We start from the raw sequence: 245,349 nt of genomic DNA, 5'->3' as shown, positions 1-245,349 counted from the left end.
AAGCAACCACCCAACAAGTGGATATCAACGTCCTTGGCCGCACAAGAGAAGGAGAATGAGGAGGGTCTGGCATTTCTCTCTGAGAGTTCCCACGTTTATAGAGGGAGCTCCGTGGAGTTAGGGCATCTACTGCCCAGGAGCACTTAAGAAAGATAAGCAGGTGTTTCCACTTGAAATGTAAGCCATGCATTGTTCATTCCTGCTAAACAAATCAGTAGATTTGTACGAATCTTTCATCTTTTCTAAAAAAGGAACCCAAAACCATCTCTCTACCAGGAGACTTTCATCTTGAATATGGGCAGTATTTTATTCAAAATAGTTTTACTATCCTTTACTAAAATTAAAAATACATTAGATCACCTAGGATTATTAGTTGTAGAAATACAATTCTCTCAGGTGGTTCAGATAGGAACGCATTTATCAGAGTGTATATACTTTGCTCAGAAACACATTGGTAGGGCTGAGGAAATAGACATTAGGCTGAAATTCCAGATCTGATCCCTAAAACAACGCCACAGAACTGGGCTGCCATGGGACCTTCTGTCCCTGTTATGACCGGGAAGATGCAGAATCAGGATGTTGAGTGAACCAATACACCCAATCACCATATTCATTTGCCCCAGAAATCACTCCAATAGAAATAAAAGTACTAATGTGTATGGACTCATGCACAACAATTTTTATTGCTGCAATGTTTGTTGTGGCTAAAACTGGAAATAAAGTGAATAGCTAATAAGAAATTATTCAATATACGATGGAACATCCATATATGTAATATTATGAAACTATTAAAAACTAAAATAGAACTATATAAGTTGACTTAGAAGAATTTGCATGTGGTGCTGTTGAGTGAGGAAAACAAAACCTCATTCTTTGTAAAGCATTAAGCAGGAAACCTGCATATGCATTGTACAAGTGGAAAGATACATACTAGGCTATTAATGTTGGTTGCTTTGTGTCCAGGTGGTGGCTGGGAAGGTATGTTCAAGAACAGCAGAAAAGAGAAAGGAGGGGTAGCCAAGATCCCCTCCAAAGAAGAAACTATAAATTTCACACAGAAATCTACGTGTGTGTGTCCTTATGACTATATGCGTGCACTTAGAATGGTACATCAGTGGGTAAACAGATAAAAAATTAAAGATAATTTTTGAAAAGATTTACTGTCCAGGAGAATAATCAGTTATTTTCTTTTAGAAAATTAATATTTGTACTTGATTCTATGAAAAATTATGTGGGTTTTTTTCAGTCTTATGGAGATAGAATTGAGATCCAGAACTGTGTAAGTTTAAGGTATACAGCATAGTGACATGACTTACCTATACTGCAAAATGATTACCATAATGTTCCGTTAACACTCATCATCTCACACAGATTCAAAAAGAAGAAAGAGGAGAAGAGAAAGGGGAGAAGGAGAAGAAAATCTTTTTTCCTTGTGCTGAGAACTTTTGGGAAACATTGTGTTTTAATAAAATAAATGCTGGTATTCATTTTCTCTCTGAGCCCATGCTTTCTACCCTACCCATCGTTTTCAGGTTATGCTGTAATTCCAGGCTAGAGAAAATCAAAAATACTTCTAGAAATATTTTAGAGGTATGCAGTGGTTGCTGATACAATTGTCTTCCCAGTAGATACTTTTTTCTTTTCTTTGGTGACTCCATTCTCCAACTGACACCACCACATGTTCACTGCGGAAGAATCAACATTCTTACACGACCCTAAGAGTCTGGGCACAGTTGATTGGTTCAGGGATGAGTGCATGACTCAGACTGGACCAAAGACTGGTTGTATTTTAGGAGGAAATAGCCTTATATTATGAGATTTTAAATGCAAGTTAATATTTAAACCTCAAAATCTAAAACTTACCCTTGGAATGGTATTATATGGAAGGGCGGGCACTGAGTTTATATCCCCAGCACCTTGCAGAATGCAAAAAGTGGGTGCTGAGTAAACATTATCAAAATAATTTTAAAATAATTTTTTATGAATTTTAGAAGATCTAAGCTTGCCTAAGCCAATGTAAGGTTTTTATTAATAACATAAAAAAATGAGACAATTCTCTAATGTTATAAGATGAATTTATTATAATGATACAGGGATATCCCAGAAACCAAAGCAGAGATGCCGCTTATGAAGTGTATCAAGCCTCTGTAGTGCACTGTAGAGGAAACTCAAAGAGTTTTCTATATTTCTCCTCCATTTTCAGTCGAAAAGACAAAAAACAAAACAAAAAACTTAGACATTTACATTGCTTCTGTTTAAGAGAACAGTTACAAATCGAAATCGCTTAACCCTGATTTTAAACTCCCAAGGAAAAGATTCTGATTGGTTCAGTATGAGGCAGGTCCTAAACCATGGACCAGTCACAATGGCTGTGGGTTAAGGTCAAGTTTGGCAAAGCCTCATTGTTAACGGTGGATTGTGTAGTTGAAAAAGAAAAAAACAAAAGGACCGTTTTCTAGAAAAAGTAGAGAAGTTCTGCACTGAGTGGACAATCAATAGCTGTGAGTTTTACCGTTTTAATGTGAAGACTCCAGGGGCCAGTGCAATTCATAAAAGCACATGTATTAAATGTAGACCTTCCAGAGTCACACACAGACTATAATTCGATGTGTCTGAACTCAAAATAGAGATGATTGTGAAAAGGAATAGAAAACCTTTTGGAGTGTGTCATTTATTTCAAGTTTTGTGTGGGACGTTTCTTCTGCCTGGAATGCCCTTCTCCCCCTCTTCCTGCGGCAGATTCCTTTTTGACCTTTGTGATCCAGCACAGATGTCACCTCTCTCAGAAAGCCTCTCGATTCTCCCAAGGCTGGGTTAACTGGGCCTCACATGGTAGGTATACTTATGTTGGGAGAGGCAATCGGGCATCAGCTCTGAACATACCAGAACATATTTGCTGGGTATGCCAAGAATGTGAGTCCTTGACCAGTCTTTACCCATGCCATTTCTCAGGGCGTGTTTGCAGCAAGCATCCTTGAGGGATGAGATAACACTTCTCCGCCAAGGAAGAGCAGATTTAATACCCCTTACTCTAAAAGTAGCAAGCCCCTCAATTTAGAGAAGTCTCTCTCATGATGTGACTCACTTCAGGCATCATGAAGGGATGAAAGGCCTTTTGCTTCGTCCCCACTGGACTTCGGGGGGTGTGGAGTCGGAGAGAGTGGTATGCCTCTGCTACAACTGATGTAACAGAACACCATAAACTGGGTGGCTTAAACAACAGAATTTATTTTTCCCACATTTCTGTAGGCTAGACGTTGAAGATCCAGATGTCAGCAGGTCTGATTTCTCCTGAGTCCTCTCTCCTTGGATTGCAGGTGGCTGCATCCTCACATGGCCTTTCTTCTGTGCCCAAGCATCCCCGGTGTCCCGCTGTGTGCCCAAATGTCCTCTTCTTATGAGGATACTGGTTAGATTGGATTAGGGCCTACTTTTACCTTAATCATCTCTTTATAGGCCCTGTCCCCAAGTACAGTCACATTCTGAGGTGCTGGGGTTAGCACTTGTACGTATGAATTACGGAGGAATTCAACTCAGCCCATAACAAGGGACACGGGGATCCAACACAACCAACATGAAGCTCTGGCTACCGCTTTTGCTGTGCATAAAAAAGTCCTTTATCTCTGAACCAGGAATCCTGTGTCTCTTGACAACATCCATGTAACAGTAACAGACTAATTCCTTAGCCTGTAAGTAGGGTAAAATCCCAGACCCTACCCAGCTCCCGACACCCATATTTTAACACTATCACACTATTTATGTTGCCTCTTTGTCTTTCTTTTCCACTAACCGCAGGGGCCTGTGAAGTCAAAGTAGAAGGTCTGAAACCTAATAGGCATGGAATAAACATTTGTTGAGCGAATGAAATTTGATTTATCGTAAAGAATCTAATCAAGGCATTGGCTGATGTGAAGAGAGAGATTTTTTTTAAGATATGGGTTAAGATGAGAAAGAAAACAGGTTGGTAAAGACTCAGTATTTGAACAGCTAAACAAGTGTTCAAATACAATTATACAGCTTCCTTGATACGTTCTCAAAAATACCACAAGCATCATATAATTTATTAGGTAATATTTCACTACCATCCAGTACCAGCTAAACCTCAGATTATTTCTCTGAAAAAAATTTTAATTTTGATTTTGCAAAAATGCAAACAAAACGTGTTCCAAACAATATTTAAGTGATAGAACAAAGCAAAGCTTTCCATTTAAAATATGTACTCACAAGAGATAAACTTCAGCAGTGAAAGTAACACCAAGAAATGCTACAGTTTAGCCCTACAATTTATCAGTGATTTACCACCAGTTCCTGAAAATCTTTCCAAAGTACAAAGAACACTGTCTACAAACTCTGCTCAGCATTACTAAAATAGGTGAAAACATGGGAAAGATTTTGCCCTGGTAAAATCACAGCAGGAAAGCTGAGCAGCCCAAATAAAGCCAGGTGGCTGCCCAGGGCCTGATTCTGGCGTCTCTGGATTCAGAAGGAGGGTGCAGAAACCCTCCGTCCATCCGGGATGTGAGTTTCCCCTAGTTCACCCAGCCTGTAAAGAATTTTTATTTCCTCTGAATCGATTCAAACCATAAGCAGATAAAAGAAGGAAAAACAATTAACCAATGTAGATAAAGTGGTCAGAAAAGAGAGGCAGACAGTGGCTCCAAGCGATCAGGGCCCATGCCAATCTCTTCCCAGATCCAACTTCCAGCATCTGGAGACTAATCAAGACCAATTACTCCTCATCCATGACAAGGGACAGGAGTTTCTGACTTTGAGGTGACGCTCACCCACCCCCTAGGCTCAACCCTGACTTCTGCTACTCTGTGCCCAGCTCCGGGCTCCTTGCCTGAGGCTTGGCCCGAACTCAGTGGGTGCTCAGTAAACACTTGTTGAAAGAAGGGAAATGTGGGGGGTTAGGGGATTAGGGGGCACAGTCCAGCGAGGGAGGCTGCGGAGCAGAAAACAGACAAGACACGCAATAGAATCTGGTGCTGGTATGAACGCAGGGACTGGGAGAGTTGGCCTTGGAGGGGAGGAGGGGCGTGACATTTGCTCTGTGTCTTGCAAACCCAGAGCAATTCCGTGTTTGAAGGCATTTCCTTAAACCCTTCGAGGTTCTCGGCCGCTGGGCCTTTTCCCTCGTCCCACAGCAATCACCACTATGTCTGCGGTTTCCTCTAAACAGCGGTCAGACTCCAGCAAGCGGAGGCGGGGGCCGGGCGCAGCAGCCTCGCACACCCCGATCTCCCGGATCCCGCGCGGCTGGCGGGGGAGCGACGCGTCCACCGCGGACCCCGGCGGCGCCCCGGCGCTCCGGCCGGGGAGCGAGCCGGGGAGGGGCCGGCGGGCGGCGGCGCGCAGCCCGCCCGGGGGTGGGCCCAGCCCCGGGCCGCCGCGCTCCCGGCCCCGCCCCGCCGCTCCCCGCCGGCCCGCCGCCCGCCGCCCGCCGCCGAGCTGGACCGCCGCGGCCCGGCCACCATGCGCCGCCTCCCGCGGGCCCCGCTGCTGCCGCTGCAGCTCGCCCTGCTGGTGGCCGCGGGGGCCCCGGAGGCGCCGGTCAGCGCGCCGCGGAGCCTGGTGTGGGGGCCCGGGCTGCGCGCGGGCGCCGTGCTGCCCGTCCGCTATTTCTACCTGCAGGCCGTCAGCTCCGAGGGCCAAAACCTCACTCGCTCGCCCCCAGGTAGCGTTGGGCCGCCGGCCTCCTTCGCCCGGCTGCGCGCTCCCCTCCGTCCTCCTGGCGTCCTTCCCACTCCCCCCACCCCCGGCGTCAGTGCCCTTCCCCGGGGTCTGGTCACCTACTCTCCTCTCGCCCTCCCCGGACCCAGAGGCGGGAGGGACTTGTAACAAGAGTCTGCTGTTTGAATGAATGAATGGATGGATGGATGAACGAACTCCGAGGGCCCGTCCTCAGTTAACGTGCAGGGACTGATACTCCGAGTGGATGGCGCCCAGCACGTTAATGCCGCGTGAGTCACAAGTTGGAGATGGTCTTCCCACCCCGACTTGTCTGAGATGTTACAGCATGCAGGGAGTGCCTTCACGTGTTGAGTCATCAAGCCGAAGAATTGGGTAGGGTTACATCGTTTAGGCCTGCTGGGTTTGGACGAGCTCCCTCCTACTCAAAGGAAATGTCGGAGCGGTGGGCAGACAGGAGGAAGTTCTGCACGCTGGATTTTTGTTTTCTTGGAGTTTTAAGTTCTTGGGAGCAGATTGCAGGAATTGGTGAAACCCGGAATTCCTTAGGTTTTCTCTCTGCAGAGGGTGGATCTTGTCCCGAATCCCTTCTGCCCAGTCGTCCTCCCACGTTCTCCTTAACATCTTACTTTTGCAACTTCTTACAACTTGTTCTGCTAGTTTCAAGTTGTTGCCAGTCAGGATTTGCGAATTTCTGTCTAATTTATGTCCTGCCAACTGGCACCCTTTTCAACAGAGACAATCAGAATACTCAGTGCTCCTTCCACGGCCTGTGGAAAACTCTGAGTACTTTTGTTAATTTTAGAAAGATCCACAGCCCTAAGGATCAGAGAAGGATTCTTAAACCCAGATTCAGTCTTTCACTATGGGGTGTATTTTCTTCTTTATAGTTTTGTTTTCTAACATTAATTTTATAATTGGGGGGATTTTAGAAAGAAAAGAAGATGGAAAACTAAGGGAAAAATTAATTTATACATGAAAAAGTAAAATTCCATGATCCAAAGTGAAATACTGTTAATCTTACTCTTAATGAGAGAACTATAAATTTGAATAAAATTTCATTTTTTTAATCTAAAAATAATGGCAAGTATTTTTTAAGTGGTAGTACGCAAAGCTGTTAAGGGAGCAATGGGATTCTCTCAGACAGTGGCCTTCATCCTCTGCTGGGGTGAGGGGGTGTTAGTGGGTAGAGAGAGCCCCAAATTGGAAAGCCCACCAAAAGTCTGGGTCCTTGCCACCACCCTCATCCCCCAGGTGAAGGAAGAATTCTCAGCAGAGGCAGAGGGACAGATTGAAAGGCTGCTTTATTGCTCCAAAGGGGAAAAGGCAAGAAAGCCCTTGAGTGGGGAGCCATCAGCCAAGATAGCTGGTTGAGACAGCTCCAGTCTAGGTCAGGCCACGTGGGCTTTCATTGGAGACTTTTGCCATCATATTCTCTTTCTGGGTATGCTGGAGCCAATTACTGTTTTTCCAGTCCTTGTATACACTGTTCTGGTTGTTGTCATGGCAATCATCAACTGTCAAGGCGCTGGTAGGTATGTCATTTAGCATCCTAATGAGTTACAGTGAGCATATTGTGAGGCTCAAGGTCTACTGGAGGTCAAATCCTCCGTCATCTTGAGCCTAGTTGGTTGTAACCAGGTCTTTTTTTCTGCTGTGCAGCTTCCTCCTGAGACTCCTCCTGAGGGAGGCACAAGGGTATGATCCTGGGGACAACTGCGCCAGTAACAGTTTGCAAGATAACTGAAGGGGAAACTAGAGGAGAGACCTGGTCATCACGCAGTTTAGCTCTTCCCTCTGGTGACGGTTATAGTATCTGTAAAAGCACCTCAGGATGTGCATCAGACAGTGAGTCTGTGACTCTGTGGTTCTCATCATCCACTGCTTCAGCCTGCTCTTTTTTGACTCAGGGAGGCCTGGGAGACTTCAATTTTTCTTTAAACAGGAGGGGTTCGGGGGTGCCCCACAGGGTCCTGCTTGGTCTCAGGAGCACAAATGATCAAATGTTTCTGGAAAGTAATTTTCCAAACATATCAAGAGTCTTAAACATTTCAAACCTAATGTGCAAAAATATGAGTTCCCACAGTTAGAAAATATAATTAAAAAATAATTTATGAAAAATGTCTATGCCGTTTAATCTGGGAATCTGACTTCTAGTCCTGAGAAAATGATCAGAATGTGGTCAAAGATTTATGGGCAAGGATATTCTTGCAGGATTATGATTATTTATTACAGTAAGTTTAAATAGCCAACTGTAAGGTGATTGCTTAACGAAGTATAGTACATTCATGCGATGGAATATTTAACAACCTTTAAAAGTAATATTTTTGATTCCACTGATAGGAGATATCTAAAGTATTCAAATTCATAGAAACAGGAAGTAGAATGGGGGTTGCTAGGGGCTGATGGAAGAGGGAAGTGAGAAGTTGTTGAATGCGTACAGAGTTTCAGTTCTGCAAAATGAAAAAGGTCTAGAGAGTCCTTGCACAGACGTGTGAATATACTTGACACTACTAAACTGTACACTTAAAAATGGTGAAGATGGTCAATTTTATGTGTTTTTTTTCTCCACAATCAAAATTTTAAAAAATTTAAAGTTGTGTTTTAAAAGATCGTTTAACAATGCTTGTACTGGGTTAAGGATGGAACAGGAAACAAATTACATGGTTTCACTCCAACTTTAACATAAATAAATAAATCTGTACCTCATTCATCGATGTTATCAGTGGTCATAGCAAGAGAGAGAGTGATACATTTTTTTTCACTCTTCTTTTTTTCCCCAAAAAAACTTCCCCCAAAGTGATCATAATGTTTTTATAATCAGGAGAAAAGGCATAAGGAAAAAATGAACAGACTAAAGACTTTCACCAAGTCTTTTCAGACAACCTCATTTTCATTCCTTTGGATTCTCCTCATTTCTTTTCAGGACACTTGATTTCTAGCTTCCATTTAAAAAGCTGCCCTGGGGGAGGGTATAGCTCAAGTGGTAGAGCACTTGCTTAGCATGCACGAGGTCCTAGGCTCAATCCCCAGTCCCTCCTCTAAAAACAAATAAACCTATTTACCTCTCCCCACCAAAATAAAATAATTAAGTAATACAATGATAAACAAAGCATAAAACTACTTAAAAAAAAAGCTACCCTTTACTTCTGAAAATCTCACTCAGTCTCTTACATTTTCTGCCACCATCATGCACTTGCAGATTCTGAAAAATTTCTTTCTCCAAGAACTAATTGAAAAGAGTCAAATTTTTCTCAAGCTATAGACCATCTTACATGACTTACCAAGATTCCCTTATTAATTACCACTCCCATTTAACAGTACTGCATTTATCTGAACACTATTATTATGCTGCTTATCTCCAGGTACGTAGGTAACAAACGTGTGAACTTGAAAGCTATGAAACGGGATTTCAAACAAGGGTCCACAGACAAAAACTCGGTGGTCTGTGACCTTGGATGCGGAAAAAAAAAATCTATGTCTTCATTTTCACTAACCTCTGACTTAAATTGAGTACTTCCTTCTATTATTAATGTAGGCAGAATCTGTTGACACTGTTGTATACCCAGCGTCTAACACGATGCCTGGCAGAGACGCTCAGTGGATACTGTAGAAGAAAAGAAAGAAGGGATGGATGGAGGGTGATTGGCGTATGTCAAGATTTTACAATACAAGTATTCATGTTCTACTCAGTTCTCTACCTTTATCAGGAATGACATCTTCATAAAATTATCTACAGTTGTGTAGCACTTTAGTGTTTTCAACTGTGCGCTGTTTAATTTGCTCTCCTCAATCATCTTGTAAGGCAGGAAGGATAGATACTATTCTCTTCACTTTTCTCATAAGAAACAAGGTTGGTGAAAATAAATGTCTTTCCTGTGGCCCCACAGCTGTTAAGTGTCAGAGCCACGACCAGACACTTGACCTTTTTAATACCAAGTTCAATGCTCTTTCCCTTTTATCAAATTGCTAGTAATATGATTATTGTGAACCAGTTTTCAGTGGGACCCTGGAGAGTGTACGCGGTTAGCAGGCAGCCAGACGTTTGGGAGGATTTGCCTCTTAGCCTCAAGGCACAACAGGTTGTCCTTATGGGACTCCATTCCCTTGGCCAGGTGGAGTCGACACTTTTGTTGCAGCTGTAGAGGGCCTTAATAAACTTCTGAACAACAAGGGAGGTGCTGACTCCATGGTACCAGCAGTGCCAAAGGTTATTTTTCCAACTATGAATTCTGGGAACTTACATGTTAACATTACCAACGTAACGAGTTGGATTCAGAATGGGCTTTGAATGAAGAAAGACTCAATCTGTGTTCAGATTTTGGCTCTGCTGCTCAGAGGTATGAGACCTTGGGCAAGCTGCTTAACTTCTTCAAGGGAGCCTTGGCTTCCCGATCTGTAAAATGGGGTGACAAATACCTACCTCAAAAGTTCCCGGAGGAAATAAATAAGAGAAAATACATATGAAAATCTCAAGCTCAGGGACTGGCACAGTCTCCCTGACTAAGTAAGTGAATTTAAATGTATTTGATTTCTTTTCAGATCAAAAGTCTTCAACATTTCTGGTTCCAATGATGTAAGACTTTGATACTGCCAGCCTTTTCTCCCCTTAGTCACTGCGTTCTCTTTCCGTTGGCTCTTTCCTGAAGAAGTCTGAATTTGAGGAGTAGAAAAACTCAAGCTGAACTTTGATTCTGCTCCATGTTATTACCCCCCAAGGCAAATGAGAATTCACATTCTTTCCCTTTGAAGCAATTTGAAATTTCGCTCTTCTCATTTTCTCTTTTATGCTGTTAGAATTGTTTATTTCTGTTTCACTCTTGATCATTATTATTTTGCATTGATTCTAACATTAATTTCATGCCAACAAGAACAGAGACATGAAAGATCACTATAAAAATAATGGAACATTTAAAATATGTGTTTCCAATGGCTATGTTTTTATACACACATTTTGAATAATTTAAATGCAACTTCAGAGACCAAAAAAAAATGTTATAACTGAAAGAGACCATAGAGATCTAATCCAATATTTTCAATTTTAAAAATTAAATTAAAATAATGAAATAAAAATAATAAAAAATTTTTTAAAAAGTGTTTGGAGATAGTTTTCTTCTGCACATCCAATTCTTTCCAAAAAAATCACATAGTCATTAATACGCTTGTCTTCTATCTGTTTTATATATTTAAAATGGTAAACATGTGGAGAATAGCATTATTTAATCAGGAGACAAGAAAACTTTTCTGTCCTGTTTCCAGTTTAGAGAGACCACTGATGGAAATAGCTTTTTAGTCCCCAGCTCTGCCTTCCTGAATTTTCAGTCTACCACACCACATTGCCTTTCTGAAACCAAGTGGAAATAACATAAAGCAATAAGTGTTTCATGAAGCATTTCAGGTAATTGGCCAATATTTATGATAATTTCACGTTAAATTATTACTTTTTTTCACAACATCCCTTACATTTATCTATTATAGTTCATTTATTTTAGCAGATTTCTTTCATAATTTTATCACATTTGTTTCAAGAATCCTGAAATGTATGTGTTTGGTACTTAATTATTTAGCAGCAAGATGTCAGATACTGTATCACTATTACTAAATTGAAGAGACTCAGAAACATTTCTTTTGACCCACAAGAAAAAGTAAAACCCTTGAAGATCAAAAGAAAGATCTCTCACTAGATTTAGAAACCAAGAATCGGAGAAACAAACTTTTCTTCAGTAATTTCAAAAATGTATATTAAATATGCTTAATATTGAATATTATGAAATATGATAGAGATGAGATGAAAGAATGCTCTGATCACAGCTTATTGTTTACTAGGGCTGTGTGTTTCACAAGATTCGCCACTTTTTTTTTAAACATTTCCCTTTGATATGGTGATTAACTGCGCTGAGAACATTAACTGATCTTTATTTGTCAAGCTCCTGAGGGTCAGATCTGCACTGAGTGCAGGTACCTCCACCGTCCTCTCTGAAGAAAGAAGTCCCAACATTTATTCCAGCAACAGTATTGCTTCAAAGCCTAAAAAGTTAGCTAATATACTGCCAAGAGAAGGGAAAATTTGCTAAGTTAGGTATGCTTTATCCTGGAACAGAAAACCCACAGAATTTTGGAGCTGAAAGGGATCTTAGATCATCCTAGGATAACATTTAATTTCAACTTGAGGAAACAAGCTTAGAGGAGTAAACTCTAGTATTTACAAAGGTATGTATGAGTGTGTGTGTTCGTGTGTGTGTGTGTGTGTGTGTGTGTGTTCTATTTGTACAGAGTCTAGCAACTAGCTGTAATCTCTCTCTACTTAAGGAAATGGATTTAGGAATATAACTTGAAGTTTGGGTTTATAAAAGGGAGATTTCCTCAGAATTAAGGGTTGTTGGGTATTAAAATGATTTACAAAGAAAGCTTATGCATATTTTACAAGGAGAAAGTTAGATTGCCTTAGTGTGCTGTTGTTCTAAAAATTTATGGATTTTTAATTACCTGAGCTTTAAACCCACCCAAAGGAGAAGATGCCAAATAGGCAAAAAATTCATCTCTTCCTTGCTTTTTTAAGAATTTTTTTTATTCAATGATTTTGTTCAATCAGTAAATCTTTATTGACTGACTAAGGAATCAAATGTTGAATCAGATCCTTGGTTTTGAAGACGTAAACCAAACATGGTTCCTGGCCTCAAGGATCTTCCAAACTGAAATAATTTTACCACCGATGGTACAGAAAAAAATAACTTCTGTGTAGAGACAACTATCCAATAATTGGTAAAACAAAATAACTATGAAATAGTAGAATCACTTATAATTTTTTTTCTTTCAGGTCAAACGCTATTCAAAGTAGTAATCAAATCTCTCTCGCCTAAAGAGTTAGTTCGGATTCACGTCCCTAAACCTTTGGACAGGAATGATGGGACATTTTTGATGCGATATAGAATGTATGAAAGTGTCAACGAAGGGCTGAAGATAGAGGTCCTTTATGGTGATGAACATGTCGCTCAGTCTCCCTATATTTTGAAAGGTGAGTAATTATTATGTAATCAAGAGCCAGCCTTAGGGGTAGACCCCATGGCTTTCACAGTGGGTTATGATGACCTCGAAGTCAATGTGCACCAGGAGAAACATGATATATGTACCTCGTGGAGCTCAATTTAACTTGATATTTTTAAGGGAAAGAAACACTTGGTAATTTAAAGAGATTTAAATGAGCAAAAAACAAATCTTGTGTATTTACCCAGGTAGCTACCATTTCCAGTATTCTTCATTCTTTTGCATAGATACATATTTTCATCTAATATCATTTACCTAAAAGATTCCCATTAATCTTGCTTTTAATGTGAGAATGCTGGTGATTAGTTCTTTCAGCTTTTGAGAGTCTGAAAATGTCTTTATTTTTGCCTTCATTTTTGAAAGACATTTTTACCAGGTAGAAGTATAGGTTAACAGTGTTTGGTTTGGTTTTGTTTTTTAGTGCTTGACATATTTTGTTCCACTGTGTTCTTGCTCGCATTATTTCCAGTGATAAGTCTGCCATCATCCCTATCTTTGTTCCTCCGTGAGCTGAAGGCTTTCTCATCGGTTGCTTTGAGCAATTTGATTAGTATGTGCTTTGGGGTAGGTTTCTTCACATTTCTTGTGCTTGCGGTTTGTGGAGTTTCTTGGATCTTTGGGTTTATAGCTCTCATTAAATCTAGAAAAATTTTGGCCATTATTTCTTCAAATATTTTTTTCTATTCTACCCCAGCTCCCCTCCAAGAATTCTAATTACCCATATATTAGGCTTGAAATTATTCCACAACTCAATTATCCTCTTTTCATTTAAAAAAATGTTTTTCTCTCCATTTCATTTTGTATAGTTTCTATTGCTCTAAGTTCACTAATCTTTTCTTCTGCAATGTCCAATTTGTCATTAATTCCATCCAGCGTATTCTTCACTGCTTGATGTTTTCTTATCTTCTTGAGCTTTTTCTCTAAGATGCAGTTGAGTTACTTAGAAATAGTTTAATCTTCAAGTTTTCTTTTATGACTTATTAGGCAAACCTGGAGCCATGTTTAGTCTAGCGCTGATTATTCCTTACTAGTCAGGCAGTACTTCTCTGCATACGCTACCCAATCCCTATGAATTTGGCTGCTTTCCAGTCTGGCTTGTAGGAATAGGCACCATTCCCAGCCCTGTATGAACAATGGGTACTGTTGCCTCTAATCTTTCTGGATGGTTCTTTCTCTGCCTTGGATAATTTCCTCTCTCTCTCTCTCTCTATATATATAGATATATAGATAGATAGATAGATACTGATAAATATGCCTTAAATATCTGAAGGGAACCTTGGGCAGATCTCTGGCGTTCTCTCTCTCTGCAGTGAGTATGTCCTACAGCTTCTGTTGCCTTGATCTCCCTGGAATTTCAGCTCTGTCTCCTCCACTCGGTGAGACTGCTGGGCTCTGCCTGGATTCTTCTTCCCTTTACACAACCTAGAAACTCCCTTAGACAGTGAGCTTCAGTTATTGTAGGGTTCACCTCATTTGTTCCTCATCTCTCAGACTCACTGTCCATTGCCTAATGTCTAGTGTCTTAAAAAAAAAAAAAGATATGTTTTGTTTTTTGATAGTTTCAGGTAGGAGGGTAAATTGATCCCTATTACCTGTCATGGTCTGAAGTAGAAATCCTCAAGAAAATAAAATAACTTTTAAAAATTATTTTATATTAAAATAAATATGGATATATTTTGAAATAAGACATAACTTTGATGTAAATTCTTTTTGAAATGATTCTTCAGAATAGTTTTATACATATGTCTGGCCACTTTCAAATTACACTGCAAGATGCCCCTGGGTTTCATACTTCCTCTTTGAGATGTGCTGATGGAGATGATTTTAGGGACTCAGAGGAAGAGACCCCATCTTGTTTCAAAAAATCACCAGCCCTACTACATAATAATGCCTGAAAAGTAATAGATTCTCTTTTTCCTGGTTAAAAGGTAAGTTGTTTTATGTTCATTAATCATTTATAACTCCTTAGAAATGACTTTATCGGTGAACTGACTGAGAGTCTGTCATATCGGGAGAGAGCAGGTCCTGTCCTAGGTGGTGTGGGGTGGAGTGAGACGGGGACAGAAGGCAGGAGCACAAGACTCTGACATAACTACCTTTACCACTGATTTGTTCAGGGCAGATTAGCCCTGTCTGGATAATCTTAGGATTTACCAAGAGGTCATTCCATGTCCACAGCAGGGGCAGAAACAACTCCCTGTGCTGCAGTGCTTGTGCGGGACCCTGGCAGTGTACGTATTTTGCTTTCCCCAGGACCGGTGTACCATGAGTACTGTGAGTGCCCAGAAGAGGAGCCCCAGGCCTGGCAGAAAACTCTGTCCTGTCCAGCCAACGAGCCACAGATTGCAAAAGATTTTGCATCTTTCCCCAGCATCAATCTCCAGCAGATGCTAAACGAAGTTCCAGAAAGGTTTGGGGATGAGAGGGGCGCCATTGTTCATTACACAGTTCTCAAGAACCACATCTACCGGCGATCTTTAGGGAAATACACAGACTTCAAAATGTTCTCAGACGAAATTTTGCTGTCACTGGCAAGAAAGGTATGAGAATGAATTCACTGATTCCAAAAACAAGAGAGTTTAATTATGTATTTATAACATTTAATTCCTTAAAAAAATTTTTTTTCCTTTTTTTTAACTTTTTATTTAATCTATTTTTTTGGAGTGGGGGAGGGAGGTAATTAGGTATATTTATTTATTTATTTTAATGGCGGTACTGGGGATTGAACCCAGGACCTCGTGCATGCCAAGCACACACTCTACCACTGAGCTATACCCTCCCCCTAACACTTAATTCTTAGAATAATAATAGTAAAAGACAGAAATGGATTCCAGGCTTGAAAATGTGCACTTGGCGACTACCTGAGTGTTCATACAGTTCTTTACTTTTATGTCTATCTCTTTCCTTTAATATTTAACTTAAATGGCTTGACCCCCCCACCCCAGGTCAGGAGGCCAGGTAATATACTGCCAAGGTTTCTGCGAACTCCCAGGCATTTACAGCTGCAAGGTGCCTTCTTGAAGTTCTCCATTCCTGCTGAATACGCCTTCCATTCAGTTTTCACTTTCGACACCAGTTTTCTTCTTGTCACTCAAAATAAGTTGAGCTTAGAACAACTTTTCCTTGTTTTATCCTAAGTGCTCTAAGAAATAGTGTGATTGGAGCACTTAGCTGAATGTTGGCGTGACAGAGAGAGGTTGTCTGATGCCAGTGCACAGTACGCAAAACCAAACCAAACAGAAATCCTAACATTTGAAAATAGACACCCCTGTGTTAATCAGACTCTCCGTTATCCTTGCCTCTGGGAATTTCCCCCTGACTGGCCTTGGTCCTCAGGTCTTGGCTTCTTACTAAACATGATGGGGCCTCCTCGCTTTCAGAAGACTTCTCCACATCCCCAGCAACTCCCCCCGACCCCGCCCATCCCTCTGTTCAGCCCCTCTTTCCCCATGTGCCAAACTCTATAAATTCCTCTTCAGCAGAGCAATTCAAACTGCCTTCTGTTCTTCCTTCTTCCTGATCATGCAGAGTAAAGGGTGAGGATGGGCATTGTTACCTTTCTCACCTAGAAAGATCATCAAGGTAGTTTTCTAAACCAAAAACCAACTTTCCTGCTGTGAGTTATACAATTTCCCAAGTACATGGAACGGCGGTCAGCAGTCAATTCTTATTTTAAATAGCAGTTGCCTCCCACCTCCCCTGTAGCCCACCAGATGAGCAGATTATGGGGCATCTGATCCTAAAGGTGGCTTTTTATTACTGGGCTACCACCAGTCCACTCTGCCCTGTATTTCTGAATCTTAACAACAAGATAAATGAGACTCACCTCTGGTCTTTGAACAGCTCACTCTGGTGGGACTTGTTTTTGTTATTCAGAACTGAGGACAAGATGTGAATACAAACCAGTCCACAACATGATAGGTCTGTCAGAAGAGGAGGTACCCAGGGTTAAAATGCCTGCAGAAGGTGGGTCATAGGGGAGGTAACAGATCTGGGTATGAAGGGTGAGAAAGGAGATGGCCAAGTGAACAATAGAAGAGCATTCCAAGCGGAGAGAATTACATATTAAACGGGGCGGCATTTTCAGAGTCACCTAAAGTTTACTGGTACATGAGCAGGTGGAAGATGGGTCTCAGAGCTCCCACTAGGAGCTGAAGCAAGATAGTAGGGCCTGAATTCCAGTCGGAGAGTTTAGACCTTGTCTCATAAGTTTAAGGTCCTGTTGAGCTTAATAATAACATTAATTTGGGTTTTTAGAAACTTGGGCAGCAATGTGGAGGACAGATTAGAGTGGTGAGAGGCTAGAATCAAACATCTAGTGAGGAATGACTATTGTAACAATCTAGGTAAGAGATGATGAAAGTCTAACCTAAGACATTGACCATGGAGGTAGAAATGGAGTAGTGGGTCCCTGAGACAAACACAGATGTTATAAACAAGTTTGATACTGAAGGAAAGCAAGCGCTCGGGTCTAACTTTGTAGATCCTCACTTCGGCAGCTGGCAGCAAGAGTGCTTAAAGCCACGTGTTCGCACCTTTCTACCCAGTTTCCACCTCTACAATGCAGAACAATTTTAAATACCACCTCTAAGCAGAGGTGGCAAATGCCTAGTTAAGTGAATTGTCATATGCCATCCTCACCCTTGACATTTTTTTTTAATTGAAGTACAGTCAGTTACAATGTGTCAATTTCTGGTACACAGCACAGTGTCCCAGTCATGCATATGCATACGTATATTCATTTTCATTTTTTTTTGATCTTCTGATACTACTGATGACCGAGAGGCATCCTTCTCTCTTCTACTATTTTCAAATTTCAGAAATGTTTTTTAAAAGCCAATGAAATGAAGCATTTACTACCAAAGACTGAGGTCTTCCCAGCACTGATAAACATTCTTTTGTTTATTTAGGTCCTTCTCCCGGATTTAGAATTTTACGTTAATCTTGGAGACTGGCCTTTGGAGCATCGAAAAGTCAATGAAACCCCTGGCCCTTTGCCTATCATTTCCTGGTGTGGCTCTCTGGATTCACGAGACATTATCCTTCCCACGTACGACATCACCCACTCCACACTTGAAGCTATGAGGGGTGTTACAAATGATCTCCTCTCTATTCAGGGAAATACAGGTGAAGTTCATTCTCTAGGAAGAAGCTTAGAAGTGAGGAAGGTGGAGGGGATGTTCAATCAAAGAGAGTCTGTGTATATATTTAAAAATACTTTAAATTCTTATTTTCTAACCAAGAAAAAGGGAAAACAGCACTCTAAACTCTAAAGTGGTTTGTTTAGGATTCTTCTAATCCAAAAATTAAAGATGTGTTGGTTGGGCTAGTAATGTCCAAACCTACTGTAACTGAGTCTCCTTTGAGTTGCTCACTTGTAGATACCATTTGAAAACACCTATTTGGTAAAACTATCACTTAGTTTAATTCTGACTTCAATGCCTTTATATTGCTGGATGAAATGAGAGAGGATTCTGAAAAATATGAAATATTCATATGTAAGAGAATTGTGGTAACAATCATTTGGATATTAGTACCTCCAGCACTTTGTAAGAAATTCTCCTCTTCACTCTTTCTGCCTCTCTTGATCCTTTACAATCTGAATTCCTTTCCTCCTGTTTGATGGCCTTAGGTTTATGATACTACACACCTTTTTTTTTTATTAAACTGAACTCCCTGAGTAGAAAAACCCTGCCTTGTCTTTATAGCTTCAGTTTCTGTTTAGGGCAGTTCAGTGGGCTTATTTGGTAAGACAAGATTCCTTATAAACTATCTAAAGATAACGTGAAACGAAAACTGACCTACTTTTTATCTGATAACGGTGAATGCCTGAAAAGTGTACTAAAAATAAAGAGATTGACCCTCTCCAGTTTCTGTCTTTTATGAATTTATGATCCCTTAGAACATGGACAGATGTTAACTAATGACCACCTTTTAGAATAACAGAAAGAGATTTAAATGAATTCTTCCAGATTATTTCCCTCCCAGGAAAGACAGGATATAAATATATATATATACACACACATAGTCAAGTTATACATATGTATTTGCATTTAACAAAATATTAGAAAAATTCTTCACTGGATTCAAAAGTGATATGTTCAAAATTCTGAGCAACTTGGGTGTTAAAGACGTGTGGGTGTTACTTAGTTGTATAGTTTGTTCTAGTCACTCTGTCTAAGAATGAAAGTTCATTTTTTACTGTGAAGCACAGAAGATGGAAGAAGGTAGTGCCTTGGTGAGTGAGCCGAGTCATTATTTCAGTGGGCTCTCACTAGTACACAAAAGGATAAAATTAGAGCTTTTTTTTTTTTTAAGTAGTATTTACTTTAGAAGATGTGTTGATGGCAAAAGAGTTTTAACATCTTAAATGACTATGGTGGATTAAAGATGATTATACTTATCATATAAAAATGTCAGGTTTTTTTCTTTTTTTAATTGAGGTATAGCAGTTACGATGTGTCAATTTCAGGTGTACAGCATAATGTTTCAGTCATACATGTATTTGTTTTCATATTCTTTTTCATTATAGATTAATATAAGATAATGAATATAATTCTTTATGGTATACAGGAGAAAGTTGTATTTTTATCTATTTTATATATAAGAGTATTTGCACATCTCAAACTGCCAGTTTATCCCTTTGCATCCCCCTTTCCCCCCAGTAACCATAAGTTTGTTTACTATGTCTGTGAGTCTATTTCTGTTTTATAGATAAGTTCATTAGTGTCTTCTTTTTTCTTTTCTTTTCTTTCTTTTTTTTTTTTTAGATTTCACATTTGAGTGATATCATATGGTATTTTTCTTTCTGGCTTACTTCACTTAGAATGATGATCTCCAGGTCCATCCATGTTGCTGCAAATAGCATTTTATTCTTTTTTATGGCTAAGTAGTATTCTATTGTATACATATACCACAACTTCTTTATCCATCATCTGTCGATGAACAGGATGTTTCCATGTCTTGTCTATGGTATATAGTGCTGCTTAAAAATGTCAAATTTATAATCAGATTTTTCATGTCTCAAACTTCTAGGGCCTTCCTGGATCAATAAAACAGAGAAAGCTTTCTTCAGAGGTAGAGACAGCCGAGAGGAGAGGCTCCAGCTGGTGCAGCTGTCCAAGGAAAACCCCCAGCTACTAGATGCAGGAATTACAGGATATTTCTTCTTCCAAGAGAAAGAAAAGGAGCTTGGAAAAGCTAAGTTGATAGGTTTCTTTGACTTCTTTAAGGTATGCATTTGAGTCTTCCTGGATAGATATGAAGTGATAAACTTGTGGTAAAAGTCAACCAAGTAGCTGGGCTTGGGCAAATATCTCCTATCTTGTGACCTGACATGCACTTTTTTTATCAGGCATAGGGAATTACAAAACTCATGTGGTTTCTTTTTTTGTTGTTGTTGTTGTTAACTTTGTTTACCACATAGCTCAGAATCATATTCAATACTCAAAATATAGTACAAGGATTAAACTAGGGTTTTGGTATATTTTTCTATTTTTCTCTTTTTTGGATGTGTTTTAATAAACTGGGAATATAAATTTTTTAATATAAAAAGAATATAAGTTGCATACAGGTAAAATGGGGTTCAAGTTCTGCCTCCAGTCCTGCCTCTGCTGGATAACTTAAGGACTTCATCTCTTGGTGTCCATAGCCTCTAAATACATGTGACAACTGCTTGGCTCCTTCAGAGCATGTATGAGGTTCAAAGGAGACAGAGATGTGAACTATGTGACCAAATCTGTTGGCTGGCAAACTCCTTGGTACCAATTATTTAAGAAGAAAGTAATTACCAAATCTCTGAGTATATCCTGTTCCTCTCAGTGTGAGATAATGAATAAAGCATGGGATTTGAACTCAGAACAGAGGTTTAGAAGTATCTCTGAAACCAATGAAAGCAATATAAGAGACCTATGGGATAATATAAAGCATGCCAATCTACACATAATAGGGGTCCCAGAGGAGAAGAAAGAGAAAAGGGGATTGAAAAAGGTATTTGAAGAAATTATGACTGAAATCTTCCCAAAACTAAAGAAGGAATCAGATATCAAGTACAGGAAGCACAGAGGGTCCCAAACAGACCCACACCAAGGCATATCATAATCAAGATGGCCAGAGTCAAGGATAAAGAAATGATCCTAAAGGCAGCAAGAGAAAACAAAGAGTGAGTTACAAGGGAACCCCCATAAGGCTCTCAGCTGATTTCTCTACACAAACACTACAGGCCAGAAGGGAGTGGCAAGATATATTCCAAGTCCTGAGTGAGAAAAAGCTGCAGCCTAGGACACTCTATCCGGCAAGGCTATCCTTTAGAACAGAAGGAGAGATAAAGAATTTCCCAGACAAGCAAAAACTAAAAGAATTCAGCAATACTAAACCTATGCTAAAAGAAATATTGAAAGGTCAACTCTGAATAGAAAAGAAGCAGGATGCTATAGAAAGGAGAAAACCTTAAGTGGAAATGTGATAACTACAATGAGTTGCAGTAAACATGAAGATGTAAAAGAGGACATCAAAAACATCTTCCAAACAAGTTTTATCATTTGTTAAGAAAAGGTGGGAGGAATGATAATTGCTTCACATTATTATAATTGAATGAAAAGTGATTTTGACATATAAATCAAAGTTCATTCACCCAACAAATACGTCAGCAGTAGACATACTGTGTCACCAGCATCATATCAGTCCTCAGTCTTCTCCAGGTTGCTTTCTCCTCAACTCTAAAGCTGAACTTTGAGACAGTGCCTTCCTTTTTCATACTTACATGGGTTGAAGGAACAAATGAAATAATATATAAATGAAATTGTATAAACTGTTGTCAACATTAAGCTTTAATAAATATAGAGCTTTGGAAAATGGTTTTCTTACCTGGTTACAGAAATCTAAATTCTCCATTCCATAGACATATTTGAAATAGGTATTACTACTTTCTAAAATTATTTATCATCTTGTCTTTAAATTTGTTATATTTCTTCAAATTGACCTGCTAAATGCTGCTAATGATTATAATACAAAGAGATGTGTGTTACAAAATAATACATAAAACTTGTAAATACTGAAGTTGGAAAATGGGAAATAATTTCTTTATTTTATTATTAATTATTATGAATACTATTTTATTAATAATTAATATATTATTATTATTATGTTATATTTAAGTATTACGATGTTGACAAGAAGAAGTGAAGCAAGTGACTGTTAAAATTTTTGTTTATGTTTGTTTTAATCTTTTAGTACAAGTATCAAGTGAATGTGGATGGGACCGTGGCTGCTTATAGGTACCCATATCTCATGCTGGGTGACAGTTTGGTTCTGAAGCAGGACTCGCCATATTATGAACATTTCTATACGGCACTAAAGCCTTGGAAACATTATGTTCCAATTAAAAGAAATCTTAGTGATCTACTAGAGAAAGTTGAATGGGCCAAGGTATGCTTTCTGCACTTTTAGCTTCTTTAGGCAGTAACAAATACATGAGTTCCATCATGACACAATTTAATCTGACATAATTTAGTCAAAAGAAACGTTATTTTGTGAAATTTTTGTTCCCTTGAAGTATCTGGAGAATCACCATCAGGACCATTTTGAATACTCTCTATCAATATTTTTCAGGATTTTTAGAAGATGTTAAGTCCAGTTGTTACATAGAATATAGATTTTTTTTAAAGGGATGACTATTCATGCACACACACCCAAGCAGGAACATACCAAGTGCAAATTACAGGTTGAAGAGAAAAGGTTAAAGTGCTTTATGCACAAGAAAACATTGAAAGCAATTATGTTACCCTTTTCTTTTCCCCAGTCAGGAAAAAAGGCACAAGTTCTCAATGAAGTCATGCTATACAACATCCCAAAAATCATGAGTTTCTCATAAAATAAGAATTCTTTTTTTAAAGGAAAAGTATTAAAAGGCTTTGTGGGGCTTTTTGGTGAAATTATAAAATTGACCCTTCCGTTGTAAAACTTTATTCTGTTTCTGAGAAGCCATATGGCCATGGAAATAACTGGGTGCCTGAGGCAGAAATATTCCTGTGACCCTTTATAAAGAGTCAGAACTGCTTGCATATGGCTTTCCTGTGTGCAGTATGATAGAATATTAGCGATTTTTAAAAAGTATAATTAGGAATGCTGACTATTCCTGGTACTGAAGGAACAACCTGGGTACTAATAAGTGGCTTTTTGATTACAACAATCACATAGTCTTTCACAGGTACCATTTGATAGCAACTTCCCCTAGCCTGGTTCTTAAGTTATGTTTTCATCATGTTTCACCTCTACCGTGCTGTTCACAATCAACCCTCCATCTGTCCTACTCACACTCACACTAAGCTTTCTTTGGGGGTCACAGAAGGAATTTCCATTCATTGTTTCTTTTTAAATCTTTCAGGAAAATGATGAAGAAGCAAAGAAGATTGCCAAAGAAGGGCAGTTGATTGCGAGGGACCTGCTCCAGCCCCACCGGCTTTACTGCTACTATTACAGCGTCCTGCAGGTCAGTCCAGAGCATCCGTCCTGCTTGGTTGGATGGAACAAGTACATGGATGGCCTGAGTGTCTTGCTTCCTGCAGGGGCTGAATCAGCCTATGGCACTCTGGCTAAGCTGAGGCACCAGCCTATAGAAAGAGAGTGCTAAGTCCCTCTGTGGCCACCACATTTTTATCTCCATTCAGTATTATGAAAAACAATGCTTAGCTCCCTCACAGCTAGAGATTAAAAGCTCCTCCCATCTTGTCAGTGCTGTCCGTTCTTAGATGCCTCAGGGAATTCCTTGAACCTCAGAGAACAGCATCTTTCCTCATCTGGAAAATAAGAGGGTTGGACCAGAGGTCATTAACCTCTCTTTCTGCGCAAAGTATCTGCCTTTTTGTTCTTACTACTTAGGACACATGCTTTTGCTATCAGTACAGGATGGAAAGCAAATATTTAACTTGCTGTATAAAACATAAACAAATGAAAAATACAGTTGACCCTTGAATAACATGTTTGAAGTGCACAGGTCCACTGATACGTGGATTTTTTTTTTTTAGTAGGAAATTCTATAGTACTACACAATCTGAAGCGAGGAATCACATACATGGAGGGCAAACTATAAGTCATGCACAGGCTTTCAGCTGCGCAGAGGGTCGGCGCCCTGACCCCCCACGTTGTTCAAGGGACAGCTATATTTATCATCTAACCTATATCTAATCTAAGCTATATTTATAATCAGCCTTAGGGCTGAATTCTGAAATGTAGACACTCACTGGGAATCCAAAGATCGGTTCTTTGAGTCTTTCATTACCTTGGATCTTAGTAAAATTTAACCAGGAAGAGAAAAGTAAGAAATTATGTTTTTGATTTTAACCTAAACTTATTTTTCTGTGGGCAGGAAAAAAATTTTTTTTCTCAGATGCCTGTGGCTACTACCCTCTCACAGAAAAATGAAAGTGATAAATCCCACCATTTATTAGAAGCAGCCTTTCCCTTAAATGAGTTCCCTTCCCTCTGCTAGTTTAGCTGTAATGTTAACGACAGGAATGTCTCCCTCTGAGATGCTAATTAGGCTCTTGTACACGTGTCAGTATTTGGTTGGGTTTGGCCCAGGACTGGGAATGTACAGCTAAATGTACGTGGAACCACTGAACTGAAATAGTCAATGTGTAGGAATATTTCAGTCAGCGGCCAAAGGAGGGACATTTCACAGGCCTGTTGTCCTTTACAAAAAGAGATTTGACTACAGGCTTAAAGGGAAGGGTGCATAAAACCACTAGCTTTACTTTGAGATGCTTATCATCTTTGTTTGCTGATTTGACTATTCAGGAAAGTTAGTGATTCATTAATGATTCATTAATCCTTTCGTTAATAATTCTTTAATCCATTCATTAATAATTTATCCTCCTCACGTGGAGGATAAATTTGAGAGATGCTGCTGTTCAGCTTGGGACACTTGGCTGGATATCCCTTCACAAGAAGCTTCTTATCTACACATAAAAGAGTGGGTTGGAGTTCCTTGTTAGATGATGAAACTTCACACTAGTGCCTATTATAAGAGCTAAAGTTAAAATGTAACTTTAGGGCTGGGATCAACCAGACCTTCAGTTTCAGTCTGGAAGATACCCGGCAACTAGAAACAATAGCATGAGGGGAGGGAGGAGGATTCAGTGGAATGAAGCTTGGACTAATCTTTCCATTGCATTCCAACACATTCCAGAAATACGCTGAGCGCCAGTCCAGCAAACCCGAAATACGTGATGGAATGGAACTCGTTCCTCAGCCAGATGACAGTGCGTCTATCTGCCGGTGCCAAAGGAAAAGGACTGTAAGAGAAGAGCTTTAAGTCAGCCCAGAGTCACACTCCCGGGTGTGCCGGCAACATCTTTAATGGCAGCATTCAGATGGAGGCTAAGCTCCGAAGGCTGGGAAAACAGCCTGAAGGCTGTGTGCAAGCAGACTGCTCCTCTGGGTGGCTTTCTATGATGTGGATCGGTACAGCAGTATTAGAGCAAGCATTACCAAATATCTTAGGATGTTAATTTCTTTTGAGTAAAAACTGCTATTATCAGCATGATAGTTTCTCTAAAAAAGAAAACGGGATCGTAGTAGATAGAGAGGCTAGCCAAAATATAAATAACTCTCTATGAAACTATCTGCATTGTATTTATTGGTTTGTTTCCATCCCTTGTTCACTTTCCCTCTTCCCCTTCCAATTATGAAGGAAAGATATTTTTGCAGGACTTTTTTCCCCCTCCTTGCATCAGTTCTCCTCCAACAAGCTGCTTTTGGCATTCAGTGTTAGCAAGCTGCTTCTTAGAAGGTCTGATAAGAATAATTCAGGAAGATGAGGAAGACTCTGTTATTAAAGGTAGCTTGGAGACTATGGAGGGAAATTTTTTTAACTAAAAAGATGTGAATTTAGTTAAGTTTTACCAAGGCCTGAGACAAAATTAAAGAGAGATTGTGCCTTAAGCTAGTAATTCCCAATCTGTCTGAGTCGGACACCCATCAAGGACAACACAGTTATTAAAGTAGATGAGAGCATCTTATGGGTTCCTTCATTATCTGTATATTGAATAGGTAAATGATAAGTGTAGTCAGATGGGAATCTTTAATTCTTTTTAATCTTTAAAAGGGATACTTGAAAACCTTGGCAAGAAGCTGCAGGAAGCCTGGGATCTTGGGATTCACTCATAAGCTCACAACAAAAGCAAGTATCTATTCTTCACTGCACCCCCTCTTGTATTTCACTGTGTTGTATTGCTACGATTAAAACTTTGGAAATTTCCTCTGCCTCTTAGGATAGGGTGAAGACTTCAGACTTAGAGCCCAGAAATTCATTACACACTCCTTGTAACACCAGCAATCCAAGATTCAGTTCACTAAAGAACACACTCCCCAAACAAGAAATAGCCACACTCCCAATTTAAAGGTATTTATTCCCCTAATTGAAATACTTACCTAACCTAGAAAACATGTACCCACTTTAAAGTAGTCATTTCTATTGTTTACTGAAGATCAATAAAGGACACAGAATTTTTTCTTAACTAGACAAAAGCAATGGCATATTTAGGAACAGGGTAATCAAAGCCAAGTATTCATGGAAAACTCTAATACCCACCAGTTGTTCAAAAGCACAAGTGCACAAGCATGAAATAAAAGACAAGGTGTACAGAGACCAGAGCCTAAGGAGGAGACGGATATAAGGATGTGCAAGCTAATATAATGACTGCATTTGTCAAAATAAGCTATCAACATTTTGGTACAACGTTGTATTTTTATTAATAAAATGTTGGAAATGCCTTAAATAGCCATCATGAGGGAACTGGCTAAATAGATGTCAATACATCAAGAAATACAGTACAACCATTAACAAGAATGAAGTAGCTCTAAATGTGCTATCATGAAAGATTTCCATGACAGTATTCGGCGAAAAAAGCAAGTTACAGTATAACATGAGTAACAGTGAAACCGTTTATATAAAAACAACATATATCCATGCGGTTGAAAGTTTGGAAGGATGTTCACCCGTATCTGCGGAAGGGATAGAGAGAAGGGAATTTTTACTTTTGCCTTATACCTGTCTATGACATTTGAAATGTTTTTACTGTAAGTATGAATCAGATCGGACGATGAAGATAAATGCAAACCTAGGAAAAGACAATAAATGCACAAAAGATGTACGTAGGAAAAGAAAGAAACTGGATATTTATGTTCTCCTTTGTGCTATTTTTAAATCTATGTCTAGAATTTTGTATCATGGGACATACTACTTTTTAAATAAAGTCAATTTTCTAAATAAGATTTTGAAAAAGATAAATTTTGTTTTTTAAGATAGAGGATAGTAACCACCTTTATAGCCCTGGTGCTTTTGTAACTGGGTTGGTCTAATTTTAGTTCTCTTATGTCTTCATGAATAAATGAATCAAAACTTCTATCACCAACACTAAGTTCCTAGTGGGTAGAAATTAATGTTAAAGGAAAAGATATTCGGGCTTGACACCATTACTTTCTGTTATTTCAGGTAAAAATACAGTAAGTGCCGTATCTTAGTTTGTGCCACCACCATGACAAATATGCCATAGGCTGGGTGGCTTTGACAGCAAGTATTTGTTTCTTTTTATTTTTTAATTTTTTGATTTATTTCTTAAATTTTTAAAATTTTAATTTATTTTTATTTAAAAAAAAATTAACACCTTTATTGTGGTAAGCAAATATTTGTTTCTCACAGTTCTGGAGGCTGGACGTCCAAGAATCTGAGGTCTGATGAGAGCCCACTTCCTAGTTTGCAGACTGACGCTGTTTCATTGTATCCTCATGCGGCAGAAAGCAAAGGGAGAGGAAGCAAGCTTTCTCCTGCCTGTTCTTACAAAAGGGCACTAATCCCATCAGGAGGACTCCACCCCCATGAGCCAATTACCTCTCAAAGGCCCCAGTTCTCCAAACACCATCACACTGAGGATAGGGTTTCAATGTATTAATTTGGAGTGTGGGGTGGAGACAAATTTTCAGTCTATAGCGGGCAGGGAGAGGAAAAATTCTCCCCCAGCATAAGGCCAAGGTTAGAAGAACTAAGAAAAAAATTTTTATTTCATTATTATTGCTATTTTTTTTTACAGAGGTACTAGGGATCAAACCCAGGACCTCGTGCATGCTAAGCATGTGCCCTACCACTGAGCTGTTTCCCTCCCCACTGAATTTCTTATTTGGAGGGAAAGGAAGTCATCCTTGTGGTGGTGAGGTATGTCTGACTTCAAATAGTTGACAAAATTAACCAGACTGTAAAAATCCCTCTTTTATGCACAGAACCAGTTTACCCTACTCCAACTACTGCTGCCCCCACCCCACGCCATCCTCTTAGGGAGCCGTTCCAGTCACTGAGATCAGACTTGTCTCTTTTAAGCCAAGTTCTCTCTGCACAGCTGTACAGAAGAGGAAGCCACACTAAACTTTGATAACCACACGGCAGCATTTCTTAGACACAAGAAAAAGAAAAGACTGGAGTTTATTTATTCTATGGGAAGAAATAGCAAATCCTGGAAGTGGGCAGCGGGAGGAAAGGGGGTGGCCTATGAAGAGGGAGTTAGGGCAGCCAGAAGTGAAGGGAGGAGGGACGAGAGTTAAAAAAAAAGAAATATTTTCATAAGCTACCTGTTTTGTTTCACCCCAACTGGGTGTATGTACTTCAGTACAATTTGATGCTGACCACCCAGATTTAGCATCAGAGTCCACAGGCTTAGGGCTCGGTGTTCCACAAGGCTGCCTTTACAGACACCAGACACAAGTGAGGTTCCCAGGCTACCCACACTTCTGACCAACTGGCTACAAATTCAAGGGTATCCACGATGCCCTCCAGCTTCAGTAATTCTCTAGAACAACTCGCAAGACCCAGGAAAATGCTACACTTCACTACTACAGTTTCATCTCAAAGGATACCCATAAAGCAAGGCCTGGAAGGGAGCACAAAGCTCCCATGCTCTCTCCCTGAGGGCCAGGACACGTCACCCTCATGTACATCAATCAGGAAGCCACACTGAGCTTTGATGTCCAGAGTTCTGAGGGAGTCTCATGAGGCATCCATGAGTGACTAAATCACTGGCCACGTGACTGAACTTAATCTCCAGCTCCCTGCCCCTCCCAGGTGTTTGGACAACTAACTTCCCAATCCTCTAAGGATGTGCTTGGTCTTTGTTGGTGACCAGCCTCATTCTGAAGCTACCTAGGAGCCCCACCAGGAATACTTCATTAGCATAAAAGTCACTCAGGAAATTCTAAGGGTTTTTGAAACGCTGTACCAGGAACCAGAGACAAAGATCAGATACATCCTTTATAATATCACAACCCCTCTGAGGGCCTGGGAACTGAGGACCACCTGAGTCACGAGGCTTGATTCAAGGGAATGAGGTAGCAAGATCACCCGCACTCCAGGAGGTTTGGGATAAATACCTGAGCATTACAGTTAAGTTATGCATTTACCAAATTCCAGCTAATTCAGTTCAAAGCATATAGTAAGGGGATATTTTAAACAGGCAGAGCATAAGCCTCTCTCTATGATTTCTAAGGGTTTTTATCCACATCTTTAATGTGAACCAGCAGACAGCACGAAGTAACATTCTTCAGATGACAATGAACCAGCTAGAGAAATATGAAGACTGTTTCCCCTTCACACCCCACCCCACCCCCTTAATTTTCTCCTCCCCAAAGAGTAACCAGAACCCTCTATGAGCCACCTATGTCACTAGTACCACTAACATGGCAGCTATGAAACAGGGACTTGTCACCTGGGTGGGCTAAGTAAGTCCTCCAAGGAAAATGGCTTGTCTTCTGCCCACGTTCTTGTCATTTAAAATTGGGGTGATTCACCAAGTGATTCCCTGATTTGGAATAGTTTGGGGTGACATGCAATAGTTTTGGGGAGAATGTTATGGCAAGATTCTGTTCTGGTTGCCACAATGAAAGTTTTCTGTTCCCTCTGAAAACTCTAGAGTGTATGTTAAGTGTAAGACACAATTTAGATTTACACAGCTATCCCATCTGACACCAAATAGAAAGGAAGGAAATATTTTTGTAAAACCACCCAGAAGTTTCTCTGAGTTCTGTTTCCTAGTAAACTCTTCCTAGATTTAAGCAGGTGCATATAAAGAAAGAAATAGAAAACCTGATGGTTCTGAGCCTTAATGATCCTTTGTGGATACTTTAAAGATATTCTCTTTTTTAAAAATTATAGTTTTACATGTATTATTAGTGCAGCAGAAAAAAGGTCTGAGCCTTTTACTAAGAAATTACTGAATTCTTCTGGATCATGTTAAAGGTAAAATAATACATGCTCAAACAGTAACCATCATAATCTTTTTTTTTTTTTTTTTTAGTAATTCAGACTGGCACTTCATTAAAAATATGTAGGGCGTATTTTTAAAGTAATATATAAACAGAAAGTACAAGTACACATACTATTTCCATGACTATATTTTATAGTTTATTTTTCAGAGCTACTATGTATTAATGCATCAAGTAACTACACCAAAGGGAACTAAAGCTCACACCTCCTGCTTACTTTGATTTGTGATAACGATTTAAGAGAACTCTGAAAGCTCAGTGAATCAATGAATTAGCCTTCAGGCAAGTTCTTCTGTACAATTCTGTATTACACAGAGAACATTTTCTTCAGGTGTTTTCCCCTAGACGTTAATCTTCCTTACAAACTAATTGTAATATATATATGACCATAGGTGGGAAACAGCAGAATCGGGCAGTTTCTGAACAAGATTATTTGACATAGCAATAAGTGACAAACTAAAGCATTGCCAAGTCTGAGTTATTTAGAATTCAAGCAAATCAAACTTACTTTAGATCTGCAGTATTTGTGTAAAGTTACCTGGGAATTCACTTAAGAAGTCACCTGTTTTCACTTAAAAACTACTTTAGGTTTTATCAACTGAAGAACTTAAGTTTAGAAATAGCATTGGGCTGCAGTCACGTGTCACTTATTCTTTGATTCCGCGCAGGCTCTGTCAAATCGCTAGGAGGGTCCGGTTATTTTATTTACAAACGAATACATTAATTCAATAGAAAGGAATTCACCACATTTCTCCAACATCTTTAAAGTCCTTGGTTGAAGTAGCCGGGCTTTATAATATATTGAGCACAATTTCGCGGAAAGTCACTTTGGTTTCCTTTCCAAAACCCTTTGTCTGGAAGCCACCGACAAACGCGGTGGGAGCCTCCGACACATCCAACCACGTTTGCGTTGCTTCAAGCGGGAGGGCGGGGCGGAAAACTCGGAGCCGAGGGGCGGGGCCGAGAGGCGGGGCCAACGGGGCCTGGCCTGGCCAACGAAGCGGAACTAGAATGCGTCATTTCCGTCTGCGGTGTTACCAAGGGCACAAGCGGATTCTGGGCCGGCGGCGATTGGCAGCTGATGGGAATAGTGTCCCCACCCCTCCGCCGCTACCACTCCGGATGGGCCTGCCTCTGTGGCCTCTGATAGGAGGCTCTCCTGGTTCCGTTGCTGAAGGTCCCGTGTCCTGGAGGTCCGCGCCACCCCCAACTCCCCTTAGGACGTGTCGTTTCTCTGAAGCCCCTGTTGGGCGTCCGGCCTCGCGTTTCCGGTGTCGCCCGGGATTAAGCCCTTCTCCCGCGTTTCCTCCCTGCGCCCTCGGTGAACTCGCGAGATCTCTGCTTAGGCGCAAGTATCGGCAGTAAGGCAAACTGCTGAGATCAAAGCACAGGTTGCCGTCAGCCCTGCCCCTCCTTTCTCTGTCTCTGTCTAACCCCCAGTGATCCCCGTGAGGCAAGATCTGAGTGCCCCTCACAGGAAACCTGCAGTGTTGGGGAAGCTGCATGTCTCCCTTGGACCCTCTCTTCCCACTGAAGAATCCATAGGCCCAAGGGGCCCTTTTAGTGCCGCACAGTGATGACCTTGGGGAGAGGCGAAAGTAAAAAGCTTCTCTGACCCTTCTAATACCGTCCTTCTTCGTCTTTGCAGTCTAGGGTGGGGGGCGGTGCTTCAGCCTCACTCCTGGGCTCTGGTATTTTCACAAGGGTGTTGTCTGTGGAGACTTTAGTTGATCTTCTTGTGAGGTGGAGTGAAATCAGGTATGACCTTTGATACCATCTTGAGGACACTGCCTTCTAGATAAACATTTCCTAAATGGACACGGACAACACTAACTGTAAAGAACAAGTGATACACTGGATTTTATGAAATTAAAGACTTAACAGAAACACCTTTAAGAGAGCAGTGAGGCACCCTGGGAGATGATACTCACAATACATATATTCAATAAAGGACTTGTATTCAGGATGTTCGAAAAATCCCTCCAAGTGAATATTGACAAGTAGAGGTGATGGAATTTGGGGATTTGAATATTTGGAAGGTATGTGAAGAGAAGGATAGGGATATTTATATCCTTATTATATGTAAGGAGGAGTCAAGTGACCTATGCTAGCATGATGGAACAAGAGACAAAGGTTTAAATATTCTTTAAAGCAATAAGGTAAGAAACAGACAAACTAAAAATAATGACGTGTGATTCTGAGAGGGAAGATAAGCAGGGTTTTGGAAGATAAGTAAGATAAATTCTTAATTATCTTTGCAGAAAGTCAACAAATCACTTCTAAAGTTGATAAATCTAACTATACAAGCATATTATTTAGAAGCATGGAAATAGTGACTAGACGATCTAGAACAAAAAATAGTTAAGTATTATTGCTTTTAGAGTATGAAGGTGGAAAAGAGTGAGATGGGGCAAAAACTTGCTTTTTAGTGTAAGTTCTACGTTATTTTACTTATTTGAAAGAAGTACACATTTTGGTTAAAATATTTTAAATTATAGAAAAAAATCTGCATTTACATTACTAGAACTATATAAATTATTCAATTATATGGCCACATAATATGCTATTTAGAAGTCACCCTCTGGACCACTTGAAGTAGAATGTATCCAAAATCAAGATCAAATGTGTTCTCTTTACCTCTTAGCAGTATTTTAATATGCCTTATATTTGAACCATGACTATGCATGATTAATTCTTTTTCAGAGTTTCTAACCTCTTTTTAAATTAATCTTCTCAGTCATACCTTTCATTGCATAGGGTACAATTTTATCTCCAGAAACAACCCTCCTAAAGCCATTCAACATACTGATCTAAGCTAAATTGATTACCATTTTTCTTTCCTTCAGATTCTGTTATTTCTTTTTCCACATCATTGATTTTCCTTAAACATCAAGTGATCCTTGTTTGTCTATTAGTAATGAAGAATGAAGATCTGTCTCAGTTTTTCTAGAGCACTAGTGTGAGTATCACATGCTTTTGTGTAAGTCTCTCATTTTCCTGCTGTCCACACTCACAAGTGGAAAGATTGCGTTGGAGCTTTATGAAGTAGGTGGCGTAAGTTAATTAACAGGCTTTCTCAGAGTGGGGTAGGGTCAGGTAGCCATCAGTTAAGTAAGGCATCTCTCAAATGCTAAAATAAGAGGGTTTTTACTGTGGAGTGCCAAATCCATACTAGAACTAGCTTTCCCAGAGAGTTTATGTGAATTTTTTAAAGAAATAAGTCTTCAGGATTTGTTTGTTTTATGCCCAACAGTAAATATCCATCTACCAGCATATTTTTGACTAATGGTAAATATCTACTTGCCTGCAGCTCTGGGACTTGAAGTGACAGTGGAGACAACTGGCACAGCTATTCCATATACAGATCTTCAATTAACCCTGTTGTCTATAGTCATTCTCTTTCCAGCCCTTTTAAATTGCTAAATCCTAATTGATATCCTTTCTAGGGTTCCAATGACAAACCAGCTCTCTCACTAGAGCCCCTTTGAAGTGTGTCTAGGCAGGCCTTTTACATAGTTATTCCCAACAGGATACGACCAATTATTTTTGATTTTCCAGAAATAAGATAAAATTTCTTATTTGCTCATGAACTCCCTTCTCTATGTTATGGGTTAACTTTATATACATTGTCACTTCAGTTGGGTTCTAGGAGGATAGAAGTGAAAATGTGTGCTCAGTCTACCATCTATTTAAAATACACACATACACAAACACACAGTTGTTTGTAAACCTGTGCATGTGTATGTGTGTGCATGGCTTCTCTATTGAACTGCATTAAATGTAAGGATGTATATAAAATATAAATATAGTATATAAAATACCTAGTACACTGTCAGAAACATAACGAGTATTCAAAGATATGTTACTGATTTGATTTGAATGTAGAAGAAAAGCAGTTATAAATGAAGTTACAAATTTAAAAAGATACAGGCACCCCAATGTTCATAGCAGCATTATTTACAATAGCCAACATATGGAAGCAACCTAAGTGTCCATCAACAGATGAATGGATAAATAAGATGTTGTATATATCTACTATGGAATACTACTCAGCCATAAAAAATAATGAAATAATGCCATTTGCAATAATGGACCGAGACAGTATTATGTTTAGTGAAATAAATCAGACAAAGATAAATACTCTATGTTATTGCTTGTATATGGACTCTAAATGGTAAAACAAATGTATATAACAAAACAGAAACAGACTCACAGATATAAAGAACAAACTAGTGGTTATCAGTGGAGAGCAGGAATTGGGGAGGGACAAGATAGGGGTATGTGATTAAGAGATACAAATTACTATGTATAAAATAGATAAGCAACAAGGATACATTTTATAGCATAGGGAAGTTTAGCCATTGTTTTGTAATAACATTAAGGAGTATAATCTTTAAAAATAATGAAACTAATATAATATTGGAAATCAACTATATTTCAGTTAAAAATTAGAATATATTAGGCAATCAATGATAGGTATCCATTTTTATTATAATTATTTTGATACCAAATACCATTTTCATTATTCCCTTTATACAACTTTCTATTTGATTTTCATTGAGTTCTAGTGACAGTTTCATAATGGAGTATATAAATTGATTTAAAATATACTTAAAGTCAAAATATACTCCTTTACTTATTTTCTTTTAGCACTTTCACATGGCTTGGAAACAGGAATCAGAATTTACACAGAGGGATAAAGCTGCTATAGTCATTCAGAAGGCCTGGAAAAGTTTTCTTGTGAGTTTCCTTTGGGTTTTGTTTTTGTTTTTTTTTTTTTTTTTGCAACTTTATTGAGATATAATTTGTATATCATATGGTTCACCTGTTTAAAGTATACAATTCATTATTTTTTAGTATATTAAACAGTTGTATACCATTCTTTGCTTTATAAGTAAACATTTTTAAAGTTTCAAAAAGTTAACATTAATTAATTCTCTCAATAGCCTCACAAAGATGTACTGAGTACCAAGTCTGAGCTCGGCACTTTGATAATGGCTGCTGTCAGTGAAAGTGTCACTAACAGGCTCATTTGGCTTTCACCTCTGAAAACTTTACTTCTTGACTCTGGAATCAGGTTGTGAGCAAGTTTTGGGGATATATTGACTCATTAAATATTTATTGAATATCTACTCTTGAGGACTTAAAACATAGTTGGATTAATATAGTAGTTTCTCATTGTGCTTTAGTTTGAGTAGAACTGGTCTCCTTATCCAATAAGGAATATCCAAGTTGATATCCTGGGTTAGGTGAGAGCCAAGAGCTAAAATTCACTCTTGTCTCTAGGATAGCATCAGCACTCTGTTCCTGATAATTTTGTATGAAGTGGTGTGGCTCTGTTTCTAGTACACAAAAATACCTTTAAGTCAGTTAATCACATCTTGCAAAATAGCTTCTGTTATTTGCCTCTGTTGCCTCTATTAAAGCCATAAAACCTATGCTGGGGCATAACTATTGATTTCCAACGCTAAAAAATATTTCCTTTAAAATGCATCATCCTACTCCTCTTCCTTTTGAGTCATACTCTACCTATGATGTATTGTAATATAAATACTAGATATAAGATTAGGCACATATTAATTTCCTATTGCTGCTATAAAAATTACCAAAATCTTAGTAGCTTTAAACACCAAAAATTTATTATCTTATAATTCTGGAGGTCAAAATCTGAAATGGATCTCACTGCACTAAAATCAAGATGTCAACAGAGCTGTGCTCTTTCTGGAGGCTCTAGGGAAGAATTTGTTTTCATGACTTTTCCAGCTGTTAGTGGCTGCCCACATTCCTTGGCTCATGGCCTCCTTCCATCTTCAAAGCCAGCAATGACCTACTGACTCCTTCTCACATCATATCACTCTAGTGCTGACTCTTCTCTCCCCTCTTTCACTTAAACGGGCCCTTTTTCCTCTTATAAGGGAACCCCCTTTTGGGGGGGGGTGTTAGTTCATTGGCATGAGGAACCTAAAATGGCCAGGTGACAGTAGCAGCTTCTATTTTAGTGGAATTATTGGTGTTTACCTTGGTGGAAACATGTCCTCCTATGGGTGCTAAGACCTTTATAGCCACAGAACCCAATGGTACAAGGACAGGGAGCAAACTTTTCAGTAGTGAGTTATTAGAGGGAATTTTGAGAGGGAGCCACTTTCACTTCCACCATTTAATTTTCAGACTCATAAATGCTGGCGGTGGGAGAAATACCATCTTTTGTTGGTTATTGATTCAGAGCATATTTTATAACATGAAGGAAATCACCCTAGTCTGAAAAGTCTTGTCACTGGAACTCTAACTGTAACTGAGTCTTCAAAATGCCATTCCACCATTCTACCAGGCCAGGTGCTTTACAGTCATAGGGAACAAGGCAAAGTGAATTTCACGAGCACAGACCCACTCATGTGCTACCTTTGCTGTGAAGCAAGTTCTCTGGTCAGAAGCAATGTTATGTGGAATACAATGACAAGTGAACAGAACATTTTGAAAGTACACAGATGGTGGTGTTTGTAGGAATATTGTGCCCCCAGGAGGGTAAAGTATCAGTTACAATGACAATCAAGTGTTGTCCCTTCCAAAATGGAAGCGTTCCAACTAATCATTGTGCCACAGGAAGCTGGCTAATTCCCTCGAGGAATGGTACCATATCAGGGGCTCAGTGTTGGTTTCTGCTTTGGCAAAGTGGGCACTCAGCCAGATATGGTGAGTAAAAGTCCATGTTGCTGAGCCCATGAGTAACCTCTGTTCCTGCTGCCATGGCCACTTTGCTCATGAGCCCACTGGGCAAGGAGAGCAGTGGCTAGGAAAAAAGACTGACTGATTTTTAAAGAATAAGTCATCTTGCCCACTTGATTATTAATATTCTGCTCTACTGAGATTGTTCTTTGGTGAGTATTGACATGGGACACACGTATCTTTACACTTGATGCGCATTTGCAGGAGTCTGGCCTCTTCCCCAGACCTTTTTGTCACCAGTTTTCTAATCATGTTCTTTCCAAATCCCTGACCATCCAGCCAAACTATCAGTTACTACCCGCCCATAGATCTGTACCTCTGGCCATTTTTTCCTTCTATGCACAATAGACAACCAGGTATGCTGCTTGAATTCTGTACCCTAGAAGTATTTCTCTTCAGGGCCACCCCTGAGTGATACTATATATGGAATCTCCTATGGGTCACACTTTGCACTTGATGTCCTGAGGCCTGTGAGGTCCTGAGTTTGACTAATAGAATTCAGACTAAGAGATGCTCAAGAGAAGCCTTGCTGTTTCTTCTCTGGTACTTTGAAACATACATGCTATGAAGAAACTCAGACTGAAAGTCTACGTAGAGAAAGAGGCCCAAAAGTTCCAGATGTTCCAACAATGCAAGCTGAAGACCCAAAAATGTGTGTGAGGCCAGAGTAAATCACCCAGCTCCAGCTGGTCTCGCAGGTCACCACGGCCAGATACACACATCCAAACAGGAACAGCAGAAGTTCCCTGTTGTCCCCACAGAAAGTGGTTGTTACTTTAAGTCACTGAGTTTGAGGGTGGCTTGATGCAATAATCTATACGTTTAGGAGATACTACTCAGATTTTAAACCATCATAAATTATTCTTGATACCCAATTTGGGGTTTTACTTAAGAAAATCATCTTCCTTTACATCTTCCTTTCAGAAACAGTATTATTTCTGTTGATGTGGGCTGCACCATCTTCCACAGGCAATTGCAGTGGGACTTCCAATTGTTATATTGGTATTATGGATTACTTCAACTTGAATTTGTTTGATTTGATTTAACATGAGTAAACAGTGGGGAGAAGTTTACCAAGAGTTATTAAGGGTTTGGGGGCAGTGGGATAAGGTATGAGGAGAGGATTACCAAAGAAATAGATTTCCAAGATAGAAGAATTGCTCAGTTGCTTGACTAAATTTGTGCTAACATGAAAAGTAGATAAGGTTTGTAAATCAGTGGAATTACTACAGGAATGAGGAGGAATCTGTAATGATAATATGATAATATTTGTTGAGAGCTTTCTTGTGCCAGAAGTTGTTCTAAGTGCTTTACAAATATTAACTCATTTACTCCCAACCATAGCTCCCATATTTTAGGTGAGAAACTGAGCAGAGAGGTTAAACAACTTGTTTAGTATCACACAGCTAGTAAGTACTAACAGTTAAACCCTGACAATACTATGCCATACTCAGTGTTCTTAACTGCTAAACTGCATCTTGTCTTTCTTCTGGATTACTCTGGATTATGCGAAAGTGTCACAGCCAAAGTTTTGGAGATTTTCTTTATAGTTGCTAGTAATACAATTATAAATTTAAGAGTAAAACTCTGTGAGAATAATACCAATATTGCCTGGCTTGTCAAAGCAAACCCTAAGTGGATAATGTTTCTAAAATCAAGTTTACATATGCAAATCTGTTTTATGCTTTTTACTTATTTTGCCCTAGTTAGGTAAAAAGCTAATTAGAGGTAGAAAACCCAGTTTTGACCATAAAATCTTATGTGTTTGAACTTTTAGAATGTTGCTGTGTTCCAACATTTAAAAAGTCTGATTAATATAAGAAGACAAGGGGAACCATGTCAGATAGTGAGATATATTAATCCTAAAGAGGTAAGGATTTATTAAATTTATTTATTTTTTTATTGAAGTACAGTCAATTTACAATGTTGTGTCAACTTGTGGTGTGCAGCATAATGCTTCAGTCATACATGAACAAACATATATTCATTTTCATATTCTTTTTTCACCATGTTACTACAAGATACTGAATATAGTTCCCTGTGCTGTACAGTGTGTATTTGTTGTTTATCTATTTTATATATAGTGCTTAGTATCTGTAAATCTCGAACTCCCTATTTATCCCTTCTCACCCCCGTCCCCTGCCCTCCTCCAATAACCATAACTTTATTTTCTGTATCTGTGAGTCTGTTTTTATTTTATAAGTAGTTCATTTGTCTTTTATTTTAGATTCCACATATAAGTGATATATGGTATTTTTCTTTCTGGCTTACTTAACTTAGAATCACAGTCTCTGGGTCCATCCATGTTGCTGCAAATGGCATTAGTCTATTCTTTTTTATGACTGAGTAGTATTCCATTGTATAAATATACCACGAGTTCTGTATCCAATCATCTGATGGACATTTATGTTGTTTCTGTGTCTTGACTATTGTAAATAGTGCTGCTATGAATATTGGGGTGCATGTATCTTTTTGAAGTAGGGTTCCCTCTGGATATATACCCAGGAGTAGGATTGCTGGATCATATGGTAAGTTTATTTTTAGTTTTTGAGGAATCTCCATACTATTTTCCATAACGGCTGCACCAAACTCTGTTTCCACCAACAATGTAGGAGGGTTCCCTTTTCTCCACATCCTCTCCAGCATTTATGATTTGTGGACTTTTAAATGATGGCCATTCTGACTGGTATGAGGTTATACCTCATTGTAGTTTTGATTTGCATTTCTCTGATAATAAGCGATATTGAGCATTTTTTCATGTGCCTATTGGCCATTTGTATGTCTTCTTTGGAGAGTTTTTTGTTTAGGTCTTCTGCCCATTTTTGGACTGGGTGATTTGGTTTTTTTCTTATTAAATTGTATAAGCTGTTTATATATTCTGGAAGTTAAGCTCTCTGTCAGTCTCATCTTTTGCAAATATTTTCTCCCATTCCATAGGTTGTCTTTTTGTTTTGCTTATGGTTTCCTTTGCTGTGCCAAAGCTTATAAGTTTAATTAGGTCCCATTTGTTTATTTTTGCATTTATTTCTGTTGTCTGGGTAAACTGCCCTAGGAAAACATTGCTGACATTTATGTCAGATAATGTTTTGCCTATGTTTTCTTCTAAGAGGTTTATAGTGTCTTGTCTTATGTGTTAAGTCTTTGACATTATTTATTGATACAATATCTTTTTCCCCCTTAAAAATATGTGGCTACTTTATAAATTAAATGTGCTTGTATTTATTTTTAAAAACTTTTAAATTAAGTACTACACACATATAAAAAATTCATAAAATATTTATAACAATGAATCATCACAAGCAAACCCCTGTGTAACCATCACCCAGGTCAGTGTTTTCATACTTCAAACCACTGCTTTTAGGTTCTCTGCAAATCACTGCCAACTCCCTTCTTCCAAAAGATAACCACTATTTTGAATCCTACCACTATACTTTAGTTTTCTCCTTTTTAAAACTATGTATAATAGAATCCTATCGTATACTTTTGTTTCTAGCTTTTTCATTCAACATTGTTTGGGTACGTACATTCATTTCATAGAATTGATGGCAGTATTCCATTTTATGGGCATACAGCTAGTAATTCTTTCTACAGTAGATTGACATTTGAACTTTTTCCAGTTCAAGGCTGTCATAAATGCTACTTCTGGGACTTTGTATTCATGTCTCTTGGTTTACATGTCTGTGAATTTCTTTTGGTTTCTAGTCTACCTAGAAATGAAATTGCTGGATGGAAGAATTCACCAAACTATTTTCCAAAGTTATTATACCAGTTTATATTTACCATCGGCAATCTTTGGGAATTCTCGGTGCTCTACGTTCTCACCAAGGCTTAACATTGTCATTTTTAATGTTGCACTTCCCTGATTACTAACGAAGTTGAGCATCATTTTGAGGAGTTCTGCTCCTGTGTACAATTCTATATATGATTTTTCAGGCCTGACCACAGGCAATTACCAGGGCTTTACCTGCCAGGACTCACAGGGGAAAGCTGCCCCCGCCTCACACTCGACTCGGTGCACGGTCGGTGCAGTACACTCTCTAAACGGAGTTACAGTCAAGGACCCCGGCCCTCCCTGGTCATGCTCTTAGGCACGTTCCTAGCCCCATCGCCTACACTCCTAGGTTTCTTTACCTGAGGCCTTGAGCAGAGGTCTTCAGGCACCTCTGCTGAGATCTCCTTACTTGGAAGTCTGGAAGAAACTTACCTCAGTCTGAATCAGCGTACCTGACCCTCCCCCCTCCATTTTTCTCCCGCCCCTCCCCCAACACCCACACACACGTAAAACAGCCGGGCCTTTGTGCAGGCCCCTCCGTGGTGAGCGGGCGCCCACCCGAGGGGGCGCTGCTGCTTCCTTTGATTTGGGGCTCTTTAGACTTGATCGTAACTTCGCAGCTGAGCGGTTAAAGGCGCTCTTTCCTTTTTCGCCTGTTGCTTTAATCAGCTGCTAACTACCTTTCAGCTCTCTCGCCTCCAAGTCAGCTGAGCCCCTAACACATCTCCTTTCTCAAGTGTCTTGTACACGTGTGTTGTCTCTCTTATTCTTACTGGTTTTTAGCAGTTCTCCGGGTATCCTTTATACAAGCCCTTTTTCAGTTATGTGTCACACATACCATTTTTCACTCAGTGATTTGACTTGTCTCTGTCAATAGTCTTTCCATTGATTTCTTTAATGAAAAATTTTAAACATATACAAAAGTCGAAAGAATAAAGTAATAAACCACCATATACTCATCACTCAGCTTCAGCGATTAACCACTTTATGGCCAATTTTGTTTCCTCTACACCTCTAGGTTAATTTGTCTTTTGATGAACAGAGTTCTTAATTTTAATGTAGTCCAATTTATCAGTCTTTTTCTGTATGGTTGATGCTTTTTAAAAATGAACTTTTTCAACCCTGAGGTCATGCAAATGGTCTCTTATATAAACTTTATTGATTTGCCTTTTATATCTAGTAGATCTGCAGTCCCTCTGGGATTGATTTTTGTGTATGCAGAAGTCAGCTCTCATGTTCTTCCATATAGAGATCCAACTGATTTTACACTGTTTACTAAAAAGGTAGTCTTTTCTCCACTGCTCTGCTGTGCCATTTTTATTATAAACCAAGCAACCATTTATGTATGAGTCTGTTTCTGAATCTGTCTGTATCTGTTCCATTAATCTAATTTCTACCCGTGTATTAATTGCTATAGCTTTATAAGCCTGTTATGTCGTGAAGAAGTACTCCCATCTTACACTTCTGTATAGACTCTGCATGCTACTCTTGGATGCTTGTGTTTCCATGTAAATTTTAGAATTAGCTTATCAATTTCCATATGCAAAACAAAAAATCTTCCACCATCCTGAAAAATAGTGGAGCGGGGAGCTCTTAAGAATAACTATCAGAATTAACTTTATCAGAATTCAGGAATCTAATTAAAAAAAAAAAAACAACTTAAGGCAACCAGGAAAGTGTTTAATGAAGAAAGAGGCTGCTAAATTTTGGTAAAGAAACATTGTGGTGTTTTTGCTTACCTACCTGACATCCCCCGTTTCCCAGCTTAATGGCCTCTGTGGAGACAAAAGTTCACATTCCTGGTGTGGCTTGCTGGGGCCAGGGGGTCAAATACAGACCTTGTTCTCAAAAGTTGTGGTTGTGTATTTTGACTTGTCTGGCGATTCCTTGAGGGAGCTGCACAGAGACTTGCCTTTGTTTTGCCTGCTTCCATGCAGTGCCAGGGCTGGGCCAGCTTCCAGCCTTCAAAATCATATACTGCCCACAGCCATGTGAGGCAAGGGATGGCAGACAGGACAAGAACAGGCAGACCCAAAGCCTGGGTAGGATAAAGCTGAGGAGGACGATACATGGGGATGTCTGAACAAATAGAGAATATTTTTTTTAAAAAAAAGGAAAAAAAGAAAGAAAGAAAGCAGATTAGTGATTGCCAGAGGCTAGGTGGGAGAGTGGAAGGGGAGTGACTGCTTAATGGGAGTAGGGCTCCCTTTTGGAGTGACTAAAATGTGGAAATATTGTCTGTACAATATTGTGAATGTACGAAATGTCGCTAGTGATAAACTTATGTTTAGCATGTGTATTTCATCACGATTTTTTTAAAAAACGTTTAAAATTCTCTTGAAATTTTGATTGAGATTGCATTGAATAGTTAGATCTATTTTAGGAAAACTGATGTCTTACCAATATTTAGAGCTCCCGTACACGAACATTTGTGGAAACATGGAAATGTGCCACCCAGCCTCCTCTTCACAAGAAGACATTGCACAGCTGGAGGGAGTGCGATCAGCAGGCAGCCTCCAGCTGTGAGCATCTTCAGTTTCTCCTGCAGAGAACTGCCTCCCCCAGGTCAGCTGCTTCCAGGGCAGTCCACATCCAGTGACGGAGCCATGTGTGGGGCTGAGGATGTGGATATAAAGACCAGACTGCTGTTGGGCAATATTCCCTCTAGAGTTCCCTGTAAGACTGGCCTAGGCTTTGTAGGGCCTGTACTGCAATCCACATTCTTCCCTCTCCTTCCTTTCATTGGTGTGGCCCCCAAACTTCATATCATGTGGCCCCCAAACTTCGTGTCAGTGTCTCCTTCCAGGAAACCCAACCAGAAACATTAGTTAGCTCTTCTATAATTTCTATATAGAGGATTTGCACATCTTTTGTTAGATTTATATCTTGCCTTTTCATGCTCCTATAAATGGTAATTAGAGGCTTTCTATTTTCCAATTTTTGTTGCTGCTATATAGGAAGACAACCAATTTTTATTAGCTTTGTTCCCAGGTGCATTGCTATGCTCATTTATTAATTCTAATAATTTATACATATATTCTTTAGGATTTTCTCCATAAACAAGCATATCATCCTCAAATAATGAGTTTTATTTTTTCCTTTCCAAACATTATACAGTTTATTTTATTTTCTTGCCTTTCTGCACTAACTAGCATCTTGAGTTAATTGGTCAACCACTGTCTCATTCCTAATTTCAAAGGGAAAAGGCCCAATATTTCATCGAGTAAAAGGTATGCTATAGGCTTTTTTTATTTAAAAAAAATCTTTTATCTGATTAAAAAAGTTTCCTTCTATTACTGGGCTAAAAGAGGTTTTTTTCTTTTTCTCATACCAAGAATGGATGTCAGATTTTATGAGACATTTTTCTGCTTTAATTGAGATATTATTTTTCTTTGAATGTTAAACTCACATAGCATTCCTAGAACACACATATTTGAGTTGTAATATTAAAACACAAAGGATAAGTACTTTAAAAAATATCACTGAATTTAGTTTGCTAATATTTTGTTTAAAGTTTTGCACCTATGTTCGTGCAGAACGTGTAATTTACTTTCTTGTCCTGTCTCTGTGAGATTTGGGTATCAGATCTAGCTGGCATCCTAAAAAAGTTGGGAAATGTTTCTTCTCCATTTATTTTCTTGATTTTTTAAAACATTGAGTGTTATTTCTTCCTTAAGTGTTGGGAAGGATGCATCTGTATTTATAATTGTTTCATATTATTTTTGGATGGATCTCTTTATCATTATATAATGTCCTTCTTTGTCTCTTGTTACAGTCCTTGTTTTAAAGTCTGTTTTGTCTAAGTATTGATACCTGGCTTTCTTTTGATTTCCATTTGCATTGAACACCTTTTCCATCCCATCACTTTCAGTCTGTATGTGTCTTTAGATCAGAAGTGAGTCTCTTGTAGGCAGCATATACCTAGGTCTTGTTTTTCTATCGATTCAGCCACCCTGTATCTTTTGATTGGAGAATTTAGCCCATGTACATTTAAAATAATTATTGATAGGTATACATTTATTACTATTTGTTATATGTTTCCTGGTTGTTTTTATAGTTCTTTTTCATTCCTTTCTTCTTTTGCTCTCTTCTCTTGTAATTTGATGGCTATATTTAAGTTACTTTGGGTTTCTTTCTCCTTTTGTGTGTGTGTCTATTACAGTTCTTTGGTTTGTGGTTACCACGAGATGTGTAAGTGTCTGTGTATATATGTATTTTTTTTAACTTGATGATCTCTTAATTTTGAATGCATTATAACACCCTGCATTTGCACTTCCCCCACCCCCTCATGTTTAATGTTTTTTATTTATTTTACATCTTTTTGTTTTGTGTATCCTTTAACTCCTTGTTGTGGATTTAGATTTTTACCACTTTTGTCTTTTACTCTTCCTACTAGCTTTATAAATGGTTGATCTACTACCTTTATTGTGTGTTGTCTTTAACAATTAGATTTTTTCTTTAATAATTTTCATATTTTTAATTGTGGTCTTGTCTTTACTAGAAAAGTCCCTCTAACGTTTCTTGTAAAGCCAGTTTAGTGGTGCTGAACTCTTTTAGCTTCTGTTCATCTGTTAACCTCTATATCTACCTCAAATCTGAATGATAGCCTTGCCCTGTAGAGTAATCTTGGTTGTAGTTTTTTTCTTTTATTACCTAGAATATATTGTGCCACACCCTTCTGGCCTACAAAGTTTCTTCTGAAAAGTCAGCTGATAGTCTTATGGGAATTCCTTTGTATGTAACTAGTTGTTTTTCTTTTGCTGCTTCTAACATTCTCTTTTATCTTTAATTTTTACTAGTTTAATTACAATGTGTCTTGTTGTGGACTCTATGCTTGCTGGAGCTGGATGTCTGTTTCCTTCTTCTATTTAGGGAAGTTTTCAACTATTATTTCTTTAAATAAGTTATCTGCCTGTTTGTTTCTCTCTTTCTTCTTCTAGGACCCTATAAGCAAATGTTAGTATGTTTGATGTTGTCCCAGAGGTCTCCTAAACTATCCTCATTTTTTTAAATTTCTTTTTGTTTTATCTGTTCAGCTTGGGTGATTTCCACTACCCTGTGAAACCCTTCTGGGCTTGGTGATTTCTACTTTGAAAGGTTAATTATTGATTCAATTTCTTTGTAGATATTTGTCTATTCAGATTGTATATTTTTCCTTGTGTGAATTTTGGTACGTTGTGTCTTTTAAGGAATTATCCATTTAGTTTAGGTTATCGAATTTGTGGGCATAGAGTTGTTCATAATATTTGTACATTATCCTTTTAGTGTCCATGGAATCAGTAGTGATGGCCCCCTTTTCATTTCTGATATTAGTATTTTGTGCTTTCTCTCTCTCTCTCCCTTTTTTAGTTAGCTTGACCATAAGCTTACTCAGTAATCTTTTCAAAGAACCAGATTTTAGTTTCTTTTATTTTCTCTATTGATTTCCTGTTTTTGAGTTCATTGATTTCTGTTCTAATTTTTTTTTTTTTTTTTTTTTTGCTCACCTTAGATTTATTTTGCTTTCTTTTCCTGGTTTCTTAAAGTGAAAACTTAGATTCCTGGTTTCAGATATTTCTTGTTTCCTAATACATACATTCAATGCTGTAAATTTTCCTCTAAGCGTTGTTTTTGCTCCATCTCACAAATTTGAAGTTGTATATTTATTGTAACTTCAAAACATTTTTAAATTTCTCTTGAGATTTCTTATTTGACCCATTTGTTATTTAGAGGTGTGTTGTTTATTTTCCAGGTTTTGGGAATTTCTAGCTATCTTTCTGTTACTGATTTCTAGTTTAAGTTCATTGGGGTCTAGAGCATACTTTATATGAGTTCTATTCTTTTACATTTGTTAAGGTGTTTTTTATGGCCCATAATGTGTTCTGTCTTGGTAAGTGTTCCGTGTGAACTTGAGAAGTATATATATTCTGCTGTTGTTGGAAGAAGTGGTCTATAAATGTTAATTAGATCCAGTTGATTGCTGACATTGTTCAGTTTAATTATGCCCTTATTAATTTTTTGTCTGCTGACTATGTTAATTATTGGTTGATAGAGGGGTGTTGAATTCTCCAGCCATAATAGTGAATTCCTCTAGATCTCCTTGCAGTTCTACCAGTTTTTTCCTAACATATTCTGATGCTTTATTGTTAGGTGCATAAACATTAGGGATTTTCCTATTTTCTTAGAGAATTGACCACTTTATCATCATGCAATGCCCCTCTACATCTCTGATAATTTTCCTTGCTCTGAATTTGGCTTTGACTGAAATTAACATAGCTTCTCATCTTTCATTTGATTAGTTTTAGTTAGTATGCTTTCTCTTTCTCCATCCCCTTTCTTTTAACCTATCTGTGTCTTTATATTTAAAGTGGGTTTTTTGTAGCCAACATATGGTTCGGTCTAATTTTTTTATCAACTCTGACAGTCTCTGCCTTTTAATTGGTATATTTAGTGCATTGACATTTAAAGTGATTACTCACATAGTTTGATATCTACTATATTTGTTACTGTTTTCTATTTGTTGCACTTGTTCTTTGTTTCTTTTTTTCTGCATTCTCCAGGTTTTAACTAAGCATTTTATATGATTAAATTTCCCCTCCTCTCTTAGCATATTAATTATACTTCTTTTATTTTTTGGTTGTCCTAGAGTTTTCAGTGAACATTTACAACTAATCTCAGTCCACCTTAAATAACATTATTCCAATAAATACAGTCTCTCATAAACTTAGGAGACAAAGTCATGCTAGAAGGAAGGGACTTACCTCAAACACATAGCCTACCCCCCACCCCCAATTGAATCTACAGGTGGTAGCAGGATAAAGGTTTAAGCTGAGGTCTTCCAAAGAGTGTAACTGAATCTCCCACATTATTTCATGGTTGAGGAGATAGAGACATGCCAAAACCTATCAATAAACAGGGAAAAATTGAAAGTGGACAGACCAGACAGAGATTACTAAATCTGCCATCCAGACTTGACACAGCTCAATCTCTGATCGGATTTATATGTTCAGAACACTTACATTAGCCTACAGTTGGGCAAAGTCATCTACCACAAAGCCTATTTTATAATAAAGTGTTGAATATTTCATGTAATGTGTTGAATACTGTACCAAAAGTGAAAAACAAAATGGTTATATGGGTACAGAATGGTTTTAAGTGTATTGGTTGTTTACCCTTGTGATGGTGTGGCACACTGCATCACAGGACAGAGTGAATATCATACAGCATATCGTTAGCCTGGGAAAAGATCAAAATTCAAAATTAGTCATATGGTTTCTACTGAATTCAGTATCACTTTTGCATATCATGAAGTCAAAAATTAAAAGTCAGGGATCATATGTGTGTATGTATAATTTTTAGTCAGGAGAAAATTGTGCAAAACTAATTGTCTTTCAGGCAGGGCAATTTAGGATAACATCTATTTTCTCATTAAATTAATATATTGAGGGCCATATTGAAGACCAAGAATTTTTTTCTCTACTTTCCACTTGGTGTGGGGGCACTAAAATTTAGAAGACCAATTATATACAATTCTTATAAAATTTAAACATGGATTTTTGATTTAATAAAAACTAGTTTAGAAAGATCATCTGGTGTTAAATTCATTGAACAGTTACATTTTTTTTTCTCTGAATTTACCTGGAGGATAATATTTAATATGAAAAATCATATATTAAAGGACTTTTTAAAAACTTATTTTTATGAATAAAAAAATCATTTCATTTTTAAACTTTTACATTACATAGAAAGGAAACATAGTTTGGTATCATTTTCCCAGTTATCATGTAAACTGTCTTACTTATTGAGTGTCTATAAGAAAATAAATCCTAAGATACTTTGTTATTTAAAATTAACTATTTGAGGGGGGTGGGTTTGGCTCAGTGGTAGAGCGCTTGCTTCGCACGTGTGAGGTCCTGGATTCAATCCCCAGTACCTCCATTACAAAAGGTTTTAAAATTAACTATTTCAGTTTTACCCTCTTCAGCTATTCCATAAATAATATTCAGCAACTGTTGTAACATAATAGAGTGAGACATTGTAAATTGATATATGCAGAATGTTGAAGAGTAATTTTTTTTTTATAGGCAGAACTTCTAGATGCTGCTGCTGGCATCAATGTACGATTCAGATTAGGTGGTGTAAGTATGGATAAAATTTTATGTAGTAATTTAAAGCACATTTATTTGAAATTTTAAAGACGCAATTTTTAAAAACATTAGCCATTTTTGCAATTAAGTTACCGTGGTCTTTGAACTTTTCCACCTACAGGTTAAATTTCCACCTGAAATATATTATAAAATTTTCACTCACAGACATATTGAAGATTTGTGCGCTAACAGCCCTAGAGATTACACAAAACTGCCCGCAAAATATACATCTCATAATAAAAGTGATCATCTTCAGGAAGAGGGTTATAGGGGCTGGTATCGTCGTGTGGAGAACAATGGCTGGAGGCCTGTTTCTGAAAGAGTAAGAAAATATAAATAGTAATGGTTTTGAATATTATATGCTTAGAAACCTATGTTTTTGAAAATTAATTTTTAGATTATTTTAAAATAATACATCCTACTAATTTAACTGCTAAAATTTCTTAAGTTAACTACTCTGGTGTTACTGATACACTTTGAGTACAGCAATATATCTTTTTTTTAACATTTACTTTACTTTTAATAATCAGCTTTGAATCTAGGCCATCTTTAGATACTCTCTGGCACTCAGCAATTTCCCTTCTTTATAACAAAGCAAATCTGAAGATGTTGCTGACTCTGTATTAATCCTTGGACAAGAGGAGGTAGGGGTTCTTGAGAATAATATGACATTTTCTCTTACAGAGCTTGTAACAGCAGATACTGGTGGGAAATGATTTGGATTTTCATGGTGTTGGAAAATTTAACCTGTACTCATATGAATTGAAAAGAGTGATTTTAAATATACACAGTTCCTAATGCGTATATGTGATTTGGGGGCTTTTTCTATAGATACTCTTGTTTAATCTCCTGTCTGTGGAAATAATTTTTATCTAAGGATATTTGTAAGCTTACATTTTAAAAGTTAACACCATCTGGTTCTATAGCTCTAGATGTCTGTTTATATCACCTTAAGTATCTTCATTCAAATCCTCAATCTCTGGTATACAGATTGTAGAATGTATTGACTATACTAAGTATGAAAAGTGAGAATGACCAAAGTATGAATTCATTCATTCATTCAACAAGCTTTATTGCCTACCAGCCAGGTGTCAGGCTTTGTACTAGTTGCTCGAGAAACAATGGTAAAAAGAATAGTCCTTCTCCTCAAGTAGTTTGCCTTTTAATTAAGGAGACAGTCAAGTAAACGGGGTATTTCAGTACAGTGCAGTAAATATGTGCTTTAATATGGGCAAACTCAGAGTGTTGTAGGGGATAGCAAACTCTCCTTTTTATTTAATGTGTATGTGGTGGGGGGAGGAGGAATGAATTAGAAATAGGAAAATAGGCAACCAGTTCATATAAAGTGTCATACAGGGGGAAACACAAAGTCTTGGGACACAATGGTGAGACTTAACGTATTTTTGGAGGATGTCTATATTCCTTGAGGGTTAGAGTCTTCAAAAGTCAACAGCACCTAATGATCAAGTCTGCTCTTAGGAGAAACAGATGCTCTTAGAATATGTCTATTCATTTATTCATTCAATAAATACTTCTTAAATAGCACCTCAGTATACTAATACTTTGTCAGGTTTTCTATGGCAGGTGCTTCCGAAGGCTCAATATTCATTCACTTAATTAGAAATGTCTTAAAAGAGTCTATCCTCTCCTCTATTTCTATCTTGGCATATTCCTATTGAACACCCAGAAATTCTTGCCTATAGTCAGATAACCTCACAATCAGTAATTCAATATTTTGTGTATTCATTTTTCATTTTTCAATAGTTTTGGACATCTACTGAAAATGTAATGGTAGAAGACAAAAGAGAAAGTGAATTCCATTTCTCTAAACTGAAGAGGAGGCAAGATATGGAAAAGAAAAGAAAAATTAGAAAAATAGAATGGATGAAGCAAATGTAAGTTGATGAAATACTTAGACTTACTAAAGAAGTATACAGTATTTTAAGTTTTTTAATTGCTATAACTATTAAAATAAATACATGTTATTTTAAACATAAGATGAAAAATTACATGTATATTTTTAAAAATATATACAAAGCAAATATTTAATAAATGCCTACTAGACACTGTTAATCCCTGGGATATAAATGATAGAAGACAGGTTCTCTTTGACCTTGAGGATATCGCTATATTGGAACATCAGATATGTAAATAAGCATTTACTCTCATATATGAAGTAACTCTAATTTCACCCTCTAGACCCACTCTAGACACTTCCAAACCTTTCTTTCTCCCCTAAAGAAACTGACTTGTATGGATTACATTAAAAGTCACTCTGGACCTATCTAATAAATATTAAAAGCAAGCCCCAAAAGAATCAAATTGTTTCCAAGTTAACTTGACTATATACAAGAACAAAGCACCAAAATATTTAATAATACAAAAAACTCCAGTACTCAAAATCATATAAAATTCACAATTTCTAGCCTATAGTAATCAATTAACAAGCATGCAAAGAAGCAGGAAAATGGATCCCTGAAAAGAAAAAATAGTATCAACAGACTTGCCAAAAATATCTTTTAAAAATGAAAATGAAAGAAAGCTTTTCATACAGACAAAACTAAGTTCTATCATCATGAACAGAACAGCAGCATAAGAAATGTTAAAGGAAGTCCTCAGGCAGAAGAAAAGTGATTCTAGGTAGAAATCTAGATCCATACAAGGAATGAAGAGCACCAAAAATGGTAACTGTAAGTAAATGTAAAGAACTTGTCTAGAAATATTTATTAAATGATTACGCGAACAAAGAACTACAGAAAAAATGTAAAATCATAATTTATTATAATTTGTGCTCTTACTAAACAATATAAATCAAGAGGTATGCTCCTGCTTCTATAAAATTCACTAGGTCTAATGGGTCATTATGAATTTAAAGTCTGACAATGCAGAAACTTCATGAGTGCAGGAAAATATCTTGTCACGGTCATATCTCTTGCCACCCAGGATTGTATAACCCTACTTTTATTGAATTTTTATTATGTGCGAGTCATTGTCCTAACTGCTTTATAGGGATTTGTACTTCTAAACCTCTCAAGAATGCTATGAGGTAGTAGTGGGTTTTTTGAAGTATAGTTGATTATATTAGTTTCAAGTGTGCAACATAATGATACAATATTTGAAAAATTATACTCCACTTAATGTTATTACAAAACAATGGCTATATTTCCCTGTGCTGTAAGATATATCCTTGTTGATTATCTATTTTATCCATAGTAGTTTGTATCTCTTAATCCCCTAACCCAGTTTTTCACTTCCTTCTCCCTTCTTCCCACTGGTAACCACTGGTTTGTACTCTATATCTGTGAGTCTGTTTCTGTTTTGTTATATATATTCATTTGTTTTATTTTTTAGAATCCACATGTAAGTGATAACAGAGCATTTATCTTTCTCTGCCTGACTTCTTTCACTAAACATATTACTCTCTAGGTCCATTCATGTTTTGTGAAGTACAGAATTTCATTCTTTTTTATGGCTGAGTAATATTCCTTTGTGTTTATATACCACATATTCTTTTTTTTTTTTATACCACATATTCTTTATCCATTCATCTGCTGATGGACACTTAGGTTGCTTCCATATCTTGGCTATTGCAAATAATCCTGCTATGAACATTGGGGTGCATGTATCTTTTCAAATTAGTGTTTTCATTTTCTTTGGATATAAACCCAGCAGTGGAATTGGTGGATCATATAGTAGTTCTATTTTTAGTTTTTTGAGGAACTTTTGTATTGTTTTCCACAGTGGCTGCACCAATTTACATTTCTACAGAGGTTCCTTTTTCTCCACTCGTGAACATTTGCTTTTTATACATTTTCTGGTAATAGCCATTCTGAAAGGTGTGAGGTGAAATCTCATTGCAGTTTTGAGTTGCATATTTCTAATGACGAACAATGCTGAGCATCTTTTCATGTTCCTGTTAGCCACCTGTATGTCTTCTTTGGAAAAATGTCTATTCAGGTCTTCTGTTCATTTTTTTAATTGGATTGTTTTCTTCCTTTTTTTGATATTCAGTTTATGAGCTGTTTATATATTTTGGATATTATTTTTGCTTTTATTTCTTTTGCCTTAGGAGACAGATCCAAAAAAATATTTCTATGATTTATGTAAAATTGTGTAAAATCAAAAAGAATAAAATACCTAGAAAATAAACTTAACCAAGGAGGTGAAAACTATAAAACACTGATGAAGAAATTTGAAAATGATACAAAGAAATGGAAAGATATACTGTGTTCTTGGATTAGAGGACTTAATATTGTTAAAATGACCATATTACCCAAAGCAATCTACAGATTTAATGGAATCCCTATCAAAATGCCCATGACATTTTTCACAGAAGTAGAGCAAATACTTCTAAAATTTATATGAAACCACAAAAGACCCTGAACTGCCAAAGCAGTTCAAAGTTCAGCAATGCAATCTTGAGAAAGAAGAAGAGAGCTGGAGGAATCACTCTCAGACTTCAAACTATACTACAAAGCTACAGTAATCAAAACAGTATGGTACTGACTGAAAAAAAGACACACAGATCAATGGAACAGAATAGAGAGCCCAGGAATAAACTCACACACCTACTGTCAATCTATGACAAAGGAGGCAAGAATGCACAATAGAGAAAAGACAGTCTCTTCAATAAGTGATGCTGGGAAAACTGGACAGCTACATGTAAAAGAATGAAATTAGAACATTTCCTCACACCATATACAAAAATAAACTCAAAGTGGATTAAAGACCTAAATGTAAGACCTGAAACCATAAAACTCCTAGAAAATAACATAGGCAGAGGATGTAGTATTATGATTACCATTATAAGGATGAAGACGTCGAGGCCCAGAAAGGTTATATTTGGCAAAGATTATACAGCAAGTAAATCACAGAAGCAAGATTCAAAGCCAGGTAGTTTGATACCAGTCCTAGCTCTACACCATCTCTAAGGCACATCCTAATAAATGATTGTCAAATTAATAAATGAGGGAATTCTACCAAACATACAAAGAAGAACTCATACCAATCCTTCTCAAACTCTTCCAGAAGATTGAAAAGGAGGGAATACTCCCAAACTCATTCTATGAAGCTACCATCACCCTGATACCAAAACCAGGCAAAGACACCTCCAAAAAAGAGAATTACAGACCAATATCACTGATGAACATAGATGTAAAAATCCTTACCAAAACATTAGCAAATAGAGTCCAACAGCACATAAAAAAGATTATACATCATGGCCAAGTGGGGTTCATCCCAGGGACACAAGGGTGGTTCAACATACGCAAATCAATCAATGTAATACATCACATCAACAAAAGAAAGGACAAAAAAACACATGATCATCTCAATAGATGCAGAAAAAGCATTTGATAAAATTCAACACCCATTTATGATAAAAATTCTCACCAAAGTGGGTATAGAAGGAACATATCTCAATATCATAAAAGCTATATATGACAAACCTACAGCTAGCAGAGTACTCAACAGTGAAAAACTCAAAAGCTTCCCACTAAAATCTGAGACAAGGCTGCCCACTCTCACCACTCCTATTCAACAGAGTCTTGGAAGTCCTAGCCACAGCAATCAGGCAAGAGAGAGAAATAAAAGGGATCCAAACTGGAAAAGAAGTGGTGAAAGTGTCACTACATGCTGACAACATGTTACTATATATAGAAAACCCTAAAAGGTCCACACAAAAACTACTAGAGCTGATCAAAGAATTCAGCAAGGTAGCAGGTTACAAGATTAACGTTCAAAAATCAGTTGCATTTCTTTACACTAACAATGAATCAACAGAAAAAGAAAGTAAAGAAACAATCCCCTTTAAAATAGCACCCAAACTAATAAAATGCCTAGGAATAAATCTAACCAAGGAGGTGAAAGACTTATACATGGAAAACTATAAACAATTGATGAAGGAAATTAAAGAAGGCTTAAAAAAATGGAAAGATATCGAATGCTCCTGGATTGGAAGAATCAATATTTTTAAAATGGTCACACTGCCCAAGGCAATCTACAGGTTTAATGCAATTCCTATCCAATTACCCAGGACATATTTCACAGAACTAGAACAAATCATCATAAAATTTATATGGAACCACAAAAGACCTAGAATTGCCAAAGCACTACTGAAGAAGAAGAAAGAGGTTGGAGGAATAACTCTCCCAGACTTCAGACAATACTATAGAGCTAGAGTCATCAAGACAGCATGGTATTGGTACAAAAACAGACATATGGACCAATGGGACAGAATACAGAGCCCAGAAATGAACCCACAAACTTTTTGGTCAACTAATCTTCGACAAAGGAGGCAAGAATATACAATGGAATAAAGACAGTCTCTTCAGCAAATGGTGTTGGGAAAACTGGACAGCAGCATGTAAATCAATGAAGCTATAACACTCCCTTACACCATACACAAAAATAAACTCAAAATGGATCAAAGACTTAAACATAAGACAAGATACAATAAACCTCCTAGAAGAAAATATAGGCAAAACATTATCTCACATATATCTCAAAAATGTTCTCCTAGGGCAGTCTACCCAAGCAATAGAAATAAAAGCAAGAATAAATAAATGGGACCTATTAAACTTACAAACTTCTGCACAGCAAAGAAAACCATAAGTAAAACAAAACGACAACCTACGGAATGGGAGAAAATTTTTGCAAACAATGAAACCGACAAAGGCCTGGATCTCCAGAATATATAGGCAACTCATACAATTTAATAAGAAAAAAACAAGCAACCCAATCAGAAAATGGGCAGAGGACCTAAACAAGCAATTCTCCAAGGAAGAAATACAAATGATCAATAGGGACATGAAAAAATGCTCAATATCACTAATTATCCAAGAAATGCAAATCAAAACTACAATGAGGCATCACCTCACACCAGTCAGAATGGCCATCATTCAAAAGTCCACAAATGACAAATGCTGGAGAGGCTGTGGAGAAAAGGGAACCCTCCTACACTGCTGGTGGGAATGCAGTTTGGTGCAGCCACTGTGGAAAACAGTATGGAGATTCCTCAAAAGACTAGGAATAGACTTAACATATGACCCAGGAATCCCACTCCTGGGCATATATCCAGAAGGAACCCTACATCAAAAAGACACCTGCACCCCAATGTTCCTAGCAGCACTATTTACAATAGCCAAGACATGGAAACAGCCTAAATGTCCATTGAGAGCTGACCGGATAAAGAAGATGTGGTATATTTATACAGTGGAATACTATTCAGCCATAAAAATGACAACATAACGCCATTTGCAGCAACATGGATGTCCCTGGAGAATGTCATTCTAAGTGAAGTAAGCCAGAAAGAGAAAGAAAAATACCATATGAGATCGCTCATATGTGGAATCTAAAAAGAAAAAAAAAAGAACATAAATACAAAACAGAAACAGACTCATAGACATAGAATACAAATTTGTGGTTGCCAAGGGGGCGAGGGGTGGGAAGGGACAGATTGGGAGTTCAAAATTTGTAGATACTGACAGGCATATGCAGAATAGATAAACAAGATTATACTGTATAGCACAGGGAAATATATACCAGGTCTTGTGGCAGCTCACAGCAAAAAAAAAAAATGTGACAATGAATATATGTATGTTCATGTATAACTGAAAAGTTGTGCTCTACACTGGAATTTGACACTCCATTGTAAAATGACTATAACTCAATAAAAAATGTTTAAAAAAAGAAAAAAATAAATGAATGCAACTTCAGGATAGGTTAACCTTTGAAAAGGAATACCAATGTAGGTCTTAAAATGGAAAACAAAACAAAAAAAACACTATACTTTAATATTCTTGGTAAGGATGCTAACTTCTCTTTACTTGCTGAGCTCATGTTCGGTGGATACATTCATTTATTTGCTCAGACTAATGTAAGACAGAGCAGTGCTGCCGAAGGAGTCTGGACTTGGAGTCAGATTTGAATACTGGCTCTGATATATGCATATTTACTACTTACATGATCCTAAACAATTTTGTAACTTCTCCAAGTCTCAGTTTCCTCATCCATAAAATGGGAATAAAAATAGGTGCCACCAAAAAGTTGTCTTTTTAAAGAGAATTAAAGGTAATGTATTAAAAATACCTGGCGCACACAAAAAAGATGTTAATATCACTCTTCCTTTTACCTCTTACTCTTTCGTTCCTTCTTCCCCACCCCTTCTCCTGTCCTACCAGGCACTGGCCACGTGACTTTGTAAAAATTTCCTCTTCCAGGGTATATTTCCTCACCTATGAAACAAGTGGGCTAGTTACGTGGCCTCCAAGAGCCTTTGCCTCTGTAATTCTATGATTCAGTGATTTAATACTTAGCTTTTCATTGTAACACAACAGTGTAACTTACTGAGAGGTTGATTTTGAAATGAGGCTTCTCTGATGAGTGTGGTTGATTAAGTTGCTTTGTTTTTCCCAGAAGATCCCATCACAAAGGAATTGGTTTGGATGAATTTGAATTAAATAGGGTGAAAACTTGGTTTGCTATGTAAATAGTTTCACATCAACAATATATGTTAACTGCATCTACTAGTAGCCGCCTGTTCACCTGTTTCCGAGGATTACGTCCCCTCTCCTTTCCTCTGTGTAGGTACTATGCAGGAAACCTCGAGGCCAAGTCAACAAACCATGACACTCTGGGTTTAATTCACACAGCAACCAAAGGGCTAATAAAAGCTATCGAAACTGGTGGAATAGATTCTGTGATGGAATGGGAAGTGGATGAAGTGCTGAACTGGACCAACGCACTCAACTTTGATGAGTAATTTCACGTTGCTATTTTTGGGCAGCAAGGGCAGGCGTCAGATATTTTTGTCTCTAATATTTCCCACTTCCATGTTGAATCTTGGGGCCGCATAGTTTAAAAAAAAAAAAAAGAACAAAAAACCTTGAGTTTATTATCTGTCTAGAAAGAAAAGAAGAGGAAATGAGGGGGAAATGGTAAAAAGAAAAAAAAGGAATGATCTAAAAGTAGAAAAAGGAAAACTAGACTTAGGCATTCTTTACTCTCAGACTTTATTCTTATGCCTTAGTCTAGGTCTGCTTTACTTCTTACATTGGGAAATCTGAAAACACGAAGTTAATAATACAAATTATTTTCTCAATGTATATTCCCTAATCGTCCTGTGTGGGACATTAAAAAGTTATCATGATTTAACCCTTGAAAAACATTTTTAGTATTTTCTGTGTGATAAGAAATTTTAAAATATTTAATACAGACATCAGGGAAATGCAAATCAAAACCACAATAAGATCCTAGTTCATACCCACGAAGATAGCTATAATTAAAAAGACAGACAGATATAATAACGAATGTAAGTATTGCATGGATGAAGTGGCAGAAAAAATAATGTTTTACTTTTAATCTTTATTTTCTTTGTTAAGATGGCATAAATAAAGAAACACAAGAAAAAGGAAGGAATTCGGAACAGGAAGGTTAGAAATGTGAAACAGGGAAAATTAGGTTGACTGTGACTGAACAATAGACCAGGAAAAAGAGATCAGAGAAAGCAGAGAAGAGGACAATGAGGAAAGCAGAGAGAAAAGAAGAAAAAAGGGAAAGAATGACTAAGAAAACAGGAAAACGAGAATAGAAAAAAGAAGATGATGGGAAGGATGTATTAGAAAATTAAAAGGGAAAGATAAGAAAGGATAAAGAACTAATTATCCATATTAGATGCTCTAAAATATTTTGTAATAAATAAATCGTAAAGAGATTGTATGATTCAATCACCCCACTATCTTGTCCAGTCCACAGTACGGGATTCCTCATAGACAGCACGTTTGTGGTGTCTAGGGCACTGAATAAGTAAGATGGTCACAGTGATGCAGGAAATGACATCCAAGGACAGGAGCTGTCATGCTGTACTTCCTCCTTTCCTAAGATGATTCCTAGAGAAAGGAGAGAGAGGTAGGGGATGTCCATTCTGAATGAACAGGATGGAGAGTTCTCTCAGGTGAGGCTCTGAAATCCTGTTCTGCCTTTCCCTTCTGTCGTTGGATAATTCAAGCAAAGGGCCAGGAAGCTTCAGGGAAAGATTACAAAATAATCCACACCCAATATTCTATATTCTATCACGAGTGGAATACAGAAGAGTAAAACAATTGTGTTCAAAGGGAGGACATAAATAGGCATCTCAGTCTACATAAGACTTTCCCCACCATCATCCCCTAAAACCTGTTTCCGCTAGGTGACAGCGATTTCTAATGGCTTCCCTTTGTGGAAAAAAGGGATAAAAACAGAATAAACCAGCAAGATGTGAAGTGGTTTTTGGTATCTCACATCCTATATGGAGTGGGATAAATACATCTAGCTTTGATATGGTGAGACTAATTCAAAATCTCCATTTTTGAAAACGTAGACACCTCATGTTTCCAAATTACGTACAACCTCTGTCAGTTCATAGTCTGACTTGGGCATGATCACAGTTTGGCACCGACCTGGGATTCTTAGCAAGTTTTTCTGTTGATCCCTGGACAACAAAAATTTCAAATGGAATCCAGTATGATTATTTGGGAATATTGCAGTAGTGTTATTGACCACACAATAACTGATGATCTCAGGCAAAACCAACATTTGCAGGGACCTTCCCCTAGCTGAGAGTAGACATTAGGTATAAGCACCTTCTTCCCAGTGAATTTATGGTCTCCCCAGTCTCCTTTCCTCTTAGATCTTTGTGGTCATCTAGGTATTTATAACTGGCTTTGATGATACCTTATTTGATGAGGATTTCGAAGTCCGACTTCTTTTCCTTCAGAAGAATTGGTAGCCACTAATTCCTTGAAGAGTATCCTTCAAAATCTATAGACAGTTTTTGACAGACCATTAGAATGACATAAATGTGCTGAACACTGATACTGGGTGACCCCAACCAGATTCTTCCCAAAGGCTTTGGTGCTAACCCCTTGTTATGACAGATGGACGCTCTCCTGGGAAGAAGCCAGGTGAATCTTCAGATCAACATCATCAGCTGAATACAACATTATTATAATTTTAAAGAGTGGATAGTGTCAACTTCACTCTTGGACTCAAGGACCCGATGGGTATTGTGGCAAATTCTGTGGTGTGCAGAGATGCGTTGCTGCCGGTGCGTAGGATGGAAAGCAACGTCTGCATTACTGCTAGAGTCACCTGCACAGTGCGTAGTGGCTCCTCTGCCTGCCGCCGGCATTCTTCCTGCTGGATTTTCAGGGGCGTGTTCTCTTATCAAGACGGGTGTTCCTCTTCCAGGATCGTCATATTTTTCAAATTGCTAGTTAATTTTGACATAACCTATTAAGTGTCCACAGCTGAGATATCTTACATAATTTTCTGTTAACCCTGTTGGTGAGAGCACTCAGTGGGCAGTTTCAGTATCTGAAGCCGCTCTTTGATCTCTAAGACGGAATTGTGCGGCCTTTGTGGCTCAGGACTCTTCCTGGGCTGTTAAAATGTTACATTTGTATTCCTGAGAGATTCATGGTAGATTTCACATGCACTTGGCTATTATCTGAAAAAATTCGAAAAATTTGTTAGAAAGACAGATCTATGATATAAACAACATGGTAATGCTGTAATCCGATTGTCGCTTCTATTTGTAAAGCTTAGATTTCTCATTGGTTACTGCTGGCATGTTCCTTATGAAAAGTTCTTTTTAAGCAATCGAGTAAATTCATATCTTGACCTCAGGTAAAGCCGAGTCAGTGATCAGTCTTAAATATTGCATGTGTTTGTGCCCCAGACTGTCAGGGCGTAGCGTACACTTGATCAAAGTCCTTTATCTTGGTTCCTCGAAAGTGGAATGAAAACCTTTCAGTATGTAAATCTAAGGAAGCAGGGTGATTCTCTTCATCGTGTTCCTGAACAACCACTGAAAGCAGAGTCCGCCTAAATTTAAGGTCAAGCCAGACTGAACTGTCAACTAAGAGACCCTGGAAGGGGTTTACACCACTTGCTGTGCTCCTGCATCTTGTCATCAGCAGCGCCCCAGCAGCATCCCTCTTAAGGCCACAGAATAAAGTTCTCAGAGCAACCGAAGGTAGCAGTGGTAAGCAGCAGCCAACTTCAGACGCTGTGCTTTATTACAATTAACTACTGTTGCATAATACATACCTTCCTATACCAGAAACAGTCAGGAACAACACCAAGTTAACAAAAGCAAAGAATAATTCAAGTGAAAATCACAGTGTTTCCCAAAGTACATGACAGTTCTAATCCTCTTCCTGCTTTCTCGGCCAGGTTCCTTTTAGCACCTGCTGTGATCAATTCCTTACCTGATTTCTTGGGTGCAGCTGGAAGAAGGGAGGCTTGTGAAAGGGGGATACAGAGCCTAAAATGAGCTGAATAAGCCACAGGAAACCTGCCCCTTGGAGCTCTCCCTCATCTCTGTAGCTCATCATACTTGCCCTTCCCTGTCTACCTTTTCTCAGGCTACACTTGTCTCCCCGTTTCAGTCTGTTTAGGGAACCGAGGTGGCAGCTGCGTGTACCCGGCTTGAACGTGATCTCTTATGTTTACTGGACACAGCAAAGGCAGCGCCGTTGCTCTAATAAGATCATAAACTATTTAAATTTCCACTGACAAATAAATTAATTAATTAAATAAATTTCCACTGATACGTCAGAGACAGTAGGTCTGGCAATCCAGAACCAAGAAGAAAGTTATGTTGTAGTTTCGCCAACTTTTTCCCTCTCAGATTTTTCCAATCATAGTTTAATTTAGTGTATTTGTGGGACAGGGCGAGCTGTGAGTCTCTCTACTCTGCCATCTTGGCACCTCTCCTCTGTATGTTCAGTTTAGAAGTTGACTAACATCTTAGTTGTCATTCAGTTGAGGACGTGGTCCTGCAGGAGTAGAACAGGATAAAATGAGGAGAGGTGGGCTGGAGGGAGGGCAAAAGTCACCAGTACGGTAGATGGTGGGTGCCATTTTTATAGCTCCTCCAACTCCTTGTACTGGGGGTTGCCTGAGGTGCATGACAGCAACTTGGAGGTGGGAAAGTCAAGAAATTAAACATTTGGACTAGTGAATTTGTCACCATTAATCTAAGATTTCATAGAGAAAGTGGAATTTTAGAAGTAGTCTATGTACTAATGAATCAATTTATCACTTACTAATAAATCAATTTAATGAATGCTTATATAATGTGCTTAGGTACATTGCCAACTGGAAGGAAATTGCTACAAGCAACTCTTCAGCTAACTTCAAAAGTAGGTGACTTTTAGCAATAATGGGAAATTCTTATGAAGAAAAACAATACATTGCACACATGCACACATTTCTAAGCACGAACAAGCATTTCACTTCTCACAGTACACAGACACAAATAAATTTACATATAAGACTGTAATCTGGGGATAAAAGGAAATGTTCTATTTTATTTAGAGTTGGCTAAAATGATGTTTTAAAAAAATGAATCCTCTTTTTAAAAAGTTGCATATCTCATGGTTTTGGTAATAATTTTAATGAGCAGACTTCACTTGGCAAAATAAATGTTTCAGAAGGTTGGAGATATTTTGTAGGCTCTGTGCCACTGCGGCCCCCGCGGCGCTCACACTACCAAGAGGCTGAAAGTGACAGCATAGCGCGCACCAAAGCCTAGTTACGGTTTCGTATGCTCTGAGTCCGTGATGTCCCACTGTCATCTGTCACTAGCTGAGAGAGAGAGAGGTGACCGCTGCAGAGTGCTGATTCAGACTGCCTGACTTTGACCTTTTGGCTCTTCTGTTAACTGTATGATCTTGCGCAAGCTTCGGGCTCAGTCTCCTCATCTGCAAAGTGAGAATGACAATCGTACGTGGCTCGTAGACGGCTGTGAGGTAGTAAGAGACAACCGCATGTGAAGAGCTCAGAGTAGTGCCCGGCGCGTGGCATGTGCTCTGTAAACGTTCGCTGTCGTTAGCTTTACCCGTCCACTTATTTCCAGCTCGATGCCACCACCACAGTCCAGGTTGCCACCCTCCCTCTGCAGGCTTCTGGGACAGCCTCCAAACCTGTACAACAGATAGTGATGAAAGCAAAACACTTTTAACAAACTCTTCTTTAGCGATCACTTACGTGGAAGTGCTGTCTTAACGTACTTTTATAAAATTGACTCATTCGATCTTCAGGACAAGCCAGAGACAGGTCCTATTATCTGTATTTTACAGACACGCAAACAGTTGCCAAGTTTCTTGCTCAAGGTCACAGTCAGTTCCTGGGAGGGCTGGGATTTGAACTGAGACTGGACGGCTCTAAAGCCCACACTCTTACTGATGACGACCTCTGCTGCCCCTCACAGTTTTCTGCTGCACTTAGAATAAAATCCTGAGTTTATCATGGCGCTCTGCCTCTGGTCTAGCTTTCCACCCTTATCACGTCCCACTCTCCCCCTCACTCACAGCCACCCAGCATCACCGGCCTCTTGCCTGGTCCGCAGACACATGCTGTGGTTTCCAAGTCGGGAGTTTAATGGAGTTGATGGCCTTCTGGAGAACAGGTTTAGGCAACTATCTTCATTTGAGGGTAGGAAGTTGTCTGTTTTGTTTGCTATGGAATCCCCAATGGGCAGCACATAGTAGGGTCTCAATGACAGCTGGAAGAATATAAAGGAATGACAAGTACAAAAATGGAAGCAGAGCATATAAATGACTGAGCTAAAAGAGATTATTGTGAAGAGAAGGAGATAGCGTGGTAATTGGAAGGAACGTGAGAACAAGTGAAAATTATTTTAAGTAGTGGCGATCTGCATCATAACTGAAGGCAGCGGGAGGTGACACACTGGAGATGCTGGCATTGGAAGGAGGAGAGGCTGTGTGCACACCTTCAAAGAAGCACGAGGAAATCAAATCCAGAATTTGGAAACTAGCTCTAGGGTCAGAAAAGGCTTCTCTTCATTTGTGAACACAGACTATTTGCTGGTAGTTAATTATGGAGTGCTAACCAGATGCCAGAGTAAATGCTAAGCTCTTCACATGCACCACCACACTTAGTGCTCACAAAATATGCGGAGGATGTGCTATTACCAAACTTATTTTATGGATGAGGACACTGAGACAGAGGCCAAGTAACTTGCCTCAAATTACAGAGCTACAGGTAGTAGATCAAACCTCAAGCCCAGATCCTACAGAGCCTTCTGTAAAGATGGACAATGACATATGGTAGTGAAGAGTAGGGTGATCTCAGAAATTTGGGACATTTATGGCTTCTGTTCAATGGGATATAAAAAATATGCCCTAAGAGTGGTGAAAGGAACATGGGACAGACTTTAGCTGGCACGCAGGGCCGTGTAGATTAAGGCTATTATCACATCCGCCGTCTTGCTAAATCTTTGTCATTCCTCTCTAGGTTTCAGGTTTAAGGAAGCAAAAGGGAAAATACATGACTATGAAGATACATTGGAAGAGGAAATGGAAGCTTCAGAAGATACTTCATTTGAAAATATTTATGAAGGATCGGGTTTTACTAGACTAACGCCTGACTCCACTTATGGAATATAATTATAAAGAACTTTCTCTTCTCTGCTGAGCTATAACCCTTCAAGGCCCGATTCCATCAGTTACTGTCAAGAACAGTCTATTCTGACTGGAACGACTTGTGTATTCTCAGCATAGAATCTAGCCCAACTAAGTGAGGAGGATTAAACAGAAGAAGGACATCGGGATGAATGCAGGAGTCATGGAAAATGCAGAGATTACTCCTGGTATTTTGAAAACCTGTAGCATTCTAACAATCATACCTAAATAAAGATATTATATTTAGGTGCAAAAAAAAAAAACTCTCAGTCGGATTGTTTTCCTTCTTTATTTGAAGCATTCTTTATTTATGCATTTCTGTCAGGCAGAGCTCTTTTTTAATTAAAAAAGGGGAAAAGGCAGGGTAGGAAGTTCTTTTTATTAGAAAGTAAAGCCTTACTAGAAGGCCCAGTGCTAGTCAGCTTGAACATCCTTGAACAAAACCGGGTCACGGAGCACCCTTTGCCAAAGAAGCTAGAAAAGCAAAAATCTGTCTCAACTTCCACGGTGGGAAGAACAGAAAACCGGAGATGATTGTTGGGTCAAGGAACAGAGTCCGCCACACCCTCCAAGTCTGAATTACTGTACATCCCCACGAGTACCGTCTGCTGCTAACCATCGTCACACTTATCACACTGCATCTTTTAAAATCCACTACAATCAGAGGCTTACGCCTCCAAGCATGAAAAACATCAGTCAGGAGACTTAACGTGTATTTAAGAAAAAAAATCAGATTTATTCATATAATTTACATGCACATTCACCCATTGTGAGTATTCAGTTGAGTTTGGATAAGTATATAGTTATGTGATTTTCACCACAATTGAGGTACCATGCATCTACACCACCCCCCAAGTTGTACATCTTTGCACTCAGTCCACCCACCCCACCCCGTGCCCCTGGAAAGGATGGATCTTTCAATCACTACAATTCTGCCTTTTCTAGAATGTCACATAAATGGAATGGTACTATGTATACGGTCTTTTCCGGTCCTGCTTGTTTAGCATAATGCTCCTGAAATTCATCCCTGTAGTATATTTCAGCAGTTCATCCCTGTTTTAAAGACTAGTGTCCATCACACGGCAATATCACCATTTTTTTATCCTTTGCCAGACGGATGGGCATTTGGCTGTTTCCTGTTTGGGGTCGTTATGAATAAAGCTGCTATGAACAGTTATATACAAGTTTTTATGGGGATATGCATTTTCATTTGGGAAATACCTGGGAGTGAAACTGCTGGGGCGAACAGTAACTATACGTTTAACTATTTTAATTTTTATTTTTTCAATTGAAGTATAGTTAATGTACAATGTTTCAGGTATACTGCAAAGTGATTCAGTTATATACATATACTCTTTTTATATTATATATTATATAACATATATCTTTTATATATATTCTTTTTCAGATTCTTTTCCATTATAGGTTATTACAAGCTACTGAATATAGTTCCCTGTGCCAAACAGTAGGTCCTTATTGTTTATTTTACATAGAGTAGTGTGGATCTGTTAATCCCAAATTCCTAATTTATCCCTTTTCCTCCTTTCCCCTTTGGTAACTGAAAGTTTGTGTCTATTTCTATTTTGTAAGTATGTTCACGTGGATCATTTTTTTTTAGATTCCACACATAAGTGATATCATATGAAATTTGTCTTTCTCTGTCTGACTTATCTCACTTAGTATGACAATCTCTAGGTCCATCCTTGTTGCTGCAAATGGCATTATTTCATTTTTATGGCTAAGTAGTACTCCATTGTAGATAGATAGATAGATAGATAGATAGATAGATAGATAGATAGATATCACACCTTCTTTATCCATTCATCTGTCAAGGGGCATTTAGGTTGCCTCCATGTCTTGGCTATTATAACTAGTGCTGCTATGAACATTGGGGTGCACATACCTTTTTGAATTAGTTTTTGTCATTTTTTGGATATATGCCCAGGAGTGGGATTGCTGGATCACACGGTAACTTTATTTTCAGTTGTTTAGGGAACCTCCATACTGTTCTCCATAGTGGCCACACCAATTTCCATTCCCACCAACAGTGTAGGAAGGTTCCCTTTTCTTTACATTCTCTCCAGCATTTATTATCTGTAGACGTTTTGATGACGGCCATTCTGACTGGTGTGAGGTGATACCTCATTGTAGTTTTGATTCGCATTTCTCTAATAATTAATGATGTTCAGCATCTTTTCATGTGTCTATTGGCCATCTGTATGTCTTCTTTGGAGAGATGTCTATTTAGGTGTTCTGCCCATTTTTTAAATTGGATTGTTTGGGTTTTTTCTTTTTTGATATTGAGCTTTATAAGCTGTTTATATAATTTGGAAGTTAATTCCTTATTGGTCGCATCATTTGCAAATATTTTCTCCCATTCCGTAGGTTGTCTTTTCATTTTCGTTATGGTTTCTTTTGCTGTGCAAAAGCTTTTAAATTTAATTAAGTCTCACTTGTTTATTTTTGCTTTTGTTTCCATTACTCTAGGAGACTGATCCAAAAGAATATTGCTGTGATTTATGTCAAGGAGTGTTCAGCTTATGTTTTTTCCCTCTAGGAGTTTTAAAGTATCTGGTCTTACATTTAGGTCTTTAATCCATTTTGAGTTTATTTTTTTACATAGTGTTAGAGAATGTTCTAATTTCAGTCTTTTACATGTAGCTGTCCACTTTTCCCAGCACCACTTATTGAAAAGACTCTTTTCTCCATTGTATACCCTTGCCTCCACTGTCATAGATTAAGTGACCATAAGTGCATGGGTTTATTTCTGGGCTCTCTATTCTGTTCCATTGATCTATGTGTCTGTTTTTTGTGCCGGTACTGTACTGTTTTGATTACTGTAGCTTTGCAGTACAGTCTGAAGTCAGGGAGCATGATACCTCCAGCTCTGTTCTTTTTCAAGACTGTGTTGGCTATTCGAGGTCTTTTGTGTTTCCACACAAATTTAAAAATTTTTTGTTTCAGTTCTGTAAAAAATGCCATTGGTGATTTCATATGGGTTACACTGATTTATAGATTGCTTTGGGTAGTACGGTCATTTTAACAAATGTTTAACTATTTTATAAGAATCTGTTTTTCTAAGTGGCTGGGCCATTTGCATTTCCGCCAGCAGTGCATTTTAGCAGTTGCACTTGGTTTTTGTCACTTGCTGTTGTCAAATGTTTTAATTTTAGCTATTCAAGGGGATGTATAGTAAATAGCATTTCACTCTGATTTTAGTTTGCATTTTCTAAGTGACTTATGATATTTAAGATCTTTAATATGCTTATCTGCCATTTCAGTATCTTCTTTGGTGGAGTGTCTATTCAAATCTTCTGCCAATTCTAAATTGTTTATTTCATTATTGTGTTAAAAGATGTTTTTAATATGTTCAAAGAAACCCCTTTATCAGGATTTTTACTGATGAAGGGATTTTTACTGCTTTGCCAATCTGTGGGTGATGTTTTCATTTTCTTTTATGGTGTCTTTTGAGGAGAAAAAAATATTTAATTTTAATAGAGTCCAAGCTACCATTTCTTTTCTTTTATGGTTCATGCTTTTAGTGTCTTATCTAGGAAATCTCTGCTCAAACCAAGGTCACAAAGGAGTTCTTATTCAAATTTTATAACTTATCTCTCATGTTTAGGTTTATCATCCATTTCAAGTTAATTACTGTATATAGTGGGAAGGAAGGTTTGAGATGAGTTTTCTTGGATGTGGATATGCACAATTTTGTTTTGAAAGACCATCCTTTCCCTATTATATTGCCTTTGTTGAAAATCAGTCATACATGTGAGTCTATTTCTGGGTTCCTCATCCTGCTCCACTGATCTGTGTGTCTTATCCTTATGGCAATGTGTCTTGTGTTTGTTACTGTGGCTTTGGTGTAAGTTGTCCAATCTTGTTTTTCCTTTTCAAATTGTTTTGGCTTATTCTAGTTCCTTGGCATTTCCACACAGATTTTTACAGTCAGATTGTCAAATACTAAAAGGAAATGAAAAAAAGAAAAAAGAAAAGAGCCGGTTGGGATTTTTATTGGATTGCATCGATTCTATTTAACAATTCTGGGGAGAACTGATTATCTTCATACTGAGTCCCCCAATCATGAACATGGTACATCTCTGTGTACTTAGGACTCTGGTTTCTCAGTCATGGTTGTAAATTTAAGCATACAGGTATTTCACATGTTTTATTGGAAGTATATCCAACTATTTCATATTTTCTGATGATATTGTTTCTTAATTTCAATTTCAAACTGTTCATTGCTAGGGATAAAAAACAGGATAAATTCCTGATCTAAGTGGCTTTTATTTAATGATTCATGAATTGGGAAGTATCCAGTCTAGAAAACAGAAAAGAGCTTTCAAGAGCTGTACAAAGTGAGAGGGTTTCATAGGCCAAAGTGAGCAGGAACAAGAGCGTTATACTGGGCATTCGTCAGTTGGTTAAAAAAGAGTTACTTCCTTTATATGGAGCGAAAGGAAGTCTTGGAGCTGGATTAGGTAATTAATGCTGAGCAGAAAAGTGCTGATTGGTTGGCCTAGGCCTACCTCTTCTGGGAGAGCTGAGCACAGAAATTTAAGTTTTCATTTACTGACAGCTTAGCATAAGCAACCCCCCCCCCACACTTAGGCACAGTCTGGACACTTTAATCTGGGTATAAAGACTTATTGCTGATGCTTTGTGTATTGACCTTTATCACGTGACCTTGTTAAACTCACTTATTAATTCTAGGCTTTTAAAACAATATATACAATCTTTAGAATTTTCTACAGAGATGATGATGTCATCTGCAAATGAAAATAACTGCACTTCTTTTCAAACGGCATGCCTTTTCTTTCTTTCTCTTTGCCTCGTCACATGGCCAGAAACTCCAGTACAATGTTGAACAGAGCTGGGAAGAGCGGCATCCCGGCTTTGTTTCTGATCCTAGTCTTTCGCCATCAAATATGGCGTGAATACGTTTTTCACAGACATCCTTTATCAGATTGAGGATGTTCCCTTTATTCTTAGCTTGATGAGTTTTTATCATGAGTGCTGAATTTTCTCACATGCTTTTTCTGCACCTATTGACATGATCATATGGTTTTTCATTGTTAGTTTATGAACACTGATTGATTTTCAAATATTAAGCCAACGTGGGATTCCTGGAATAATGCCACTTGGTCATGACGTATTACCTCCTTTTTATACTGGCGGAATTGATTTGCTAATATTTGTAAGGGATTTTGCATGTATTCATCAAGGATATTGGTCTTCAGTTTTCTTTTCTTATAATTCTCATATTTCTGGTTTAAGGGTAATAATAGTGGCCTCATAAAATGGGCTCTTTTAATATCAGGAAGAGTTTGTGCAGCAATGGTGTGTCTTACTTGGAAGCAGAAGTATTGCTCACCCGGATTATTTTTCGTGAGTTTTGGCCTTTTTGTGCCACGAATATGCTTGAGGCGCCAATGGCACTCACTTGGCCATGGTGCTCTACACTGCAGTAGCTGAGCACAACGTGAGGGCCAAGGCAGCTGAGTATGAAGACTCTGAACCCACCTCCTCCCATGGCAACACCAAAACTAAAACTACCTACAGAGCAACTATCCATGAGAATGAGCTGAAGACTATCAGAAAAGATTTTCCACTAATGAAGGAGCCACAAGACAGGTAGGAAGGGTGGACACGGCACAGTCAGGAACCACACCCCTGAGTCGGCAACCCACAAGTGGGAGGAGTCTCACTATCACAGAGGTCCTCCCCAAGAGTGAGGAGTCCACGTCCCACATCAGGCACCCAGCCTGGGAATCCTGCATGGAGAAAACAAGCCCCCAGTGCACTGGCTTGGAAGGCCAGCAGGACTTACACTGGAGAGGGCCTGAGGGCTACTGGAAACAGGCTCCACTCTCAAAGGGCACATGCAACTTCTGACATGCTCTGAGTCCCAGTGTGGAGCCAGTAGTTTGAAAGGAGCCTGAGTCAGACCTACTTGCTGATCTTGGAGAACCTCCCATAAAGGTAAGAAGCAACTAGGACTCCCCCAGGGGGATGGAGATACAGGCATCAGCCATTGGGGGAGCTTATTCTAGTACGGTAACTCCAGTGCCATTTTGGAATTTTCTCTCTAGCCTATTAGTGCTGGGGACCTTGTGCCATCCACCAGCAGGCTGGCAGTAGCCCCGAGACCCCAGATGTGCAGACAGCCATGTGGGGACTTGGCCCCACTCACTGGTGGGCAAGCACCAGCCCCAAATGTCCCTGAGCTACACAGTCAGCCACGTGGAAAGCCTAACCCACTTTCCAGTGGGCGCTAAGTCACCACATAAGACACAGCCTTGCAGCCAACTGTGTTGGGGCCAGCCACACACACAGTGCACCCACAGTAGCCAGCCATGCCACAACAGAGAGGAACAGGCAGCCCACATAGGGGGTGTCCTACAACATATAGGTCTGGTGACCAGAAAGGAGTGTGATGCTGGGCCCCATAGGATATTTCCTAAACAAGGCCACTGTGCCAAGATTGGGAAACATAACCAACCTACCTAGTACAGAGAAATAAATACAGAGAATTGGGCAAAATAATGAGACAGAAATTTATGTTCCAAACAATGGAAAAAGATAAAATATCAGAAAAAGAACTAAACAAAGTAGAGATAAGGAATCTACCAGATAGAGAGTTCAAGCTATAGATCATAAAGGTGCTCACCAAACTCAGGAGAAGAATGGAGAACACTGTGAGAATTTAAACAGAAAATATAAGGCGGAACCAAAAAGAGCTGATGAATACAATAACTGAAATTTTAAAATGTACTAGAAGGAATCAACAGTAGATTACATGATACAGAAAAATGAATAATCAATCTGGAAGACAGGGGAGTGAAAATTCCCAAACTAAAAGAGAAATGGGAAAAGAATTTTAAAAAATGAGGATAGTCTAAAAGATCTCTAAGAGAACATAAAGCATACTAACATTTGTATTACAGGGGTCCTAGAAAGAGAAGATAGAAAGAAAGGGACAGAGAATTCATCTAAGACTAGCTGAAAACTTCCCTAACCAGGGGAAAGAAACAGACATCCAAGTCCAAGAAGCAGAGACAGTCACAAACAAGATGACCCAAAGAGGTCTGCATGAAGACACAGTATAATTAAAATGGCAAAAATTAAAGGTAAAAGAGAATCTTAAAGCAGCCAGGGAAAAACAACATACAAGGGAACCCACATAAGGCTACCAGCTGAATTTTCAACAACTTTGTAGGCCAGAAGGGAGTGTCATGATATATTCAAAGTGATGAAAGGCAAAAACAACCAAGAATACTCTACCTGGCAAGGATATCATTCAGATCTGAAGGAGAGATAAACAGTTTTACAGAGAAGCAAAAGCTAACATAGTTCAGCACCACTAAACTGGCTTTACAAGAACTGTCATAGGGACTTCTCTAAGCAGAAAAGAAAAGGCCAACTATAAATAGGAAAATTATGAAAGGAAAAAAATCTTACTGATAAAGGCAAACATACAGTAAAGGTAGTAGATCAACCACTCATAAAACTAGTATAAGGGTTAAAAGACAAAAGTAGCAAACAATCTACATCCACAATAAGTAAAGGAATATACAAAACAAAAAAGATGTAAAATATGTCTAAACCATTAAATGCAGGGATGGGAGAGTAAAAATGTAGACAGGCTAGAATGCATTTGAATTTAAGATTATCAACTAAAATAATCATATATCATATACTGTGTTCTATATGAGCTTCACGGTAACTACAAACCAGAAACCAAAAATAGACACACACAAAAGAGAAAGGAATCCTAGCATAAAACTGAAGATAGCCATCAAATCACAGCAAAAGAGAGAAGAAGAAAACAATTAATAAAATGATAATAAATACATGCCTATCACTAATTACTTTAAATGTAATTGGACAAAACTCTCCATCAGAAGACACAGAGTCGCTGAATGGATACAAAAACAAGACCCAGGTATATGATGCCCACAAGAGATTCACTTCAGCTCTAAAGACACACACAGACTGAAAGTGAGAGGATGGAAAAAGGTAATCCAGGCAGATGGAAATCAAAAGAAAGCCAATATAGCAAAGAAGATAAAACAATCGCCAAATATACATGCACCCAACATAGGAACACTTAAATACATAAAACAAATATTAACAGACATAAAGAGAGAAACTGACAGTAAAACAATAATAGGAGGAGACTTTACCACCCCATTTACATCAACGGGTGGATCATCCGACAGAAAATAATAAGGAAAGACTAGCCTTAAATGATACATTAGACCAGATAGACTTAATAGATATATACAGCACATTCTATCCCAAAGTAGCTGAATACACATTCTTTTCAAGTGCATATGGAGCATTCTCCAGGAAAGATCACACACTAGGCAACAAAACAAGTCTTGGTAAATTTAAGAAGATTAAAAGCGTATCAAGCATCTTTTCTGACAATATGAAATGACAGTATAAATCAACAAGAAAAGAAAAAAACTGGAAAAAAAACACAAACATGGGGGAGCTAAAAAATGTGCTATTAAACAACCAATAGGTCATTAAATAAATCAAAGAGGAAATTTTAAAATACCTGGAGACAAAAGAAAATGGAAACAAAACGATCCAAAATCTATGGCACACGGAAAAAGCAGACCTAAGAGGGAGTTTACAGCAATACAGTTCTACCTTGGGAAACAAGAAAAATCTCAAAGAAGCTAAACTTACATCTAAAAGAACTAGAAAAAGAAGAACAAACAAAACCCAAAGTTAGTAGAAGGAAAGAAATCATAAAGATCAGAGCAGAAATAAATGAAATAGAGACCAAAAAAAGCAAGCAAGCAAGCAAGCAAGCAAGCAAAAAAGATTGATTAATGAAATTAATGGATGATTCCCTGAAAATAGATAAACAAAATTGATGTCTTCAGCCAGACTCATCAAGAAAAAGAAGGCCCCAATATATGAAATCAGAAATGAAAGAGAAATTACAACAGACACCACATAAATACAAGGGATCACAAGAGAGTACTATGAACAATTATACGCCAATAGTATAGACAACCTAGAAGAACTAGAAAAATTCCAAGAACCGTACAATCTCCCAATACTGAATCAGGAAGAAATAGAAAATATACCAGTAATGAAATTGAACCAATAATTTAAAAAAACCCTCCCAACAACCAAAAGTCCAGGACCAGTGGCTTCACAGGTGCGTAGAATTCAACACCTGTTCTTAAACTATTCCAAAAAACTGAAGGGAAAGGAATGCTTCTACACTCATTCTATGAGAAGAGCATCACCCTGATACCAAAACCAAAGACACCACAAAAAAGGAAAATTACAGGCCAGCATCACTGATGAACACAGATGCAAAAGCCCTCAACAAAATATTAGCAAGTTGAATTCAGCCATACGTTGAACGTATCATGTACTATGATCAAGTGGGATTTACTCAAGGGATGCAAAGTAATGCAATGCCCACAAATCAATCAACAAAATACACATTAATAAACTGAAGGATAAAGATCCTATGATCCCCTCAATAGATGCAGAAAAAAATTTTGACAAAAATTCAACACCCAGTTATAATAAAAACTCCCAACAATGTGGGTGTAGAGTGAACATACCTCAACATAATAAAGGAAGGACATACACGAAAAACCTATAGCCAACATTATACTCAACGGTGAAAAGCTGAAAGCAATTTCTCTAAGATCAGGAACAAGACAAGAATGCTCACTCTCACCATTTTTATTCAACATAGTATTAGAAGTCCTAGCCACAGCAATCAGATGAGAGAAAAAAAAAAAGGAATACAAACTGGAAAGGAAGCAGTAAAACTGTGATTATTTGAAATAGACATGATACTACATATACAAAATCCTAAAGATGCCACCAAAACGATGAGAACTAATAAAGGAATTCAGTACAGTTGCAGGATATAAAATTAATATACAGAAATATGTTTCATTTTTATACACTAACAACAAATGATCAGAAAGAAAAAGTTAAGGAAATAATTCCATTTACAACTGCATTAAAAAGAATAAAATACCTAGGAAAAAATCTAACCAAGAAGGTGAAAGACTTGTACTCAGAAAACTTTAAGACACTGATGAAAGAAACTGAACATGACGAAAACAAATAGAAAGCTGAACTGTGCTCATAGACTGGAAGAGTTAATATTGTTAAAATAACCATACTACCCAAGGCAATTTATGGATTCAGTGCAATTCCTATCAAAATACCAATCACAGTGGGAGGGTATAGCTCAGTGGTAGAGCATGTGCTTAGCATGCACGAAGTCCTGGGTTCAATCCCCAGCACTGCTGTTAAAAACAAATTAATGAATAAACCTAATTACCTCCCCCTCAAAATTTTTTTAAAAATTAAAAACAACAACAAAACAAAACAAAAAAACTAATCACATTTTTCACAGAACCAGAACAAACCATTCTAATAACTGTATGGAAACACAAATGACCAGGAGCAGCCAAAGCAATCTTGAGAAAGAAGAACAAAGCTGGGGGTATAGTGCTTGCTGATTTCAAATGATACTACAAAGCTACAGTAATCAAAACAGTATGGTACTGGCATAAAAACAGACATACAGGTCAATGGAACAGAATAGAGAGCACAGAAACATCATGATCAACATCATTGTTCAGACTGTACTCATCCTGAGTGTTAAGTAAAGGCAAGTATTTTATTCCCACTAGTAAAGAGAAAGCACTGAGAAAGTAACTTTTTCAATCTGTGACTTTGGGAGATCTGTCAGTACGGTTTATCAAGTCTTTGTCAGGTAAATCCTTCCAAGGCCTAAAAAAAATGACAGTTTCCAGACGTGAAACAGAGTCACAAAAGACTTATTGGGGTGATAAAGTTAGTACTGTGAGAAAAAGCCTCCGGCTTATCTACAGAAAACCTTGGGCCTAATACTTACCAAGTGCATGCACGGTCTCCCATCTCCTTAAGTTGTGTCTCTTTGTGTTTTCTAGAACAGCTTCCAAACAGACAATGCACACTGCAAACACTTCACAACTGTTGCATCAAACTGAAGAGCCTATGTGTCTCTCTCTCTCCAACTACACACAGCTACATCACCACCAATTAAAATGTATTACGTACCTTTGATGTAGATGTTCAAAAACGTGTTAAATAAACAAAGTGTGGCATAGACATAAAATGGAATATTTTTCAGCCCTGAAAAATGAATGAAATTTAGATACATGCTACATGACTGAAACCTGAAAACATTATGCAAGGTGAAATAAGCTAGACACAGAAGGACAAATGTTGTATGACTCCACTTATATAAGGCACTTAAAATAGGCAAATGCATAGACACACAAAAAATAGAACAGAGGTTTCCAGGGGCTAGAGGGAGGAGGGAATGGGGAGTTACTGTTTGAGACGATGAAAAAGTTCTAGAAATGGATGTGGTGATGGTTAAAGATGATAAATAAAGTATATAAACTGGCTAAAATAGTCAGTTTTGTTATGCATGTTTACCACAATAGAGTATCAATCCTTTACAAAATAAAATAATAAAAAATAGCCAATCACATAATAATAGTAGACCAACTATGAGCACACACTTACAGCATGGCAAGAGCTACAGGCCAAATCATGACCATTTATTTCTCTCCTGGTTTGGAAATATGTACTGACCTTAACTTTCAACACTACGTGTCAATGTTTCACGTTCTCATGTCAGTGACAGCAGAAACATCTCGTCTCCAGACATCGCCAAATGTCCTCCGTGGGGGAACAGGGAAGCAAAATCACCCTCTGAGAAACACAGCTTTAGAATCATAAGCTGTACCATCAGCGTAGAAGTAAACATTTTGACATGCTGGTGTACATTTTAAAAATTGCGCATGCTGTATTTTATGGGCAAAGTTAAGGGATTTTTCAGGGAATAATTTTTATTATATTAAATTTTCACCTCACTCACCAAATTCTAAACCTAATTTCTGTGAAACTTTGTACAGTACTTATGCAAAATTTACTAGAAACTAGACAAAAGAGCCTGAGACTCTGAAGAAGAAGAAATTTGTTGACTTAAAAAATGATACATATGTGGAATGTAAACTTCACATTTAGAATGTCAGGGTCTTTGTGTTGGTCATATTCCACTATGTATCTTTTAGACTCTGGAAATGTTAACCAGATCTCTCTCTAGCATCCCCAGTCCCCCTAGAAAAGAAAAGTCATTTGTCTTTTTGTCATGAGGTAATTAAGAAAAACGACCAGACCATTTAGAATGCGATGCAGCACACCAGTCTGGTCCTGCACCATGAGCTGCTCGTCTACCCCACGCTGTGAATTCTGCAGGGGCGGCCATGCCTTCCTTGCTCACTGAGGTCTCCCCAGAACCAGCACCTTGCTGGGCACACAGAACACTCAAGTATTTGAATAAAATGAATGAGCCTTAGCATACATTTTCTTCGAGATTTATTTTAAAACAGGTAACAATTTAACAGGATTCTGGCAATAGTGTAATAAAGAAATACATTCAGTAGTACCAAAATAAATCTACATGAAATACATAATTTCATTGAAGTGCAATAAAAATACTTGAAATGGCACGTGTCTCTCTATCTCAAGCCAGTATACAGCTTTCTAGCTATTTAAAGACTAGCCTACTTTATAATCTTTAAGAAGTCCAACGTTTTCCTTTCTGATTTTAGTAGCTTTAGACCATATTTAAATTTTTAGCATACATTTTAAGGATATACTATAATGACCACAGATTTATTTACCTCCTGGTTAGGGAGATGCTTTGGGGTGGTATGATCAGCAAAGAGAATAGTGGAGAGATATTATTTCCCTTAATCTGAATGTAACTTCAAACAGTCTATAATTTATTTCCTTTTCTAGTAGCTTTTTTCCTTGGTTTCCACTGACCTTTATAAGCAACTGACTGGTGAAGGCTAAATTTTTTTCACTTGAAAGATTTTCACATTAGAGATTGTCCATATAAAACCTGTACCTTCAATTTCATACTGAATTTCTGTATTTATTTTACTGAATATAATATATTTACATATTATATTCAGTAAATTTATATTACTGAATATAATATTTAATTTATATTCTGGCTTGGACAACTTACTTTATTTCCCCAAATTTCATTTTCCCCAGCTGTAAACTGGAATAACATCACTAATCTTGCAAAAGATGCTGCATATAAGGTATGTCAGGTACTCGGTATACAAGAAATATTCTGTGATGAATATTTTAAAAACCTAACCACTCCTCATTTGTTCCCAGTAAATTTCCACCTTATGAATTTCCAGACAGTGTTCCAGCTTGTCATATCTTTAGGATTTTAATTCTAAAGCCGTGAATTAGGTATTCCTCCTAGGAATATCTGAAAATTTGGTAAACTTTTCAAAGCCGTTAATAAGAATATTTGAGCATGACAGGAGCCCTACAGTGTACCACTTAAGGTTGAAGAGTAGATTAATGGTGTCATTCAAAGCCCTTTGGATACACCAACTAGCAAGAATTAGCCGCAAATTCACTTACCTACACTATCATCTAGCTGGTAATTTCTTATTCTACCCATGAAGATTTCAAGGCTTTCTTATATAAAAAGTTTACCACATTCCCTCAGTTCACTACGGTAATAAAACTACCAATATATACCAAGTACTCATTTAGGAAGATTAGAAAAATATACACCATGGTAAGTATGTAATTTGAAATGCAAAATAAAAATGTTAAGAAAAGTTCTCCAGAAACCAAACCAAAAGATTTATACTACAGAAAGTTCTGGAGATTGTTTTTTGGGGGGAGGGGAAGCTGGGTAGATAAGATATGAGCGAGAATTTGCCATCGGCAACAGAGACAAATACCAACCTATCATTAGAAAAAGCTGTTTACATAATCACTTAAGATACAAATAAGAGGAAAGTTCACCCACACATTTCTTTATCTCTGCAGCTGAGCTGAACATTTTCCTGAAGATGGAGGGAGGATTACTTTCACCAGTAGACAAGCCAATGGTCTTACTTATTTATCTGTTGACACTACAGGGATAGAAGTTTCTAGCTATATAGCAAACCTGACACCTAAATTCTTCTGCTCCAACAAAACACGAAGAAATGCTAGATCAGATGTAAGAGATTTTCTTTGAAATGCATAGCAGAACTTGTAAGAAAGGGGTACTCCTCAGGGGAGGAGGGTGGAGCTCAGTGGTAGAGTGCATGCCTAGCGTGCACAAGGTCCTGGGTTCGATCACAGTAGCTCCATTAAAAATTAAAATATGTAACTAACCCTAATCATCTCCCCCCAGCCAAAAAAAGAAAGAAAGAAAGAGGAAATCCTTATGACCAAAAATACTCAGTTTCAGCAGGTAACTGAAAACCAGAGAGGTGAATGTGTGAGTGGTAGTCCAGCTGTCCTGGAACAACCTGTCAACCTCACTAACCTGTGGGCTCCAGCTATAACATCGAAAAGACAACTTCAAAGCGGCAGAGTTTAGGAATTAAACGCATGCCCCCTCAGGCCCACCATAAAGGCGGGGCCCAAGGCGGCTCGCACCCTCGGTGAGACATGCCACACACTAGCACAGGCGGACAACGAGGAAGAGCGTCTGTGTCTTGGCCTGGGTGTCTTCTCTCAGTCATTTACACCACTCTTCAGGCCAGGAAACACTGAAGCCGAGAAATTAAAAGAGGAATGGCCTTCTGTCAGTGACAGCCGTGGAAATGTGACATAACCAGACACAAAACTTTTCTAGAAGGAATTATTCTTAACCCACGTCCTCAAGATTCCCACAGAGAGAGCCCTGCCAAAAATAAGCTCAGCCTCTGAAGATCACAAAATATGTGGACGAACAGCCCACCAAACACAGGAGCCAAGAGAATCCAACAACAGGAGCTGAACTCAGCAGTGCTATTACAGAGACTACAACACAGGGGTGTTTAAGTAGGATGTTTAAAATGATTAGTGACATAAAAGGAGTTGAAAAAAAAAAACCCCAAAAAACCCAACCAGACATCATAAAACAAATAATAGGCAGGTCTGAAGAATGATACATACTGAGAAATGAAAAACTTGTGAAAGGAGAAACCCAATGATTTAAAAGATTACATAGAGACTGGAGATTTCACGAACTAGAAGACAGACATGAAGGCATCACAGAAAGATAAAGTAATGGAAAACACAAGAGGGCTTAAAAGACAAAGAGAACACAATGAGAAGGCCCAACATACATTTCTAAAAAAATAGTAATACTGTGAGTCTGTGAAATTTGTTCTCTGTATCGTAACAGTTCGTTATTCAGTAAGTGAAACTCCACTAAAAATCTAAGTCTGTTTACAATGGTATGTAGATGGTTACAATTTTAAAGGTCTTTTCTTCCTTTTACATATTTTTATCAAATAATTTGTCACTCATACATAACATCTGGGAAACAAGTTTTAATTAAAAGCTACACCAAAACTAGCAGTGTATTTATTTGTTTTAATTCATCCTAAAGTAAAATCTGTCAGTGTGGCTCCTGTATGCCTGCTGCTTCCATTTCTGGCTAAAGCAGAAGTCAGTGATTCTCCTGAAAATGATACAACCAGGTACTTGATGAGAAAAAAAGAAACATTTCACCCAGGAAAGCATGATGGACGGTTATTTCTAAAGTGTGACAGAAGAACTGTTCCTTCAGACTAGCAAAGCATCTTTAGGTAATTGAGGCAAACACTAAACATTGCTTATAAAAATATAGTAATTCATTTAAATATTAATACCTATGCAAAGTACGTGGGTGGGTTAAAAATGAAGGCGAAAATAGAATTTCTGAAGGTTGACTTCAAAGGCATTCTCACGCTGAATATTACACCCAAGGTTTCCATCCTGGGAAAAGCCGGCTGAGATTTTTGGGGTCCATGGCCTGCTGGATGAGCAAATTCACCTGTCCACCCACGCTGAGCACGGTTCCCTCCTCCACTCCTTTCAGTTTCTCTTGCAGTCTCATCAAGACACGTTCAGCTACTTTGTTGAAACTCTGGTCAGTATCACTGATGAGGAAAACCAAAGGTTTTAATGAGGTGGAACAGTGCAAAGGGCCTTGGGAACAGCAGAAGCTGAACAAGTGACAGTAAACAGGTCCTTTCCAAAACACTGCTCACCTGCGGGTTCGTTTGCATTCCTGGTCCTCTGCGTTCAGAGTGGAGTGGAACTCACTTTCGTCTTCTGGCCTCTGCTGTAAATACAAAGCTTTCAGAGGATTCATGGTCCAGTCAAAGAGAGGGTCATACAGGAGGACCTAGGCAGAAAGAACACACGTATTAGAAGAACAATGCGCACAGTGATGATGTATTTAGAAACAGAAGAACCAGTATTACAGAAGTAACAGGCCAGTCACGTGGCAGATGCCTGGGAGGGAGCGCACACTTATCCATGTGCCTCATGTTTCCTTGTGGAGGAAACGGTACTAGCATGATGCTCTGGGCTGCTTCTCCCATCTGAATTCGTTCTCCCTCCATGTTGGGGGCTGTGACATCCCTTGACCCATGCTTCCTGACTGGGTGAGACCAATCAACTAAAAGGAGACAAGCACGAGTTACCTTCTTTCCTTCTGCCTCTCTCTTTTTTTTTTTTTAATAGACTATTCTTTTTGAGCAGTTTCAGGTTTACAACAGAATTGAGCAGAAAATAACAGAAAGTTCACACACAGCCCTCCCCACCCACGCATATATACTTCCCTACCTGCAACATCCCTCATCAGTGCGGCATATCTGGTACAATTGATGAACCAACATGGGCACATTATTATCAACCAAAGTCCATATACATTAGGGTTCACTCTTGATGTACATACAGTCTATGGGTTTTCACAAATGCATAATGACATGTAGCCACCATTACAGTATCCTACAGAATACTTTCATTGCCCTTAAAATCCCTTGTGCTCCATCTATTCATTCCTCCCTCTCACCCTCTCCCCACAACCCTGGAAACCACGATCTTTTTGTTGTTTCTGTAGCTCTGCCTTTTCCAGAATGTCATTTGGTTGGAATCATACAGTTTATAGCCTTTTCAGACTGGCTTCTTTCATTTAGTAGTATGTCTTTTAAGTTTCTTCTATGTCTTTCATGGCTTGATAGAGTTTTGTTTTTTTTTTTTTCACTGCATATATATCTTTAAATTTACATATACTTACTGTTCATTGCTTCTAAAAGTTTAGAGCTTCATATTTTTAAACTTACATAGTTAACAAAGGAATAAAGCCAACCACAAAATAAGAATTAACTCAAAAAGATACATACACCCTGCCATTGACAGCAACGTTATTTATAATTGCCGGGATATGGAAGCACTAGTCACTTTCTTTCCTGCTGCTTCTCCTCTTGACCAGTATGATCCGAGGTAAGAACATCTGCTTTGCAGGCCGAAAGTCTCCCTCGGGGGGCTGTACCAAGGGACAGATTAGGTTGTGGGACCTGGACAGCACTAGCAAGTCTATTTGGACTTTACTCCTATGCCACGTTCTCCAATAGTTTTATCAGCAATAAACCCAACATTTTGATCTCTATCTTATTCCTAAGGATCTTTTTCACTCAATTAGTTCCAAATTTGAGTGGAGAAAAAAAAGGTTTAATTTACCGAAAACTCCTCAAAACCCAAGATCTCACGTTATGGGTGCCACCTCGAAACATACATAGAGAGAGGAGAATCCGAATACCAAAATAACTGGCAGGGCCAGAGCAAGTGGTTCTAGGTCTAAGTTTCATGCGTGAGGTCATGGGGATTTCTGACCTCGGCCATTCAGAACAGCTAACTGCCCCTGGTATTTATAAGCATAGAATTTTTTAAAAATAGGCCTCAGCAAATGCTTACCATACAGGTCTTAATAATAAGTGAAGACTCAATTCCAGGAATGAGTGACTTTACAGGAGACTCCAGCACTGCAAAGTTGGACCACTTTCTGGCTGCTGCCTTTACTGTGTTTCTTGGCAGGTCTGCAGGCTGGCACTACAGAATGCCCTTAGCATTACACGTTTAATTCCAGGACAAGTACTAGTTCAGCAGCACCCAAATTTGGTCATCTGTTTATTCTGTTCTGAGCATTCTCCAGGGCCATGGAAAAATATGGAGGGACTGACTCTGAATACATGGGGTTTGTCCATTAGTTTAAGGGTTCCTCTGTGACGACAAGTTTGGCACTGACATGGCTTTAGATTTCAGGGATCCAAAGCAGTTTCACCCACAAAGGGAGGTGTATTTCATTAACCAATGAAGAGGAATGGGGGCCTCTATTATAAATAGACTATATGGTCTTCTTGAGTTGAAGCAGAGAAACAACACAACTGAATTACTTCAAACCCAAGGTCTTGTGTTAGCATCTTACCTGCGAATTCTGGAATCAAGGAGGAGCTGGAGTGATTTGAAAAGTATACTTTAGTCTTATTATCAGAAAGGAAGTGATTGAATGAAAACAATAAAGGAATACAGACTGATGAAGTTAGAACAGGGTGTGTCAGTCTCGGCACTACGACATCTGGGGGCTGGACACTTCCTTGCAGTGAGGGCTGCCCTGTGTGTAGGATGTTTATCGGCATCTCTTGCCTCTACCCACTGGAAGTCAACAGTGCCCTCACAGCTCCCCTACCCCTAGTTTTGACAACCAAAAGTGTCTCCAGACACTGCCAACTGTCCTCTAGGGAACAAGACTGCCCTTGGCTAAGAACCATTGAGTTAAAGGGAGAGATTTCCTTAGTAGAATGGATAAAATCATGGAGAGTAGAATGGATAAAATCATGGAGGGTAGGATGGTCTATTATGAAGAAGAAAATGAGACCCTGAAGGCCAGTAGAGACAAACATACTGAGAGGGAAAGGGAAAGGCACCCAAGACACAGGGCTCTTAAAGAGGGTTAAGAAGCGAGAAGTTTTCACTGATACTAGATCAGAAACAGTGACTGTGGCTCAATGAAACTAACAGCGAAAGTGATGCCTACAGGAGAGGAGACTGAGATGACATCCCAGAGGACTGGGGTCCAGCACGCTCCTGAGAAACACTCTGCTAACGCTGAAGACACAAAGCCCACAGTACAGTCAACTGGGAAACTACTCTTGAAGATTGGGACAACCACACCAAATCATTCCAGGAAACTGAGACAGATTTACAGAGGGAAGATAAGGCAGATTTCATTGTAAAAGACACAAAGCTTATAAAGCTTGTTAAGTGACACGGTTATTGTAGACGGAGTTGCAAATCAGCCCTCAAGCTTGAAACCCCCCAACAGTTTCCATCTTACTCAGTAAAACCTAAAGTCCTCACACCGATATAGGAACCCATAAATGATCTTTCCACTGTTAGCTCTCTAACTTTATCTCCTACCACTCTTTTAGAGAATGAGCCTCATGAGCAACTTGGCACTCAACTAATAAAACTTCTGAAGCTGTGATGGAACTACCCTCTTCCAGTAAGTGTTAACTCAGGATACAGTTACCAAAGGAACCCCCCAATTTACCCAGGCACAAAAAGTTCTTTTGACTGAGACTGAGCATAGTAAAAGACTGGGGAATACATTAAACTTCTTTGAATCTTAAATTAATTAGGAAGTCTGGACTTCTTTTGTCTTAAATGCAAAAAGGCACGATAACTTGGTCTTGGACCTTGACTCCTCCGTTACTGAGGCAGCTGTTGTAACATTCATTCTTGCTGCAGAACCAATGGCAAACTGTAATACATGACACCGTGTATGAACACAATGTGGGAAAAGGGAAAGTGTTTCCAGTCTTGCGAACATCACAGCCCTGGGAGTTAATTTTATCAACATACTGCTGGGACCCATTTTAATCGTCTTTGTAGGAAAAATCCATATTGCTACCAACAGTGCGAAGGAGACCTGTAAAGAGGCCTTTGGTTGATAAAGCTAGCAGACACAGGGCCACCCTAGCAGACGGTCAACTTCACCCTCCTTGGGATACAGTCCTGTCCTTGTTGGTCACAGGCTTAGTGATTAATGCCACTGAATTAAGTCAGCAACTCTCAACCATGGCTGCACAGTAGGACAGCTTTGTAAAAATACAAACGTTCTTGCCTCACCCCCAGAAGTTTTGTTCAAATTTGGTCAACATCAGTATCATTTTAAAAGCAATACAAGTGATAGTAAATTAAGTCTAGGACCACCTGCCAAAGAAACAAAAAGCTGAAAGAATGTAAAGGAGGCATAGCTCAACTCTACTTCCACGCTTCCCTGCGGAGGACACTTTTCCCACCTCTTGCCCCACATGCCCTTTACTAGGACAGCGAATGACTGTCTCGGGTACCCAGCTCTCGCTTGGGTAGAACTAACGTCATAAGCACTGGAAATCTGCTGGATTTCCTTCTCTTTCCGCCCTAATCAACAGAGGCAGTGATCCTGATGGAGCGTGTATGCCCTCCAGGCCCAAACCCCACTCGGTGGCATGTCCCCAGGTTAAGACGCAGACAGGCACTGAGGTGGCACCAGCAGCGAGCCAGTTTGGCCCTCACTCCTCAGACATGTTCCCCCAGTGCTGTCACTTTGATCTCCATCTGTCTCACTAAATGGTTCTGAACCTGGGCAGGTGAAAAGAAGACACACATACTAATTTCTCTAAAAACTCCAAAGGAAACCATTCTGGAAATAATACCATTCAAGACAAGATGTCATCGTAGCCTGGGAGTTAATTTTATCAACATGCTATCAACTCCAGGCTAAGATGTCAAAGTGCTGATATATGTATTAAAGACTAGAGGTTACTTACAGTGCTGTAACAGTGCAAGAAATCTGCAAGGCCTGGAGGCATTTCTCTGCCACTATTTATGGCGTGCAACCTCCTCTCCCCTGAAACCCAGCATCATCCTACCACCCTAAAACAAAGCACTGACCCTCAAATCAGGACCTTCCTAACAAGATACACAGTCTACCAGGCCAAGAAATAAAGATTTCCTTACAATACACCTTACCTCCACAATAGTTAACAGGGTTTCCTGAGAGTTTCTCATAACCTCCATGGTTTTCTCACAGCATCTACAAACACATTATAAATATGAATTTTATTACACACCAACATTTTCAGCATACTGTTATCTCCTATATATTCATGTTTAGTATCCTGAGACTATTCTGGTTAACAATTCCTAAATTAACATCTCAAAGAGTATAATAGTACTTGGAAGAGTGGGTTTTCAGTAGATGTTCCTGAAATGAATACAAATACACATGTGAATATAGGCTTAGCATTTATAAGAGTAACACAAAACCACCATGAAACATTTCCTTCATTGCTGATTATTGTGGTAATCATAGTTTTGTTTTAATAGACTTTATTCTTTTAGAGCAGTTTCAGGTTCACAGCGGAACTGAGCAGAAAATACAGAAAACACACAGCCCTCCCCACCCACACACACACACTCCCCTACCCTCAATAGCCCTCATCAGTGCAGCATACTTGGTACAATCGATGAACCAACGTGGGCACGTTATTATCAACCAAAGTCCACAGTTTACATCCGGGCTCACTCTTGATGTTGTACATTCTATGGGTTTTGACAAATGCATCATGACATGCAGCCACCACTATGGTTATCATACAGAATAATTTCATTGCCCTAAAAATCCCTTATGCTCCATTAAAAGTTGAGTATGTAGACTAAGAAAAAATTTTTTTAAGTTGAGTATTTAGACCTTTGTTGGGAAAACTACACAGAATTGCAGAGTTCTTTTAGCAGGAATTGGTACTAAGATCCTTTAGGATAATTTATATGCCTGAGAATGAGTACTCAATAGGAGTTCTGATCGGTAAACAAAGAGTTAGCTAGGACAGGGGACATCAAGGGTAAGGTGGGCTGCTTCCAGAGGAGGTGAGGAGGACAGCATGTGTGCTTTATTGGGTGGGGTCCTAGGGGGTCTAAAGGAAGCTACTGCTTTAGGCAGGGTCTTTTCCTTGGCACTGGTAAAGCACTGGGATGTCATTCTAGCAAGGAATTCTATAATCCATAGAAATCAATAATCCAAATGTTGACTTCAACACCCAAAATTATATGCCCTACCTTATCCTACTTGGCTTACCTTCTAAAGACACCTTCAACACCGGTAATGCCCATCCCATCCACAATATCTCTGGTGAGCCTAAAAGGAACTGTTTCAGGAGTGGGAAGGATTTTACCCTGTTCAAAGGCAACTCCTAAAATAAATAAATTAAAAAAAAATCACAAGGTTAGGAGGTTCCATAGCTAATTTACGTTCTTCCCAACTGGCATGTGAACTTTGCAGAGTCACCAAATAACCTGTAACCTATATTCAATCAGTACTAGAACATACAGTAGTTTATTCTATTTCTGCTCTGCCTGCCTTCTTCATTTCTACCATTGTCCAGGAGATCCACCTCAAATTTAAAAAAATAAGGTAAAAAAAACCTATTTACTAATGTAATTAGAGAAATCTACATTAAAGGGTGATTTTTAAAAATGAGGTGGTAAGGGATAGAATTTAAAATGCAGATAAATATATATATCTTTTATCCATTTTCCCCCAATGGTAACACCTTACAAAACTATAGTAAAATATCACAACAGGATGCTGACATTGATAGAAGCCAGATACAGATTATTTCCATCTCCACAAAGCTCTCTCATGCTGCCCTTACGTAGCCATACCTACTTCCCCACCATGACCTATCCCTACCCTCTGTTCTTACAACAATTACTAATCTAATTTCCATTTTTATAATTTTGTAAGTTCAAGTATGTTATATAAACAGAGTCACAGTATGTAACCTTTTGGGATTAGCTTTGTTCACTCAACATAATTCTCTGGAGAATCATCCAAACTGTGGTACATATCAATACCTTGTTCCTTTTTACTGTGGAGTTGTATTCCATGGTACAGATGTACCAGTTTGCTTAAGCATTTGCCTATTTGAAGGACATCTGGACTGTTTCCATTTTGGGGCTGTTACAAAGAAATCTGCTATAATTTGTGATACAAGTGAACATCTTTTTGGGGACATAATTTGCTATCTGTGTATCTTTTTTTGTGAACTGTTTATTCATGCCTTTTGCCCATTTAAGAACTGTTTTTTGTTTTGTTTTGACTGTTGAATTTTCAGAGTTTTTATGGCTAGACAGTCTTATGGTCCGTGCTTTTGATGTCAAGTTTAAGAACTCTTTACCAAGCCCCAGTTGCTGAAGATTTTCTCCTTTTTTCCTCTGTTATTCAGATTGGATCATTTCTACTTTCTGTCATGTTCACTGATTCTTTCTTCTGCACCACTATTCTGCTTGTTGATCCTAACCACTGAGTTTTAAATGTTTAATTATTGTATTTTTCTGTTATAAAATTTTTACCTGGTTCTCTTCTACATCTCCTGTTTCTAGGCTGAGATTATTTCTGTGCTGAGACTTAAATGTATTTTCACTTGTTTCAAGCATGTTTGTAATTGCTCCTTGAAGCATTTTTATGATGGCTGCTTTAAAATCTTTGTCAGATAATTGTTAACTTAAAATGTTAATCTTTGTCATCTCACTGTTTTTTTTTTCTTCCCCAAAGAACATATTTATATTTAGGCTTGCTTCTAATAACACCTAGATACATTATCGCTATGAGAACAGTGCTGCATATTCTGTATGATACTGAGAATCAGGTGCTCTTGTACCAATGATGAGAATTGTTAATGGTACAAACGTATTGGAAAAATTAATTTAACCCTACAAATTCTGCACCAACAAGATATCCTACGCCCAGGATTTTACTGAAGGGAAAAGAAGGTCCACAGAAAATTTGTCCATACATGTCTGCAGCAACTTTTACAGTTCACTTCTATTACTGATTTGTAATAGTTACCGATACTGTCTTGAGAAATGAGGCCTAATGAATACTCAGACTAAGTGAGAGACTCCCCTCACTCACCACATTCCTTTCACCACCACCAAGAAGACACAACCCAGGCATTTGCTGAATATAGAAAAAGGTCATCATTTCATGGTGCAATCTAAGAATTCCAATATATTTTAGATGAGAGAAGTTGACCATGGAGGAGTTCACTGTTGGGCACAGAATGTGAAGCTGGAGGAACTCTGATTAAAGGGGGGGCTTGCCCTGCTTCTACTGGATGTGAGTCTCTCATCTCTGTAGCAAACTTCTCTCTCATTCTTCCCTTACTTCTTACTCACTCGCAGAACAACTCCACATTCTTATCCTACACATCCTTAACTTCCATTTAATCCTTGCCTTTTCAGTCTCACTTCCTGCATTCTATCCAAAGTTTACTAAGACTGGATTTAACTGTTAAATTCAAAGGCTTGTTTTCAGCATTCATCCTACTTGACCTTTCTGTATCAGATGCTACTGAGCACAGCATTTTCTTCTTCTTTTCTTTTTTAGCGTTTTTTATTGATTTATAGTCATTTTACAGTGTTGTGTCAAATTCCATTGTAGAGCACAATTTTTCAGTTATACATGAATGTATATATATTCATTGTCACATTTTTTCTCTGAGATACCGTAAGATCTTGTATATATTTCCCTGTGCTATACAGTATAATCTTGTTTATCTATTCTACAATTTTGAAATCCCAGTCTATCCCTATCAGCATCCTTCTTTTAAGAAAATTTACCCTCCCTTGGCTTCCAAGATATCCCTACCTCCTAGTTTCTATGACTTGTTAGTTATTCCTCATTTTCATCCTGGCTTAGCCTTTTTAACGCTGGCATTCCTTACAATTCCATTCTTAGTCCTCTTCATCAACAACATGTGAGATCAGAACCTCCTCTAGTCCAATGACTTCAACTGAAATCTATTTGCTGAAAGTTCTACGTCTCTTACTATGATCAACATCTTTGCTTTCCTGTTTATTAAACTACCTGTTCCCCCTGGAAATCCCAATACCTCAAAACAATGTCTAAAATTAAACTCATCATTTTCTTATTCTCTAGTGGGAGAGAGCTAGTCCCCTCTCCCACTGTTTCCACATCCAACATCACTGGTGCAAGTTACTACAAAAATGTCCCCCAAATCCAGTCTCCTGGGCCATACAACTTCAGTCCAAATCATCTCTTTCATCATCTCTTGTCTGAACTATTGTAACATTCCCTAACTCGTCTTCCTACCTCAATACTGCTCCCTAAATTATCTTTCCAATAATCAAGTATGATCATGCTCTGCTTAAACATATCTTCCTTTACTTCCCAGTGTTTAACAGATTAAAGCTGAAACTTCTCAGCCTGGCTTTCCATCGTCCAGGACCATCTACAGCTCAAGCTACTCAGTGACATGCAGCTCCCCGCCAGCCACATGTGACGTCTCATCGTTCCTACAATGCCGTCCCTCCTTTCGTATTTCCTCGAGCTTCTGTCTGGATTATCCTCCCTCTCTTTCTCTGAGACCTGGCTTACACGTCACCTCTTCTAGTAAGTTTCACTCATCATCCTCCAGACAGTCAGCGACTCCCTCCAGCATAACTGTGCTTACACTTCTTTAAAACAGTATTTATTGCTTTACAGCCCTCCCACCCCCTTTCTATACTTGCAATATCCGGGTAGGCAAACAGCATTTTTTGATGACCAGATATTTATTGAATAAAGACACACATCTCTGTTACTTACCTAAATCTATATGTACGAGCTCGGCTGACTGCTCGTTTATCAAGATGTTCTGTACGTGTCTATCCCCAAGTCCAAGTATGTAACCAACTACGAAAAAACACACAAACCAAAGTCACTGGTATCACCTAGTCCTATAAGCACCTTTGGTCATAATTTCAACTAATACCACTGACTCTACATAATTCTTAAGTAGCTTAGGCTTTTTTGCCTATTTAAAGAAAATTAAGTACATCACTAGCCATTTTAACTTGTATCTTGCCAGCTATTCTCATTTCTACTGCGTTTTATGAATCTTAGATGATTTGCTAAAAAAGTTTTCCTTTTACTGATAAGCACATGTTCAAACTGAGACACCTATGGGTAAATCCTACATACCTCAGTGAAACTGTCTTCTGCTTAATGAATTAAATTTAACACAAATTAATCATTAATTCATTTAATTGAGTACATATCCAGGAAAAACTACACTTCTATTTTTAAGACAAATGATAATATGCATTAAAATGCTTTTAACCTAATGAGAGACCTCAAGTGGTGTTAGAGAAAAAAACAGTGGCTAGGGAGTCAGGACGCCTGGGGTTCCTGCCTCGCTCTGTCATTAAGGGGGCCTACTTTCTTGTTTATAAACTAAATTAGTTCAATCAGATTAGTCATTCTCAATGTAGAAAAAAAGAGGGTTTCATTAAACCCAGAAGTTTTTCAAAACATACATGTCCTGCCTTTCTGGTGTATAGTACCTAAGTGATGAAAAGAGTGGTCTTTAACTAAAAAACAACAGATTAAAAGATCACTGATACTCCTTTTAGTTCTCATACTCTAAGATTTTGTTAACTGCCCTATTTCAATCCCTTAGAAATTAAAAAAGTCAAAATATATGTTGTTCACTGAATATTTAAATATATTATTTCTATTTCAAAACCAAAATTCTATTAAATAGAATCAATCATTGGAGGTTAATATCACAGTTTTATAGAGGTTGTATGCAAAAGAATAATAATAATGAAAAGAAATAACTTCAATGGACTTGTGAGTTTTATTATTTTCCAAGAAAAATCCCAGAAAATAATACATTAAGTGAAGAGAAAATAAGCCATTTTCTCTATTAAACAAAGAAGAAAAAGAATCAGTCTTATTTTCCTACCAGGACAAACAGAATTCTCTCCTGCCAAGGGTAAGAAGAGCTATAGTTAGAAGCAAAGACTCAGGACTAACAAAAAACCCCAATGATCTAATGATGGAGATGGTTTGGTTAACAACCACCACCACCACCACCCTCCTTCTGAAACTCAGAATGTAGGAAGTGCTGCATCTACCACAATGTGTAAGAAGATTACCAATAGAAGAAGTAGCCACACTCCGCGTATAAGCTAACCGCTTCTCAAACCAAACAGCTGGATCCAAGAATTTTTCCATGCAGAAGTAACGGAAAACTGGTTGAAAATTTTGGCAAATATCCATGAAGGTTTCGTATTTGTCTTCAAAAGACTTCTTTTGCACTTCCTTTAACAGACAAGTTATAAAATTATTTTCTCAATATTTTTTTCAACTAACTTGACTAACGTCTACTAGGAGTTCCAATAGGAAAATAATACGATAGATACAAAGGCAATAAAAAGATGAACAAGATATTATTATCTCTACTCACAAGACGCTAACACAAGAAGCAATTAATAACAAGTTATAATTCCTTTAGGGTTTTCATGTTAATTGTAGGGGAAGGAGGCATACCAACAGTGACTGTTATTTGTCTTAATTCAATTCTAATTTGAATGATTCTGTAATGTATGTGGAAGTAAACATAAAAATGCCAAAGGTATCTCTAGTCTTAGGTGTATCACAGCACTAGCGGTGCGACAGGAAACAGGAAAAGAGGGGAAGATTGGCAGAATCAGTCACAGGTGGATTGCAAGGCAGCTGACATGTCTCAGATCTGTGCTCCAACACTTACGTAGTAAATATTAATCTCCTGAAGCAAAGCTTATCTATGTCAGTGGGCTCACTCCTCACCTATGGACTTCCAAGTCTGCATCTTTGGCCTAGATATCTTTATTAAGCTTCAGCCTGAGGTGCTTCTCCAACTTACTGCTCAACATCTTCACTTGGATCATTTCCAAATCCAAATTAATTCACCTTCTCATCTTTGGCAAACCTCAGCCACTTCCTCTATTCATCAACACAGTAAATAGCCTCTCCATCTGCTCCATCATCCCGACCAGAAAACTGGGCACCCCGATTCTCTTTTTCACCAACCCCACTTGTAATCCGCAACCAAATCCTATCAGTTTTGCCTCTTTAATGTTTCTTATATGAACTGCCTGTTCTACTGTTACTCTTAGTTCAGACCTCATCTTACGTTTTTTGTCAACTGTCTCAAAAACATAACCCTCAAAAACACAAGTGTTGTCAGAGTGATCGTTCTAAAATGCCTATCTGATATTGGTATCCCTCTCAAAGGCTCTCTATTGCCTACAGGATAAAGTGCAAATTTCTCAGCATTTCATGAAGTAACCCTTCATTTTCTGACTAATGATACTGCTCCAATCTCCTCTATGCCTCCTCAAAAACTAAGCCAATACTATCTCTACCTGCCTCTTCTTGGGTCCTTCCCTTCTGCTTCTATGTTCCTTCTGCCTGGAAAACCCATTCACTTCTAACACTCAGCTCAAACACCATCTCCTCTATGAAGTCGTTCTTGACTCTCTCTCCACTCCCCCTGCCCCACACAGAGCTAACCAGCTCCTCCTCGTGCCTGTCTTGCACTCTGTGGAGCCCCCCATCACAGTTCCTATGGTACCTTACCAAACATTTTTACAAACATGCAACAGAAAGCACAAGAAAAGAAGTAAATCAGTTTCAGAGTTGGACAGACAAGGCTTAAATCTTCACTCCATCATCTATAAGGTCATTGACCTGGGGCAAGCTAAATGCTCAGAACTTCTTCTCGTCTTAAAATGGGATCAGCACGATGCTGATTAATCTTCATATCTGCGACATCTCAGCGTAGTGCCTGGCAGAGAGGCGTTCAACAAGTGCCACTGGTTGGGTGGATGAGTGTTAGACCAGATGGCTGTGTGATGTGGCAAGTGTCTTAGAAGGCCTCTATTTCATAATCTGTTTTTTTTGGTTTTAGTGCTTTGTTTGTTTTGTTAAGAATTAGCTTGCATTAAACTGGAAGCAAATTAGCATACACTGAGTAATGTCCAATATCTCATCAGACAAGGGTTGACACCTTATATAGTTTAAAAATCTTCCTTTTTCAGGACATAAATGATCTTATCTACAAAACAGAAACAGACTCACAAAGACAGCAAACTTATAGTTACCAGGGGTTAAAGGGGGTGGGAGGGATAAATTGAGAATTTTAAAATTGCACCTCTTGGAGAATGATGGAAATGTTAGCTATCTTGATTGTGGTGGTGATTTCATGGTTGTGTACGTCTATCAAAGTTCATCAATTTGTACATCTGAAATATGTGTAGTTTACTGTATAGGAACCATACCATAAGAATGGTGTTTTAAAAAAAGGGGGGGGATCTTCCTTTTTCACTAACACCCACTTTCTTTCTGATGAGCTTACTTTCTTTCCTTTTTTTTAATTTATTTTTTTAATGAGGTATAGTCAGTTTACAATGTTGTGTCAGTTTCTGGTGTACAGCACAATGCTTCAGTCATACATGAATATACATATATTCATTTTCATATTCTTTTTCACCATAAGCTCCTATAAGATATTGAAGATATTTCCCTGTGCTATACAGTATAAACTTGTTTATCTATTTTATAGAAACCTATCAGTATCTGCAAATCTCAAACTCCCAGTTTATCCCTTCCCACCTTGCTGCCCTCCAGCAATGAAAAGTCTGTATTCTATGTCTCTGAGTATGTTTCTGTTTTATATATAAATTCATTTGTCTTATTTTTTAGATTCCACATATGAGTGATATCATATGGTATTTTTCTTTCTTTTTCTGTCTTACTTCACTTAGAATGACATTCTCCAGGGCCATTCATATTGCTGCAAATGGCATTATATTATCATTTTATGGCTGAGTAGTATTCCATTGTATAAATATATCGCAACTTTCTTATACTTACCATCATTAACAATTACCTGATGAAATTAAAACTTGGCATTCTGTAATATTTGACAACTATCAGCCTTAATAAGCTATTAAAAATCTGGCAATAAGTTATATTTTTGAGTGTCACTCACCATCATTTTCTTTTGGCACTGAAGGGCACTGAAATCCTTTGGCCTGTATCTTTTATGAGCACCATTCTCATTGTTAACAAGAAATTCACCAATAGGGACAGTTCCTGTGCACCATTCAAGGACACCACTTCGCTGAGAAAGGGGAACCACCTAAAGTTACAAATTAAATACCTTTTGATTATGGAAAGGCATTAAAAGAGCATATGATGATTATTCAATTATCAGAGTCAATGTGTAGCATTTTCTCAAGTTGTGTTACTATTTTTCTGTTTGTAGGGAAAAAGCAACTGAAAATAAACTTAAGCTCAAAGAATAAGATTTTTCAAGTCTGCTGCTTAAACTTCTGAGAACCTGTTCTTCCCTCAATTTCCTTGATTCCCTGAGAGGTCAATCTTTTTAATTATACTCATCCATCTGTCACTGAGCTATACTTAGTTTGTTCCATTTAGCAGAGGAATTAGCTTTACTTTCCTTGTACTTTTAATAGCAAATAAATTCAAAGAATTTCACTTTGGAAAATATCAAATGTCATCTCAATTTTAGTATACTTCAATAATTGAAAGTGCATTTATTCTTGTTTTATAGTTTTGTTAGCTTCATCAAGAAGAAATGTATTCCTAAACATAAAACGAGCAATTTTACTGGGAAGATTAAAAATTATGACACATTATAAATACACACAAAGTATAGAATATAATATAAACAAATACCCTTTTGCCTACTGAACAGCTTTATCAAATCTAAAACTTTTTTCATATTTGCTAGGAAAGAGATGAAGCTCCCTGTATACCCCTCACTGACCCCATGCCCCTCCCGACCATCAAGATGACTGCTGGGGGAAGGTATAACTCAGTGGTAGAGTGTGTGCTTAGCACGCGCGGGGTCCTGGGTTCGATCCCCAGTACCGGTAAAACAAAAACAAAAACAAAAAATGGTTAAGATGACTGCTAATTTGCTTATCACGTTCATGTATTTTGGGATATACTTTCATTTCAAAGCTATCCATACATAAGTAGTTACAAGCTGTAAATAAAGAGTATTCTATTATGTACATTTCTGTAATTTGCTTTTTTCTCACTTAACACTGTTTTACCTTTAACTGTGTTAGACTATTTAATCCTAAGTCATTCATTTTAATAACTGTACATTGTATAAATACACCACAATGGTCCAATCCTAATGTTGATTAATATTTACCTTTTTTCCAGATTTCCCTGAAACACTGCTGCAATGAATTAGTCTACTAGCGCATATACTTCAGTTTCTCTAGGGTGTATGTGTACCCGGGAACTGAAGAGCTGGGTCATTCGGGATGTGCACCTTTAACTGACTTAACCAGGTATTGCCAAATCTGTATCCAAAGTTGTTGTACCAATTAATATACCCTTTAGCAGAGTTTATTCCATAACCTTCCAAACATGTGGTAGTGTGGGACTTCGACATTTTGTCAATCCAGGAGGTATACAACAGTATCTCACTCTGGTTTTCATTTGTATTTTCCAGATTCCCAGTAAAGCTGAGTGTAATTTGAGAGGCTTATTGGCCATTCAAATGTTTTCTTCTTGTGAACTGCCTGTTTATATTCTTTACCCTTTTCCTTGCTGGCTTGTCTTTTCAGTGCTGATATGCAAGAGCTATTTATATATTCTGTATATAAATCCCTTATTATTAATATTATTACAATCTTTTGTTGTTGTTATTAACATTATTAAATTCACTTTCTCAGACAGCCACCTGTCTTTATAGTATCTTTTTTTTTTTGGTATATACATTTTTTTTATTGAAGTATAGTCAGTTTACAATGTTGTGTCAGTTTCTGGTGTACAGCACAAAGCTTCAGTCATACATGAGCATACATATATTCATTTTCATATTCTTTTTCACCATAAGTTACTACAAGACAGTGAATCTAGTTCCCTGTGCTCTACAGTATGAACTTGTTGTTACCTATTATATATATATATATATATATATGTATTAGTTAGTATCCACAAATCTTGAACTCTCAATTTATCCCTTCCCACTCCTTTCCCCCCATAGTATCTTTAATTCTATACATTTTAAATTTTAATGTACTCAAATATATCGAACTGTTTTATGTTCTGTGTTTCAGCATAAAGGAGGTCTTCTGTTATTTATTAACTCTGTTTGTTGAGAGTTTATTATGTGTTTCACACACATAGTGCCAGGGCCCTGAGAACAGAGTGCCCACAAGGCAGGTGAAGACCACACCCTCATAAAGCTTCGTTCTGGTGTGGGAACATACACGCTAGTAAACATTAAATGGTGCCAGGCAGCAATTATAATAGAACAAAATATACATTTTAAAAAATGAGTAACAGAGATGTGGGCCGAGAAGGCCTCTTTGAGGAGGTAACAGTGGAGAGAAACCTGAAAGAAGTAAGGGAGCAATTCATGTAAAGCCCTGAGGGAAGAGTGTTCCAGGCAGAGAGAAGGGAAAAGCCCCGAGGTGAAGCAGGATTGGTGTACAAGGTACAGCAAAAAGAGCAAGTGAAGTGGCAATGACGCTGCATGGAGACGGTAAGAGAGAAGGGTGGAAAGACAACAGCGGAGGCAAATCACTTTCATTCAGGGATAATGTGAAGTCGTCTGGGGTTTTGAACAGGAAAGAGACATATTCTATGTCAGACTTTTTAAAGGATCGATCTAACTGCTGTGAGTAGAACTAGCTTTGGGGGAGCCAAGGGCAGAAGTAAGGGGTTAGCTGGGTGCTCAAGAAGGAAAGTGACTGTGGCGTGGAGCAGGGTGGTAATGGCGGAGGTGGCAAAAAGGGGCTTGACTAAAAGTAAACCAATAAGGACTTGCTAATGGAATAGATATGAGATTTGAGAAAGAGAAAGTGGGGGAGTCTAAAATGAACCCCACTATTTGGTGATATTTAGGAGTTACTGCTAATTGTTTTAGCGGCCCAGCATTGTGGTCATGTGGTATTTTTTTTTTAAGAGATATTATCTTATAGAACTACACACTGAAATGTTTACAGATGAAATGATATGACATCTTGCTTCAAGATAATATTGGAGGGGAGGAAGTGGGTGGAAGCAGAAATGAAACAAAATGGTCTGGAGCGGATAGTCGTTGAAGCTGGATGAAGGTATAGGGGGTTCATTATATTATTCTATCTACTTTTGTATCTGTTTGAAATTTTCCATAGTAATAAAAGCAAAAAGAAAGTAAGACCTTCAGGTTTTGGTCTGAGCAAATGCACGAAGGATGGGCCATGTGCTGAGATGGGGACGAGCACGTGGGCTTTCATTTGTGCTTTTTTAGGGGGAGTGGAGGTAATTAATTAAGAGTTCTACTTTAAACTTGTTGAGTTTGAGGTATCTCTTAGACATCTACAAAACTAACTAATCTTATCATGAACCAGCCCTTCCAAAAGACTGTATATGATTTGACAAAAGACTTTTTTAATAGGCTTAAGAAAAAAATGGAGTTTCGTTATAAAAAGCAGATAAGATGTCCAGAGAGCAAAAGAGCCAGGACTACCGAGCCACAACCCACAAGGTAAACCTTTCAATGACTTGCTCGGCCTCCTCAGGCCAGGCTTGCTCCCGTGATGCTCCGTAACCTCTGGGCACCGTCTCCGACAAAGCACTTACTACTCTGCATCGTAACTGTGTGTCTGCTTCCCCTGGGAGACTGTGAGCACCTTAAGGACTAGAACTATGTTTTATTACTTTTATATTCGCAGCACCTACTAGAGTATCTAATGCAACATTAGGCATGTAAATAAATGGTTACAAATTTATTTGAACGGTCTCACGGCTTTTCCAACCAATTTTCCTTCCTGCCTAAGTAGCTCTAAATGCCTCCCTCCCAGGAAAGCCAGCCCCATCTTTGACTCTGAGCTGTGACCCCTGGTGCTCAATCATATTAACATTCTTGCCTCCTAATATATTCCATCAAAGGCCCCTTTCCCACTAATTACTCTCTATTAATATCTGGTTACGGGGAAAAATTCAAACACTTGTCTTTTTGTTAAGAGACTAACCTAGAAAGGAGTAAGTTGGCTTTTTTCTATCTTATCTCAGAGTCCAACTGTGATGCTGGCTGATGTAAAAACAACTGAATTCAAGTTTCAAAAGGCAAATGGCAGTGTTTTCTCAGGCACTAAGATTCCCTGGAATAGCCTATTTCATCTGAGTATTTTGCCTGAGTGGCACAAAAAAAGATTCATGACTATTTCCTCAGTTACCTCCAGGCATGCAGCTAGAACCATCCTAGATACATAGAAACGAAGTTAATTCATTATGTACAGTGAATGCCTTAGGGCGTTACAGCTTCTCTCCAACCCTGACTGAAATATGTATCACACAGAAGAAACATGACTTGCTGACATAAGGCACCATGAAGAATTAAGTACAGAGCTTCTCTCAGCATTTAAATATTGTCTATGAGAGACTTTAATTTTAAAAAATGAATCCTCTCACACCTAAGACTTTTGGCTTGTTGTTCAGGATACCTTAAGAAAAATGTAGTTTTGGTAGAGATTAATCAGTCCAGTTATACAAGTTCTGGTTGTCAGAGGCTACGTCTTAGTACCAGCACATATGAGAACTTTGTCTTCCTTTATCTCCATGTGATTCTCTCTGACAAGAGATTTCCACTATGCCTCAACATACAAGTCTTTCCTTTTGAGGCTGCATACTGACTGTTGAGATTTGGGTACCAAGAGCTAGTTCCAGGCAGTCAATGAACCTTCTTGTCGACATAATGATCACAGGAGGCCTGAATGCCAGGTTGGGAGTGACTCCACTGAAGACCTGGACTAAGCAGACTGCTTTCCTATACACAGTGTGGCACCTCCAGGAACCGTAACTGAAAACAAGAACAACAGCTCAACAAGGTAATGATGATATAACCTTCACATCCTTGGAGTAATCTCAAAATAACACAGACCTACTGGCCCAGTACTACAATTCTAAACAATACAGTCAAACCTCATATTTAGAGGTCATTTAAAAAAAGTATTCAGATATGTAACATTAAATAACTCCATTATTTAATTGGTAAAATAGTTCTTTGTAAAAATTAGATGTAAAAAGTCATAAGGCAGAGATGGACTTTAGTCATTTCTGCCTTCAAAATATTTTAGGTCAAGCAAGGCCTTCTCTCTTTCTTGCTTAACAGCAATGAACTCTGGAGGCTCAACTGTGTTATCTGCATGGAAGCCTGAGCTGCTTTCTGAGAAAATCAGGAAGTGACCTTACAGCCCACACTTTTTGCAACCCGTTGTAACTGAGCTCTTTAGTCACCATCTTTGCTATCTAAAAACCTGGCACTTAAAGCGTAAAAATGTCCTTTCATTCACTGTATAGAATTTTTGTCCTTTAAAAATTTCAACAATCATGAAAGTATCTGCCACAGACTTTGTCCTACAATTAAGCCAGATCAATAGACAGCAAACTAACTAGATGGTGGGGTCTCAGAAGTGTGGTTGCTGACCCACAGCTGCATCAGCATCACTTGGTATCTGGCTAGAAATATTCTCAGGCTCCATCCTAGAATTAAACTCTGAGAATGGGGCTCAGCAGTCTGTGTGTTAACAGACCCTCCCAGTGACTATGATGCCTGTTGAATGTGAGCATCACTGATCTAAACCACATCAGAGAAGTCCCTCTGCAGAACAGATATCACTGACCTTTAACTTTTGCTCTTGGCATTCAGTGAGGGCTCTTTTTTGTTTTCAATTGCTAATAGAAAGCATCAAGTATATTAGTTAATACCCTAGAAAGTTTCATGTAACAAATCTGTCACAAATGTGAAGGCTAAGAAAAAGTGTGCTATTCTTAATGCTTTCCCGCCCCTCTAGCCCACCTAAGCAACAAGTTCTATATTTCTGTTTCTGTAGGCAGTTAAGAAATTCAAAATAAAGTTCTGTTTTCAATTACAATAGCCTGACTCAATCAGAATTTTGGAGGGGAGAATTAATTTCTTTTTCTCTGCTCCCCTATTTGGGGTTTTTAGTTTAATAGTTATTTTTATAATTAAAAAATGTTCATTGTGGACAACTCAAAATATACTAAAAGCAGGTATTACCCATAATCCCATCATACCCAGAGATAATAGCATTTTCAGGAACTTTTTAAAAGTCAAAGCTATACGCTGATTTCTTATAAACGTATATAATAAACATCTGTTTCAAGGCTACTTATTCTGTCTTATTAATCTATTTTTATGTCATGAACCATATCATCTTTATCACTAAAGCTTTACCATCTGCTTTCATTATTGGATAGAGTCCACATTCACCTACTACTTTTATCAAAGACATTTAGTCATTCTCACCAATATATTTTTCAAACATGTTTTTATGTTATAAAAATTTTTATTGGAATTTCACTGTCTAGGCATTATATTTGAAATGAGCTGACATTTTCCAGTGTCTTCCTATTTACGACATGGCACCTCTTCCTGAGCCTAGGTTTCCTTTACTCTTTCTTGTTATATTTTTGTAATTTTTTCTCATGCAGTCTTGCATGTTTCTTGTTAACATTAATCCCAGCCAGTTGATTCACATTATATACACTATATTACTGTGAAAGGGACCTTTTTCAATTATACTTTTAAACTAGTCTTAGTTGATGGTTGGGATACCTCGAGGTTAAGTAGGGATAACTTGCTAGAGAAAATAAACCCTTGCTGGTATGTGCCATTCTGCAGGTGTAAGAAACAGGGATGGGACTATCCTAAGAGCCTCTGAAAGATTGCTTCTCTGCTATACAGTGAATTATCCATACATTCTCTTAATCTGTTTATATCTTCAGAGAAAGTGGGACAGTGAATAAATAAATAAGTCTTGTTACAGCAGTGACAGAAGAATAAAGGGCAAAGAGATACAGGAATGAAACCAGAAACACCTAGGAAACACAGGCCATTCAAAATGAAGGCTTATTGTTATTTTTAAAAATGTAAACATGCTGGATGAGCACTCACTTAAGGGCCAAAGATGATTAATTAATAGAATAATGTGACTTGGGAACTGTCTTCTCAGACAAACTGCTGGAGGAAATGCAAACTGGTACAACCCTCTACTAAAGGGAACCTGACAGTATCTACCTAATTAAAGGTACATTTACTCTTACCCATCAATCCAACTTTAGGAAGTCTACCCCACAGATGCACCTGCACATACATGAAATATTACATGTTCAATGTTATTCAGTGCAACACAGCATTTTTCACAATAATGAAAGACCACAAACAACCCTATGCCCATTTTATACAATAAGGACTTTTTATGATAATTATGTACAAACACACAAAGCAGCTGTTAAAAAGAAAGATCTCTGTAACATACTGAGTTAAAATCTCTCTCTCTATATATATATATGTTGCCTTTTCTTTAAGAAAAAGGGGGAAATAAGGAAATATATTCATATATTCTATTTGTTTAACAGTGGAAACAAATGTTACTTATAAGGATAAGGGGTGGGGGATGAGGTTGATAGGAAAAGGGTGAGAGAAGGCTTCCCTTTTTATACCTTTTTCTATTATTAGATTTTTGAACCATGCAAACATATTACCTAATCAAAAACTAACAAATTAAAACTTTTAAACCCTATATTATGTGCTATATTCTTCATGGAATCAGTATTCTCTCTTTAACGCAACTTTTCTTCTTAGGAGTACTTTTATACCAGAAATAGGCCAAATGGTCAAAGATAAAGGAAAAATATTTTAGATAATTATAAGAAACAAGATCTCTTGAAACAAAAAATTACTGCAATTAACATTAATCATTTACTTTTTTTTTTCGTATTCATATTCTTTAATGAGTACTTTTTAAAAAGAAACTATTATCTAAATCAGAGGTTGGCACTGTGTGGCCTTTGGACCAAAACCAGTCCCAGACTGTTTCTGTACAGCCTGTGAGCTAAAAATGGTCTTCCAGGTTTAAAGGGTTGCAAAGAAAAAGAGGAAGAACAGGTAACAAAGACCTTATGTCTAAAATGTTTACTATCTGGTCCTTCACAGGAAACATTTGCTGACCTCTGGCTGAATGATCGCATCTTTTATATGCTCCTGATGAAGTAGCAGAAGTAGCAACTAGTTACCTTATACGTGCAGATAGTCAGTTTCCTCTTCCTGGTTTCAGTGTTTCTCTGCAGTAATGTATTACACATCTGGAAAACCTGCTGCATGACAGCATCTTGTCTCAGGTCATCCCGGCCCTTCAGAACAATCAAACCACGAATGACTAACCACAGTTCATTTTCTCTACTATAAAATCACACAAATGGTCATCTGAGGATGGCCAAAGGCACTCAGAAATCAATCTGAGAATGTGTTCCTCTTAACAGGCTCTTAAATAATTAAGACCTAAAACTGTGCTTTTGCTTAGAATAAGCAATACCACTGGGTGGGCAGAACAATACTGAAAAAAGAAGTCGCCGCCCCACCCCGCCTCCCCACCCCGCCTCCCCAGCTGCTTTTGTAATTACACTCACTGGAGCTCCTCCACCGGAGGACACACTGCAGAACACCAGGGCAGAGCAGCTCTGGGGTCTCTCTACTACTTCCCAGCAAGGCCCACAGAGCTTGAGAGCAGAGTAAGGGAGGAATGCAGTCCCTTTACGGTACATTCAATAGCACTTAGCACAGTGACAAGACTCAGGATACTGAAGCAAGAGCCTTCAATTTGAACTATTCAAGCAAATAAGCAGCAATCATCAAAATACTTTTCCATCACAAGCAGGCTGACTGTTAACCTCATCATGTCTGTACATGGTAAATGCTAAAAGCATTATTTTACTTCAACCAATGGTTGTAAGGTTAATCTTTCAGAAACACAACAAAATGAGGAAATGCATCCTGCTTCTAGAAATAATATATTTCTACTTTATAAGTTTTCCTGTAAATCATTCAGAACAAAAATAAAGACCCAAAGCAGGAAGAAAATACCCACTACAGTGTTTCTTTGACTTTTTTCATTAACTCACTAGGAATCACATAGCGAAAGGAAAGTCTCACCTTGACAAGCTGTCTCCTTTCTTTGCCATCAGAGCCCAAACAATCTATTATTTTTGGTAAATTTAAACCTCCTGCTAAACGAAATTCTGCTTTAAATGACTGAATAGTCACCAGATTTCTATATTCTCCTGTGGGGTCCACCTAATAAAATGTATAAATATCACAATAGGTCAGATACACAATTTGCATTTAAAGAAAAATGAGACATAAATGACAATTTTAACATTAAACAGAGGAATGAATGACAATGTGCTGTTGGTTAAGAACTGAAGGGATAACTTTACAAGTGAAAGAAAAAAGATCTGACATTGGAAAGCTTCAAAAAGTGACATGGAAAACACATTTACCTCCCTAAATATCTCTTAATAAAAGCAGGGCATACAAAGTTAGGATGATGTTGCTGAAAAACCCAGGTTCAGGTCTTGCCAATGACCTGTAAGTCATCTGGGAAATAGTAAACTCTTCACAAAAACATAATAAGGTATATTTTAAAAAAGTATGGAAAGGAGTTTTCCAGGTTGTAACTGCTAAATCTGGCATTTTAAGGAAATATTTAGCTAAATAACTTTGCTGGTATATGGTTAATCCACAAGATGCAGCTACATTTCAAATCAAATAACTGCAGATATTAAGCAATAAACTGCAGACTCAAAGGAGAGATTTTACATAGTTAAAGTGATCATTTTCTAAACTGTAACCTTTATTATTACATATATCCCTGCTCACATGGTACTTCTAGCAATAAAAGATCATTAGGACAAAGCTAAAAATATTGTGCATATTACAGTCAATTTAATATTATAATACATCACAGTCAATACATTCTAATGCATACAGAATTTTAAAAACCAATATAAAATAATTAGGGACTTTTTTGCCAAATTAAAAATTAACCTTGGCACAAGACTATGGAATCTTTCCTTCTTCTGGCCAATGAAAATGACAGCCTATAGACTTCTTCGTAAGAAAGATGAAAGGTGTAAAACTGAAGACAGAAGAAAGGAAACCAGGAGAGGCCTTTAAGTATTTTAAGGCATGGACAAAGGGAATCCAACAAAGGGAAAAAAAAAAAACCATACATTGAAATAAATGAATTTGCCAATATTTAACCTATTCGAGCTACAAAAAAAAAGCGCTATTTCAAATGGTTTAACCTAATAAAGAGGAATTTACTTTAATTAAAAAGTCAAAACTGTTAATGGTAAATTACCTTAATTTCCATAGTAGGGACAACAACGTCTTCTAAGTTTTTCAGTTTAGTGATGGGCTGGTCTGCTGGAATGCTTATGCCTCCTGGAGTTAGAATAAAGAGCTTTCAGTGACAACTGCAAATTAAGGAACAGCACCGAAGGGAAAGGAGAATTCAGCAGATGCTATCAACCCCAACCTGTGGCTAATTTGTGGTTCAGGCCTTGATTCAGAAAATGAAGTCCAGGGCTCTGGACACAATGTCGCTCAGGGTAGGAGCAAAACAATAGTAAACATGGCTTACAAACGAATTTGCACGTTACCTGGCGCTGGGTAATTAGACACATTCCACCCTAGCGGCCAAGCTGAGCAACTTCAGATAATTATGTAACAGTGTGAACAGCACATGGATAATGTATTCCTCTCCTGTTACTATCAAATGAGACTGAAGGACATGACAATATTCTGTTAGCCTACAGGAACACGATGAGAAGTCTCATTCTTATTTGAAAGTAATAATTTAAATGTGAAGATATGATTCTGAACAGAAAAAAGAACATAATTATTAAAGTATGGGGAGAGAGATACCTGTAACTGTACGCACATAACCAAATATTATAGCCACTTATAATTATTTAAAGAGACACAGCAAGAGGAGTGATGGGGAAAATGATAAGGACTTTCCATCTTTAAGTCCGAGAGCGCAGTCACGTATCATCAGTTCCACGAAATTAAGTGAAAGAGTGACTGGAGGAGTGTTGAAGCTAATTAGATAAAAATCAAAATCTGGATCATTGTGAGCTGTAATCATCACGACCTTCATGTCTATAATTAAAGTAATAATGTGTGAGTTGAACAGACTTACATTACTAGGCTCTATAATTAATATATTCCTACAGAGAACAGCACAGCAAGAAAGCAACACTCATTCTTTCAAACACGTACTTCTCTGGGTCTTCCACTGAGTGGCATCCAAGTTTGCTAATATAATGTAAGCATCACAAAGTGCCTCAACACTTCTGACCATCTGAGGCCTCCTACTTCTGATAGTACGTATTATTTTGTTTGCAGCCTCAATTCGATCCTATTAATAAAAAAAAAAAAATTACATAAGCAAATACCCAACACTTAAACTTTTCAGGGTTATAATAACAAAAGAAAAAACAGAATTTATGTACATATCTATACAACGGAAGGGCACATAATATGATCCCTGCAATCCCTCAGATGCAAACAGAACAGTCATCTTACTAGGGATGAAATTCATCAAAGGTATGATCATCTCCAGGACACAGGTGCCTTGCAAAATCTATTTTTTCTTTGCTCACTGCTGTGAGGAAAAAAGGTAAAATACTATTGGTATCTCCTACGCTTTAAGAAATACTCAGTAATTTGAATTTTAGGTAGCATCATAATAACAAAGAATTTACAAACTAAGTATTGTCAACAACACACACTCTTAGAATCCCTGAGACTTAAGAAAGGAACACTTTGGGAAAAAGCGAACATCACAATTCAAACAGACAACGCACGTCCAATCCAAATACCTCGTCAAGCTGCGAGCTCTGTTTAGGTGCGTTTTTAGGTATTCTGCTCCTTCTTGCTGCCTCTGGTTTGGTCAAAAATTCATCTTTGTTTGCATTTGCTAAGGCCAGTATAATAAACAAAGTATGATGAGGGTGATCCATTGAAATTCTAGAGATGAGCTGTCAGAAAATTAAAAACTGTTAGTTTTACGGAAACCAAAAAGAGAAAATCCATTAACCTTTTAAATTTTGCTTAACATTAAGATACGTGTCACTGTGCTGGATGCTGCAGCGTGTAGTGTGTGCACATGCGTGTAGGAGAGAAAGACACAGAGGTACGTGAGGAGCAAGAAAAGGAGAGAAGCTGAGTAACCTATCTGGAGTATGAGAGGAGACAAAAAGAAGTCTTTATTCTTGCCCTGAGATAGCGTAAGTAGGACTGACTGAAATGTTTGTTTACTGCCATTTCCTCGAGTGGAACAGTAGTACACAATAATAAAATTAAAAGAAAAGCAGCTGTGTTTTGATTTTTCAGGTTTACTTACGTTATTGAGGACTTCATGAAATCCTAGGCCTCCCATCATCTTGGTCCCCATTCTAGCAGCCAACTGGTACATAAGAGGCAAAAATTTATATGACGGAATCTTCATTCCATCTCTCTGCCATTAAAAAAAAATATGAAATTAAAAAACAATGCATTTCAAATAGTCTTACATCTAAGCAAATAAATTATTCTAAGATAATGGTCCTCTACCAAGACAGTCATCTAGTGGATGTTGCTAAAACTTCACTGACAACGTGTTTTTCATTATCATTTACCTTCTGAAGGGTATTCTAGATTGACTCATCAGTAAGTCATATTTGAATCTAAATTAAACTGTAGTCAGAACTGGAATATTGGGCATGCTTACATTCCAGCGACTCCAGGGAGGACAGATGTGTACATTAAGACTACTGAGAAGTCAGTGTGAATAAAATGGAATAACTATTTTTCCCTACATGCTAAAAGTAACAGGATTTAACGTACACTAGTAGCAGAGACCGGCTGTATTGTAAGTCTTGTCATTTTTTTCAGCCAGAGGAACCATTTTACTTTTAAACTTCACTCTGATTGCCAACGTATACCTTTTCAACATAACTTTAATACTAGCTATCATCAATAACATTTAAGATTTTAAAATAAAGATTTACAAAATACTGCTGCCTTGATGTTTTCTTAATTTTTTTTTCCATTTGCAGAAGTAATTCACTGCAAAAAAATCCCAGAAAAGAATAAAGCAGGAGGGAAAAATCTACCTGTGATCATATCATCTTTAATTTCTAAATCTCCCAATCTAGCATCCTGGGTACTTTTCCTCTATGGTAATTGCAAAGATATAGGAAGAGACTGATCTAAATTCTCTCATCTCCACATAAACCTACAATATTAGAGCTGAGTAAATATCTATGTGCAGAGCCCTGAGCCAAGTGCCAAGGATACAAAGTATATAAAATCCATGACATTGAGAGGCTCATGTCTAAACTTTTAAAACACAGGCTAGAATATTGAGTTGAAATAGAAAACTTGCCTTCATCATGCCATTGACCTCAGAAACTCCAGAATTTTCAAGCCAGAGGGAACAAAGACGGAATATCCACATGTCATGCCCCTCTCCACTTAGTAAGCAACTGATGTAATTTTCAACTGCTTTACATAAGAAACGTTTACGATCTTCTTTCAACGCATGGAGCGCACATTCATCCAGCTCTAGCTCTCGCTGAACCTTTACGGTGTATCTTACGTTGGATAATTAAAGTAAAACACAAAACCCATCAAATTTTATAGAACTATAAAATCATACAAGATATACAACGCAGATGAAAAATCAGGTGTCCAACCCAGGAGAAAAAGCAAAATCATAAAAATCATAAAAGGAACAAACTTTTGTCTTAAAGTAAGTTTATGCAATTCAAAAGCTACCCTAGGCAACCAAGGACAAAGTGGACTCTACTTAAACTAAAATGTACAGACCAAAGGCAAGTTTGAGTAAAGGATTCAGTTACATCAAGATAGGTAACTGCTCTCTATTTAATTTCAACACCTGTCTCTTTTTCAACTATGATACCAACAAACTAAAAAAGCAAAACAAAAAGCTAACATCAATAATACTCTACAATTAGCCCAGACCCAGAGCATGGATTCCTATCTGTATACTTGCATATATACAGTCACTGTATATCTGTGTATCTTGTCACCTGTTACCTGTTGGTCTGAATTTTATGTTCCCTAAGAAGGCCCACTTCCTCTTTGGCTCTTCTCAGGAGAGCTTGCTTGTTTTCAAATTCTGATGACTTCATATAGTTTTCAATTCTTTGGTACTGGGTATCTGAGAACCGTGCTAATGAGAGAAACGCCTTCATTTTTCCATTTCTGAGCCCATCATTGCTTTCTCCTTCATAACTTCCAGCAACTTCCACTGCCTTCAAAAAAGCACAATCCATTCATATTTTATTTACAGATACTAAATGCACCTAAAGAATTACTCTGATCAAAGAAATAGCCACACTAAAGTTTAACTAACATACAAGCTAAATTATATGAAGTACAGAATTTTCTTGACTTTTCAAAATAACTTTGACAGTGCAGAAATAACCAAAACAGTTGTTTTTTCTAAAGAACTGTGCAAAAACAAAAAGCTCTATCAAATTTTTTTTTAAAAATCATAGTACGCTTTTCACTTTCATTTATTTAGTGAAGTAGCTATTTTTTAAATTTGCTAAATTAAATGAGTAAGACGGTGAAACAGGACAGTCAAAAGCGGTAGGAGCACTGGAGTCCTGGTCCTACTTGTAGGGTTGGGCTACAAGTGAATGGTAAAGGCTGACACGCATATTCCTTAATCAGCTATTTCTACAAATAAGTTAGTGGAGAAATTATCAGGAATAACTTGAAAGAGTAGCTGGTGGTAGGGATAGAGAGCACACACACGCTTATTTTCAAAACATAATCCTTCTTTTGTAACATTCTGCCCTAAAGAGTATACAGAGCTAAAATAGTAATCATATACAAAAGGAAAGTGAAATCACACCTTTATTTGCATTTGAGAAACATCTGGTCCCACCAAAAAGATCAAATGTATTCATGCTAAACAACTTTCTTAAGGGTTGCTCAAAAATCTTACCTTTTCTAGGTAAGTCTGCATAATGACAGCAGGATTTTCTAAGCAAGTTTCTGCTAACCAAGTGCCACACACCCTCAGACATTCCGTGTATATAAGTTTTAGGTTGGGATCATTCTGCATCTGAAAGCAAAATCCTAAAATGTAATTCATTATCATGACTGTTACACAAATATGTCTTTCATGTAGTGGGGGGGAAAAAGCACGTTAAAAATGTTTTTCCTCATTTGCTTTCACCTTAACAACTATTTCAATAATTCCAAACATGTAGATTTATAGAATAATCATCCATTACTATTTATTATTACTACTATTATTGGAGCAACTCACATTTATTGAGTACATTTATATGCCAGGCATTTTCTAACGGCTTTTTAAAAAAATTATTTATTTATTTTAATTAATTTACTTATTCTGGGGGGGAGGAAGTAATTAAGTTTTTATTTACTTATTTACTTTTAATGGAGTTACTGGGGATTGAACCCAGGACCTCGTGTATGCTAAGCACACACTACCACTGAGCTATACCTCCCCGCTTCTAATGGCTTTATGTATAGTAACTCATTTAATCCTCACAAGAACTCTATGAAATAAATACTATTATCACCCTTAATTAGAAAACTAAAACTGAGGTACAAAGAGGGTAACTCCAGTCAGACTTACTCCAGGGTCCATAATGTTAAGCAATATTTAAACATCGTATCATATGAGCTTCCAGGTCTTTGGTATAATAATGAATTCTCTAATAATGGAGGATGTCATACAAGTTCCCATTATCCAAAAGGACAGTAAGCTGATATTCACTAAGCAGGCGTATGTCAGAGGAACACCATTGTGGCCAAACCTTTAAAACACTTTATGATTCTTACAAATGTTGCTACTTTGTTCACTGTATGCTGGAGACAGAGCTGAAGACGCAACCAAATTTACAATAACTAATATAGGGAATGGTAGATAAAATTTTAGACATGATGTTTTCAAAGTATTTGAATTGACAACCTAATTATTCCAATTTTTTTTTAACTTTTGTTCTCTCATGCATTTCCTCTTCCATTTTTTTGTCATTTCAAATTATTGTAGATATTTCATCTTTGTTTTCATCTACCCTTCTTGAATACTTTGGAAAGTTAAAAAAAAAAAAAGGCTTGACACTGGGAAATTAAATAAATCTACCACAAGATGGACTGATAGAAATGTTGTAAATAGGAAAAATGAATACTTTCTAAACTTCTTTTACAAATATTAATTTTCAAGTCTCCTTTTCACAATCTCTTATTCATGGATCAGTAATCTCAAAGCTTTAATAAAGATGGTAATTATATTAAAATTTATTTAAAATATCTTATTGCTCAGTAATATTTCTTATAACAGTAAAATACTAATTCAGTAAAAAGCCAAAAAAAAAAAAAAAGTGAACCTCTAAATAACTGGCATCCAACTTCTTGATCATCTGCTTGAGAATGCTCAGGGCAAGACTCTGTTCCTTTTTTGCCCAGAACACTTGTGCTTCCTCCAGCTGCCACTCAGAGACTCCACAGCTAGCTGGATTATACTGTTTAATTTGAAATATTGCCCTTTCAGGGAGCTGAAATGAAAATGACAAATGGGAATAAATACTTTTACTACTTATTATTCCTACTATCACCACCACTAATAATAAAAGCAGTCACTACCATTCACTGAGGACTTGACTATTTGTCAGGACTGCCTTAAACTGTATCTCTGACTGTCTTGTCCAGCCCTCATGTCTGCCTGTATGTTTTTCTCTATATATAGAAACTAAATATATATATAAATATATTGCATGTGTATACACAAAGTATATAAAATCACTAAATTGTTATAAATATAGTAAGGAAGTTAGGCAGCTTCTCATTTTTCAATCAGGAAATTGAGGCTCAGAGAAGGTAAGTACCTTGTTCAAGACTCAAACTCAGGTCTAATTCCAAAATGGGAAATCTTAAAACAATTGTGCTATACAATAGTTTAATAGTAATCTGTCTCCCAAGGGCATTTCTTTTTTAATTATGTTTTCTATTTTCTGGGTAATAAAAGGAAAGGTCAAGAGGTGAGACCACATAGTTTCAAGTCTGATTACCTGAGTGTTCTTGAAAGTTCGGGCTAGTGTGGAGAGTTCTATAAGGTGCTTGGTGAGAATGTCCTTAAAACACTCTCTCTGGGAGTTCTCCACTTCCTTTTCTATCAAGATCTCCAAAATGACTGTGCGTAGAGCCATTATAGGCTCCTGAAAACTAAAATCACTGTCTTTCAGAAGCTGGGAGTGTTTCCACCACTTACTGTATACTTCAGAGGGCTGCCTATCCATCACTGATCTGAAAGTCAAATCACAAAGCTCATGTAAGCAAGAGAAATGGGAAAAAAAAATTGCTATCACGCAGGTTCTGAAACTTAAGATATAACAAATACAAAAGACTTTTAAGAGTAACATGATTGGAACTTCCAAATAATCCAAAATAAGGACCAAAATTTAGAAACCTACACCATGGTCAAATCACTGAGGGTCGGTCAGCAGAGAACACACAGATGGACATTTTTAAAGATTTTCTTTCTTTTTTTAAATTGAAGTATAGTCAATTTACAATATTATATTAGTTTCAGGTATACAACATACTAATTCAATATTTTTATAGATTATACTTTAAAGATTTTCTTAAAAATACTATTCAACCTCACAAAAAGCAGCATTTCTAAATATGTATTCTTCTGAAGTGAGAACACATTCATGAGGCTTGTCATTCAGAACGCCTATACCTCTAGTCCCGTTTCAATGTTCCCTGTGGTAAAATTAGACATGCCAGCAAGGAAATGAAATAAACTCATTAATTATCTACTGTGCCCGCCAGGCACAGGGCATGTCTCTGCATAACTTCCACTATTAAGGAAAGCACAATCCAATGAAGGAAATGCTGGCATCGGGCAAAGATTTCACGTACCAATATTATTTACTAAAGGAAGAGAAAATACATATTGTACAATTAGTTTATATGAACAGAGTGCTTCCCAGATGGTCAAACTAAGCAATGCTGTCCACTTCTATACAGCACAGGGAACTATATTCAATTTCTTTTAATAACATATAATGGAAAAGAACCTGAAAAGAAAAAATATGTATGTATGTGTATGTATAACTGAATCACTCTGCTGTACATCTGAAACTAACATTGTAAATCAACCATACTTCAATAAAAAATTAAAAAAAAATACTGTCCAATCTGTTAGAACTACTATATTGAAAAAAATCAAGATGAAGCACGGAAACTAAGACGATAATAAGCTGATGACCAGGAAATGAAAGCTCTTTATGTTGCTTGATAGAAAAGGAAACAGTAACACAAATTCATAGGAACCAAAACTTTAATTCTTCCCAAAATGATTCTAGAGCAGCAGGTCTCAAACTTTCTAATCTCAGGAATCCTTTATACTCATACAAATTATGTGAAGACCCCAAAGAGCTTTTGTTTACTGGATTACACCTATTAATATTTACCTTATCAGAAATGAAAACTGAGAAATATCTTACATGTATTACTTTATTTTAAAATAACAATAAATTGACTATCATAAGTAACATTTTTATGAAAAATAACTGTACTTCCCAAAACAAAACAAAATTTCGTGAGAGGAAGAGCACTGTTTCACATTTCTGCAAATCTCTTTGATGTCTGGCTTAATGGAGCTAGCTGAATTCTCATCTTTCCTTCTGCACTTGGTTTGCTGTGATATGATGTCTGGTTGGAGCATATGAAGAAAATCCAGCCTCATACAGACATGTAGTTGGAATACGGAGTATGTTAATAGTCTTTTCAGCTAATTGTGGATATTCTCTGATACCTCACCCAAACTTCACTATAGCTCATGGGAGAATGACAGAAAAACAAAAACAAAAACAAAAACAGATGACACCTTGCTATAAATTATGATAGTGTTGATTTCATGAACCCCTGAATGGATCTCGGGGAGCCCCAGGATCTCCATTCCACACTCTGAGAACTGCTGTCCGAGAGCACAGGTACTTGTTCACCAGCGCATCAAGCTTCCCCTTCCTTCCTTACAATTCCCCAGCAGAGAGAGAGCAGTATTACTCACTACAGGCTTCTTAAGGAATTCTAACCGTTCTCTTGAGGAAGACATCTTTCCTGCAGAGGGAAAGTTCCTGAATCTCTGGCAGTAAGAACTACAGTGAACTTATCAATGACAGCAGAAAGCAGCTTTGTTCCTTTATCCTCTAGTTAAGAAGAGCCGCACCAATGGCTCTGTCTTCTGCAACACAGTTTGGGGAAAACTGTACTATTTTCTGACTCTAAAATTTCCTTCTCCTTTCTACTTAAAAACCATATACCAAGCTTTATTTTAGCATACACATATGGTGATCTTAGTAATTTATACCCTCTTTTCCTCCTCTTACAATAATAATAGTGACTCAGAATGATGGGGTTAAAAAAAGGCCTCAGAGACCATTAGATATAAATCCTGCATTTTAAAAATGAGGAAAATGAGGCCCAAAGAGGTCAAGTGACTTTCTATGGTCAGAGAGTCCAGAGTTAGATCCCTTACATACTGAATAACTGTTTTCCAGCACTCCTGGATCACTTCCTTTTCACCATTATAAGACACTATCTCCTCTAAATACTTTCTCCATATTCACTGACACAGACTGTTTACTAAGACTCAGTCACCAGGAAAAAGCACTAGGGATACAAGAATAAACTAGCCCACTTGTAGGGAGCTTCCAGGACAGCAGGACAGACTATACATAAAATGACACTAGTACAATGCACTAATGGAATGCAGTGCTACAACAGAATGCAGCATAACGCGCTATGACAAACAACATGAGGAAACAATTTTATCTAGGCTAGAACAGGGAAAAAGCTGTAAAGAGAAAAACACAAAGCCAAATTTCAGAAACTGGAATTTTTACAATGACTAGTTTTGAAAATGTTTATTTTTGTAAGATCAGAGCTCACTAGGCTACTTTACTTACATCTGGATAAACGGAAAGAAACCTATGGCTGTTCTCTACATAGCGTTTATTTTTTAAAGTTACTGTCGGTAACAGAAAGGTTGCACTTTGAGATACACAGTCATTGGAATCACGTACCTTGACAAAAGCTCCCCGATGTCCTCAAGCTCTCCGATGGCCTGCAGTCTGCTGAGCGTGGGGTAGAGGGAATACACAGACTCAAGGCTGCCCTTACACAGCTCCTCCACTTCTTTAACTCTAGTGGCAGACAAGACAAGACACTGAAAACTAAGAAGAGGTTTGCAGGAAGATAGAAGTTCAAGATTACTGTTAAGGAGTTCTCATCATAGGCCTTGGTGTTGATCTAATAATATTAATATTTATCAGCATCAGCAAAAGGCAGTGGAAACAAAGTAAATCTTGGAACTGCACATCCCTGGATCCAAGTCCCAGTTTTGCCAGTAACAGCTGTGTAACTCTGGGCACATTACTAGATGTCTCTGAACCAAAGTTTTTTCACTTCTAGAATTATTTTGAAGATTAGAGGATACACGTGGGAAAAGCCTAACAAAGTGGCTCCATATGATAAGCACTTAAATGGTAGCAAGCATTATTTCTGTAATAAAATACAGGATTTACTAGGTCACAACTACTGTTAAACAAAAAATGTGTTACATTTGTTTAGCCTGTTACAGTTCATTTCTTTCTTGTTCATTATCTCATCTGTGCCTCATAAGAAGCAGTCATCATTTTATAAAAAGAACACTAAGAGAGAGAAACATCATATAACTACTAGAAAAGACAGGATTAAAATTCTCAATATACTGATCCAGGAAGAGAACCAAGGAGTGGGACACAACAAGACTTTCTTTAGGGTTCAGCACAAATAATTGATCAGGGGGCTTTCCTAAAAGGAATCTTACTAAATTTTAAAGGAAAAAATATATTTAAACCACATAAAGAAAGAAATATTACATGAGAAAAAAAATAAAGTTTATGTAAGTACCTAACATATGAACATGTTCTTACATCTAAAAGAAAGAAAACAAAAGGTAACATTGGTACTATACATAAAAACATGTTTGTGTTTTATATATATATATATATGTATGTATCTGTATATTTGACATATATATTTGACAACTGTGCATTAAAGAATTCTCTCATACAAATATATATATATATATTTGACAAGAATATATATATATATTCTCTCATACAAAACATTTAAAACATGAAGAATACTTTTTCAAGATATAGAAAACAACTGAAGACAGGCACACTCATAATTCTTACAAAAACATGCTGGCAGTGAATAAAAGGCATTTGAGCACTCATTTCTCAAATACGTAAAAGCTATGAAATTGTTAACTGTTGAATTTTTCCTCCCGCTTTGGCACTGTTCGAGTCTCAGCACCAATTAGTATGAATCACAAGTTACACAGGAAATATTTTTTTAAGGGAGAAGAGGGGAAGAGGGAATGACAAGGAAACAACCTAACCACAGCCGTCGGGTCCTTATACCTTCACCAGTGCCAATCTTTGTGTTGAAATTATTCGTCAAATATTCAGAAAAGAAGCCATGACATTAAATGTTAAAATACAGTAACTCTCTCTTTTTAAAATACCTGGCATACTTGAGACTTTCATAAAAAGTGGAGAATTCTCTGTCTCTTAGAGCCTGTAGAGCATTGTACAATGATTCGTGGTAACTGGTTCCTTCTATCCTTTTGCTGTGAGATAAATAAAAAAATGAAAGAAAAAAATACATTTAAAAACAGAGAATCCTAAGATATGTGTGTGTATATAAACAGCTTCACCAAAAGGCAAAATTTTAAACTAAAATTAAGATATCTCCAATTTCAAAACTGCATTTCTAGAAATTTTGGTAAGAATTACAAAGAATTTTGTGGATCATTTAAATTCTTCAAGCAGAAAAAAAGTTTATTTCTCAGATACTTTTCCTGGTTCTAAATATGCTACATTCTCATTTATTTATTTATTTATTTATTTGATGAACACCTACTATGTGCCAAACACTAGGCACCAGGTTCTAGACGCAGGGAATCCATTAGTGGACAAGTCAGATCAGGTTCCATTCTCATGGAGTTTATGTTCTAGTTTGGAGAAGATGGACAATAAAATAAGAAAAATAGCAGATAGTGACAAAGGGCATGCACAAAAGTAGAACAGGATAACAAAGGAGTAACAAAACAGGATGACTGGGTGACTACTTTAGAATGGATGGTCAAAAAAGGCTCTCTAAATACATCATGTTATTAAACAGTCTGAATGACAAGTAGCTACCTTCAAGGTAACAAGGGAAAAAAGAAGATACATTTAAGACTTTCAGGTTCAAACAATTTGTCCTGATGGAAAACCATGGAGAAGGCCTATGTGGCTGAAACACAGTAGGCAAGGGGGAAAGCAGCACACGGAGATTTACGGAGGCAAGTGGGAATCAGCTGGCAGAGTAAAATATTTTTAAAATAGGACAGCCTATCTCTAATTTTACCACAGTAACAGTTTGAAATCTGAAAGACAATCTAACTAATGAAAATTTTTTTCTATGAACGTGATTATACATACAATTAATATGATTCAATTTTTTATATCATCAAAAGAATTTCTACATAAATACACAATCTTTTATTCAATTAGGTGCTTGGCTCTACACTCAGAACACATGGTGACCTTACATGTAGGTTATAAACGGTATCTTCCTGCGCTAGTGATTTAGCAGTATTCTTTTATAAAAGAAAATATTTCATAAATAAAGATGAACAGTCTTCTGTGTACCATCCAGCCAATAAAAGTACCCTCTGACTGATTAAATGTTTGCAGAAGGTAGTGGAAAGGGAGACGCCTGTATTTCTCTTTAGATTTATAAACAGCATATGAGAAGATTCTCATGAGAAAATAATTCTTATATTTCTATTTTCAAAAATATCTTGAGGGTAGAGGTGAAGGCACCCTAATAGAAGAAGGGAGTGAAGTTCAAGACTAGGCATGCTGACAGCTTGCTATCTTATTTAAGATTTAGGCATATCCAGAATTTACAGCATCTACAAAACATAACTCAGCACAACTCCCACCACGTTAATAGAGCAAGATAAAAATCAGTTTATTGTTCATAACCAGCAAAAGGGCGATAAAAAAAATTTGAATTCCTCTTACTTGACAGAAACACAGTGGTCCCACTGCATGCCCCTCCATGCTGCTTGGTAATGCAGTTCCTGTAGCTCAGCACACCACTCTTTATTTTCATGATCTAATCGTTTTAAATAGACGGAAAGAATATGGCAGAGTCCCAAATTCTGCAAGGCCTGAGCAGGAGTTTAATTAAAAAAAAAAGTAAGTGGTTGAAAGTAACAGGTAAGTAGGGAAAGAAAAAAACAGCAATCAAACAGAAAAAGTAACTTTAAAAATTCTAGTAGTTGACAGTATCACTTAAAATCTCAAAGTGTTGTTTCTCTGTTCCTCTCAATACACAAAGATGGAGCTCAAAGGGCTCTCATATTTGATGAAAGAATGGCTAAACCAGTAACAGAGATGATAATTTCTGGGACAAACTCTAGTGAAAACTGTATGAGAAATCCTCTACATGAGACTTGCCACACGAAGGACTTAATTCACTACCTGGCACATCGTACACAGTCAAGAAATGTCTTCCGTTGTTAGCTACGAAGACTATGATCAGCAAATCTACATTATCTGTCAGGTCAGTGATCTGTCCAATTTACCTGTCTACCTCTGAACTTTTATCCCAGTATCTCAATAACAAATAATCTTCAGTCTTATCTCTAAAGTTATCTCGTTGTGTGAATATTCCACTGACATAATGAAAGAATCTGAGCACCACACTAGCAGAGCTTTATCAAAGCAGAAAAAAAGTACCTGAATTATTCCCGCCTGGCGAGTTGATGAGGGGATTGCCGTCTCAAGGTCATATGTTACCAGGGCTTTCCCCCACATCGCTTCATGTTCATATGTTCGTAGTCTGTAAGAAAAGATTTTTAAAACGCTTTTGAGTTCTACATGCAGGTAACTTCTTCGTAAAGAATTTCTATAACATTATCTAGGAAAAAGCAACTTACCTAGTAAGGGGTTGTAACATTTTCCCTCCACCACAGCCATAAAGACTATCTGGCTCTCCTATACTTCTGTAGATTTCTAAGAGCAGATCCTAAAAACACGGAAACAACAAAAATTGGAGGGGAGAAATACCAGTTTATCAATTTAGCAAATCTGAAATTACATCATCACCAAAATGTAACTCCCAACTCTAAACATTATGTTATAAAAGTAAAGTATGTTATAAAAATAAAAGTATAATAACATTGAAATATATATTAAAGATATAGATCAGTAACAAAACAAATTTATAACAGAATGACTGTGGACTACCTGACAAGAATTGCTAACAATTTATTGAATTACATAAGAAATAAATCCCAACCTACCAGGCTTTTAACACATGTAAAAATAATCATAAAACAAAAGCAAACAACCCTATCAGCAGCTAAAATATGGGAAAATAAAGCTCTGCAAAGTCTGACTCTTGAAAGTTGAATTTGGTAAAAATAAGAGCCATAGGTTTTCTTTCAAAGGAAATTCAAAATTGCATTATGTTATAATTGGTAAAATGTGATATGGATAAACAAGTGGTCTGATGACTCAAAGTTTTGTTATAAAATTTACTTGGGAAAGAACTAATTCTGTTTAAAACAATCTCAGTAAAATAAAAATGGAAATAGAAAACAAGAAAAAAGAAAGAGTTAAATTGCACTGCACAGAAAAACTGATTGAGCAATTTAATTGTCTTAATGGTGCTTGCTCTAGGAAATATTTTCTAAACACAAATTGACACCAGCACAACTCTATTATTCTAATCAAACTGTTCCTATTCATAAACACGAATCAAGCCCTCAGTGTTGGAACATTCAGTCCTGAAGCGTAGCACAGCTCCTGGTGCACAGGAGATTCTCCAAAAACTCAGTCACAGAGGATAAGCCTATAAGGAATCAAAAAAGGGAAGGAGAAAAACCAGGAGAATGGGATCAAAGAGGCAGACAGAACATATTTCAAACAAAGCATGCCTGATGGGGTTAAGTGTTGATGAAACATTAAGGAAGAAGCTGAACAGAGGTGACCACTAGACTCAGTAACGTTAAGTTCATGGGTGGCATTAGCAAGTGCTACTTCTGTGGAGGGTAGAGAAGGAGAGGAAATGGAGACAGCAAATACAGACAACTCTTGCACAGGGTTTGGCTGTGATGGGAAGGGAGGACCTTAAGGAGAACATAGGGAGCAGGGAAATGGTTTTGCATTCATTTGAAGGGGAATGTTTTTAATACGAAAAGTTTTACAATGTTTGGATCTGTTGAGAGGGAGCACAGCACAGTAAAAAATAAAAGTTTCTGAGAAAGAGTTGATGAAAAACAAAGTCCAGAAAGAAGGACAGAAGGAGAAACTGTTGCTCTGCTTTAACAAGAGGAAAGATTACAACAGAAGCAGATGCAGGGAGATGTTTGTGGTTGACAGTGGGAGGTGGTGGGACTTCCTCTCTGTGATCCCTAATTTGGCCACGAAGCAGGAGGCACACTGAAAGCAAAAGTAGGAAGGGAAGGGGAGGGGAGGGAAGGGAAGGGAAGGGAAGAGGTTTAAGCAAAGTGAAGAAGTTGAAACTGCCATTTTAGAGGAATAAGTTTTCCAAAGAAATTCAGTAAGAATACGTCAATTTAAGGATAGACTTTAAAAAATTTATAGAAAAAGCAATCTGCCCTGAGATGTGACATACAATAAACAAAGTAGAGAAATGAATATATAATTATAAATGTTAAGTCCTATAAAGAAAATGAACAGAGTACCGTGGCAGAAAATATGTGGTATAAATTCACCCTAAGAGATTGGTGGTTTTAATTTCATCTTGCAGATAAAGGAACTCAAGGTTGGAAAGGTTAAGTAATCTCTGCAAAGATTATACATCTAAGCGGCTTAGGAAGGATTAGAACTCAAGTCTGTCTACTCCAAGGCCTAAGCTTCAAGACCATGAATTTACATATATGACACAGCAAAAAGTAACTTCAGTTTTGAAAATCAAATCTATATTGTCTTTGTAACAAAATAATAATCTAAAGTATAAAACAAATTTTACCATCGATAATAGGGTCTAAATATTTACCTGTAAACTTATTCCAGTTTCTTCTTTACTTTTTTCACTCAAACAGGAAATAGTTGTACTTTGGCTTCCTTCTTCAAATGTAAGATTTCTGTGGGTCACAAGAGCAACCTCTTTTCATGGGAATATACTACTTTAAAAGCTTATTAACAGATACTGTAGACTTTGACAAAAAAAACTAACAAAGGTCACAAAATATAATGAACCATTTATACTTGAAAACAATATGATTTAGGCCTAGAATAGAAAAGGAATTTGTGAATTAATGCTTTGAATAAGAATTACATCTTAATGACAGTCTCATTTATGGGAACGCTATATGCCAAAAAAGGCTTATTTATAGAGACAGGCCTGTTTAAAAATAGAGCAGATGCCCCCAAGTTCAATTCCTGTACGTTGTCAGTGGTTTTGCTTGATGTTTAAACTCATTAATAATCACCAGCACACAAATTAAGACCACACTTGAGACACCACCTAACACCTGATAAATTGGCAAAAATTAAGAAGTCTGGTAAATATTAAGTGTTGAGAAGGAAGTGGATCAGTAGGATCCAAGGTAATAAGATTAAGAAGTGACAGAATCAGAACTCAGACGTATCTACATCAAGGCCTTAGCTTTACACATGCCATCTACACATATGATACTCAGTCCTATAAGTAATTTCAATTCTAAAATAATGCTAGCTATTCAGTGCTTATGATAATAATCAATGTATAAAATAAATACTGTCATAAGGGACAGTGCCTCCATTATTTACCTATAAACTTATTTCAGTTTCTTTACTTTTTTTACTCAAACTAGAAATAGTGGTACTTTGACTCCCTTCTCGAAGTGTAAGGCTTCCTACTGACCCACTTCTTCACGAACTACATCTGTGAGCTGGCATAACCGCTTGAGAAAACAATTTGGCATGATCTTATAAGGTTGAAAATTTGCATACTCTGCAACCCAGTAATTCTGCACCTAGATATATATCATTAACAGGGGAATGGTAAAAGAATTGTGGCATACTGTCCCACTGATACACTATGTGGCAGCGACAATGAATTTCAGCAAAACACAAACAACATAGATAAATCTTACCCAAAAAAGTGAGTGAAAAAACAACTTACAGAAAAGTTCATATATGATTTCTTATAAAGCTCAAAAATAAGCAAACTAAACTATATTTATGGGTACCTACTCACATGATAACTGTATCATCCAAGTGAATGGTCAACACAAAACATAACTTTTACCTCTCAGAGAAGCAGAGGGATGGGACACAGGAGACCACTGACTGACAAAATGGCACTGACAACATTCTATTTTGGCTTATAACCTTTATATATAAATATTACATATATTTTCCTTATTGGTAAGTCACGCAGAAGAAAAGGCAGTTTTTAGAGGAGAAATTTTAAAAGTAGGAATGATAGTGTTACAAGCTATGATTTTCAATCTTAGGCTGTCACTCATCCAGGCAAAAAACAGAGCTGCCAGGCCTTCTGCCAGGTGTTGCCACAGGTGCCAGGAGCACTACCATGGCTGAGGGTGTGGACTAGCACCTGTTGTCTAAATCCTGCTTGAAGGAGTTTTGACTTCTTTTTAAAAAATTTATGGATGCTAATTTTGAAAGCTCATATATTCTCAGGAGCAAGTTTGCAAATAAAATAAACTTTATACGTATTCCTGAATACCTAGTACAAGGCATTTTGCTATTAAATAACCTGAACAAGAAACCTAAGACAGAAATCCATTTTTTGACCTGACACTGTTTGTTAACTGTAGATCTGTATTTTGCTTTTATACTTTTCCTGATTACTTTAGATTTACAGAAGTCTCAGTTCACCTAACTGAGTCACTGAAGAAAATTAGCATTCTCTATCTTCTCTATACATTTCACGTCTCTCTGCCCTCCCTTCCCGGCAGGAACCTGAAAAAAAAAAATCAAAACCAGACTTTCCAAGTTCCAGTCAAGATGGCGGAGTAGCAGGACCACGAGCTTGGCTCTCCTCACAACTACAACAAAACTACAACTGACTTCTAAACAACCACTGAAAATAAGACTAGGTGGAACTTAGCAAAAAAGATCTTCTTCAGCTGGATACATAGAGGGGATCTCAGCAGGATGGTAGGAGGGGCGAGCTCGTGATATAATTGGGCCCCATACCCCCCAGGTGGGCAACACATAAGCTGAAGATTTATTAAGTCACAGAGGCCCTCCCACAGGAGTGAGAGCTCTGAGCCCCACGTCAGGCTCCCCAGCCCAGATTCTGGCATTGGGAGGAGGGCGAGACCCCAGGACATCTGGTTTTGAAGCCCAGTGGGGCTTAGCTCCAGGAGCCCCATGGGACTGGGGGAAACAGAGACTTCATTCTCTTGGGAAGCATACACAGAATTTTGTTTGCACAGGGTCCAAGGGGACAGATAATGACTTCATAGGAACCTGGGCCAGACCTGCCTGCTGGTTTTGGAAGGACTCCTTGGGAGGCAGGGTATAGCTGTGGCTCAGCCTGGGGACATAAAAGCAAATGGGGGACATTTGGGAGTGTTCATCTACATGTGCTTTCCTGGAGGCTGACCTCTTGATTGGATCATTAGCACCAAGACCTAGCCCCACCCAACAGCCTGTAAGGAAGCCTCAGGCCAAACAACATACATGGTGGGAATACAGCCCCACTCATCAGCAGACTTCCTGAGCCACAAAGACCTCTAGACACAGCCCTACCTACCAGAGGTCCAGGACCAGGCTTCACCCAGCAGTGGGCAGGCACCGGCTCCTCCTGCCAGGAAACCTGCATAAGCCTCTAGTCCAGCCTCATCCACCAGGGGCAGATACTAGAAATAAGAAAAGAACAATCCCAAAGCCCATGGAAGGAATTCACAAGCACGTAGAAAGATAAGACGATATGAGGCGGCAAAGGAATACCTCCCAGGCTAAGGCACAAGATAAAACCCCAGAGGAAGAAATAAGTGATGAGGAGACAGGCAATCTATCTGAGAAAGAGATTAAAATAATGATGGTGAAGATATTCAGAGAACTCAAGAAGAGTATAGATGCACAGAGCAAAGTTCTTACAAAGAGTTGGAAAATATAAAGAATACTCAAACAGATTTGAAAAATAAAATCACTGAAATCAGTAACACATTAGAAGGAACCAAAAACAGATTAAATGAGGCAGAAGAATGGATCAATGAACTAAAAGACAGATTAGTGGAAATCACTGCTGCAGAACAGAAAAAAGAAAGAAAAGAAATGAGGATAGTTTAAGAGAACTCTGGGACAATATGAAGCACACTAATGTTCACATTATTGGGGTCGCAGAAAGAGAAGAGAGAGATAATGGACCTGACAAATTTTTTGGAGAGATAATAGCTGAAAACTGCCCCAACTTGGGAAAGGAAACACTTACCCGAGTCCAGGAAGCACAAAGAGTTCCACACAGGATCAAGCCAAAGAGGAACACACCAAGGCACATAGTAATCAAATTGAAAGAAATTAAGGATAAGGAGAAAATATTAAAATCAGCAAGAGAAAAACAACAAATAACATACAAGGGAACTCCCATAAGATTATCAGTTGATTTTTCAGCAGAAATTCTACAGGTCAGAAGGGAGTGGCACAGTATATTTTTAAGTGATGAAAGGGAAAAACTTACAACCAAGAATACTCTATCCAGCAAGGCTCTCATTCTGCTTTGATGGAGAAATCAAAAGCTTCACAGATAAACAAAAGCTAAAAGAATTCAGCACCACCAAACCAGCTTTACAACAAATATTAAAGGAATTTCTCTAGTAATCAAACCATAAGAAAAGAGAACAAAAAGAGGGGGAAAAAAAAAAGACCTACAAAAGACTTCTTCAGGGTCTTTTATGGTTCCATATAAATTTCGGAATTGTTTGTTCTACTTCTGTGAGGAATGTCACGAGTATTTTGACAGAGGTTGCTCTGGATCTGTAGATTGCTGTAGGTAGTACGGCCATTTTGATAGTGTTGATTCTTCCAATCCAAGAGCACAAGATATCTTTCCATTTATTTGTATCATCTTCAATTTCCTTCATCAATGTTTTACAGTTTTCTGAGTATAGGTAACCTCCTTGGTTAAGTTTATTTCTAGGTATTTTCTTGTTTTTGATGCAATGGAAATGCTTATGCCAGTTATAAAATTCTGGTTTTTGAAGTGGAAAAAAAAAAGTGAATGAAGGGCTGCAAATGGCAAATATTCTTCTTTTTTATGGGTGAGTGGTATTCCCTTACATATGCATGCTGCATCCTTCCTTATCCATTTATCTCTTGATGTGCACTTAGGATGATTCCATATCTTGGCAATTATAAATAATGTTGCTATTAAGAGTAGGATGTATGTATCTTTTTGAATTACTTCCTATCTTGTGATTGGCTTTATTCCTTTGATAACTATGTACATTTAAAAAGCTAATGCTCTAAATGTTCTTAGAAACAATGAACATGTGTAAAATTTTGTGCACATATATGTGCAATATATTGTGTATATGTATTTATATACAATATATTGTATATGTGCAGATTGTAACAATTCTACCTAATAAAACTGAAAAAGGAAAAAAAATTCAACATTCATTTATGATGAAAACTCTCCAGAAAGTTGGCACAGATGGAACGACCTCAATATAATAAAGGCCTAGGCAACAAACCCACACCTAAGATGAGAGCATTTCCTCTAAGATCAGGAACAAGACAAGGATACCTACTTTTGCCACTTTTATTCAACATAGTTTTGGAAGTCGTTGCCATAGCAATAAGAGAAGAAAAATAAGGGGAATCCAAATTGGCAAAGAAGAAGTAAAACTGTCACTGCTCACGGATGACATGATACTATACATAGAAAACCTTAAGGAAGTGACCAGAAAACTACTAGAACTCATCAATGAATTTGGTAAAGTTGCAGGATACAAAATTAATATACAAAAATCAGTTGCATTTCTACAAACTAACAACAAAATAGCAGGAAAAGAAATTAAGGAAATAGTACCATTGCACCAAAAAGAATAAAATACTTAGGAATAAACCTACCCAAGGAGACAAAGGACCTGTACTTTGAAAACTATAAGACACTGATGAAAGAATTTGAAGATGACATAAATAGATAAAAAGATACACTGTGTTCTTGGATTGGAGGAATCAATATTGTTAAAATTGTCATACTGCCCAAGGCAATACACAGATTCAATGCAATTCCTATCAAATTACCAGTGACATTTTTCAGAGGTGGAAAAAAAGTTAAAATTTGTGTGGAAACACAAAAGACCTCAACTAGCCAAAACAGTCTTGAAAAAGGAAAACAGAGCTGGAGGAATCATGCTCCCTCACTTCAGACTATGCTACAAAGCTACAGTAATCAAAATAGTGTGGTACAGGCACATAAACAGAATATAGATCAATGGAACAAAACAGAAAGTCCAGAAATAAACTCACACACTTATGGTCAATTAATCTATGACAAAAGAGGCAAGAATATACCACAGAGAAAAGACAGTCTCTTCAAGAAGCAGTGCTCATAAAACTGGACAGCTCCATGTAAAAAAATGAAATTAGAACTTTCTCTAACACCATATACAAAAATAAACTCAAAATGGACTAAAGATCTAAATGTAAGACCAGATACTATAAAACTCCTAGAGTAAAACAGGCACAATACTCTTGGACATCAATCACAGCAGTATTTTTTTCAAACCAGCTCCTAGAATAATGGAAATAAAGGCAAAAATAAACAAATGGGATCTAATTAAACTTAAAAGTTTTTACACAGCTAAGGATACCATCAACAAAATGAACACACAACCTAAAGAATGGTAGAAAATATTTGCAAATGATGGAACCAACAAGGGATTAATTTCCAAAATATACAAACAGCTCATATACCTTAATATCAAAACAAACAAACAATTCAGTCAAAAAATGGGCAGAAGATCTAAACAGACATTTCTCCAAAGAAGAAAAGAAAAGAAAAAAGACAATACACAGACAAAGGTAACATTTTTACCAAATATATATCTGATATGGGGCTTGTACCTAGAGTATACAAAGAATTCCCACAGTACAATAATATAAAGACAAATAACCCAATTTAAAATGGGTAAAGGATCTGAAAAAACATCTGTCCAAAGAAGATGTACAAATTACCAAAAATACTTGAAAAGATGCTCATTAACATTAGCTACCAGGGAAAAGCAAATCAAAACCACAATGAGATACCACTTCATATTCACTAGGATGGGTAGACTGAAAAAGTCAGATAACAAATATTGTGAGAATGTGGAGAAATTGGAGTCCTCATACATTACTAGTGGGAATGTAAAATTCTAGTTTTGAAAACAGTCCAGCAGTTCCTCAGCAGATAAATACAGACTTACCATGTGATATAGAAATTCCTCTCCTAAGGGGGGAGGGGGGTTATAGCTCAAGTCGTTGAGCACATGCTTAGCATGCATGAGGTCCTGGGTTCAATCCCCAGTACCTCCTCTAAAAATAAATAAATAAACCTAATTAATTACCTCCCCCACCCTAAATAAATAAATTCCTCTCCTAGAAATACGGAAATAAAAGCATACAACCACCTAATAACTTGTACTTGAATGTTCATGGAGTATTATATGACCCCAAAGTGGACACAACTCAAATACTCATCAATCCATCAAGGAATAAAGTGCAGCATAAAAGAAAAACAAAACAAAACAAAAAATCAAAAAACAAACAAACAAAAAACCCAGACTTTCAATGCAAACAGCAAGCCCCAATTGTCAAGCACTTTTTCCCTGAAGTTAAGTAAAATAAAATCTAAGCACTCCTGCTTTTAAACAAGCAATTCTGCAGCCACATTCTATACAATCACCTACCCTCAAATTAAAAGTGCTTTTATAAGAGCTCAGCTATTCACTCCTGATTAGTAGGAAACTGTATTCTACAGAACCAAGATTAAAATCGCTACTACTAAGTCTGCAGGCCTCTTGTCAAATTCTAAGACTAAGAGTAGGCAAAAATCGACTTCTTACTCATTTCATACTTAAAGGGCAGCACACTTGTCTTCGTACAAAGTCTAAGTGATCATGAATCTATCAATTACATATTATATACATGATCTACATGTTGCAGATTTTTAATTGTTTTCAATTGAAAAGTAGAAATGAAAACAAACCAGAGAATTAAGAAATCAGTCCAAGTCTACTAAGTTAAATATATTTGAACTAGGATCTGAATTCTGACTCCTGGTTTCCCACAGTCCAAAAACCATACTGCTTCCAGCTTAATGATAATCCAAAGTAGAAATTATGAGTAGCAAGAATAAGAAATGGATCAACATAATATAGTTTCGCTATTTCAATTTTCTAAAATGGATAATTTTGTGGAAGGAAAGTGGGGCTAACTATAAAAATAAACACTAAGCTATTTCAAATGAATAGATTTGAGGAGGGCAATAAACTATTTTTTACTCTTCAACTTTCTTGGCTGTTTTTTGTTTTTCACTGGTATCTAGGATTATACTTGTCAGACTTGTATGAGAATTCTAACACAGAGGAAAAGCAAATTCAAGCAGTAGAAATAAAGGGGGATAACAAAGTAATGAAAGTGATTTAGTCACAGAAAGAAATCAGATACATTACTTCTAGTCAATAAGTAAAATGGATTTTGAATAAACTGAGGGAATAGTGATAAACTTAATTTAACTGAATTTAGGGAATCACTCAACCATTTGAAAAAATTTACTAATCACTAAGTTCCCAATGCTAGTTACTATGGGGAATACAGAGAAAATTAAGTATGATCTCTGTCCTCTGGGACCTGCTATCTGTATAATTTTTATAATTCTTAAATAATAAACATCTATTTCAGAGAAAAATTACTTTATTTCTTTTAAAAAAATTATTATCATTGCTCTTTAAAAGATGGAAAATATCTAAAATATCTTTTAAAAGGGAGAGTGGGAGTAAAACAAATATTTAACATACACACTTAATGAAACCATGTCAACAACAATTTTACAAACTAAAACTTGCAAATGCCATTACCTTCTCTCTTGATCATCCATGTTCTTTTTATCTGCATAGATTTCTGCATAAAGCAATGCTGTAAAGTGAGCAGCACAAGACTGAGCTACCTTGGCAACCTCTAGGTAATTCAACTCCAGCCAGAAAGCATCTTCAAAAACTGTTCCTGAGGAAGGTCTAAAGAAATATGTTAAATGAAGTCATGCCCATGTCTTTAACTTCAATATCAAAAGTATGCTGATACAGAATATAATGGTAGTAAGCACTAGTTTAAAAAAATTACATTCAAATAGCCAAAAGCCATGTATCCCCAATATATAGCTATAAACAACTAAGGTAACTAAGACCTCTGTCACTTTCTGGATCGCTCTTTGACCCAGCCAGCTCTGTCTCACACTTTGAGAGCCTCTGTGACATAAACCAGAAAACATGTGATAATGACCCACATCTCTTTGCTTACAATTTCAGAGAAGAACTCAAGCAAAAACCAGAAAAAAGTGGGTGACAAGGAGAGGTACAGACTACAGCTGGTACTTCGGGGGCTAGCAGCCTACTGAATGCTGATTTTCACAATGTTGAACTTCTCATGTGTGTGCTCACCAGACGTGACATTATCCTTTTACGATATAGCTTGGTAAGAATAAATATCATCAAATAAGATACAGTTTAAAAAAATCTCTTAGAAAAAGATCCCCTTAGAAAATCTGGTGAAAGCTATGGACCATTATCCCATACAAATTTGGGGTTCAATACCTACCCTCCACCGAGGGATCCACAGACAATGGCTAACAGGCTACACAGAGTAACTAATAACACATAACAAATCTTTTCAAGTGGACAATTTAATGAAAATACTGTTTCTTCTAAGACACAGTTATGTATCTTTCCTATTGCTGTTAATTTTCTCCTTGGTTAACTGCCTAGGTTGAGTTATTTAACAAAAATCTTCCACCGTGATAACAGTGGAAAATAGTATCACAGATACTATCTTTTTCAAAATTAACATTATAGAGATGTGACAAGCTGTGGTAAAGAGCACTGCAGCTAGGCTCACACCCAGCTGGGTCACCTACGACGAGCTGTAGGAATTTTGCCAACTTAAGTTCTTAAGAGTCGATGGAATGGTATGAGGTGGATTACAGAGGAGTTAATTTTTAATATGTAAGTGCATTTAGGTTAAACAATTTTTCATTTTTCTCCCACCATTCCCTCCCATTCTTTATCAACCCACTGCCATGACCACCATACAAACTCATGAGAAATCAATGGCTACTGACTCTAGTTAAAGGTTTACTACATCATTTCTTCAAAGCTCTGGTCAACCCTGGAGCAGTACAGATCAGACCACTCTTGCTAGGAATTCCTAAACTCACTGTTAAAAATCTCGAGAGAAATAATAGGAACAAAAATACTATATTATAAAGCAATTTATCAGAATCAAGAAAATAAAGTATTTTTATTACCATACAGAACCACAGATACTGAGGACCATGGTACACAGTAAAGAAACTTGTTTTATAATAAAGATACACAAAGGAGCTTTTTTACACAATTCTGGCTACTTCTGAGACAGAAGTAAAGCAAAAAGTTAAAAGAGGAATAATACAACTAAAAGTAACCTAGAAAATCACTTATTCCTTTACAATTATTTTGTAGATGAAATAAACTAAAACCCCAAAAGACTGAATGATTTAGCAAAGATAACACTGTTACTAGTACAGTTGGGACTAGAATTCAGAATTCCTACAATATTCTTGTAATAACCTATAATGGAAGACAAGCTTTAAAAATACATGTATGTAACTGAATCACTTTGCTGTACACCTGAAACACAATATTATAAGTCAACTATACTTTAATTAAAAAAAAAAAAGAATTCAGAGGTCTTGACATTGATTTCACCAAAGTGCCGCCCTGAATGGATTACACACAAGGAGCTACAAGCATCACACACGTTACATCACATTACGCACCCAGCAGTAGCGTTCCCTCCAATGATCATGCTAAAATTCAGCCCATAGTAACAAGTTAGACTTCTCAACCCCCAAACTCTAAAACCAATATTCATATTACCTCTTTTGTCTCCTCAAGTAGTCCACAACAGCAAGCATTGTTCTCTGTGATTTTTTGTCCAAACAGCATCGGAAAAAGTGCTCGGACTCTGATAAACAAAGACATTTCCTCTCAGCCCCAGGCAGACTTGTTTAAGCACTTTCCTCCTTTTGTCTGTGTGTCTGTCTTCTACACTATAAGGTTCTGGCAGAAAACTGGTTCTTAATAACTATGAATCGATAAATGGATGTTAATGACATTTCTTTTTCTTTTAAAAGGAACTATTGTGCTTTATAAAACTGAGAATTTAATTGTAACTTATATTTTATTTCTGAAGAGGACTAATTCATTGATTCAGTAACTATTCATCTAGGATCTTAAATGTACTAGGTGCTCAGTAAACAACCATGAATAAGAAATCTGTATTTACTTTCCTTTTCAATGATAGAATTTAATGTGTGAAGTTTAAATTTTCATTTAAGGCAATAAAAATATTGGCACTCTACACAGACATAAAATAAAACTGGCTGATTTTATTTCTGAAAGGTTGCAGTATAAATATGTATGTACAAACGATAAACATTAAAAAAAAAAGTCTTAGCCGTGTTGATGATAACAGATTGTCAGGTTATCATAAGCAGCAATTATATCAAACTTGGCATGTAATAAAATTATTTTTATTATCACTTCAAGTTACATCACATTAAAGTTTAAATGCTTACTGGTAACTGTGAATCACTTATACCTGCATTTCCCAAATTAAGAGTAGGAAATATAGACTTGACAGTTTGCAAAGTCTCTATAAAAATTTTTATTTTAGGATTTTCATTTCAATGGCCTAAAGAAAACTCATATCAGCATCGTCTGGGTCATTTACACAACCAACTTATGGTCTAGTGGGACCACAGAATGGGCATCCATGCCCATGCTTAATAATTACATTATTTCAAATAGCAGACTTATTAACTGCTGTTGGCCCATAAAAAGGAACACACATAAAACAGAGCAAAGTGAGGTTTAAATGACATCCCAGTAATGTCAAATAAAGGTTGTCATAGTGAAAGTGAAAGAAACAACTGGGAGAATTGAGTAATCACAACGTATGCCAAAGGGACTGGAACCAGTCACGGTAGGAAAGAACAATTTAGTTGCACCAAAATGTCACATTAAGTCAATACTTTCCATATAGTTGTACTGGTCTTGAAGTGCAATATCTGAATCTGTACCTAGTTTTACTTTTGCACGTAAAATACATTAATAATAAACTTAAACATATATACCAAATGTTAACTGTCGTTACCCTAGATCACAGGATTATGGGCAATAAAATCATAAATTTTAAGGTTTATCCTAATTTTTCTATATTTTCCACAATAAATATGATTTTATAATACACAAGGTTGCTTTTAAAAAATGAGTGGACCAGAGCTTTAATATAAAATTCCATCATATCTCCAACACAGTACCTACAATGTGTCATTGTATTTATTTGTCTGCTGTTTCCATTGCTAGAATGTAGGGTATATCTTGTTCACATCCTACTGCCAGCTCCGTGCACACTGCTTGACACACACTGAATGCTCAACTGGTTGCTCCATTCATTTTTTACAATATTTACAGAGGTGTACTATGCACCAAGTACTGTCCTAGGTGTTTGACATATATTATCTCATTGAAAACTGGCTACAACTCTTATCTCCATTCTACAGATGACAGAACAGATGTTTAGAAGTTATAGAATTATTAAACTTACAACGTGCCTTGATGGGATTCAAACAATCTATCTTTCCCTAGAACTGAGATATTAACAGTACAAATTTGAGAAATTTAACAGAATACCTGAATCCAAATTTGCAGGGGTTGTGGACCGGCTTGTTTGTGAGGACTGTCTGAAGCAGTAAGTGAAAAATCCCTGAATATGTGTAGAAAGCAGATTTCTCCATGATTCATTTGTATCTTGCAGTAAAATATCATGAATCAAGTATGGAAGCACAGTCTGACAAAAGTCAGTTTTCACCTAGAATATACAAACATATCCAGTCAATAGTTTTGAGTAAAAATATTATACTTTCCTTAAAATTTTCAATTCCTGTTACTGACATATTAAACTTAAAAAAAAATGACAGGTGATCTGTCATGAACTCTATGTACTACTAAAAAATATACAAAAAATGGGTACCAGTTAGTGTTTAAAAAAAAAAACTAACTTAGAATATCTATATCAAACATATATGTTACACAGCAATCGTTCATTTTCAGCCAAGGTAATCTGCATATAATGAAATAGGATATCGCTTACAAATGAAATTATTCTGTCACTACACTATTGTACAAAAAAATTTCACGGTTGAAAAGTGTTACTAATAACAGAAGAAGTTTTCCAACTTGATAAAGGCGATAAAGCAGAAAATGGGGATCAAATTTAAGAGAAAAGCTGAAAATTTAATTTTTGCACATTTTCTACACTCAGTGATGAGCACAGCAGTCATGTTGAAATGTTTGTTTTTAATAAACTCCAATTTCTGGGTATAAAATTTGGGTACTTATCTATGGTATACTCCAAGTGTAGAAAATTGCTTTAATATATGTGGTACAATAAAATAATATTCAACTTTAAATAAGACATCATCTTCATGCATTCATTACATACCACACACATAAAACAGATTATAAATTACCAATTGTACATTTTTTCCTTTTAAACTAAAGACAAATCACAGAGCCAGTTTTGAGAATATGAAAATGAATATATGTATATTCATGCATGACTGAAGCATTGTGCACTATACTAGAAATTGACAACATTGTAAACTGACTATACATCAGTAAAAAAATAAAAATAAAAATAAAAAAAAAAGCCAGTTTTGGAAATACAGAATTTAGGGACCTAAGAATTAGTGTATGTGTGTGTATATATATATATATATATATATATATATATATATATGCGCATATATATTTGGAACATTTCATCCTCTGACCTAAAGTCAGAACTTTATACAAATCTTCAGTTTGTTTACTAATGAGAAATGATTATGTGCCAGGTTATCACTCCGCTGACCTGCTACAAATGCAGTGCAGTACTGCAGAGTGTGATGATTTATTCACTGTCAACAGTTTTTCAGTAGAAACAAGGGCTGCTTTTTAAACTGCTTTCAATAAGGGCACGTTACCAAAATATACACTTCTGTATTCGTTATTTTTAATTGGTAGGTGTTAGACCTAGTCAAGTATTTTTTTATATTTCTGTTAAAACTTGCTTGACAGTGTCATCAGTGACCAGCTGGTGCTTGTAATGGTGTTTAGAACTGCTTAACTGTGTAATAATTTACAGTGCTTTACTCATGTTTTCGCTGACCAGGATTGGGCTGGAGAGGAGGGGGAACTTAGGTGATCTGCACATCCTCCTCATTTTGCTCCCAACACCTCAGAGACAGTGGTTGGGTGTTTGTGCATCTTGCTGTTCATAACTCACCATGACCGGCATATCTGCAGTTATGTTTAGCCCCTTATGGTTTCTTTGTGTTCTGTTGTCCCTGTCTGTGCAAACACTGCAGCAATATGTCTCAGGCCTCAGCCAGCCAAAAATGCCAGAAGCATATATCAGCCTGACTTTAAACTGCACAAGTTTTTCTCTAGGGCACTTTTCCACAGACCCTTTTCCTAAGCAGCTTTGTTCTAGGCACAGGAGTATTAGAAGCTGGAGATGAACATCGTACCCAGGAGAAGAAAGGGGACTGCGGCATCTACAAAAACAAGGACAACTCTGCAACAAGTTGTTACCCTGCATGTGATTTCTGTGGAAACCAGTGCCGCCCCCTGAACTCCTACTACAAAACTGCAGGCTTGCAGTCTTGAAGGTACTAGACCGCTGTGAGCTCCCCTGCCTGACAAAGAAATAAAGCTGCCTTTTCTGCTTCACCCAAAACTCTGTCCTCGAGTGTCAATTTGGTAAGCGGGGTACAGAGGCAGAGTTTCAGCAAAAACACTATTATAAATCAGGTTAGATGTTAAAGTCTTAGAGCGCCATCACACTGTGCTGCTTTGGATGATATAAAAGCATATAAACTTTCAGTCTGACTTGGTAGGTACCATTACTTTCTATTGAAATAAATGGTGTACTGTACCTTCAAAAATAAAAAAGCAATCCTAACTGCAACTCCATCTCTTTTCTAACTCAAGAGAGCATATCAGGGAAAGTAAACAACAATGACCTTATTAGAAGAAGTAAAAAATTAAAAAAAGTTAGAGCAGGCCTTTGGTTAACGTGATTTACAATCATCAGTATTTTAACTATCATTGGTAACAAATTATTCAAGGCACCCCCTTAGAACTCATCCACCATGTGGCTACCCCACAGCTGAAACCTACTGCATAAAGTTGAGGCTAAATAAAGATGCGCTGCTGGGTGGATTCACAACAGCTGAGCACAGGTGATGCTGCATGAAGAGGACGTGCAGCACGCAGCACTCTTATTCGATACACAGGCCATGAACTTGGACACAAAAGACAAATGCAATGGGACAAGCCAAGAAAACTGTTAAGAGAAAGCTCAGTGAAAAACACAAAGGTAGAAAGCGATTAAGTCAGACTAATTAATCTTCTTACTTCACACATTGGCTTTAATAACTGCAGAACTTCACTTTTTGTGCCTCCACTATCCAAAAAAGCACAAGTCAGTGTCTTTATCCAAATGTCATGATTTTCACTTTGAGGAATCCACAGGTTTGTATCATCCAAGCCTTCTAAAGGGCTTTCTTTCTCAAGTCTGGGTACTTCTAAAAACTAGAAAAAAGTGATCAGAAAATGTAAATAAGGTAGGCAGAAATACATTTTACCTTTTCTTGCAAAACAAATATCTAGGCACAAATAAATCTGTTTCTAAATAAAACTAAATACGGTTAAAATTAAATCTGGAGGCAGCCGTTACCCTTTAAAATAAAAATACATTTATGTTTACATGAGAGGCAGAGTTGTAAAAAATTACCGACCTAACACAGCAAGAAACTTGAGTTCTACTCAGCTCACTAGTGGTGTGTTAAACAAATCACAAATTCTCTGCCTTATCTGTCTCATGTATAAAACCAGTCCAAATCTACTACGCAGCATTGGTTTCAAGATGAAATGAAATTTTAGAATGTTAAAACCACAGTGATTTACAGGTTATTAGTTTTATTAGTAGTTTAGTATTATTAATATTAGTTTAATATTAATGATAATTAGACTAAGACCAAAATGATATTTATGATACATTAAAAGTACTATTTCAATAATGGGTATAAGCCCCAAAATTAAACTGGTGAAAACTTAACTGCTTATTTCTCAGTTGCTTTATGGAAAGAAAATATTAAAGAAAAATGCTTAGATGAAAGGAGAAGCAAGAGTTCTTAAACCTTTCATAGAGTACTCTCAGTGGGACCTTGTTATGATATCAACATGCAAAAGGGAGAAATCTACATGTCATCTTCAGTTTCACTAGGGGTTTGTGGTACTTTAACTTGCTATGGAAATAAATGCTTGCTTGTTGATCACAGTACCTATAAACCACACCCAGGATCTGTAGCTTTCATGGGATCAAAGTAAGAGTTTTCTACTCCTAAGAAAAATAGCTTGTCATGAAGAACTCCTACTATCCCCCAAATCAATGACCACTTCTTTAGGCCACCCATCTCGGCGTTTTCACACCGCCATAACTAAAAGTACAAATACCTTGGACTCAAGAAGTACAGCTGGAATTATTCCCAAGAAAGGTTAAATGTTAGTATATTAAACAATTTGATATTCACATCCCAGAGCAAATAGAACTGTTCTAGATATAGTGAGCACCCAATAAACATTCATTATTTGCGAGACCTTTTTTCTTGATGTTCGAAAAGGCTGTAGATAGGTCAGCATGGGATCAGTTGTCGTCTTATAAATCTCCCAGAAACTATGTCCAGTTTTTGTGGCTAAAATGCTTTTCAAACAGGTAACAGCTGCTGATCGCACTTTGACACTGAAAAACACATATAATTCAAATGCCACAAAATATATCAACTATTAATCTTGATGAATATTAGGCAAGTATCAATGAAAAAATTAAAATCTGAAAATTTAAATTTATATTAGGAACTGTTTACATTTATTAAGAAATTTTACATCTATAAAATCCTGTAACATCAAAGCAAAAATTATCAAAGGATTTTTAATATTCCTTTCGTAAACGAGTTACTAATCACTGCAACAGCAATTGCCTTCATTCAATACAGTAAAGTTTATATTATGACTACTATAAAAGGACTCTTAAAAAGAAATACTTGGAAAATACATTGACCAGTAAAAATGAGTAATGAGAATGACAGAATACTAATTCACCCCAGTAAAAGTACTTCGGTAACATTTTCTCTAAGAGACACAAATAATTTGAGGTAAGACATAATGGAATTTCCCTACAAATGATAAAATTATTGTCTAGAATAATTTTAAATGAACGTTTAAGTGTGTACTTATTTTGACTGGAAGCTAGTTGAGAATCATTATGTAAGGCATCTAAAACCTCGAATACAACACTGAAAGTCCTTCTCTTTTGTAAACCTGGATTCATCCTTCATTCCTCTTTCTATCCCTCACTCCTCCACATCCAGTTCATCAGCAGGTCCTGCTACCTCTGTGTCAGAAACATGCCCTGGTTCCATGCATGTTCTGTCTCATCTCCATCACTGCCACCTTTAACTGAGTCACCATCATTCCTCCTCTGGATTACTGCAGTAGTTTCATAATCGGGCTTCCTGTTTCCATTTCTGCCCTATGACAATCAATTTGCCATATAAAAGTTAGAGTAAAAATGTAAACTGCATCATGACATTACTTTGCTTAAAACTCCATGGCTTCCTTATGTATTTCGAATCAAATCCAAATTTCTTAATCAGAATTAGTCCTAACCTCCTAACTTTAATTCATACCATCTTCCAAATTTCTTAATCAGAATTAGTCCTAACCTCCTAATTTCATTTCATACCATCTTCTTCCACACCAGGCTCTTTCTGATCCTCAAACACACAAAGCTTATTTCCAATCTACCTATTCTCTGTCTGAATGTTTTAGCCCTAATCATCTTACAGCTGACTCCTGATCACTCAGATGAGCTAGATGACACTTCCTCAGAGAAGCCTTCCATGATTCTGGGAATTCCTTAGTCAACATCCCCTTCATATACCTGAGGCCCCTTAAACATGTAATGAAGGTTCTTCCTCTTATAAAAAAGACAGGAAAAACAAGCTGTACCTATTCCCTGTGGTTCTCAAGTTCGAGTCAGACTAATATTTTTGTGCATTTTTTCCAGAAAAAAATCAATTGCCAATTACTGTGTAACAAATGAAACACTTAATGCTTGCAAATTTTCTGTGAAAAATCTCTTGAAAAACTGTGCCAGATCTACTTTGAAACACATTTTTAAAAAGAGATGGATTAATACATGGATAGGAGGATGGCTAAACGTGATAAAGCAAGGATAATAGTAAATAATGGTAGAGTCTAGGAAGAATCGAGGTGGTTAGTACATGGGTGTTTACTGTAAAATTCTTTCAACTTTAAGTTTGAAATCAACTACAGAAAAACAAGAGAGAAAAAAATGAAAGCATGAGATTAAACAACATGCTATTAAAAAATCAATGGGTCAATGATGAAATCAAAGTTGAAATTAAAAAATATCTTGAGACAAATGAAAATGAAAACACAACCACACAAAATTTATGGGACGCAGCAAAGGCAGTTCTAAGAGGGAAGTTTATAGTGATACAGGCCTTCCTCAAAAAAGAAGAACAATCTCAAATAAACAATCCTACCCACCAGCTAAAAGAATTAGAAAAGGAAGAGCAAAAAACCACAAAAGTCAGCAGAAGGAAGGAAATAATAAAGATCATGGAGGAAATAAATGAAATAGAGATTAAAAAATTGAAAAAAATCAATCAAAACAAAAGCTGGTTTTTTGAAAGAGTAAATAAAATCGACAAACCTCTGGCCAAACTCACAAAGAAGAAAAAAGAGAGGGCACAAATAAGCAAAATAAGAAAGGAAAATGGAGAAATTACAACAAATAACATAGAAATAAGTTTGAAAATTTTTATAATAAAATGTTGGAAAAGAAACCACTTCAGCATTTTTACTGTAACAACAACAACCAAAGAGAGAAAGATACATGTTCCTTAAATTAACAATGACAAAGACAGCAGGCGGACATCACTTATTTCCCAAGAGAAGGGGTTGGGGCTGTCATGGGGAAACAGATGCAAAACATCTATTTACCTTGGAAAGACTGTGGGCAAAAATCCTTTGAAATCAGCCCCCTAGTGGTGGCGATGAGGTGCTCAAATATATCAAAAATATAGCTGAACCTTGAACAAGAGTTGAACTATACAGACCCACTTACACACAGATTTTTCTTCAACAGTAAATACTACAATATTACACAATCTGCAGTTGGTTCAGTCCTTGAATGCAGAACCACAGACAGGGAGGGCCAACAATGGTTATACACGGACTTTCCACTGAGCAGAGGGTCAGTGTTCCAAGCCCCTCATCACTCAAGGGTCTATAAATAACAGATAAATAGGTAACTGCAAATAAATAGATAAAGAAGGAGGGGAAGAGAAAGCAAAAGTAATCTCAAAATGAGCAAGCTGAAATTCTGACACTACCTATTGCCATTTTGCTTTGCAAGGAGCATTAATAGGCAAAAGAAAGCCCTATCTGATTAGCTTAAGACTTTCAGAATTATAAAATTTCTGCTCTATGACTCATTTTAAAAGGATCAAGGCTGAGAAGACAATGGTATCTTTGATTCTGACAACTGCCCAAACTATCCCCAGTTATATCCCCCTATCTTAATGTTTTGTGTTGAACCATCTGATAGTGTTCGTATCATTTATTTGTCTAGTTTACTCTAAAATTTAATATGAATCTTGTCTGGTGTACTCATCACTATATCAAGTACCTGGCACACAGTAAGGTTTTAGTAATTACATGAATTAATAAAAATACTATGCTTTTCACTAAATATATGAAACTGAAAATATGGCAACTAAAAGGAGAACACTTCAGTTACTGGAAATGTTAATTTATATGAAGTCCCAATCTCCTTGAATGTCAGATTAAGTAAGTGCGATCAGATATACGGTATCATTAAATGCTCACCAATCTTCTATCAGTGTACTGTTCAGGTAGGTCAGCATTATGAAGGTCCACTGAAGCTCTTTATCTTCAAATAACTCAAGAGCCTTGGTACACGACGTGTCCCTGTTATGTTGTATCGCTATTGTAGAGAAATCTACAGGACCCACTTCTCCCAAGCAGCTTCCAACAGCCTCTGCACACAGAAATTCCATTTCAGTAGAGTAACAGCTAAGAGACTGTGCATAAAACAGAACTTCGCTAATTTCAAAAACATATTCTGTCATCTCTTAAGATTTAAGTGTTTTCTCAAAGATTTTGAATAGATTAAAGCTACAAAATACAGTATAATTTTCTTTACATAGCATCCATATGGCAATATTTTCCCCCATAAAGTCATACGCAGGAGATAGATTAACTAGTAGAATGTAGATATTAAGGAAAGTACAAATATAGTCACTGTATGCGAGCATCCATTTTTTTGAGGTATTATGTAAAGTCCACAAATATTAAACACTCAGTTCTGTGAAAATTCACACACACAGATACACACACACAAACATGCATGCACACATGCCCATTTTTTTTCCACCTGCATTATTACTACCCAAATGAAGAAGGATATTTTCAGCATATCAGACAGCTCCCCCATGCTCTTTCCCAGTCATGGTGGAATTTAATAAAATACATTAAAACAAATTATTTGATAGTCCTCCTTTCAAAAGGTCGAGCCTAATTCTTCTCCCGTTGAGTGTGGGCTGTACTTAGTGACTTACTTTTAAAAAACAGAGTATGTACAAGTCTTTCACTTCCTTAATTAAAATTATCCCAGGTATTTAATTCTCTCAGATGTGATTATAAATGGAATGGAATTTCATTTTTATATTGCTCATTGCTGGTGTACAGAAACATAACCGAATTTTTTGTGTTGATTTTGTATTCTGTAATTTTGCTGAATTCTTTTATTAGCTCTCTTATGGTAACTTTCTGGTAGATTTTCGGGGGTTTTCTATAAATACAGAAATATGTCATCTGTGAATATAGTTTTACTTCTTGCTTTCCAATTTGAATGTTTTTTCTTTCTTTTTCTTGTCCAATTGCTCTGACTAGAACTTCCAGTATAATGATGAATAGCAGTGGTAAAACTGGGCAAACTTGCCTCATTCCTGATCTGAGGGAGAAAGCTTTCAGGCACTCACCATTAAGTAACATGTTAGCTGTGGGTATAAATCGCTAATATTTTATGCTACACAGGAAAGTCACTGAGTCTCCTGTAGTAAATCAGGTTTGTCCCCAGAGCAGTGCTACTATGGACAAATGGTAAATTCCTTGGTCAAAGGAAATTTTTAGGGTACTGATCAAGTTCTATTTCTTGGCGTGGGTGCTAGATGTACAGGTGTGTTCTGTTTGCAAAAATTCTTCATGTTACATACTTACGACTTTTCTACATGTTAGATATATTTCAATAAAAGTCTACAGGAAAAAGAAGTACCCCAGACACTAGACTTCCACTGAGAAGTTAAGAAAGACTCTGTTGAAAGATGGTAGAATCCGTGAAGCATTTCTGTTCCTCCCATTTTTCTTATTTGAAACAATTTTGTCACAACTTCAAGCTGACTTTAATCACGTGATTTTTCCATCCTGTGATCACCAAATTTAAACACTTACACTAGGCATAATGTTGGCTATTTATCTTACATGAGTTAACCCCCAAATAGTGGTAGAAAAGGACGTGAAAGTGGCTTTAAAAACTGAGTTTAATCTAGCTCTCCAAGTCCTCATTCTTATTTCAGTTATATAAAAAAGATACTAAGTACCATTCAGTTACACTATATTTACAAAATGTATCAGAAGTCAATTTATTTGCAACTTAATGCTACAAACGGGTTTTTCTGACTTCCTTAAATATTTACAAGGCATTTTCAAATGAACAGTTAATCATTAACGTGTGTTAATCCCTACCTTCTTAACTTTATATGAATGTCTTAAGAAGGAAAATGTTATGGGGGACTGCTTAGGGATCGCTGAACTAAACAGAAATACGACTAGCATCTCACATTTCCCCAATATCCCAAATGACAAACTTTTATTGATTTAAAAATATAAAAATGACCACTCAAACAAACAAAAAAAGTGTATTTATTCAGCCAAACAGTTTACCTAAAACTTCTTTTTCACCAGTGTGGTTTGCTGCCATCTTGGATAACTGCAACAAGCCGACAACCAGCTTCACCATCATGCCATCCTGCGGGTTATCTGGAAGCAGTTTTGGAAAAACTCAGCTTATGCTATAGCAGAGACAACATTTTTCTCTATAACATGTTCATATATTAAATTATATGACTAGAAAACTTGCAAAGTTTTTTTAAAAAGATTTTAAATCATGAGCACCTCAAAAATATGAAATGAATGAACATATTTGAACATCCTTCTGAAACAGAATCACGTAAAAGTGAGCAGCAACATTTGGCAGAGAAAAATGTCTTAACAAGTTATGCAGAAAAAACAGTATCTTAGCAAAAATCACAGTTGGAAACACAGAAATCATTCAACATTAAGCTAGAAGGAACCCTGGGAGCTTGCTTGGGTTTTTAGCCTCTAGCATTTAGAATGGACCAGCACTGTCCAACAGAACTTCCTGAAATGATGAAAATGTTCTATAATCTGTGCTGTCCAATGACAGACACAAGCCACGTTACTCCTGAGAACTTGACATGTGCTAGCACAACAAAGAAACCGAACTTACAATTTTATTGAATTCGAATTCACTTAAATCTAAATAGCTACACACATCTATTGGCTGTATTGGTCTGGATGAACAAAATATTCAAACACACAAGAACAAGAGATGGAAAGAGGGTTTCATGTTTTATGTATATGTATCTCCGAAAAAATGCACTAGAAATTTGGGAGTTCAGAGAGTCAAAATAAAATTAATTTTTAAAAGTACTGAGGATAAAAATAACACAATAGAAACGTGAAGTTAATGGGCACATAAACATGAAAATCAAAACATAAGTAGAAAAAATTTCCACCACATGCAGTACTATAATAACTAAACTCAAATCAAATCAACATAAAATGGATGTTTTCTTAAGTAAAAAAAAAAAAAGCTAGAAACACATACAAATATGCGTATATATACATAAAACACACATAGATACGTATGCACAACACACAAACAGGGATAAGATGTTTAAAATGAAACATGTTTCTTTTATTTAAATAAGTTGGAGCAGTAGACAGAGATAGATTACCTTGTATGCCTAGCTCTAAGGAATTCAAATTTTTCTTTCAGGCAGTAGCAAGTGGTTAACGTTTTTTTAAGCAGCAGAATAACATGATTATATTTAGACTTAGAGAAATCATTCCAGCAGAGGTGAAGAGGATGGATAAAATGGGAGTAGTTCAAGGTGAGGAGACCATTTGGGAAGTCTTTCATGGTTAGACGAGAAATAATGAGGGTCTGGGGGAGGGTACAGCTCAGTGGTAGAGCGTGTGCTTAGCATGCATGAGGTCCTGGGTTCAATCTCCAGTACCTTCATTTAACAAAAAAAATTTTTTTAAAAAGAAAGAAAAAATGAGGGTCTGAACTAAATGATGAGAGTCTAAACTAAGTCTCTGACAATTAAATCAAGAACAAGAATTCACAAAAGATTCTTTCAGAAAGAAATGGGTACAAATAACCCAAGTCGTTAAAGTTGGTACCCTGAGATGCTCTCATAAGATCCATCATCTGATCTTTATGTTGCTCTAGTTGTCTTCGAAGATCCTTCAGTCCTTCAAGCCGTGTCAAGGGAAGTGCGTCATAAACACTTACTGAGAGAAAATGGTTAATTTCCTAAAAGAAAAAATTAGATTAAAACGTAACTTTTGACACGTATTGGTTGAGTCTGTAGAATAAAACCTAACAGCAATAAAAAAATCAGTTAGTGCCTTTTACAGACACTAATTCATATCACTGTTACTACGAAATAAGGTAGAAATAAATTACTTCTTCCACTTCAAATCCTACAATGTTTTAATCATTTAAATTCTAATAGACTCTCTCATGATAATGCAATTAGAGTTTCAGATTGTTACAGCATATTTGATTTTTTATTTAAGAGGGTAGATTTCATTTTTTTGTTTTTTCTTATTTTTTAACATATTTTTATTGAGTTAGTCATTTTACAATGTTGTGTCAAATTCCAGTGTAGAGTACAACTTTTCAGTTACACATGAACATATGTATATTCATTGTCACATTTTTTTTTGAGCTACCACCAGATCTTGTGTTTATTTCCCTGTGCTATACAATATAATCTTGTTTATCTATTCTACATATGCCTGTCAGTATCATTTTTTAAAAAAGATTGGTTTTTGTTTTTAGAGCATTAGAGGTTTCCAAAAAGTACCACTATCCTCTCTAATACAAAATAGTAAGATGATGGAATAATTATTACCTCCAAGAGTGAAAAGGGTCCTCTACTGTATTTGATTTTCTGCTGAGTAATACGTAAATCCTTAAAGGCAACGTGGTCAGGAAAAGGATCTAAAAGTTTAATCGTGATATATAGGTTTTCATTATCCTTGTTATCAATCACTAAGTATTTCAACAAGTCCAATACCTGAACATAATTTAAAAAGAAAAAAAATCAAAAGAGGAGAAATGGATTAATTATACTCTAAAGCAAAACAACCAAACCCACTGTAATAAACGATATAAACTCTACTAACCTAGTTCAGATAAAATGTTCTCTATCACTTCAAAGACACCTAGCTACTACTGTTTCTGTGCTTTCAAATAATTCAACAAATACGTGAGGTGTTAACTACAGGATGGGCACTGAGGTATAAAACTGCCAATATTACTGAAACATTTTATATAAGTAATATCTCAGACACCATCACAGTGGGTGAACTGCATCCTTAGTTTTGACTAACTCTATACTTCAGCCTAAGTTAAGAGACAGAAATCAGGTTATTTATTAGATCAAAATTGCCAACTGCTCTGCAATTAAATGATTACAAGGACTAATTCATTAAGAATTTTTTTCCACCATTTTTCAAAGAATATTTTCACTGAAATTACTGATTCAACCAAGGAAACATAAAACAGCTCTTCCCAAGAATACTTTTATCACTGTATTTCAAATGTCATTTTGAGGACGATTTGGGAAATTACCTGTTTCTGAACCTCCATCTGATCATCCACAAGGGGTATAAGTGTACCAACGATAACATGAAGATGATTTTCTAAAGCATCCTTACAGTGAGTTACTGCTGTGTGGCAAACCCGGCTTAACAGGTCACAACAAAGGGAGAAGCTACGTAATGACACACCCGTGAAACGAGCAGGCCTAATAAGGGGAAAAAACAGTAAGTCCTACGACACTACTTCCATATAAACTCATTTAAAAGTCATTTTTATTCAACAGCTCTAATTCTTTTCCTTTTCTTTTATTTTTTATTGAGGTATAGTCAGTTTACAATGTTGTGTCCATTTCTGGTGTACAGCCCAATGCTTCAGTCATACATGAATATACATATATTCATTTTCATATTCTTTCTCACCATGAGCTACTATAAGGTATTGAATACATACAGTATAAACTTGTTTATCTATTTTATATAGAGCAGTCAGTATCTGCAAATCTGGAACTCCCAGTTTATCCCTTCCCACCCTTCTCCGCCCTGGGAACCACAAGTCTGTATTCTGTGAGTCTGTTCCTCAACAGCTCTAATTCTGATGCGAGTTGACATAAAAGTCGTATTTAATTCCTTAATAGTTTAACAGCCAAAAAGGGAAGTGACAACAACAAAATGACAGAGTAGGCAGCTCTAAGCTCTCCTGACAGAAACACTGAAAAACAAGCAAACTGCCAGAACTTTGTAAGAACTCTGTAAAACAGTCAAAAGTCAAAAGTTTACAGCAATCAAGCAATCACTGAATTAAGAGAAAGGAAATTTAAAATCTAGGAAAGCTTTGTGGTGATTTTACCTGCCCCTGCCGCACCCCTCCCCAGTCTGGCAGCAGTCACAAAAACCGCAGTCCTCATTTCCAATGTGGGATCCTGGTCCTTCGTTCCAGAGGGAGCAGAGCAGACCTTATTCCCAAATGATTGTGTTATGTCTGTTCTAAATCTCTCTGGGAGCTATCTGAAGGACTAACATAAGGTGCTTTGCTCTGTTTTCCCTAACCTGGATATCCCCCAGGCTGGAAAAGCTGAGTGCATTGCTTGAAAACATTGCAAGGCTGACCAACAACCCACAGCTGCCTGGGATAAAAGATCATTGTTGAGACACACAACAGACCACCTAATGCCTAGGATGAAAAGCCAGGGAGAGCGTTCCCTTGGGAAATTAGAACCTCAAACTCACCCATATTTTCAAGGAATTTAGAAAGCCAGACACATGCCCAGGACAAGGTGCTTGCTCAAAAACTAAATGAAAAGACCACAATCTCTCACTTTGGGCTGAGCTCTGGGCTCAGAGCAAACCTAGGTTAAGGGCTGAAGGGGAGTCCTAACATAGAGCCAATCTGCGAGGACTAGGAAAGGTTTTCTCTCTCTCTCTCTCTCTCTCTCTCTGGTTCTTAGTATTTTGGGAAATCTCTGTCAAAACACTATCTGAACTGTCTTCAGTGACTACAATGGCAAGGAATACTCTTATGGCTACCGAAGGGGAAGGAGGAATAAATTAAGAGTTTGGGATTAGCAGATACAAACTACATTATATAACACAGATAAGCAATACAGTCCTACTGTATAGCACAGGGAACTATATTCAATACTATATAATAAACTATAATGGAAAGGAATATGAAAAAGAATATACACATATGTATAACTGAATCACTTTGTTATATACCATAAACTAACACATTGTAAATTAACTATAATTCAATAAAAAAATCAATCACCAATGGCTGATGATTTCAGCAATCATGCCTAGGTAATGAGGTCTCCATTAACACCACAAAGGATGGGGTTTAGGGAGCGTCTGGGCTGGTGAACACATGCAGGTGTGGGGAGAGTGAAATGCATATAGCAGGGCATGGAAGGTCCATGCCCTTTCCCCATGCCGTGCCCTGTGCATCTCCTCCATCTGGCTGTTCCTGAGTTATTTCCTTTTATAATAAAACAGCAATCTAGTGAATAAACAGGTTTCCTGAGTTCTGTGAGCCACTCTAGCAAACTGATCAAACCCAAGAAAAGGGGTCACTGAAATCTCCAATCTATTGCCAGTGATAACCTGGGCTTTCAACTGACATCTGGTGTGACTGGAGGGGGCAGTCTTGTAGGACTGAGCTCTTAACCTGTGGGATCTGACACTATCTCTGGGTAGGTATCAGCTGATGTCTGGAGAATACCTTGGATGTGTGCAGGGATCCCTCTCCCCCCACCCCACATATACACACTGGAGGTAGTGACTAGAATTGGTAATATATATATTTACGGCTATCAAAAACTAGAATATTTATTGTAAAATGTTGAAGACCCTTTGTACTTAAGATTCATAGAATTGAAGAAGTAGTTATACAATCTGAAAAAAAAATAGGTAGATATTATACATACTAAATAAACAAAATTCAGAAAACTCTGGCTTCTACTTTTTCCAAGCACATAATTTCTCTTTTTCTTTTTTTTTTATTTGCTTTGTTTTTATGAGGGGGAGGTAATTGGGTTTATTTATTTATTTCTATTTGGAGGAGGTACTGGGGACTGAACCCAGGACCTCCTGCATGCTAAGCATGCGCTCTACCACTTGAGCTATACCTTCCCCCTCTTTTTTTTAAATTGAAGTCTAGTTGATTTACAATGTTTCAGGTGTACAGTAAAGTGATTCAGTTTTATATATATATATATACATATATATGCGTATATATATATATATATATATATATATACACACACACACACACACACACATACATATTTTTTCTTTTTCAGATTCTCTTCCATTATAGGTTATTACAAGGTATTGAATACCGTTCTCTGTGCTATACAGTACGTCCTTGCTTTTATCTATTTCATATATAGTAGTGTGTATCTTTTAATCCCAAATTCCCAATTTGTCCCTTCCCCAACCCCATTTCTTTTTTTGGTAACCCTGTTTGTTTTGTAAATAAGTTCATTGTATCAGTTTTTAGATTCCACATATAAGCGATGTCAAGAAGCATACAAATTTTCAATTAAGGTAAGAGTAGAAAAACTACTTATATATTGGTCTAAATATATAATTTACCTTTTGTTGATATAGTGAATCAAAGTATAAATAACATCTCGAAGAACAAAGGCCCAAGCTCCACCTAAGCCACTCTTTATATCTTTCAGTAATAAACTAACAAACAGGTGATATATTTTAAGAATTCTGTGCTTTTTATAAACATTGTTTGTCTCAGCTGCTTGCACACATATGGCTAGGAGGATTTTCTGATAGGAGTCCTAGAAAACAAAGATACATTTAGTAAAAATTTGTCTACTACTCAGCCATAATAAATACATTTTCTATTCAAAATACAGAATTCTAAATCACATAATTTTGTTTTGGGTTTGCTATCAAAAGTAAAATATTACATTCAGAATATTACTACCTTAAACTAAAAAACTACTGTCAATTTATTTATTTTCAGATAATAAACTATAATTAAATAGCATATTCTTTAAAATACATATATACACATATATATTCTCTGAGCCAATGAGTAAAATGCCACAGAATTCAGCCCTGATATGTGACATATTCCAGTTAATAGTGGTAAGTAAAATACCAAGATATAAACTTGCAAATGAGTGTTTTTCTTAATTTATTCAGATGAATTTTCCTTTTGTTTACTTTTTTCTCTTTAACATGCACTCATACAGATTTTCAAGCTGAAAAAGAAGGAAATCTCTCTTCAGTTATTACGCTAGGAATATATACTTACAGGACTTTTGGAAAGAATTTCTAAAATGCTTTTAAGCTTTGTTTTATGGCAATTACTGATATAGGCAAATGTTGCTTTAATCACATGTGATGGAAAATGAGGTGGATTGGGAGCAGGATCCAAATCCCTAAGAGTTATAGAAAAAAATACAGTCATCATTTCCAGAATAAAGTTATCAAGAAAAACATTTTCATGCTACACCAGTGAAAATCCAGAAAGAAAATCTGTATTATAATAACCCAAAATTTTAAAAATGTTCTTCTACTCAAAAACTAGACTTTTAATAAAATCACAATTGACTTGACACACTCTATACGCATCAAGCAGAATATCTAAGTACCTTAACTTTCCAGGGCTTAGTCAATTTTAAATAATTTGCTTTAAAATCCCTTTATAAAGTTAATAGCAATTCCACAAGTGAGATTTAGTATCACTTCACTTCAGGTATGAATTAAAATTTTATGCTAACACTATAAACAAACGAATCTTAGAACACAGCAATCAAGCACTGTATCAAATGAAACTACATATGTAAAAGTAATTTAGTAGATATTATTACTATTTTATATGCTTAGCACTGTAGAGCATATAAAAAGGTAAAGGGTGTTTTCAAGTAGCTTACAATCAAGCTGGGAAAATAACTCTAACATTCATATACAACCAAGTGGGTTTCACATTCAAATGAAATTGTAGTACACTAAGATTCTGCTAGTTAAGGAGCGTGATAAAGAAAAGGTGATACAGAAGGCAAGTCACAGATAAGGAAAAGAGAACAAGGAATAACGTGCTATGAAGAAGAAAATTTCAAGAGACAAGAGATAGCACAATGCTCAATATTACAGAAAGATTGAGAAGGAAAAGGTCATTAAATCTGCAAACAAGGTGGTTAATTACAAGAGAATTACTGTGGAGAGGCTACAGTAGAGCATATAAGTAATTACTACAATTCAAAGGTAATTACTTTTAAAGGAACATTTCAAAAGCAGAGTACACGCCTAACAACAGAAATAGACATTTGAAGGTGCCAACCAATAAACTTCCCAAGGAACTTCTGAAATTGCATTTAATTCTCCAAGTTAAAAATACTCATACCCTGAAAAATCACAGGGGTCAGTGCTCTGGCTGGCACCAGACGTTGCTGGTTCGTGTAACGTCATCAGTAACTCCACCACAATCTCTGGTAAATTACTAATGAATAAGTGATCAATCTGCAAGGATATAAAATTAAGATCTATTTAAGTTTTTATGTCTGTGATCTTGAAGACAGCTCAATGAGCTCACATTATTGCCTCATTTCTGAAATTATTCAGTGACTATAGAAAGAAGTAGGTGACCAAAGATCTAAGATTTGCAAGACATGTAAAGTGTTAGCTTTAAGAGTTACCCAATTTTTCTGCTATGAAGCTGACCTACAGACTGAAAGGAAAATAGAGAAATCATACCAAACAACACTCTCTTAATCCAGTTCTTTTGTATAATTTTAAAGAATTATTTTAACAACTAAGGCTTCAAGGTCTAACCTGAAATTCCTCAACCTAATAATTTTCCTGGCAACCAAATTCCCCAATGATCTATACTGCTCATCAATCTGCATTTTATTCTTATTTGAGAATGCTATCTCACTTAGAGAACTTTACTAGTAAGAATTCCCAGTGACTGGCAATAATCATCTCTTTGTTCCCTGCATGATTTTGCCCCAGATTTCTACTTGGTTGATATCCCAAATTCTGAGGCCAGCTGCTACCCACGTGGCCTGTCATCAGGTGTAGGCTAAAATCCTCCCCGACAGGAGCAGGCTCTTCATGAATCCACTTCCTGCTACAGGCAGCCTCACAAAGGGCATAAGCTCTCTAAATAGAAAGAATGGGTATACTACGTTACACCTCAGCCAAAGGAACTGATGACTGTGAAGTCTTGAAGGTGGATTCATAGCTCTCCAAATAAGGCATTACAGTGCTTTAAACCAAAAAGGCAAATGGATGATTTACTATCTTTATCTCTTCCACGTGGAGGTTTGAAAACACTTCCTAATAACAAAAATATTCTGGAAAGTGACCAGAAAGAAATCTAGTGTAAAGATCCTAGCCTTTCCCTGGGCTTATACATTAGTTGTCAAGTCATTATTTCCAACGTTTCAGCCCTTTTAAAAACCCAGCCCCATTTCAAAGCATATCTGGAATAAGTAAGTACAAGGTGGCTAAGTCTGATTAATATCAGAGAAGAAAATTAATAAGCTTCCTTGCATACAGATGACAACTGACCTCACTAATTTCATATGATTCTCTAACAAGCCAGATCTGTAATGTTTACTAAAGTACATACAAATTATTCAGATGTCTGGGTATAGCTAAACAATCTTATAACTCTGAATATTTTAGGCATTCAACAATGAACAGTTTTACAAGACTCAGACTGCTAATAGATGTACCAACACTTATCCACAGAAAACGAAAAAGAATCTTGATTGATTCAGAGAAACTGTGTATTAGAGAAACAGAAAAATTAACTTATAATGACAACTTAATACTAAATGAAATTGGGACTAATAAAAATTCATGTCTTTAACCAAGAAGCTAAGAAATTATTTTTAATCGTTGCATCTCTCCATTCTTGAGACTGGCACTTTAATCAGAGTTTAATGTAATCACTTTTCCCTTCTAGACTTATTCTGACTCTGAACATTGCTATCTCTTGGTTTGAATACCTGAAAAAGAACAGTTAAGAGGAGGCCTGCTCAGAAGTCGAAGCTGGGAGACTGGGTGAAAGGGGCTAGAAACAGAGTGTCTCTCATGAACCCCACACCCTCTGCCATGCCAACACCTGTCCCAACTGCCTTTTGGGGCAGGAGCTCCTCTGCTCACCATGTGCCTCTGGGCTACAGACTTAAAACCAGCTCTGACTGGCAACGGTCCACCTAAGCCACTGAGAGACTTGCTGCTCCATTTCTTGGTTCAATACAGGTAACTGGGCAGCCAAAAACAGAATTTCTTGGCTTCTCAGTTAAAGACATAAATTAAGTTTTTATTAGTCTCAACTTCATTTAGCATTAAGTTGTCATTATAACTCTTGAAGTTTATCCAACTGTAATACTAATGTTGACCAAGCTTGGTTAGTCTTGTCTTACTTATATTTAAAAAAAAAAAATTGGAGTGACCAATCTTCTTTTACCTTAAAAAGTTTATATTTGTATTTTAATATAAGTTGCCTCAAATAATTATAGATATATATAAATTACTATAAAACAAACAGAAGTTGTTAGATCCTTTTTAACTTGACTCCATCTTTTATCAAATAATGAGTACTCAATACATACTAGATAGGAAATTTGACCTTCACAGTACTCACAGTGAAGATTGATAAAAACCAATGAACATAATACACAAGTAACTTTTTATCATGTTAGAAGGTAGTAAGTGTCATGGAAAAAGGAAAAAGCAAGGTATGGGAACTTGGGATTGTACTTTTCCATGAAAGGTGAAGAGCTTGATGAGATTAAAGAGGAAATTAATAGTTATTTTTTTAAGTTTCTTTTGTACAGCACGGGGAACTATGTTCAATATTTTGTAATAATCTTTAATAGAAAAAAATAGGAAAACCAATACATGTATGTATATGCATGACTGGGGACATTGTACTATTCACTAGAGACAGACACATTGTAATTGACTGTACTTCAATTTAAAAAAAAAGGAAATTAAGAAGATTTTGTATACTTTGTTCAATAGTGCTTGAATTTAATAACCAGTTTGCATTTGAGTATTACTGCCAGTTAAAGCAAATTTCAAAAAGGAAAAAGTGATACAACTATTCCAAAGTTCTTTTTTAAATTTCTGATTAAAACATTTCATTTAAAAGTCAGTCAAAAGGAGAGAACATTGTATAACAATAACCAAAAAATACATGGATAACCTATGCTAGACAGTGATTATCAAACAGTATTAAATTTAATAAATGATGCATAAATAGCCTTAAAGTTTTAAAGTTATACCTCAGATCAATTAAGGGCTAAAAAGTATGGTAAATGTTGAAGACATACCTGTTTTCCTAATAAGTTTTCATCTTTAAGCATATCATAGACTTTGGTAGCAGTCTCTCTTTGCTGCGCCATCCCACTGTCTCCGGTACCCTCATAAGCGAAGTATGGAAGAATATTTACAAGAATCTTTGGAAAGCAATCTGTCAGAAGATGTTTCCAATCCTCTTGAATCTGATTAGCAATGGACTTCACCTCATCAAAATGACTTCTAATCACCAGATGTGGAATCAAAACTTTATAACAAGACCTAAAAATATAAAAATTAAAATTAAACAGGTACATTACATGTAACTTTCCAAGTAAAATTTTATAATATAGTCCTTAAAATAATAAAATGTTTTAATAAGCATTAGAACATCACTTCATCTAGATCATTAAGCATTCTTACTCTAATTGTATAAATGGAGAAATGAAGTTAAGTGAATTCTAAATAGTCACACTAGAGAAAAGAGGTCTTAGAGTATATCACCCCAGTTCTATGATCAAAAAGAAGCGAGAATTAATTTATATTTATTTCTTCTGCATAATCAATTTATGTAAAATTATTGTAAAGTGAAATACGAAAACAATTTGTAAATTCAAATAATAACTGTAAATATTACTGCCAAATGAATAATAAAGACCACTAAACAATTATGAACTGCCTTCCCGTCATCCTGATACTTAAACGTTATTCTTTAGCTGTTTCAAACCTCTTCATTTTCAAAATTTTCTTCTCTAGACTTAGAGTTAGCAAAATAAATATTTGTAAGCTTAACTTTTAAATTAAACAGAAATAATGACTAAATGGCCCATAGTCAAGCAATAGAAAAGGTAAAAAGAGTCAGCCACTAAAAATTTACCATTGATATTTCATAGGGAAGATTACTAAATATTAAAGCTGAAAGGGACCTTAAAGATCTCCATGTGTAACTCCCTTACTTTACAGATTAAAACACCAAGTCCCAGAGGCTGCTTATGTGGCTTCCCAAACATCATGTAGCTGGTTATTGGTACAGGCAGGACCAGATCCTAAGTCCACTGACAACCTTCAGTACACTTTCAATAGAAAAAAAGCTGTCCTGACTTTCACATTATCATTAATAACTGATTTTATTTATTTATTTATTCGCTCTTTTGGGGGGGGGGGTGCCCGAGACCTCACTCATGCTAAGCCTGCACTCTACCACTGACCTATACCCCCACCTCCTATATCTAATTTTAAATTAAATATATTTCATATATGTCACACGTAAACCTACCTATAGAAATCCTCAATGTTTGTGTAGTTTAACAAAATAAAAGGAAAAGAAGATAAGCTGTATTGAAGATTTAGCCATTCCAAAACCAGATAATCCAAGTGAGAAGCCATGAAGTCTTCTAAATGTCTGTATCCAAAAGTTTCAGAAACTTTCTCTAAAACCTGTTCAAATCAAAAAAGAAGTCCATGTTTTAAGAAAATAATGAAACAATAAATCATTTAAATCCTTGTTAATATCTATCTACAGTATGACTTTTAAGCATTTATTTAACTTTGCTATACCTAGACTTATTAATCTATGAAATGGAGATAATAAAAGTATCCACTTCAGCAAAACTAAATGAGAAAAATGTATTTAATATAATTAGCACAGTGCCTGCCACATAGCAAACCCCTAAAAAATGTTAAATGAATAAAAACAGAAAAATATGTTGCAATTTTCAACATTTGATTCTATTTCAAAGGAAGGTCTAAAGTAAAATAATTCTTTTTCTCAGTCCTAAACCCAAATGAGAAAAATCCAAACACTATATTCCACTTATAATAATAATTAGGTAGTGTAATTGTATAATGTATCTTTTTAAAGTATCCTCTTACTTTAATTCTAAGAGGTAAAAGGTTAACTCATCTAGACTGATTATTTATAGGTTAGCTTACTGCAAAGCTCACTCCACTGGAAACCACGCGAGCAGAATGCTGAGCGGTATATCAGGCCATGATCTATCACTGGTTCATCATGTAAAAATCTACAATGGAAAGGCTTGGAACTTCCCAAACCATGAATGCTGAGGTGGTAAAACAGGGCAGGGGTGAACATTCTACAACACTGTGCCGATGTAATTGCAAGGATGGACCTGGTCTTTGTAATCATGCAACTTAAAAGCTTTACAGCTCTAAAAATTGAGCTAAAACATTACTGATTTTCAACATTCCAAATCTAAAACATAAAACGGTCTCCGAGTCTTTAATAAGGGCCACATTAAAAATCTAGGTTTAACTTTTTTTTAAGTGTTGAAAAGTTACCCAAGGAAGATTATAATAAAAAAATATTCATCCATAGGTACCTTTTTAATGAGGTGAGGCTCTAATCCATTCTCTTTCACAGACTTGCAAAGCGCGAACAAAGCCTGTTTTTCACAGACAGGGCTACAGCATAACACCACAGCTATCATCATCAGTAAAATGGCTTTCCTATTACAAATCTCATCCAAAAATTCAGGGTTCTCAGCTCTGTGGGACTTCAGAAGAATTTAAAAAACAATAATGCAATGTAAATATTTAGATATTACAAGTAAACCAACCAGACTAAAACCAAAGCACACACCGATAACATCTAAGCAACCAGTGAAGAGTTTTAAATTCTATAGTGATGAAGCCAAGAATAGAGATTATGAGAAAATACTTAAGTTTCTACAGTGGGAAAGTCTGCTTTTGATAAGGTCTTATAGAAAGAATTGCCAAACAGTTCAATGAAGTATAAAGCATTTTAAAGAGAAAGAAATTGCAGGAAAGTGAGAGAGACTAAAAGCTTTTCAACCACCAAGTATTATCTTCTAAACCATTTATTACCATTATAACTTAATATACATAGCTCTTTATTCTTTAAAAATGTCATCATATATATTACAAAAAAAATCAATAAAATTACACAACTAGATAGAATGATATATTCTACCAGCTTAATAATCAATCATTATACTACTGCAATAGATATGTACATTTTTTGACTCAGTATACTGGATAGAAATTTCCCTTCACATCAGGAAAACTTGCTATTCACTGATTGTATTTCTGGTTCTGATACAAAAAAAAGGAAGGACCTAATCCTTTACTAAACAGCAATCGCTGACATGTTTGAAAATAGCTGTGAGGTTCCCACTAAGTCGACTCCTTTACCTATTCCTTGTAAGAGACAGATCTACAGACTCTGTAACCTTCTAGTGAAAAATCTACTTTTACTGAGAATGAAACCCTACATGCTGGCTGTCCTCTAAAATGAATAAAAGTTTCAAGTTCTTTTCATGAATTTATTCATCACAGACTGCTTCTGCTAATGACATCTAAAACAGAATCTGCTTTTTGTGATGACCATTAAAATGTTGATTCATGTTGTGCTCTCAAGATGTAAAACTTCTTAGGTCTTTTCTCCCAATGAACTGCTGTCAGGTCAATAGTTTTCCTTTTGGCACGTGACTGGCTGATTTTAAAATATATAATATACGTTATCTCTATTATATTTTATATTATTTACACTCATTTTCCCTATCTATTGAAATCTCTTTCCAAATTCACATTCTTTCCTGCAACTTTCCTTTTCAGGTTTGTGCTATTACAGAATATACAGTCAGTTGATTAATTGCCTCACATACTTATAACAAACAAATTAAGGCATATATAAATGAATAAATTCTACTACTAAGACAATTTTTGCCATTTTAGGAAAAAATATTATTCCACAGAAAAATATGAAAATTATAAGGTTCACTACAGAGCACAAAAATAATATGATCTTCCCAATTAGAGTATTTCTTCTCAATCCATTTCTTCGTATTGTCACTTGTCCTGTGAATTATTTTTTAATCAGATCTTACAAAAAACTTCTCTTTAATAAAAAAGTAAGTCATTTATACTCCCATAAAAACTCAGGAAATTCTGCTTTTCCTACAAAAATGCTACATATAAGCTGAACCGAAAGAAACTGCCATTATTCAACCAACTGTGACCAATAAATAAAGCAATTTCAATTAATTCATACAAGCTGTTCTAGTTTAAATTTACATTGTGAACTACTGGATGTAAACTGTCTTAGGTCAAACTTCATAAAGTATTACATGGTATATTTATAGAAAGTATATAGTAACAGCAAATATGCATTACTAAAATTACCACTTCTCTCATTCCTTCCTGAGCTTTCAAGTAGGCATTTTCAAAAGCTGTTTGCTGAAGCTTCAGAGGAAGTGCTTTCAATAATGTAGAAGAATGTCCTTGTTCCATATGCTGAAATAATCTTAAAAATAAAAAGCAAAAAGTAAAATAATTTTTAACCTTAAACCATACTTTCAAAGCATGTCATAGGACACAAATAAATCACTTGGTGAGACACACTAACATACTAGGTCTCCTTTCAAAAGACCACAGAAATGTGAGTCCATTTAGAGATTCAGATCCACTGCTTAATATTAGGGTCTTTCCTACAGACTCCATTTTCTCCTAGACTGAAAAGGGTCTCAAAAGATCATTTAGCTTATGGCCCAAACTTGAATATCCCTGAACTCAAAATAATCAGAAAAGAAAAACTGTCCTCTGGTCAAATACCAATTAGAAGAAACCACAGACTCCTATGTCAACCACTAAGACTTAATCAACTTGAAAGTGGATAGCTTTAATGTCTTGATGTTCCATTAAAAAATTTTTTTTTGTGTGGTACGGAAGAGTTGAACAGTGCTTTCCACATAATGGACTACCATATTTAAGAACCATTCTTTAATTAATTTTGTTCTTTATGCTTCTTTAGTAATCAAAATTTATAAAAGTATCACTTTTTTTGGTGTTCCTCTGATTCCTTCAGTTTCTCTAATCTCTCTTAAATAGCCTAATATTACATATCCAACAAGTAAACAACTAATAAATAGATAATAAATGCTATGTTCAAGCCATTCATGAATTTACATTTTTTAATCTCAAAAGATTTTCCAATGCCACCACTACTGTGCTTTATTACATTCAACTTATGAGCCTCTGTAACCCCAGATCTTTAACTTCAGTATACTTTTTCTACCCTTTAAGGACCTGAAGTAAAGCATACATCCATTAGCAACCCCTACAAAGCACTATGGTTTTACTGAAAATAGTTCTAAACCTAAGGAGTTAGATACAATGCGATTCTGATTTATGAAAATATTATTGTCAGCGTATCCTAACTTTGGACACAGTAAGTTATCTAACACATGTATTTATGTGACTACAGGACAATTTCTTTACAGTGATTTTTGTTTGTGCGTTTTATTTTTGTTTTTGTCTGGGGGGGAGTAATTAGGTTTATATATTTATTAGTTACTTTTTAATGGAGGTACTGGGGATTGAACTCAGGACCTCATGCATGCTAGGCATGTACTCTAACCACTGAGCTAAACCCTCCCCCACCACATAGTGATCTTAAATTACTGGTCACTTACATTTGAACAGTAAAGTTACTTAAATGACTTTCAGTTTTGATGTTTTTAAAGCATAATGTAATTTATTTTTTCAAATATTAATTGATTTTACAAATTATTAAACACCTGGCACATGCCAAGTATTACTTTAGGTATAAATGCTATATAGAAAAATAAAGCAGAGAGGTGCTTTATCTACAGGGAGTGTGAGGTGGGAAAGATACAAGTAGGTTACACTTTAGAGTTTCAAAATCAATTTGATAACCTGATTAATGTGCAGTTTTTAAAAAAAATTAATATTTGCTTCTCCAGGTACTCAAATAAAACAGATCCCTGTGAGAGAATCACTCTAGTGCCCAACTGTATGTTCAGATGAAGAAATGACTGTAATTAGCACAAGGTAAAATGTGCTAATTTTCATTTTACTAACTCACATAAAATCTCAATAATATACAAATATTCTGTATCTCCCATAAGTAGTAACAGACATACCTCATTCAACTCAGTCACTTAACTACCTGTAAGGCATTGAGCAGGTTACTTTGTCTCTCTAAGCCACAGAGTTTTCATTTATAAATTGGAGAAAACAATAGTACCTAAGTGATAGAGTTGTCAGAATTAAGAGAAAAGATAAATGCTGGGTGTACAGTATATGCTCAATAAATGTTCTCTATTTTTAATATCACAACTGATGACCTATGACTGTACTCGACATTCAACTGCTGTCTGCAGCGCTGCGGGCACTTCATGAATACTTGACCCATTACCTATTGACTGATTCTGCAGCCAACATGCAAACTTGGTGATGACTATCAGCAAGAAACTGCGGAAATATTTCGTTTACAGGAAAGTCTTCTTTCATTACATTTAGAATAGCCCATTTTGAATAAGGATCAGCCTATGGGAAAAGAACTGACGTTAAATATGAAGAGGAAAATCACCCACTAACAGACAGAAACAAAGACTGTTTTAAAATTTTCAATGGAGACCTTATTAATAATTAATGTGGAATAACTCACCTCAAGCAAAGTTTTAAGGCATTTTACTAGTGCCATTCTTACAGAGAATGTGCATTTTCCCTCCTTTGCTAAGTGCCTGAAACAAAGTGTTTCAATATCAAATAATTATTCCAACAAAAGCATAGTCAAAAAAAAAAATCACTGGGCAATAAGGTTATTCTAGGTTGCTTCTAAAATTTCTTTCCATTCTAAATTTAATTCTCATTATGTTTCATATGCCAACATACTCATATTCCAAAAAATTTCAACTAAAATTGGCTTGAAAAGGAGTTCATTTTAATGTATATTATTTGTGTCATATGATTATGCATCATTTTGGGCTATCATATTTTAGCTAACCATGTTATGCAAACTTGCTTTCAGAGGAAAACATTTTTAAAATTGCTGTGTTGTTACAGAGAAGATTTCAAAACCACATTCTATACTGACTCAGAAGTCCTCACCTGTCAAATGGTATGTGGGCTCTAAATTACATATATGTGCTCTGCTGTAAGTATCCTGGTATTACCTCACACTGTGACTCCATACATGAAATAAGCAGATAGTATAAGGCCGATTTGTCCACTTTAGGAACGTGAACTATCTACTCAACTGATTTAGACTTGCTGCACTTTGCTTTTCTCATCACACACGTCAAACTATTAAGGGATTCAACATTCTCACAGAAATATGCTAAACCCACTTTGGGAAGCCAAGCCTTACACAAAAAGCAATATAGTTCTTCAAGCAATTAAGAAAAGAAACACAAATTACATTATACTCTTGTTAAAAGATTCGAGGATTAGAAGAAGTCATTAATGCAGAAATGCAAAGTTTGCATTTGTACCCAGAAGTAGCAAAAGAAAAATAAGAACGCCACAAAACAATCTGTACCTACCAAAATGCTCCAATCACTGTAAGAAACTGTCCTTGAGCATCACTTGTGTTCTCAGTGTCCGTATCTTCTTGACACAGGTTCGTCACTATACGAAGGACATGGTTTAAAATGGTTTTACAAACATCTTGGTCACGGCGATACAAAGAACACACATTGCTGTGGTGGAAAAACTTTATCAGTGTAACAGAACACATCAGTTTAGTTTATAAATTTAGAGTGAACATTATATATGGTTTTAATTTCTTACGATAGTGGTTTTAGAAGTTCAACAACATCTTCCATTGGCAAGGGATGTTCTTCTCCAGGAAGTTCCTTTAAAAGCACTAGATACTAAGACAGTTGGAAAAAAAAATCAGGTTTTTTTTTTTTTCAAATACCACTTACTTAAATAAGTAGACATACGTAACCATAAATTCATATGTAAACGTGGGCACACGTGCGCACATACACAAAAGAGCAGTAAATTTCGGAGAAGCAACATAGTTTAAAAAAAAAAAGGGGGCTTTGAAGTTAAAAAAAAAAAAAAAGTTTTGAAATCCAGAGCTGGATTCAAATCCCAGCAACATGACCTATTGTACGGTTAAAAAATTTGCCTTGTCACTGAGCCTTTGTGCTCTCACCTGTAAAATGGGGACATAGCACTTACCTGGCCAGATTACTTTGAGTATTAAAAAAAATAAATGTAAAACTCCAGCATTTATTGTAGTAATCCAGTAAGTGATAGCTGTCATCACCATCGGGATTAAGAGCCTGAGCAAGACTCTGAAACTATATTATATCACCAGCCTCTGAAAACAATGCTTGGTGATAACTTCAATGGTTAAAAACTATTCTATTAATGAATTTTGGAAAGCAGTAGTAATTATGGGCAGGGAAGAAGCCATATACCCTGACTTATCTCCCTATAAGGCCACTTTGTAAGGTTCTCTATGGCTACAATGGGTATAAAGGGCTACTCAGTAACTACCAGTTATAACGGCAGTGAAAACTAGCTTCTGAGAGCTGCCACATGGCCTTCCAGCTGCAATAAGAAATCAGCTTTTTTTTTTCCCGTACCATCTATATGCAGAAAAATGTTTCTTACTCTTTCTGATATTATAAAACAACATTAATTTGGACCATGTTAAGTATTTGCCATGAGAGTCATGTGTGATGTTACTAAGTATCTGGAAGTGATTTTAAACATCAAAGCTTCAAGAAAAGCATACAGCCCTCCCCACTGGCCAGGGCTGGAGACTTGACCAACGTGTTTGCCAGGGTTGAAACCAGGGACCAAACAAGGCTCAACTAAGCGTATTTGCCCAGGACAGGGGATCGACTAGCATGGTCACCACAGATAGGAGATGACCAGGAATTCTACCAGGGACTCAACCCTGCATGTTTCCAAGAGGTTCTAATTAGGGAATCACCTGGTATATTTCCCAGGGCTGAGGAAGTCACGTGGCACGTTTACCAGTTTGCTAGGACATGACCATGGACTCAACCAGCCTACTCACTGTAGCAAGGGCTGTTCTTGCATGTTCACCAGCACTGGGGCCAAGGGTATGGCCCACACGGTCAGGAGATCAGGTAAATGCAAAAACATTGAGTAAGTAAATGTATTGAGGTTACATGGGAAGCCAAGTTTTTTACTGTTGGAAAGGGAGCTACAAATACAGACAGAGCAAAGAAAAATAAATCCTATGATGTTGGACTGGAATCGGAGATATCTATCAGTAGATGAGTAGACTGATAACAGAAGGGAAGTAGAGAGGTTACTTATGTTAACTCTACGTCTGATCACGAGGAATCATGAGACAAACTCAGAGTGAGGGATTCTATATAGCAAGTGGCTATACTACCCAAAAATACGAAGGTCATAAAAAAAATGCAGGTCATGAAAGATAAGGGAAGACTAAGGATCCACTCCAGATTGAAAGAAACTAAACAGATCTGACAACTAAATGCAATGATGTTAATTTCCTGATGATTATACTATGGTTATATGGGAAAGTGTCATTGCTTTTAGGACATACACACTGAAGTGAAGGGGCATCAGGTCTGAAACTCAATCTCAATATGGTTTAGAAAAAAGGTGTGTGTGTGTGTGTGTGCGCACACGCAGAGAGAATGAATGATACGACAAATGCAGTAAAATATTAACTATATAAGCTTATGAAGAAAATACGAGAGTTCTTGTAGCATTTTAACTTTACAGTCACTTTGAAATTACATTAGGCGGGAGGGTATAGCTCAGTGGTAGAGTGATTGTTTAGCATGCAGGAGGCCCTGGGTTCAATCCCCAGTACCTCTATTAGTAAATAAATAAGCAAGCCTAATTACCTAATCCCTCAAAAAAGAAAAATTAAAAAAGTGAAATAAAATTAATTTACAAAAAAAAAAAAGAAATTACATTAAAAAAATTTTACAGCATGTAAACCAAGGTCAAGGCAAGATTCACACTTCAACTACAATGTTATGTGAGTATTATTTTTACATTCAGAGTCTGTGGCTCTTGGTTGGCCCAGCTTAAAATAATTTACAATAATTATAGCCAAAGAGAATAAATCTATCCAAAGTCCATACTAGTTTTAATGTATCAGTATCCACTTAAATTTTTTTCACAGCACATTTAAACAAAAAGTGTATTTTACAACGTTTCAGATTCATTTCTCAAGGAAGCAATTTCGGCTCTTAAAAGGTACTCTGTGATTCTTTTATATCAGTTCATGATACTTAGCTAGCAACATCAGACACAACTGAAGCACTTCTTCATTTCACTGAACTCACCATGTGTAGGTGGAGAGATCTGGTAGGGTCTAGCATGCTAGAATCAATTAACATTAACAATTTCCTCCGAATATCAGCTGCTCTAAATGACACAGTATTGGTTTGAGCAGTGGTCACACACATACACAAGAACTTGAGCATGTCCAAAACAAGTAGATCTTGCTTTGACAGATGTTCTTCAGCTAAAGGATTCGTGGCACCTAAAAATAAAAAGCACTTACTAAGAATAAGATATATATTGAACATTAACACAAATATCTTCCCTTCAAACAACAAAAAAGAGGTGAAAATACATGTAAAGCAAAATTATGGTGAAACTAATTATATACTAAAAGCTTCAAAATTCTTCATAAAAGGTTACCCTAGGATTTCGTCATCAAGAAATAATCTACAGAAAAATCTATATAGACAAATATTTACTGAAATACTATTAGAAAGGAATCTAAATTTCTGCCAATAAAAAAATGGTCTAGTAAATTAGGGTATGTATGTTAACTGGGATATTATGGACCCGCTAAAAAGTATAATAACTGATAGTACAAGTACCTAAGTGAAAAAAAATGCTTATAATTAATGTTAAAAGAAAATGGACAAGGTATAAAAATTCACTTGAATGTTGATGCTGATTATAATTTTGAATGGGTCTATATAGAAATAACAGCGAAAGGTAAAAAGTTACTGCGTTATGGGTATGTTTTCACTATTCTGCTTTCCATTTTCCAAATAACCTACAGTATGGTTTTATTTCTTTACTAATTTTTTCAAATTCCCCCATGAAGAATAAAATAGGAAAATAATAAATTCAATTAAAAATCAGAGAAATCTAAAGTGTATAGAAGGAAAAATCCTAATCCTAAAAGACTATACAAAAAGAAAATAAAATGAGCATAAAATTAGTATCTGTGAGGTCTTTTATAATGACAAACCAATACAAAGAGGTAAAAAAAAAAATCCCATGCAGTAAAAACACATTTACCAATAGTGAGCTGGCTCTCCCCAGATTCATTTGCATCAGTAACGTTACTAGCAGGGTGATCATTAAATAGACTCATGGAAGACTGATCCTCCATCTCCATTAGATTTTCATGAGTATCATTGTCCACTGATTCTACTTCTCCCAAATCCAACGGCTTTTTGATAATGGATGCCTTCAAATAAAAAAATAAAAATAAAAAACACATTCCTTTCAAGTTGGCATCTTTCAGAAGAATGCTGTAATTAAAATCGACCTAATCAAACAATTCAAGATTCACATGTATGAACTCTGCAGGATTTTTTTCGTTAAATGTCCAACAACAGGAAAATGGATATATAAACTGTAGTGTCATGTAACAGACTACTACACAATCTTTACAAATAATTTCTTATGTTAAGAAGTTTGATACTACCCCAAATGATGAGGGTATAGGTAAAATTATAAAATTGGTATGACTATTTTGGAGGACAGTGAAAATATCCATCAAAAAGTAAAATTCACAATTCTTTGAATAAGCTCAAGTAGGAGCAGACATGTATAAGAAATTTGCTGTAGAACTCTTTGTAATAAAAAAAGAAACCATTTAAAATGTTTAGATCCATTGGGTTAAAATACATATATACTATTATTCCCATATATATGAAATACAACACTACCACCCAAAAAAAAAAAAGGTAAGGTATAGCATTATTTAGTGACACGGAAAAAAGTAACCAAGATTTATTATTAAACAAAAGTTATCAAATTATGGAATATTTTTTCACCCATTAAATATCTGAATACCTACTATGTGTGCCAGGCACTGTTCCAGACAAAAAGCATGTGTAGCATAAGCCCATTTGTATGGAAGAAGAAAAATAAATATCAAGATGAGACTATGTTGCTTGTCTGGCAAGGTTTTTGTTTCTATTTTTAAGAACAGAAAATTGGTCCTGGGTTCAATCCCCAGTACCTCCTTGAATAATAAATAAGCAAACCTAATTACCTCCCCATCCAAAAAATAGAAGAGAAAATTGTTTTGAATTTCGGTGCAGTGTCATATAGAAAAAGGCACTGAGTCCAGATGATTCGTTATCAATCACTCAGTCTATTATTTATTGAGAAATTAATAGCTAAGCATTATGCTAGTATTGACATTAAGAAGCAATCAAATACATTCCCACCCAAACCAAATAACTTTATTTAATTTCCACATTTTAAAAACATAAGATGCCATATACTATGAGAAGCATCCTTATTTAAGAGAGATTTCAAAGTTACAAAAAGCATCTTAGAATCAATGAAACACAGTAGTAAAACAGGAGGCATACTTACTAAACTTCTACAAATATCTGCAATATCATTCATTAGCTTTGATGTTAATAATCGTAAGAAAAAGCCAGATGCAATCTTATTTGGACTGCCCTGTAATTAAGATAAACAAAATACCAAGCAAACAAAGAAATAAAAACAATTATTCTTTGCAGATAATATTTTCTCTATCATTGATGAAATAAAGATTTTCTTTTACATTGGAAATTATCAGAATAGGCATGGATAAGGAGATTACTATTAGGAACGAGACATAAATTGCTTCAAAAATACTAACCTCTGGGGGAAGGAAATAGCTCAGTGATAGAGCGCATGCATGAGGTCCTGGGTTCAATCTCCAGTACCACCATTAAAAAATAAATTGATTTTTAAAAAATACTAACCTCTTTTCTTAAAGTAATAATAACTGTAGCACATAACTTTCATTGGGCATAAATAACATTAAAGTAAAATACCAGCTATTGCCCCTAAAATGGGCAAGCAATAATCATAGCTTAGAATTTATTCTTCAACTCTCTTCTCCCCCACTTACACCAAAACATTCAAACAAAAATACATGTTGATATTATGGATAAAAGGCCATGTACTTAACATTAGCTTTAAAAAGTATTTCCAGTTATCATCAATACTCTGGCCTAGCTCAGCTACCCCTCAGGTCTGCTCCAAATCAAAACAAGGAATACACACAGAAGTGCTCTTTCTACCAAATGTTATGGAAGACTGTCTGAGCAAAAGAGAGTAATGTACGTGCTGGAACTATTGATCTTTGTGTGCTCACTAGCCCTGGTACAGCATTACGCCCATCACATGGCTAGCCATCAAAAAGTTTTTCTTAAATGAATGAAAATACACTGGCAATAAAAAAGCCACCGACTAGTTGTCTATAAAAGGGGTAAGATCATCTCAGAAACTTTCCTGAGAAGGTTAGTTTCATGAAAATAGTTTCATGAGAAACTCAGATCACCTGTTGCTTTATTCCTGTGGATAATACCTTAATTTACCAATTTAATTTTAAAGTAGTGTATAAACTTATGAATGGATCCCCAAAATAGTAACAGCACCAACCAGTTATCAGCCTCCCAGACAGGCCATGCCGTCAAGTAGGAAGAACATCTTACCTTGGCACAGTTATACAAGCAACTTGTACACAGATGCATCATATTTCTCAGCTGAACAATTCTGAACTCCTCATTTGTCTTATTTTTAAACAGAGTGATACTTTCTCCTGCACACTGCATTAGAGACTATTAAGAAAAAAAGGGAAAAATCCAAATTTCAATTAAAATGATAGCTTACTGATTGTTTCTTAGTTTTACTTAAGAGGGAAAACTAAGTGTTTCAAGAAATTATACTTTGTTATACAGTATAATTAAAAATAAAATTATGAATAATTTTTTTTAAACAACAAATCTTATACCCAGTTAGCCTTACAGATCACACAACTGATAGAATGGTACACAGGGTTAAACATGTTGAGGGCCTACTTGATTAACTCTCTTAGTTAAGAATTCTTTAAGATAACTGATCCAAGAAAAACTTTTAAAAGTAAGGATAAAAATCAGTCTTTTTGTGAATGAGATTAAATTTCAATGTGGTATTATTTCAATTACTGTATTTATAGTGGGCTTAAAATTATTTCAAATCTTAAGGAAGGAGACATAGTATCATTTCTTCTCAGACTGCACAAATGAAAGAGAAAAGTTGACCTACATAAAAATTTGTTTTCCAAACATATATACCAATTTTCCCAGAAATATATTTCATTCAAATTAATCCAAAACATTACGGTCCTAAGTCTTCCTACCTTGGCTTTCTGGAATAATTCTGATGCATATGCTTCCTCTTCAGCTATCACACCCACATAGCAATAGCAGCCGAGAACACCCACCAGAAGGCGTGAACACCGGACAAGCGCTTCTGAATTTGAAGTCTTAAAGTAAAACCCAAATAAAAAAAATTTATATATTTCATAAATAATTTTGAGTATGATTATCTTTCATAAGAGCAAATTTTATGTACATATTAAGAAACAAAAGCTCAGGTAATTGAATCTACAGTGGCATAATTCCGATCATCTCTAAAAATGTCTAAGGGATCCCTGCAGAGCTGTGACAACCAGGATTCTCAGGAAAACCAGCACAAGTATCTCCTAATGGCCAAGTAATATAGCTCTTCTTAAAGTGGCTCAGTGTACTTCACACAAAGGTAGGGGGGGAAAGAAAGGAGAAAAAAGCTGATCAGGAAATAAATGTAACTCTTAGAACATGAGTAGAAATTGGATCCATATAACATTAAAATGGTATTTTGAGCTTCTAATAGATAAGAACTTTGATTTATTCAACTTTTTAGCCTCCACAGACTAGCACAAAGTATTTTTGCAAGTAGATACTGCTCAGCCAATTTTATAGAATTATGTAAGAATGTGCAAAGATTATACAGAAAAATTAGATTTTCAGATATTTCTGTTCTATACTGTATGAAATGGTATTTTAGGGGAAAACACACAAGGCAGCTTACTTCGTAATGAAAATGGTTTCAACTATAAACCCCAGAAGAATGTCAGTGATTAAGGACAAGGCAGATCAAACAGATACACTGTCCCTTCTCTGGTTCTTTGGATCATTATTTGTGGCTATTGAATCCACTCCTTTGAGTAGCTTGCAGTTTTTATTTTATTCAACAAATATTTTATCATTTATCATGTAACAAGGCATTGTAGAAAATACAAAGATTAATAAAAATTGTACATGCCCTTTAATGAGGTTATAGCATAGTTTAAGAGATATTTGTGTATATGGTACAAAGAAGATGCTAAGGATCATTTTAAAGTAGAAATATTAAATATTAATATTAATATTACGATAAATTATTTTGACAGAGATTATCTAAGAAAGGCTTTAGCAAGGATTTTGACAGGTTGATTATTTGCACACATAGAAATGGGTAGAAAGAAACAGGAGTTTTGGCAAGAGAATAGCACATACAAAGAGAATTTGTGATTTTAAGACAAAGGAAATGATATATGAGACATTACTAGATGGTCTCCCCAATATAGGTAACTGCTAGTTCATTTGTTGATTTCTCCCTCTTCAAGTACAACCAAAATCTATTAGATCAGTTTAAATTATGTCCTTTTCTGTTATTGTAACTTCTCCCTCCTCTGTATTGAGTTTCTTTTTCATCAAATAATCACTATGCTCAAAGCCATTATTAATACCCATTAACCCACCCAAAGAATTCTATTTCATTAATGTCTACTTGGTCAATGAAAATAATCGAATTATTATTCTTCAGTTTTCCTTTTTTCACGTTAAATTTTCCCCATTTGTAGCCACGTGTGATCATTTCACTTTTAAAATTAAGCTTCTCACCACCCTTAGTGCCTTTCCTGCCCCTATTTCTCCTACCTGACAGTCTGCCAAGGTGGAATCAAATACAGGCTTTAGTCCTTTTTGAAAACCTCACCTCAGATGAGTAGTTATTTAGAAGCTGTTGTGATAATCCCAGAAGACAGCGATCCAGTGATTCCTTGAGATTTTGGTGGACAGAAAACCCTACACTGGATTTGTGCTTTTCTATACTATGCTCTTCTACAATGGTTAAAAAATCCATCTTGTCAAAAGTCGTCTGAAGAAACAGTTCTTCGGCTTCTGAGAATGAAGGCTCTTCTGTACTTTTTTCATGCTGCTCACTTCAAAAAAGTAAGATTTTTAATTTATAAAATCAATTACCTAATATTTCATCTTCATATAACAGCAATTGATTACAAATGAAAACATTAACTTAGCATCTATGTTATTCAAAGACTATTTATATAATTAGTAAATCATTCTTTTATTTTATTTTATTATTATTTTTTTATTTGGGGGGAGGTAATTAAGTTTTTTTGTTTGTTTGTTTGTTTGTTTACTTAAGTGGAGGGACTGGGGATTGAACCCAGGACCTCATGCATACTAAGTACACACTCTACCACGGAGCTATACCCTCCTCCCGAATTATTCTTTTAAATGCTTCTCTTCTTTGTACTTGTATGCTTCAGCAGCAAATTTTACTAATAGATGCACAAAAGAAGTAAAAGTTACAATCTCAAAGGCAAATTCAGAAAGTATTAAAAAAATTAACACCAGCTATGAACCCTAAGAATAACGTTATCTGAAAACTTTCCCTTTTTCACCACTGATTTCTCCAGAATATAGATTTTTTTTATCTTATGCCTTCCTGACGTAGATTAGGAATCTTCGTGCCAATGAGCCATTTTCAGTCACAGCGATAAACATAAGCCTCCTGAGTCAATCAACTAAATGAGGTTTTGAGATTCATTCGTTTTCCCTGTCCTCAATCACCATTAGTTATCATTAGTTTTTAAGCCTAACAAATAATCAGACTTTACTTGACATATAAAAATGGGTCACATCTTTAAAAAAAAAAAACTCATTTCACATGATTTTTATGTTCTTAATTTCCCATCATAACCATTTTATTTCTTCTATTGGCAAATGTCACATTATATTATACAACATTAAAAAGCAGTAAATTACATAAAAAATTATAGAATATAAATTACAATCATTAATTAAAAGAGCCTTTTCCCCAACAGCTATGATTTTTTAAATTGACTAATTCAGTTCATAATTTTTATGATGCAGCTACTACCCTGCTAAAATTATTATCTTTGTAATTAAAGCTGTACCTTAAAGTAACCCAGAACTCTGTTAGATAACATACCATTCTGGCACACTTTGGAAAAAGTTCATTGCATCCTTACAGTTTTTCATAGTGAGACTCACAAGAATTTTCTCCAGGGCAAGATGAGGAAAATCACTATAAAGGAAAATAAAAATCTTTACTTAGAAAACCAAAAGCCATTTAAAGCATTCTCTAAACTTAAATGTCCATGCTTAACTATAAATATTGACCTCTAAAATTTGGATCCAAAATTAAAACTGCTTTCATCTGTACTGAATTTCTTAACATCTGAAAAAAGAATTTAAGGGGTGTACATTTTATGTAACTATCATCTTCAGTACTTCCTAGGATCTAGAAGGATATATCCAAGGTTTAAAGATTATAAACAATTATGAAATTAAGGTACAAGCACGAGGATTAAGAAGTCTGCCCTCCAAGCACTCAGTTCTAAGTCCCAACTGTGGAAAGGTAAAGTGGGCAAGCTGCTCCCCATCTGAGTGCTTAAGTCCCATTTGATCTTCTTCTCATCTCTTCCCCTAATTAATTTAATATATTTCACCCAGAAAATACTCTCATTATGATTCCAGGATACACCTGAGATGGATATATATATTCAGATGGACCTATTTATAGAAGGTCACAAAGAAACACATCAGTGCTTAAAAAACTACATGCATACTCTTCATGCACATCCCACTTATTCTCACTGTCTAGGCAGAAAGACAAAAACAGACTAAAATAACCTAGACAAGATCCAAGTACAAAGACACTGTGAAAGGCGGTATGGTTTACTATTTACAGCTAGTTCTGGGAAATCTTGCATGATCACTGTAAAATAAAGCCATCTAGTATCAAATAAGAAATGGAGGGCACCTTATAAAAACAAACAAAAAAACCAGCAGCATGCTAAAGAACTCAAACTACCTGTGAAGAATCGGAGGCAGCTCTGTACTGTCTTCAAAGTCTTCCTCTAACTGACAGAATAAGAGCCACTTCATTATCAATTCTTTTAAAGAAAAATTTCTGTTTACATCACATATACTCTTCTCCATTCCTGTTTTTACTGTTTCTGGGACTACACAGGTGGTCAGCGCCAAAGTCAAACAGCATACTGCAGAACTACAGCAAAACAAGGGACAATTGTTGTCAAAAGTAAACCCTTTGAGGGACAGAGGCCTTGTTTATCTTGTTTACCACTATGCTGCCAATGCTTAGGACAGTGCCTGGTACATGGCAGACAAATAGTAAGCTTCTGCAGACTAAAGGAACACAAAACAATTATTAAAAAAAAGTCGGACTGTATTTGAGAAAATTCTTAATTAAGAACTATCTCTTACATAACAGTATGCAGTACTAAAAAAATAATAAAGTTTGCAAAGATAAGAACAAGCAAGTAATTATTAACTGTCAATTACAAATAAAAGAAATTTAAACACTTAATTCTTTAAAATTAGTCTTAGTACTCTCTTCACATTTGAAACTAAATTCTTACTTATTTATTAAGACTTCCTGGACAAAAAAACAAAAGCATCTGAAATAGAATTTAACATATCTTTAATGAAGTTACAAAATTACAAAAATCAGGATAAAATATAAATATATATGCTGCAAAACATAATACAATCCATCGTAAACTTACCGTGAAGGTTTGCAAGCTGATCCAGTGAATAATTTCCAGAATTCTCTGTCAACTTCAACTAAATTACCTTGAATTATGGCTCCAAGTAAGCCAAAGTTTTCAGCTTGTATTTGTTCAGAACTTATACCGCGAAGGGTAATAGACCAAATTTTAATCCAGAGTTTCAATAAATCTGACTTTTGAGAGCTTTCGAGGTCTGATTTCTTGCCTTGACACAGTGCAACTTCCATAAGGCATCGCGACACATACGGCGTCCGTTCCCCACGTCGCTGCTGAGGCAGAAGCTGGCACAGTATCACTAGCAATGGTGACAGCTCACAGCTAGGGAAACTTGCAGGGTATTTTGATATTAACTGAGCTGCAATCTGTAACCTTAAGAAAGAAGTATAAATAATTTGAAAATTATTCAACTCCATTAAGAAGCTAAAAGGAAATAAATATATAGACACAGTACCCTTACAATAGCCTAATTAGAATGTCATCACCATTTCCCATACTACCCTCAGAATAAACTGGCTCTTCATATTTATTAGGCCCTACTTCCTAAAGTGACAAAAATATTGGTAACATTTTGGCTAGCTGGGTAAGTTATCATATTTTGTTTACACAAAACCTTTAAATAATTAAATTACCAATATTCTACTGCTTAGTTATTGCACCCACCCCTGCTTTTCAGCCGTGAATAATAATGCTGTAAAATAAGAAAATGAACAAAAACCCCCAAAACTTTCTGCTCGGTATTAATTCAGTTAATTCAATAAATACCTGCTGCATATCCTCTAGAAAGAACAGGAACTTTATCTTTTCCATCTCTCTATCCCTAATGCTTAGCACACAGTTATGTTCAAAAAATAACTCTAAATGGACAAATTAAAGAATCTGAAATAGGTACCATCAACTATAGAAAAATAAACAAGAGCTTAAGCAACAGGTATCTAAATCAATACACTCCCCCCCACTCAATTACATTTAAACATTGTATCAACATGGTGAAGATCAAACAGAACTGTTAACAAAAGTTTGACTATAATCTACAAATTTCTAACTGTCCTTAGGCAACCTTTATCCTCTCTTGGTTTCAGTTTTCTTTTTGGTAAAGCAAAAAGGCCGAAAATGCATGAATTCTACAGATTCCAACCAGACCTAATATTTTTGTGATTCGACAGAATTCCATATTTTATTTCATTATTTAAATAATTGTGAATGCTACATGAGACTGAAGAAATAAGAAAAAATAACTTTTCATCATGGCATAAGATCCAAATTATTCTGTGATTTCTAAATGCTATCTTTAACTTCTTCCTAATCTAATTCTAGTAGAAGGCATTATGCATACCAAAATCTCTTTGCTGTGAGGTATACAACTCAGTGAAATCCATGAGGCACACACTACCGACTGCCTACCCGGCAACCATTCTCCCTTCTTCCTTGCTGTGGCAGTATGCTTAGGAAAGGTGGACCTGTTCCTGGCCCCAGGAGATAAGCCATGGTAGCTGATCTCAGCATGTCCTGGCAATCATCTTCCCCTCTGTCCGTGGCTGGTTTGGAAGTGGACAAGTGACCTAGTCCTGGACAATGTGATAAAAGGATTCTACTGGAGGTCGTGAGAGAAAAATTAATGAGACTAAAATGATATTAAAAAAGAAAAAAATAATAATTTTTACCAAGGCACAAGATCAAAATCATTCTGTGACTTCTGAAGATGATCTTTTATTACATCCCAGCCTAATTCTATTTTCTTCTTTTTGCAAGGTGCACTGCAATCACTAAATTCTCTTTGTGTGGTTGTATACGACTGAGAAATTTCCAGAGATCTGGTACCTTCATTAAAAACCTGTAAAATAACAAAAGGAAAACTTGTGTTTTTTTTTTAATATTGCTATTGCTCACTAGAAAAAAAGTTCCTCCTCAAATTAAGATACAAGGAAGTCATAAAGCAAGAGTAATAACTTGAAGAAAATAAGGATATAATAATATGGTAACAAACACTTCGCAGACTATAATGGCTCTCCAGAAAGCAGATATTACCAAGTAAGATACTAGTTTTCTTTCCTGAGAAAATTTACTAAAAGCACCAAGACATCTAAAAGGAAAGCAAAAATCTCTATTTTCAAAGAGAATAAATCAAAAACTTAGCATTAAGAAAATATTTGATAAATGAAATTACCTAGGATGTTAACCAAGTCTCTGGAGAAACAGTTTTACTTAAGGAACATGAAATCTCGAGGGGAAGTGCCAAGGTGACAGAGTAGAGGGACTCAGAGCTGGTCATCGCCCACAAGTGCACCAAGAATTACATCTATAAACCCACTGAACCGCCCAGAACACCTACTGAACTCAGGCAGAGTGTCTCTCACTTCAAAGTACAGGATGATTCTCACAAAATACAGCAAGAGAAAAAAAGAAAAAATACCGGTGCCGCACTGGCAGAATCAGTGAAACTGGCTGGAAGGTCCCTGCGATCCCCAGCCCTAGATGCGAGCCAGCAGGGACAAGCCGGGACAAGCCAGGACAAGCTGCTGGAGACTGGTGACGAGCCTGAGGGGAGGGCGGGGGCCCACTGCACAGAGACAGCCTCTGGGGGCTGGAGGGCAGTGTGAGCTCTGGGTGGGGGGGCATGCAGAACAGAACAGCCTGGGACCCCATAAAAAAGCACCACTGTGCATGCACAAGGGGTAGAGGGGCGCAACGCAGCTGCACCATAGCCACTGTGCCCACTTGGCTCCATTATTGATGTGTTCTCTCAGGAAGAGAGGTAGGGCCCTGTCACAGCCATCACTGCTGTACAAAAGCAGGGCTGAAATCTAAATCCACACCCAGGGGCCCTGCAACTTCACAGGCAGGACTGAGATTAGTTTACAGCCCCAGGTAGAGAGGGTGGACTTGCTCCACTGGTACCACTGTGAACCTGCACCTCTGGGAGGCACAGGCATCGAGTGGAGTTCTGGCACCCAGCAGGGGAAGTACAGGTATTTACAACAGGATGGCGTACCGTACTGTACACAAAGGCGGGGCTGGGGTCTGCGCTGACCTCGTGGTGCACCATGGATTCAGGCGTGTGACTGCAGACTCGCTAAGGCAAGTCCTAGTGTCTCACATTGGCAGATCTGCACTGGTAGTTCTGGGCACAGGACACCAATGCAGGTGGCTGACATTCCTGCAGCTAAGGCTGGGACAAAGGCAGCATCAACAGAGAGTACTTTGTGGGCCCTCATAACAAGTGACAGACACCACCACAGAGGGCACTGCCAGTAGACATCTCCTACGGAGGTACACTCAATGACTCTTCATCCCAGCTGAAGCACTCCAACCCTGCCTACAACATACCACATCTCAGAAATGGGCCTAGAAGTCTTTACTCCAGCAACAGGGGAGCAGACCCAGCCCTGTCAAGGCTGTGACAACCACAGAACAAAAAAGGAGGCCCAGCCCAGAAACAACAATCAGAACAAGCTCTGATCACCACAACACCAACCACACCCCCAATCAAAGAGATAACAGCCAACACACACGGAAGAGAGACACGGCAGCCACCCATACTAAGAACAGCTCTCACAACAAAACTATCAGAGGCACACAGTCTACACAGGAACACTCCCACTTCGACTAAAACCAAACAAACCAAAAAACAGCCCTTGAAGACCACAGTAGATAACTGATACTCCTAAATCCATACAGAGAAATATAAGTGAAATGAAGAAGCAGAGGAACCACTCCCAATTAAAAGAACAAGAGAAGTCCCCTGAAAGAATGAACAATGAGATAGACCTCGACAGTCTACTAGACCATGACTTCAAAAGGGCGGGGGGGTGATAAAAGCACTGAAGGAAATAATAAAGACTAAGAACAGAAACAGAGAATACTATAAAAAGGAAATTGAAAATATAAAGAGCTGATTAAAAACAGAAAACTCAACTGCTGAGATAACAGCCGAGCTAGAGGCAGTCAAAAGCAGACTAGATAATGCAGAGGAATGAATAACTGACTTAGAAAACAGGATAACAAAAGTCACCCAATCAAAACAGCAGACAGAAAAGCAAGGAAAAACCAACGAAAGCAATACAAGGGATCTATGGGATACCATAAAGCAGACCAACCTACGATAATAGGGGCCCTAGAAGGAGTAGAAAGAGAAAAGGGGATTGAAAAGGTATTGGAAGAAATCATGACTGAAAACTTACCAAACCTAAAGAAGGAAACAGATATTCAAGTACAGTAGGCACAGAGGGTCCCAAACAAGAACCCAAACAGACCTACACTAAGACATATTATAATTATGATGGCCAAAGTTAAAGATAAAGAAAGGATTCTAAAGGCAGGAAGAAAAAAACCAAAGAGTTAGTTCCAAGGGAACCCCCATAAGACTTTCAGCTGATTTCTCTACACAAAAACTGCTGGCCAGAAGGGAGTGGCACGATATATTTAAAGTGATGAAAGCGAAAAACTTACAACCAAGAATACTCTATCTAGGAAGGCTCTAGGTCAGATTTCATGGGGAAATCAAAAGCTTCATAGATTAAAAAAAGAAAAAGCTAAAAGAATTCAGCACCACGAAGCCAGCTTTACAATAAATGTTTAAGGAACGTCTCTCTAGTCATGTAACCACAAGAAAAGAGAACAAAAAGAAGAAATAGAAAAAAAAAAAGACCTAGAAAAGATTGCTTTGGCAATTCGGGGTCTTTTACAGTTGCACATAAATTTTGGAATTGTTTGCTTTACTACTGTGAAAAATGTCATGAGTATTTTGACAGGGGTTGCATTGGATCTGTAGATTGCTTTGGGTCATATGGCCATTCTGATAATGTTGATTCTTTCAATCCAAGAGCACAAAATATCTTTCTATTTCTTTGCATCATCAAAAAAAAAAAAAAAAAAAAAGAGGGACAGAGAGAGAAAAGAAAAAAAACAACAGAGTACAGGAATCACAATCCCTGGCTTCAGACTATAATGACTACAAAGCTACCAATCAAAACAGTATAGTGCTGACATGAAAACAGACACATATATGTATGCAACAGAATAGAGAGTCCAGAAATAAACCCACACACCTACAAAGAAGGCAAGAACATACAATAGAGAAAAGACAGTCTCTTCAATAAGTGGTGCTGGGAAAACTGGACAGCTACATGTAAAGAATGAAATCAGAACATTCCCTAGGATCATATACAAAAATAAACTCAAAATGGATTAAAGACCTAAATGTGATACCAAACACTATAAAACTCCTAGAGGAAAACATAGGCAGAACACTCTTTGACATAAATTGCAGCAATATTTTTTTTTTGGATCTGTCTCCTAAAAAAAGGAAAACTAAATAGGACCTGATTAGACCTAAAACCTTTTGCACAGCAAAGGAAACCACCAACAAATTGAAAAGATAACTTACTGAATGGGAGAAAATATTTGCGAATGATAATACCAGTAAGGGGTTAATATCCAACATATATAAACAGCTCATATAACTCAACATCAAAAAAAAGCCTAATTTAAAAGTGGACAAGAATTAACAGATACACACTATTATACATACAGTAAGTAAACAAGGACCTATTGTATAGCACAGGGAACTATGTTCAATACCTTGTAATAACCTATAACTGAAAAATGAATATATATATATATATATATACACATATATATAACAGAATCACTTTGCTGTACACCTGAAATATTGTAAATCGAATATACTTCAATTAAAAAATAAACAACTTTTAGAAAGATAGAATATCAAACAAAAGAAAACAAAAATGGGCAAAAGACCTGAATAGACATTTTTCCAAAGAGGAAATGCAGATGATCAACAGGCACATGAAAAGATGCTCAATATTATTAACCATCAGGGAAATGCAAGTCAAAAGTACAGTGAGATGTCACCCTATATCTGGCAGAATGGATATCATTAAAAAGAATACTGGGGCAAGGGTATAGGTCAAGTGGTAGAGCACATGCACAGCACCCAAGAGGTCCCAGGTTCAACCCCCAGTACCTCCTCCAAGGGGAAATTAATAAACCTAATTACCTCCCTAATTACAAACAACACAAGCAAAGAAAAAAAAAAGAATACAAATAACAAATGTAGGTGAGGATGTGGACAAAAGGGAACCCTCCTACACTCTTTACCAGAATGTAAACTGGTGCAGCCACTATGGAAAACAGTATGAAGGTTTCTCAAAACACTAAAAAAAAGAACTACCACATGACCCAGTAATTCCAAAAACCAAATATATATCCAAAGAATATATATATATATCCTGGGTATATACCCAAAAAACCCAAAAACACTAAGTTGGGGTGAAAAGACACATGCACCCTAATGTTCATAGCAGCATTATTTACAATTGCAAAGCTGGATATGGAAGCAACATCAGTGTCCGTGAACAGATGAATAGATAAAAAAGATGTGGTATATATACACAGTGGGATGCTACTCAGCTATATAAAAGAAATTTTGTCATTTGCCAGTAACACAAATAGATTTGGAGGGCATTATCCTAAGTGAAGTAAGTCAGAGAAAGACAAACAGTATATGATACCACTTACATGTGGAGTCTAAAAAACACCACAAACTAGTGAATATAACAAAAGGAAGCAGACTTACAGATATAAAGAACAAACTAGTGGTTGGGGTGGTGCAACGCAGCTGTAGGGGAGTGGGAGGTACAAAATACTGGGTGTAAGATAGGCTACAAGGATATATTGTACAAGATGGGGAATATAGTCAATATTTTCTAGTAATTGTAAATGAAGTACAACCTTTAAAAATTATTACAAAAAAAGAAAAATAGGAAATTTCTTTATTTCTTCTATGGAGGAAAAAAAAGAGACATTAAGCGATCAACTGATGATGTAATATATCCGTACAACTGAATCTTACTCAGCAATAAAAAAGAATGAAGTACTGATTAATGGACAAAATGGAAAACCTTTGAAAATATTATGCATAGTCAAAAAACCCAGACACAAAAACCCACATATTGTATGATTTAATTTATATGAAATGTTCAAAACAGGCAAATCCACAGAGGCAGAAAGCAGATCAGTGGTTGTCTGCTAAGAACTGAGACTGATCGCTAATAGGTACAAAGTTTGTTCTGGGGGTTATGAAAATGTTCTGGCATTAGACAGTAGTGATGGGTGCACAATGTAGCAGTAAAAATGCCTAATGAATTACATGAATAAATAATGCACTGAATTATACACTTTAAAACAATTAATTTTATGCCATGTGATTTCAAACTCAATAGATAAAACTTGAAACGTATGGGGTTAGGGTAATCTTATTTCCTACAGACCATCTTTTAAGAAAGCAAAAATTCATCATCAGTTTTCACTAAGTTTATGTGTGCAAAATAGTTATCTTTCCAGTTTAATTGATGGTGTTTTGAAAGGAAAAGTTACATGTATAGAATAATTTTACAAGCTTTTACAGGCCCAATGAAAGGGAAATTAATGGGAAATTTCAAAATGTGACAAGACCTACTATACCTGGTGACAAACATCTGCCATCAATTCAATCAAGTTTTCCTTGACAGCAATATTACGAGCTCCTGAAGAATATTTCCCTCTGCTTCCTATATGACTTATTTCATTAACTAGTAGGTCATATAGGTTGTATAAGATACTTCTCCATTTTCTTGATTCATAAGCACCTGTAATTTTAAAATTAATTAATTTAATTAAAATACCTTTTATACATACAATCCACTTGAACTGCCAACTCCCATATAGCTATTCAGCAGTTAAGATGGAAATAACATTAGAAGACATCTGGTCCAGCCTAGTTCATACTAATGTCTCTTCTGACCATATCTGTGACAAGCACTACTTTGTAATGATGTCCATTTCACACTCAGTTAACTGTATTTCTTATAAAATTCTTCCATATTCTCATCTAAATTTCTCTACTCAGTTCAATCAAAATCTCAATTAAACTGTCTCTAATTTCCTCTCTCTCTCGGCAAATACAACTAATACACTCCCTCTTTTACATGAGGACCAACTTCTATGTATGTCTTTGTTTAACAGAAAAATATTACCAGTTCCTTCAGCGAGTGTAGAAATGATACGTTATCCAGACTTATCATCACAGTCATCTTTTCCTAGACACACTTGAGTTAACTTATGTCCCTCTCAAAATGCTGACTCTACAAAATCTGGTGAGCATAATACTCCCAGCTGTGATTTAACGAGTATGGGAAACAATGGGGCTATTACTTCCCACAACCAACCAACCATCAAATCTATTAGTGTAGCCTAAAACCATACGAGTGTTTCCGACAGCCTCATCATCTGCCAATGTTCAATGCATCCTAAATATGCAGTTAACTAAAACCCTAAACATGCCACACCATCTCCTAGTAAGCCTGATTTTCATTTTGGTGAGAGCTATATGAAAGATGAAAAACTAAGAAGAGCCACTGTTCTTTGACCTACAGTAGTTTCCTGGGCTACAAATACATCTAACTATACATACCAGAAGGGCCCATGAGACATACACAGCTGCTTTTGATAAAAAGCGGCTACAGTAGTTTTCCTCCATTTTAGCTATTACTCAAGGAGGAGTGATTCCTTAATAAGGTCATTAAATCAGCCATTATGATTAGTCCAAAGGCTGGTACAAGCCAAAGTCAAATGTAGCCTATGCATAAGGGAACTCACTCAGTTTCACCCAGGAAAGTTCCTATCTACTGAATGGACCTACATCATCCAAGCAGTACTGTCTTGGGGAAAGACAAACGTAAAGGCATGAAAGGAGGATAAGTCGTTCATTTCTGGTTTCCCTAGCAAACAGCCCAGAGTAACCATAAGGTTTAAGGCAATATGTATTTAACTTCCTTGGAAACTGACTAATCTGCCTGGTTCAATCCACCTTCATCTGTTATATTTTCTTATAAAGGCAATATGCAGACAAACAAGATCCTGCCTTCTCTAAATGCTTTCACTCTTACAGTCTGTGTCACCTCTTAGCACCTAATTATTGCTGCATAATCAGCTCCTAGAGGGGGACAGTGTCATACGTTTGTTTGTATTCCTCAAAAAACTAGCATTGTACTAAACAAATGGTAAGGCATATGATTTGCTACCACAGCTTCAAATTCTTTAAAAAAAAAAAAAGTGTGAAAAATATCCTTATGACTAATAATATTACCAAGCACAGCAATCCAGAGGAAGCTCATAACCTGTAACATACAGATTTCATACTTAAGTCTTCTAATGAAGAAGCAAATTCAAAATAGCAAAAACTTTCTTTATACCTGTTTCTTGAGTTCTGGCTCCCTTTGGATGATGGATATAAATTTGTAGTTGAAATAATTCAATAATTACTTCTTTTAAGGAATCATTAAGTCTATGCTGAGTCCAAATATAAAGCAAAGTAGGGAGAATTTCATCTCCTAATTCACACACGCGAATTCGAAAGTTAACAGCCAAAGTCTTGAGGAAGATAACAAACGCTTCTAAGATATGATTTAGGCCTGCAGAGCTCTTTTCTTGTCTGTGACAAAAAATAAACAGACTTAAGTTGGTATAATGGAGGGAAATACACAACTGAAGACACTTATGAAAAAAACAGTTCTTACTTGGCTATTAAGAGATTACTCCTGCTAGCTCTCTCTGCTGCTAAACATTTTACAAAATTATACAAAGCTAATTTGCAATACTTACCACTTGTAAAATGTTTCACACTATAAATTGGGTAATGCCACATAAATATAAGACACTGATATTCCCAAAATACATCCCTACTTCATTTTATTCTTAGTACCTTACATCTATCTTCAAAAATGGGGAAAATGAAAATACTTAGAGGCCATATAGCTTCCCCTGTTATTAAAAAAGCAAGACAGACCTTTACACTCTTGAACATCACTTCACGTTCTACACATTGGATATTCAGGAAGTGTTGGACCTACCACCTTCTTTGGGAAACGACAGTTCTACTATAATCAGCCAATGCTTTTCTTTCCGTTTTTTTGGGGGGGGGGGGCGGGGGGTGAGGTAATTAGGTTTACTTATTTATTTATTTTTAGAGGAGGTACTGGGGATTGAACCCAGGACCTTGTGTATGCTAAGCATGCGCTCTAGCACTTGAGCTATACCCTCTCCCCAGTCAATCTTTTTCTAAAATTGGTAATACTTTTAGTTATTGAATGTAAAACATAGTCTTGCAAAAAGATCAAATGGATTTACAATACAAAACAAAAGTGGATTAGGTTACCTTGCTTGCTGAATAGCCTTAGGAAAAAAATCCCAATTCAGAAATTTACGATCTAATTTATCAGTCTGTGAACAGCATCCTTTGGTCACAGCTTGAATTATTCTAGCCACCAAAACTCTATTAATGTCCTGTGAAGGTTTAAGATACAGCTCAAAGTACACAGAGAATAATTCTAAAAACAAAACAAAACAAAAAACCAATGTATTAGTTGTTTTTAAAAAGAAAATTACCAAAACATTTAACTTAAAGGTCACAATCCAATTGGAATTTCAATAATTCCAACAGACAAAAGATTAAAAATTATACTAATTTATATTTAACACAGTAAAAGCATTTCATTAATTGTATTTTTTTTTTTTTTTGCTTTTATTTCTACTGCCTGGGTAGGCTGCCCTAGGAGAACATTGCTAAGGTTTATGTCAGAGAATGTTTTCCTCCAGGAAGCTGATAGTGTCTAATGTTTAAGTCTTTAAGCCATCTTGAGTTTATTTTTGTGTATGGCGTGAGGGAGTGCTCTAACTTCACTGATTTACATGCAGTTGTCCAGCTTTCCCAACACCACTTGCTAAAGAGATTGTCTTTTATCCATTGTATATTCTTGCCTCTTTTGTCAAAGATTAATTGACCATAAGGGTGTGGGTTTATTTCTGGACTCTCTATTCTGCTCCATTGACGTATGGACGTCTGTTTTTGTGCAAATACCATGCTGTTTTGATTACTGTAGCTCTGTAGCATTGCCTGAAGTCTGGGAGGGTTATTCCCCCAGCTTCGTTCTTTTCATTAATATTTAGCATTTCATTAATATTTAATTTTATTAATTAAACTGTCTTTAAGACAAGAACAACTACAGACAGCAGAGTATGTGAACATCAGTTTAAGAGCCAGGTCTCAGATAAACTACTTAAGTTCTCTAATCCTAAATTCCTTCAGCTAGGCCTAACAAAGCAGTTGTCACAGCGCACTCACCATTGTTTGGTCTGGTTTTGTCTTAATACTAATTGATTAATAATGTGTGTGAAGTGTATCAAGAACTGCAAAAGGTCTGGGACTTTATTTGTAACCTAACAAATCAGAATGCCAGTTTCATGTATGTTGGCAGAAGATATGAGATTTCTGACCGGAGGAAGAGGGCAACTTATTTCTCTCAGCAATGATAGTAGTCAAGAGTACCTTCATCAAGATTTGAATGGTTGCCAAGAGCTGGAAGGTGGGAGTAGGGGAAGTTCTTGTTAAGTGGGTAGAGTTTCAGTTTGGGAAGATGAAAAAAGTTCTGGAAATGACTGGGGATGGTTGCCCAACAATGTGACCATACTTAATGCCACTGAATTTGTATACTGAAAGATGGTTAAAATGGTAAATTTAATGTTTTGTACACTTTACCATTAGTAAAAAATCATACTGAGGTCCTAGGCAATATAAGGCAGAAAAAAGAAATAAAGCCACATGGTCCAGAAATGAAGGAACAAAAAAACTCTCTACTACTTGCAGATGATATGACTGTCTAAATAAAAAATACCACAGAATCTACAAAAGAGCTCCTAGATCTAGTAAGCAATTTAAGCAAGCTTCCAGGATATATGACTGATATACAAAAATCAATTGTACTTCTGTATAACAGCATTGAATGACATGGAAAAGAAAATTTTTTTAAACAGCAGTAAAATTTACAAACTGATGCAATATAAATCTAACAAAAATACACAAATTCTGTATGCTGTTAATTATAAAACTTACGTGTTTATAAAACACGTAAGTTTTATAATTAATAGCACACAAGTTTTAGGTGTTTTTTTAAAAAAAAACAAACTTATTTAGAGATGTATGTTCATGGACTGGGAGAGTCTACATTGTTAAACAGATTCAACCCAATCTCAATAAAATCCCAGCAGGACTTTTTTGCAGAAATCAACAAGCAGATTCCACGGAAGTGTCTGCTCAGTTTTAGGCCACCGTCTCATCTCATTCTTAACTCTCTCCCTAGACAGCCTCATCCATGACCATGGCTTCAATCACCACCCTACCAAATATATTTTGAATGTAAACATCACTTTTGGAGCAGAGTCTTCATCAGAGAAATAAGCTTCAGAGAAGAGAACTAACTAGAAAAATAATTCAACAAAAAGGCTGGTTATCAGAAGTGAAAGTAGTTTGCTTAAAAATAAAGAGAATTTCAGAGAACATGCCAAATGATGAAATAATCATAAAGAGACTAGAACAGCTGCCTTTGTTTCAGTGAGACCCATTGTTACAAGTTACAATCTAAAATGTACAAATATCCTAAATATTTAGGATGAACCATTTTGGTGACAGACGTGTCGGGGTGTCCTAGACATCACTGGCCTAATTCTCCAAAGGCTGCACCTAGGCTCACTGAGGGTCGGGTCTGGGACACAGACTCCTTTGTGTTTAGAGCAATAGCAAAGGCCCCAGATAAGAAATGAATGCAGCAGCTGAGAATGCCTTCTTTCAGGTGGGAACAGTAAAGCACAGTGCAGGGCACTGATGAGGGCATGGTTTCACAGGCCACAAACATTTCATTCTGAAATGATAAATTGACAATAAAAAAAATAAATAAATGTAAATGTCTTTTAAGTTAGCATAATTTATCTTGAATATTTCTCAATCAAAAATACTCAGTTTCTAAATTTTCAGAGATGGCAGTATTAGAAGATTTTGACATCTGGCTTAAAGTCACCTCATTAAAATCCCATTTTCATCCATTCAACCCACTCAGGCCCAGAAATACTCCACCTTTGAAATCAATAAACTCAAAGGCTTCAGTCTCTGACCATAACTTCCTTCATTTGTGGTCTCTCAGTACCTCTCACCTACAAACTGTCAACAATCCCTCCCTGGCGCCCCACTCTACGTACCTTGTAAGTCACTAGATCCTATATATTGCATGCTAAAGCTGTTGATTTCCATTACCTAACCAGTGATCTGCTAACTGGCTAATCCAATGAATACTTTTGTGTCTTATCATTTCTACAACACTTAAAATGTCACACCCCTTCCAACTTGAAACTCTCCTGCTTTCTCTTTTATAACATCTCTCCTGGTTTTCTTCTTTCCACTTTAATCATTGTCACGTTTAGGCGTCACTGATCTGTGAATTCACTGCACCCAAATATGTCTATATCGTGTTGTTTTTTCCTGCCACTGGACTGTCAAGTCTTTGAGGACAGGGATGGCTTCTCTGATTTCCATACTTCCAGTTTTGACAGCAGGCACCTAATACATTATTAGTGACAACAATTTAGGAAGTACATAATACATGAAAACTAACTGTCAGATTCTATAATCATTTAATTTTATTGCTGTTAAACTGTGAGGTCACTGGGGAATATAAATAGACTATGACTGCTGTTTCAGTGATATTTCATTTCACAAGGAAAAATTCGCAAACACCAAACTTCAAAACGTACCTAGCCACTGTTGCTGAGATATTTCACACCAGTATTTCCTTACTGAAAGAATGTCCTTCAGCAATATGTTGCTGCAATCGGCCCCATAAATGGCTCTATTAGATGAATCCTTCACTGTATCCATGATATAATTCAAGAGTTCTTGACATTTTAGTCGGGGTGCTCCTATTTAAAAACAAAATAAACAAACAAAAACATATAAATCTTAAAGAAAAACAAGTTAAAGACACTTGGAATGCTAATTATATAAATATTTCCATCTAGGAAATTACTATTAACCAACATCCTTCTCGTAAAACAAGAACTGGCAAACTATGGCCCAGGGGCAAAATTCAGCCAACTGCCTACTTTTAAAAATAAAGTTTTACTGGACCATAGACATGTCTATTCATTTACATATTGTACATGCCTACTTTCCTGCCGAAACAGCAAAACTGAGTAGTTGATACGTGCTACATAGCCTCTAAAATCAAAAACATTTACTATCTGGTCCCTTTACAAAAGTTTGCCAACGCCATAGGATTATATAGCAAAAACATTCATTCACATTCTAACTTTAATAATTCACAATTTCTGGCATTAGACCTAAAATGACCCAAAGATTCTTGGAATTTTTTACAAAAAGCTCAATTAATTAAAATAAGTTTATAAGGAGAATACTATTTACTTTGAAAAGCAAAATTACTCCCAAGTCCTATAGCAGCATTTATGGCATATAAATATGCAATTTTTAGTTTTATTTATTTACTAGAGGTCCTGAAAAATCAACATTAATGGATATATTCTTAAAAGTAACAAAAGTACATTTAAAAATTATTTGTTACTTTTAGTAAGTCATACTGATGTCACAGCTTAAATTTTTCATATTTCAAAACTAACGATCTAAAAAATTGCATACAAACTTTTTGTTGTAAGCTATGAGAAAGGTGCAAATCATTATGTAATTCTGAATATATTCTAGTTAGGTTTTTTTTTTATGATGGGACTAGTTACCATCTTCAGAAGTATGGTAAATAGATATACACTGATATAACTAAAACATCATCATTTCTCAGCCTTTTGGCTAAGATCAAGTGTGGTATCAGTTCTTATTAGTTTAAAAAATTATTTTTACTTATGGCTTATATCATAATCTTAGGCACCCAGCTAATGATGAAACACACAGTCATAACATCCTCTGCTGTAACACTCTGTGCATTTTTCTCTTACAATCCTTACAACATTTTCCAACTATAACATCTGTTATATCAGTACATTCTTAAGCAATGGAATTAATCTCTTTATCTCAACACATATTTCCAGCAACTGTCCTAACAGCAAATGCTTAATAAACACGTTGAATAACCACATAAATTAGTATTGGGATGAAATCAGATTTCCCTTTGGCCTTAATCCCAATGTATTTCTTTCCTCTGCCAAATTGAAGTGTTTCAAAAATTATGCTCACATACATTTCTAAAAAATCTGCCTCAAAAGGACAGCTAGGTTGGCTACAGAGATTTTTGAGGAATCTCGTGGAATCTAACATACTTCAGAGTTGAGTTTTCTATTCTCTAAGCTCTGTCTATGCTGTGTCTGCAGAGAAGTAGACAAATGTTTATATAAAGGATTGAACAATATTTGCTTACTGGTTCCTCCCCAGCTACCTCTTTTTTTCTGATCTGTTTCTTTCATCATATCTTGGATACCAATGTTAATTAAGCAAGCCTGGCAAAGTCTGGATATGTGTTTAAATTCCCATCAACCCTCCAACACTTTGGAAAAAAAAAATGGAAGAAATGAGATGACATGGTAGTAGCTCCCTGGTTTTGCTCCAAGATTAAAGGTATTTAAGTTATAAAGTCACTTTTGAAAGAAAAAAGAGCCTTAAACATACCATTTTTCAAACACTTAAATGACCTTACATTGAAATTTTCATTCCTGTAAACCAACAAATTGATACTTTCATACATTTTAAAATGTGATCTCCATTGTTAATTTTGCAGTTGAAGGTTTTTTCCACTATAAAGTAAAATTTTATAGCTGAAGGTTTTTTCCACTGCAAACTTTTCTGGAGGGCTACAATGGACTACAAATTTCTTTCTCTCACTCACTCACAAAGTCTGTAAGTTTGTAAACATACTAAGATCTACTGAAAGCCCAGCATTAGTAGCCAAGAATGCAAATTTTAATGGATGCAGAGCAAAAGTGAGTGCAAATTATTTCAGTGTAGCTTTCTGCTGTCTATACTGGAGTCTCTTGTCAGGACCTACAGCTATCCACACAAACTGACATCTCAGAGGAGCTGGAAAACTAAATTTCTGCTAAAGCCATTGTCTTTTAGACTCAAGCCTCAAACCACCATTCTGAAATAACATTCACTAACAATCTATATCCTTCCACTTAATAATGTTTACCAACATTGGGCTTTTCTGACTCTTAAACTAAATTTAGTATCGCAAAGCCACATTCTTATCCGTGAAAAGTAAACAAAGTTTGAGCCCAAGTCCTTAAACAAACATCTCTGTCTGTAGCTTTTCAGTGCTGTATGACACTCATTTCCTTGCATAAGGCCTACTAGGATTTTGGTTCAAAAATACTGGCTTTTCAAAATATCAAATGTACAAGTTCAAAATGGGAGATATGTGGCTCAACAGGGACAAAAAGAACTTGGTACATTTTTTTTCCTAAATCAACAGCAAGCAAAGTGTTAGTTAAAAGTGTGGGTTTTGACTGCCAAGAAAGCTAATGTGATCTTAGAATCAGTAAAAGTATAGAATAGAAGACATGCAAGGCCTGCTCCACTCTGGGCCAATCAGAATATACTTAGAAGACTGAGTCCCACACTTTAAAAGATAGAAAATTAAACTGCAGAACATTCAGAAAAGAGGGACATAAAAACTAGGTCACATGAGCTAAAGGAATTAGGTCTGTTTAGCTTAGAGATAAGGACTCAGAGGAAATATCACAGCTAACTTTAAGTATCTCAAGTATGTCACATTGAAAAAACTGATGAGGATTTTTCTGTATTCTCTCAAAAAACAGAAAAAAGAAAAGGAGACAGGTTTTCACTACTATGACAACTACTCAAAGATAAAAAAGAAACAAAAGGTATGTCTAATCATTAAGGCTACCTAAGTGCCAGGGACACTTGCACTGGGATCCAAGAATGGGTAGCTAAAATAGTATTTTTTAATCCTTTCAACCCTGAGTTCTATCCCTCCATGCTTGCATAAATTCCTCCAATTATTTGGACTTACAGTATTAAAAATCATTACATATAGTAGAAATTAGAGTTAGAACTCAACTTTTATCTCACCATGTTCACACCAAACCCATGTAACAATAACATATTAAGCCAAGTAATAGCACTTACTTTTATTTGCACATTTGATGAAGTATTTGACCAAGCTACTGATTTCTTGCATCTTTTTCTGCCTGGTGGCTTGTGTCGAGGCTGATACATTTGGTTTTGCTGTTTTCAAACATTCTGTTTCTTTCTGAATATACTTCTGTAAAAATCTTCAAGAAAATGAAACAATTTCAGAAACTCATTAAGTACTTAAATTATTATAACAGTTTCAAAAAGTCCTTCGTGTCATCATAAACAGCATCTTTTAAACCACATTGCTTCAATCACGGTACCAGCTAAACAAAACAATTACATTTCTCTTTTAAGGTCTAAGCCCTCAACACCAATTTAAAGTCTGGACTGCAAAGCTCTTAATTTATAACCTCCATGATTTTCTATTGCTTTAATGCCTGTTTTTTCATTTTACCATTAAAAGCTTGCAATGCTATCAGGGGCTCTCAATTCTTTCTCACGTCTTTCTGCTGTTCTGTGTACATGACCTACCTCTTTCCTAGGCGTTGGTAATGTTTTTAGCCTTTAAACGAAGCCTGCTTAGAAAATATTCGTGATGAGTTGGGAATGCCAGGGGTCTATTTGGCCTACCTGATCAGCTAGGCAAAACAGTTTTTGTCTTTAGATAATAACTGTATTTGTGGTATCTGAAATAAACTGAGTAACCAGAGGAAAAGAAGTATGTATTTTTCACACTATCCACAATGAAATCTGCAACAGTCTATCTAGTACCAAATAAAAGCTAAAAAATAAAAGATTATCTGTTCTAAATACTCTAGAGCAAGTAAATATTCGTATTTCCCCTTGACTGAAAATGTTCAGGCTTCTCAGTATTCTGTATTAATTTAAAATATTTTATTCATCTTTCCTGTCTTATAAGGTATTTCTAGTTATAAATGAACTTCATAGTTAAAAATTACATCTTAATGTAAAAAGCATCAATTCTCTTTGCTATTCCAATACAGCAACAAATTGTATCTTTCCAATGCCTGAGTTTTGTTTTTTAACTGTATCCATACAGAATCACTCTAAAATTCTTTTTTACTTTTTTATTATAGTTTAACATATAGCAGTTTCTTAGAGCAGTATTTAAAGATGTCAAAGTAATAATAAAGGACTTATTATAACTTAATTTTATTCTCTAATTTGAAATAGTCTTATGAATGAACTGATATGAAAGAAATTCTCTCTAATCTTGAGTGAGATATGTCTAAGACATTTTATTGAGCAAATGATCTAAAAATTTTTTAACTTTTTCCATATGAACATCCTTTAAAAATTACATTTCAGTTAAATATTAAGTGCCAATTTCATTGCAATGCACAATGGCAGATAGGGAGCAAAGATAAATTAGACCTACTTACACACAAAAAATACACAACAGAAATAAAAATGAAAGAGAAAAAAAACTAGAAAGGAATACCTAAAAACAGCATCCCAATTCAAGTATTTGCCTTGTTTGGAATCTGAATGCCGATCTAAATGTTGAATGGTTTCAGGATCCTGAATCAGGCGCTTAAATTTCTCAACCTCTTTCTGAAAATGAAAAAAAACAAAAAACAAAAAACAAAAATAATGAGTTACAGATCACACACTTCTTTCAAGAAAAGATTAAATTTAAGTAATTTACTACCCTTCGTTCTGTAGCTCTATCATGTTCTAGTTGACGGCAGCAAATAAGCAGATCATTAAGTGCTAGACTCATGGTTCAGAATTTCAGAAACACATCATTGTCTGTAAAAAAAAAAAAAGGAAAATTATCTCAGACTGTGGTATTAATATATAGTTAGACCTAAACATATAACCAGAGGTATACTATAATGCACAATGATTTTTCTTAATATTTCCAAAATATTAATAGAACATATCAAAACAAAGCTTTAACATTCAAAATATCAACTACACAAGTTCAAATGGGAGATATGCAGCTCAACAGGGAAAAGAAGAACTTGGAATATTTTTTTTCTAAATCAACAAATGTGTGTTGAATGTGTTGCAGGATAAAAGTAAGAAATGTATAATTTATTTTATTGTTCTGAGATCTCTTCTAAGAAATATGACTTTTTTATTGTGTTTTTTTTTAAACTGAAGTATAGTCAGTTTACAATGTTGTGTTATTTTCTGGTGTACAGCATAGTGATTCAGTTAAACATTATACATATTCCTTTTCATATTCTTTTTCTTTATAGGCTATTAGAAGGTATAGTTCCCTATGCTATACAGTAGGACACTGTTGGTTGTCTACTTTATATACAGTAGTTAGTATCTGCAAATCCTAAACTCCCAGTTTACCACTTCCCACCCCTTTCCCCCCTCTGGTAATCATAAGTTTGTTTTCTATGTCTGTGTATCTGGCTCTGTTTTGTAAATAAGTTCATTTGTGTCAATTTTTTTAGATTCCACATTTACGTGATATCATATGGTATTTTTCTTTCTCTTTCTAGCTTAACTTCACTTAGGTATGACAATCTCCATGTCCGTCTAGAAACATGACATTTAAACTGAAACACAAAAGATGAAGAGAACACAGCCAGGCAAAGAATAAGGAAAAGAGCACTTCAGGATGTAACACTGACTGAACTATTTAAATGCAACCTTTCTTATGTGTAGTGACTTGTCATTTTGCTGAACCAAAAACTTAAATTGCTTATGATTTAGAACTGATATGCAGGAGGTTATCAGAGCTGGTAAGCCTTGCCTAGCACTTACATCTCAACTGAATTCATGGTTCTCATTTAATATACGAAAGTCCGAGGAAAATGATATTGTTATAAAAAAAAGATGAAGGAAATTGTATGCTATAGTGATATCCCTTGCAAATTCAAACATCAACTATATTTTCTTACTCCTTAATGCCATTACACTAGCCCTCCTCCTTTTAGGTTTTCTGATATAATTACACCTTCCTTTGATAATTTTTTTTAAATCTTTCAAGAAAAGCATTTTGTTTTATTATTTCTGAGTCTTTTTACCAAAAAAGCTTCGTTACTATAAACGTTTATAAACGATATACATATGTATATCTACTATAACTACACTACATATGTATCTCAGGAGGAAAAACGGTGAGCAAAGTCCTTTTCCCACCCATCCACATAAATTCTACTCAGTCTTTCAAAATCAAGTATGTTTCTCTGCCTCTGCTCAATCTCACAGAATCTTAAAATTGGGCGGAACTGAGAGACCACGTGCCATCTTCCTACAAAGGGAGAAATCTCTGCTGCAAAATTATAGCCCTCTCTTTAAACACTCTCAGAACAAACTACCTAATAAGACTACCTATTTTATTGGCAGATAGCTCTAATTCTCTTCCCCATTTATATTCAATAGTTGTTCTAACTGCTTTATTCCTCTCACACCCTCCTTTACTATGCTGTAAAATACAGGTTGTTATTTACCTGGTAGCCTTTCTCATCCCATTGTATACCTCTTGAAGGCAAAGACCATCGTTTTCATTTTCCCATTCCTTATAGTTTTACCTAAGACTCCTCCCTCCTGGCTCAATCTTAGTTTAAAGCCCTCTTGAGTCAATAAGGAAAATAAAATTGGGATTCTAACCAATGAAAACACCTTAGCAATGATCCAAAGATCCATAAAAGCTGGCACCTTTATCCCTAAATATGTTATTTATAACGTGGAAAAAGATGCATGTTTACTAAACTTGTGACACTTCGAGAAGTGTTAGCCCTAAACTTTTTTTTAAGCTGTGGCTTTTCTTAACTTGCTTTTCCTCCTATCCATTTCTCAGAGATCGACTACTTTCAAGAAAATAAAACAATTCAGCATTACCTACATAAACAGGAAATGTTCATTCACTGATCCATGCAGCAGTACTCACTGGGCAGCTACTGTGTTCGAGGTACTCTGTTAGGGGTAGGAAGACCTAATCCTACCCTCATGGAGTCATAACCAGCGGGGGAGAGTGACAATAAACAAGTACACTGATAAACCAATGCATAATTCCAAATAGTGGTATATGACCCAAAGGAAGCAAATATGCAGTAACATTGGAGAGGGTCATTTTTATAAATTATCAAGGAACATGTATCAGAGGAGATTACAATAAAGCCAAGATCTGAATGAACTGGTGCCAATCACAGAAAGAGCTAGAGGACCAAAATCTTAAAGAAGACTAGCATAGCCAAAGGGTCCTAAGGAAAAACTCAAAGTATGTTGGAGGAACTGATCGACGACCAAAGGAACTAGAGAGTAGTTAACTAGGGTAAGAGCGTCACCAGATAAAGTTGAATTCAATTAATACATTAATTCACAACTATCCAGGTTCCACTCCCAATATGCAACGGGTGTGATACATATTTCCTAAGTAACAGCCTCTGAATTGGGAAATCCATTGTTCCTTTTCAGATTTCAACCAAGTTGATTCCTCTGCAGAATTTGACAACAATGCTTATATCCCATTTTCCTGGATCTAATTCTGCCTTTGGCGTGCCATTCTTTTCTAGTGGTAAGAATGTAGGCTCTGTAGTTATATTGCACTAATTCATATCGTGGTCCTGCCACTTGCAAGCTGTACAACCTTGGGCAAGTTAGCTAATTTCTCTAACCCTTGGTTTTCTCAATGATAAAACGAAAAACAAGACCAGAACTGAACTAGAACTTCTAAGAGTTATTGTAAGGATTCGTGAACCTGTTTAACACAGTACCTGGGACATAGCAAATGCTCAAAAAATGTTAGCAATTATGGTTATTCCCTTCCTTTGTGTTTCACAAGTCTCTTTTGATGGGTTCTTTTCCCACCCACATCTGAAAGCGCATCCTTGTCTCCTTACTTCTTATTCTATGTTCTCCCAGTATGATCTCATCCATTCCTATGACTTCAACATGTTGAAAATGCCCAAAACTATTTCATGCAATGCCAGACCGCACTCCTGAGCTTCAGGAACCTTCTACACTTAGCGCCTCTATATGCATCCTGTCTGGAAGGCTCCTACCATTCTCCAGGGCAATTTAACGCTGCAAGGTCTCAGCGCAAACTGGATTGTCCCAGGCTGAATTTCCACAGAACCTTATTCACTCCTTCACCATCACAATACTCTTCTATCACATTATCACTCTGAATTGCAACAGTCTTTTTATCTGTCTGTACCTGGTAAAAACAGCAGCGAACGCTCTTGAGTGCTCACCCCAGGACAAGGCCACCACAAGGAAGATGGTACAGCGAGGTCGCACAGCTGGCTGACAGAATTCCAACTTCGGGAGTGTGCGTCCAGACAGAGACCAGGCTCTTAATCACGAGACTGCAATTTCAACCTCAAAAAAAAAAAATTGCTCGCCGATCACTAATTATTAGAGGGGAGACAAAGATAATTAGTCAGAGCTATCTAGTTAAATCTGGTGACAGGGTAAGGGGATGCGCAGGTAGGTTTAATTCTGGGCATTCAGAAGGTTCAAGGCTAAATCCGCGAGGGGCACGAAGAAAGGGCGGGAGAGGGCGACGAGGACCGGGGCTGGACAAGCCGGGGTGAGGAGAGGAGTGACGGGCCACTCTGGAGGAGTGCGCCTGGGGGCGAGGACAGAAGGGCTCAGACACGACTCAATTCCCCAGCGCAAAGGCCACTGCGTTGCTTCCGCGCCCCTTCCGCTGGACTCGGACTGACAAAGTGGAATCTCCGGAAGCGGCGGCTGCCGCAGCCTAGAGCCGCGCTCCACTCGCCTCCCCGGCCGCCCGACTGGCAGGTCCACGCGCTATTCCCGCTTCCGGGTCAAACCTGGCGTGACCGTGCAGCGTCTGTCTCGCGAGGAAGCAGTAAAGCTGACGGGCCCCCCAAGACACCATCTGCCCATGCGCGCGAACAGCGCACGCTCTCCGCTACCTGCCCTCGCTCCCCAAAACATCAGGGCGGTCTGAGCAAATGAGCCTGCGCCCTGCCCGCCAATGGAGTGCGACCCTGCGTCCGCCGCTTGCCCCACCGGCGTTCTCGCCCCGCCTCCTCGCGCCCTTCAGCCCCACCCCTCAAATGTCAGGCCGGATGTGACGACAGTTCCGAGGAGACCGGAGGCGGGTTTCATTTCGGCGCCTTTCTCTCTCCCGCGGAAGCGATTGGCTGGCGTGGAGCGAAAGGGGCGGGACAAATTGCCGCGGGTTCAGTGCCGCCGCTGGAACCGTGAGATGCGGTGCAGGAGCTGTCGCTGCGTTGGCTTTTACATGAGTCTCGTCTCTTACTGCGGCTCCTTCTGCGGCTTCGATCATGTTGTTGCCTTCGGACGTGGCGCGGCTGGTACTGGGTAAGTGCGGACTCGGGAGGGAGGGATACTGGGCCAGGCTGAGAAGGACGGAAGGACCTTTGCGGCCCAAAGGCTTTACCAGGGTAGGGAAGCTTCGGGGCTTTGCCTCCCCGCCTGCAAGTTCACACTGGCAGTGCGTCTTCTTCATTCGGAGGCTCGGGCAATATAAGGTTCTTTGTATGTGGACGCCCCTGTCCTCCGAGGCTGCGGGGCGAGGGGAGACTGAAGAGAAGCTCGCGGTGGAACACCTGAGGCCCGGATTCGGAGGGAGAGTCAGGCCTGCACACTTAACTGGGACGCCTTCAGGAGAGTTGCCTGCGTGATGGACAGGCTACGTGTTCTTCAGCCTTGGGCGCACTTTCCCTTGTCAGAGCTGGGGCCAAATTAGGAAAAAATAAGGACTTCCCCAGCCACCCAGCTTTGTAGAAGGACCTTCTTGTCGCCCTTCTCGTAACTCGTTCTTAAAACTACGAATTGGGGATAAATGAGGTGATCTTCTCTCTCCCCACTCTACCGCAAGAAGTCGTCCGTTGTAGAGGTTTGAAACGCTAATTGCATACTTTAAAACAGAAGCAGTTCCGGTTCTTTTGATTAGCAAGAATTTTCACAGGGGAAATGCCGTCCAATTGAACATTTTCTAGTCCTGGTTAGCTTTTCCTCAGTTTGGAAAGAGTTAGTTCCACGGTCAGTTGTCAGCATGTATTGTCTGTGTGGGAAACGGGTTTTGTTGTTTGTCCACTGAAAGAATAAAGAGGATTGTACTGCTGGGAATGAGAGCCACGTAAAGCTCAGAACCCGAGCCAGTGATTTACAGACATATGTGAATGGTAAATGGTAAACATCTGTGATGAAACTTCCCCTGGTATCCATGGCCATTACTACCATTATTTCATTGTCAGAAAAATCTATTTGTCTTATTTTTTTTAAGTACTCAGCCCTGTTCAAAAAAATGGCTTTTGTACACAGGCTCTTGATAAGCATATTTTGTAGACAACATTAGAGGGTAATGGTTTCACCACCTGTTTTTGGAGAAAATAATGATTTACGTTTAAATTAATATTTTGTTAATGTTCTGTTAATCTTTTGCTCACTTTATCAGAACTGAATATCAACAGTTAACCTACATCTATATCGGAGAAAAAGCTAGCTATCTTGTAATTGTTGTATTAATTAGGCTTATATGTAAACAGATCCAAAGTAGACTTTCACAAAGTTCACGGTAACACTGACATGCTTAATTTCTCCCTCCATGCAGATTGCTCAAGAATTTTCGAGTTTTGACTGTTTGGTAATCCAGTTGAGTTTCAGTAACTGTAGTCTCCAACAGGGTTTCTCACCCTCAGCGCTGTTGACATTTAAGGCCATTTATTTATTTATGCAATTAAAGCCATCTATTACAGGGAGCTGTCTTGTGCATTGTGGAATGTTTAGCAGCATCCCTGGCCTCTATGCATTAGATACAAGTAGGACCCCAAACCCCACCCCTACCCAGTAGTGACAACAACAGCAAAAAAATGTCCAGGTATTGCCAGTATGTTCCCTGGAGGGCAAAAACCACTGGTCTTAAGAAATCAGAATGCTTTTCTAACTGGAGTCATTTACACCAAACTTATGAATATTTATTCTCCACAAAACAGCTGCTCTCCTAGATGTCCTTTTTTTTTTTTAATGGATAGAAACTACAGAGCTATTGTTTCTTATCCTAAAATTCTTGTTTGTCATTCACATTGTAATTTTCATTGCCACGAATCCTAGTAATGTGCCTCCCATTTACTTCTCTTTTGGACTGTTGTCATGGCTTCTCATATAGTCTTCAAATTCATATTATTAACTGTTAGAAAAATCTGTCTAAAGAATTCACACTATTCCTCCTCTTCTGAAAGTTGAAAAAGTTGTGCACTACCAAAAATTTCAAATTGTGCAAAAGAATATAATATCCAAAAAAAAACCCAAATCTCGCATTCACCCATCTCACAGCTTCTTTCATTTAGCATTATCGTATCAGCAGAGATCTGTGATGGCGAAACTTAATGGCTTAAAACATTAACAGTTTTATTATTTGTTCATTATTCTTCTTCTGTCAGTATTCCCTCCCCATCTTCAGCCGTTCTCATCGTTGGCCCCTTTTCTTCATTATGTTCTTTCAGCAAACCTTTGGGTGCTTAGTATGTTCCAGGCACTATGCCAAATGCTAAGAATAGAGAAGTTCTCCCCTTAGAGTTTACATAATTAGGTTTTTTTACCCTTACCCATACACACCAAAACACTTTCCTAGACCCTGCCTCACATTTTATCTAGTGCTCTGTGTCGCCCTTTCACAAGTCAAATTTATTCAAAGAACAATGAGTTCTCCTTAGTTGCTCTGCTTCCTCACTTACCTTTCATTCTTCAACATAGTGCACTGACTTTTGTACCTCACTACTCCCCTTAAACAGCACTTGCTACTCAGCTCCATCCAGCTGTTGCCTTGCTGGAATTTCTTTAAATTCTTATGCCAAAATACATCAAAGCATTGTTTGTTGCCTCTGGGCCACCAGTTTTGTTTTTATCAGTCTGTCGTACAGTATACTCTGTGGAACTGATCCTGCCGACCTCTCCTGCTTGATCTCAGCTCAGCATCTGCCCTCTGCTCCCAGCATACCAAACTACTTGCAGTTTCTCCAAATATTCCTTTTATGTATTCTTTCCCCTCTGCCTGCAGTGTTTTTCTACATTTTCCTAGTACACTTGAATTCAAGGTTCAGGTCAAATGTAATCACTGAAACTTTTCCCAACAGGTACAGTTAGTACTTTTATCCTTAAATGCTCCCATGGCTTTGTAGATTACTTCCGTCATAGCCTTACCATGTTTTATCATAGCTGTGTGTTTACATACTTTTTTTTGGTAAAATAAAACAATGGAATTTTACCATTTTAGCCATTTTTACAGTTTTGTGGCATTAAGTAAAGTCACATTGTTCTGTAACCATCACCATCATTCACCTGTAGAACTTCATCTTCTCAAAACTGAAACTTATCTTTTTGTCCTATTCAGTATTCTTAATCTGGGGTTAATAGACAGGCTTCAAGAGTTCTGAGAGCCCCCAGACTATCTGTAAAGGTTTATGTGCAGGTGGAGCATTTGTTATGGGTAAAGTATCCAGAACTTTCTTTAGATTACTAAATAGGTTTTTTTCCTTTCTGTATGAGTCAGCATCCGTTCAGGAAAACTGAAACTAATCTGTGTATTTAACATGGAGGGATTTAATGAGGGAATTGGTTACACTGGTGATATAAAAGCTAATAAGACAAGCAACTTACATGAGCCAGTTCAGAGGGTAGCAACAGTAGGAAGCCACTGTGATAATCAGGAGGACAAGGAGAGATGAAGCAACCCAGAGGCTTGTTTCACTGTGTGGAAGCTGAAAGGTAGACTTGTCTGGTGATGGAGCAGTATTAGAGGAGACTCTACCAGGGCAAAGACGAAATGGGATGGAAAAAACGTGGCTCCTTCTAATTGCCTTCCAGTCTCCCACTGGTGCTTCCCATTGATCGAACCCAGCCAGAAGCTAGCTGATGAGTAGGCTAGGAAATTGCCTGCATGGGGTTTGGTTTCCTGTCCTACAGTGCAGAGCAGGGGAAGGAGAAAGAATAGATTTCAAGGCAAACAACCAGGACCAACATACTTCTGAAAGCTGAAGAGCCATTGGTCCTATTCACCTTTATATCAACAAGACATGGATATTTACTAAATATTTACAGAAGTGTTGCTGTGATCATGGCTTTCCCCTTTGTTTGCAGAATAATACGTCATTTATTCAGATTTTGTTTATTCATATTCTGGTATTGATTCATAGTAATATAATGTCATTGCTGGCATTTACAGTGTTTTATGATCCTTACGCATTCTGTTTTTTCAGTTGTATCTCCAGCTGTTCTCTGTCATATACCTTGTGCTTCATCCAGACCAGGCATGTTCTCCATATATGCTCCGTATATGCTTTACATCAGCTTCACTGGGATTCCCCACTCTTTCAAGACTCATCCCTTCCTTGAAACATGCATAATATTCCCCAAGACTGTTAATACTGTCCCTAGCTCCTATGAAGTAAGTCCGGTTGTCTTACAGCCTTTGCTTTGGGTTGTAGTTGTTTGAATATATATCATCCGGGTCCTTGTAGATCATAGCTTCTTTATAGAGATGAGATTTTGTCTTTGTTCTTTGTGAATATAGTAATATAAGGCACTGAAAGTTAAGTCTTCCCAAGAATTATTTACATTTTTTTAAAGATCATTAAACTGTTGATATTTCTAATGAATTATTAGACTATGTGAAGGAAATGTTTTTATGTAAGGGGATTTGCTATCTCTTGCTTTCATCATCAGACACCTCTCTACCTTTCCCTCTCTATAAATAGAAATAAGAGAGTGCAGGCTCTTGGCATCCCAATTCCTAAAATTCAAAAAACGCTAGATGCAGTTAGGTTTTGTCTTTTCTTCTCTTTTTCAATTATATTTCCCCTTCAATCTGTTTTGTTACTCATTACTACTTCCATTGAAAAACAGGCAGAAGACAGTATTATATAAAAGAAAAAAGGAAATTCAGGCATGCTTTCTTACCTATTTGAAGATTGTTGTAAGTTTATACAAAAGGCATAGTTATTTTATTCTAAAAGTTTTTTCTTAAGGAATAAAAAGGAGAAACAACTTAAAACTAATTTTGATTGAAGAGTAACTATTTGTATTATTATTGTAATAAGAGATCATTTGTCCTTATTTTGTATTTTCGTTGTAATGGTTTAGACTAAGAATAACATGTACTTACAATTTCTCCTGTTCTGATTGAGAATTGGTTACAGTCAGGTACCTAATTATGATTTTAAAAAAAAGCTTTTTGTAGGCAAATAACTGGTTAACTGAATATATGTAGTAATAAATGAACATGAAAACAGCCAGTTATTGCTTTACCACATTATTTTGGAACTTCCCAGACAATAGTAAGGGAAAGTACATCATGTAATCTAAAATAGGAATTCTAAATTGCTCAAAGTTGAACATTATTTTTAAGAGCAGGAGAGATATCTCAGATACTGCTATTCAAAATGCATCACAACTTTTAAACCCTTGTTATAGAAGCATTCTAGCCTTTTAACAAAGCCTTTTCTCAATGAAAATACAAATACGCAATACTATACAAAAGTCTGATATCTTATGAGAAGCCATAAACTATCTGACCTTAGGTGATTCATTTCCCAGGGTATGCTAGCCCAGAACATATTTTTCTGAGAAAGGTTAACTGTATATCACTACATTTTGTCTTAAGTAGTGTTTCTCAACCTTTATTTCATTACCATACCCTTAGGAAATATTTTTAGACATTTTTTTCCCTAATTGCCCCCCCACGTGAAATTTTAATGTTACAAATATACTGTTTACATATTGCATGTTTAACTGTGATTTATGCATGAAAAGAGTGATATTTCTTCCTCCCCAGTACCAATTTTCACCCTCTTGGGGCTATGTCACTCTTTTTGAGAAGATTTGATCTAGAGAAAAGCAAATCTACTTTTAAGGAATTAAATTTAATACCGGCACCTCTTAGAAGCCCCAAGTGGTTATGCATGCATCTGGGGTGATTAGTAGTTTTGAAACTTTGCACCATGAAAAGAAATTGTTTGGGATCTTCAGTTTAAATCTTTTTTCCCCCTCTTTCAAATAAACATGAAATATTTATTAAAAGTTACCGCATCCTGAGCCATAAGGCAAGTCTCAGGAAATTTCAAATAAATCAAATAATATAGAATGTTTTCTGACTCACTGTAATTAAGCAAGAAGTCAATTTTTTAAAGTAACTTAAAAACCCCATACATCTGAAAATGAATAAATTCACTTCTATAAAACCAATGGGTCAAAGACAAAAATCTGAATAGAAATTAGGAAAAATTTGGAATTGAATGATAATAAAAATACTGCCTATCAAAATTTATGTGATACAGCTAAAGCAGTGCTTAGAGGGGAATTTATTTTTTTAACTATTTTTTTAATTTATGTATTTATTTTACAAGATCTTTTTTTTTATTGAAGTACAGTCAGTTACAATGTGTCAATTTCTGGTGTACAACACAATATTCCAGTCATGCATATACATACATATATTCGTTTTCATATTCTTTTTCATTAAAGGTTATTACAAGATACTGAACATAGTTCCCTGTGCTATACAGAAGAAATTTTTTTAATCTATTTTTATGTATAGTGGCTAACATTTGTAAATCTCAAACTCCAAAATTTATCCCTTCCCACCCCCTTTCCCCGGTAACCATAAGATTGTTTACTGTGTCAGCGAGTCTGTTTCTGTTTTGTAGATGAATTCAGTCTTTTTTTTTTCTTTTTCTTTTTTTTTTATAGTCCACATATAAGTGATATCAAATGATATTTTTCTTGCTCTTTCTGGCTTCACTTAGAATGACGATCTCTAGGTCCATTCATATTGCTGCAAATGGCATTATTTTATTCTTTTTTATGGCTGAGTACTATTCCATTGTATAAAAATACCACTTCTTTATCCAGTCGTCTGTCAGTGAACACTTAGGTTTCTTCTACGTCTTGGCTATTGTATATAGGACTGCTATGAATGTTGGGGTGCATGTATCTTTTCAAATTAGAGTTCCCTTTGAATATATACCCAAAAGTGGGATTGCTGGATCAAATGGTAAGTCTCTTTTTAGTTTTTGGAGGAATCTCCATACTGTTTTCCATAATGGCTGCACCAAACTACATTCCCACCAACAGTATAAGAGGATTCCCTTTTCTCCACACCCTCTCCAGCATTTATCATTCATAGACTTTTGAATGATGGCCATTCTGACTGGTGTGAGGTGATACCTCATTATAGTTTTATTTGCATTTCTCTGATAATTAACAGTGTTGAGCATTTTTTCATATGCCTATTGGCCATTTGTATGTGTTCATTGGAGAATTGCTTGTTTAGGTTTTCTGCCCATTTTAGGATTGGGTTGTGTGGGATTTTTGTTATTAAGTTGTATGAGCTGTTTATATATTCTGGAAATTAAGCCTTTGTCAGTCACATCATTTGCAAATATTTTCTCCCATTCCGTAGGTTGTTGTTTTGTTTTGCTTATGATTTTTTTTGCTGTGCAAAAGCTTATAAGTTTAATTAGGTCCCACTTGTTTATTTTTGCTCTTATTTCTATTGCCTGGGTGGACTGCCCTAGAAGAACATTGCTAAAATTTATGTCAGAGGATGTTTTGCCTATGTTTTCTTCTAGGAAATGTACTGTGTCTTGTCTTATATTTAAGTCTTTAAGCCATTTTGAGTTTATTTTTGTGTATGGAGTGAGGGAGTGTTCTAACTTCATTGATTTGAATGCTGCTATCCCGTTTTCCCAACACCACTTGCTGAAGAGACTCTTTTCTCCATTGTATATTCTTGTCACCTTTATCATAGAATAATTGACCATAGGTGCATGGGTTTATTTGGGAGCTCTTTAATCTGTTCCATTGATCTATGTGTGTTTTTGTACCAATACCATGCTGTTTTGATAACTGTAGCTCTGTAGTATTGCCTGAAGTCTAGGAGGGTTATTCCTCTGGCTTCGTTCTTTTTTCTTCAATATTACTTTGTCAATCCTGGGTCTTTTGTGATTCCATGTAAATTTTAGGATTGTTTCTTCTAGTTCTGTGAAAACTGTCCTGGGTGTTTTGACAGGGATAGTATTAAATCTGTAGATTGCCTTGAGCAGTATGGCCATTTTGATATTGATTCTTTCAATCCAAGAGCATGGGATATCTTTCCATTTCTTTAAGTCATCTTTAATTTCTTTAATCCATGTTTTGTAGTTCTCTATGTATAAGTCTTTCACCTCCTTGGTCAGATTTATTCCTCAATATTCTATTGTTTTGGATGTGATTTTAAAAGGAATTGTTTCTTTACTTTCTTTTCCTGCTAATTCATTGTTAGTATAAAGAAATGCCACTGATTTCTGTATGTTAATCTTGTATCCTGCTACCTTGCTGAATTCTTGTATCAGCTCTAGAAGTTTTTGTGTGGAGCTTTTAGAATTTTCTATATATAGTATCATGTCATCCGCATATACTGACAATTTTACCTCTTCTCTTCCAACTTAGATCCCTTTTATCTCTTTTTCTTGGCTGCGTTTATACTGTTTTATTCTTATCTATGTGGTTACCTTTACCAGTATTTAATAATTTTTTAGTACAGATTTGACTACTGTCTGGTGTACTTTTATTTTAGCCTGAAGGACTCCATTTAATATTTCATATAGGGCAAGTCTATTAGCAGCAGATTCTCAGTTTTTTGAAATATGAGAGTATTTTAGTTGCTTCATTTTGAAGGAGTTTTGCTAGATGTAGAATTCTTGGTTAACTTTTTTCTGTCAGAACTTTCAAAATATCATCTCACTCCCTCTGGCCTTCATGGTTTCCAATGAGAACTCAAAACAGAATGGTATTCATTTAATCATACTGAGGACCCTTGTATATGATGAGCCATTCCTCTCTTTTTGCTTTCAAAATTCTCCTTTTGTCTTTTGACAGTTTGATTATATGTCTAGCTATGGATCTCTTTGAGTTCATCCTACTTGGAGTTTTTTGAGCTTCCTGAATAAGTAGATTAATTTTAACTTGCTAAAATGTTGGGTATTCTCAGATACTATTTCTTCAAATATTCTTTCTACCATTTTCTGTCTCTCATTTCCTTCTGAGAATCCTAGAACATATTCTTATACCGGTACATTTGATAATGTTTCACAGATCTCTGAGACTTTATTCACTTTCATCATTCTTTTTTTGTTTCTGTTCTTCGTACTGGATAATCTCATTTGATCTGTGTCCAAGTGCACTGATTCTTTTATCTGCCTCCTCAAATGTGCTATTTATTTACAGATTTTTTACTTCATTTATTATATTTTGCAACTCCAGAATTTCTACTTGATTTTTTCCCTTTAATTTCTTTCTCTTTTATTTATTTTTGATGAGACATTCTCCTAATTTTGTTTACGTATTTAGGCATAGTGTTTTTTTTGTTTTTTTGTTTTTTTGTTTTTAGTTCTCTGACCTTATTTAAAATAGCTGATTTTAAGTCTTAAGTCTAGTGCCTTGGCTTCCTTGGTGACAGTTTCTACTGACTGCATATTTTTTCCTTGTTTATTAGCCATAGTTTCTTGTTTCTCCTCATGTCTCATAATTTTTTATTGAAGATTGTAATGTAGCAACTCTTGTAATCAGATTCTCTCCCTCCATGTTTGTTATTGCTCTTTGTTGTTGTTTAGCAGTTGTTTTAGCAGTTAGTTTCTTGAACTAATTATATGCAGTATGTATTCTTTGAGTTTATATTCTGATTGGGCAATGATTTCCTTAAATGCTTGGAGTCAATAAGTCTCCCATTGTTTGTTAAGGGGCTGGGGTACACATTGGGGTATGCTTCAACATTCAGCTAAGCACCTGACAGCTCTGCCTTAGCCTTCACTTCCTGCTTGCAGAGGCTTATAGTCAGCCAGAGATGAGTGCATAGGGCCTTAGCAGGCCTTTTCCGAGTACACATGCTACCATACCCTTGCATGTAGCCGTCTAGTGTCCCAGGAGTATGTCAGAGCTTTTCAAAGCCCCCTACAGACTTCTCACTCCCTAGCTTTTATTTTTGAGTCTTTTGTTTGTTTGTTAACTTGTTGTTTTTCCCAACCATTATCTCTGTCATAGGTAGCTGTGGTGTTAAGCAATTCCTGCTGATTGTTTTAACAAAACAGCCCTAAGGAGAAGGTCATTTGCACTGAGTGAGCTTTGATTCAATTCAGAGACAAGCAATGCAAGTGGAGTTCTACAGGGAATTTTCACAAGATCAAATAGTGACAGTGTCTGGGAATGGGACTTGAAAAATATTCCAGCTTCATCTGATCCTCCATTGCCTGTTAGGCTGCTGGTTTTCACTGCATTTGCAGGCTGTTGACTTTTAAGCATACAACTCAGCCGGGGAGATGAGCATGGGAACAGCGAGTTAAAACGCCACAGTGTTCCCTGTCCTTACTGACATTCAGCCATTTTTGTGAAATAAATGCTCCCAGGTTTTATATTTTGCAAGACTTTGATCATTTTCAGAGTTCTGTAAAAATTTATTTTAATTTGTGCCAGTGTTCTCATTGCTTTTAGAGAGGAGAGAATTTTTGGAGGCGCTTACTCTTGCGTTCCTGCTGAAGCCTCTCAAGATTTAGAAGTTTTAACTGAGAGCTGTGGAAAGTGATGGAAACCCTTCAGCATTACCCAAGGAAGTATTTAACAAGATTTGGTTCACAAATCAAAGCAAATGTGATGCCTCATAGATGAAGCATCTTACTCCAGAATAATTTAAGTGCTTTTTCCCCCTTCAAAGCCACAATGCTTCTTTAAACAATAAAATAAGAACTGGTCTCCTGATATCCTATCTGGTGTTCTTTTTGTACTGTATTACTGCTTTTAGACTTGGTTAGTTAAACCCCAATAATACTAAGAAGTGAAAAAACCAGAGTAAGGCTGGTAGTCAAAGTGTTCATATGTGTCAAAGTACAAAGCACTGGTACATGACATTGTTTCATAATTATCAGTTAGGTGTGGATGTTAAAAGTTCTTGTTGTGTATGTTAATGCTTTGATTCCCAAAGGGCATAAATTAAAAATCAAAGGAGTGCCTTTCTTACCTTTCATACAGAGTAGGTCTTATCTTTATTTTGGTTTTAAACCGTTAAGCAAATAAGTGAAGTATACAAATAAATAGCAATGCTAAGAGAATGCAGTTTTTTTTAATTATCCAGTAAGTTAATTTATACTATCTACTCAGTTACAGAGTCAAACATTTATTATTTCTTTACACTTGTTGTTTCTTTATTGGTTTTTTATTGTTTATTGTAACTTTATTCTTTCCCCTGTAAACATTGCTGTGCAGTAATTGCACTTTATCAAACACCTTATTTTTCTAGTTTAGCTAGCTTCTGAGGTTTTTTGTTTTTGTTTTTTTTCCAGTTTTATTGAGATGTAATTGATATATATCACTGTATAAGATGTATAGCATAATGGCTTGACATATATATTGTGATTTGATTACTATAATAACTTCAGTTAGCATCTGTCATTTCACGCAGATACAGTAAAAAGAGAGAGCACAAAAAACAAATTTTTTTCCTTGTGATGAGAACTCTTAGGATTAACTCTCTTAAAAATTTGATATCATATAGCCATGTTAAATATAGTCACTTACTATATTGGAATGTATTTACGATCCCTATTTACATTTGACCCTTGAACAACACAGTTTGAACCGTGTGGGTCCACTTATACATGGATTTTTTTTTCAATAAATATATACTACAGTACTATACAATCCACAGTTGGTTGAATCTGTGAATGTGGAACCTCAGATTCAGAGAGCCAACTGTAGTTATATATGGATTTTCGACTGCGTGGAGGGTTGGTGCCCCTAGCCTCAGCATTGTTCAAGGGTCAACTGTATTTATCTTGTTATTGGAAATTTGTACGTTTTCACCACCTTTCTCTAATCCCCCCTCCCTCCATCCCCTGCTTCTGGTAACCACAAATCTGATCTCTTTTTCAATGATTTTGGTTGGGTTTTTTGTTTTCAGAATTCCACATACAAGTGAAATGAAGCAGTATTTGTCTTTCTCTGCCTGAGTTATTTCACTTAGCGTAATACCCTTGAGTTCCATCCACATTGTCCCAAATGAATTTCATTCATTTTTTAGGGCTGAATAATATTTCATTTTATTTATATATACACACACACACACATATTTATATATATACCACAACTTCTTCATCCATCCATTTATCAGTGGACACAGGTTGTTTTTATGTCTTGGCTATTGAAAGTAATGCTGCTATGAACATGGGGGTGCAGATAACTCTTCAAGTTAGTATTTTTTGTTTCCTTTGGATATATTCCCAAAAGTGGAATTACTGGATCATATGGCAGTTCTATTTTTAATTTTTTGAGGATCCATACTGTTTTCTGTAGTGGCTGTACCAGTTTTCAATCCCACCATCACACACAAGGGTTCCTTTTTTCCACATCCTCACCATCGTTTGTTACTGCTTGCCTTTTTGGTGATGTCATTCTAACAAGCATGAGATAACTCATTGTGGTTTTGATTTGTATTTCCTAATGGCTAATGACGTTGAGTGTCATTCTGTGTACCTGTTGGCCTTTTGTATATCTTCTTTGGAGAAATGTCTGTTCAGGTCTTTTGCCCCTTTTTAAGTTGGATTATTTGTTTTTTTTCTATTGAATTGTTTAAGTTCTTTATTTATTTTGGTTATTAACCCCTTGTCAGATAAGTGGTTTGCAAATACTTTTTACCACTCCATAGGTTGTTTTTTCACTCTGTTGATGGTTTCTGTGGCTGTGCAGAAGCTTTTTAATTGGATGTATTGCAACTTGTTTATTTTTTATTTTGTTGCTTGTGCATTAGTTGTCAAATCCAAAAAATTATTGCAAAGACCCATCTCAGGGAGCTTTTTACCTGTTTGCTTCTAGGAGTTTCATGATTTCAGGTCTTATGTTTGAGTCTTTTATCCATTTCAAGTTAATTTTTGTGAGTGGTGTAAGATGAGAGTCTAGTTTCACACTTCTACATGTGGCTGTCCACTTTTCCTAGCACCATTTATTGAAGAGACTGTCTTTTCTCCATTGAGTATTCTTGGCTCCCTTGTCAAATTTAGTTGACCACGTATACTGGGGATTATTTGTAGGCTCTCAATTCTGTTCCACTGATCTATTTGTCTTGTTTTTATGCCAGTACAATACTGTTTTGATTACTGTGGCTTTATAATGTATAAGCTAGAGTTTTTCTTATCAAACAACTATTTTATGAATTCTGCCTTGTACTGCAGCACAAACTGGTGTTTCAGGCAAGGCTGCAGAATCCCATCACGTTCACCTGAAGTTGCATTTGTGATATGAAACTGCTCTAGTATTTTCAACAGCAGTTTTATCACAAGTTCAAAATTTACTGAAATTACTCAGTTACATTTTATTTTTCACTTAGGTTACTTACAACAGGAGAACCTCACTTCTACCTGCCAGACTTTCATTTTGGAAAGTTCAAATTTAAAAGAATATGCAGAACACTGCACAGATGAAGGTTTTATCCCAGCCTGCTTACTGGTGAGTGATTTGTTCCTTAAGGAAATATTTCATTATTGACCAACATAAGACACTGTAAACACAGTCTTAAAAATCAGCTCATTAGCAAACTCAAAATGGGCAGAAAGTTTGATATTTTGTATTCATGCATGAGTAGATAAGACCCAAAGAAGTCTAGCTCTTCTTTTCACATATTTACGTCAGAACTGGGAAGTGAATTATAACCTTGCCTTTGAGAATCAGTTTCATAATGACACCTTCATTTCTAATTAGTTTCACCCCCACTTCTGCTGGTGCTTACTTGTTTACTGCCTACTATAGACTAAATATTTGCATCCCTCCAAAATTCATATATTGAAACCCCGCCCCTCATGATATTTAAAGGTAGGGGCTTTGGACAGTAATTAGGTTTAGATTAGGTCATGAAGTTAGGACCCTCATGATGGGATTTAAAAAGTAAAGAGAGAAATGTCTGTGTGCACACACCAAGAAAAGGCCATGTGAGCACACAGTAAGAAGGAGGAGATGTCCAAGCCAGGAAGTTGGTCCTCTCCTGAGACTGCATCAGCTGGCACCTTGATCTTGGACTTCCCGCCCTGCAGAACAATGAGAAAAATGTCTGTTGTCTAAGCCACCTGGTCTGTGGTGGCTTATAGCAGTCTAACCTTTCCTGTGTCTGCTTTTCCTGTAGTTGCTTGCTTCAGACAAATATAAAACAGGTATTTTGATATCTTGTCACCTCTTTTTTAAATATCACTAGACCAACAGAGCATTGTTTGGTATATAATGGACAAATGCTAGAACTACATTATTTGAAGTGGTATTTTGTCATTTTAAACACAGGTCTGTGGGTTCATTTCAGCTGTCACAGACAACATGATTATCTGTGGAAAAAACCTAAAAATATCTTACAAAATTGCTAGAATTTAGCAAGGTCACAATACAAAGTATACAGAAGTCTACATATTTCTTTGTATGTGCAATGAACCATTAGAAATTAAATTTTTTTAAAAATACCATTTACCCAACAAACAAAATAAAATAGGTAATAAATCTAACAAAATATGCATAGAATCTTTATGCTAAAATCCACATGAAAGAAACCAAAGACTTGAATAAAAGGAAAGATAAACTGTGTTCATGGAATGAGCAGCTCAGTATTGTTAAGATGTCAGTTCTCCCAGTTTTGATCTACAGATTCATTATAGTCAAGATCCCAACAATTTGGTTTTTTTTTTTTAATGAAATGGCTATTTATTAAATATGTCTGGTCTACAAGGTACCATTTACATCCTTCTGTTGTTCACACAGTTTTTTCAAGAATAAACAAACAGAAGCTCTAACTAATCCATTCACTTAAGAGGGTTTGGCTGATGATGTGACACCGAAAGCCCTGTGTCTCCCTAAGGGAACTAAACAGCTTTCACTTTGATACCAATTAGAAAGTGATTCTCCTGACCTACTGAATATCTACCAAGAGCATACTCAGCATCAGCAAACTGTTGGTGGCATTTTAGGAGAGTGGTACAGATTCACAACTCTTTTGACAGCAGAACCTAATTTGAACTGATATTTGTAGCCCTTTTTTTAAATTCCACTTTGTGTAACTTTTTGCATTTAGTTGTAGAAATGTTAACATTTGATTGTGGAGTGCCACCCCAGACACCACGGGAGTTATTACATAGTATCTACTTTTATGTCCATAGTGTCTCAAAATCTGAAAAATTCTGAAATTTAAAACATACTTGGGAGTGATGCTGATAATGGGGTTGACAGTGCATGTGTGCGACCAGGGGTTTGTGGAAAATCTCTGTAACCTTCCTCTTGATTTTCTTGTAAACATTAAATTGCTTTTTTAAAAATTAAATAAATGACACATATGATCCCAACAGTTTCAGGGATTTTGGATCTTCACTATAAATGATTTGAAACACTTGGGCTCTTCATTTATTTAATGACTGTAATTTTTAAAAATGAGAGTATTCAGAGAAAAATACTCAGTAATCTTTATTAGATTTTTTTAAATTCACAGCATTATAAAATAAGTTGTAATCTGTAAATAATTTATCCTGTCTGCCAAATACTTTATACTGTCTTTCAAGCTACCAAAAACATTATTCACAAATCCAGATAAGTCCTAATCACATTCTTAACATTAACTTGCTGTCTAGTATCGGATCAGCTTGTGTTGAATTGGTTTATTGGCAATAGCTCATTTTTTTTAAGTGGCACCCACTTAAGAATTGTTGATCCCTCTATGGAATGCTTTTCTTTGTTTCTTGTTAGTCTTTTTTTTAAAGTATTTCATCTGATGTAAGTATTGCTACCCCAGCTTTCTTTTCATTTCCATTTGCACAGAATATCTTTTCCCATTTTTTCACTGTCAGCCTGTGTGTGCTTTAGATCTGACCGAGTCTCTTGTAGATAACATATATAACCTTCACACTAGCTTTATAGTGGGTGAGCCACTACCCTTACTGTATGTTTGTCTTTACCAGTGAGATTTCTTTCTTTCATAATTTTCTTGTTTCTAGTTATGGCTGGAAGTCCCTTTAAACATTACTTGTACAGCCCAGTGTAGTGGTGATGAATTACTCTGGCTTTTGTTTGTCTGGGAACTCTACTTCTCCTTCACTTCTGAATCAGAATCTTCCTAGGTAGGATATTCTTGGTTGTTCAGTTATTTTTTTCCAGCATTTTAAATATTTAGTGCCAGCCCTTTCTGGCATGTAAAGTTTCTGCTGAAAAATCAGCTGTTCATCTTACAGGAGTTCCCTTGTATGTAACTAGTTATTTTTTTCTTGCTACTTTTAAGATTCTCTGTTTGTCTTTAACTTTTGACAGTTATGAAGTATCTTGTTCTGGGTCTCTGGGTTCATTTTGTTTGGGACTCTATGCTTCCTGTACTTGGATGTCTTTTCCTTTGCTGGGTTAGGGAATTTTTTAGCCACTATTTCTTCAAATAGACTTTCTGCTCCTCTCTCTCTCACTCTTCTCTTTCTGGAACCCCTATTGTGGGAGTGTTAGTATGCATGATGTTGTTCCAGAGGTCCCCTAAACTGTCCTCATTTTAAAAACAGAAAACTTTTGATTGGGTGTTCCCCACGACCTTCTCTTCCAAACTGCTGATCCATTTCTTTTTGCATTCTCTAATCTGCTATTGATTCCTGTAGTGTTCTTTTCACTTGATTTGTTGTATTCTTCAGTTCTGGTGGGTTCTTGTTTATATTTTCTGTCTCTTTGTTGAAGTTCTCACTTGAGTTCATCCATTCTTCTCCCAAGTTTGGTGGGCATCTTTATGACTGCTACTTTGAACTCATTATCTGGTAAATTGCTAATCTGTTTTGTTGAGTTCTTTTTCTGAGGATTTTGTCTTGTTCTTTTGTTTGGAAGATACTCCTTTGTCTCTTCATTTTGCCTTGCTTTCTGAATTTGTTTCTGTGTATTAGTAGACCAGCTACATCTCCTGGTCTGGAAAGAGTGGCATAATGTAGACGTGACTTGTGGGCTCAGTGGGACAATCCCCCTGTCACCAGAGCCAGGTGCTCCAGGAGTATCTGCAGCGTGGTCTGCATACACCCTCCTGTTGTGTCTGGGCCGCGAGTGTGCTGGTAGGCAGGGCTGTCCTTCAACCCAGGTGTCTGAGGCCCAGCCACTACTGTTGTGGCACGTGATGTGCAGGGCTGGCCCCTCAGAGCAGCATCTGCTGCAGAGGGACTCAGGTACTGCTTGAGTGGTGCTGTGGAAATAGAGTAATCCAAACAGTTCTTAAAAAGGATACGTTCCAGACTCACATTACTTGATTTTAAGACTTGCTAACCAGCTATAGTAATCTGGATTGAATGGCTTTAGGAGATGGTTAGGCATAAGATCAGTGGAACAAAATAGAGAGCCCAAATGTGATTTTGACAAAAGTACAAAGGCAGTTCACTGGAGAAAGGATAGTCTTATCAACAAATGATGGTAGAACTATTAGACAATCAGATTTTTTAAATAGAACCTGTATACATATTGCATACAAAAATTAACCAATTTGGAAACGGAGAACTGTAAGACTTTCAGATGGAAACGTAGGAGAAAATTTGTGTAAAATTGGTTTTGGCAGTGGAGTTTTTAGACATAATACCAGAAGTATTGACTATAAAATGAAAACTTGCTAAATTCACTGTATAAAAATTTAAAATTTTTGCTTTATAAGAGACAGTGTTAAAAGAATAACAAGCCACAGGTTAGGAGAATATACTTGCAACTCACATATGAAGGGCTTGTGCCCAGAATATATAAGAAACTTTATTAAAAAAAAGAAAAATAATTGAATTTTTTTTAATAGGCAAGAGATGTGAAGACCCACAGAGAAAATATATGGATGGCAATAAGCATGTGAAAAAAATACTTCACATCATTAGTCATTAGAAAAATGAAAATTAATTCTCCTATCAAATAGCAATACATAACATATTACAATGGCTAGTATAAAAAGCAGTTTAAAAATTGCCAGATCCTTGGTGGCAAGGTTGCAGAGCAACAAAAACTCTTATTCATTGCTGATGAGAATGCAAAATCATATAGTTGCTTTGCAAAGCAGATTGGCAGTTGTTTATAAAATTAAACATACACACCCCATGTGACCCAGCATTCACATACCCAGATATTTACCCAAGTGAATTGAAAAACTTATGTTCACACAGAAACTTATACACTAATTTGTTCATCTTTGGTGGTCAAAAACTGAAAACAACCAAGGTGTCTTTTAGCAAGGGAATGAATAAACAAACTATGATATATTCATACTACTAAGCAGTAAAAAGCAACACTATTGATTCATATAATAATGTGAATGAATCTTAAATTCTTCTGAGTTCTTCTAAATTAACAATTTTAACAAAAGCAAGTTAAAGTTAAATTTTAACTTTAAAGTATACTTTACTTATACTTTAAGTATAAGTTAATATAGATAATGGAGCCAAGTTTCTCCCTCTGTGAGAAAGAGGATAAAATAAGCATCAGAGTCAAACCTGTAGCATTAAATTATATAGTCAGATTTCTGTATGAAGTTGTTTATTTTAATATGTGTACAGATATATGCAGGAATGCAGATGTGTGTGTGTGTGGATTAGCACTTCTGTGTGTTTGTGTGGCCCTGTGTGCTGTGGGGCCTACTGCAGTAACACCCTGGCAGCTACAAGCACATTAGCAACCACATCTTTACTTCTCAGGGTTCTGAAGGCTGGGGAGACCGAGATCAAGTGCCTCTGATTCAGTTCCCGGTGAAGGCTGTCTTCCTGGCTTATAGATGACAGCCTTCTTGCCATGACCTCCCCTGAATTTGTGCGGACATAATTCATTGTATAGCCTTCATTCAGCAGTTACTTTTTAACTACTAAAATAAAGCAAGGTGTAATGATCAAGTTAGGAACAGTCAAATCCCCTAACCTTTCAGGCCTTAAATAACACTGAAGGACAAAGTAGGAATCTGCTATGAAAGTTCAGGAAGGGAGAGGGAAGTAATTACCTACTGTGTGTTAGACATTGGTCTTAGATATGTTACGTGTATCTTCATGTAACCTTCAGAACAAAATATTATATTAATTAAGAATTCATGTGTCCATTTTTATGTATGAAAGTAAGCCTTAGAAAATCTAGGTGATTTGTCACACGTACAGCAAGTGTTGAACTTAAAACCAGACTGTCTGCTTTGGAAGTCTTTGCTCTTCCCTCTTCTATTATATGACCTCAAACTTGAGCTAATAAAAGCCTGCCTTTTTAGTACTGATGGGAGGAACAGGGATGGAAGTGGCTTTACGAGAGGACAGAAGGGAAAACAGAAAGATACTGATCCTTCGGAAGGTTATCTTTCACACTCAGTTTTCGGCAGGTTCACACGGCTTCAGAATAGAAAAGGCAGATCAGGGGGCCTTATCTGTGTGACTGGATCCCTACATCGCAGCTGGAAACCGCTTTTCTGCCACTGGACTGTCTTAGCTGAAGAAACATACTCACAGTATCTGATTCGGACGAGGCTCTTTACCCTTGGAAGGTTTGCTGCGCCCCCGACTTGAGTGGCTGTTTTAGTTTCTGATGACCTACTCTTCACCCTTTCTTCATCAGCTACTCTGTAATCCAGCTCTTAAGTTTTATGATAAAATGTTTCATGGTGGGAAACTATTGCTAGCATTATATGTAATGCTTGATCTTTTTCTTTTCAGTCTTTATTTGGAAAAAACTTGACAACAATTTTGAATGAATATGTAGCTATGAAAGCAAAAGGTAAGAATTCAGGGTTCAGAGAAATTTTTTTGTCAGTTTTATATAGCATTTATCTAATTGTTTTAGTTAGAAATAATTTTTAAAGGATATTAATATCTCTTAAAAGCCATAAGAAAACTTGTCTTAGTTATGATGAAAAAAATTTTACTGGGAAATGTCTAACTAGATAGTGTATGTTTCTGTTTGAGTGGTAAATTGCAAATCTGAATGTTACCAAACAGAATCAGTAAATAAATTTTTTTAAAGATAGAAAATAAAACTCTTTGGAAATATGGGGAGTAATTAGTTGTATTTATTTATTTGTTTGTTTGTTTATTTAATGAAGATATTGGGGATTCCACCCAGGGCCTCATGCATGCTAAGCACATACTCTACCAGTGAGCCTTACCCTCCCCCAACTGAAACTCTTAACTTTGGGTGTCTACCCTGATGAACAAGCATTGCTATGTGTTTTAAAATTTCAGACTAATACTTCAGGTTCTTTGTAGTATAAATCTAGACACAGAAGCCAGTCATGAAATTCTGGCTTATGTTTCACCAGAACATAGAATAACACTTTCATAAGTTAATGTCTTAGGGGGAAAGTTAGATTTATTCTCTCATATTGGTAATTTCCATAGCTTGCAGCATGTTAACAAAAGACCCAGCAGTAAAGAATTAATTAGCATAAATGATAACATTAAAGAAAATAAGCTTACTACATATTGAGTACTGCCTATATGCAGCACTGTGCTCGGTGCTTTCATGTTTTGTCTCAGCCCTTAAAGTAATCTGGTGGGAGGTGTTGATTGTTTAGATCTCACGTATCAGAAAATTGAGGATTAGAGAAGCAAGATAACTTTTCCAAGATCACAGACTAGAAGCTGTAGAAAGTAATGAGTCTGGATGTTCAGGGCCTGAATTTTCATTTCTAACTCTTCAGTAAGTTACTTGTTCTTTCTGCCAGGGTTTTCTTTTCCCAAACTATCGTAACTGTCTTCCAGGAATATTTAGAGTGTAAATGACATCAGAAATAATATGTTATTACAGTACAAAGGTTTATAGCCCACTTTTATGTTGAGTAGCTTTCTCTGGCTTGAGCTTTTTTTAGGTATATAGTGAAAATTGTTAATACCTTATGAGTTTCCTATCATGGCTTTAGAACACATCTTGAAAAAGACTAATTAATCCCCAGAAATTTTACCTATAATTCTAAGTAGAGTAACTGATGAGACTTTTTAAGGGGTTGCTGAACAATCACAGTGATTTGGACATGAAAACATTGAATGTAGAATCCTAATTCCACATTCACAGGAGTTGTATAATCTTTATGATAATTCTTATAAATCAAATTATTTTAATTCATATTTTAAATAGTTTATCTTTTTTAATTGAAAAAGTATATAAAGTAATTGATCTGAAAAAGCTTCATAGGTTTCACAAATGTCTATTTTCACTCACATTGCATCTGATTCTCAATGGCTTAAGCAAAGAAAGCAGCCTTATTATAGCTTTGCAGGTCATTTTACAAAATAGGCTTATTTTTCAGTTCCTAACATAATGTCAACAGCTGAGAGAAAAGTTTTCCTTACTGATTTTCTGTGTCTGTTCAAATTAAATGATAAATTTTCTTGAACTGTGTTTATTATGAAACTTTTCCTCTTATGATTTAGAAACATCGAATGATGTCCCAGCAGTTATGTCATCTCTGTGGAAGAAGTTAGACCATACACTTTCTCAGATCAGGTAATAAAAAGCTTAACAGAATGTGCATGATGGTTTTGGAATGCAAGCACATGTAAGAATCACTTCACGTTTAAATTTTATGATCCACACTGTGCATTTATATAATAACACTGATCTAATTTTGAAATTACTCTAGAGGTTATTGATATTTCTTTGCCTTTGATTGGAATAATCTTAGATAAATTGTGTACTTTAATCAAATGTTTAGAAGTGCAGAAATTGAGACCTATAGAGGTTTAATGACACTCCCAGGTTCCCATAACAATTTAGAGGCAGATCTCTGGCTAAATACAAATCTAGTCCCAGTCTTGTGTGAATATAGATCTCCTAAGCCCTGAGCCATGTGAGTTCCCTTGCACAGGTGCATCTTCATTCCACATAGAGAAAATTCTTGCATGGAATCCATGCTGCCTTGGTTCTTCCCTCGTAAAGAAACAAGATTGAATAATAATACTTCTGGAATCTTCTACTCTTAGAACTTTCACATGAGATTGATATGTACCTTCTACCTATGTCATGGCCTTGGAATGCCAGTCTCAGCATCCTTAGAATAGGTATCAATTTTATAACATATCCTATTTAACTGCAGAGTCTAGTACTAAAGCCATAGTTTCTTATCCTTTGTCCCAGAGCTACAAGTCAATACCTCACTTAAATTCAGCAGGAGCCTCATTTCCTTCCTCAGTTTAAACTGCTAAAATGGCTCCAAATGCTTTCTAACTGTACCACATCTTAATTTGGTAATCTTACCTTTTTTCCCCGTCTCCTGACCCTTGTCTTTCTTCCCCTTGCAAACAATCTTCAAATACAAAATTTAATTAACACCTGTGAATGGTTATAAGTTATTGCACTATTTTATTGACAAGGTATTACATTAAAGAAAGAAGGCTGTTAGCCACGTATTCTCCAAGATTGGTTTGTATGTTAATAAAAATGCTTATTCAATTTAGTAAGTTTCGTGGCTCTTAATTGTAGAGACTTACTTGACAGATTTCCTAGGACAATGGCAGTGTCTGACTGTTTACAAAATACATGGGTAAGTTCATAGTAAAAGGAGAAACAACCTGTATTGTGATTTTTCTCTTGTTCACTTTGTTCCTTCTTTAGAGGTTGGATGAAATAATTTCAGTCATAAATTTCATAAACTCGGGATGTCCTTTGAAATCAACTTAGATTCTGAAGTATTTATGTATGGAGTTATATGTAAAATCAGAATTTCTCTAGGAAGGCATTTATATAGTTATAAAGGATAATAATTGCAAAATTTAATTTATAGCTTTCTTAAATATATTGAGTTCCTAAATTCAAGTAAACTTGTATTCTTAATGGGGTATCAGGGCTCTCTAATGCTTATTGCATTGGATAGAAACTTGATTATTAAAATTGTGTGTGTGTGTATGTTTACATGCCATGCTATTTTTCTCCTAAAGCAAATAAGATTCGGTTACCCAGAGAAAGTGCTTATCTTTTTTGTCTGAGGGAGGTTTCTTGCCTTTTACTCATAATTTACTTCAGGTCTGACTGTTACAAATTAAATTTGTTACAAATTTTCTTTGCAGCAGCAGTTTTTTTAAATGTTTAACTACTTTCGTTTATCAGGAGCATGCAAAGTTCTTCAGGGTTTGCTGCCAATCAGAGAGGTTGGTATTCAACTTTAAACTATATATAATGTTCAGAATTACTTTAAACTCAGATGAACATTTTAATTAATAATACATGTGTGTTTTTTATACGTATGTATACACATATATATGTATATGTTTTGTTTAAACTGTTTTTCTAAAGTACTGTTATCAATCATATTGGGAAATAATATTTTCATTTATTATAAAAATACACATTTTAAACACTCCTTATTTTTATCATTGGCTCTCATATATTCACATCTTTTAATTCCTAGTCCATAAGTTTGTTTCGTAGTTTGTGGAGGTATTATCAGTGTGTATTATTACAGAAGAAATGTGCTCTTAGATTTCTAAAGTTTAAGTGTACTCAGTTTGTTTCTTATGAAATGATCACATAAACTTAGTTTGATATTCTTAAGGGCTGTTTTTCAATCTGTAGATCCATCATGTTAAATATGCAGTAGGACATGTGTCATGTAGACTTCTTAACATTCCCAAACTACTCTGATACTGACTTAATTTTTTAAATGCTCATTTGTTTCAGCCCGAACAAGAAACGGAATTGCAGAAATTAAATGGCAGAGAAGGCTTGCGTCTCAGTCAGCTCCTGTCAGTTCAGAGGTGCTGACTTTACCATATCTTTCAGGACAGTTTACTACTTCTCCTTTGACAGCTGCACAAGTTACTCGGCCGACTGGCCAAATTTCAGCTCCTTTGAGGTCTAATTTTGTAGTGGTCAACCATTCACAGTCACAAGACACTGTGACCAGTAAGTGTAAATTTTGCTCTCTTAAATTTTATTTTTAATCATATTGTATAAATGAGATGATGTGCTAATGTCTTTATAGTCATAATATTAAATTATAGCAAAAAATAGACAGGAGGCTAGAAGTAAGACTTGAGGTAAATCCCTGTGCTATACAGAAAGAAACTTGTTGTTTTTAATCTGTTTTTATATGTAGTGGCTAACATTTGCAAATCTTCTTACATCTCTTCTAACTGAGGTCCAACCTTGAACTCTTTTCTAATTCTCAGTTTTCTTCATTAACAGAAAAGACCACGTTACTTGATTTTAGAAGGAATGCACTTATATTTCACCACCTTCTTATCTTTGTTCACGTTAGTCTGTCCTGGAATGAGGGATGTTTTTCCAGTTAACCTCCATCTCTACATGCTGAATATCCTATATATTCCTGGCTGCACTTAGAGCTAGGGACAAATTTAGAGATCATCTGGTACTACTTCCTTCTTGTGTACTTGAAATTATTAAAAACACATAATATGAAGGGGCAGAAGGCTGGTTAATAACAAGAGTTGGGATTAGGACTGAGGTGCCACCCCTCTTAGTTCTTAGACCAGTCTTTTTTCTCTTCTGTGCAGGTAAAATGTATTGCCATCCATTACATTTTCCTTCATTTCCAGTTTTTTCTCCAACTTCTTTAACATTTCTGAGTAAAAACACATAGCCAATACACTTAGTTTATACTTCTTATATTTCTTCCATTCTGCCATGTCATTTTTTTGTTGAGACTATTCTATATACTGTACTTCGTATTTTATCATTAAATCTTAAGTCATGGGGACTATATTTTATTCATCTTAGTATCTTCTTCAGTGCTTTGCACATAGTAGGTACTCAGTGTATACTAACTGAATTTAATATAATAATAATTTTGTAGTGCTACTTATTCCATTAATTCAAGTTTAGGAAACTTCAATTTCCTTGACGACCTGCTTTGTTTTCTTGAAACACAGCTGGAGAGGCTTTAAATGTCATTCCTGGTCCTCAGGAAAAGAAAACTCATGCCAGCTTAATGTCTCCTGGTAGACGCAAAAGGTAAATGCTTTTTAAAAGGACAAGTTTCCAGTAACCTTAAAAAAATAATAACAATAATGACATCAGGATATATACATAGTGAATAAAATAGCAAGATTAGATTAAGTTCTTGGGACTATTTATTATTATATCCATTTCAAAACACATTTTTTTCACATTCTAACCTTCCTGAAATCAGGTTGCACTTTATAATCAGTGACATATCCCTGTTTCACTGGAAATGTCTTTTCTGTACAGTTATAGAGAGTTATATCTTAAAATTGACGTTAACTCAGATTTTCTTGAAGTAAGCATTTTTTTTAAACAAATATAAATAATACCAGTATGTTTTAGGGTCTACAAACAAATATGTAAAGCCCCTAAATCAATTGATAAAAATCTTTTCAGGGACATTCTTTGAGAAAAGTTTTGCGTGTCCTGTTTAGCTCATGTGTCTTTGAAGAATATTTCAGAAAAAAAGAGGTGATAGTTTAAAATGTGTTTTCTGATTTCTCAACTGCTATGCCATGGGTATTTTTGTTGAAATTTTTACTGTTGGTTATCTCTTGTTCAAGGATGACCGCCTTCTTTATGGCAAGATTTCTCACTTAATGACATAAAATAATAAAATTGCTGTAACAATATCTAACGTTTATGGGAACCTTGACATGTTTATAAAGCCTTAATGTGTACTTTGTTTTTACTAAATTCTTTTATAAATGCAATAACGCAGTTGGTTTTATCCTATTATAAAATGGTTCAGAGGGTCGAAGCTTACCTTACGACAGATTATACACATAGCTAGAAAGTTATAAAGCTAGACCTCAAGTTCTTTTTTTTTTTTTAATTGAAGTACAGTCAGTTACAATGTGTTAATTTCTGGTGTATAGCACAATATCCCAGTCATGCATATACATACATATATTCGTTTTCATATCAAATTTATTAATGCTTTTCAACTTTACTGCCCTTTGTTTTTACCACAAATAGAGAAAATACCTGTTCCACTATGATCTTAAGATTTGTCTCTGTATGTAGTTATTGAATTTGTTATTCATACTAGTTAAAAGACAAGCTTTTAAAATGTGTTCCAGTGAATCTCAAAGGAAAAGTATCACTTTGTCTGGGCCTCATTCAACGATACGGAATTTCCAGGATCCAAATTCATTTGCAGTAGAAAAAGTAAGTGGCCTTCCCAAACTTTGCAACTTAAGGTATTCCTGAGATTGTAAATATTGATGTATATATACAAATATGTGTCTGTTTATAGTATGTGTACATGTGTAAAATACAGGATTTCTCTAAGACTGCAGTAGAATTGCCTTCAGACAGACAGTAGCAAAATTTAACAGTAGGAGACAGTCCATTCAGAATAGTAGCAGGTGCAAAGGCACCAAGAAAGAAACAGCAGTAGGAAAAGTTTAGGAAGCTGAAAATACATTGTTGCTGGATTATGCAATGTAATAGGGCTTTTTTACTGGAGTCAGGTTATTAAAAACCTTGCATGAAAAGCTAGAGTTTGGAGCTGTATTTGGTAATCAGTGAAAAAAGAGATGGTGAAAGATCTGTGAAAACACTTGTAAATGGTTAATGTGTAGTAGTCAGGTGTTACTATGGGGGTAAGCACCGTAACTTTCGAGTTTCCACCTAGGTTTATTAAAACTATCCAGCTTCCATTGATTCTTTTTAAATAAATAACGTAATACTCTATTCTGTTCTTTTGCTAATGTTAACTTTCTTTTCCAGCAAATGGTTATTGAAAATGCACGAGAAAAAATATTAAGTAACAAATCTCTTCAAGAAAAGCTTGCAGAAAACATTAATAAATTTTTGACTAGGTAAGCTGTTTGTGTTTAAAATGCCTGATTGTTTTTGCTTAATTGAGAAATGCTAAAAATTTTTTTTTCTACATTCCAGTGACAGCAATATTGCTCAAGTACCTAAGCAAACAGATAGCAACCCTACTGAACCAGAGACTTCAATTGATGAACTCCTGGGACTTCCGGTACGCGTAGGGGTGTGTGTGTCTGTGTGTACTGCATATACTTACAGATAAAACTGATAGTATCCCGGTTTCATTTTAAAACCAATACTAACAGATTAGACGTACAAAATAATTTAAAATAATAATGTAAGCTACAGATTTCCTTCATTATCCAAGTGTAATCTATTCCTGAAAATGTGTTAGTGAATTTTCAAGTGATCAGTCAGAATTTCAGTCTTTTTTTCCAGTTTTATTGAAAACTGATGTACATTACTGTGTAAGTTTAAGGCATACAGTATGATGACTTGATTTACATATCTTAAAATTGAATTATTTAAATGGTAAAATTAATAAAACATTCCTAACACGTCTAATAATTCTAACCAACTCCTCCCAATGTCAGTAAAACACTTCCCTGCATCACACAGCAACCAGGCATGGGCTTCTTAGTATTTCATACTTTAAGATTCATTAGTGGGTGTATTTTTGTGCAGTAAGCAGCAATACGTACAGTGTATATAAAATAAATTACATTCTTTCTGCAGTGCTACAAACTGTATAAAAATGTAAAGAAACAATGAAATATGTTAAGGAGATATGATGAATCCAAATAATATTTAACAAAGAAAAATGAACAAGATGCTTAAAAAGGATTATTAACTAAATGAATAATTATGTGTGAGATTTACTGCTAAGAGAAGGAAGATAGGGGCTGTGGTCACTTGCTGTTCAGTGGAAGTGAAGGTGAAAGAGGGTGAGCTGGTGAAGAATTTAACAGTGTGTGTTTTAAGATTTGTCCTCGTGCAAATATCTTTTTTGAAGAGCAGCTGAGATTGTGGCTAGTGCATATCCTTTTAAGTTGGACTCTTGGGCAGTGTAATCGTTTCTGTTGCTATGCCCACAAAATGAATTCATTATAATGAATTCATGATAGCAGTTTTCTTTTGGATGATTAATTCTGGATAAAACCACTGAGTTTGGGTTTTGGGGGGGCTTTGGGTTTTGTTTTTGGTTTTTTTTTCTTTTTCTTTTTCTTTTTCTTTTCTTTTTGTCAGTTCCTTCAGAATACTTAAAAAAATTTTTTTTTGTATTTTCCCATAGTGAAATTGAGTAAATTTAACAAAATATGACAAACTTTTGAAAGCAGCCTTTCAGTTATTTAGCCATCTTTAAAAAGCTTCTGCCACCTTAATGTTTAATACATCCCCTGATCTAAATTTTTGTCTTCAACTCTTTGCTTATATTTTCTCCACAGATACATCAGGTGCTTCCCATAATCAAGGCACTTTGTTAGATACTGTGAGAGATTATAAGAAAGTGAAGGCACAACCCTCTGTTCATGGTTTTTCATTATGTTATAGATTTGGGAAAAGGTAGAAATTCAGATTTCAGTAACTTTGAAAGAGCAGCCAGACATCATGCCCAGAGGAGCAGGAAATGCATCAGCTTCAGTAAGAAGGGAACAGAGCACGTTGTACAAATAGGTGAAGTAGAAATTTTTAAAATATTTATAAGTCTTTATGACCTTGGGTAGGTGAGATTTCTTGGGCTATACAAATCACTAATTTTTTTTTAAAGGATTCCTTAAAATTTTAAATACCTACTTTTAAAAAGCATCATTAAAGAAAATTAAGAAGCATACCACCAAGTACCTTCGGGACACGTATTTCAGGATTCTTTTGATTCTAATGTTTAAAATTTAGAATGAAATGAGAGATTTACTAGAAAATGTGTTTCTTCAACAGTAACTTTTATAAGGGGTACCGCACCACTTCATAGTTTGATTAACGTTGCGATGTTGACACTTGACATTATTTACATTACTGTAAATTTTCAAGTTCATGGATATAGAAGTATTTGTTCAAGCTCCTGGCCTTCTCCTAAGTCACATTTCATCAAGAATTATTGATGTTCTCAATACATCTTCTTAGTCAAAGTTAACTGATTCTTTAATTTCAAGATTTTCTTTTCATTTTATGGCCACTTTTATTCAAAAAATCCAAGTTTTTGTCACTTTATGAGAGTTCCACTTAACCTCTTGTTCCACATGAATTTCCTGTCCCTTGGGATCCAAATGTATGCTTCACCAGAATTGAAGAATACAGCACTGCAGAAGGATTTACAGATAACTGGAATTGATATTTCTAAATCTCCAGCTGTTGAAAGGGGTGTAAATGAATACTCCTAGCCAGAGTGTACTGAAACTTCTTTGAAATCTAATGTTTTAGCTGAAATTATACTGTCAGTTTTCCTTTGAGATTCACTAAAACACAGTTAAAAATCTTGTCATGCTATTTAAATCATATCCATCTCCAAAAAAGTTCAAATGTTCATAAACAGGGAAATGTATTCAATTCCATAATAAAGAAGTACAAATTAAGACAACAGGTTACTTTTATGTATTAAACTGGTAATGCTTAAAAACTGATATTGCCCATTATTGGTAAGAGCATGCACATTGTTACACAGAACAGAATAAGCATTCTTATACAACCTCTCTAGAAGGCTTCTTGGCAGGAGTTGTCAAAATTTTAAATGTATATATTGTTTGACCTAGTAATTCCACTGATAAGAATTTATCCCAGGGAGAGAACAGATGCCTGGATAAAGATTTTCACTGTATTATTCACCATAACTGAAAATTAGGAAAAAACTTAAATGTACAAAAGTGGGAATTGGCTAAATGTGGCACAGTTATATAAACAAAGGGGTTCCTTCCCTTTAAAGAGATAGTGGGTTAAACATCTAGTTTTGTACCCTAGTAAAAAGACAGTATAGGGAATTTTTAGAAAGCATAAGCCCACAAGGAAAGAGAAGAGGAAAGAACAGAGAAAAAAATGTTTCTAATTCGAAATGGGCAAGTGGTACCTGACTTGACTTACCAGGGCCCAGGGTTCTAAGCCAGTAAAGGCAAAGCTCACGTAGAAGCCATTTACAACACAGAAATCCCAAAAGGCTCAACTGTGTCTAGTTCCTCTGAAAGTAAATGGAAAGATCGGATGACAAACAGGATGATAAGCTACAAAATTTAGGAAGTAGTTAAACTATACCTTCTCCCCATCCACACTGCCCCCAAAACACTGCTGTCAGCCATCAGCTCTCCCAGCAAGAAATGTGACTCACTCAAAAGAAAAAAGCTAAAAACACAGATGGTTCTGTAATTACTCTACAGCTTAGATAGTAGTTGATAAGCTTTCCCCACTCGCTTCCAGTCGTTGGCACAGAGTTTACAGGTAGCTTCTGGCATGCTCCTTTTAAATATGAGCACATAAGCAGGGGTTGTCCATCATTTGAAGAAACCATTTAAAATGAAGAGACCAAAACAGACATAAAAGGAGCAAGACAGAGGGCCTAGAAAGCCGTGTATGACAAACTAATGTGAAGAAAGCAGGTAAAGAAAGTTATAAAACCAAACTAATAGAAAACGAGATCAGAGATGGAGGAATTGGATGAAGGTGGTCAAAAGGTACAAACTTCCAGTTACAAGATAAGTGAGTACAGGGGCCGCCGCGTACAACATGATGAGCACAGTTAGCACTGCTGTTCGCGACACAGCTGACCCTTGAACCCAGGGGTAGGGGTGCTGACCCCACATGCGGTCGAAAATCCACTTAGAACCTTACGGTTGGCCTTCCATGCACCCGGCTCTGTACGTGCAGATTCCATCAGCCTTGGATCTTGCAGCACTCTAGTATGTGTGTATGGAAAACATTGTGCCAATAAATGGACCCTCGCAGTTGAAACCTATGTTGTTCAAGGGTCAGCTGTATTTGAAAATTAAGGGACTAGATCCTAAGAGTTCTCATAAGGAAAAAAACTTTTTCTTTTTCTTTTTCTTTTTTTTTTTTTTTATTATCAGTATGAGATGATGGATATTAACTAAACTTATTTTGGTAATCAGTTCACAATATGTGTAGGTAGTCATTATGCTGTACACCTTAAACTTACACAGTGCTGTATGTCAGGTAATAAAGAACATTATAGCATGATTTTATTTAGTATTTATATACACATATAGTTCCTATGTTTATTTTATTTCAGTGTTTGGAAATATATTCACCCAAGTGATTAACTCTAGAAGAAGTGGAATTAGGGAGACTTCACTTTGTATTTTCTAATACTGTTTTAAATAAACATAGTGTTATAATCAGAAGAAATTTTCTTGGAAGGGAATACTACATAAATGGTAAAAAAAAAAAATTAGACATCCTCTAATTACTTTGCTGGTATTGAACTATATTGATTCAATTAGGATCATTTTTTGTTTTTGCAGAGTGAAATCCACATGTCTGAAGAAGCTATACAGGACATACTGGAACAAACAGAATCAGACCCAGCATTTCAGGCACTCTTTGATCTATTTGACTATGGTGAGTAGACCATTTCTTTCAAGGCAGTTAGGAGAAGAAGTTTCTCTAATTTCTTTGGCAGCTTAAATAGAGTGAAACAGGATTTCCCAGGGCATCTGGAAAGTTTCTATTTTCATTAAAGCAAACACATGGATATTAAAGAGTTTTTTGCTTCATTTTTGTCTTAAACTTTAGCTGTAAGAGTAGAGAACAGTTTGAGGGGGCAGTTGTGGGCATTTTTGCCGGTCAACAAAGACGTGTTGAGGTCTACTACTATACATACATTATACTAAACACAACTGGATGATGCAAAAGTAATAAAAATATTTGGCCATTGCCCTCAGTCTTTTGGCTTAGTGTAGTAGTTCTCAAAGTGTAGTCCCCAAATCAGCAGATGAGCATTATCTGAGAACATGTTAAAAATGCATAATCACCCTCCGGGTGATTATGATACAGGCTAAAGTTTAAGAGCTACTGGTCCAGTGGAAAAATTGTACCAGTCAGTGATATACAGGGTAACATGTTAAAAGCATCGAAGGACTGTAATTAAAAACAGACTTTAACATTTACTTGACCCCTATCAAACTGCATTAAACTGATGCTCATTTTTATTCTGGTCGTTTAGCCAATTATTTCCCTGTTCCCTTTTTAACAGGTAAAACAAAGAATAATAAAAATACATCACAAGGCATTTCCAGTCAGCATATGGAAACCAATCCGAATGTAGTCTTAGCAGGTGAAACTAATCTAGCAGTTAAAGGTTCTTTTGAAACCGAAGAATCTGGTAAGAATTTGCTTTTGTTAGTATCAATCTAAATACTAATACCAGTCTCAAAGTCTCAAAGGCAGAAAATGTTTAATTTGAAAGTTGTTCAAATTACCCATATAGGTCATTTTTGTATTTATAAGTTTTCTCCCTTCATTTAAAAAAAAAATTACTTCCAAGCCTTTATTTCTTTTGACTAAAAGGTGAATTTTTAGTACTCATTCTTTCATGACGCAGTAGACTCTTGACATACACAGTCCAGTTTTAACAGTGTTGATCGATTGAACCAAAGTCTAAAACATTGAACATAATTTTTTTGAGACATGTATTTAAATCCCCAATATATGAGGTTGGTTTGTGGTATTAATCACCCTGCCTAGTAAGCAAGCATAGATGACTGATCAGTATCATATCTCACTTATTTAGAGGAAATTGTGTACTCTGGTGATAGTGTTGAATTAGGGATTTTATGAGGTTTCAAGCCATATTCCTATGTGCCCAGTAAGTAGGTTCTTTACATTTCTGTTTCCCATAGAATACCAGTATGGTACCAGTGTGGCACATAATTGTCCCCAATAACTACTTATGAATGAGGGAGAATACCCATAGAACCATCTCTCAAGTCAAAAACTAGAATGCCCCTGGCATCACACAACATCTTTTCGTATCCCTTCCCCATCACTGTTCCCTTCATCCCTGTTCCTCAGGGATAACCATCGTCCTGGCTTCTCCCACATTATCCTGGCATCTCACACTTGCTAAACTTTATGCCTCTTTAGTACCACCTCTGTCCATTTCTGTCTACAGCAGACTATGCAAAAACAGATCTTTTCTTAAATGTCATTACTCCTTTCAGGTCCCTCAGAAAACCTGATGGCTTCCAAGTTTCACTATCATGTCTTCCAAAAACGACTTCTGGAATGTCTCACACTACATTCCTACTCTGAGGCCTTCACCTATATCCAAGCCCAATTCGTCATTTCTTCTTAGGCTGAGTTGTAGTAGGGTGTGTCTTTCTCACATGTGTTACGTGTGGAAGACTGTGCTTCAGGGAGGCTCCACCCTGCACAGAATGAAGCTTGAAATCCTGTGTTCTCAGTCTTCCCACTTTGTTGAAACTGCCTACCCCCTGAATTTATGTGGCCTACATGTGCTTTCTGCTGATCTCCTCTTAATAAGGGTTCACATGTGTTCTACCCCCGATATGATTTTACCAGTGTCATATTAACAGAATAATACGACAGCTTATATACATTGTTCTGGATTTTTCTCAGTATTCTTCATATTATTAATTGCTAATATTTTCTATCCTAAACTGAATGATGTTATGACACAGTATATTGGTATTTTCTCAAATGCCCTTTCATCTTTTTCCAGCTTATTTGTAGTCACTTATTTGTCAAAATCTCCTTGTATGATACCTCTTTTATAACACTTTCTCACATCCCGTATGCAGGAGGAGGTCCCTTTTGTTCTTATACTACTGTAGTTTTTACCATGTTTTATTATGACTTTCTGTTCTGTATCTGCCTCCCTAACTAGATTGCTCTCTCCAAGGGCAGAGACTGGGTCATTCATCTTTGTATCCCAGTACCAATCATATGGTTGACCTTCAATAAATATGTGTTGAATGTTAAAAAGCACACAGTTACATCAAATGTCAATCGTGCAGAATGTGCTTGGCCCCATTTTACCTTCAAAAAAAATATCAGATAAAGTCTGGTCAAAAGAAATGATAGGAGTTGAAAAGTCAGCTGTTTTTAAAAAAAAAAAAACTGGAGACAATTTTTTTATATATTGGTACATATTAAATATTCTTAAACCTATATCCTTTTACCTTCATTATGTCATCTGTTTTTTAAAAAGCTCGAAAACCAATTTGGCACTTGTTTAGAAAAATATCAGAGTAAGAAAATTACCTGTAAGTTTTTTGATACTCAAAAAATGAGAGGGAGAGTTTATCAGACTTGTTGGTATGTCAAAGATTAGTTACTTCCTCGGCAAGATAGGTTTCACAGTGAAGATGACTACCTCAGAAACTGTACATTCTCACAGTATCTTTCTACCGTCCTGATATTTTGCAGATGATCAGTCTGGTCAGCCCCCGTTTTGTGCATCCTATCAAAATGAAGACGCATCAAATGCTTTGAAGAATGGCAGCAACCATGATGAGCTTAGACAGGAAGCCCAGGAGCATTTTTCCCAGATAAGCTCTGGCGCCCAGAAAAAGGCCTTTAAGACAGCTGTACCTACTGAACAGAAGTGTAACCTTGATATACCCTTTGAGTCTGTGCCTAATTTGAATGACTTTAACCAAAGAGTACATTCTGATGCTGAATGTAATCAGCACTGTGCTGAATTATACACCAATCAGATGTCCGCTGAAACTGAAATGGCTTTGGAAGTTGAAAAGAATTCTCTGTCTCCAAATGCACAGAATGAATCTCGATTACAGCCTGATCAGTCTGATATACCAATAACGTCATTTGTTTCCCTTGGTGGTGAGACTAACAATGAAAACTTAATTCTCTCTGGGAAAACTTCTCAACTTTTATCCCAGAATATTCCATTAAGTGGAAAACCATGTAAAAAAAGTCAATTTAGTGAAAGTTCTGATGATACAAGAAAACTTACAACTAATTTCCATGATTCCAAGTCACCAGATTCTAGAGAAATTTATCAGAATAAAGTTGAAATTAATCATGTATTACCAGTTGCATCACAGCAACTTTCAGATTGCCAAGATAATTCTGCACTTCAGAGTAAAATATTACCTTTGTCCGTTGAAAGTTCAGGTTTAACTGTATCTGAACAAAAAGTAGAAAGTCATCTTGGAGATTCAGTATCTTCAGTTAAACAACCATCTAATGATTCATCCTCTGTTGAGTTAAATCCTGCAGTACATGAAACTCAGCCCTCCAAGTCTGAGAAAGTCGCTTTGGATTCACAAGAGCCTTCATCTTCTGTAAAAGAAGATGGGGATAGTATCTTTCTCTCTTTAGGTGAAAATAACTGCGAGGAGGTCACGTTGATGCCTCCAGAAGGTAATGCTATAGAAGAGGCACATTCTCTTCCTTCAGAATCTGTGTGTTCTTCAGTGAGAGATTCTCAACCTGAGTCCCACAATACTGATGATAAACCTGCTAGTGACAGCTCAACAGAGGTCGACGCATCGAATATAGTCTCTCTCAAAATTATCATCAGTGATGATCTGTTTGTCTCCTCAGATACCGAACTGAACAGTGCTGTTTCTAGCATCAGTGGAGAAAACTTGCCAACTATAATTCTGTCTGCTCCTGCTAAATCACCTGCCAGAAATGCAGAAGTAGTTAAATGCCTGTCTTCAGAAGAAACCGCAGGTGCTGTCGCATCTGCTGAGGGAATTGGGGATTCAGCCTCAGTGGACCAGAGCCTTTTAGCTCTCAGACCTGAGCACTGTGCAGTAAGCAACACTCAGAGTGACGACAGCATTGCTTTTTCAGCCAGTGTTGCACCATGTGTTTCCAAGGATGGAGGATACATACAGTTGATGCCAGCTACAAGCACAACTTTCGGCAACTCGAATAACATTCTGATAGCTACCTGTGTAACTGATTCAACAGCCCTAGAAACAGCTGTCAGTCAGTCAAATGTCGTGGTGTTGCCTGGAAGTTCTGCACCTGTGACTACTCCGTCTCCACCACCGCAGTTACAGACGCCACCGAGGTCAAACAGTGTATTTGCGGTCAACCAAGCTGTGTCGCCCAGCTTTTCACAAGGTAACTTGAAGAACATCTCTGGAATGGGATCTGATTTCTCTTGTGTGTGCAGTTACTGACTACAAGGTCATAAATCATAGATAAATAGTACAGGAAAAGATTCAGAAATTTTCTGATTATTCCTCCTCCTTAATGGATTAATTCAAACTTTTTTTTTTAATTCACTGCTAAGCTATGGAATTCAGTGGTTTAGTTTTTTTACTTTTTTTCTTTCCATAGTTGCTTCTCAATCCATGCCTCGGCTACAAAACAGAGAGAGAAAAAAAGGCTGATTCATCAAATAGCTATATACTTAATAAAACACAGTGTTGTAGGAGGTTTTTCTTAAATAGCTGTTATCGCCTTAGTCTTCAAGGAATGTATTACCTATTTGGAGAGACTTTGAAGACATAACTTGAATTTCTCCCTCCATAATACCCTTTGTAATTTCTCACGGTCTTCCACTTCTGAGAATTCTTCAGAATTCTTTGTCTATAGAGTACTTGCGGCAGTTACTATACGGCATTTTATATGCAGTTAGTCTTTGACATGCCTGTCATGGAAGTGGTTCTTGGTTGTATGCTCCTTGAGGGTGGAGTTTATGGCACATTCATTTACACTTCCCTATATACTGGTTCCCAAGCTCCTTACCCCTCTTTTTTTTACATTTAGGCTGCAATAAAATCAGATTAAATATCAGCAAATAAATATTAAGCCTGATGGATCTATTTAAAGTGATGTTTAATATAAGATTAAAGGTGGGGGAGGGTATAGCTCAAGTGGTAAAGCGCATGCTTAGCAGGCATAGGGTCCTGGGTTCAATCCCCAGTACCGCCTGTAAAATAAATAAATAAATAAATAAACCTAATTCCTTCCCCCTCCCCCCCCAAAAAATAAGATTAAAGGAGGGGTCAGATTTGGTAGAAAATGTGGGACTTGAGCTGAAGCTTAGAGAAATAAGATGGTACCTGGAGTAAAAGGAAGGGAAGTCTTAAGCCACACAAGTATAGGTAGGCATTTGAGAGACTGAGGTAGGTGTTCATGAAAGTAAGGTCACCCTGAAAGGAACAGTAATGAATTTATTAGGACAAGATTCCCTTACAGGGCAGGGTTGCATTATGATAGCCGTAGGCTATATTGTTGACTTCTCTGTATAAACATTGTATTTTCCCCCATAGTTTTCACTGGTTGCTCACTTATCTGGATGCTTTTTGAGAAATACCATTGAGATAGTAGTTTGGGGTTGTGAGCAAGTCTTGGACTGTCAGTATTCAGTTAGGACCCTAATTTTCTGGTAAAAGATTGAGACTTGAAACCTGCACTACCCATTTTTTCATCAATTTCACTGTTCGTTCTTGAGGAATCAAACTATAATGTGACTTCCTAGCTGTATAGTCTTATGCTTACTCATAATATTTACCTTGACTTAATTCCACAAGACTACTTGAATATTCAGATTGACTTTTTCTTAATTTGTTAGCCTTACTGTTGTCCCTAAATTAATTTTCTAAAAAGGAGAGTAGATAGTATGAAAAAGGTATTATAATTTTATAGAATTTATTTGAAATTAATCATCACTTTGGCGTCTTGTATTTATGAAAGAAAATCTCACTTCATTGAGAATTGGGTTTTTTTAGGATCTGCCATTATAATTGCTTCTCCAGTCCAACCTGTACTTCAAGGAATGGTGGGAATGATACCTGTATCTGTGGTTGGACAGAACGGAAATACCTTTTCTGCTCCTCCTCGGCAGGTAAGATTTAAGAACTGAAAATGGCTTGGGCCACTTTTCAAACAAAGTTTAATTAATGGCTTCTTCTCTTCTAGGTCCTTCACATGCCTTTGGCAGCACCTGTATGCAATAGAAGTATCCCTCAGTTCCCCATCCCTCCAAAATCTCAGAAGACTCAGGGACTAAAAAGCAAGCCTTGTACAGGTGTGTTTTTAAGTTCATTCGTGTCACCTTTATGTCTCTGTACTCATTTGTTTGCAGCAATATCTTTTTAATACTAATAACATTCCTAACAGTTGATTGTCCAACCTTTGCTTAAAAGATTTTTTTCCAGTAATTAGAAAAAAAAAAAAGACAAATGGAAGAAAACAGAGTTTAGAAAGAGACCATATATTTAGAGGAACTTGTGGGTCATGGAGGTAACATCAGAAGTCAGAAGAGACAGGATGGATTGTTCAAAAAGTGAAATTTATTGGCTATTATATGTATTACATGGAAAAAATAGATTTCTTCCTCATACCATATACAGAAGTATGAACTCCAAGATGATGAAGACTTAAAAACAAAAAGCAAAACAATTAAACAATAAAAGAAAATGTAAGAAACTAACATCCTAATGACTGTAGGATAAAAGGATTGCTTTTGAAAAATGAAAAAGGCATAATTTATAAATGGAAAAATTTGATAATGCTGACTAATTCAGAATTAAACATTTCAGTCCAGTAAAAGACAGCATATATGAAGTAACACGAGATTGTCATTCAGGGCCTTGATGATCATTGCACCAAGTTCTCAGACTTCTCTCCCTCAGACTTTCCTGTCTCCATGAGTGACAGAATGCCCATGTTGTTAAGGTAACAACACCCCAACTCTCAGAATTTTTGACCCCCTTCACTTCTAAGTTTTTAATCTTCCGTTCACCCAACCTCTCCCATAGCTTCATGTTTCATTTTTCACTACTTCTCATTAGACCTATACAATTTGTAAAGGGAACTTCTCTCAAAATATTCTCATTTCCTTATGTCCATTGAACCTCTCCAACCAGTGAGAGCTCCTATTACTTGTATCCTTACTCTCATCTGAACTTTCACTTCCTTTCTGGGTTCACTTCCTTCCCTCTCCAGGCTGGACCCCACCACCCACTGCATCAGCCACTTTTCCTAGGACTTTTAACACCTTCATAGTCACATTCTTCTGCTGTGTCTACTTGATACCCTCTAGCCCTGGATCTCTCCAACCAGCCACCCCTCTGCCTTTACACCTCAGCTTCTCAGCACTGCTTTAGCAGTGGTGCCATTCAATCACACTTCAAATTATGTCACCCTCACTGCCACTTAGCAGTCACTTTAAATTCAGTCTACTTGTCTTCTTTCTCTCCCATTCCTCCTTCAAACTGTTTCAGATTTTCACAGGTCTTCCCAAATCTATCCAGTCACCATCTTCCTCACTCTAGGCCAATGATTTTATCTCCAAGCTTAATCTTTAGCTTTTATTTTTTTTGGCTCCTTCCCTCTGTGGCTGTCCAACTACAGTTACAGGGATCATTCCCGCCATTCCTTTAGGTTTGTTCCAACTGCGAACCCTTAATCCCCAACCCCTATCATCTCCCTCCCATTCATTCTTCATCCACATTATTGGCCTTTCTCATGTTTCCACTAAAACTGTTTAAAGTCACCTGTGGCCTCCTAATTCTGCGTGATACATTGGACATTTTCCATTCTTACCTTACATTACTTACTTCCCTCTAACAATTTATGCTATTGGTGGCTTATGGAACCACCACTAAACTACTACACTCCTCCCTTTCTTAACTTTATATAACTCAGGATCTTCAGACTCTTCAGAGTCTCACCTCTTCCTCAGAAACCTCCTCTGCTTACTACAATTCCTACTTCCAGGTTTCTTTCTTGGCCAGTTCATCTTCTATACTACTGCCAAAGTATCTTCCTAAAACAAATCTATTCATGCATCTTCCCTATTTAAAACTCTTAAGGATTCTCTATAAAACCTTTTGCATAATACACAAGGTCCTCCGCAGTCTCGTCTTTGCTCTTGTTTCTAGCGTCATATCTTACTGCCCTTCCACATAAACTCTTAAGTCCATAGAAATTAAAATACGGCTGTTAAAATTCCAGAGCATGTGCTATGAGTGACATAGGATTGCAAACATGACAGGTAAATGGGCAAAATTTTAAAACAGGCATTAATACCTTGCTTAAGTAACTTTTTGGATCTAAGTAGTACCCTTCAGTGCCACATTGAGCATTAAACTTCGTAGATCCAAAGTCTGTATTCATACTTGCCTGAAGTTAAGGCATGTCATTTGTTCTATGTTTATACTTATATCCTCAGCAAATTGGATGAGTGACCACATTGTATATATTACAAAGCTGCTTTTTAAACTCAGCATGTGAAAAGTACTTCATTTGTACTTTAGCTATAGCTTAAATTTTTTCTCATGTCGTCTGATACTGTAGCCCATTGCATTTTCTTTCAGAGAAATAAACTTTCAGGAAAGTTTTTCTTTTCTAATTAATTTATTTATAATTCCAGGAAAGCAGGTAAATAATTTGGTGGATTCATCAAGTCAGTTAGTCGGATGTCACACACAAAGGTGAGCATAAAAGTAATTTCTATCGTAGATTATTTGAATGCTCAAGCTAAAAGCATAAGGAATTTCTTTGTGTTGCTTAAAAAAAAAAACAACTTTTTTTTTCCTTGTAGAACTGAAGTTTCTGACAAAAATGTGGCCACAGATCTTGGAAAAAAATTGGAAGAAATCACAGTTCCCTTCTCAGTAGAGAGTATAGTTCCAACTAGCAAACCATTTGAAAGCCACAGACGTGTGCTCTGTTTTGATAGCACTGCTTCTCCTGGGGCAGATACACAGGGGACAAACCATAAGATGGTGTCCCAGAGCAAAGAAAGGAATGACATTTCGCTTTCTAATCTGGACTCGCCTGTTGTGTACTCCACCCTAAAAGCCCCTTCTAATAATGCTGTCAAAAGAGAAAGAGAGAAGCCTCCTATGCCTAAGATTGTGTCTAAGTCAGAGACTGCCGCTAGCCGACACAGCGCCATGAAAGAGACTCAGTCAGAGAAGAAGGTTTCACCAACAGGAACTGTACTTGAGTCTTTCCATAAAGCAACAGCAAACAAGGAGAATGAATTATGCAGCGATGTGGAAAGGCAGAAAAATCCGGAAACTCCAAAACTGTCTAATGGACCACAAAATGGGGGTGTACGGAATGAGAAAGCTATTGCTTCATTGCAAGAGCTAACCAGAAAACAGGGCACACCCTCAAACAGTAAAAATGTCATTTCCGTAGGAGTACCTGGGAAAGATGTAAAGCAAGAGCAAGCCAGGTCTGCGAGTTCTTTGATTAACCCACTCACCAAACATAGCACAGAAATGTTACTACAAGACATCCAGTGGCATAGCCCAGTAAATAGACTCACTGATAGTACTGATTTGCCTGGACCCCGGACACCTGGCTCAGGGGCAGCGGAAAAACATAAAGAAGAACCTACAGATGGTATTAAGGTCCCTTCTAGTAGGCGTTTCAGTGAAGACAGTAGCACACCCAAAGTAATGGTCCCTCCTGTCACCGCGGACGTGCCCGCCTGCAGCCCGGCCAGTGAAACAGGCAGTGAAAACAGTGTAAACATGGCAGCGCACACATTAATGATTCTCTCCAGAGCGGCCATCTCGAGGACTACTTCAACAACTCCTCTGAAAGACAATACACAACAATTTAGAGCATCTTCAAGGGGCACCACAAAAAAGCGGAAAATTGAGGAATTAGATGAGCGTGAGCGAAACTCCCGTACTTCTAATAAAAGTCTTGCAAACTCATCAGTACCAATGAAAAAGAAGAAAATTAAGGCAAGTTTGAAAGTCTTAATTTCAAAATTTATTCCTTGCCCTTCCTTTGGTGCTCAGATTTGAGATCTTATCATTTTTTGCTATAGCTACCTAATTGAACATTCTGGTCAAGACAGCTCTGAGTTTTGATTGACAAAATACATTCTCTAGCAGTGTGGTACTCAGAAGTTGTCTAGGTGAAACAGCATTGCCAAAACAATTCTGAGTCATTTATTTATAAACATCTTTCCTGGGAAAAGGAGGTTTTTGTTTCTGCCATGGTAGGACCCCAGTTTTGGCAGGGAGAGTAACACGTGAAAAACTGGGAAGCCACTGTTGTTTGTGGAATTACCAAACTACTTTGCAACTCCTCCATCTTGGGTTTTTTCCACATTTCCTGCCTTCTCTTCCATAGACTCTTACAAATGTTAATGTGTTGGAGCAGTATAAAAATTAAATTTACCTGTTTTTTCTTTAACCATGTAGGAAGGTAATGTAGGGTTAGCACTGATAAATGAAAGCTATTTTTCCTAAGTCTGTTTAGCCATTTAGTAAGTGGACTAAATAGAAAGAAAGGTTTAAAATGTCATACAGGAACAAATGGTATCAGGAAAAGCGTCTTGGCTTTGCTTCCTTGCAAGCCTGGGGTGACTCCTGCATCTCCTGCCTATTGCTTCTGTGGCCATTGTTAAGCCCATAACCTCTCTGAGTCTCAGCTCCATCATTTGACATGTTACCACACATCTTACCTAACGGCTGTGAGGACTAAGTGTAGTGTTTGTAGAGTGGCATATAATCAATGTTTGAAACTTGAAAAGTAAAGCTTTCTAAGGTTTATGGTTCAGCAGTAATGACCACCTTATAAAAAGCATGTCCTATCTTGTCTCAACATTCATACACTCTAAATTTGTATAATGTCTTGTGCTCTAAAACAATGTATAAGTACCACTGAAGTGTATTTTATTAACCTTGGATTTATAAAAGTTGTCTCTATTTTCTGTATAACTAAAATTCTAATGAACTAAAAAGTTCTAGTATATGAAAGACTCCAATATGAAATTCTATAATACTTAATAAGAAAGCTAGCTTTTTGGCCTTGTTTGAGTTCAATGTGTTAACTTGGGTTTCTTTTTTCTTTTTTTCTCTTTCCCTTTCTTCTCTTCTCTTTTCTTTTTTTTTTTTTTTTTTTTTTTGACAGAAAAAGAAGCTACCCAGTTCATTTCCAGCTGGAATGGATGTGGACAAATTTTTGCTATCATTGCATTATGATGAGTAAATATTCTGAATGTGTAAGAACCATAGCTATTTAAAACTCCTATCCCTTAAACTATGAGTGTAGGGAATGAGATATTGACAGAATCTGAAAGCATGACCTGCACTTTTCTTTCATTGTACTGAAATTTCACTTTATTTCTAAACCATGGCTGTTTCTGAAGCAGCTTCCTAGTTTGTAAATAGATTTACTTGGTATATTTTTATTTTGGCAAAAACATTTGCAGAAATGTAAGGAAAGCCAATCTGCAAAATTGTATAGCTTTTGACAATTGCATATTGTAAATATTGTGTAAATCTTGTTGAAATAGAGGTTAAATCAACCTAATCTTCTTACACTGTGTTTTTTGACTTCTTATGATCTCTAATTCTGAGGCTTATTCATCTAGAGTAGTTTCTCACTTTGGGTGGGAAAATTATGCTTTTCCATATAAACTGCCTTCAGTAACTATCCAACAAGACATTTTAAAGACACGGCCACTAATTAGTACAAAAGTGATAACTAACTCAAATGGTAATAAAGTAACCAGAAATGAACAATTTGGGTTTTTTCTAGAGTGAATACTTAACCATCCCTTCTTATAATTGCAGAAAAGATTATATTCCTGAAATTTTATACTTTAACTGTTTCTTCTGGTTGTGCTGTTCTCTTTTGTTTTAAAGAGAAAATTTTGTAAACCATTTGAGTGTTCTGATCTTTTATTTATAATTTTTGAGATCTTTTTCAGAACTTTAAGCATTTAGACTATTGAGCCATAAAAAGTTTGGTTATGTAGTAGTTGAGATTTCTTGGTATGTATATACTTCTCCCCTAAATACTGGGGATTTAAAGAATTGCACTAATTCATAGAACTTTTTACATAGTAGTGACCAATGCACATTTAATTTAAATCTTGTGTTCTATGTTAAAGCTTGTGTGGAGGATGATCTGTTGTTCTTTTAGAAAGCCATGTCCATCATAAGATGTAAAAAGAGAAATCATAGTTTTCTATTTTAATTTAGTTTCTCCTAAAATGGGCTATGTTAAATAACTATAGCTGTACTTGGATATAGTACATTGTCTCTGTGCCCCTTGAAGTATGATAAAGACTTACTCTCAGAAAGTCCTTAAGGAGAATGAAAGAGGTGCCTTCTCTGTATTAGACCCCCACACATCAGTCAAGTTGAGGAATTGGTTTAAACCTTTAAATGAGAACAGAAATTGTAATTCATACCTAACCAATTGTGCCTAGATATTAAAGTATGTTCTCTTAAGTGCTTTCTGTTTTGTTAAATATCAGTATATTAAGGGTTTTTTCTACAGGTGTATATCATTAAAAGAGTCATTTTCCTCAACCATTTTTTTTTGTACTGGGCCTTTAAAAACCTAAATCCATCCTACTCTTAACACAACATTTCTCAGTGTGGAAAACATGACTTAATTGCTGAACCTTACTGCAGAAAGAAATTTGTGTTGTAATAAATTTTTATGATGTGGCAGTGGTCTATTCTTAAGGAACTAAATATACAGTTAATGTTTATTTAACTCAGCTTGATACTGTACTACAGTTAGGTTTAAATAAATATTTTCATTAACTTTAGAAGTTTGAATTCCTTCATATTGGCAGTCATTCCTTTGCAAGTCAATAACTGTTTACTTTTTCAGAAGTTCACATAATGCTGAAAAATTACAGATTTTCTTCTCATTCAGTTAATACGTATTTGTATCTGCTAAGTACTGAGAATTCAATGAAAATAAAATAAGTTGACTTTCTTCAGGAGTCTTAGTTCACTAGCCAGGAGCCACTAGATAGAGCACAAAGACACTTGTATTTGGAGCTTTCATTCATGTTCAAGAGCAAAACCATAATCCCCATTTTATCTTAAAAGTCCAGATGTCCTGGACTAAGGTAAAGTATTGTACCTGGCTATCTGTTTTAACAGTCACTTGCCCAGCTGACTGCATTTCAGAGTTAAAGTATACCACAGACAACTTGGGGCTACTTTTATAGCTACACATAATTACTATTTATTTTGGACATTACTTGTGGTTAATGTAGTCAGTTGTATGCCAAGTCTGAGAAGTCTTGTGATTAAAATATTTGATTAGGTTAGCCCTGGATATTGTTAGAACCCTTTAGTAAGTGTGTTGAAATTGTACATGAGTAAAGCATCCATCAGAATTCAGCCAAGGTCTAGATGTCATGACTACTAGGAGGACCGTGATTAAGCTTTGATAAGGAGTAATTTCAAAAGCATGTTGCTATGTATTCTACATTTCGTCATTTTTCACATCACCATCTTTCAGCCTCAGGCTTAAAACTTCTTGAACTTATATATGAAGTTTTGACTTTATTATGTTCTCTCTTTAAGTAGACTTTTCTCTTTTTAAATATTGGTTAACATTTTGGTATATTTCACTAGTCTTTTTTTTCCTGAACTATTTTTTCTATATAATTGAACTTAATTTAAACTGTTAATATAACCTCCTAATGCTTTTCTTTTTACTTCAAATAATATCACACATTATCTAGTTTTTGACTATTATCAAAAAAAAACAGCAGTGAACATACTTGTAAATAAATATTTATCTATGTTGTCAATTATTTCCTTAGGAGACATTTTACAGAGTGGAGTTACTAAATCAAAAAGTTAATTTACATTTTTTTTTAAGGTTCTCAATACATTTTGCTGAATTCTTCCAGAAAATTACTTCAGTTTATATTCCTGCCAGGAAATTGTCATTTCTTCCATAGCACCTGCTTATCCCTTACCAGAGATATAGTCGACTGTATCATCACTGGTTTCTAGGCTTTTATTTCTTGATTTGTTGAAATTAGGAGTTAGTTCCTAATCTATATGTAATTTGTTTTGGTACCTGGTATGAAGTAAGAATACATGTTTTCCCTGTTTAACCACTTGACTCAGTATAACTGCTTAAAATAAGGTTCTTCCCACACACATATATGATGTAGTATCGCTCTTATCCTTTACTGATTCCCGCTCTTTTTTACTCACAACTCTAAAATCCCAAACGTTCTGACAACCAATTTTTTCCTTAAGTTTAACATCAAAACTCATTTTAAGGCAAAACCTGAGCTGATTTGACATGAAGCTACATGAGTATCTCATTTGGTATGAATATTCACACTTGGCTGGGGTAGTAATGTGCTTAGTACTGTGCTGTTTCAGATTCAACCGGGGGTATGATATATACGTTATGTTACTTTTTAAAAAATCCTAAATATTCTGAATTATGAAACCCAACTAACCATAAAGGTATAAAATCAAAGGTTTGGGGCCTATATTAAATTTATACGCATACATACACAATATACTACAGTGTATAGGTTATTTTATGCCATTGATTAAACCATTATAACTTTGTGTCCATTATAACTATTCTTATTTTTTCAAGTATTCATCCCTTTTATTAGATTAACTTTAGAATCACTTACACTTTTTCAAGTTAAAATTCCATTGGAGTATTTATTTGAAGTACGTTAACCTGTGAGTGTACTGTTACTGAAAGAAGCTAATGGTAATATGGTATATATATTAGTAATTTTATAATTACTGTTACCCTCATAAATTTCTTGCCAAACTGGGTATTATATGGTTTGTTGCTATTTTGATGGAGCTCTCCATTCCATTGTTTTAACTGATCATTGCTTTTTTGTTAATGTGAAATTTTTATGGAAGCATAAAGTAGAAAAAGTGCTCAAACTCTTCAGTTATACAGTTCAATGAATTTCCTAAACACCCAAATCCACTTAATCACCCAGATCAAGACTAGAATGTTACCAGTACCCTAGAATCCCCGATACTTCTTTAGGAACTGCTAGCCCCAAGGGTAATTATTATTCTGACCTCTAAAACCATAGTTTTAGCTTTTTAAACTTTGCATAAATAGATTTATGCAGTATATAGTCTTTTTTAACTTCTTTTGCACAACACTGTGAGATCCATTCATGTTGTGCTTAATTCAGTTGTCATCCTCAAAGCTGTGTATTTGTTCACTGTTTATCCTCAGTGTATTATTATACCTCAGTTAATCTGCTTTGTAGTTGAACATTTAGATTATTTCTAGTTTGGAGCTATTATAAATAGAAGTGCTGTAAATATTCTTATACGTGTTTTTTGGTGAATGTATTATACTTTTCACTTGGATGTATACTTAGGAGTGGGGTAATTGGCTCATAGAGTTGCATATATCCAACCTTACTCAGGTTTTTCAGTTTTCCCGAGTGGTTGTACCAAATCATATGACTATCAACGGTGTAAGGAGAGCTCCAGTTCTACATCATTGTTAATACTTGGCATTGTCATTTTAGCCATTTTGTTGGTATATATTGGTATCACATTGTGGTTTTGACTTGCTTTTTCCTGATAAAAGTTGAACACTATTTCCAAAGATTATTGGGCATTTGGATTATCTCCTTTGATGGAGTATCTGTTTATCTCTTTTGCCTATTTTTGTATTGGGTCGTCTGTCTTTTTCTTACTGACATGTAGGTAGTCTTTCTGTATTCTAGATACAAGTCCTTTTTCAGATTCATACCCAATGTCTGAATATTTTACCATGTTTTTCTTCTAGGAGTTTTATTCTTCAACCTTTCGTATTTTGATCAACCATCCATATGTAATAGGTATTCCACCTGAGTATCCAATTAACTCAGCACCATTTATTGAGAAAGACTATCCTTTCCCAAATATGTTGCTCTGTTACCGTTGTCATAAGCTGATAAACTGAATATGTGTGGGTTTGCTTCTGGACTCCCAGTCTGTTCCATTGGTCTGTTTTTTCTGAAAATGTGCCAGTAACACGTCTTAATTACTATAGGAAATCTATTTGATGTTTTATTTTATATTTGGGCCCCTTACTGAGTGAACTTTATTAGAGCCAATGGCTTTCCTGGTGCTTATTTTTCATTTACTAAGGAAGGATATATCATCTCAAAATAATAATTTTCCAATTTCTTCTTACACTAATTAGTACTTCCAGTATAACTAATAATGATCAAAGTAGGCTTCCTTGTCTTAAAATTCCTTATTTTAATAGGGATTTTAAGTATAATTTTGGCTTTGTTTATAGTGTTTTAAGCATTTATATTAGGAATACCTGTTCAGCCTAATTGGATGCTGTTCTAACATCAGTTAAAATATTTTTATTAAATCCATTAATTTCTTTTTATATTAGTAATACATACTTTATAATCTTAGTGATTCTGTAAATATAACTAAATTTGATTTCTCAGCTTTTTATTTAAATGTTTCCTTCTGATGAGATTGGTTTCAACCTTATTCTCAGACAATGTATGCAAAGCATTGAGGTCAGTGTCTGGAAGATAATAGGCACTTTAACCCCTAGCTGCTATCCTAGCTGGTCCTGGTTTTTATTTCTGCAGCAGTTTATTTCGAATGGGAAATAACTCTTCTTGAAACTAAATCACCAACAAATCATAAAATCCTGAAGGCTTTTGCAGAAGCAGTTGAGTTTCTTTCTCCCCAAATTTCTTCCAAGCTGATTGGTCTTATCAGACTTACAAGCTCGTTTTTTTACTGAATTAAATTATGTTTTCCTCTCTAATTTTTGCTTGTGTTCTCTTTGAATTAGATGTGACTAATTTTTTTGAGAATCACTTCTTATATTTGACAGTTGTATACTTTTCTAATTCACTAATTTCTTATGTTTCCTATTTTCCTCACAGTTCTTTTTTCATGTTCAACTTCTTAAATGAAGAGTTTTTTTTTTCTTCTAAAACCATGTAAGCATTTAATTAACACTATGAACTTAGTTCTGATTTCAACTTTAGACATCAAATTTTGAATGATGGGGTAAGTACTTTCATTCTCTTGTCTTTTTAATATATAACTTGATTACTTAGAATAAGGTAGCATGACTTTTTTTGTTTGAAAATTTACAGTGTTTTTATTATTGTGGTCAAAGTATAAGTTAAAATGAGTGTTACATGGGTGCTTAAAAACAGGTGTGTTTATGTAGGTACAAAGTTTGATGTTTAATGTTAAATCCCATCTAACTTTGCTTTTAACACTTACAAACATTTAATTTCCCATTGTTTTTGCTTCATTTGTTTGATATTATTGCTCAATGCATAGTCTGTAACTTGTATAACTTCATTTTTTTCAACTTTATTGAGATATAGTTGACAAAATTGTAAAAAATTTTTTAACATTTTTTATTGAGTTATAGTCGTTTTACAATGTTGTGTCAAATTCCAGCGTAGAGCACAATTTTTCAGTTATACATGAACATGAATGTCACATTTTTTTTCACAGTGAGCTACCACAAGACCTGGTATATATTTCCCTGTGCTATACAGTATAATCTTGTTTGTCTATTCTGCATATGCCTGTCAGTATCTACAAATTTGAAATCCCAGTCTGTCCATTCCCACCCCCCTCCCCTTGGCAACCACAAGTTTGTATTCTATGTCTATGAGTCTGTTTCTTTTCTGTATTTATACTTGTTTTGTTTTTGTTTTTGTTTTTGTTTTTTTAAGATTCCACATATGAGTGATCTCATATGGTATTTCTCTCTTTCTGGCTTACTTCACTTAGAATGACATTCTCCAAGAACATCCATGTTGCTGCAAATGGCGTTATGTTGTCATTTTTATGGCTGAATAGTATTCCATTGTATAAATATACCACAGCTTCTTTATCCTGTCATCTGTCGATGGACATTTAGGCTGTTTCCATGTCTTGGCTATTGTAAATAGTGCTACTAGGAACATTGGGGTGCAGGTGTCTTTTTGAAGTAGGGTTCCTTCTGGATATATGCCCAGGACTGGGATTCCTGGGTCATATGGTAAGTCTGTTCCTAGTCTTTTGAGGAATCTCCATACTGTTTTCCACAGTGGCTGCACCAAACTGCATTCCCACCAGCAGTGTAGAAGGGTTCCCTTTTCTCCACAGCCTCTCCAGCATTTGTCATTTGTGGACTTTTGAATGATGGCCATACTGGCTGAAGTGAGGTGATAACGTCATTGTAGTTTTGATCTGCATTTCTCTGATAATTAGTGATATTGAGCATTTTTTCATGTGCCTATTGATCATTTTTATTTCTTCCTTGGAGAATTGCTTGTTTAGGTCCTCTACCCATTTTTGGATTGGGTTGTTTGTTTTTTTCCTACTATGTCTTATGAGCTGCTTATATTTTCTGGAGATCAAGCCTTTGTAGGTTTCATTGTTTGCAAAAATTTTCTCCCATTCCGTAGGTTGTCATTTTGTTTTGCTTATGGTTTCCTTTGCTGTGCAGAAGCTTGTAAGTTTCATTAGGTCCCATTTGTTTATTCTTGTTTTTGTTTCTATTGCTTGGTTAGACTGCCTTAGGAGAACATTTCTGAGATGTATGTGAGATAATGTTTTGCCTATATTTTCTTCTAGGAGGTTTATTGTATCTTGTCTTATGTTTAAGTCTTTGATCCATTTTGAGTTTATTTTTGTGTATGGTATGAGGGAGTATTCTAGCTTCATTGATTTACATGCTGCTGTCCAGTTTTCCCAACACCATTTGCTGAAGAGACTGTCTTTACTCCATTGTATATTCTTGCCTCCTTTGTCGAAGATTAGTTGACCAGAAGTTTGTGGGTTCATTTCTGGGCTCTCTATTCTGTTCCATTGGTCCATATGTCTGTTTTTGTACCAATACCATGCTGTTTTGATTACTGTAGCTCTGTAGTATTGTCTGAAGTCTGGGAGAGTTATTCCTCCAGCCTCTTTCTTTGTCTTCAGTAATGTTTTGGCAACTAGGTCTTTTGTGTTTCCATATAAATTTTATTATGATTTGTTCTACTTCTGTGAAATATGTCCTGGGTAATTGGATAGGGATTGCATTAAGTCTGTAGATTGCCTTGAGCAGTGTGACCATTTTAACAATATTGATTCTTCCAATCCAGGAGATGGGATATCTTTCCATTTTTTAAGCCTTCTTTAATTTCATTCATCAATGGTTTATAGTTTTCCATGTATAAGTCACCTCCTTGGTTAGATTTATTCCTAGGTATTTTATTAGTTTGGGTGCTATTTTAAAGGGGATTGTTTCTTTACTTTCTTTTCTGTTAATTCATCGTTAGTGTAAAGAAATGCAACTGATTTTTGAACATTAATCTTGTAACCTGCTACCTTGCTGAATTCTTTGATCAGCTCTAGTAGTTTTTGTGTGGACCTTTTAAGGTTTTCTATATATAGTATCATGTCGTCTGCACATAGTGACTCTTTTACCTCTTCTTTTCCACTTTGGATCCCTTTTATTTCTCTCTCTTGCTTGATTGCTGTGGCTAGGACTTCCAAGACTCTGTTGAATAGGAGTGGTGATAGTGGGCAGCCTTGTCTTGTCCCAGATTTTAGTGGGAAGCTTTTGAGTTTTTCACCATTGAGTACTATGCTGGTTGTAGGTTTGTCATATATAGCTTTTATGATGTTGAGATATGTTCCCTCTATACCCACTTCAGTGAGAGTTTTTATCGTAAATGGGTGTTGAATTTTATCAAATGCTTTTTCTGCATTACTGAGATGATCATGTGGTTTTTGTCCTTTCTTTTGTTGATGTGATGTATTACATTGATTGATTTGCATATGTTCAACCATCCTTGTGTCCCTGGGGTGAACCCCACTTGATCGTGATGTATAATCTTTTTTATGTGCTGTTGGACTCTATTTGCTAATGTTTTGGTAAGGATTTTTGCATCTATGTTCATCAATGATATTGGTCTGTAATTCTCTTTTTTGGGTAGTGTCTTTGCCTGGTTTTGGTATCAGGGTGATGGTGGCTTCATAGAGTGAGTTTGGAAGTATTCCCTCCCTTCTAGTCTTCTGGAAGAGTTTTAGAAGGACTTGTATGTTTGGTAGAATTCCCTGGTGAAGCCGTCCGGTCCTGGACTTTTATTTGTAGGGAGGTTTTTTATTGCTAATTCAATTTCTACTGATTGGTTTGTTCAAGTGGTCAGTTTCTTCTTGGTTCAGTCTTGGTGGACTGTATGTTTCCAGAAATTTGTCCATCTCCTCTAGGTTATCCATTTTGGCTCCATATAGTTTTTAATAATATTCTCATATGGTATTTTGAATTTCTATGTT

The 245,349-nt window shown here is 36.5% G+C and overlaps 4 protein-coding genes, 1 non-coding gene and 1 pseudogene across 13 annotated transcripts; 4 read left to right on the top strand and 2 right to left on the bottom strand.

Moving 5' to 3' along the window:
• Positions 1 to 5,422: 5,422 nt before the first annotated feature.
• POGLUT3 (protein O-glucosyltransferase 3) lies at positions 5,423 to 27,007 on the top strand. Its single transcript, XM_045506106.2, has 8 exons — positions 5,423 to 5,677; positions 12,509 to 12,706; positions 14,989 to 15,275; positions 17,646 to 17,862; positions 19,771 to 19,967; positions 21,967 to 22,161; positions 23,120 to 23,224; positions 24,923 to 27,007. The coding sequence occupies exons 1-8, from the start codon at positions 5,476 to 5,478 to the stop codon at positions 25,046 to 25,048; spliced, it is 1,527 nt and encodes a 508-aa protein (XP_045362062.2). The 5' UTR covers positions 5,423 to 5,475; the 3' UTR covers positions 25,049 to 27,007.
• Positions 15,443 to 15,515, bottom strand: TRNAA-GGC (transfer RNA alanine (anticodon GGC)). The gene has a single exon. It is a non-coding gene; the product is annotated as a tRNA-Ala (tRNA).
• Positions 27,008 to 31,098: 4,091 nt separating the features above from the next.
• On the top strand, positions 31,099 to 64,388 carry C33H11orf65 (chromosome 33 C11orf65 homolog). Of its 4 annotated transcripts, none has more exons than XM_045506119.2 (10): positions 31,099 to 31,235; positions 32,889 to 33,001; positions 34,693 to 34,782; positions 38,543 to 38,635; positions 48,601 to 48,654; positions 48,785 to 48,985; positions 50,428 to 50,558; positions 57,250 to 57,420; positions 61,792 to 61,847; positions 63,964 to 64,388. In XM_045506119.2, exons 3-10 carry the CDS (start codon positions 34,702 to 34,704, stop codon positions 64,113 to 64,115), a joined length of 939 nt encoding a protein of 312 aa, XP_045362075.2. In that variant the 5' UTR covers positions 31,099 to 31,235; positions 32,889 to 33,001; positions 34,693 to 34,701; the 3' UTR covers positions 64,116 to 64,388. The 4 variants fall into 4 exon arrangements, with proteins under 4 accessions (XP_045362075.2, XP_045362076.2, XP_045362074.2 ...); XM_045506118.2 differs by lacking the exon at positions 31,099 to 31,235 and adding an exon at positions 31,295 to 31,433; XM_074356890.1 differs by lacking the exon at positions 31,099 to 31,235 and adding an exon at positions 31,701 to 31,800.
• A 12,154-nt stretch (positions 64,389 to 76,542) lies between these two features.
• Positions 76,543 to 193,640, bottom strand: ATM (ATM serine/threonine kinase). 5 transcript variants are annotated; one of them, XM_010969273.3, is made up of 63 exons: positions 192,849 to 193,621; positions 189,375 to 189,475; positions 189,165 to 189,277; positions 187,754 to 187,899; positions 184,399 to 184,563; positions 180,974 to 181,145; positions 180,012 to 180,250; positions 178,243 to 178,406; positions 172,422 to 172,591; positions 170,758 to 171,129; positions 170,043 to 170,237; positions 169,158 to 169,253; positions 167,898 to 168,123; positions 166,237 to 166,362; positions 165,551 to 165,676; positions 164,436 to 164,525; positions 163,122 to 163,293; positions 162,146 to 162,345; positions 159,624 to 159,706; positions 159,377 to 159,532; positions 158,500 to 158,575; positions 158,248 to 158,378; positions 156,213 to 156,333; positions 154,391 to 154,564; positions 153,328 to 153,488; positions 152,087 to 152,333; positions 149,143 to 149,258; positions 148,051 to 148,177; positions 147,369 to 147,568; positions 144,307 to 144,481; positions 143,585 to 143,749; positions 142,848 to 142,980; positions 141,300 to 141,395; positions 139,164 to 139,335; positions 135,846 to 135,987; positions 134,601 to 134,777; positions 131,832 to 132,009; positions 130,014 to 130,101; positions 127,962 to 128,117; positions 119,936 to 120,023; positions 117,849 to 117,937; positions 117,649 to 117,751; positions 116,929 to 117,077; positions 115,380 to 115,484; positions 113,890 to 114,009; positions 110,866 to 111,100; positions 110,185 to 110,352; positions 108,771 to 108,890; positions 107,852 to 108,069; positions 107,178 to 107,385; positions 106,155 to 106,268; positions 105,631 to 105,789; positions 105,029 to 105,167; positions 104,106 to 104,188; positions 102,896 to 103,036; positions 101,980 to 102,096; positions 93,899 to 94,048; positions 91,020 to 91,185; positions 89,686 to 89,772; positions 86,152 to 86,266; positions 85,047 to 85,110; positions 80,237 to 80,373; positions 76,543 to 80,125 (listed from the first exon to the last, which is right to left on the bottom strand). In XM_010969273.3, exons 2-63 carry the CDS (start codon positions 189,444 to 189,446, stop codon positions 79,942 to 79,944), a joined length of 9,177 nt encoding a protein of 3,058 aa, XP_010967575.2. In that variant the 5' UTR covers positions 189,447 to 189,475; positions 192,849 to 193,621; the 3' UTR covers positions 76,543 to 79,941. The 5 variants fall into 5 exon arrangements, with proteins under 5 accessions (XP_010967575.2, XP_074213181.1, XP_045362064.2 ...); XM_074357080.1 differs by lacking the exons at positions 76,543 to 80,125; positions 80,237 to 80,373; positions 85,047 to 85,110; ... (8 more) ...; positions 105,631 to 105,789; positions 106,155 to 106,268 and having other exon boundaries at positions 107,112 to 107,385; positions 192,849 to 193,012; positions 193,471 to 193,618; XM_045506108.2 differs by lacking the exons at positions 76,543 to 80,125; positions 80,237 to 80,373; positions 85,047 to 85,110; ... (8 more) ...; positions 105,631 to 105,789; positions 106,155 to 106,268 and having other exon boundaries at positions 107,112 to 107,385; positions 192,886 to 193,623.
• LOC123612587 (U2 spliceosomal RNA) lies at positions 185,442 to 185,601 on the top strand (annotated as a pseudogene).
• Positions 193,641 to 193,825: 185 nt separating the features above from the next.
• NPAT (nuclear protein, coactivator of histone transcription) lies at positions 193,826 to 237,869 on the top strand. 2 transcript variants are annotated; one of them, XM_010969275.3, is made up of 18 exons: positions 193,826 to 193,987; positions 207,036 to 207,154; positions 213,340 to 213,400; positions 215,053 to 215,125; positions 216,725 to 216,765; positions 217,295 to 217,519; positions 218,506 to 218,587; positions 219,661 to 219,748; positions 220,313 to 220,404; positions 220,484 to 220,571; positions 224,824 to 224,920; positions 225,555 to 225,683; positions 227,750 to 229,423; positions 231,040 to 231,155; positions 231,230 to 231,338; positions 233,688 to 233,748; positions 233,859 to 235,020; positions 236,198 to 237,869. In XM_010969275.3, exons 1-18 carry the CDS (start codon positions 193,951 to 193,953, stop codon positions 236,273 to 236,275), a joined length of 4,332 nt encoding a protein of 1,443 aa, XP_010967577.2. In that variant the 5' UTR covers positions 193,826 to 193,950; the 3' UTR covers positions 236,276 to 237,869. The 2 variants fall into 2 exon arrangements, with proteins under 2 accessions (XP_010967577.2, XP_045362072.2); XM_045506116.2 differs by lacking the exon at positions 207,036 to 207,154 and having other exon boundaries at positions 193,858 to 193,987.
• The last annotated feature ends 7,480 nt before the right edge of the window (positions 237,870 to 245,349 follow it).

Source organism: Camelus bactrianus, chromosome 33 (assembly GCF_048773025.1).
Source record: "Camelus bactrianus isolate YW-2024 breed Bactrian camel chromosome 33, ASM4877302v1, whole genome shotgun sequence".
NCBI lineage: Eukaryota > Metazoa > Chordata > Mammalia > Artiodactyla > Camelidae > Camelus > Camelus bactrianus.
This window is presented reverse-complemented; position numbering and strand designations above follow the sequence as displayed.

Bases quoted from the DNA above. Each gene is read 5' to 3' on its own strand.
- POGLUT3 (XM_045506106.2), top strand. From the start codon at position 5,476: ATGCGCCGCCTCCCGCGGGCCCCGCTGCTGCCGCTGCAGCTCGCCCTG. The intron at 15,276-17,645 runs GTATGAGAATGA...TTGTTTATTTAG, and splicing joins TGCTGTCACTGGCAAGAAAG to GTCCTTCTCCCGGATTTAGA. The intron at 17,863-19,770 runs GTGAAGTTCATT...TCAAACTTCTAG, and splicing joins CTCTATTCAGGGAAATACAG to GGCCTTCCTGGATCAATAAA.
- C33H11orf65 (XM_045506119.2), top strand. From the start codon at position 34,702: ATGGCTTGGAAACAGGAATCAGAATTTACACAGAGGGATAAAGCTGCT. The intron at 34,783-38,542 runs GTGAGTTTCCTT...TTGAACTTTTAG, and splicing joins AGGCCTGGAAAAGTTTTCTT to AATGTTGCTGTGTTCCAACA. The intron at 61,848-63,963 runs GTAGGTGACTTT...ATTCCTCTCTAG, and splicing joins CTCTTCAGCTAACTTCAAAA to GTTTCAGGTTTAAGGAAGCA.
- ATM (XM_010969273.3), bottom strand. From the start codon at position 189,446: ATGAGTCTAGCACTTAATGATCTGCTTATTTGCTGCCGTCAACTAGAA. The intron at 187,900-189,164 runs GTATTCCTTTCT...ATTTTCTTGAAG, and splicing joins AATTGGGATGCTGTTTTTAG to ATTTTTACAGAAGTATATTC. The intron at 172,592-178,242 runs GTATAGTAGGTC...GTTATTTTACAG, and splicing joins TGGCAGATGTTTGTCACCAG to GTTTTTAATGAAGGTACCAG.
- NPAT (XM_010969275.3), top strand. From the start codon at position 193,951: ATGTTGTTGCCTTCGGACGTGGCGCGGCTGGTACTGG. The intron at 217,520-218,505 runs GTAAGTGTAAAT...CTTGAAACACAG, and splicing joins GTCACAAGACACTGTGACCA to CTGGAGAGGCTTTAAATGTC. The intron at 220,405-220,483 runs GTAAGCTGTTTG...TCTACATTCCAG, and splicing joins ATTAATAAATTTTTGACTAG to TGACAGCAATATTGCTCAAG.